Raw genomic sequence first — 288358 nt, 5'->3', positions numbered from 1 at the left:
ATCTTTCCCATTTCCCCTGTACATACCTGTGGAGCACCATACATGTAGAGCACAAGAGCCTCCTGTTTGGGTATGACACACCATGCCTTCTGCCAGGGCTTGGACTTCTCCATGTACTGAAGAAAGCTACATATGACACTGTTTCCAGAGACTTCTGCAGATTCAATCTAGGAGACAGTAGAAAGCATAAAAAGGAAACTAAACTTTCCTTCAATAAAGACTAAAAACAGAAAGAACAGGAAAGCAGCGATGTAAAGTTATAAAAAATATATTGCCATTCACATCAGTTCTTGGATAGTATCTGCAAAAAAATCTTCAGGAAATACCCAAGAAAGATTATGAAGGACTGGATTTATGGAGAATATATATATATATATATTAAACATATGCAATCACAACACACATTCCCTTAGCATATGCAATCTGTTCCTTTTTCCATCAGTAATTTTGGATTATAGACTCCTATGTCACTCCAATTTTCATTTTGCCACCACAGCCTGCCTTTCTCTGTATCTGAGCATCTACAACAATGTCTGATTTCCAAAATAACACCATGTTAGGCACTGAAGTGCCACTAACTATCCCATTTGACAATTTATCTACTTAGACAGTCAAAATATTACGACAGTATCAAGTTCAAACACATTTTTAAGAATAATATAAGCATTCAAGCACTAATCCTAGAGAAAAGATTAGATTAATTGCTTAAAATCTGTAGACTGAGTAAAATGCTACTCAAATTAAATACTGAACTTGAGATGATAAGAAGAACACAAAATGATTATGTGTTAAAATTTCCATTGACCTTGACTTTTCAGATGCCAAAAGCTGAGGACAACCTGAAAACTTAAAGGCCCATTTTATACACTGATCAAAACAGTATCTTACTACTCAGACTCTGAAGGAAGAGCAAAATTCTCCCCATTCTCCTTGTTTCCATTCCCAATTCTTTCAGTCTGGGTATATATTTTTAAAAACCAACTGGTAGCAGTGGGGTTTGGTGTGATGAAAGCTTAAGTGCAGGAGAAGAAAACTGAAAATTTATAAGGGAAGGTTATATTTTGTCACAGGAGCTGATGTAACTGAAAGAAGCAAACAAGTTCTAAGGTTTATAATTCCCTTAAAAATGTAAAGTTGCAAAAAACAAAGCACTTTTGCAAAGGTGAGTACAGGAAACGAAAATCTATGAAATTATATGAAATTGATCCACATACTTTTTATTTCTCAAAGCAAAAATCAACTCTGCAATTATGCTACCATTTTTCACCTACTGATGAACCAAAAGGATTGCAGCTATATATATATAATATTTTTGAATGACATACCTCCAAGATGCCCTTCCTCTTCTTTTCTTCACTGTCTGTACAACCAATTATAACATGATAGCAATCCTTACAGACTTTGTTCAATTTATTGCCATCATATTCGAGATGTGCTTTGTAGTCAGAACATTTCCAGCAAACCACCTTAGGAAAAAAATACATATAACATTTAACTATTTATAGAAGTTTATTAAAATATAAATAAAAATTAGGATTAAGCTATTTTGTAGTATATTTTTAATTATACAGAACAAGAAAGATGTCTTTATAATATGTCAGCAATAACTTATTTGAAAATAATGATTTTCCAAATTTGTGCCACTACTTCTTAACTAGAAGTGCTTATTCCTATTTACCTGGTGGAAATTTTGTACTTTGCATAAAATCCCATTCAGCTTTTAATTATATCTGTAGTTTCAAGTTAGGTATAGAATCAGAATATAGCTCAAATCGTGCTGGCAGTCTCTTTATATGCTAATCTGAAAAGGTACATTCACCACCTGATTTTCTGTGTAACCAGAATAAGGTTATGAGATTAAAAAAAAACCTACAATTGAGATGACTTTTTAATGATACAAGTCTGATAAAATCAGAAATGGCTACTTTTTTAACTTGCCAAGAAATATTAGCATGTTTAAATGTATATATATACCTATACATATAAAATTTACAATTTTAAAATCAAATCATAAATACATAGAATAAATAAGTCAATATCCACTGATTTTTCCTGATTTTTCTTTTCAGTATATATGTAAGTGAAATGCAAGAGAGATATCAAGGTTGTTTCATTAGAATTGTTTTTTCACAGAATTTTTCTTTCACATGAAAAAAGATGCCCTGAATAAAAAAATGTGAGTGAAGTTATTTCAAGAAAGATAGATAGATAAATGGACTTGAACCATTAACACGTCTGAACAAAACTTCATTGTGGACCAAGGCTTTGCAGGGCTAATCTAGATCACCACCTCCATCTTATACCTCTAGACAATCCTAGTTAAGTATTCCAAATTAGTCACTTCTGGAAAGCCATCATTGCTAGCCCAAATTCACTCCCATGAAAAAATTTGAAATTAAAGCACAAGGAGATGTGATAGAACTATAAAAGAGGGAAGTAGTTAGGAGTCTAAACAAAAAGGGAAATAAAAAGGGAGGGTGTGCTTTTAACATTAACAGAATTTTAAGACAAAAAGATCTGGGGGAAAAACCCTCTATGACAACTGCAAAACCAATAATTTAGAGCTTCTGAAAAAGTCTCTAGTGTCCTGTAAAGCACAAAAGCAGCGTTACGAATGCAGCAAGCCCTCATACCATATAAAAACATTAGAAAGGAATCAGACAAGACACCCTGTACCACAAATATTAAACCTGAGCTTGTGCTACCATCTGGTGGAGACAGGCAGAGCTGCTGGGTAGCAAGAGAAGAAAGCACAGTGTGTTTGCTGTTCTTTTGTTAACTTCTGAAAACTGACAAGTCATACTGCCATTGCCTGATGCTTGCTTTCAAGCTGGATGTGTTACTGTAGCACCCCACAGGGAAAGCAGCAGCAAAACTCTCTCCCCACCCTCACATTCCCTCCTTCCCTGATGCTTTGCACATGTTCACACTTACTGAACCCAGCTGGGAGCAGCTCCAAGTTAACCTAACGAAAAACTGCAGGGTTTTATGGTCTTTTGGTGGAGCCAACCAGTGCTGCCTGAAATAATGCTGGGTTATGCCATCTTAATATGGTCCTGAAACTCTTTATATTAGTAGAGTTCTCTCAAAATTACAGTATTAACAATATATTGTGTGCAGGGCCTTGGGACATTATACACAAGTGTACATGCTCCTAATGACTAAAGCAGGCAGAGGGTCCTTGGTGGTGTGCAGAGCTGCTTCTTGCAGCTGCAAGTGCAGCAGCAGACTCCACAGCACTGGAACAGGCTGCCCAGGGAAGCTGTGGATGGATGCCCCATCCCTGGAGAGATTCAAGGCCAGGCTGGATGTGACTCTGAGCAGCCTGGTCTGCTGGAATGCATCCCTGCCCACAGCAGTGGGGGTGGGACTTGTCACTGTGATTTTTTATGAAAAATCCCTTCACCAGGATTTCTTCTCCTGACAAGATGAGAAACCTCAGGTTCTCCATGTTTTGCTGCTTTGGAATGTGATTTGGAGAATTGTTTACCCAGCATGTGAATTGTTTTAACTTAATGATCAGTCCCAGTCCGGCTGTGTCAGACTCTGTCATGAGTTTTTATTATTCATTCTTGTCTAGCCTTCTGATGTCTCCTTTCCCTTTCTTTAGTATAGTTTTAGTATATAATTTTCTTTTAATATAATATAATATCATAATATAATAAATCAGCCTTCTGAGAAGGAGTCAATTCTCATCTCTCATCATTCTCTGACTTGGTGTCAATTCTCATCTCTCATCTCATCCTGGGGACCCTCACAACACTGCAACAATTGGTGACCACAGGGACTGGGTGGTGTTTAAAGTCCCTTCCAACCCAAGCCATTCTAAACTTCTATGATGACAAGGAGCTATGAGAAGCCAGGCAGGTGCCTGGAGACCCTTCAGGAATGCTGAGCAGCTGCAGCAGGGGGATGTACACTCACGTGTCCACATGCTCTGCAGTGGTGCCTCCTCCTCGTCAGCGCGTTGAAGGGCTCCTTGCACTTCATGCACATGGTGACCTCATTGTCCCGGATCCACCTCGGCGCCCTCTTCCCAAGCTCAGCATTCTAAAGGAGGGCCAGGAGGAGGAGAAAAGAATTTAAAAAGCCTGGTAAAAAACTGCACAGTACTTGAAATAAGGAAAATAGTTATTCCCATCTGTAGCAGGCCCAGAGCCTGTAAGACTTCCCTGGTGGTCAGAAGCCTAAGACAGGAAACGCCAAGTCATGGTGTCTGGACTAGAAGCCCCTCTCTTCTGCCTTCAGACCCCTTGCTTATCTCTCTGTAAGACTACAGGTAATTTTCCTTTAACCCTTGCTACTGGACAATTTCCAAAACCCCTGTACCCTATATAAAGAGCTGCTTTTGCCCAGCTCAGGCAGAGGAGCTGTTGCTGAGAACCTTCACAGAATATCTCAATAAAGACACCCCTGTGGAACCTCACACAGCCTTCTCCTCTCTCTCCCTGCATCTGCCTGCCTAGGCACCTAGCAAGCTGAAGGGCTGAAATCACAATGAGCTGATAATCACTAAAGAGCTGATATCACTTAAGATTGCTAAGGTTGCCTGTGGCTACGATCTGCTTGGGAGCTTGGACCAAGCAGGTCAGAGCTATCCGGACCCCGTTGTTACTCATCCTCTGGAAAGGAAATTACAAAACATAGCTCAAGATGCTTTTTGAAATCTATAAAACAAATAACAAAGAACCCAGTCAAAAATCATGATGCATCACTGAAAGGGTGCTCTGTTACGTGTTTCAAGAAAGAAAGAGGCTTGTTTACAAGATTTGGCATTTTGAAGAAAAACAATTACCAACAAGATGACTGCTTTGTGATTACTCTGCTTTAAGAATGATAAGCTTGAAAACAAAGTTTCTGCCAAACTTTTTCCACTTATTGAAGAACACAATGGGTATTAAGAAGGTTACAAAGGAATGAGAGCAGCTTACAGAGACTTCAACAGGCATGTCTTCATATTCTTTAGCAATAGCATTTCTGAAAGTTTCATTCCTCTGCTGGAAAGCTTCAATAGTACTCTGAAGTGCCTAAGGAAACAGTGGAGAAATTCCTCAGACATGGTAAAATTTAAAACAGACTCTGCATTCTGACCAGTTATTGATCAGCAGAGAGAAGGCAGAGACAGAAAACATTAATATTACTTTTCTGATTGCTTCAGTGACAAAATGTTTAGAAAATAAAGAATGTAGATGAGTTTACCTTTATCCATTCTTCTTTATCCTGTTCAGAACTAAAAGAAATATTTGACACATTAGTTTGAGGCTAGTTTAGGAAACATTATTCCACTATCAACAACTTCTTGCAAAAGCCACGTAACTCTTCAGTAAATGTCAAGAATTTAAACAATACTAATTTTTAACTGTCCAATTAAAAAAAAAAAAAAAGCAAACAAAAAAAAAAACCCAAACAAACCAAACCAGAAGATAAAAGTTAGAAACATGAGAATTAACACTTCAGTGTATCTGGCTCTCCAAGAGTTGCCTCCTCCTTGGATAATGTGTTGGGAAAAAACCCTGCTGCACCATGTAATACCAGTCATACAAAAATTAATTTTTCTATGGATTGCTCTGAAGGATGCCAAAGAGAACCTTTACAGCATCTCAATTAAAACAGCTCCCCACCTGTTGTTTTGCAGTATTAGCAGAACTTTTAAGCTGGCAGAAACCTAAACTACTGTTAGCCCTTCCCACCTACCATCTGCACATGAGGAAGATGAAACCTGTCCAAGCCAAAATCATTCTTCCTACTTGCTTACAGTAAAAACAAAAAGCTGGGCTGTTAAGCATAATACCTGACCAGCAGCCTTCCAAAGAAATAATCTACCAGCTGTTTAAAGACAGTAATTGAAAATGTACTTCAATAATAGTTTGAAAAATAAATATAATCCTCCTACTAAAGAATATGCCAAGAGTAAATTAAAAATTATTACAGTGTTAAATACAAGTTCATTAATTAAGGACATTAAGGCATAGGGTACACACACTACTCATGCATTGATAAAGATTTTTCTAATATAATTTAACTTATTCCTTCGCAGTTTTGTACAGACTTAATGTATTCTAACAATGATCACAAAGCAAAAGATAAAAATCTGTGCTGCCCTCACCTAAAACAAATTAATGCAATAAACTTTCTCCTATAGGTAATGTAGGAAAGCTAACAAAATAAACTTACTTTGCTGTATCAATTTTCTTCCAATTAGAACATGCTTCAGAAATGATATAGCAAGATGCCACCTTTCACCATTGAAATTGGTGTTATTACTATGGCATATATATTATTATAACTATGTATTATATCTATTATATTATATGTATTATAACTATGGCATAACAATTTACAAAATATTTAGCAAGATATCACACAGTAATTTACAGCAGATATGACTGACAGCCAAAAACCTGTCCCAGAAAACTTGCAGATCTTAGTGGAAAGGGTTTTTTTGTGCCATTTTTCAAAGTATACATTTAATTTGAAATTGAATAAAAGTGTAGGTAACTACCTAAATGCTGTTCTCTTTGCACATTCTCTGCTGTAACTCTCATTAAATATTACACGTTTCCCATAAAGGCAAGTAGCTTGCAAGTTCATTGGCTAGCAAGTTATGGTTTGTCCCCAAATACATAGTGTCAACACAGAACTATACCCACCATGGACGATTTTCCTGCTTATTTAATCCTTGCCTCTCTGCAATGAAACCCTGACTGCTAAGAATAGGATTTTTAAGCAGGAGAGAAGGAGCATCTTTTTGAGTCTAGATAGGGGCAATTTAGCCTAGGCAATGCAAAAAGGTGAGGGGAAGGTAACACTGCAAAAGGAGGATACAAGGACTAATATATTGGAGAGCAGAAAAGGTGCCAGTGAGAAGAGTGCGCCTGGAGGAAAAGGACCCAAGAACTAAGAGGACACCTTGCCTTCCAGGAGGAGGTTGATACTTGGGGCTGGAAGAAAACAAGTAGATGGGAAATGGGGCTGAGGAACAGAGGAAAGCAGATGCTCAACTACTGCTGCAGAAAACTCTGTTCTGTGGAGGTAAACCCACTGGGAGGGAGAGCTCTGTTTGTTGGACCTGCCCTGAGGTGAACAGACTCGTTGGTACCAAGGCAGCTCAGATCCCAGAGGCACCAGTGATTATCACACCCAGCGTCCTAAAACACCTCAGTCAGACAGGCTGCCTTGGCACTGGCCTCAAATTCCCAGCCAGCCCATTCACAGCTATCTTGGGCATTTCTGGAAAGTTAGCCAATGTGCTATGCATCCTAGATGCATCTTCTGCTCAGGGAGATTTTTGGACTCACAATTCATGATTTTTTGCCAGCCTAGGTTATTTCCAGAACACCAATATTAAGATGAAATCCGCTGCCTCGTTCTTCAAATCTATTAATCCACTCTTCTGTGTATGTATATTTGATCTCAAGGAACTGGCTAAAAAGACTGCTTACCTGGCCTGCAACTCCAGTGTCCTCTCTTTTCCAGACACTTGGAAAGTGTGTGGATATTCTTCATTATGGGTTTCTATAATCTTCATGCCATCTATGCCAACTCTGGTTCGAACTGAGTACTTGGATCCTACCAGGCTGAATTTGGGGACGCAGTAGAGCAACATATTGTTAAACTGGGGGGAAAAATAAACACGTGGTTTTGCACTAAGAAAAACACAGATAAAACCACAGTTTGTCCACTGAGAGCTGGACAATATCACAAAGCTAGACTTTGGTGGGTGAGAAAGCAGGTTCTTTCCTGATCAGCTGGCACATGAGAAGACCAAAGCTCTAATGCAAGAAAACTTCTCTTTCTTTAGGAATAGGATTCAAGGACAGCTTCAGTGAATGTAAGAATAATTGCTCTGCATATGCAGCAGTCTTCACAGTATTTATTATCAAACTATACTCAGACCAAATATTCTATGCCAATGTAAAGCTTTTCTAACCGAATGTGTTCTTATGCCCCAATTCTGCAAAACCTACTGTAAATTGTAGAATAAGGACTTTACCCTTCAGTGTATACATTTATATTTAAGCTGTAGCAAAATAATTTTGTTTTGTACAAGTTGTAACTAATGTTATTCGAAGACATTATTTGTCTTTTCTCCAAGACAAAAGAACATTTTCTGAAGTTTTTTTTTCCCCTGAAACCCTCCCTATCATAGCAGGGAAAAAATAGTATGGAGAGCAAGACAAAGATATATTCCTTTATTAAAGTAGAACTTTAAATAACGTTTAAATGTCTAAAGCCGCAGCCTAGAAGCACAGTTATTAAATCAGATATAAAGTGTTTAATTTTCTCACTTTTTCCCCTCTCATTTTTCTCAAAATTAATTATTGAAAAGAAAAATTCACTTCAGTTGAAAACTCACTTCAGCTGAATCCTATTTCATAGAAATCCTGATTAGAATATTGCCTAGTCTGTATCACAGACACAGCACATTTGAGCTTGTCACATCTCATATGAAGGGAATATTATTTAAGTCAGCTGTCTGGCCCCAGCTGAAGGCTTTGTATTCTATGATTTCTCCTTTTGTTTGAAGAACATATAAGGAGGAGCTGTGCCTCAACATCCTGTCACTGCCCTTTATTAACCAGAAGAGGGGCTATGCCAGAGACCCCTGAGCAAAAATATAGCAGCAATTTTCAATGCATGGAAGCAACAAACTCCACCAAACCTTCCAAGGGAGCTGTAAGGGAGCATGGCTGTACTTTTCAAACTCCAGCTGAGAGGATGACCTGCCAGGATAAAAAGCTTCCACAGAACCATGAGACTCACGTACTGGGACCTCAACACCCAATCCATCAGGGAAAAGATCCTAAGCTTTTACATTTCAGTTCAATGAGGATTTCAAAGTTCTCAGCAGCAGCAGCCGCCATACTCACCAGGAAAAGGTAGCGCTCTTGGGCAGACGTGTTGCGAGCAGCCAGTTTAAGGATCTGCCCTTCTTTGATCAGCTCATTTGAAGGGTTCACGATGTCTTCCTCTTCTCCCAGCATCTCATAGATCTCCAGCAACTTCTTTAGATTCTCCTTTATGGTGAAAATACAGTTATAAAAGTTATTAATTGAAAGCACAGGTCCTGATGCAGTTTAAATTAAATGATGGGAGCTGGCATAAATCTGGAGACTGTTAACCTTTGAAAAACATATTTATACCCAGCATGTGTGGTGTGATTGATTAATTTAGTTGATAAAGCCAGAAGTACTTTTAGAAACATCATATCCTTGGTAATTTTTAAAATGCAGCTGTTTATACAGTCTGCATTATTTCTTGCCCAAAACATCTCACATTTCAATTAAGATCCTATCATCCCAGCCCAATCAGGCAGAGAAACAATAACTGCTCTCTACAAACATTGTCCTGCACTCACAGAAACAGATAAAGCATGGTTAAGAGTTCAGTGCAGTATCAGTGATTTGAACCAGGAGAAGAACCAAGTATGACCCATTTTGCACTTGAGAGAATTTGATGCAATGACAGATTCTGTCTATCATTTCCAGGAGCTGTATAAATACATTAAGTAGGAACAATCACTTTGACCCAAGAAACCAATTCTTGCCATTTTAGGGAAGATTTGCAATTCACTCTCCTAGCTTGACCAAATATTGAAATATAATATATTGAAAAGTGATCAGGATAACAAGGATCATTTACCATCTTTCTTATTGCACTATTTGAGTGACTTGCTGCAGTGGATATAATTTCCAGGGATTCTAGACAGAAGAAAAATAAAATAAGTAAAACCAAAAAGCTGTACTTTTACTTATTTATGTACTACACAGGGGGGGAAAGGGGGGGGCACTGCGGTGATTCTACAAAAATGTTTGTTGCTTTTACATAAATTACAAAGTACAATAAATTTCTTCAGTTAGCAATAAAAAGAAAACAAGGTAAAGTGGAAGGCATAAAAAAGTCAGGTACCAAATAGAATCAACAATATGGAAGGAAGAAGAGAATTATTGCAGTTTACGGTAGCACTTCAAGTATTTAGAATCACATTTTTCTGAGACAAGAACAGTCATGGTTCTCTCCCTCCTTTTCTCAAAGTCAGAAAGTCAAACTCTAGTTTTTCATTTGAAACAGCTCATCTTACAAGTGTTTACTGTAATGGTACTAAAAATGAAATATTTAAAATAATTATCTGGCAAGTGAATTTGAACACTCCATGCAAATACCTTGAACTGTTCTCATGTAAATACAGAGAGAAATTTAAAAGTGGGCTGTACTTTTTCCCTGCAGAAGCTTAAAAATACAATGAGCCTAACTTCACTTTTTTTACAAATAGCAAACATTCCAAATGTGCATAAAGCAAACCAAAATGCCAACAAAAATAAATTAAAAAGCCACCACAAGCCCTGATCACCTGCAAAGCAAACAAATCAAAACCTGTGCGCTATTCCAAAACAAAAGTAAAACTTCTGTGCTCCAGGAGAATACTAAAGGCTTTATGGCTTTAAAATTAACTTCAATTCAAATAATTTTTTTTTCAAAGAATGCTATGATTCCACTGAAGAAATTCTATCATTCTTTTCATGGGTAATTCTTCACTTGATCTTTCCTCAAAATATCTTTAATTTACATTATCCTCTTACTAATATCTTATTATAGCTCCTTTAATGGCCTGAAGATATTTACTTTCAGCATCTTTCCAGTCTAGGGAATCCTGAGGCAATTTCCTTAGGTAGTCCTTTAGAAGCATCTCGTAGCGTGGAATGCGTTGGACTGGTTCTAGCATGTGATGTTGCAATGTCAAATTTCCACACACTTTTTCCTTCTAAAAAATTGTAAACATATTTCAATGAAGCAGGCAAAAATGTCATTACAATAGCATAAAATAAAAGTAATGGTTGATGAAACATAAACAATGTATTTTGAGACATGCATGATAGATCTTCTGAAAGAACTATTTTACCAAACCAGATAATCAGAAAATCTTCACAAAAAATAACTAAAAAATTTTCTAAGTATTTGACAGTCTTACAAAAAAAAATCTTTTAAACTCGAGTGTATTTTAAAATAGGATTATAAAACACTCAAGAGAAATACTTCTAAATTAGTAAGAACAGTTCATGACCACATATATAAACAATCACTCTAATGGGCTACAAAGGTATGTTTTACCTATCTGAGGAGGGAATGCTTTCTTTCAGTTTCATTTACAATGTCAACTCCCTCAGCAGTGTCCCTCCCTCATATCTTAAGATGTATATTCATTTCCATAATCTTAGATGCAATTGGATTATAAAAACAAAAATTACATTAAAACCTACATTGTTTTATTCCCTGGTTTACAACCAAAAGACCCCACAGAGCAGTAAAATTTAAGTAGAAATATTCCATTCTATTTCTAAGTGTTTAGACTGCAGGACACACACTGTCAATTCCCAGAGATACCCCCAGGGAGCACCAGAGGGTGTGAAGCAAGCCTTTGGGAAAGACTGGCATCCCTGGGCTCTTCAGCTGCCTGTGCTCAGCGTTATTGTGAGAAAACACAATATTATGGCATGCAGTGCAGGGATCTAGGGATGCACTGCCTTTTCACTTCATCCAAAAAGGGTATTTACTTTGGTGTTTACAAAAAAATGCACTATTTTTATAATCTTCAGATGTTTCAGCCTTTACAATTTGCTTCTCTACTTTGCAGGAGAAAAATCTGGATTTTTGTGGGTAGGTTGTGCACATACACAGGAAGGAGTAGGGAAAAATGCAGTGTGAAGTGGATAAAAACAACTGCCTTAATTCTAAGGCATTTGGTATTTAATTTCCTCCTTAATCCTTTTTTTCATCCACAAACATGTATTTTTATATATTATTGAGGATGTCCACTATTCTCCCCATTACCTGAATGTCCTGGATGATGAATTTGAACTGAGGTGACCGCTCAGTCCACGTTTTCACCAGTTCCATCGCATTGTCAAAATTCTTCACGTACTCGCCGTACATCTTGAGGAAAGGAGCCAACTTCTGCAGAATATCTCCAATCCTAGGGGTGGTGGTCCTGCAAAGTAAGAGGGTGGAATCTCAGAGCAAAATGGAAAGAAAAAAAGTCACTCAAGGTTATAAAAGGTTTCAAGTGTTTAACAGAGAATCCTTCTGTTTGGGATCGCCTCACATGGAGTTCCAACACAAGCATTAAATCTGAATTCATAAGGAAAGAGTGTTTGTATCCCCTTTGATGATGTACAAGCACCACAGGTCATATAGAGGACTAAAATAAGAAAATCTAGAAAGTGTTTGTATCCCCCTTTAATGATGTATAAGCACCACAGGTCATGTAGAGGACTCAAATAAGAAAATCTAGAAAGAGTGTTTGTATTACCCTTTGATGATGTATGAGCAACACAGGTCATGTAGAGGACTAAAATAAGTAAAGCTAGAAATTGAAGACATGAAAGATTTTATTTACAAAACATGGCCTAATTTATTTTATCTGCAGCTCCTTACAATTACATTATCTTCTTTTGACCATAATTTAATCCTTAAAATATCTAATCTGTGGTTTGGTTTGAGGGCTAAACCCTTTCTGTACAGCTTCCACTCTGTGCCTTGTATAAACATAATATTCTATAAACATATACATATTAACATTTGGGTTTTAATTACTAATTATCTAAGGAAACCTATGAAGGAAAGATAATCCCTTGGATTCCAGTCTTTTGTGAGAACTTTCCCACGTTTTTCCCAATTCCTGATGGCGTCTTCAGATAAAACAGAATAGTAAAGTAGCAGATGGAGAGGCTGAGCGAAGCTGCACTCCCAGGGCACACAAAAAATGTGGAGCAGCACACAGGCACCTCCAAGAACTACAATAGGAAGCACATTTCATGTGTCATTTTCAGGGACAGACTCAGAAATCAGATGGATTCCAAAAAGTCTGAAATCAATGTTCTCATAGCAGTCTAAAGTGAAAAATTTTACAGCCCACTTCAACACACTTCTCCGAGAGAAAAGCTGTGCAGAACAGAAAAGTTATATTTCAACAGTGAATATTGCAGGACTGTCAGAAACTGGTCCAGCTCCAGCTGCCTCTGCAGGGCAGAGAGTTCCTGTGTAAGACCTGGCAGATGGCTGGGCAGCTGCTGGGGCTGGCAATGAGGGGACAAGACAGAGTAGGAAGTTGGTCTCTAAGTCATGCAGGGCTCTTATGTTATTCCTAAGTATCTGCTACTGGTCATCCTTGGGTCCAGAAGACTCAGGGTATTGTATCTAACTATCTTGTTTGATAGCCTAGTGAAAGGTCTCCCTGCCTATGGGAGGGGAGTTGGAATTAGATGATCTTTCAGGTCTGTTCCAAGCCAAACCATTTGATGACTCGATGGCATGGGATCACTGTTGTGCTCTGTCAAACACTTTTCATGAGAAATATATTGCAACAATGCTGGTTCTGGTGTTTTCAAGCCATATGTTGTAAGAGATATTCAGCTCCAGCTGTTGCTCAACTCATTCAAAATGCAGCTACCAGACAATTTCACTTTCACTTGGTAAGTTTAGATTCACACTGCCTTTTCTTCCAAAAAAGAATTTGCTTTTGATCTGCTTTACATATTTTTACATATTTTTACTCTAAGTTTTCAATTTAAACCACAACTCAAGAAAAGGTCAGAATTTTTTTATCCAGCTTTTTTTTGCTGGAAGATAAAGAATAATAGAAGCACATAAAGCTACCCATAGAACATACTTCATTTCTTGTGTCTAATGAGAGGAGCTTCTGAGAAGACTGTATCTGGCAGAAGCTATTATTCCAGACAATTTCAGAGACCAGTGATGGGGAGAGAAAATTACCCCAGATTTTACTTTCAGCAATGGTCAGAAAAAAAGCTGTCTTCAACTGCACCCTTTTTTTTAACTCCTCCCAAAAGCACAGTGCTTCAAGGACATTTAAACAGGCTGTCTCAGGTGCAGCCCAAAGGTTGTTTTCACACAATTTGGAAAAGATAATATCCTTGTGATGCAATTTATTAGCTCTGCACCAAGAGTCAAAGCTTATCTGCAAAAGCACTTTTCAACCTTTGAAGCTATATAATTATACATGCAATAGTAGTGAGCAGTTTAGCATTTTGCAGATATGTAAAGCAAGGCAACCCATATTCTGTGCTCCATAAAGTGTCTAGAGCAAAATTTTAAGATTACACTGTGAATCTCATTTCAAATTACACAGCACTGCCATAATGTGGTGTGAGCTGTTTTTTAAACATCTAAACTCCACTTCTCATGAACATGCACTCTATTGTAATCCAGGCATTGGTATTTCCTATCAGATTTTTTCAACTTCTGTTAAAAGAAATGGGTAGTTTTTACTTACTCAAGTCATTCTGCAGGGAACTTTTTATATTTCACAATGCTTACATTTTATCACTTCCTTGCATTATAGACTACACAGAAGTACCATGTGTTTGTGCATGTGAAGTATTCTATTTTAAGCAATCATCATTTAAAGGGGAATGATCTTACAGAGTCAGAAGATGTGCTGTCTAAAGCACCATTGTATGGTCTAAGATTTTCATATATATCACAAAAAAGCTTTTTTCCCCCCTCATTTTTGGTGAGTTTTTTGACAATAAAGGAGCTATATGATATTGTAGCTGGGAATTATGTATGGACAAACACTTGAATTCCTCATAATAAATTCTAGATAACATAGAATATAGGAGCCAAACAGGTGCTGAGGTGAAATGACTGGTTGAAACTGCATTTACCATTTCTTTTTAAATTAGGTTATCCTTTTTCCCAAAGAAGGTAGGGAAGCAGCAATGGTTTCCTTTTTTTTTAAATTACATAGTAGAGACCAAAAATGTATGGCTATGTCTTAATATGTCCAGAATCACACACACACCAAGGCAGGATAAAGATACTACATCTGTATATGAGTATTTCACAGTAAATTTAAACCTGTTCTATCTTTGCTGGCTCCAAATAGAGGGCAAGAAAAGCTGAGGGGGAAATGGCCCTGAAATATATCTGGCATGGATTTTAATTTCAAAAAGAAAACTAAAACACAGAAGAAGAAGATTCTGTCCTATATTATTACAAAAGACAGTAAAAATAGAGGTTACTGTACTTCAGCATTATCATAAACCACATATGTGTTATTTACCTCAACTTTGTACTCTGTACAATAAATTCACCAGGTAGCACATAATTTGAGTCTGAACCCCTAATTTAGCAAGATCATGAGCAATCTCACTGGCTCAGTGAGATTACTCATGATCCATGTCCTTTATTTTGAGCAAATGATGCCAGCCCTCTGCTGAGTCAGATCCTGCGGAAGAGTGGAAGAGCAGATGTTCTCTTACTCACAGTGGTTCCTTGGCCTGGAGAGCTTAATTTGAAGATACTTTCCCTACCTCAACCCTGCAAGAGAGTTTCTGTAGACACAGTTTTAGAAGTGTATTAACCAGTGAATTGTCTCTTACCATTCTTGCATTCTTTTTTCAAGTTCCGGAAGTAAGAATTTACTGTGGAAGGCATTTATTGATGAAATGTTGGAAAAGATTTTATTAATCACTTCAGGTGGAAACGAACCTCTGTTGGCTTCCTCAAGGAGTCTGGAATAGAATACCTGCAATACAGAAAAAGAGCCACAAACCTATCAGCCTATTTTATTTAACCATAACCATAGGAAGACCACCTATCCACCCCTCCTGCTCCAGCTGAGGCAAGACTAATATTTCAATAATGCAGATGGGTAGTGATTAATTCATTCATTGCCTTTCCCTCTCTGGAAGTGAAAAGCTTCTCCTCCCTTTACCCCACTTTTGTTCTTGTAAGCCAGGAGAACACTGCAGGCAGGGCTGACACAAGGAGAGCCAAGATGAAGCAGTGCCATTTGGGAGCAGCTCCAGACATTTCATCCTGTTTAAACAGCTAGATCATCTCAGCTTTCCCAGTCTTCCAGCAGTATTTTCCACTCTTCTGTTCTTTGCAATTAGGATGATGTCTGATCACCGTTAGCCCCAGCACTTTCCTTGAATGCTGTATCCCCTTATCCTTTTGAAATCAAAGTAGTTGGCCGACTATGAGTGGTCCCCATGTATCATTTCAAGCACAGAAGGGACTCAGTTCTGAGTGGACTATAGTCTCTTTTAAAAATAAATATATTTTTTCTCCTTCAGTAGGCTCAACCTGACTAGGTGCAGCTACAAAATGTGCATCTGTTAATATGCACATCACAAAAAACCCATGCTTTTGGAGAGCTGCTGTCCCTCTGCCACCCTCTCCCATCCTTGAACAGTTTGTATATCCCTGGAAAGGGCTTCAAAAGTCTGTGTAAGGACTTGCAAAAGAAGAAAAGAGTCTGAAGACAGCAACTTTGATCACCCCAACTGTGACAGCTGAAGTGTCTTCAAGGGAAAAAAGCCATTTTTCTCCACATACACTCTAAAATATGCCAGTTTGACGCATTGCCAACAGGACAGTTAATTACTTTGAAGACCGTAAAGATTACACAAGTTTTTAACAAAGTTCAGAAATATTACAGTCCCTTCCTAGTCTTCTGCTTTCCTCTCATTAGCAGCAGTTGAGCAGCTGTGTTTGAAACTCATTTTTTAGAATTTTCTCCAGTTAATATTTGAAAAACAGACATAGCAGTATTGCACTTAAAAAGCCATCAAGGAAAATAATGGTACATTACCCATCAGAAAAATCTGTGCAGGAAGTAAACATATTTTTTTATTTTTAAAGTTCTCTAAATCACTTTTTTTTCCCTGCAATATTTTGGCTTTTAAAAGTTACCATACATCCATCACAATGTGGGTCTGCTGTGTAAATCCACTTTCTTGAGGACAATTACTTACATCCCCAAGCAGCCTGAACAATTATTGTATCAGTTGAGACTTTTTACTTTTCATCAACTGTTTGTACAAAACTTCTGCACTAGACATGAGAAATTTAAACTGCAGACTCAGAAAAATATCTTGTAGTAAGGCAATACAAAGCTAGAGGCATCCAAGTAAAGTGTATATGAGTTGTGTGGAAAGCAAACAAGACTTAGGAAGGAAAATTCTCAAGTACAGACTTTTAGGTTTAAGAAATATCAGCTAGATTGTACAAAGCATGAGTCCAACCCTTTCCTTTCAGGAACAGTAATTTCTATTTCTAAATATGTCATGGGAAAACAGAGGATATTCTTTTTGGAATGGGCAATTTCTAGGTTCTTTGGGACTACAGAAAAATTCTGATTGGGTGGTTCAAATTAGAAGGATTTAGTAATTTTCTAATGAGTGGGTGATTGCAATATTCACTCCAATTCACTGGAAGCCAAAACATGCTTATCCATCCTCTTTGTTGGCTACCAGCATGATTGCTCAAAGTGACATCCCCACACACAAAACATAATGCATTAATAGCCACAAAATTCTAATACTTATTAAAAATATAGCACTCTTAAAATAGAAGCAAAGGCAAAACCGTGAGGCAACAGAAAATGACTGACTGGAAAATCAGCAAATTGTGAAAAACATGCCACATCTCAAGTAATTTATACCCACACTTATACATAGCCATTTGAGTGAATTCAAGGCCACACAATAAAAGCAAAGCTGAGAAAAATGTACCCCATCTAGGAGGTCCAGTCGGCTAACGTAGGCCTTTTCTGTTTGCAGAAGTTCATTGGCAATTTTGTGACGTTTCTGCTCATCTGTCTCCTGGAGGAAAAGAAGAGCAAATCTTAGGACACTGAAGAAAACATAATTTAATAATAATAAAAAATTTTAAAAATACTTATGACTACCTTATAGTCCAAAAACTGAAATACAAGTTTAACATTTAGTAATAAACACCAACTTTGAAAAATACATAATTTCCTGCAGTTTAATCAACACATACAAAAGTCAGAGAATGTTAAAAATCAGTCAAATTGCGAAGCAAAATTCAAAGCCTAGAAGATGTAGTATTTTCCAGTTTGTGTAGGGATCTTTGCCAAAGCACCAACTCCCTACTCAACAGATCAGCTCACATCCTGGTAACTGAGTACCACTGACCTTTCAGAGCTGGAGGAGCTGATTTACAGAGTAAGAGGGAACAGATGGGAGCACTCAGTGTTCACCCCCACCCCATTTCAGAAGTTATTTGAACAGTGTGTTCTTTGCACAGCAAAATTATAAAAAAATGTGGTACAAAATGTTTTATGTTCACCAATACATTCATTGCTGAATAATTGTTGACTGCAATTAGAGGACTCCTTCATTAAGTCTTTATGGAAGTAATTTTTGCATTTTAAGGGAAGTTTTCATTTTAAAATCTTTTATTCCACAAAATATATTTCTGGTTCTTCTGCTGAACAGAAACTTAAAACATTCATTGAATTTTCAGTATTAAACTAAATATGTTAGAATATGTAATTGTAAGTTGCTGGGCAAAATTACTCCAGAACAAACAATGAAAGGACAACCTTCTACAATGTCAAAACATTAGGGAAATGCCTCAGGCTTGCAAGTGTCAGGCTCAACAAACTGACACTTCCATTACAAGGTTCTTTCTCCAGATCTAGTGATAGTCTGTTCACATTTAACGACATCAGAGTCTTTCTGAAATAAATGGCAGTATTATCACAGTGCTTATGAGAAACTGGTAATTGCTAGACAAACCATAAAAATTCTTCATAAAAAAAATAAAGAGGAGAGCTTGAGAGAGTGGTTTCTGATTTCAAACTGCACACTACTTCCCACAAGGCTATGCTAAACATTTGCAAGTACCTTTACAAAAATTGTGTAAAGAATATTGAATATTAAAATACAGTCATATTTAAAGCAGTTCAGTGCATTTTCCCCCATTTTGGTATTCAATAAGTATTCCAAATTTCAGCGTATTTCAGTTCTAATCTGCAGTGTTCACAGTTGCACTGCTACACGGCAAACCTCCTCCCTAAAAACAGCCTTTCAATAGTGACTTCAAAGCTGTTCATTAAATCTGTTTAAATCAGCATAGCAACCACAGTAACCTGCAGAACAGTGTTTTAAGTGCTGTCAAGAGACATTGCAGGGAGCTGGAGGATTAGCTATTACAGCTACAGCTTGCTGCTTAGTGCAGCCATTTACAAAAGATCTCACATGTGGACTTGAGGCACAAAACCATGGAGGTTACTGGTTCCTCAGTCATTTTAGGGGTTTTTTCTCACCCCAGAACCCCACTTTCTCCCTGCAGCAGTGCTATAGAAGCAATCCATAGTTTTTAGAAGATTACTTGAACTAATTAAGAGAGGGAAAATCATGCATAACAAACGCAAAAAAAATCCCATAAAACAAAGTGAGCCCAGATTTCCACTCCTCTCAGTATCAACCTTAGACATTATCTTAATTCTTGAACCTGCACCTCCTTTCTACATCAATTGCATGACCTGACAGAGAGATCTTCTGTGTGGGGGAAAGATGCACATCACAGATAAGTTGTATTTTAATCACTGTGGCGTGTTCTATTCCAGCACAAGAACACCCACCTACAGGGTCAGATCAGTGCAAAATAACAGAAAACTCCACTACTGCTTTTCTTTCAGCACGTCCTCAGTGGGGAAGCAGGGGATATTGTTGAGGGGAACTTCAGGGAACAATTATTTCAAGGAACATTTTAAACTTCTGTGACAATCTATAACACATGGCAGCTCAATGTATAAAACTAAGCAGAAATGGCTACTGTGCTATATAGAGAACATTTACATTACACAGGTACATTTAATCCCTGGAGCAAAATATCAGCAGTGTGAGAGACCAAGAGTTGCATCAGCAGGGACTGCAAACCTGAATCTCTACTCCAATGCTTACAGTAAATTTGTCAGCTGGATCTAGTTCTTTAGTACAAGGCTGCTAATCCCTAGAATAATTATATTACTATGTATGCTTAAGAAATTAAAATAAGTGATTTTGAACTCTGAAATTAAGAAGAGGTGTGAAAAATGCTGGTGAAAGTATGAAGCTTCTTATTATCCAAACCAAACAAGAGCCATCTCCTGTCAAGAAAACTGTACCTGCCAACATGACAGTGATGCGTATGATTCACTCGTACTCAGGCATAGCCCTTGCCCCGAGGGATTTGAAGGAATATATTAAACAACATAGGCTGAGAGAAGTAGAGTATGAACAAATAAAATTTAAATTACACTGTGCTTGTTTCTGGCACAGCAACCTAGAAAGCAGGAAGATTCTGGTATCCCTAAAGTAGTGACTGTTCACAAGAAGATTTATGCATCTATATTGGTTGCTGAAGACAGACACCTTTGTTCCCTGTATTATTCCTAAAGACCAAAAACTGTAGTATCAAGAAGCTGGTAGAATCTCTCAAGTCTTTCAACAGCAAAACATTTCTTGGCAGAGAATTAACTTTGCAAAACCAAAAATTTTACCCTAGTTAAACTGAAACATCACCCCACATTTAGAAATCCAGTATCCACACCAGGTTTTTGCATCTGAAACATCAGAGCCCCCAGCATTATCATTAAAAGAAGACATCATATAAGGACTTTATTTAAAGATGTTCAGTGGATTCTTCCCCATCTGTGGCAAGCGGACAGTCTATATCCCTGTTTCCTACCAGTCTCAGAGCAAACACTGACACATTTGTCCTCTTGTCCTCAGTGAGCTGCAGCAGCAGATTCCCCACAAGATGTTATTCAGGAAGTTAATTGATTGAGATGTTCTTGTGCTATTCAGCCTCTGCAGTTTACACAAACCAATTTTTATGCCAGGAGGTGTTTCTGCTGCAAGGCAGGAAAGTTTTAACTTTTAATTGTCTTTTTGCTTGTTATGATTGTGTTTCATTACCTTCAAACTATTCAGTAAATAAGTGAAATAAAGAATACTCTACTCTGGCTGTTTGGGGAAATTGTTTCAGATCACTGCCAAATATAATAAGTTTTGCTTAACTTTTTCCAGAACCTGCAATAATCTGTCTTTAGTCACATCTACAGTGATTGAGGGGAGAGGGAGGGGAATAATTGTAAGAGCAACACTATTTCAAAACAAGCCTTCTTTTCCAAGTCCAAAAAATAATTTCTGCACTGGTTTTGCACTAGTTGCCAATTTAATTCACCCCTTCCAGCTGTGGATTTAGGATTACTTCTACTGTACATGTACACATTTCCAAAGAGAGAGAGCACCACTTTCTGCTCTTTCCTGAATTAAGAAATATGACATGCAAGAGAAGATACTTTGTACCCATATCAAAATACATGTATCTGACTCAAAGTTTGACTATGACTCACATGCATCTGCTCCTTTTGCTTTTATTCAACTGTACTTACATTTTTAATCAAAAGGGCAGGAGAGCGCTGTTATCCTGTGTGGAGCAACTTCACCTGGACTGCATCCCAGTTTTAATATTCTATAATGACTAAGTAGGCATTTAGCAAAATCACAGATTGTCTAATGCTCTTAATTCTTACCAGCGTGTGCTTGAACACAGAAACTGCTTAAAGCTCTACCAGAACTCTCCTGTTGCTCATCATTCTTCTCCTAATCCAGACAGCGTGGCAGCAGCTATTTAGACCACCACAGGGCTGATTTCCGTCTCCAGGTTGCATTAATCTAAACTAAATCAGTGTTTGATTCTGTAAAGGGCGGCAGACACACTTCTTAACCCCACCAGAACTAAAGGGGAAGTCCTTGCTGCACAAGGTATCTCAGGAAGGGTTGCTGTGACCCAGCTCAGTTTTACAGATTCAGTTCTGCGTCAGTGCAAGCTTGAAAGGCATCCTGCATGGGTATGTCCTGGTTTTGTACCCTTCAAGCACCGATGAACAATATATACATCTAGTTACAGTCACATTACACCTCACAAGCTGACTCAGTGTCAATTTAAGACAAATCATATGCGCTGGTCCCAGCAGCTCAAAGACAGGTTTTAATGAGATTGCTGCCATTAGCATTTGCCCAGTTCCTTCCTGAACTTTAAAACACAACTGCTTCCCTTTTCAGCTTTTTTCTTGAAAATGCTCCCAGCACCTTACTGCGTGACTTGGATTCAAGCTTAACATTGTTGCTCACTGGGAATTCAGCACTTTATAGGCACAGAGAGGGGAAACAGGCATTACCTAACAGGAGACAGAAACATTAAGACAGGTGTGGTAGGCCAAAAGTGCCTTGGACTGTACCTAGGCTTATGCTTAGGTGGGGATCATAACATTCATTACTGGAAAAAAAACATTACAGAAAAAAACCAACCCCTAAAAAAAAAAGAATAAAACCACACAATCCATCACTTTCTTATCATTACCCAGGATATTTCATCCACCTGTCCCACTCACAGAATTTACCTCCAGGCATGTGACCCCCAGCAAACCAAACTCAAGGGCTGCAGTGAGCTGCTGCACGTGCACACCTGAGCAGCAGTGAGGAGCTTTTCCAGCATCAGCTTTTTGGCTCTGTGGTGAAGAGGAGAAGCTCCCCTTGCCAAACAGGGGACGGCTGGACCAGAACAGTCAATCACATTTACTGCTTTGGTACAAGGAGGCAAACTCACAAGTAAACTTTCATAAGTGAAAAATATGCACTATTTTTCAGCAATTAATTTCCCAAGACAAATTTCCTTCCACCCACTTACTTCACTTAAGCATTTAAAATCTCCCTCACAAGGGAGCTCAAATTCATCATAAGTTGTCCTTGCTAAAAAGTCATGTATTTAGTATACCCTGAACATTGCATCTATCTGATCACTAGCAGACTGCCACTGCCTTTCCAGCTTTGACTTGACAACTACATCCAAGTTAGGGATTCACACAACTCTTTTGCCTGAAGCTCTGTCATTACAGTTTAGTGCACATGGCATTTTATTTCATGTACACCACTAACATGTGTCCCTTTTAGGCTAGCACAGCTGAAGCATGGTGCTAAACAGGCACACATATTTGAATTACACATTTTTCAAACCTCAGATAACTAATGGGGAAAGAGCCAAGAGGATGAGGAGAAGAGCAAAGGAGGGGAGAGTATGGGAAAAGGCAAGCAAGATTTTTTTCTCATCTTCTTTCAGAGGGAAAATAACCAAAATATTTTCAATTTCTGACCTGCTCTTGGAAGCCTATTTTTGTAAATCAAAACCTAGAGAAAATACAAAAAGTAGTGATAGTGATATATCCGGAATGAAAGCATTTCTTTCTTTACCTTTATTTCTACAGGTTGATCTTGTTTACTGCTTTCCTCAGCCGGCTCCTCCTTGACATCACCATCAATTCCTAGAGTTTCGTTTTCGGGTGGGAGCAGCGCATCACTGCTGGGAGTCCTGTGGCAGCTGTTGAGCATCTGCTCCTCACAGGCAGCCACACTTGGCAGGGACTCTCTGCGAGTGCTCTCTCCTTCCCCGTTTGTCAAGCTGCTGTCCATGGCACCGTCCGGGGCAGGGGTGGACGCGGCCGAGCCGCGCTCTGGCGATCGCCGCTCCTCTTCCTCCTGCGCCGCCACGCCGTTGGCCGTGGGCAGCTGTGCAACCTGAGTTCTGTCAGTGTTACTGGTTCCCTGTGTCTGTAGTGAGTGCTGAGAGGGGAGTTTTGGCTGAGGTGATGGTGTGGACCCATATCTTCCTTGAGATTTAGTGATGTGGAGAACGGAGGGATCTTTCTTGAAATCGCTAGGGTTCAGTGAGCTAAAAAGACCAAGCAAACAAAGCATTGATGAGAGGAGAGTTAAATATGGACTTATAGAAAATCCTGGTATATGAAATAGGAGAGTTACACCACATAATCAATTTCTCCCAAAAAGTCTTCTTCTTCCTGTGTTAATATTAGGAATTCTGAGACCTGAAATGCATTAAAACACTTACAAACAAGCTTCTCTTACCAGAAACCCAGACCTCTGCCCATTTTGAGCCATTGCATCCCTATGTGTCTCGAATCCAATGTGTATGGGAGATTTATATTGGATATTAGGAAAAAATTCTCCACTGAAAGAGTCATCAGGCATTGGAACATGTGGAGGTGTTCACAGGGGTCAGGATGAGGGAAGAGACGAGAATGTTGACTCCACGTTTCAGAAGGCTTTATTTATTATTTTATGATATATATTATATTAAAAATATACTAAAAGAATAGAAGAAAGTACTTCATCAGAAGGCTGGCTAAGAATAGAAAAAGAATGATAACAAAGGCTTGTGACTGACCAAGACAGTCCAGACAGCTGGACTGTGATTGGCCATTAATTAGAAACAACCACATGAAACCAATCACAGATCCACCTGTTGCATTCCACAGCAGCAGACAATCATTGTTTACATTTTGTTCCTGAGGCCTCTCAGCTTCTTGGGAGAAAAAATCCTAAGGAAAGGATTTTTCAGGAAATATCATGGCTACAGGAACAGGGTGTCCAGGGAAGACTTTGAGCCACCATCCGTGGAGATGTTTAAAAGATGCGAAGATGTGGCACTTGAGGACGTGGTTTAGTGGTTTGGCAGTGCTGGGTTAACAGTTGGATTAAGTCATCTTTTGCAACCTAAACTTTTCTATTCTTAGCTCCATGAAAGAGAGCAGGAAACCAAGAAACTGGTAGAAGAAGCAACTTGCCCAAAGTGTCCCAGAAGGTTATTGGCAGAAATGGAGCAAGGCTTGTGGTTTCCCAAGTCCTAGTCCACTGCTTAAACTAATAAATAGCCCATTCCCTAACAGCTCTTTTATTATTAAAAATTAATCAAACAAAATCAATTAAGAACATATAGCATCCCTTTCCTTAGTTCAGAATATTACATGAGGACCGTTACATTTTAATCTCATTTCTTTTCCAGTTTCCCTAGTTAGTAATGTCCTTTTTTCATGCTGCATCTTTTCTAAAAATCTTTTTCCTCCACAATTTGTGTCTGCTTTAAACATATTATCTCTTGTTCCCGACTGTCCTCTAACTATTCCTGGTATGGACTTCCATCTTCTGGAAGGATGAAAACTGCTTACAAACTGTACTTTTACTCCTTATTTATAGGATACTTTACACAAATGTCGCAAACATATTCTGCACTTTTGTGCACACAGATCAAAAATAACTTACACTAGCTTTATCTTCTTCCATCACATAACAAAAAAAAAGTTTAAATCACTTTTTTTTAGTTATGTAAATGTCGTCGGTTGGACACAAGGTTTTCGGGGTGAAGGAAGAGACGAGATGGGCTCCATGATCAGAAGGCTTGATTTATTATGTTATGATATATATATATATATATATATATTATATTATAACTATACTAAAAGAAAAGAAAAGGAGAGTTTCCAGAAGCTGCTAGCTACCTAAGAATAGAAAGTAAAGAATGATAACACACAAGCTGGCCTTGACAGACTCCGCAAGCCAGCTCTGCTGTGACTGGTCACCGAACCAAAACTTCCCCAGGAGACCAATCACAGACCCACCTGTTGCATTCCACAGCAGCAGACAATCTATTGTTTACATCTTGTTTCTGGGGCCTCAGCCTCCCAGAAGGAAAAAATCCTAAAGAAAGGATTTTAGTGAAAAGGATGTCTACGACATGTCACCCTTTTAATTTAATTAAATTAAAAAGAAAAATGTTTGTAACTTTCTCTGCTGGGCTCATGCAGAAGAAAGAACAAACACCTGACAGATTTGTGCTCCTGTGGAATGAACAGGGAATTTCTTCACCTATAAAACATAAAATACTATGATACCACTAAAACAACCTTACAATATAAAAAAATGCAAAAACAATGCAAAACAAAGTCCAAGTCCCAACAGCTGAGTTTCAGGAAAAAGTCCATGGACTGAAGATGTTCTTCTTTGCCATATCTGAAAGTCTCTTTTGGTCCTGAAACAGACTTGCTGCAGAGAATCCATCAATAGTTATCAAACAGTTCCAAACAATTTTTTAAAAAGTTTCTAAAATGTCTTAGACACAGCCCTTTATTGAACAACTTGGGCTGAAGCTAGGTTTTGGCCCTTCAATGCTTTTTGAGCTGCTGCTGCAGGTATTTCAACCCTTTTTTTTTTTTTTTTTTTTTAAAACAGCAAGCAGCAGAGGGGCCTGAGAGAGACCCTGGGGGGCCAGGCCCCTCAGGCAAGCTCTGCATTAACACAGGCCAGCACCCTGCTGCCAGTTTGGCAGAAGGGGTGACCAAAGGCCTCCATTCCCTAAAACCACCGACACATGCCAGCAGTGAGGGAATAGAAGCACCCCCGAGAAATTCCATCTCGCGTTTGGGAACATTTGTTCCCCAAAGCAAACGAGCCATGATGGCTTTCCGTTGTCCCTCCTGCTTCTGCCATGCAGATGCAGAGGGTGTTGTTCTCATTTGCCCCCTCGCATCACCCCCATCCTCTCTGGACTGGGGACCGGAGGCAGAACTTTCGAGATCCACCCCCCAGCTCGCCACTGGAGAGAGCGAGGGGTGGCAGAGATCTGCGCCCCCAAGGGGAAAAAACCGACCAAACACCCCTTTGGGCTGCAGACCAAAGGCAGACCCTTTGGGACCCACCGCCCCTCGCCACTGGGGCGCACGAGGGGCGGCAGAGATGACAATTTCCAAGGAAGGACCCCAAACCCCCCAAAAACGCTAATTTTGAAGGCAGGGATCTTGGCTACACCAGCATTCAGCTGACGAGCAACACCTGCTCCACGGAAAGGGAGGCTGAAGCCCTCTTCCCTTGTCCCAGCTCCTCCCGCAGGGACAGCCCTGGGACAGCCCGAAAAACTCGGGGTGGGAGCCACGCTGGGTGCAGGGGACGGGGCCTCCGAAGGTGCCAGAACCTCTGGGGCGGGCAGCTCTGAAGGCGGTCCCGCGGGCCCATCGCCGCACTCGGCATCATCCTGGACTGGAACCGGGTCGGCGGGAGGCGGCGGGGCTGCTGGGGGGTCTGGTTCAGCCGCAGAAGGTGGTGGGGCCGGCCCGGGAGGGGCCGGAGGGGGCGGCAGGGGCGGTGAGTCGCTCTTCTCAGGTGCAACCTCCGACCTCGGCACTGCGGGCAAAAGCGTAACCGCTGGAGACTCTGGGGCCGGCGGGAGCCCGTCCCCCGGCGGGACGGAAGCAGCCGCGGTCTGCAAAAACGGCGAAGCCGGCCCGGGAGGCAGAGGAGGAGGCGGCGGGGCCGGCCCGGGAGGGGCCGGGGGCGGGGGGGGCGGTGAGTCGCTCTTCTCAGGTGGAACCTCCGACCTCGGCGCTGCGGGCAAAAGCGGGCCGCTGGAGGCTCTGGGGGCGGCGGGAGCTCGTGCCCCACCGGGGACGGAAGCAGCCGCCCGCGTCTCTGTCGTCACCAAGCAACGCCGGGGCCACGGGGGCGGAGCCATGGCCGGTGCCGCGGCCAGCGCTGCCGCCACCGGGGCCGCGCGGGGGCACCTGCCTCGCGGGCGCCCGGCTGGGGCGGAGTGTACGGTACCGGCTGCAGCGGGCCGGTAGCGCTGGCTGCCCCGCGGTGCCGGCTGGGGCGGAGTGTACAGGACCGGCTGTAGCGGGGCCGGCAGCGCTGGCTGCCCCTGCGGCGCCGGCTGGGGCGGAGTGTACGGAACCGGCTGCAGCGGGGCCGGCAGCGCTGGCTGCCCCCTCTGAGAGCGGCGGGGGGAGGGAGAAGGTGGCCCCATCTGCGCATGCGCCGAAGACGGAGGAAAACAACCTGCAGCTCCAGGCGAAACTTCGCCCCCCCCGCTGGGACGGGGGGGCTGGGAAGCAGCCGTTTGTCCCCCTCCGAAGGGTCGTCCCCCGTGAGTCGGGGGGAATGGCGCCTGCCCCCTCGCTTCCGCGATCCAGGGAAAGGCAGCTGCTTTTCGTTTCAAAACCGGGAACAGTGCCATGAAGACGGGATAAAGGCGAGGAACGCGGGAAGTCCGACCCCAAACAGCTTGGCAAACAAACTCCATGCATTCCCATACATACGAATCCAATGCATATAGAACATTAGTAAAAAATCCAAAGAACTTTGCCCATCGAAAAAAGTCATATAAATCTTTTTTCAACAGGAGAATTCCATCCTCCTCACCCCATTTTTGCCAGAGGGAAATAAGCCTCTCCTCTGACGGAGAGAGATGGACCTCTGTTTCAGTGGGAAAATTCGTCCACTTTTCCAGCCACCACCATTGCAGGGCAGCATCTTCAGGAAGGGAAAACCTAATAGTACCTTCTGAGAGAGTCCAGCACTCTCTGGCCAGCTCCTGTTCGAGGCTGAAAGGCTCTCTGGGCATCTTCCTGGAGGCTTCAAAAGGTCCTTTTTGTGGTCAGTCTTGCTGTGAACTCTGTCCAAATCTGGATCTTCGGTTCTTCAGCTCCTGGCTAAATCCACTTCTGTGGTCACCTGTGAGATGACCATCAATGCCAAATATTCGGGGTTTACCCAAATGCAGCAATGCTCCTCTGGAGTCTCACCAAGTGATAAATGTCCTCAGAAACACGAGGGGTCACCAATTGTCGTCAGTTGGACACAAGGTTTTCGGGGTGAAGGAAGAGACGAGATGGGCTCCATGATCAGAAGGCTTGATTTATTATGTTATGATATAATATATATATATATATATTATATTATAACTATACTAAAAGAAAAGAAAAGGAGAGTTTCCAGAAGCTGCTAGCTACCTAAGAATAGAAAGTAAAGAATGATAACACACAAGCTGGCCTTGACAGACTCCGCAAGCCAGCTCTGCTGTGACTGGTCACCGAACCAAAACTTCCCCAGGAGACCAATCACAGACCCACCTGTTGCATTCCACAGCAGCAGACAATCTATTGTTTACATCTTGTTTCTGGGGCCTCAGCCTCCCAGAAGGAAAAAATCCTAAAGAAAGGATTTTAGTGAAAAGGATGTCTACGACATGTAAAGACTATACATAACTAAAAATAACTATATTTTTAATTAAAAATATATAGTTATTAAAAATAACTATATTTTTTTTATTAAATAAACTTAACTCCAGGATAAAATTAATACATGTTTTTCAGTTGCCTGCACAAAGAGGTTTAATTAACTTTCTGACATGCCTACATGCTTGTGGGCTGTACAGACTAATGAAAATAATTATTATAGTTGACAATCACAGTTTGAAGTTCATGAACATGCTACCTAACCATTTCAAGATCCTTAATTAAATTGAAGTTCAGTTTCACAGAAGACATATTTTGTGGGTTGAGCTCATTCAAAAAACAAGGAATTACCTCCACTGCCAAAGCAGGATAATCCAGAACCCAGCATGCTAATCATGAAAGTTTCTCATAAGCAGAGATCATAGACTTGAGTAGAATTTAGTCATTGGACAGGTATTACTGGTGTACCTAATGAATGATGCTGCCAAAAAACAACTCAGTTTCCCATAGTCCACAAAATGTCCCTACTTGTAAAGGTCTATCAACAAGAAAGTTTTATTTCTTTAATAATAGTTTCCTTTGATTGCATAATATGGAAGAAGTTCCTGCACAGCACAGCAGGCAGGTCCAGGAGGAAGAAATGTAAGGCTCAGTGGTGCAGGGCACAACGAACCTTAAGAGTTTTCTTTCAGAAAAGATTTTTTTTTCCTATGGATACTGCACTGTTTAAAAGCTGGGTGATGCTTTGGAGGAAGACTAGAAAACAGAGTGATAGCAGATTAGAGACTGGTGCTAAAAGAATTCACAGGACCTCCAGTGCTGCAGTAATCTTGTTTTCCCATCTCTGAGAACCTGTCATCACCAAGTGCAAGTCTCTGCCTAATGACAGAAGTTTCTTGCAGATGGAGCTCTGAAATTATTTCTATTCCGATGGACAAACCTACTTTTGCAATGCTCAGCTGCTTCCATATAAAGGATTAAATTTCACCCATCTTGAGAGGAAATTCTTTCAATGAAAGCCTTTTTTACTCTGGCTCCACAGCAGGTCATGCATTCATGTACTCTGTTGTACATCATTCATGCACTCCCACAGGGGGCATCCCTTCTGAGATCCAAGGGATTTCGTGTCCCAAGGGAACATGAAAAAAACACATCCAAACCTTGCAATGCACAACTGTCACTGGACAGTTTCTTGAGCTGTTCCTCTGTCATGGGCCTTCTGGAAAGTCACTCTCTGTACAGAGCAGATGTATTTGAAATTTCTGTTTCAGAGCTTATAATGCCTCTTCTTAGAGATGCATCATGTGCATCTAATTAAAGTCACCCAAGAAGCACCATTTTGTGAAAGCAGTGTTGGCTGTTGTTCTTTTTTCCCCAAAGTTTCAAATGTTTCCCATAAAGTACAGAATTGAAACTCAAGAACAATGAGCTTTTCCACCAAAATCACAAAGTACTACAAAGCAAGCCATTTAGGGAATGTATGCCATACCACTACAAATAATTTGTAGAGTTCACCCTCTTCACATGAACAATTGAAGAAGTTAAGACAGTATGAAATTAAAACCAGTATTTCAGGTTTTTCTATTTGCTCATAAAAGTATTTTTTTCTCCTTCAAGAAAAAAAGTATTTAATATTAGCTTCAATATTAAACTTATTTCAAATTGCTGACATTTTTCAGGTTGTTTTTAAAATACAGCAGGTTTATTTTTTTTTCTTTTAAAGGAAAATTAGGAATAATGAAAAAGCCTTATGAAAATGCACACCTTGTTAAGCCAAATATACAACTGGCTCCCACTATTTCAAAACACATGCAGTTTTGCCATCAAGTCCTTTAGCAGGGATAGGACTGAGCTCTACCACAGTACCAATGTTCTTCCTCACCGTGATGCCTCAGGTTTTAGCTTTTATATTTTTCAGATTCTGTACTGTTTTGTTGTGTAGTTCTGAGCTTCATATTAGGGGATGGTAAGCTCTCTTCACAGATAGACTGATAGACAAAATAATTCCTTCTCTAGCTGGGGACCAAGGACAAATGATCCAAAATTCAGGCCCCAGAGAATAAACAATGTGGCCTGAAGAGGCAAACAAGGAGGATGGGACTTTATAAGCTGAAGCTGTAATTGGACAATTAACTCCAATATGCAAATGGCCCAGAACTTATAGAAGCGTGAGACCCTGTGACTTGACTGTCCACTTTGTGACCATTTTGGGTTCATCTTGGGTGTAGCCCTGGCTGGGCTCTTGTGCTGCCCAAGGTAGATCCATTGAGGCCTTCTAATAAATCCCTACTTTATTCTTTAACTCCATCTAGCCTCTCTAATAAATCCCTACTTTTTTCTTTAACTCTGCCTAGCCTCTGTTCTAGGTCAGCCTTCACAAGGCATCAACAGCTTCAAGTTCCAACAATCCCCACACAACAAGCAGAGTTAAAAACCAATTCAAATTCTATCACATACCTGCCTCCCTCAAAACGGTTGATGAGATCTGACACTTTACTGGACTTTTCCTTTGTGACACTAGAAACAGCAGCAGGTGTATCTTCCTCCATTCTTGGTTTCTGATTTATTAAAGCTTTATGCCTAGGGGTTTGGTATGTTGCCTTCTGCAGATGAATTGGCTTTGGAGGCACTGCAAAGAACAACAACAACAAAAATCAATCACTCGTATTTCTTTGAGTTTCTAGAGTACAGAATCATAGAATGGTTTATGTTGGAAGGGATCTTAAAGATCATCTAGTCCAAACCCCCTGCCATGGGCAGGAACACTTTCTGCAAGACCAGGTTACTCTCACAAATGAGATTTTTGCATAAAGAACTCATGGCATCAGTGAAAAAGAGATACTCTTGGCTTTATTTAACCTTAAAGCTGCTTTACAAATACAGGGACTTCATATAGTTCTTCATGCACTGTTTAGTATTAGGGATCTTGTTCTATTTCTTGACTAAAAGCTGAACCATATGCTACTTTAACAAGCTAGAAAATTAGGGAGTTTTCTTGTTTTCTTTCTGTGTGTTTGTTTTCATAGTGTACTGTAGGAAATACATACGAGAAGTTTATGATTACAGATTTTGTAATAAAAAAGAATTAAGCAGAAAGGAAAGAGAAAGGAAATTGCTGCCCCAAAACTCTGGTGCTCTCATTCTTTACCTTATCCCTTGTGACCTCAATAATTATCAGTAGAAAAGGTATTTGCTTTCAGCTTTAAAATTCCCTTATTCACTGAACCTTTGTCTAATTATACTGCTGAAATCCTTCCCCCCTGAAAACACTTTTTTTTATTCTTGCTTTTTCCCCATCCTTACCAGAAGTCCTTCTAATTAGGTTGTTGATGATCAGCCACTGCTCAATACAGCAGTGACTAGAACACAAAAGACAAGGTGACACATGAAGAAACTGAAGTCACAGCACTAAAATCTTTAAGCAACCATGCAGCATTTGTGGGCAACAAAAGCACATCACAGACTGGGCCCAAATGCATTCCACCTTTGAGCAATGAATGTCCAACTCCATCAAAAGGAGAGACTCAATGGAAAAGGACCTTAATTCCTGAGAACACTTGCTCATTCCCACACACATCCCCAAAACATACAAAGTGAAAGGGAGCAGTGAAAGCATTTGACATGAAATTGGAAAAAATTATTGAAAGGCAGGCATAAATTGGCAGGAGTAGGCAATATCCTGCCAGTGGAACCAGTGCCCCAGGGGCTCAGGCACTGCTCCACAGGCGCCACATTCCAGTGGGACACAGGCACTGGCCCTTCTGCAACTATAAAACCTGTCAGTGAGCAAGGGAAGGGAAAGATGACTTGAACTGGCTTTTTTTACCACGCTTGTGGTAGGGACAAAAGCTCCAGTACAGGATACACAATAGGTGGATGTGGAAAAGCCATGTTCCTTGCATTGGTGATGCTAGAATATCTTCCTAACTTACCCTGGAAAACCCATGCACCACAGGAATGATCTTAAATCCCATCAAGTGACATTTGAAAGGGATGTTGAAAAAATTATTTCAAATAAGTAATCATAGATGGTGATAAACTTGAAGAAACTTGCAATTAAGGGCAATTTTTCATTTCTTCCCTTCATTTAATTTATAGGTAATACAGGAGGTAATGTTTGTCTGTGTTTCCAACAAGCTAATTGCAGTTTAATGGGATTCCAGTGATCACTACAGTCTGAAAAGTACCATGAGAGATTCTGTACAGAAATAAATTTGCCATAAAAAGCTTTAGAGTTCAATCACATCAACTGCAAAGGCTGATAGATGAAATAATCAAAGGGAGAAGGAAGGCAATCACTGTAGGTCAGATGCTTTTACTGCGCATATGTGCACCCTCAGTCCTCGGGCTTTATATTTATTAACACATGCAAAAGAAGCAAGGCTGGGAAAGGATGCAGTAATGCTACCCTTTTGAAATAGTTATTTGCAACCCTGAAACAAGTAGATTGTTAAATTGTGCAACTGCTTCAGAGTGTGAAGTGACTGCAGTCCTTCCTGAGAAGCCCCATGCAGCTGCTGGGCTGCAGCTGCAGTGCAGTGGAACAGCTTTCCCCAAATTCCCTCTTCCCAGGGAGCTCGGGCAAGGCCTGGCAGAATGAGGCCAGCGAGCATCCCATAATTGTCCAAGCACTGAATAGCTCCCTGTGCTGACAAAGCCATGGGACAGCTGAGACAAGGAGACACCAGCAGGCTGGGGAAAAGCAGGATGCATCATTGATCACAAGCACTGCCATCCCCTCGGGGGGGAGCTGGACAACAAAGGGGACACGGAGCGGATTTGCTGACCAGCACCACAGCCATTTGTAGGAACATTTCTTGCTCTTGCAATGGACTCTGTATAACCCCCAGTCCTTGGAGTTCTCTTATGCAATGGACTCGTACAGCTCTCCAATTCTTCTGTACATCTCATGAAATGTTAATATCCTCAGAAGGATATAGTAAAACTACTAAACTTGAGGGAATTAATGTCTACTGATAAAGCAGAAGGAATTAGTTGGTAGCTATTTTTATACTGGATCCTCTGGGACAAAAATCAAATTCTAGGACATTTTGTTGAAGTGTCACAAACTTTTGCAGCTGAAAAACCACAGCTAAGCAGCATTTACGCATGGCAAACAATGAGGAACCTCTTGTCAAACTGGACAACCCCCATATACTGAAAATCACTTTAATGTCTTCAGAAGACAACCACAAACCAAGCAGCCAGTTCACTTAGGCAAAATATTTTATTCCTTACTCCCTATCAGCACCTAGCAGACTGCATTTCCCCTACCAGCTGCTGCTGTAGCTACTATATTGTTCAGAAATAGTGCTGTGGAGAAAGAATAGTCACAAGATCAATGGAAAGAAAAGAATCAGTAGTGTAAAAAAATAAAGCAATCCACAACCCTCAAACCTTCCTGTAAGGTCAGCCTTGTTAACAGGGATTATGGAAAGCAAATTCTATTAATTCTCTCCTCAATGTACTTCTGTAGTGTTTTGTTTTAATCAGATTATTTTTCAGTGTGCGCAGAGCAAGGATCTTAGGGGGAAAAAAAGAGAAAAGACTGCCCTATTGTAGTAACCTGCATAATACGGAGCTCTGTTTGAGTGTATAAATACTCTTGCCTCTGTACTGCAGACTTTTGAGCTCATTAGGAGATATGAACTGCTTATTCTGCCCAAAAAAAACCTCTTCCATATACTGAGGTAGCATATACTGTACACTGCTAGCCAAAATCAAGATTTATGCTGCAGTGCCTGGCTGTGCATTCAACTTTGCATATATACCTAAGGAAATGTCAGGTAATGGCTCAAAAGGTACAACCACCTTTGCAGACTCCGAAGCAAAGGTAATTAATTTCTTGTCTTAGAAAGTATAATGTGTTCAATGGTTAAAAATGCTGCTATGCCTTAACTCAATAAAAATGAAGTTAAAAGTTCCTGTGGTAAGCAACTGCAGCTCTCCTGGCTGAGTCATCCATCATCACCAGAAATATCAAATGAGCACTGCTGAATAGATGCCAAAGATTTATACTCTTAAGAACAATATGAAGTAACCAGTAACCTAAACACAGCAGAAAGAGAGAAAAAAATCATCTTCTCTTTGAGATGTGTGTTTCCACGTTTTTGGTTCACGCCACAAGAAGAATCTTTCAGTAGTAAGTCAAGAGAGAAAACCAATAATAATCAGATGTTTTTTGTTCTCTCATTTGTCTTCTTCACAGAGATAATTTGGGGATTTGTTAGTTTTGTTGAAAAAAGAGACTTTGTAGCAGGTTTCTTAAAGGACCACCAAGACTGGAGAAGCCTACCTAGGAACAGCTGCCAGTTTTAGTTCAATTCACCTTTCACTGTACAAGTTTCATTTGCGAGTGAAGTAGAGTCTATATCTCACACCTTTAAGAGCTTTTTTAAGCCCAGACCACTATCAACTTTTAACCATAGACTATATAATAACTGAAAAAGGAATGCAGGGTTCATGCTACACAGCAGATAGGCAGCTAAAATTGACTGCCAAAGTTTAAATGTTGAAACTGTTGCGTCCTAATCATTTCACAGTAGCACAAACCAGGCCAACTTTTGGAGTGGAAATTCACTTCCAACCCAAACAAAAATGCCTCTTCAGCCTCAGCAGGAGATTCATAAGTACTCCTAGGCTCTCATTAGAAAAATTTAAATGAGCAACTGATGCACAGTCTTGAGCTGACAAGGCACTTCACTGCTTTCAAGTGTTGGCATTTCCACATATTTTGCATCCTACAATAAGACTGCCTGGTACAGACAGCAGTTTCAGTGCCCAGTATTTAGCAATTTGACATCATTAAAGAACTGATGCAAGAGGATCAATGAGCAAGGAATAGACGAAACTAGGAGGAAAAAAGTCAATTTTTACATGTCACTCTACATGAACTCTGCTATTGCAAGGTACCCAAATATTTGTAGGTAGGGGCAAATTTCAAATTATTTAACAATTTTCTTCCTCTCTTGTGGATTCATATGTGGTAGCATATTTTGCTATTTCCACTGACTGCCTCCAGTGTGGATTAGTCCACTGTATCAGGGAATGTACTGCATTGAGGCAAAGGCAAAGCAGCACATCTCACAGCTGGTACAGACACACAGACTGTGACTGCTTTGCTCTGCAGTCCTGATTTCTTTGCTCAACTCCCTCATCACCATTTCAGCCAGTTTCAGGCTTTGCTCCAAACTAGTTCCAAAGATTTTCCTGAATCAAACTCTGCTCCAGACAGAAATCTGACACATGAATTGCTGACTTCTTCATGGAAGGAATTACTGGGGAACAAAAATTGATAGAAGAAATTATTGAAGAACAAAAATTCTGCTATTACTGACAGTGTATCAAAGAGGATTTTTACTCCTTGAAATGCCAGGGGGCAAAAATTAAAATGAAAATAAAGAGTTTTATATTGGATTGTGTGCAGAAATTTATTCACTTGACCTAGCTACCCTGAGTGAACTGTTTCCAAATACTTAAACTACTTCTGAGAGACCAAGTACAGACAAAAGTACAGGGTTCACTTGAAGTGCAAGATTTTGAACATTTTTCCTCAATGTTAAAGCTCTATTTCCCTTAATAAAGCAAATATTACTGAAAATGGCTGTACCACAGCTACAACACAACCTCAAAGTCACGTTTGTATCTCTCATTTTAATTATTTTGGTAGGTTAGATGAAGGTCATTTTGCAGTTAGTTCCTCCACAACCAAATACACTGTCATTCACAATTCAGGTCTGTCATCTTGTTTCCTCTCACTATTAAAGGCCACTTAGCATTTGCATGACTAGAATAATCATATGGAAAAATGTTTCTTGCTGCTATAAACCAAAAACATCTTTGCACCTCTGCATGAAATCTCTTTAAAAAAAATAGTGGCCACTTTTAAACCAATAAACCAGAGCAGCCTAGTTTGCTTAGAACATTTGGTCTCCCAGATGCCTCTCTCACTAATTCTGGTTTCTTTTGCTTCAATTCAATAAAAAGCCAAACAAAAGATATAGTATTAAACTTCCATCTGATGCACATGCTTAATATTAATAAATGGAGAGTGAGCCATGAACAAAGGAGACACAAAATACTATTTACAACAGTATTATTGAATTTCATCTACACAGCTGCATTTCTTAAACTACAACACTATTCCTGGCTGTGGCACATTTTGGACTACACAATATTGACACACAAAAGGAAACATGGCTAGAAAAGAGCAACAACAGCTGTGTAACTTGAATGAATGGGGTCTAATAATATAAAACTCCTAATTTATCTAATAGCTAAAATTTTATAATAAGTGTGTTGGCTTTGTTTTTGAAAGGCTTTAAATCTTTTTATTGATAGCACATTTCTATTTATCCATTAATTACTTCTAAAATATTTTTCTTACGAAGAACACATGTTCCCTTTGCTGCAGAGAATTAATTCCAGAGACCTAGGAAATTGTGCAGAAAGGCTCCTCAGATAAGTAATGACTGGCAAAAACATCTTAGTTTAGTTAACAATACTGGCAAATGTTCTGTAAAAACAAATTACACACACAAAAAAAAGGGGCTTTATTTTGCTCTCATTCTCCTGAAGTAAGCAAAATTTACTTGACATCTCTAAAAATTTCTTCCTGCCCTTAACTCTAAGACCAACTCAGGACTGATGCAAAATTCTTCAAGGCGCATTTTCCCATTGAGTGATACAGATATTTTTGGCTCCACTGCATGATGACTCTGTGTGATTCTAGCTCCTGTACTTGATTTAGATGTGCTCTACTACTGGGTTTGTATGACCAGGTTTTGGTAGCTGGGGCAGGGGGACTACAAGAGCAGCTTCTGTGAGAAGATTCCAGAAGCTTCCGCCATGTCCAACAGAGCCAATACCAGCCAGCTCCAGGAGGGACCCACCACTGGCCAAGGCTGAGCCATGAGACAAGGGAGTAACACCTTGTGATAACACATTTGGGAGGGGAAAAAAGTTATTGTACAGAGATGATTGTGCTCAGAGAAGAGAGGAGTGACAATATGTGGGAGGAACAACTTTGCTGACACCAAGGTCAGTGCAGAAGGGAGGGCAGGAGGTGCTCCAGGTGCTGGAGCTGGGATTCCCCCACAGCCCATGGTGAGGCAGCTGTGCCCCTGCAGCCCATGGAGGTCCATGAGGTTGCAGAGGAGACCCATGGTGGAGCATGTGGATGCCTGAGAGGAGGCTGTGAGCCCATGGGAAGCCCACACTGGAGCAGGCTCCAGGCAGGGACTTGCAGACTCAGAAAGACAGAAGCCCACTCTGGAGCAGGTTTTCTGGCTGGGTTTGTGACCCTGTGGGGGATCCATGCTGGAGCAGGCTGTGCCTGAAGGGCTGCACCCTCCACTCATGCTGGAGCAGCTCATGGAGAACTGTAGCACACAGAAGGACACAGGCTGGAAAAGCTCATGGAATGAGCAATGTGTACATTACTGTCAGCTTTGGGTGCACAGACATGAAGTTCCCACCTTTCCACATACTCCTGCAGGAAGGCTCCTCTCAATCTCTTTTAGAACACCCTAAATATCTTCCCACTACCCCTGCCTTGAAGCCAGACTGTCAAACACCTCAGTTTAAAACAGTTTCCAAACCTCCCAGCTCAAACACAGCAACACTTTTGAAAATAAGCCAGAAATTACAGAATCACAAGGCATTTACAGAATGTTTGTATTTCAGCAGCAAGCTTGTGCCCCACAGTTTTCTCTCTTTCACAAGGTGCTGCTGAAATACAATACCTCTCAAGGTGCTCTGCTGCTCTCAGAAGTCTGAGAGAACAACTTCCCTAACAAAAATATTGGAGAGCACTTACCTTGTGGCTTTGGACTTGCAGCTGAGCGTGGGGACTGTTTGAGTGGCACACTTCCATTTATTCCCTGAGCCGCTTCGTAGCGTACATTCTGCTCCACAAGCCTGGCTGTGGCACCCGCTGCACAAGCTCTGGACAGTATCAAGGGCTTCGGACAGATGCTGCTGCCTAGAAAATAAATACACACAAGTATTTATATAGAAAATAACTAAAAGCATAAATACACACAAAAGTAAGAAACAGGATTGAGTGTAGGCTAGAATTACAACAAGAACATTTATTAGAGTGCTAACTCTCTACAGAGAATATTAAAATATTTAAGAGCATCTCATCCTAAAAACACTCTTTGCCTTTCATTGAAATTTGTTCTGTTGTTTAAACCTGGAAGGGTTGGATATGAAGAATATATTTCCACCATGACTAGCCTAAGCTCTTCTATAGGAACATGACAATATCCAACAGACATTTTTCCCATTTGAATTGTTGCTTGTTCAACAGAACTGGACCAGCTTGTTCAAAAGGACCAGCATTTTTGTTCATCTATTCTATTTCTGTATTCAAAATGTGTACAAAATGCTATATATTCAGAACTTATTTAATTACTTGATGGAAGGATCTGAAAATCAGCTAAACTAATTGTGTCTTTTTTGGTAGGAAAGGGACCTATTATAAGTATTAAAAAAAAAAAAAGCCCAGCACAAATCCAGAAAGAAATTCTTTCTTAGCAGAATGGAATTTATTCTCATTCACAGGATAAATATGCTGATATTGATAAGAAATGTGGAAGAAGATATAAAATAAAACATATTCAAACAATGGAAACTGTAAAACTGCAATAAAAGCACTTATTAGAACATGATTGCAGAAGCCAAAACCATGCACTCTAGTTTTGCAGCTTAAAAGCAATTGGATCTCCAAATACAATGAAAACCCTGAAAGAATAGCATGAAGGACTTTGAGATGTCACTTAGGTCAACATTCATTTACCTCTGAATCAAAAAACTCCAGAACATTTTTGTGGGAGAAGCAAGGAAAAGGAGGAAAGCTCATTTATCATTTATTGCAGTGTTGTCATAATTATTTTCATTAAAAAAAAATTAGGGTAGCGTTTCTGCACCTCTGTTTACTGTTGTTGTTTATCACCCTTTCCATTTGCTTGCCTTTGCTGGGTTTTTCTTTGCATGTTTCCATAAAAAGCAAATCCAAAACCCACTCAACCATTTCTTAAGGTGATCTTCCTACATCTTCTAAACAACAACTGGTCTGCAGAGTTTGGACCCTCTGGTCCCATCCAACTTCTTCTCCCACTGCAAATTCCACCCACCCCTAGCTACAGGCAAGCCTGATCTTAGAACAGCAATGGAAAGGGACGCTACAACTACTGTTCTATGCTGCTTAATGACTCTTCAGCATTTTCTGGATTCTGACAATACTTTCAAGGATTTATTCTTTATTTCCTGGAAGCCTATTTTTCCTGCTGGGCACTGAGGTAGCCTTGCACCCAGAGCTGCCCCTACCAACAGAGATTTCTGCAGAGGTCCATGGTCAGATCAACAATCCCTGCTACCAAAGCCCCAGTACTCGGTGATAACGCATGCACAACACCCACAGCAGCAGCACAGCATCTTCCCCTCTTCTACTTCATCCAGGCAGCAAGGGATCTCCCCAGAGCATAAAGGTGGCTGTTCCAGAGCGATGAGGATAATCTAACAAGGCCTCCACTCTACAGAATCAAGATCTCAGATGCCTGCAATCACAGAGGTTCCTTGGTTCTGTTTCCTGTGGTGTCACTCCCATCCACAAAAAGTTGTGTTGTACTACAGCAGAGAGAGCTCTGTCCCACAGAATTCCACGAAGCCCAACAAGGCACTTCAAGTGCCATATCCGTCTCTCCTGGGGGTGGGAGTTCTGAAAGCTCTTAGAAAGACCAAGCTCATGGTACAGGGTGTTGGACCAGCAAGTTTTCCTAGTCTCCATCTAAGAGCCGACAGGCTGGATTTCCCTCTCATACAGAATCCCATAAAAATACTGCTACAAATGAAGCAGTTTGCACTCTAAATGGGCAATTCTAAATTCAGAAACAAATTAAGGAATAACTCCTGTGGGATCAGTCGGTTGCACAAATTGGGTAGGCAATTGCACACAATTTATAAATCTATATTCAGATCAGTTATAAGTTTGCAGTGAGGGTCAAAGTGTGAAGGCTTAGACTTTTCTGAAAACTAATTGGTTTGCAGATTTGTCAGCCAACATGCTGCAAAATCCACAGCTCTGAGTGCAGCTCAGTAAGGGGCATTGCTGTGTCAACTGCTCAGGCCAAGGCTAAAAATCTCCATCAAAATATTACCTTATTTATTATAAGGATTGCCTCAGAAAATGAGGTTCTGCTATGGCCAGAATAGGAACTTGCTTTGCACGCACATCTTTATCAAGGCGTTCACACCTGTTGAAGGTTATCACTCACAATCACATAACGCCCAGCCAAATAGAACTGCTGCTTAGAATAGAGCTGCTCTGTGGTCAGCCACGGTCCCCCCTCCCTGTCACCTTCTGCTCCAGCTTCTGCTTCTGGCTACTCCTTCCCCTGGGCCAGCACCAGCCCTTTTTGCACTGCACTGTGAGATGGGCAGCAGAAATGGGGCAGGTGGAAGCTGGAGTGCGTTTTGGGTGGGTTTGACCTCACAGCAGCCCCAACACTGCTGCTTGCACAAGGGAGCAGCTGGGAATATGGCTGGAAGGGGACAGAACCGCTCTCTCAGCAGCAGCAGCCCTTCCTTAGACCTGCCTGATAAGATCATTTCAGTACAACCCCAGTTCCTCAAGCAGCTGTTCGGACTTTCATTTTACTTGATTTACACATGCACACGCACAGCCTTAATACAAAGTCCAGCAAAACCAGCAACACTGAAAAAAAATCTTTAATGCAAAAATAGTAGGTGGCCTTAAGAACCAATTTTGTTGTCAGCATCACATGGTCACCACTAGATTGGCAAATATCAGTTGCATTCAGTGGGCAAAAGCCATTTTGTAAAGCTTGTCCACTGTAAGACAGAACGGAAACACAAACAACAGAAAAGAGTGCTTCTCTAGAATGGGATTTTTGCAACTGCTTACAGGAAACAAAAGCTACAAGAAGTGTTCTGATTCAAGATGTGCTCTGTCTTCACACCAACAACCCAGCACAAGGGGCTGTGGGGAAAGAGAGCGACTTGAAATTTGTGATTGTTGTACAAGCCATTAAAAAAATCCTCCTTCCACTGTGGGACCCATGTTTGCTCGAGATGGACATGCTGCAGACATTTAACCCATATTTCAAACTAGTGATTTTGTTAATTGTGTCACATCCTTGAGCTATGTAAAGCTGGAATGGTAAAAGGCAACAAATCTAGCCACAGCATATTTCTATACAAAACTGAAAATTCTATGGGCAAAGTACATCCTTTAAGACCTGTGGAAATCTGAACTCGAGCTTCTAGGCAATGATGATGAACAATATATGAACAATGATGAACAACAGCACCTTCCAGGTGATGCAGACAATAAAACTGTGGCAGAAACACAAACTCATGGTGAAAATTCCTGTATCTAGTGTATTGTAATATATTAATATATTAATATAAATATAATATTAACGAATATAGTTATATTTAATGTATTTATAAAACAAATATATATTTATTTTAATTATAGTAATATATTAATATATTAATAAAATCAAGTGTATTGTAATATATTAATACATTTTGTCATAACAAAAATCCAAAACGTGCAATATTCAGCCCAAATAATTGCTCCACAACCAGCAGCATGCATTTCAGTAGGGCTGCTCAGTTCTCAAGGTTTAAGTAAGCAGTAACACAGTTTGCCTTTTCAAAATATAGTTGTTGCCCCTTAAACACAATGTAAAATCCCATTAGATATGCAAAAATGCAGACATGCTGCAAAAACCTGCACCTTTTACTGGGCTGAAGTAGAACCCCATCATGATTAATTCTGACCTGATTAAAGAAACACTTGTGCACTTCTGCTACTCTCATGAATTATAAAAACTGAGAAATTTTACCTGAAGTCAGAAATGCCAGCATGACCAAATACTACCAGCCACTTGCTGTGTTGACTGGTACATGATTAAACCCCCCCTCTTACAATCAGGAATAATTAAATACACTGAAGAGGAGATAAAGGTGGGGAAAGATTTAAGAAGTGTAAGGGAGAAAGAGGTAATAATAGCTAATAGAAAAGAGAAATAAACAGGGCAAATTTGATAAGCACTTAATTACTTTGCTTATCATCTGCAAGGAAATGAGAAGCTAGAATGCTTGCAAACATGCTTGCATCTGCAAGTATGTTTGAAGCTAGGTGATGCATTATGTATTTTTTTCAGGGAATTTTAATTAGAAATAACTTGGATCCATGAACATTTAGACAAACAGCCAGCCAGCTTGAAGTGCCAGTAAGATTAAAAAATGGCCTATTTATATTCAGGAAGATTACACTAATGTCTTAGTATTTGATGGGTCCTCCATCAGCAGTTCCATAAGCCAATCTCAAAACCATTAACTCTTCTGTTGTATTTATTTTCATTCCCACTTACAAGAACACAGTGCTTCTCTGCTGCTACAGCACTGTCTAATTTTTACTGTCACTGTGATGCCACCCTTGTTCATGCATTCTGAATGAAAGAAATGCAGTGGTTCTGGATGTAAACAAAATCTATGGGGGAAGTATTAGTCTCTTACGCCAAGAGGCAAAATTAAAGGATCAAAATTACTTCTCTTAAATTACACAGTTATGCATGCCCCATGGGTTAAGTCCCAAGAGCACCTACCCCAAGTGGCTGTGGCTGTTCTACTGCTGGATCTTTTCATGCAACATCAATGTAAAACCTCACCCAAGCCAACCTTGGACGGAAGTGGGTGTTCAGCAAATGGACCCTGCCAAGGCACTGGCTCAGGCACAGCAACCAAACCAGACATTCTCCTGACCAGCTCAGAGGAGTGCTAAGCGGCACTGACACTACCACAGACTACTCAACCCACCCACCTACTCACCAAACACTACAGGAGCTGGCAAGGGCAGAGCAAGAGTAAGCAGCAGCTCCCTGGTCACGAACAAGAAGGCACAAAGCAGCTTCTCACTTACAGCACCACATGTTGAGGCTGAGCCAGACATCCAGTACACGAGGTCACAGATTCTGCACACAGTTGTGTCCAAACCTGCCCTCAAACCTAAGCCTCAAGTAACCTGCTACTTCCCCTTCACAGATTTATCCTTTCTGTGAGGGGAGCTAACATGCTTATACTGCTGAAGCACAGCCAATGCCAGTAACAACTAAGCTCAAATTATCTGAGAATTAGGAGTGTGAAGGAGGAGAGTAGGAAGTCTGGAAGTCAACATTTCTTTCATGAAAAAAAAATCTCCCTTCCTCCAATTCCTATTAAAAGCTATCATTCCAAGTTAATGACACAGTTATGCTCTGATACACCCTCACCTCTCCCACTGCAGTGGTGATAGAATTGTGAATGTTTTCAGCTTCAGAATAGTGCAGAAACCCCACACTGATATTCTGCTCTGGGCAGATGAGCTATAAAGATTAAACATCAGGCCAGCCTTTACTGTGGTGAGCCACTGCTGAAATATTGTAAATAGCTGACAACCAAACACTACAAAAAGAGAAAAAAATAGCTTTTGCTGAAGTCAGGAGGGCTGTCTCACCAAATAAATTAGTTTTCTTCCTGCAAGAAGGTGCTGGCCAGAAAAATAAATGGCAAATAAAAGGCGGTTTAGAATTATATTTGAAAAATGGAATCTTGGCAAAGCACAGGGGGCAGATCAGGTTCTTTTAAAGGATTAGTTCAGATACCTATGCTGACAAAATGCAAAATGTAGGGTTTTTTTCTTGCAGAGCTATTCCCCAGACACAGGCAAAAATATTCTAAGTTTAACAGAAGAAGGTAGACCATTTTCTGTGAGTAAAAAGATCTAAACCGTATAAAACCATAAAACCATATAAAACTATTATTTCTCACTGCATATAAACATTAATAGAATTCCCAAACCAATATTACCTGCCTCTCATAGCATTTTCTGGATGGAGTAAATAAATCTTCAAGTGAATATGATAGATATAAATTGTAGATTGCAAAAAGTACATAAATACTGCTGCTCTTTTAGTTTAATGACCCCTGTGAATGCACTCATAACATGTGACAGTGAAGTTCAACAGGAAACCTTACTGAATTTCAAAATGTCAGATCAAATACTTGCTATATGATACTTGCCAAGAACCAGAAAATATTTAACTTCTTGGTAAATATGGTACCTTACTTAGTAACAGAGAGCAAAGGTTTCCAGACCGTGGTATGCACAACAGTGTGTGAACCACTGGCAACAAATACACAGAGCAGCAACACAGAAGGAAAAGTGAAAGAAACTTCAGCAAGTTTAACTGTGGACAATACCCAAATTATTTTACAAGAAGAAACTATTTCTGAAATAGTTTCATTTTTAGTAAACTGAGGAGGGTTATGCAGAGCATCAGTGACAGAACCCAATACCAAATGTTCCCATATCTACTTGGTCTAAGATGAGACATTACTGCATTGGTTTGATTTGCAGGTATTTAGGAGACTTGCTCATTCCATGCTGCTTTTCCCATGTTTTGCCAAGCATTACAGTTGTTTTGGTTGGAAGAAATCATGCATCTTTCTGATGGCAACTTTCATTTCTAGACTGAAATAGAACTTTCAGTAATTTCTACCAAAAAGATGGAGTTGCTATGGATGACACCACTTTGAAGTAGAATACATATTTATAGTAACAAATTGAAGATTATAAAGTCCAAGCTTTAAGATGAAGTACCAAAATATTAACTAAATAAGATTTATCAGTAATCCCCTGATCTGTCTCAGCATACAGTGAATCACACAAAGCAAGGAACTGAATGGTGAATTCACAGTCACTACAAATGTCCTGCCAATGCTGGCTACAGGAGGCAGACTCAGTGTGCTTCACTCTGTTGTCCTGTCTGGCTGCAATCTTTGTTCTTTTGGCTCTGATAATCATTTCCTTGCAGGCAAACCTGCGCATCTGCTGGGAGTCTTATTAAAATGAGTCAACAATTAATGGGATTATCTTTCAACATTTGTTTCAATTTCAGATTAGCACAATAATATAACATGCACTGCTGATGCTGTTCCAATAAAACAAAACTGTACAGAACTTCAAATGATTGTAATTTGAAAGTAGAAGCTTATATGACTGAGGTCCTCTGCCAAACAACACCATTTCTTCACTGAGGTTTTTATTACTCACCTACACTTGTATCCACTGTGACGATGGTTTTGCTGATGGTGGAATAGTTCATCAGCTATTTAATGAATAATGGGGGTTTCTCGAGTTTACAGAGAAAACAAATGTTCAAACCACATCTCCAGAAACACATGACTGAAGGGAAAGCTCCGAGTGCAAGGAGTTCTGTTCAGAGGAATAAATTACTCCTCTTCCACATACTTAGTTCCTGTATTACAATATGTTCCCTCAAAGCCTTGTTTTCACTTTAGCCTTTGAACACATATTAACAACCACAAAGTCTAGATAGAAAATATGTAATAGTATTCTTTTACTTGTAGAGACTTTTTATGGTTTGTGTTTCATGAAATAATGTCAAACCCTTTCAGTAGATTTGGACAATATTTTTTCTTTGCTTTTATTACGACTCCAAGACTTACAAGTGAATACAGATCCTGACCCTACAGCCAAGTACCATGAACTTCGCGTAGCTAAGAACCACACGATCCAAAGCCACAATACAAGAAAGACAATGGGTACAATGAGAGGCATCAGCTCCATCACTCCAGGAATAGGCAGGGCAAGTTGACCCTGTAGCCCAAGTCAGCTGCCCTGCTGTTACTGTCTCATTTCTGCACCAGGAAACTTCAGGTAATTCCTCCCTCCTTGCCAGCACTGCCTTTTGCCAATGCCATAACTCATGATGGTAACTTTCAGCTGGAGAGCTGCTTCTCACATGACTGCATTTCACAAAGTTTCAGCAATGTCCTGACTACATCTGTCAAACTCTTTCCCCATCATGGTAATGGGAGCACTGGTGAGTTCTGTATCTGGGGAGTACTTCCTCCCCCCCTATCCCATGCTCTCTTTACAGATTCCTTCATGTTTGATGAGGAAGGGCTTGAGCAAGTTTTGTGTGGCTTTCTGGAGTTCGTACTGCATTTTGATTATGAACCCTACCACAAGAAAATATTGACAGGATACGCCTCCTCCACATTTTCCCAGAATTATTTTTTCATTTTAGTTTTCTCCACATGAGGTGAGCTGCATGAGGTGAGCAATATCCACTCAACTATTATTTTATGCAACAATGAAAATTTTCACTAAGTTTTTGTCACCTGCACAGATGGCAATCACTTACTAAGTGCACCGAGCTCCTATTTACTAAACAAGACACCCCATTTGTAAAAACAGATTTACTGACCACAGAAGAATCACTTGTCTGGGCAAGGGTTGTTACACTGAGCCTGGTGGTTTTTTTACTTTATTTGTCGAGTTTTAGGATGATTTATTTTCTTCTTTCTTTTATTATATATCAGATAAACAGCATGGCACCATGTTGGGCAGCCCAATTTAACTTCGTATTAAGGAAGGCACCTGCAATACTGGGGTCAGCTGAAGGGAAAACGCATCTGACTCTCTCATACAAATCAATGGAATAATTCAAGAGGATTCATTAGCATATACTTACCAGGCAAGTGCAGGGATTACTCAGACAGTGACAGAAAGATCTCCCCTTCTATAATTCATAAGCCATTATAAAATATGTGTGCTTAGAGAAATTTCAGCTAACTACAAATTTCCTAATTTTGCACAGTATTCATTGCTTCTGAACGTCTCTAAAAGTCACTGACACTTCAATCTTGTTGTCTGCCCAGTTATCTGAGAAGTTATTTCATCTCGACTCAGAGCTATTTTGGAAACTATCCATATGCTTTGAGACATGAAATCAGCGATTCCTGTAGATAAAAGGACTAAAAGAAAGCATTTTTAGAAACAGGATGCTAAACAAGCCAAAGCAAAAAGCCCCCACAGACCCAAAGGGGAAAAAATAAAGTATCTAATTACAGAAGATTGTAACTGATGTATTATTGCAGAAGATCTGGGCAGAAGCTGTAAAATACAGGCACATTCAAGTAACTTAAAGAAATAAATACATAATATAGTACATCCAAAATGTAGAACAGCCAAAGATCCAGAAAGAAGACAATTCCTCAATACAAGTCAATAAAATTATCACTGATAGATGGAAACTGTTTCCCTGATCCAGCTGCTGAGGCAGTCTGTGTGTCCTGCCAGCATCTGACAGCCCAGGGCTCATCCAGCGGCCAGCTGTCACGGACACAAGTTGTTCCACCCACTCCCCTCCCTCCTCCTGGCTGCCCGCTCCCATCACTTTGTGTGCACCAGTGCTGGCACCCATCTAGCCTCAGGATGTGGTCTGGGAAAGTTAAGCCATCAGAAATGTAACCCTGCCCAAAAAATAAAGCAGCCAGTTCCATGCTTTCATTCACCTTAGATGCTTGGGCAAAGATGCAAATTTATTGATAGGGAAAGGAATACAAGATTATCTTTCCAGAAGCCAGTAGCCACTAGGTAATACTGATTTTATTGAATCATATCTCAGTGTGGCTGGAGAAAACATTAGGGACAGAAAGGGAAAAAATAATAAAAACAAACATCATCTAAAAACGGATGGCTTGAAATATGGTCTAATTATAGAGCAGGCAGCAGGGTATTAACTGCACAATAGCACTACAACAGGCTACCAGGCACTGCTTCCTGTTACATGAAAGGTTACAAGTGAATGTAGACCCGTGAACTTTATGATAAAGAGGAAGGTGGGCATGCAGAGAAGCCCTGGGGCCCCAGCAGTGCAGCACCACGGCCGCTGCCTTTCTCCCCAAGCCCAGCTCCCCCAGGAGCTCCAGCCTCCCTGCCAAGTCATTAACAGCCAACAGATCCCAAACAAGCAGCTCCCAGGGAATGCTCACTGCACCAAACCAGAAACATAAAGAACCCAAAGCTGGACACTTCACAATAATTCAAATGCTTCCTGCTTTTGACCTGGTTGAGGAAAAAAAAGTGAAGAATAGCCACAAAAAGCCTCGTTTAAGTGCATTTAGAGCCTTCCTGTGTAATCATTCAGGAAGGACCTTCCTTGTCCAGTCTCTTTAAAGCCTACCAGAGTAATGCCAGCTTTTACATCGCCTCCTTTCCGTAAGGAACAAGAAACCAATCACCATTTCACAGTAACCCACTGGCTCATGATCATCCTTATGTAAGGAAGCCAAATACAAGTTGCCTGGAATTCAAATGGGAAAAAAATCCCTTAGCCCTTAATTGCCAGAAATTACCTCTCTTTGTACTGTCCAGAGAATTCACTCCAGGTTAACAGACCTGCACGTGAATGCATTTGCCTCTTGAACATTATACAGATTGTAACAGCTTTACACTTCATGCTCTGAACAGGCTGAGAGATTAAAATTGAAAAGTATTCTATTGTTTAGTTCTCTCTCCTCTCTTTTCTAGACCTCCATTCAAAATCTTAAATGTAATTAAAAAAAAATAAAAACAGCAACTGTATGATGAATTTTGAATGTAATTTCTTAAAACTTATAAAAAGCTGGAAAATTCAAACATCTTCTTTCTATGCAAACTTGAAAATTTATCATACTGTTCCACAAAGCTTAATATTCCTATGAGTATTTATCTTTGAGTACGCAAATGGATAGAAAAATGCCACTTAAAAAAAAAAAGTCGTGTAATGTAAAAAATATATTAAGCCCAACTAGAATTCAAGAAGAGAAATAATTTTGAAATGGCTGAAGTTTTGTCCGAAACACCTCGAGGATGTGCAACCTTTCAAAACGCAAATGTTTGAAGGCCCCAGGACAGACCAAAAAAAGGCTGTTCCCACCCAAACTGCAGCTAGCCCAAAGTGAGACAGTCCCCACCAGGATGAGAATTTTCATCCTTTCCATCCCTCCGCATCCCTGGAATTCCCACTGCTCCCTTCTTACCCACCCGAGGGCTCGCTGGGTTTGTCTCCAGGTCAGGGTAAGCCCGCACAGCTCCCGGGCGAGCGGACGCGGCTTTTATACCAGACTTTTGTGCAGTGGGAACAAGCTGAGCTGGCTCTGGGTGAGCCCAAGAGCTCCAGGAAGGGACCTGGCAGCCTCCTGGCAGCAGCTGCCCACTGGATAACTGAGCTGCTCGCAAAACTGCAGCTCAACAGAATGTTGCTGACTCCTATGTAATATTTAGTGCTCTCCTTAGAGCCTCAGCTCTTGGCATCAGTAGAAAGAGCATTGTAATAGTCACTAAAAAAAAGTGGATGGCTTGTATGATGGGGAATAAAGTTTTCCAAAACAGAGAGCAAATAAACTCTATGAAATTACTTGTAAAAATAACATTTGTTTAAGGTTAAGCATTTAATTTCTTTTCTAATACAAGGTTTGGCAATACTCCAATCCCTCTCCACCTCACATGACGTAAACCAGCTGTTGCCTCCCCTTCTTTTTGTTTCCTTTTTTATAGTGGCGGGTCATGACTGCAGGGGTTTTTTCACAGGCAAGCAAGAGTAATCATAATGCATTAAATATCTTATGGCAATGTAAAGGAAAGATTGTTTTTCCTGACCACCTGTCCTTCTCAAGGTCAAGCATTGCCTGTCAAACTGTAAGAAATACACGGGCACTGAAGTTCCAAACTCTCAACACTGAAGAAATTTATTCCTTTGTTTTATAATAATTATAAATCCAGGGCAGAAGGGGAGAGATAGAGGAGAAATGCATAAATATTTTGAATTTTTAGTAAAGACTCAACAAATACTCCGTGTTTACAAGCATTGGTGTAAACCAACAGACATTTTCTGTTTATACAGCACGTATCACGTTAAAGACTAACATAAGACTCAGTGCTACAGGCACAAAGAAAAGCATAATGGTGGCACTAATGAAAACATTGGAGTCCCTGTTGACTTCTGAGTTATGTTATCAATGACCCTTTGAAAAGGCATTGCTTGAAATCAGTTTTTTCCCTTATAGTGAATGCTACTACTAAAAGAATATAAATCTATAAAGTTCAAGTCTTCAAAACCATCAGCACTCCAGGAAAGGTACATTCTACATATTTGTTGTGGCCTTTAGTGCTTGGAAAAACTGCTTTGCCCAGGTACCTGCAGACACTCAACTGCCCAAACTGCCCATGGTGGTAGCAATGAATGAGCTGCTATGTGAATTTATATTTCCTGCAGGTACTGTCCCTCCTTTTGCTCTCTCACCCAGTCCCAACAGTCAGCACTGGAAGGATTTCTTTGTGTTTCAAACTGGAGGCAGCCAATGCTTCAGCAAGAGACTCACTGCTTCCCTGACACTGTTTGTGGGGATCCAGGGATATCTGCCCACTTGATTTAAAACCCACACAGACTGGAATTATTTGCTGTCACCCGTTCTCTGTGCACTGTCTATATCCACAGGTCTCCTACACCTGATAGTATAATTTACGTCACCTTAAATCTTGTAAAAATTTTTTCGTCCATCACATAGTTAATCCTAAAAAAAGCCCAAATGTCACAGCTTCACCACTCTATTTGACCTTCAGACTGCCACTGTTACATGTAAGAATTCTGTAGGCCTAGGCCTTTGCAGACTGAAAGCAAGCCAAAGGGAAAGAGGAAATAGTGGTTATAACACCACATTATCCTTCCTGAAAGATCCATAAGGGTTCCTGTCACATTTACAGGAAAAGCATGCACATTAGCAAACAGCTCTTAAGAGACAGAACAGAGAAAGAAAGTTTCCTATATCCACATGTAAATTCTTCTCTGGAAACAACAAAATGGTATTTAAAGAGTGGGGGGAAAGGTGTGATTCCCATCCTTTTAGTTGATTATTAAATGCTAGAGGGGAAAGGGCAGTTTCAAACTTGCTCATAAAACAGATAAGGAGCCAATTTTTTAAAACAAATGTTCTTTGTACTCCCCTAAAAAAGCAGATGTCCACAAGTACTGAAATCAGGAGGACTGGGTAGAACTATTTGCATACATCTACTCTGAGCTCCTGTAGAAAATCAAACTCACTCTGCCAGTAACTCCCTTCCCTCTTTTTAGCCTCAGAGGGCTTTCCAGAGAGGGAGACTGGCATGCTAAACCCAAACCTTCCATAGATCAGCTTCACCCATCTCTCTGTGAAAAACCTAATTCAGAATATTTGCTGGTTTATATCAAATGTTAGAGTTGGGTATACCTTTTGACTGAACTTATCCCAAGCTGAATTTTTCTCAGAACTGAAAAATGCACTCAGAAGTAAAGCAGTATTTTTAATGGCATTCTTTAAAACTCATTTACAAGCATACAATGGAAAAAATCCAAACCTTTCACTGGATGGTGCAATAAAAGGTGGTTGTTTTTTTTAAATTCTGGAAGCAAATTCTGTACATTAAGTGTAGCATAAGCATCAGTTAAATGGATTATTGCAACATTATAGGTGAAAAGCTGGCTATAAGTCATGAGTGTACACCTACTTCCTAAAACAAGGATATAAATCTTGTGCAGGATATAAATCTCAGAGGTAATGCTTTCTTATAGATATGTCCTATAGAAACCGTACAGCTGTGAACATAGCTCAGTGAATCTGGCAAATGAACCAGGAACTGAAACCACTTACAAACATCAAAAAACAGACTGGCTTTTAAGAAAGTCCTGAGCTGGTGAAAGCAGCAGCAAAACAAGCCCAAAGCAGTGGGGTTATTGCTGTGGCAGATGTATCAGGCAGTCCGTTCAGGAGACTTCAAGCTCATTTACAGCAAATAGAAGGAAAAATCCACCAAAGCATTCCAGCTGTATTGCATCACAAGGCAGCTGATGTTCACCGGTTTATTTTCCTCAGACTAGAAAGTTTAACTCTTGCTGTCTCTGGACACAAACACACCCCAAGCCTTGAAGAGATTGAAGTTTCCCAGAAGCATCCCAGTCAGCCTTACCTGGTTCAGAAGACATTGTTTGCAAACGTAATCCAGTACCACTGCACAAGGAACTGGTTTTGCAGTGGCAATAACCCTACCAGAGCCTCACATTGATCCCATTCACAAGCCCTACAAGTTGCCAGAAAGGAGTTCTCCCCAGATGCTCGGTTTGTGCTCACAGTTCACATGCTGGGGCTCAGTCACACGATGCTCCTCCTCTCGGAGGGCCAGCCTGTGCTGAGGGGAGAGGCGTAAGCAAACCAGTCTGCTCAGAGAAAAGGGTGAAGTCTGTTCACGAGGAAAGAGGAAAAACAAAGAAATCTGCTTATGTAACGTACAAACTGCTGGAGAAAGGAGGAGGAGGAGGAGGAGAAGGAGGGACTGCAGTAAGTTGTTTTGTCTAATACCTCAGCCACTATGAAAGTTTTGTTACTATTCATTGTGTTGCTGTTTGAAACTAAAGCAGCATCAAGGTTAAAGGACAAGTTAGTACATTTTTCTGTTTGGTGCCTTGTTCTCCCTTTATAATGCATGGTGCTCGTGTCAAATCATCCTCTGCATTTCCTAATCTCTCTTTAAATTTATGCCGAGAATTAAGTATATAGGGCACACAGGATAGCAGAGCACTGACCAAAAGAATTGACATTAAAGAATTGTTATGAAAACATTAGTTTATTTTGCACTGATTGAAATTGATTAGAATACTTTAAAATCTATTTTTAAATGTCATAAACTACATATCATGCTCCAGGGCACAATACAAAGATATTAGAGTGAATTATTAACTGAAGAAATACACAGTTTCAAAAAGCAAAAGGATTAACTGGAAAGGGAAGTTACCCCGAGTAACTTTCTTTTATTGTTGAGAACTCCCACACCATGTGATCCCCAGCTGGCACACATTCATTCCAGCAGGAGAAAAACCGTGGGACTTAAATCCAGCCCTGCCAATTCTGATAATATGAATCAGAATATAGCAGCCAGCTGAGATCATTTCCAACCTCTGCACTGGTCCAAACCACAGCTCCCTGCAGCCCCTTCCGTCTCCAGCCGCTCGCAGTCCCCACGCTCACAGCGCTGCAGGGCTGCTTGGAGGGGTGAGCACCAAGGGTTACAGGGAACACACTTGCAAAACAAACCCTGAGAATGTGTTTGTCACTGAGGGGACAGCCCTCTGGGCAGCTAATTGTTTCCTTTCTATTACAGATGTTGTACGGCAGAGGGATATTGCCAAAACCAGCAAAAAAACAACTCTCCTCCAGTTATTTCAACATTCTGGTGCCTTATTCGTCTTGAGATGAGCAGATGCGAGCTCCACAAGTATGGATTTGAAACCTAAATGGAACACATTTTTAGCACCTTGGCCAAGATCTACCAGTTTTCTTTCTGTTTTGAGTCTTTAAACTGCTGAGCTAGGAAGTTGCATTTCCTCATCCCTGATACTCTTAGCAAGTAAGCCCAGGCTCCTTAAAGACACATACAAATTTTATTCACCTGGGTCATCAATGCACCATTAAAATAAAAAATAGCATTAACTGAGTTTCATAATCAGACCAAGAAGATTTCAGTGCATAAGTTATATTTGTATTTTGAAAGTTCACGTGCAGGAGTTCTCAGCTTGCCCCTGTTGCTTGGGCTTGCACATGAAGTGCCTTTATAACAGAACACCTTATTGCTCCAGGAAAGCCTTTGTTGAGTAGGCAATTTTTCTGCTCAGTTTCCCACATTTGGAATAAACCACTTTCCCCAGGAGTCTGGGTTGTCCATCTGCTAGTGAGTGAGGGCTTTGCCAGCCTTTCTTCAGCCAGGTCTACCCTCTCCAACCCAGGAAAACCACTGATAATGCCTGTCATACAAATACCTGCCAGATTTTAAATTCAGATTGGATCAGCAATATAGGTTTCAATATTGACACAAACAATATAGTAGGTTAGAAAACTACAAGACAAATGGCTACAAAAAATTTAAGAAGCAATTATTTTAGATAAGCAGCTACATAAATTGTTACTGACCACTGCAAGCAAAGAGAAGAGAAGAGGGTCCCACAAGTAAAAGCAGGAGCCAGACAAGGAGAGTCACTGGAGCTCTGCTACCACTCAGAAAGAATTTTACACACATGAAGGAAACTGGGCATCCTATTTCACTTCCAGAAGTAGCAACATTTGAAATGGTATAAAGAAGTCACCACTGCCCATTTTTGAAATACGTATTTAACTCCTCCTTAAAAAAAAAAAAAGTAATATATTAATTGTTCCATATCTATTTGATTAGCTAGCAGATAAGGGGATTTGGAAGAGATTAAACTGTTAGAAGGGAAATATCTCATTAACCTATTACCCTATTTCACAAGTGTTCTATGCCCAACTTTGCTTTCTCTAAAAGCAGAAACATGCAAATTGCACAATGCAAGTGTTAGCTGCAAACTCATCAACAAGAGGTGCAGCTATGTCTTCCCTGTCACCACAACACGCCATGAACTTTAAAGAAAAGTTAATTTAAAAATAAGGTTAGTTTTAATAATTTTCTCTAAAAGGCAGATAAAGAGGCACAGAGAACAGCTAGTTAAGTAAAACAAACATTCTCATTAATGTGTCATACAAGTCATACTACTAAGATAAGAAGTTGCCATCTTTTAGTATAATCAGAATAACTACACAGACTAAACACAGTGTGCCCTTTAGTCCTTGCACAGCAGACTAGTTCTACCAAACTATGTTAGTCCAAATCAAAATTATTGGCGCATCCATGACTGCCTCACTCCAATAATTGAAAGTTTTCACAAACACCTCACAATAAATAGAAGGCACTTACTTTTTTTCCACCTCCAAGCACTTGGAATACAAACAAAGGAATACCAGCTTTTTTCAGTACTTTCCCCATTTTGAAGACAAGGGGACTCAAACTGTGTACATAACTCATTTGAATATTCTTAATGTGATGAAGTTGAGAAGGAAGTCACATGAGTACTGTTAGGAAACCTGGAAAGCTGAACTAAGTATTAAACAGCTACGTGAGCAGTGTGTCACTGTGACCCACAACCCCCAAAACCAAACTGGCTCATGTGACAGTGAATCACAGTCCAGCCCCCAGTGTGGCTGTCTTCTGCCTCTCCCCTCCTTCCTGCAGACTCACTTCAGGCACAAAGTGCTTGGAAAGGTTTGCTGTGGATCATGCATCAGAGCGTGATGCACAGTTTGTGTAAGCCGTGATGGAGAGGGATTTTTGTACCAGCCAAAGGATCAGTAACCCACCTGCGCCCTGACACAGAATTCAAAAGGAGAACTCCTGAATTTCAATATGGAAACACCTCCCAACTTTCTTTTCCCATGTGAGAGCTCTACAGACATCTCAGTGAGTCCAAGAGAGGAAGGCCCCTTTCACAGGGCTCCCATAGAGCAGCTGTGGTTGACTCACACTGATGTCCCCTTTCTCTTCTCCATTACACCCCAGCACTTGAAAATCGCAGGATTTGGAGCCTGGCCAGAAATAAAAGCATGTTTTTTCCTCAACACCAAGGAGTTCCTGAGATGCTGTTAAAAGCCCCACTCATGAGCTGGGCAGTAATTGACAGAGGGGTTGGATTTGTGTCCCAGCTATTCTTAGGGAAATGCGATCAGCTATAGGACACCACGCAGCCGTGTCCCAAACTGACCCTCACTTCTGTCAGACCTTCCACATGCTCTCCTTTTCATGACTCATGGCATAGCCTAAAATCAGTAACAAGTGATTTTGTGCAGAAGCCTGGATGGCTTAAGCAAATATATTTTTAAAAACCCCAAAACACACAACTTATTTAAAACTGTCTTGTTAAAGTGCACCCTTCAAGCTTTGCCCAGTGGCATGTAAAGAAGGAAGAAACAGCCATATCACAACTCAGGGTTTGCAGGCATATAATAAATAAAAGGACAGGGGGAAACTTTATATTAAGGAAGTGAGCTCCAGAGATTAGTGATCACCAGAAAAACGAGGAGGGTAAAGTCCACCAGAAGTGGGCTGGGCAAGGAGGATGTTTAGGAATGAGTATTCAGGACTGCTGCAACAAGGAAAAGAAACAATATCTTTAAAAAGATGGGCAGCTAACCCTGAACAAGGTGAGAAATACTAAGAAACACTGGTTCTGCAGCCCAACAGAAACACATTTGTTGAAAGGACATTTTTTTCCCCTCTGAAATTCAGAAAATCAGGACCATCTATCGCTCTCCTCCCTAGCTCTCCTGGTTCACATGTAAGGAGATCGTGACTTCATTATACTGCAAGAAAAGCAATCTCAAGGTAGAAGTGATGAACAATTACCATGCCATAATTAGAAAGTCAATAACAGTATTTTTCCATCCTTTTTTTCTTTCCTTTAGCTCAGCTGTATTATATGTCCCAAAGGGAAAGCCTGTGGTTGTGCTCAAATAACACACAACAGAAGTTCTTAGAGGAAAAGAACTTTTTGTCCTATGATTGCACAGCATTTGTCACTGTCACATCTTGTTTTCTGCCATTTAGTCCAAGAGTAAGAATAATACAAGCAACTACAAAACACTCCAAACAAATAATGAAATGGTTGCAATTTAATGAAATCAGAGAACTATATCAAATATCATTGAGTACCTTCTATTCTATTAGAGTTTACAAAAGGATCTATGGTAATTTTGTGTTTTACACTAACCATATAAAGCTGGGTTTCTGTAACTTAAAGTACCTTCCATACTTGAAAAAAAAACAAACCAAAAAACCTAAAATCCAGGAATCTGTGCTTTTTTTGTCAATTAATCTTGTTCAGTAAAGATCAGCAATTGTTAAAGGATTTCTAGTATTAGACATGGAAAGTGGTCAAAGGGTATGTCTCCAACAACTGGGTGTGATTTACCAATTCTTCTGTTTAAAAAAATAGTTTAACAGATTTTTTTTTCTAAAATCTCCTTTCTATATATACAAATAATAAATATATATCCTGCAAAATCATGTTGTGATTTAGGGAAGCAGACTCATTTTCCAGTTAATGCAGCTTTTGGTCACACACAGACACACAAAGCACGTGTGCATCCCACAAAAAAAGCCATGACATAATCCAGGAAGACCACCACAGAGAAGTATCATTAGATTCAGCAGTACAGTGAAAGGCTGAACTCCTAACTTTAAAATTACATCTTACATATTAAAAATCCAAACAGATTCACAAAATAAGCAGATCAGATTGCAGGGACTGTGATTTCACTTCCATATAAAAATCAAATCAGGGCAGTGCTAGATACTAAAAATAAAGTACCAATTATTCTTGGTTTGAGTTAATAAAACCTGCATGGAGGGTTCACAAGAAACAGCAGAGTAGAATGCATTGATACTCTTCTGGGCTAGGTAAGACTACACAAAATATGATTGGGGGAAAAAAGTGATTGAAAAATCAGTCAAACATTCTTTATCTGACAAGAAGCAGTAGGAAATGCTTGGGTAATTCACTGCAGAAGGCAACAAACACACAAGCCCCATGGCTTACAGCATCAGTTTATGGATCACCTATGTCATTTGTGCTACTGTATTTTAGCAGATGCTGAAAGCCATATTCATCATGAAGTTATTTAGTCTTTCCCTGAATCCCATTTACATTTTTTAAACAGAATATGTGACAGTGCAGGCATTTTTAACCGATTCCACCTCAGCTCTGACTCCATGCCTTCTGAGGAGGAGAAACTTGAAAGCACAAGACGTTTTCCCTTTCACCTTCCTCCATCCTCTCTGTCACACTACAAAAAGTATCAGATGAGCTTTCTCCAGAACAGGTCAGTTCCTAAAAATCACAGAAGCATAGAATGATTTGGATGGAGACCATTCAGTCCAGCCCTCCTGCATGGGCAAGGACATCTTTCACCAGACCAGGACAAAAAAATGTCACTATCTGTTCACAATTCTTTCCTTCAGCCTCAAATATATCTACAGCTGTAGTCTTCTTACTTTGTCCTGCTAGGGCCAATATAATCTAGTATTTACAGGACAGTCAGCAAATTGGACCCGTCTTTGCAGGGTTTTTTCTGCCCTGCCATTAATACATAGAGCTGATTTTTTTTCCAGTCCATCCAGGCTTGTGTACCTCAACTGTCCAGAGAAAAGTGATCAAAAGGAATTCAACAAACAAATTTGATTCAAAAAGGAGAGGTAAAAATACAGACAGTGGTGACAAATAAGAGGATGTAGAAGTGTATTTCAGCTTTTGGAGCAGTAAAGGTCAAAGATCAGAGAGAGCTGCAACTGTTTTTACATAGTGAAGTTGTGCTGATAGTTAAACATAGCCTTTGAGACCACATCCTCACTAATGAAACTGTAATTTCCTTTAAATTATTGCCATCCACACACCAGACCTCATCAGCCAGACAGTAATGACTTTTCATCATTTATTTCAACACAAGAAAAATCAATAAGCTTTCCCCCCCAGTTCCTTTACTGCTATCTCTGGACTCTAGAAAGCCAGAATCAAAGATGCCAGCTATAAAACAGACACAGCCAGGTTTCATTGCTGCCTTTCTTATGGAAAGAAATTCTAAACCACCACCCGATTTTGTGATAAACGGGATTAAAGCAATGCAAAAAAAATCTTAATCCATTAAAACATGATGAACAGACTAGAGTATCAAAGAGCACTAAGTAGATCACATTGGATTGAGAAGCTTTTCTCTCTCATCATGACTCTGTCCTGGACATTGTTTTGCACTGAAAATGTTTAGTATCAGATTGAGGGAATATCGCACTTCTGCTCATCCAAGCTGAGGACACTCCATGGAAGACACACATACACAAAAAAAAACACCTCAGCTGCCAATTGAAGTTTTGGTCCTGTGTTAAGCAGCAATTAACAAAGCATTCTACAGTTTTCAGAATTTTTCAACAGTGGGAAAATTTGGGAATATTTGGAATATTTTCAGGCAAACCAGAGAAACACCAGGAATAAGACCAGTAAAATCAGTGACAAACTTGGGAAATTCAATTTAGAAAGACTGTATTTTAAAATCAATCAAATCAGCTTTATAAACACATACACACAAACACAAATATTCAGTCTCTTATGATGTAACCAGGCCACAGCTTGCAGAGCAAGTGGGCAAAATTCGTGGGCAAGGCTCTTCATCTACACTGTTCCAGACTAAGATTTTAAAATGAGCATTCCCCCAAAATAACAGGATGCTAGCAGACAACAGAGGGGTGCAGCATTGCTGACCTCACTGAGGGCAAACAGTGCTCACACTGCTAACTGTGAGTATGTCATCGTATTGGATTTTAGCTGTTGTGTTTCAGTTCTCAGGCAAAGCTCTGATTCCATCACTGAGCCTTTGAATTTATTTTGACTTTTAGCAGCTATCTTTGAGAGTGTTTGTAGCAGCTTCCACAGTTGAAACTGACTTACACACAGAAATCTTGACAAGCCAAGGGACTAAAACACTTGCCAGTCACATTCTAGTGGGTGGCCAAGTCATAACAGCAACATAAGGCTCCAAGCAATGGCGTGAACAAGAGCTACTGAAGAGAACAGACATCAAAATTAGTCTTGGAAACTGCTGTGACACATAGAGCTGCCAGAGAACTATTTCAGCTGTAGAGAAAAGTGGCACAGGATCTTTAAAGAAAGGCAACAGGTAATCTTACATAACCTGTGAAGCCTTTCAATGTTTTACAGAGCTGAACAATACTCAGCCACACTGAACAAGTAAAATGAGCATAAATTATTTCTTCTCTGTCTCAATCTCAATGTAACTGCTGCAAGCATGGTATGGGAAGCCAAAAAACTATTTTGAATCACAAAAAGCCACGTCATTCTTTCACTCATCTTCCTGATCATCAGTGACCTCCTTAAGAAATGGAGGAGAATAAAAAAAAAATAAATATTGGCTTGTGTAGAAAATAGGACAGCAGTGTAGGAGAACACAAAGGATGCTGATACTGAGGAGGAGATAAGATGAAGAAAAATTCCAGGTGAGAAGTTCAGGCCCTACCCTGCAGGAATGACTCAGTAAAGAATCAAGATGTTCTTTAAAGTATTATTACAATCTCTTGCATTAATTTTCCCTCTTCTACTCGAACAGCAGCTATGTTCAACACCTCTCCAGGAAATACACCACACCACCCACGGCACTACTTCATGGCTTCAAAACAAATCCCTTGGCTGTAGAAAAGTCTGCAGTTCAGGTCTTCTGCAGCCTCCATCCCCAGGTCATGAGCCTTTGCTGAAAAGGTTTGCATAAATCTTTGTTTCAATCCTAGCTAAAATTTTTTTAAAATATACTTAGAACTATAAAACACACCAACACTTAATTGAACAGGTGAACATGGATTTTTTTTTGGTTTTTGGTAAGTGTTGCTACAAGTAGAAGTGGAACAGACAAGTTACAACACTGTTTAATATCAGGGTTAGCTGCACCCACACCCTTTCCATGAAGGTAAAGTGTATCTGTGGTTGTGAGAAAACCACAGCCGAAAAGTACAATCTGAAGAAGGCACAAGCCAGAAAATGTCTACAGATAGGAAAGAAGAACTACACAAAAACTTGCCATGAAGGTTCCTCCAAAGATCAGCAGCTGGAAAAGCACTTCGACTTGAAAAAGCACTTCTGCTAGCCATCTGTCAGGACTAGAGGGCTATTCTCCCCTCAATTCAAAATCTGGCTGCCCTGGGTTACCATTCATCTGAAGCACTGAAGACTGGCTTGAGCCCAGAAAGCATCATCCTGAGAGCAGAATTCATGTCTCAAAGTGCCTGCTCGAGTTTTCTGCTGACAGGGATCTCATGGCACTGGCAATGAGTTCAATCTTTCTTGCTCAGTTTTTGAAGCACAGTGTAACACTGACTTCTCATCATTTAGCAGAGTTTAAAGTTCTCTTTAAAGTTTGTTTCCCATAGCCATAAGAGTCTGTGATTTGCAGTATGCCAGAAGAAAAGCCTGCTGATCATCTAAACGGCAGGTAAATTACAAGGCTACCTGTGACTGAGGGTGGCAGAGGGGAAATCCTACACAAAAACCCCTCAGTGACCAAATGGCTCCTTCCAGTCCGGAGCTCCACATTCCCAAATGCACTCAAGGACTCACTTTGCTGAGATATTCATCAAAAAGTAAACCATTCCCATGGCTCTTTTAAGTCCAAGTAGTATTTTTATACCTAAAATGAACAGCTAATTATATAGTAAAATCAACTGGATGAACTGGGGAAAAAAAAATCCCCTTCAAGATATTCTGTTGCTGGCAGTCATTTCTTCCCATCCTGTTCTTCTTCCAACTTTGAATAACAATTACTTGGGAGGAATATTTTCTGAAACTATTTGCACAACACCTCTGAGTCTTCAGGTTCTTCAGTTAGACACCTTAATGAGGTGGAAGCACAAGGAAGGACAGAAGTTCTTCTGTACTAAATGCAAGCCCCTCTGGAAAAGACTAAAAAGACCTACCACAATTCACAGAAATAATTCATCTGCCAGTCTCTCCCATTTAGTTACCATGTCACTGCAGAGGTTTAGGATGGTGATCAGCTTTAGAACAAATTCAACCAATTTGATGCTTTCTAAAATCTGGTACAGTGCTTTCCAGCATCGTGGGAAAAAGAAGTGTTAATGCCTGAATTTTGACCCCACCCAGAGAAAGCATAAAAAGGCAGCAGCGATTTTAAGTGACTAAGGCCCAGCAAACACACCAACAGCAGCAGTGCCTGTGTCAGCAGGTTTATCCTCCCACATCCAGAGGCTGGAGAGCTCCTTTATTCCATGGAACTTGCAAAGAGAACAGTTTGTAAACAGGCACCAGGACTTTCCAAAACAGCTGGCCCTTCAGAGGGAGCTGCAGGCTTTAACCTTGAAACAGCCCTGCTGCTGTAAGGAGACAGTCAGGAGCCTGAGCTTTTCTGGTTTTTTGTTTTAAGGTTCACTATACACGAGTAAATGGCAAAAACAAAGCGCATTGAAAATGAAGCAATGTTTAAAACCTCCACCAAGCAGCAGCCCGAAAACAATGTATAAATAAACCCAAGTCATGTCAAGCAGCATTCCACAGTCATGTGTCAAGTCAAAAGCAGAAAGACTTGTCTGTTTGAAGCAAACAATTGTGATCGTTTATGCACAAGCCACTTTCCTATATATTGACTCAGGGTTTTACCATTTAATGACAAGTTTCCTGAAAGCTTAGTGAGCACAGACACTATAAACAAGATTATTATGAGCTCATTATATACTAGGTTGCATTTCTAGACACTATTTAGTTGAGTGCTCACTCAAAATGTCCTTTTATTGTGAGATGATGTACCTAAGTTTAGCTTACCCACTTAAAATTACCCCAACCAAATCACTGCTCAGTATGACCCATCGTCTCTGCTGGCCCCCAAAGCCTGTATTTTAGACTAAATCTCCTTCAAGAGATCATGCAGCAGATTACATTGACAATCATTTATTTGCATTAAGCATAAACATCAGAGCCACTTGTAATAACCTACCTAAGACTAAAAACAAAAAAAAAAAAGCCCTTAAACAAAAACATCATTAGTTTCCACCAGACATTTAACAGTTCCTCTCTTACATGGAAATGGGATGTCTACTATGAAAGGCCAGATGCTCAAATGGATTAAACAGTGTCTAGCCTTTAAATCCTGCATCCACAAATCAACACTGACCTAGTGACCTAAAGTAATATTTAATAATAAAAAAAGTATCCAACAGACACATATAGACCAATCAAGACAGAAATGTAAAAAAAAAAAAAATTGTTTGTCTAAGACTGTTTGGACATTTACGTGGTGCTCATGAGAATATAAGAGCCGAAGAGCACAGAATGTGCAGTCCCCTATTTATCCTTGACACAGGTTTAGCAGAGGCAGTGGGAAAACAGGCTCCTCAGCACAGCCCCAGTTTGCAATCAGGAGAAATCACCTCTGGAAAGGGTACCCAAGCCATTACCTTCCTGCCCTCAGGATTGTTGCTGTCTCTGAAGGCTTGCCAGCGAGACAGTAATTCACAGGCAGTGATAGTGAATCCTGTGGGCAGCAGCTGCCCTCCTGGAAACAGAGCAGGGAAGAGAAACACATCCCACAGCTGCATAACCTTGGGAGGGTTGCCCTTCACTCCAGGCAGGTCCAGGATAACACCTGAAGGGTGAAAGTCTGATCTCTTTCCAAGCACAAAAGCCAATCTGCACCCTTCCTCCTGACAATGCAATTACAGACTTGGCACTTGCACGTGTGAACAAGTCCACTGCAGCCCATTAAGAGCAAGTTTTGCATAAATTATCAACTTCAAAGGCAATGCAATATTTAAATTCTGGGGAAGGAAAGGAATTTTTAAAAAGGGTTTTTTTTTTTTTAATTACAAGTTGATACAGCTTTTATTAAGGGTGCTCACCCAGTTCCACCAACATGAGAGCGTTACATGATGCCTGAAAGGACTTCAGGCACATAAACCTGCCTCCCACATGCACAAGGAAAGCTCGTTCACCACAAACAGTTAAAGTACTCAAAGAAATAAAAACCCTCTCAACCTCCCACACACACTTTTGTTAGGCACCAAGACTTGAAAAGCATCTTGTAGGTTAAAAATTTATCTTAGTCAAATATGTTGCAATCGTGACTTATTAACTCTATCAGTAACTTTCCATCCAGTCTCCAATGCCCTGACATTTTCAGTGCTTAAAAGCAGAGGACAGAGAGGTTGAATTAGCACTGACACAGTTTTAATTAACAGCCTCTAGTAGTGTTCTCTGCTGCACCAAATAAAAATGGCAGTTCTGGCAAGAGGGATGCAGCATAAGACCTTTATTTGAAAAGGGAAAGCCCATATGTGACTAAAACCGTCTGCTGAAACAACATTTTGCATTTTTGGGAGGTGAAATTTTCACATCCCTCATTTTAGTCAGCAATTTGAGTTGCAGTAAAATGTTCACCATGCAGATATTAGGGAAAAAATTAATACTCCTATCTCCTGCAACACAGCAAAAAAAACTATTTTATAGGACAAGAAAACCTTACAAGGATATACCTTTAATTTTATTTTCTCCTTCATCTTAAATCCTGCCATCAAAACAGTGACAATATTTGCAAAGAATCCCAAAAACTCATGTCAAGTCTTTATACAACTAAGCCCTATAAGAGAAACAGCCCAAAATGTTTGGTCAGTTGGTGAGTTAGAAAGAGGGAGAGAGGGTGGGAACGAGGAGTGGAAAACCTGCTCCTGCATTCTGCCTCCCTCACGCTGCTTCCTTGGGCAAACTGCATAAAACACCCTGAACATCCATTGTATCACCAGCTCTGCTCCAACATTTCCCCCTCGTCTCACCCTTCGTGCCAGTGGGAAAACCAAATACGTATCACATCCAAAAAGAAATCACTCAGACAAAAAGCAAGCAGCGTGAAAAGACACGTAAATCAAACAGACCTTGGCAGCAAACAGCATTTCATAAAGATGAGAGGTATGGATTGCTCCATTTGTGTCAGTTCGGCCAGTTATTGTTCTGACTTACTACTTTAACTACCCCAGATTAAACTGCTTGAACTGCAGCAGACAAACGAAGATCCTTAAAACACAATCCCCCCACACCCTCCTAACAATAAGCATTATTTCCGTGGCGCTGCCATCCTCAAATCTTAAAGCTACTACCTCAATTATAAATTACATACACCCAAAATGAATTTAGCACCGACCTTGCAAAAAGCTCGCTCCTCTTGGCTAGAAATCATTAACAGTTTTTGGTAAAAATCCTTTTATGTGCTCCTCCAGCTAGCTAATTCCAGCCTTCCATTAACGCACTCCATTGCAGATAATTGCCGGCAGCACACGCTCCCCTGCTTTTGCTGGTTCCCAACGCAGCGAGGATAATCACATTCCAGCAGGGAGCGAACAGATGGCAGCCTCCATGGTAACCAGTCCTCCCCAGCCAGTGCTGGAGCTGGGAGACTCCCGGGGACCGGGGCAACAAGCGCTCTTTGTGCTCCAGCCCCGCTAAGCCCGAGCGCAGCCGAGCGGGCTCCGCGGCTCACTGGGCATGCCTGGCAGGTGCCCTGCCTCCGCAGGCGGGCGCCGCACCTGAACAAAGCTGCCCACCGGCTTTCACCTTGGCACTGCCCGGCCCCGCTGTGTGCAGAGGGTGAAACACCCGCTGAGGCGGAGGTGAAGCTGAGCGGGAGCTCTGTTTGCTGTTAAAACGGGAAAATGAGCTGGGAGCTAGTTTTCCCTTGACAAAATGATTTTCTGAAGGCGGGCTTATTTCTCCTGAATGGGTTTGATTTCAGCACGATTGGAAACGTTTGCTGCCTGATCTCTATCTCCCGGACTTTGAAATTGCTCCCCTCAAGACACCCATAATCTATTGCTCAACAAGAATTGCACAGACCCTCTGTTTTGGTCCCAGGGCTTCTGTCAGGCTTATCTGCTCTGCATCAGCCGAGATCGATGCTGATTCAGCAGCAGGCAAAACTGCCCTGTCCCTGCTGCACTGCCAGGAGAGGCGTGTCTGGAAAAGCCTTTTTTTCCATATCAAAGGTGTGCCTGAAACCTCTGCTCTCACCGGGCCAGACCCTGCACAGCTCCACACCTACGGTGAAGGTGTGTGCACCAGCTCAGAGAATTCCCACTGGTGATGTCTGCAGGGAAAAGGGAAGTGGCTTTTCACATCCAGCCGATAATGATCTTCTCTGCAAAATAAAAGAGCTTTGAAAGAACATATTGAGGTTTTAAATACTGATGAGTTGCACAGTCTCAAAATATTTAAGGTTTGAAACACTGAATGTACAATAGCCTTGACTCACACAAAGTTTCTCTGCCTCACTCTCAAAACCACTCAGTGCTTATGACTAATGGTGTGTTAAAAAACTGGGTAATTTTACTTAAAGCTGCACCAAATTTGGACCTCAAGTCCCTGCATGCTAACTTAGGTCTAGCAAACTATTCTTTTGAGGAAGGGGAAATGGTTTCCTTTCTCCTTTAATCTTCTAGCTGGTCCTGCAGAAGAGCTTTAATTCCTCTAAAAGACTGAAAAATCCTGAGCTGGACCCCACCATCACAAAAGCACATCTTCTTCTGCACGTGGTTTCAGGCACAGAGCTCTATGATTTTCTCTCTCCTCCCACCCAAATCTTCAGTTTTCCTCATCCTCGCTGCACAAGGATGTTTATTTTGTTTCACAGCAAGCCCAGTGAAGTTTACATTGGTAGGAGACACCACTGTTAAACTGCTGGTGCATTACCATTGGAAGCCCTTCAGATCCCTGCTGACAGCACAAGAGTATCTGAAATCAACACAAAGTCCCCACCACAGAAAACTGAAGAGGACCCAGATTTCAGAAGGAACTCACAGATCTCACAAGGTTATTGTGGATACTGGTGAAAGGTGTGGGACAAAACCCAGGTCTGCCAACTTGCCCTCCAGGGCTAGTAGACCATTCTGACTCATGCTGCTAATTTCAATCCATTTTCTTCCTCTAAATAAGCAGTGTTTACATCATCAAAAAATACTTAAGCTTATATGGACGCCAAACCTTATTATCCATCAGCAACAGCAGTAAAATAAAGTAAGGAAAAAAACCAGTATCCTATTCAACTTCCCAATTATTAATAATAAAAAAATTTCAGCATTAAAGAATCATGAAAGTCATTTCCTTTTTGCCTCTTAAAAATAAAGACAGTGGCTCAGAAATTAGGTTTGATGTACTTAGAGATTTGGGGTTTAAAAATGGAGCAATTATAATTATTAGCAAAATTACTTCAAAGTTATAGGGATTGAAGTTCAGTTTTGGTCTTTTTTCCATCATGAAAGGGACACCTCCTACAAAACAGTTTTCTAGATTTATGTTAATTCCAACTTTGTATTTAAAAATTAAGTTGTTTACTGAAATATTTTAAGCCATCTTGGTATTGGAAAACCTGTTCCATACACCATAAAAACCCGTAGGCCATCTGTTCTTGAACAAGAACTAGCTGTACTCATTATAGGAGGATTGCTAGCAGAATGAAGGGCAACAGCAGTCAGAATCCATTTCAGCTTCTTACTTGGAATTTCTTTAATTATTAGGTCTGATTTTACAAAGACACAATGGAAAAAAAATCAACTACATGGAGCAGCCATCACACAAGGGAAGGGACAATGGGACACACTACAATCTTTGATAGAAGCAATAGGTAGCATATATGGATCAAAGCTAAAAAAGTATCTTCTGTTCATATGAAAAAAGTTTTATTCAAGCTCCTTGAAAGGGACAGAGGAAAACAGCACATCCAAAATGATTCTGTGGAGGGGTGGACAAAGAAAAGAAAATTTAGTCATCTCTCCTTCTTGTTTGGCTCAGAGACAGAAGTTTAGGAATAAACTGGTTTTAGCTGGAAGACATGAATGGGAAATAAAGAACATATTGACATCCGGTGTCCTGAACTAATTCCATTGTAAGGATTGTCTTTCACAACAATGGCACCATGTGCTTCAGCTTTTCCAGTCCCAGCTGCTATCTGACAGACCAAGGTTTTGCCATTTTATTCAGGTTGATGAAGTCTGAAACTAAGCTTTAGAAATGTATGTTTTTCAAATTGGATAGGGGGTGGGGTGTGCCTTTTTGGTAATGACCACTTAAAAATCTATTTGCCCAAAACAAGTTATGTGAGTTTAGAACGAGATACATAGACAGCAGTTAGTCACCATTGTCTGCATATGATTTGAAAGCTTTAACTAAAACCAACCACAGCATCTAAATAAGTGACATGTCAGGCCCCCCACACACATGGTTTCAAGTTTTTGCCCATTTGTTACACCATTTTTTAGAGTTCTACTGAAACAGGCTTGTAATTCCTGACAGTTGCAACATTTACTGCCAGACAAAGTAAAACAATACAACATGGATCTGCTCTGTTATAGTATCACCTTTGCTTCTACAGAGAAATCAACTTCAATATAAATATAGACTCATAGAACTGTTTGTGTTGGAAAAGACCTCCAAGATCATGGAGTTCAGCTGTTAACCCAGCATCACTGTATTCTCCACTAAACCAGTGTCATATACACACATTTTTTTTAACTCTTCCAGGGATGGTGATTCCAAGCACTTCCCTGAGCAGCCTGTTCCAATGCTTGATAACCCTGTCAGTGAAGAATTTTTACCTAAAATCCAATTTAAACCACCCCTGGTGCAAACTGAAGGACAGTCACTTGTTACCTGGGAGAAGAGCCTGACCCCACCTTGCTATAACCTTTCAGGGAGTTTTAAAGAGTGATAAGGTCCCTCCAGAGCCTCCTTTTCTCCAGCCCAAACACCCCCAGCTCCCTCAGCTGCTCCTCACAGGATCTGTGCTCCAGACCCTCCCCCAGCCCCACTGCCCTTCTCTGGACACATTCCAGCACCTCCATGTCTTCCTCATAGTGAGAGGCCCAGAACTGAACACAGAATTTGAGGTACAGCTCCATCAGTGCCAGGCACAGAAGCACAAAATGGTCATGTGTTCATTTAGCTCCAAATCATCCAGTACTGAAGAAGTGCCCCTCAAGGGAAACGGGATGTCTACATTTTTAAGAGCATTAAAAAATACATCTATTCTCATAAGCAAGCACAAAGGCTCTGAAGATGGAAAAGGAGACCTCAGGCTGCACTCCTGTTACTTCCCCAGCCATTTCAAGCTCCTCAGTGCCACAAGAAACAAGACGATGGCATTTATTTTTCTTTCACAGGGTGCCCTGAGATGTGTGCTGGGCTTGGAAAAAAGGGCAGCTGTTTTGCTTTTGTTCTGACAGGCAGTGTTTGATTCACATGATGTCAGTGTTCCAGGTGCTGAACCTTTCCCTTCCAAAGTGCCACGGTGTACAGAAGGGGATTTGCAGCAGAGAGAGGAGCCATCTCCTTCTCTCCTCCTCAGTGACACTGCCTCCATGCCCTGCAGCCATCCTTCCTCCAGTGTTACAACAGCTGTGCCTGTGCATGCCTATTTTTGGCAGCTATCACTAAAGGACAACAAAGGAACAGGGATAGAAGTTTTACTAGGCCATCTTAGTGATCTCTTTGGTCCACAAGCCTGGAAGTTATCCTTCCCTCTTAGGCAGTTCTCCAGAATAACTTTCCAGTTACAGAAATATAAGAAACAAGACTTTTACTGTTATGTCTCCAAAGATAGTTATTTTCAGATCAGGCAGGGCACCAGCCTGATACACTGGAACACATTGTGTAAACTGGAATTGCTTTCATTTCCAAGCAGTTTATGGTACCTTTCCCACTGAGCTGTATCAGTACTGCCTTCAAGTTAGTAATGCCTGTAGCAAAGATATTGTTTCTTCCTAAAGCCAATACTAAAGCACATCTAGAGTTATCCAGGCACATTGATAAATATAACTTTCAAGTATTATGGAAAATAAATTATGTAAAATCTAATTTCAATAAAATCCAGCCATCAAAAGGTTCTAGATTTCAGCCCCTTCCTCTAGTAAAGAAAATGCTCTTGCTAGCTGCTGATAATAAAGACACAGCTAATTAACAGAATTTTACATTGTAAACACTGAATTATTTTTATGTCAACAGCAAAATGCTGTGCACAGAGGAATTGTTAAGAAGAATGTATGATTGCACAGGCTCCCTCAGGAGCACACTGCAGTCAGGCCTTGCACATCCAAGGCATGAAACAGCTCATTTTGGTGCTACCTACCCAGCAGCAAGAGGGCTGGATCTGGCTTTGCAAGTGGTGCATGAATGGAGAAGAGAAATGGAAAGCCAACATCAAGAGGCTTGCCTCACAACAGCAGAATAAGCTGTCACAATAATGTATTCAATTAAAAAAAAAAAAGAAAGAAAAAAAAGAAAGCAAGAGGTATGACAAAAGTAGAGCAGATTTCAGCTAAAAACTCAGTTTGTCTAGGTAGGACAATTCAGGTCACTGTCTGGAAGCACTCAACAATAGGGCACAGCAACCAGCAGACGTGCCTGATTATTTCTGCAATCTCACAGAGTGTTTCCATGGAAAAGCAGCAGCCTCCTAGGTTTGACATTCAGCGTCTGACAGCTGAGCCAGCCAAAGCTCAGACTCACAAGGCTCAAAGAGAGATCACAGACAGCTCTTTGGATGTGGTTCTGAGCAATGCAGGACTAAGTCCAGCTCTGAGGAAGAGCCCAACCCCAGGGGTTCTGCTCTGTACTTTTTATTTACCAGTTAAGTTCCAAATGAAAGCAGAACAGACATCAGAGCAGCACATGGGTGGGAGCTGTGGCCACAGGGCTTTCCTTTCTCCTTAGGCTCCACTAAAGAGTTTCTGGAAAGTCTGTACAGACTGGAAGCCTGCTCTTGGACAGAACTGGAAAAACAAAGAATAGAAATGCTGTAAGAATAGCCTGTACATTCCCTCCTCTATAAATTATCCTACAGTAATGACCAAAACCAGTGGGAGAGTAAGGAAATGTAGAGAAACCAATGCAACCACAATGAAGTAACTCACGACATTATGGGTACTCCGTGAGCTTGTCTCCTCCATGCAGATACAGGAAGCTCTCATACCTCATCAATCCAGCTTGGAAAGAAAAAAGGTTGTTATAACTTCAGAAGTTGAAGTTAGTCTTTGCAGAGGTAATCTGAGGTACAGCAGGATCAGTGGTATTTGAGCAGTACTAAGTATTACATCATGCTTTAGCCCACTGCATGTGGATAACTTATTAGTGGCGAACAATGCAGAAAAAATTCTTGAAATGCATTCAGCAGATCCACTCATATAATACACATTGATTTGATTTAAATTCCTTTCCAAACTCATCAGCCACCACTTTGCCAGAGGTTTCTAAGGTCTAGAGACACCAGTGCCAGATCCAACCCAAACAAGCCCTTTTCTGGGCAATCTGTAACAGCTCTCAGAACAACACCACATTCATTTTACAATACACCTTGCCTTTCTCTACCCAGAAGCTCCTTCCACATGTCAACTGAGCGCAAAGCCACCTAAAAAAACCTCATTTTGGAGGGTATTTGACCAGGCAAACTTGGAGCATGCTCCTTCCATGCCCATAGCTGACAGCTCCACTGACAAGAGGAAGGAAAAGCAGCATCACAAGATTTACTGATAGCTGACAAGACAACACCAACAAAACCTAAAAATTCTAGCCACCTCACATGCTAGCTCACACAAGAGAGTTAGCTTTTTTACAACCCAAATTTACAGAGCCACTAAGGCCAACAGTAGCTCTGTGTTCCACTGGAGCCACTCAAAATACTCCTGGGTTTTATTTTTGTTTCTATTTCAATGGCTCTGAGATTTCTTTGCAGTCTACCTCCTCCCACAAGAATAAGTCACCAATTTAATAGCGGGGGAGGAAGAAAGGAAAAAGATTTTTCCAGAAACTGTTTAGAAAATTTTGATGAATACTGGGGACCTTGGTCACAGTTAGGGCTTCCAGGTGGACTCCTGACAAATATAGAGGCATACAGAAGATTGTCTCTATTTCAGATTCTTTTCCATAGAAGTAATCAGCCCAGTACAGCCTGTTGCTGTACAGTATTGCTGGCAGCAAGCACCTTGTGAAGTCTTGCATTATTATTGCTACTAACATATAATGCAACAAAGAGGGATCTTGCAAGGATTGTATTATTTTGCTACAAGGAAACAGAAAATAATATTAGTGCATGAGTCACTGCAGTACCTTGGAAGGTCTAGAATTTTCATAGTTTGGCTTTAATTACTGGACATAAGGAAAAAAAATTAAATAGCATAACTCAAGACACACACTCAAGAAAGACTCCACATTCTGCGAAATGAGCAAAACTGACACATGCACAAAACAGAACTAATTAGCTGATCTTGTGCACTAAAAAATAATTGGAGACACTTTTGAAGTTTTGATTGTCTTTGCACTGGTGAGAAAAATGAGTCCAGAGAATGCAGTACCAGCAGGGGTGAATAATTAACTGCATATCAAAGTTCCTTAATTAATGCAATATAGTGCAAGCGTGTATATATAGTGTATATATGCACTACCATAAAATATTTTCCATCCAGTCTGCCTGTACTTACATTTTAAACAGCTAGGGTGTATTTTATATTTTGATATCTAGAAATATATCTATAAATACATGTTGATATATTTAAACAGCACTCTAGTAAATGTATTACCTACACTTAGCTTCCAGGAAAATAAAATCTTTGGCAGTGCATGGCAAGACAATGATGTGGGGGACCATAGCGACACTCATCCCTCATCTCCTATCCATAATTTTGAAGATCATCACTATTCTCAGACTGCATGTGACAGAAAAATAGGAAGGAAAGGTTAGGAAAATGTTGGAAACCAAGTTCAAATTTGAAGACAAGTCCATGGTGTGCAATGAGGAAGGTCACAAGCCTTTGTTTCTCATGGTAGTGGTAACTGCCTTGGATCAACACATTCTTGTTCTGCTTCTGCTGCTGCTCACCCAAGCCATGAGAACTCAGTTTAGTGCAACTGCTTTTGGATGTTGACAGATGACTTGGTCCTCAACAGCAGCAAGAAACAAGCTTTCTTTTTGATATCAGCAGAAAAACTACATCTAGACCACAGATTTACTCCTGCACAGAAAAGTTTGCTCACAGGCTACTAGAGAACTTACTGGCCTCCTGCAGATTTCTGATTCTTCAAGAGAGATCTATACCAGCTACAGATCAAGATGAGAAAAACTGTGTGTATCTTGATTTTCAAATATTTCTGAGACTCTCCCAGAGGACATCTATGTAACATCAAAACCAGTAAACTCTTAAAGAAAAAAGAACCACAAAAGCAAAAGACAGCTACTTACAGCTACCCATGCCTTATAAAGGAGTGCCAGTGCCACAAGAAGAAATCCTCACATTCCATTGATTCTGTGCAAGTAAACTTACTTATTTGGGAGGCAATCTTTAAAGTGGGCACAGAATGAGCATTATTAACTCACCCTATGAAAAAGGAAGTTCTGAATTTCATAACTTAGTGACATAGCTCAGGAATTAAGCAACAAGAAGCATTTCAACACATACTAACAGCAGCTTGTGTGAGTGGGCACCTATGTCAAAGGAAATGTGTCTTTAAAATTTCTCTTTAAAAAGAAAAAAAAATCCTTACCTATTGGGAATCGTTTGTCTCAGTGCCACCAATAACAGTTCTTTTCTTTTCTACATTAGGGAAGCTATACTCTAATCTCACCTTTAAGGCCTTTTGGGAATCCTCAGTTCTTAAGAAAATAATGAGCAGCAAAGCAGAATGTCTGTTACTCTGTAGAAGAGCAGGCCTGTATTTTGGTTTAAGAGCTGGAAACACGTGAATAAATTCAGAGAAAGGATTTCTATGAGTTACTTTCACTTTTAGCCTCACTATTCTTTCTACAGTAATAAACTCTCTAATAGTAAGTTATTATTTTCCTGTAGCAGGAAACTTGTAAACAAGACAGGTCTTGTAATTTGCTCCTCCATTTTTGCTTCTCATCCTTGTGGTCTTTATAGCCAACTTCAGCAGGAGGCCTCCAACCCTCGCACCATGTAAAATTCAGCAGAAACAAGCATGCCCTGACTGCAAAAAGCTCCTTACTCCTTTCTGCATTGACTGTTACATTATTGAAATGGCATGAGAGAATTTTCAGGCAAAAGAAAAAGACTTCACCATTTCCACCATTCCTCAATTAAAAACAAAAACCCCAAACAAACAAATAAATAAAAACAACATCAACAAAAAAACTTCTTAAGATACAATCCCATGGCATCAGACATGGATGATGCCAGCAGCTCTCTAGACAGCCAGACACTCCCCTGCCACAGCAGCCACTCCACGCAGCTTCTCTACAAGTCCATTCCTCAATTTGATTTTTTTTGAGCAGGAGGAGCTAAGAGTTCTAACAAAAAGGGGAGTCTGCGTCTAATGTACTGTTGCTTCATGAAGTGTGAGAACTTACACACCAGAAAAATTATATTTAATGATCAGTATGAGTTCTATAAATACACAAACAGAAGACATAACAGGAGACTACATGGTCCAACACCCAGCCCTGAAGCATAATTGGCATGTCTAACCCATCCTGGGAAGATAAATATGAGAAAACTACATCATCAGAAGTATGAACTATACCTCTCTCAGCTCAGTAGAAGAGAAAGAAGAATACAGTACTTTTTAATGGTTCTTCAGTTGAAAGCTGTCTGATGCTACCAGTGTAAATCAACCACTCTCATTTTCTCCTAATTACCAGCAGGGCAAAGATTCTCAGTATTCTCATGAAAAAATGGAGTTTAAGCATCATCATGTCCTAATAATGTTCCCTATCTCACCCAGAAACACTTCTGACTCTTTCATTCAAGCTCTGAATCTATAATCTGAAAGCTCAGTATGAATTACAATGATCTTTTTGGTTATATTACTTCTAGCAACCTCCTGCAACTCTAACAGTAGAAACATAAAATTTTCACACTCTTTCTTCTCAAAATTTCAGGTTATAGAAGGAAGAGATAGCTGAACAGAAATTAATGAAATAAAAATTGTGGTTTTCAAAGTTTGTGGTTTGTAGAGTTACCTTTGACTTCAGCACTATAACCATTAGGGGTGATTGCTGCCATCAACAGGAAAACAGCTGCATCCCACAGTCTGAAAAGGGCATTCACTCACCTGGACTGCAATCACTTGGAATTCAGTAACATTATATCAGATATTACATTGCCATTTATTTATGTTATTTTATTTCAGCTTCCATTAAGCTTTTTATGACAAATAATTAAGGCTATATTGTAAGACTGGGATTTTTTTTAGAGGGGGTGTGTTGACTCTTGAAATAGTCTATTTCAATTGCTTCAGTAAATTGTAATCTAATATTTAATTTTAAGCCAATCCCAGTAACATGGGACACAATACAGCAAAATCTGTAGTCTAACAGGTTTCAGATTCAGCTGTGAATTAGTCCCTCTATTCCATAAGAAGTAGCAACTTCAATAAGTTGTGACATTCATACCTGAAAGTTACAAAATTAAGACAAAGCACCCCAGAAATTATTTTCAGTTCAGTCCTACACGATCCAAAACAACCAATCTCCAAAATGCATCCACTCCCCAACTCAGAAGAAATCCCATTTAAATTTAAGACATGTATTTGTCTCAGCAAAGACATCTGCATATGTGATTTATCAGAAGTGATGCTAAGAGTGGATATAAATACCCAGCTGACCCAACACAGCACAGCAGCAGTGGAGGACTGCCAAGCTGACCTCGAGGGCATTTCTCTGAGCACAGCACACATCCTGTACCTCTGTCACCTCCCTCTAAAGCTGCAGCTGGCTGCTAGAAACACCTATGCTTCCTATTCAGTGTTCAATATTTGATTCTAAAAGGGAAAATTCATCCATTTTGTTTTCACAAAGAGCTTGAAAAATAACAATGATATAGCTGAAAGAGATTCCAGTCACAATTATTTAGACTATGAGGACACTGTGAGCCACAAGAAGTCTTACAGTCTTCCTCAGTGATCTCTCTGGAGAGCTGAGGGATTATGATGCTTGGATTTGGAAGCAGAAAGATCTGAGATGTTCTTTTGGGATATACAGGAAGCCTACGTATTAAGGGCAGTACTTGATGATAAACATTTGATTTTTACTCTCTCCTCTTTGACAGAAAGGATCTCTGCTGGATGCTGGTTTAGGAAGGCAACCAACCTCTTACCCAAAATAAGCAAAATTGTTATTTGTGCTCAGAGGAATGTTTCTGTGTTCACACTGTGGTCTCTCCCGTTTCCAGGAATATAACAGAACAATAGCTATGTTTGATTATATTAAAAAAAAACCCAAACTTTTATTTTTAAATAAACAACCAAAATCAATGAGTACTTTGGGGTTGGACTTTGTTGCTCATACACTACATCACAGTAAAGGGAGAAAGCTTCAGAAATTCTGAAAGCAGTAGCTTAGCAGTATTTTACCCTCATCTACTCAATATCTAGTTTCAGTAGAAAACCTTTTTTTTCCCTAGCCAATAGAAAAAAAAAAGTGCTAACTCCTTGAAACAGGAAAATTAGATAACAAAACTGAAATTCCTCCAGTCCAATCCATAATTTGGCTCAGATTTGCAAGCAAGAAAGCAGAAGAGGAGCTGCTAAAGAGCACTGACATGCACATAAGCACTGAAGATTTTTAGTTTCTGAGAATATTGGGAGGTGGGGTGCTGGTGGTGAGGCTGTTTGGCTGGCTGGTTTGAAGCCTATCAACAAGCCAGGCCCTGCAGAGTTATTATTAATCATGATCAAATCACATCAGGTTGTCAACATCTGATTGCCCTTACACTTGTACATTCTGTACATGTCCTTCTGAATTAAAATGGTAAAATATTAATCAGCAGTGGCAGCACACAAGATATTTTCATGCAGCAAAAGTCAAAGTGGAAATTACTCACAGAGCTAAACAAGAACAAAAGCTCTAAGTTTGCTTTGTGCCAAAATCTTCATGCTATCCATATTATTATTCAGTCAGTGCATTCTGGAATTTTTTTTTTTCTAAAATTTCTTTTAAATAAAAAGTGTTTAGATGAGCAATACCATAAAAGGAAAAAAAAAGGAAGAAAAAAAGGAGTGCACACCTACACACAAAAAAAGATACACACTTTAATTTGGGTCCCTTCCCTTTCCTGCAGATTCTCAGCAGCTGCCCAGCATTTTGCCAAGTCCATGGCCACATGCACCCATGACTCTGACTCACCATTTTACACTGCAAACACTGCTGCTTATTCTTTAGTTGCTTCCTAATCTTTTTATGGTTTAGGGCATCATCATTATGGCTCTGAAATGAGTTGCACACAGAAAGTGTGCTATACACTTACACCTTTAAAAATTAAAATTAACAGATGTGTTTATAAACCACAAAAAACACCCAAACAAACAAAAAAACCCCAACCAAACAACAGTTCAGTTTTGCCTTCTCCAAGAATTTCTTTGACCTCTTTTGTACAGGGCTTAGAACATCTTCATTGACTTGCAACACATCCAAGACATTAATCAGAATATTTTGTTAAGCCTTTCTATCAACTACCATGACTGACATGAGACTGGGGGGAGGGAATGAATGTGGGGGTGGAAATTATGACTTTTTACCTCTTCCAGAACTGAAATTATTTATATGAATGATGACATTCTCATAAGACTTTCAAAGCAGATGCATGAAGCTGGAAATCAATTCAAAATCAAGGAAATAAATACCCAGCTACAACAGGCATTATTTGCTGTCCTACCTTGAGGAATACATTTTTGCAAGATTTGGATCCTAGAGCTCATTATCACCTAATCTGTTGTTTTTTTAATGTAGCTGAACTCTTAGAAGGAAAAATGAAAAATGAGTATTCAAGAATAAATTCTATCTTAAGTCTATAGTTCCTTCAGGACAGAAGGTCACAGTAACTTAAAAAATGAGGAAGATGTCTCAAGATACAATAACACATATTACATGATATATTCAATGAGAATATAATTTAAGTTCTTGCAGCTATGGAGCTGAACTAGAGGAAGCAGGAATCATGACCAAAATATAATTTTTTTGCTATCCAAGACAAAGCAGATTGTGCATGTTTTTCTCCTTTAGGAGTCACAACAACTACTTTATTTCCCTTACAAAGAACAGCAACCAACAAGAAAGGCTATTTCAGCAGAACCATGCTTTGGTCCCTTTATATTTCCAGTTAAACAGCCAGGCATCTAAACTCTTAGAGGAACATTTGCAGACCACAACAGGCAAGCAAGTGTTGTCAGACCCCCTCTGGATCAAGCTGCACTACTTGCTGCCTCAACTCATGCAGTAGTTTAGTTTTGAAGGAATCATAGAAAGGTTTGAGTTGGAAGAAACCTTAAAAACCACTTATTTCCAGCCCCCTGCCATGGCAAGGGCACCTTCCACCACACCAGACTGATCAGAGCCCTGTCCAACCTGGCCTTGAACACTTCCAGGGATGGGGCATCCACAGCTTCTCTGTGCAACCTGTTCCAGTGTCTCTCCACACTCACAGTAAAGAATCTCCTCTCAATATCCACCTAAACTGGAGGCAATACTCCAGATGTAGTCTGACCACTAACAGGCTCACTTTCCACGACCCAACACAGTTGGTGCACAAATTATTGTCTCATAAGCTCCCCATTTCTGCATTGCTCTCTAAGCACCAGATTCTGCTATTGCACAGAGATTTTTCCATCAGGGACTGTAAAACTTTCTTTTTTGTCCACAATTAACTGCATGGAAGTTCAATCCATTCATACACTTCCTCTCAATCCATTTTTCCAGTCTGAAAAAGTCCTCTGAAAAGCATCCCTACCCTACCCATATCAGCTGCTCCCTCTCCATGTAACATCATTCCCAAACTTGTGAAGATGCTCTGCTTTCCCTTGTCCAGGTAGTTCACAGCAGTCAGTATCAATGTCAGGGTTAACCCAAGAAAAAGGAATTCCTTTTCTTTCCCTGTCTGCCTCTTGGCTGGCCTATCAATTGACCAGTGTCTTCTAAAGGACTACCAAAAGTGCTTTGGGAGCCAAACCACCTCCAGAATCACTCTCTGACCATGTTGTCCATACCCAAAGGGCAACATTCCCTAAATGTAAGAACAACAGCATAAGGTGGCTCCTCCTCTAAGCTCAAATACCAGTTTACCTCCAGGCAAATTGCTTTACTTAGAGCATAATTTAAAGTAAAAAAATCTCATCAGTAACTGTTAGTCACTATCTGTCTCCATCTGCTATGTTTCTAGTGTTTTAAGTTCTTCCCTGTCCTGAACTGTTTGTGTACATGACAGAAAGAAAGCATAAACAAAGAAAGAGACAAGAAGAACTTTGCAAAGCTGTTCTGGTGGGTTTCTTTCCCAAGGGTCCTTTGAAGAGCTTTTGAGTTCAGTAACTTCATAGAACAGAAAGAATGTTTACATTTTTGGTGTATGAAGGCATGGCACAACTATTTGTATAAAAATAAATTGATAGAATAAATGTCAGAGTAAGATGTTGGGTTTGGGTTCTTTGGCTTTTATTCAGAGAAGGGCAGGGATTAGGAAAATATAACAGCAATATCAATTTACCATTATTCACAGAGAAAAAGTTTGCAGATAATTTCCATAGATGAAGTGCAGCACCACCTTGGAACTTAGCTAAAGTCATATGCAAACTGGTGACACATATGGTGCCTCAGGGAATTTACAAAATAACAATAAGCACAGCTGCTAAAATATCCCTTCAAACAATGCAGTTCATACCATGGAAAAAAACTAATTTGGACTCTTTTTCACTCATCTAGAATTTTTACTTTTGGCTGAGCATTAAATCTTGCACAGTTTATTTAGGATGGAGAGGAATACTTTACAGGATTACTCTGGGGCAATAGAGAGATTAAGTTTAGATGAGAGGTTAAGTTTAGACAAGAGATCATAGATTATCAAGAAGACACCATAGAAAACATGTGAAGTTAGTTTTAAAAGCCTTTCCATTCAGAAAGGTGGTTTCGCCTTCTATGAGGTAAATGAGCTCCATTAGAAACTATGATACCTTACTCCTTTTCAAAGAAAAAAATTCATTCTCACCACTGTCTCCTTCTCACTTTCAAGAGAAAAACCTATTTAGAGATATCTGCATTTGTCACAGAGATGCTTTGAAAGAAAAGAAAAAATGAAACAAAACCAAAATCAAACATACTGAAAACTATTAATGAAGAAATGTGGGAAATATGGTAATCCAAACAACTATGGGATTACAATGATATCCTGCATGGAGAACTTAAAGCATCAAAAATTCCTATGCTAAGCTACTGAATTTCTTCAAGAAAACTAAGTTCAAAATCTTTGTCTCTACAATTAATTTCTTCTTCAACATATTCCTTCCTCAGTTCTCTGTGCAGACTTCTGTATGCATATCCCCAGCATTAATAATCCCACTGACTATGAGCACAGGAGGAGGAAACAATCATTAATTACTTGAGGCTGTGCAGATATTTATGAGGTAAGAGAAATGAACATGCAGTTCTTGACGGCACCCATGGTGTTTTTAGGCAGTTGCATGTGAGAGGAAAAAATAAAGGGCCTCAGGAATCAAAATAAAAATCAGACTTTGTTTTAATAATGGATAGAGGAAACTGCTTTCCTATTAGAGGACAAATAAATATCACCAACTGCCTGACACAAAAGGGAAGGGGAAAACAACAGGAAAACCTGCCAGCTGGGGAAAACAGTAATCAACTGCCAGGGATCATTTTAGGGAGGCAGCTGCTTGTCTTTGCCAAGTTTCAAGAGTTAGCTGTTCTAAAAGTATATTTGAAAAATGCCACTGGGGAGTTTAGATACTGACCTTGTATGGAAAAATTCCACTGAGAAGACAGCAAATTTCCAGGATCCCAGGAATTTTGTTAAAAGTCATCTCGTGATTTCCCAGGTTCAGCATCAAAAGAGCTATTCCAAAAATGCAACCAATGTTGCTTTTTTCCGCTCACATCCCTACCCACAGGGCTGCCAGTCTCCCATGTGCCTGTCTGGATTTAGTTCTGCACATCCCACTCCAAAGGGAACAACTTCTAGACTGAGAATGTTGCTACTACTATATCATCACTAATCTATTTTTACTGGCTGATGCACGGGGCTTCTGGGAAGACAGCAGATATAACATTTCTCTTGGTATTTTAAGATTATTCATGTACAGGGCTCTCAGCAATACTATTTGTTGATATTTTAGAGAAGCACTCTTAATAAGCTCACAAGTATTTTAGGACTTAAAAGGCCTAAATCTAGTAAATAAAACCTAACCAAACAAAAAAATCCAAGATGAAAGCAGCAAGGTTTTTTCCTCATATAACAGTGTGCTTGAAGCTAAACTGCTTTTTTCAGATTAAGTATTTTTAAGAGAAAAGTCTGTCTGTATATTTTTAAGAGAAAAGTCTGTCTGTATGGCACAGCATTGATATCAAGAGACATGAAGGATGCTCAAACCACCATTGTGATATTTCTGAGAGTTTAACAGAAACCCCCTCAAACAGGTGATGAAGGAAGAAGTGAGGTAAAGGTGCATAAGCCAACAAAAAAGCGATTCATTATATAACATCTGCACTTAGGTTTCAAATAGATCACAGAGGATCAGCTGGAAAAAGCACAGAAAAGACAGGTGCAGGAAGAAACCCAGACCCATAAGCACAGTGTCACGTCCTTTAACACCCCCACAATCAGCTGACATTTCTTTTAACCCCTCGAGACAACCAGCAAACATTTATTCCAGATTACAAACTTTTAGCCAGAAATTCTGCTACCCTTTCTCTTGAGTCAGAAGCAACCAAATGACCTAAAATTCACCATTCTTGAGGGAAGAAGCAGACGCAGTTTTTTTTCCTCTGTAGTAACAAGGGTGGGTAGTACCCAATGTGTGTGGGGAGCTACTTGGCACTGAAAGTGATAATTTGCCAAAAGACTAGATGGCTATCATCAGGTACTGTTATAAAAGCTTAAACACCTATGTAGCAAGCATGACAAAAAGTAGAAGCCACAGGAAACCACAAACATTATACTAAATAAAGAGCAGAATTCTACTGGAAGCTGACAGTTCATTATTTTGTAGTGCTCCCCTCCACCATTATCCCAACAGCAGCAATCCAATCATGGTTATTGTATTTCGCTGCTGTTTCAGAGCAATCAGCATGGATGTTACTTTCAGTGACAGATAAATCTCTAAGGCAGTATAAACTTCCTGATGAAAAAGTAGCCAGCCAACCATTTACTGACCTATTTACAGAACAAATTGGTCCATGAAACAGGAACCTCAACATCCTACTTCAGTCTCAAAAGTCTTATCAAGGGACACAGGAGAGAGAAAAACTAAGGACACCAAAGAAGCTTTCTGTAAGTACAGAGTGGCTTGACGACGTTCAAGCTAAATTTAAATTAAAAAAATTAAATTAACATTCACACTGCAAAAGTCAGTTAAAAAGTGCCTTCTTTACAAAATATGTGTTTCTTAGCCCATCCTTTCCACTGTACTAATACATATAAAACAATTATATTTAAAAGTTCAAGTGTCAAGATGTGTAAAAGTGCAAAGAAAGTTTATCAAGTTTACAATTATCTGTCAGATATTGTATCTTCTGAAGGTGTGAAGATAAATATACATATCTGGAATACATTCAAGAGAAGGACAAAAGTTTTAAAAATAAACCTTACTGCAGAAACTGACACTTGGCTCACCAGTTTCATTTTGACTATTTGACAGACATAAAATTCTAATGAGGAATGCTTACTTTTTCTATTTTTAATTTTTTGTTTAAAAATGGACACAAGTTTCACAAAAAACCCCAAGCTATTCTCTGAGAAATCTGGGTGATCACTGGGAACCTTCACCACATAAGGACTGCATTTCACTAAATTTGATTCTCACTGCAGTTACAGTGCTGTGTATCACAGCCTTTATGTTCCACAGATCTTACAGTTATATATCTTACAGATCCACAGTCACAGTGCAGTCTGACTAAAAAAATAAAATAGAATTACCATGAGCTATTTCTAGCTCATGGTAATTAGGATCCTAAAGACAAAAATTCACAGGAAGATCACATATCAAGGCAGTAGAGAAAAGAGCACAGGGCTAGGACTTCTTGAACTGTGGCAGATATCTCAAATAAAAGGATGTCCAAGAGACCAGGAGAGAACAGAAACTTTTTCAGCCAGAAAATGCCCTGAACAAAGCTATGTATGGCCAGCTCAGATCACTGAGAAACTCAGATGGAAAGAAGAAATAACAGTAAAAAAGAGCTCATAACAGAACCAACTTAGCAAAGAACTTTCCAGAACAGGTGTCTCTGGGAGAATCTGAGAGACATCAGCCAGCTTCCCTCACACCTTGCACATCAGCCTCCCCTGCTGAGGCTCAGCATGCAAACTGAGAGATGGTGAGTCTAAAACCCAGACAAACTTGTCATATAGCCTCACCATGTGTAAATTACAGTTCTCTGACTGTAGGTGGCTTGGTTTGTCTTGGTTGCTTTAGACATACAAGCAGCTTAGGAAGATGGGAAGGTTGATGTTTTTCAAATGTGTGACAGACAACACTTCTGCTACAGACAGTAAGTGCAGAAGTCACCTGTGCTTTTGGACTTACAAAAGCAAAACTGGACTCTCCTACCCCAGCTTGGCTTCTGTGAAATTTACAGAACTGAAATGAGCAATATTAATGTACTTTCTTCTAAGCAAACATTTTCCATTGAAAATGGTATTTCATACACATAACATCAGTTCTTTACGCTGTGTTCCCAGAACTCCTACAATGATACAAATGCCTTGTTTAAAGAATCATTTTCTTTCCTCCTTGCTTCAAACCACACACAGCTCCATCGAAAGAGAAGGACTTCATTGTTCCAGCAAGATAGCAGAGAGGAAATATCTAAATAAGGCTTTTCATCTGTCAAAAAGTACAGGTAGATCAATGTAGCTCATTCTTTAGTCCTATAAGATTTGTGCTTTGAGGTTATGCTTTCCCTAACAAGACCGCATCTACACTTCAAGTACAGTGAGAAAATTTACCAAAAAGAGAACAAGTGGAAAAATAAGTCTGAACAGCAGCATTTAGTTTTGGTGGTGTACTCAAAAGCTTGACTTCCTACCCTTTTTACTCTCCCCAGACGTACCAGAAAGACCCTGCCTTTCCTATGGCTCTGGCCTGGCTGAAATATTAACCCTCTATCTTTGAGCACACAAGTGGTATTTGAAGTGGGCTCCACATTCAGGTCCCACCACACCGAGTTTACTGCAGAAAACGTAAAAGACTGAACACCAGTACATAAACCATCTACAAAGAAAACCATTCCTAATACAGGTCAACAAGCAGTTTCAATATACCACCAGGCAAAACCCACTCAGGTTTATGTGGCCACCTTGCAAACACCATGGCAAAGAAGTTTTAAATGTCCATTGGATTATCTAAAGCAATCTAAAGCCCACCACCAGCACCAGTGGTATGTCACTGACCATCCTGCAACTCCCAAGTTAGAGCACTCCTGACAGAAGTCACTTCCAAAAAGACTTTTCCATTCAACAGTAGTAGGATATCAAGTGTTCATTGTTCCCAATATCAATTGAAAAATAAAATGTTTTCAATAACTGAAGGATTTTTAAAGAAGAAAAGAAGTCAATCCATATAGATCACCGCAGGCTTCCAAGTCATAGATTCTGGAATGGTGAGCATTGTGAGCCCAGGAGTCAGCAGAAGGAAGGAATGTTTTACTTTATGCAAAGCAGCTTTGAGTACTGTGAGATATCAGGACCTTATCCAGCACGTGTGTAGAGTGCTGTAAGAGCTTCTGAAGACAGCCTTGATCACTACCAAATCATGTTAATAACCATAAAAAGCATGATAAATTGAAGAAGCAGAATTTGGGGGGGGTCGTACTTGTTTTTCCTGCGCATGACATCATATCTACACAGAACAAAATTGGTTAAAACAATGTACTAACACCTCATAGGAGAATTCCTGAAAGTTCTACCTTTTATTTACCTTGCTCTAAAAGGAAATAAGTGGTAGCTTTCCCTTTTCATGGGAAAATGAGCAGCTCTCCATCTTTGGTACTCTCTTCCATAATTGTGGAACTAAATACCGTAGCAGAGACCTCAGTGACACATTCTTCATCTTAAGCCAGATTTAGAACAGCCTTGAAAGGAATGCCATGCAAAGACTCATTTTCTAATAGAGCCCCCTTTCTCCATCTTTGATCCTCACAAACTCGCTCTGACAGCTACAATATAGAAGAAGTCACCACCACAAGCTGGCTATCCTGATCATCACCTCCAAGAAGCTGGCACCCCAGGAAAGCAGCACGAAAGCAGTTCATGGGAACAGCACAAATAACAGAGTGAGCAAAATGGAAATTCAAGGGCAGTGACACGCCTGGCTACTGCATAGCCATGTCATACAGTTAATGGAATTACGTGGCAGTAGTCTTTCCCAGAGAAGTAAATCACTGAAACATTTCTGAAGCTTGCCTGCCAAACACCTCATATTTCACTTATTATCCTTTCACAGCAGCAAGTTGTTCACAAACTAAATTTCCCTCATTTGAGCTATGCATAAACCCTTTAGACTGATCTATTTAACAAAAATGAAAGTCACATTTAAAAAATAGGGAAATTGTTCTTAAAAGGCCTCGATTGGAGCTTGTAAATCCCACCAAAACCCCTTGCAATTGCACACACACATTATGTACCCATACACCTTGCAGTCCCAAGCACCTTTCATTTTTCCTGAACTATTTCCAGCACTTTTTGGAAAAGAGGCTATTTATTCTTAAAGAAAGCGTGTCCATTATTCCGGGGCTGAGCAGATTGGCTGCTGCAGCAGGTCAATAAGGCACTGCAGGAAGGGCAGCACTGCTCTACTCCCCCTTCAGAGACAGATCACAAGCACTGCCTTCATTAACAAGTATTGACTACCCTCTCTAATTACTGCATTCTAGACCTTGCATTTTCACTGCAGCACAAACCTCAGCTGTCCACAGAAGCCATTTGCTCAGCTTACATTTAGCTTTTTCTGACAATTTCACATGTTGAAAAAGGGGCAGAAACCATTGTTTTATACATAGGCACTTCTGAATTTCTGGAAATAGTTAAAATATCTAGAAATTCACTTACTGATATTAGTCCACCAAATTAGATACCTGAATCTATTGGTTTACATGTACAAAGTTAAAATAAAAATCCAATATTCAGACTTGTAACTTAGTGAAGCGGTTTTCAGAAGAGCTCAATCTCAATACCTCAGAAAACCAGGATATTTAGCTGTTACATATGCATGTAAAATCCTGGCTGCAGAATAGAAAACTCCAAACTTGCTCTCACAACTCTCTGATTAACCCCACTGAGTAATACCTTTGCTTTTCCTATGCATAATTTAGAAACAGACAATCAATCCCAATTAACTGCAGGCAGGAATTTAATTCTGAATCACATTGTTGGCAGAATAGAATACTGCTTTTCTATTCCCCCCCTCCCCTTTCTTTTTGTCCTTCAGTGTTTCTCAGTAAACAAATCCCTGATTACTTTTTCACTTAAACATTTGCTGCATTAAATATTTGCCTTAAGGTAAGAAGTTCTATGGAAAACTACAACATCCACACCCTACCCTATTTTTCTGAAGGATTCTTGTCTACATACAGGAATTTATTTACTTACCAGTGAAGACATCTATGAGCATTTGGTAAGAAATTGGGGATTCACATTTTCTCCTTAGGTCAAAAGAGGTTCTTTCTACACCAAGCTGACTTCGTGCTATATCCTCAGAGCCACCCCCCAAGGTGGATGCACAACCTATAGGCTCAAGGGCCCACTGCCTCTTTCACTTTCTTTTGTGGTTTTCAAGGCCAAAACGAGAGGGAGAGCTTTCTCCCTCACCAGACTATTGCACTCTTCAGTTATTTTATGAACATGTGAAAATGTTTTTAAAGTGAGAGCTTTATTCTTACATTTTGGCCAGACCCCACACAAGCTCAGAACACCTCCACTTCATGTTTGCTGTTCTCTCTGCATGCATAACCTCCTCCAGAAAGCAGAAACTTCAGTGAGCAGTAAAACTCCACCCAGGCAAATGGAAAGCACAGTACTGTGCCTACCAGAGGAATATATTGTCAGGCTGCACTCATCATTCCCTGCAGAGCAGTACCATTGCCTGCCGAGCATTCCCCATCCTTCCCACAGGAATGAGTGAGCTGACATCAATAGAAATTGAGATTTTTGTCACCCATACCTGATCCTTGCCAGGTTATCTGTAAAACAAGGCATCTACATTGAAAACACTTATGAGATGGTCATAAACACACTTCACACTTCCAGCTGTTTGCTAGAAGGAAGCAGTAATTTTTTTGTTTTGAGATCTGGGACACAAAGAATGCTCAGCTTATAGCAATTGCTTCTCGGTTTTGCAAGTGCAGTAATAAGCTCATATAAAACAGTTTTGGAATAGTCCTGCAGCTGAAACATTCTGTATTCATTTCACACTGGGTCAGTGTTTTGAAGGATGTCTCTTCACAGCACTGCTCTCAAAGCAATCTCAGTATCAGCAGAGCAGGCCAAAAGCAATAATCTGAGAAGTCATTCCTGTTTCTCTAATTTAATAGTCTGTGGTGTAAAAACACCCTAAAATATAGAAACATCACCTGCAATCTTCTCACCCATACTCCTTTCCTTGCTGTTTATGCAGCAATATGAAGCTTTGATAATTATTTCTCCAATAAGATAAAGATATCAATCAAATAAAACATAGTAGCTGCTTCCTCTTTTTGAAGGTAAATGGAGTTCTGATCCTTTAAAGTATCTTTTACAGAGAAGACAATTCTGAAGGTAAAACTATACTTATCACACAGACTAAGATAAATAGGTCAAAACTATTTTATCAAAGGAAATACTTTCAAAACCTTTGAAGGCTGATTATTTGCTCCTGAGATGAAAAATACATATACAAATGAGAACATTACAAATGAAAACATTGTGGGTTTGAATAAATGTTGTAAAGAGCCTCAATCCACTCAAAACTGTATTACTTGCTATACAGGGCTGCTTGAAAATAAAATAAAAATGTACAAAAATTGACTAAATTTGGGACACAGTATAGTACAGGATCCAGCATTTTGGCTTACAATTTGACAAAACAGTCTTAAAAATCATTTGTTCTTATTTAGATGGAAGCACACTTGGCAAGTACATCTGCCTCACATGTCCAAAAAACTACAGCAAATAACTTGTATATCATTTCTTATCATGCTGCTCAGTCACAAGGAGGAGGGACAGGAAAGAAAGTTGCTGAGACAAATTTTGCCAAGCATCAGCAGAGTCACCAAGGGATTCAGAGAGCCATTCAAAAGCTCTTAGAGCAGTTTCTGAAGGTGAAGTGTTAAGTTGCACAGACACAGGGAAAATGAGAAGTGCATTACTCTGGGGTTGGGTTTTTTGCCTGGTTTTTTGCCTTTTTTTTTTTTAAGAGCATCTATTGCCATGAAAGCTGAAAGCAAAACTGACTTTTAGAAAGGTTTCACTACCCAGCATAAGTAACCACAGTGCAGATATGAAAAGCATAGTGCAGGAATTACAGCAAAACCACTAAAAGGTTAAGGATATTTTACCTTTTATCCATTTCCATAAGCAATTTATCCTCAATTCCAGATTTTCATCATTGATCTCCAGCTCACAAGTAGCCATTCTCAAGGAAAGAAATATGCAGGTAAATTGCTCTGTTTTCATACTAGACTTTGAAATAAGGATAGAAAACTATCATGCTGAGCCAATTGTAACTATTTTACAATTAATCACAGATTAATCTGTGAAAGAGAAACCTTTTGAATTAAGTCTGTGGGAAACAAGCCTAGCTATGTTCTACATGGTCATATTTCTTTCACCTGATCATAAAATGACCAGGTCTGATTTTATGTAAATATTCAACAGACAGGTCAGAAATCCCTTCACCTTTCATGTGACATGGCCAATTTACTCAGCACAACCATTTCTATTGAATTGCAGCAGTATCAGGGATGGCATATTTGCAAACAATTCACAGTTAAACTAAACCTTCGGAAAAATAAACCTGACTTACTGGCTGTAGGCCAGTACTCAAGATTTTCAAAGAGTTCAAAAAAGTTCAGTGTGTGAAAATCCATAAAATTATAAAATGGTTTGGGTTGGATATCATCTTAAAGATCATCTCATTCCAACCCCTCCCCATGGGCAGGTACAATTTCCACCAGACCAGGTTCCTCAGAGCCCCAGCCAAACTGGCCTTGAGCACAACTTCTCCAGGCAACCTGTGCCAGTGCCTCACCACTCTGTGAATAAAAATGAGTTCCTGACATCTCATCTAAATCTCTCCCTTTTTTAGTTCAAAACTGCTCCCCTTGTCCTATCCCTATCCGTTGGTGCATTAAGTTCTCTTCCATAAAAGTCAGCTTGCTGTTTTGTTAAAAACCATGCTGGAGTGAGGAGCTCCATCTGAAGATACATATAAATAAGATAGAGGGAACCATATATAACTAATGCTGTTATCAGTTTGCCTTTTTTTTCCCCTTAATATGAAAAGCTCAGAGCCTCTAAGGAGTTTAACATTATACCCCTAAACATTGTTAAGTCAAACAATGTCTGTATTTTGCGCCCATCACTGCCAGTGCAGGAAGGAAAACCAGAGCAGCTTTGCTAAGCCACAACCAGCTGGAAATTCAGCAGTAGCCCCTGGTGCCAGAACCCAGCACTGCCCCAGCCCCAGCTCAGCCCAAGGGATGGCAGCAGGATGGGGAACTCTGCTAACCCAGCCTCTAAATCCTGCCATCCCCATTGCTGCAGTGGTGAGCACGCTGCAGCCTTCCCTCCCTGGCTCCAGCACAGAGGCAATTTGTTATGCTTTTCTTAGGAAAGGCTGGTGGAGAATTCAGTGAGATGCCATGAGGGAAATACGATTTTAAATTCAATTACAAAGAAAAAAAAATTATTGCCTGCCTGTTTTGAGCCTAATAAGTGCAGGATCCCTGTTCAAGTCTGTGTACAAACATGGAGTTAAATATTCATGTGGCAAGACTTGCCTACATGTTGTTTTATTGATATTTGTCAATAAAGAGCAATAAATATGCAGCTGCTCATATCTCAAATTTACATAGGTATCATGTACTAAGACTGAATTTTCACATTTTCAACATAGGGCACAATTCTGTGAGTAAACCAACACAACTAAGATTTTGAAAGACACTAAAGTAGAATAAAGTTATTAAATATAAATTACCTTATTAACTTTATATTAGAATTACCTTAACAGAAGTAAAATAAAATTCTGCATTAGACTTCATAACTCAGATTCTTGTCATAGATATAATATTGTTAAAGTTACCTTCCTTTAATCTCTGAGAAGCTGAAAAATACAGGTGTGCTTTTATCTTATTTTTTTTAATTCAAACACCTGAATTAGAATTAATAGAAAGAATTCAAACCTGCTTTCTTTTTAATATCAAATAAATGAATCAGAGAAGACATGCAGTCATTCCCCACAATCCACTAATCAGGAAACAAACATTATGCATCTTTTCAGAAAGTTATTTTGCCTGTATATTCCTAAATGTATCTGCTAAGTCCTAATTAGGGAACAGAATAGTATTTAAAAATAACAAACAAAAAAACCCCACCCCACAAACCCAAAATCCCACACGGCCAAGTTAATAAGCATTAAAGAGTAAAAGAGTTGATTTTCTACACTCACCAAATAATTAATTACACAATCATAATTTAAACTGCAGATTGTTCAAAGTTATAACATCCACATATAGAAAAAAAAATGACAGGGGGAGAAGCATACATTCCACACAAAATTTGGTTCTGTATTTGCACATAAGTCATTCAAAAGGTTATGGTAAAAATGGAGGTTCTTCTTCATGATCAGAGTTTTGTAATCCCTTGTATACTATACCTGAAAAAAATCCTTATCTGAAAGTTGATCCTGCTTCTATATTAACTTCAAACAACCTGCTCTCCCACACATAGCAAAACAAAACAAAACAAAAAAAAACCAACAAAGAAAAAAGAAATCCAACTGCAGGATTTAAGATCCCCCAGCTCTGTGTATTTCAGTTTCCAGCTCTGCTAGCCTTACTCACATTTAGTGTTGCCTGTCAGCTCACTGACTATAATAAGGAGTCCTTGTCAGTCTCAGGAAGGATAATATATTCTCACTTCTCATATTTAAAAAGCATTTTTCCTTCCTGAAACTGAAGCTAACATTTGACAGCAAGCAGCTACTTTGTTTGACTTCCTGAAGAAGTACTTGGAGAAATTCCTCCATTTCCACCCCAAACTATAGATTCAGGGTGGTGCAGGGGCAAAAAGAACCACCTGAGAATGAATGTATGGGAAGCAGAGAGGAGCAGGAGTGGTTTTTTTTCTTCCATAAGTACTTTTGTATGAACAAACAGAGCTCAGTGGAGCACTGTGGAAAATGATGATTACAAAATATATGCACTCTCGTGGTGTCCACAGAGAACAATTCATCTACTTCAGCTCAGGTTTCTAATCTCCTTCCTTGTAGTAAGAGGAAGGAAAGAGGGAAAGATCTTTATTTTTTTGCCTGTTAAGCCAGCAGTGGTGTGAGCAATAGCACTGCACACCACAGGGCAGCAGACTGAACGGAATTATTTTTCCAGCAGAAAACTCTCTCCAAAAACACACCCTAACTCAGAATTCTGTAATTTTTCCCCTGATTTATCAACTACCTCCACCTCTATGCAAAAGGAAACAGTTGGAAAGGCTGGTGCTGCAAAGGCACACTTGTGACACTTCATGGGTCCCAGCACAGTAACTGGAGTTTTCACTTGCATTGCTCTGGAGTCACCAAGTCAGGGTTTGGATTCTGTAACTTCACCATATTTGAGTATTCCTAATATCACACCTAAGCAAATGAACTGGAAAATAGTTATAAACTGTTGTGCCCCAGAGCTGTTCCCCATTGAGGTACTTCAGCAGCATTACCAACCCACATTTATAGACACTAGTCATTTTCTCTGTGTCCAATCTGAAACCTCTTTGTTATTTGAAAGGACTACATTAATATTTTCTCAGAAAGCCATGCTGAAAATAATGAGTTTTTAGGGAAGAGTCTGAAATACCTTGATCAAAGTAGTTTTAGGAGACTGTGAAGACTTTCTGATGTCTCCTATACCAGTATCCTGGTCCATTGTCATATACTGCATGCTATTTCAGATAAATTCTGGTCACAGATGCCTTGACCCCAGCAGAACACAAGCAATCAGTAAAGGGCTTGGCAGATGCCTTTAATCACTGTTTAATCCTGTGTGGGGAAGAAAGTAATGTGACAGTTTGAGATGCACACAACACCCCTGAAACACTCCTGTTTTCTAAGCCTCACGTAAGCCTTTAAACCATTAAATCACAAGACATGCATGGTGAAAATACTTGATCCCTTTTTCATTTAGAACCTACCACTGTCCTATCTCAACATTTTCTGTAAGCTACAAGAGGCAAAAAACTCAACTAAGATTCATTTTCATCAGGATCCAGTCCCATACAAGACCTAAATGGCACTTGGGACCTAGCAAAGAGGGCACAATATTCACAGTGATAAGGTACATGATATAGACCACATTACAACACCCTGATATTGCATATGTTTTAAAATGGTAGACTTACTTTTCTCCAGCAGCTCAACTGCATTTGGTGACAACAGCCCGAAAAAATGTCATAAAAAACTAGTGAACTTGACAGTTGGCATTGGCCACCTGGGAAAAGCAACAGTGTTAAAAGGTAACAGTTGTTAAAACCAGGAAGTAATAATTCTCCACAGTTATGATGAACAGACACTTGTTTGTTTAAGCTCCACGAAAATCCTTTGAAGAGGTAACTCACTTGGGATTTGAAGTTCCTTTAAATTCCTTATTAACACACACAATGTTAATATTGTTCTCATTTCTACGAACAAAAAGCCTTTCATATATCCAGTGCACAAGCAGCCCTTATACAGAAAATAAATAAAAGGAACAGTTAAAGGGGCAATTCTGCAGGCTGAAGTTGAAGACCCAGGTTAGCCCGCACCAGCACCAGCCACAGCAGTTGGATATTTCTCTCACCCTTGACTGCGTGTCAGGAATGTTGTTCTAAGGACACCCTCTATGCTTGATGCAGGACAGGGAAAGGATGTGCGGGAGTTTGGAAGCATGTGCACAAACCACCTCTTGGGCTGCTGCGTTTGGACCCCTCCACAAGCACAAAAGCCAGGGCAGTACCTCCTGCTGCCTCACCCACCTTGGCAGGCTTAAACAGCCAGCCCCGGCACCTGCCTGCCCTTGACTTGCAGGTCTGGTGAGCCTGTTTGCCCCCTGGATCAGTTATAGATTAATAAATTATGAGGAACACTGTTTCCTGCATTATCATGCATAACTCAAGAGGTAATTACAGAGCAACAGTCAGCTCAGATTACCAGAACATGGTCAGCTCACGCTGCTGCACTCCAACCACTCTGCTTTCTAAAATGGACAATGATTTTTAGTAGTAGATTGGTGCAACTTGCTCTCAAGTTTAAAGTACATCTTAATAAAATTCACATTGTTCTATATTTAGAATTAAAATAAGCCAAAACACAAATGCTGAATAATTTTATGCACTGATAGCAATTCTGATTTTATTGTACATACCACAAAAAAAAACAGGTGTTTTGCAAAGCCTTCCCTAAAACCACATTTTCACACAAAAATTTGCAAGTTTTCATTATAAAGACATAAGAGCCCTCTTTGAAAGTTTCAAGAATTAAGAATTTTCGGGTTTTTGAAAGCCATCCCCAGGTGTCTCATCTCACCTTACTTTCTTGAATGCTCTAGTACCACTAATCCATAGGAGAATAATTGAAGTACAAAAGGATTCTACCCTCGCAGATGAAATGCAACCACTTAATAAGGAGACTTAGTGTCAGATTGAATAAAAAGCAATGTACAGTATGTTTGCATTAAGACAGAGACATTTTGGCAAGAGTCAGCTGAAGAAAAGGCTCATAGCAGTGTAATTGCATAAAACTGAGAAAAAATTCAATTCTATCAAAAACAATTGACTTTTTCCTGTATCAGTGACTTTGCTTTGATTCTTAACTCACCAATTCTGAAGAGAGACCTAGTTAGTCAGTAAGTTTAATTTCCTGACTCAGTTACTGATGTTAATATAAATAATGCATATATACTAGTATTCAGTTAAGGAAATGAAGTATCACAGACAAGACGGTAAATGATGGTAAGTGATGGCAAAGAGGAAGAACATTCTAATAACTCACTACAATAAGTTGTCATCAAGCCCTTGTGATACAAGACAAAATACTTAAAAAGCAACCTGCCTTCAAATATTGTTTGCTTTAAAAATTTTACAATTCGGGGAATTTATGGAGTTTGGAGTTTTTCAAGTATGCTGTTGACACTAAATTAATTTTTGACTTAGAATACCTGTTTCATGGGAGAAGAGAAGCCAGGAGCCTGCTCTCCTGTGAGCTGGCTACAGCATTCAAGAAAGTCATGTGGCATATGACAGGCTTCTGAGCTTAAGCAACCAAATGTCTCAGCCTAGTAGAAAGATGAAGCCTTAAGTAAATTAAAAAAAAAAGTTTCCCTAGCCCAGCTTTCTAGCTGGAGCTTAAAGGCTGGGCAGTCCCCAAAAGAAACAGCAGCTGGTCAGGTCAGGATGCTCAGCCAGAAGCAGAGGCAGTGCCAGGGAGCTCTGCACTCTACCCTAGATCTGGTACCTTGAGAAGCCACAGGAATGGGCAGGTGGATCTGCCCTCAAGTTTTCCAGGCTGAGGCCCCTCGTGCTTCACAGAAACAGGAGACACACCAAAGATGCAGTCAGAAACTTCTCTGCTGACTTCTCCACAAAGTCCCCGGTGGCAATCAGCAGAGCCAAAAGCCCGCCACAGAGACATCAAATGCTCAGCTAATAAAAAGCCAAACCCTTAAAAGGCCCAGAAGAAACTCAGCCACTGAACCAGTGACTTTTAATCATTGCTCACCATTGTCCCTCTCCTAGCCTCATCCAATTGTGGCCACACCAGCCTCTCTGTGGGAGGGAAAGTGCCTGCAGTTACCCATGGGTGGGAAGGCTGTACCTCTAAGCTACATCATCACCTGTGCTGCAAGACATTTGTTCAGAAGTCATTAACAGATCACAGAATTGCCCATGCCACAGTACAGTTCCACCACATTTTTCCTTATTTCCAGGCTATTTAACTTGTTTCACATTAACATCTGACATACTTAGCATTAATACTTACAATGAATGCTATTTCATTGCTCTGTCCTCCCTTCCACTCAGAGTCTTTAGCCTCTAATTTTAACGCATTTTATGCTCCATTTTACTGAGTTTCAGTGCAATCAGAGGTGTCAAATTGCTCTGAAACTCATTAGAAATACATTTCTTTACATATCTAGTTTTGCAGACTACTGTAGCAGTAATTTTCCTTCTCTCCTGTTTTTACTCAATTCTCCTCATATTACCTTACTGCTGTGTATCTGCACCCTGGGACCACATCTGATTTCTACATGGCTTGCCAACATTTCAACAGAACCCCATCCTCCCTTCCCTACATTTACTTCAAAAGTCTTTTCTTCTGCTAAAGGCTTATCTCTGTTAAAATGCTATTTCCAAGGCAGCTGGGTGAAGAAACCATTAAAAATTCCTCTTTCAGTTTCCTCCTTTATGCTCAGGTTATTTACACAACCTGGCGCTCTGGGGACACACTCCCTTAAGCAGTGTTCTCTCTCCCTTTGTCAGGAGGAGTTTGTTGACAATGGCATGAATCTATCGAGCTGTCATCTGCTACACATTTGATTAAAATGTTTTGACCATCAATAGCTGGAGGCAAAGTTTATTCACAGATTTAACACAGATGAAAAGGATCATTCTGATTATCTGAGTGTAAACATTCATCCCAGATCCCCTTCTATTTAGGACAGCTAATATACACAGCATCCCATTCTGGAACAGAGAGCCATTTTCCCTCTCATAGAAAGAGAGTTTCAGCTACAAAATTCACAGTCAGTAATTTGATTAAAATATTGAATTGACAAAAATGTTTTGAAGAAGATCTACCCAATATTAAGAGAACTAAAGGAAAAAGCCCACAAGTGACTCATTTTAAAATTTCCTTGCTTCATATTTTTCCTTTCCCTCTGACAAATCCTTCATCCTGGGAAGACAACTTATCTATCAAATGCATAACACTGTTTTAAGACATAACAGTGCAGAACACAGCAGTTGGAGGGCTTTATCACAGATCTCACTGTACCCAAGACACTGGCAAACACTGCCCAGTTATGAGCAGGATTTTTACTGCAGTGCTGGGAGATGAGATTGTCTCTCACTGGGACTTAAGAAGTCGGGGAAAGTCTGATAGCTGCAGTTTCAAGCAGCACGGGTGTTGACAGAAAGAGGAATAAAATAATAGCCAAGGGCAAACCACTGGGTTTTGGGGTTTTTGGGTTTGTTTTTTTTTTGTTTTTTTTTTGTTATTAACAGCTTCCTTTGTCAATATTTGATTTTACTTTTTACCCAAAAGTAACACATTGCCTGAACAAGCTCTCCTCTTCCAATCTAGAAATCTCCCAACCACATTTATTAATTTATCTACAAAAGCAATCAGCTTTATGATCCTGTACAACAAACTAATTTGTACTGGGTGTGCAAATTATTACTTTCGGTTTCAGCAATGCCTAGAAGCATTTCAGCAATGGTACTTACCAGAACCTTACCTGACTTTGGCCTCTCAGGCTATATTGAAAAGAAGCTTCTAGAGAAAGGAGCGGGCAAGTTTCAGCAAACCCATGTCAATTGCAACTCTCCTTTGAAATCTTTAGTGTATTGTCACTTGAAAGTCAATCAGTGAATACAAATTTTAATTTATTTCAGGAAATCAACACCCAGATCACCAAGAAGTCAATATTACAGGGTAAACAAGAATTATTGGGTAAAGTAGACATTGTCAGACAAGAAACATCAAACCAACCCAAAATACACATAGACATGACTGGATAGTGTATGAACTAAACAGCATACTCTTGTGCGATCCTAAATCTTTGGAGGAGAAGTGGGGGAAGAAATGGCAAAAGCAAAGTTCCATTTCTTGGCCCTTCCCCCACCTTTGCTTCAATAAGAGGCAGAGGCGATTAATTTGGCTTAAAACAGGAAGCTCTCTAATGAGAGGAAAATGCATTTTCATGCAAGTTCTGCATAAAGCAATTATGCTTTAATTTCCCTCATTTTTTAAGAGAAAGGAATGTTTGGAAGCAGTTTCCTCATATTCACCTTCCTCTCCCAACATTTTAAAGTATCAACACTCCTTGATAAAGCTCAGTTTTAGAAAAATGTCAAAAAGCCTATTACCCCCAGGAAGGCTTTTGTAAAGCAGCTGTTTTTCTTTGTCAGTGGTCTCTAATATACCTAGAGATGCAAATCACTGCTAAGATTAGCCCTAATTACTGCACAGGTTTTCCCTGAACACACTGCATAGCAAATTTTCAATCACTGCAGACCAGTCAACAAAATGCACTGGGTTGTACAAAGCCAGGAACAAGAAGAATCAAAATCCAATGTTCATTACTGCATTTTCAAAGGTAAAACAACAACAATGACAAACTGTCAGGCAGGGCACAGTTATCCTTCTAGCATTTAAAAAATAAACAACAAAGACATTTTTCATAGACTAGAGCAGCATGCTATTAGAGTCTCATTTATTTATCTCCTACTGCAAGGTGGAAACCCAAAAGATTACTGAAATTTCTTTGACATAATCCCATCATTTCATACCCATTTACAGGCAGAGCTACAACAGCAGCAGGGAACTATTTTTTTTTTCCTGACAGTGTTAGAAGACACCTTGCTGCAGTGAATGCTGTCCTGAATGCAAATTACCTCAGCTCCCCACGAGGCATTCTGCAAAGTCTGAGACTGCCAGCAGACAGCACAGAGCCAGCAGATGTGCAGTTAGAAGTCAGTGGTCAGAGGAAAACTTTCCAGAAAGGGTGAAAATTTGCACTGCAGTGGGCAAAGCCATGGAAGCAGTGCTGGATCTGAATGCCACAAAAGTTAATCTAGTTTACATGCAGCAAGGCCAGAGGTGACTGTGCTGATGACAGGAGTGAGCTGTTTCTTACTATGAAAGTGAGTGGCTGTGTCCCTGCATCCTGAGTGATGGCTTCACACCTGGATTAAGTCTGCTAGTGGGAGATGGAAGCTCCTAGGACAGCTCCATCCTCTGCAGAATCCAAGGGGTGCCACACTCACACCTTGCAGAGCTCTTGGCTTGTGAAAATGCTGAACAAGCAAGCTGTGAAACACCTGCTTCCTGGTGGGAGGCTCATTTTGAGTTAACATGCACACACACATTTGAAGTAAAGCTTCACTCAAGTCACACAAACGCCGATTTCTAATTCAGCAGGGGAAAAAAAAAAGGCATCAAATCCACAACAGTGGATTTTCCCTTCAAAAAGAGATTGTTAATCATGTTACTGCAAACAACACCCTTTTCTAAACAGTTTCCAGATACCTAGTTTGGCATTTTCCATCAATTTCAAAGTATCTCTGAAGATTCAAGTACTCTTTTGTCTAAACTTTTAAAAGAATGTCAACTTCTAATGAGAGATAAATTTTGCTTTGTCCTGTAGGCAGTTAAACACACCAAACTTTTTCAAACTCACAGGTTAATAAAATATAATTGCCACTTTGCACACAACAATGAAGGTGAATTTGGGCTATAGGAAGTGGAAGAGCAGAAAGATTTTTCTGTTGCATGTCAGACACTTTGACTGCAGTGCACAGCAAAAGGCTGATGCTGTAACAGAAAACTTCAGTAGCTCGTATCAGCATCAGAAATGCAACACCAAGAATGGAAACACTCCTTGATCTTCTGCCTCCCAGCACATAAAAGCTACACATACCCTCCTTCATCAGTCCAATGGCAAAAGCTGTGAGGCAATATTGAGTGTACACAAGTTACAATAGTCTTTATTATGGCACTAATTATCACACAATTTACTAGTTTGAGAAGTGTTCTGATATGCTTGCCATATGTTTCATCCAGAATTGTTTCAAATGCATTTACAGCTCATAAAACAGATCTACTTTCTCGAGTTCCTTTCCAGATACAGACCTGAGGGAATTGCCTGAGAACTGCCCCCCAGGCAGTAATGTCAGTAACTCTCATATTGCACAACGTTTGGCAGAGACAAGGATTGGAGATGGACTACACTAACTCCTTTCCTGTAAGATTTTCAAGCAGGTCAAAGGCATGGTGCTGCATTAGAAAACCCTTTTCAGATCCAGTTAGTATTTTATAAGCCAGAAAAGCATAAACACCTGCCTTTCTTTTTTTTTTTTTTTTAATAGAAGAAAGAACACATCTAGCTTCATGTTGCAACTGTGAATTAATTTTATTGCAGAATCAAGGCAGTCTGGTGAGCTCCTGTCAGCCACAGAGGCAAGTGCAAGTGCACATTCTGACTACAGAGAGGGAAGCTACAAAGCTATCCTGGGTTTATGGGATGCCGAAGCACTTGCTCCAGCAGCTTCTGCAACAGGAAGAAGGGGGCCAAAATTCCCCTCTGAGAATAGAAGTCCTGTTCAGAAGGTTCCTTCACCACATTTTCTGGGAGAAATGGATTATGAATGGGAAAAAAAAGAACTTTATGCATTTACATGGAGAAATCATCACCAAATCTCCCTTTTATTTCCCACATATTTGAAATTCATTTCCTTATCTTAATTTGTGAGGTTTTCATACTTAGAAGTCACAATACAGGAAACTGCTGTGAGTTTGGTTATTGCAGTGCAAGGACATTTGATTAGCAGGATATTGCTCCTATCGAGACCCTCACAACCTTCCTGCAACCCAACAGCTGACGAGAGCAGTCACACTGAGAGGCTACATCCTGCACAAATGTTTAGTAGATAAATCACCTGGTGGAGCTGGTGTGAAAAGAACAATGAACAGATTGCAGATGAGTAAAAATACACCACCCAGGAGTCTAAGGTAACAGAGAGCAACTGCAGAAGACTGAAGAAACTAAATTGCAAACCAGCAGAAAACGCAGAGTCCTGGTTATATGTATACCTCTGTTTGAGGAAATGAAAAATCCATGTCTACATGCTGCAAACACAATTACCGTTTCCTCTTTCCCAATGGAAACTAGCACATAAAACCTTGAGAAAAAAAAAAACCCACCACCAATAAAAAACTGTGGTTTCCTGCACAAAGTCACTACACATTAAAGCTAAAATAAAGGATCCTGTGAACAGCATTGTGGTAGTCTGTTCTTCTCTGTGCATACTCATTGTTTAATTAAGCAGGCCTCTTACCCAGGAAGTCATGGAATTACTGTCCCCAAGCAAAATACCCCATCCTAGTGCTTGACATGTCATAATTCCCAACATTTTAACAACCATATGGCAGAGATTACAAGCTTTATTTGACCCACTTTGCCCTTACACACCCATAAAAACAAGGGGCTGTGACACCACAGGCACCAGGACAGCACATTGCACTTGCAGAGTTCAGACCTGGAAATGCGTGTGTGTGTGTGTGTGTGTTAACTTGCTGATAAAGGACACCTTTCTGAAGCTCAGATTTTACCACAGTACTTCTTCAGGGTGGCCAAGGCAACACAGGTAACCAGCCTGAGTCTGTCTGTCCCTTTCGACATTATGCAGCTGCCTCCTGAAGTGTAACGTGTCAAACAAGTCCAGCACAGGTTCCTGCTGCAGGGGGAAAAGAGGGAGGCACTGGGGAGGGGCAGGTGCAAGACACGGTCTGCCACAGGGGGGGAACATTGCTTTCCTGCCATCCTAACAACTGCCTGCACAAAACTCTTAGATATATGTGTTACAATAGTCTTATATGTAACGCTGTAAATGGATATGAATAAAAAGTACAACTTGAGTACGTTTCGCGCTGAAGGTCTGAGCTCCGAAGGCCCGGGGGGTTTCTCCTGATGAGCCCCGAGCTCAGCCGGCCCCACGCCGGCCACCAGCCCCGCACGGCAGAAGCGGATAAGGGAATCTCCCCGGCTCTGGCAGGTGAGCAGCACCCTCTGTTCGTACAGGAGAAGGAAGGGGGAAGGCAGGGAGCCCAGGGGAGCCCACCCGGGGGCAGAGCGATGCTCCCGCTGCCCGGCGGCGCTGCACTCTCACCTGCGGCCGCGCTCCGGGCCCCGGCCTCGGTGGGCGCTGCTCCTGCGGCTTCGGGAGCGGCGCTGGATTTCCTGCGGATCGCCACCCTCCTGAAGTGCGCTCCCTCCGCTCCGCTCGTCCTCGGGGCGACCGAGAAACGGAGAAAGGCGGATTGGGGCAGGGGCCGGGGGCTCCGCAGGGCCCCCCGCGCTGCCCCGAAGGCAGCGCCTCCCTCAGCGCCCGCCTGCATCGCTCGGGCCTCACCGGCGGCCGCTCCCGCCCCGCCCTGCCCGGAGCGGCACCTGCCCGGCACCGCCTCCCGAGCCCTGCCCTCGCTACCTGCCCCGGGCCAGCTTCCCCGCCTGCATGGCGACTCACGGCGAGCCACAGCCCTGCACAGCGCCGGCCCGGCCCGGGATGCCCGGTGGCTTTGTCCGGGCCGGGTGCCCACGGCGCAAGTTCCCCCCGCGGGCACCGCACCCGCTCTGCTTCCTCCCGGAGCCGCGCCGGGAGACCCCGGCCCCGCTCCCCTTCCCCTTCCCGTTCCTGTTCCTGCGGCCGGCCGCGCTCTCCCCCCGCTCACCTCCTCAATGCCTGCCCTGCCAGGGGAGGCCTAGCTCCTCCAGGGGTGTCAGACACTGTACCTGACATCAAAGGAGCTGCCCCTAACACAGTCCCCTGTGTCCAGCGAGAACATTGGTATCTCAGTGGTGCTGGGACTCAAAGGTATCTCTGAGTCCCGGCACTTAAAAGTGAGTTTTGGTGCCAGGGATGGAGGTGCAATTCTTTCATCAGTAATAATTCCATCCAGGCCAGAGCTCTTGCCTCTTTGCCAAAGTCGCTAAGTTTTCATCAATGGGAAAGGCAATCAGCAGGCTATGCTGCTCTGGGATTACAATCACTTCTGCAGCTGAAGTGACTGAAAGCAGCTGTTTACCTGGTTAACCAAAACATGATGTTCAGAGGAAGAACATCACCTGTGCCACTGTGAGAGCAAGCCTGTCAAGGGCTTTGAAGTCTGTCAGGGAGCTTGATGTGGTGCAGTTTGAGGCAAACCAGTTGAGAAACAGTGCTCCCACTACACAGGGATTTCCTCACCTTTGGAAACCCAAGGTTTTTGGGCTTCCCCAAAGGTGGCCTCCTGTTTTGCAGTATGCTGCTTCATTTGCCATCAGCTGTAGCAAATGTAGGTGAGGATTTCTTCACAAAAGAGGAGTGCAGTCAGCTACACTCCAGGAATGGTATCCCTCTGGCAGCAGTCCAACACAAGCTTTAGTTACCAGGAAACCATGAATTGCTGGGGCTTGAGAGAATATTCTGGGGAAGTTCCCCTCTGTACTTACCCTGCTCTTACATCTCTTTTTGACCACTGTCAGAGATGGGAAGTAGGCAGGCAAGACTTTTCATTTGACACATACAGCCACTCTTAGGCTTTTACATATTCCAAAATGAGACTTTATGCACTGCTCAGGCAAGCTGCTGACTTCACAACTTCCTTGAGTCCCAAGGGACAAGGATATCTTTTGTCAGCACCCACAGAGCCATGTGTACAGCACAGCCACATCTGCAGGGGGACCCATGAGATGGGGCATCAAAGTCCTGTGCTACAGGGTGAGGATCCTGCTGAGTCTTTTCGAGGAGGTTTTCTTGGCATGCAGGACAGTAACACACCACCTGCTGATGTCAGAGGACCAGCTGTGGGAAGCACCAGCAGTGTCTGACCCCTGGGGGACACGGCAGGAGAGAGAGGATGTGGTGATTTTCCCATACCACACATGAAGTAGTGAAGGATCATGAGGCAGAAGCCAAATGAGTGAATCTTCTGCTTTCAGTGTCAGCAGTTGGGGGAGAAGTGGTGCAGCTGGGACATCTGCCACCATGTGCCAATGATCTCACTCTTTTGGTCTCTGTAATCATTCTTTGCCAGAAGAGGCTTGATCTCTTAGAGCCACCCCCTTCAGTTCCTGATAGAAATGAAGCAGCCAGATCACCTCCTGGATCATTTTCGTCTGCTTGCAATTGCAAACATTAGGTTTGACTTATGCAAACATTCAAAAAAAAGCAGTGGCTCAGAGATAAAAGACTGATTTATGTCCTGACTTCAGTCACCTGACTAGGGCTGGGCATATGGACATGCATGTATCACTCATTACTGAACTTTGTACTTACCTCTTTAAACACAGAGCTTTCTTCCTGGAAGGAAAGTAGCTAAGGAAGCAAGGGCAAACACACCCTACAAATCTTATCCAAGTGGTAGGAACTGTGCTAATTTTGCTCAATGTTATCAGTGAGTGGTAGCTTATTACAGTGTCACTCTGGAAAATAAAGGTCACCTCAGAAAAGAGGCTCGTGCCAACTCTGTGGAATCGGCAAATTGGTCACAAAAGCTCCTTTTCTTGAGAAAAACCCCCTGAAGCACACTGACATATTTAAAGCAGTGAGGTGATAGAAGAAATCCAGGCAGACAGCAAATTCACAGTAATTGCAAAGCATTTGTACGCTGCAGTGTGGTGCAGGGCTCCCAGAGCAGCTTACTGTCTCTCTTCTTTTCAGCTAGTTACACACAGACCTGGAGCAGCTGGTTCAAGCTGGCTCTGAGTGGCTGTACACCAGCAGCTGCTCTGTTCTGCCTGCTTTGACAGGGCAAAAAACTTCCGCCCCTCTTGGCACGACCTTCCTCCTTTTCTGTACTCTGAATCCCTCTTGTTCTCCATCTCCGGGCACAGACAGAGTCCTTTGGCAACGTCAGCAAAAGGAAAAACACTTTAAGTGTAAAAGGTCAGTCAGAGATAAGTATTATCTTGGAAATCATCACCCTAAATGGTTAAAAGATTAGTGTAATAACTGGAGAAGAGATCTGAGAACACAAAAATAAACGTACAGGTAGACAGTACTGTGAATGCTGCTTAAAAGATACCAAGGTCAGAACATGGCACTGCTTGGTCAAGAGCCTTGCAGCACCCCTCCCACCCCAGGAAAAGTGCAGGAGGAGTTACACTGGAGTTACTGGTGCCTGGTCACCAGCAAGGCACAGCCAACCCTGCGTGGGCAATAGCTGGGCCATCCAGCTCCAAGGCTTTTGTGGGAGCAACAACAGAAACCCTGCAGAAGCCACAGAGGTGGAGAAGGAGAGCAAGGACAGCTGGCAAGACAGCCTCAAGAAGAAGTTGAAAGAGTGCTTCAGGTGTGTGAAAGTCATGGAAGCATTCAGCTTGTGCTGCTGCAGACCCAAAGCATTCAGGGAAATAGGACTTTATAGGCAATTTTGGTTTGGTTTGTGAGAAAACAAATGCATCACTTTGCATGTGAACCACTGTTCTTCCACTAAACCTCTTTGGATTAATATTTTACTAATGGAAGCAACCTTCAGAAGACTTGATTTTCACTAACTCCTCGAGTGAGACCATTTCTGTTGTTGCCATTGGTCAAGATTCTTTTTTTCTGCTGGAATTTAACTTTACTTCCTCCATAGTTGCACTATAAATCTGTTCCATGATTCAGTTCAAGGCATCTAGCTTTGATTTCTCTGAGTACTATCTTGTGCTGTACCCCACAGGAAAATCTGTATAGTAACATATTTTTAGAGCATTAATCCACAGGACCCTGAGAGAGAAGATGCATGAACTCAGCACCTAACACTTTCTAAACATTAAAAACATCAACTTGTTTATAGTTTATTTAAAATTGATTTAGACAGTAACTTCTCAGAGGTCTGAGAGAACACTGCCTTTCTGTTAGATATGAAACTCCAAATAAAAACTGAATCAGAATATAGGCTATAATATAGAAAATTCATATTAGATACATAGGTAACCAAGCCAAGTCCTGCCTAAGTTACTCTTTAATTCATCAGACAGTTTGAATTTTCTGTGAACTGCAATTAAGCCAACAAACCAGTTCTACCAGCAGGGAAGTTTAATGAAGAACAAGAACTGGTAGAGCAGAAGATTGAGTAGGATACTAATTAGAGAAGAATTTCACTCATCTCAGACCCTCATGCACGTTCCAGATGAAAAGTCTCTTCTAATGGCGGCAGCAGCAGCTACATGTAGTGCACAAAGCCACTGCAGTGTGTGACACTGATACACAGGCTAAGCAAGAGAATTTGAGGCAGATACTCAACCTCCCCCAAATTGTGATGCAGGCAAAGGCAGCACCCAGTACCCAAAGCCACAGCTTCTAATGCCATATAATACAATACAAATCTCTGTTCTGCCTTGCTTGACTGGGTAAGAGGGAACAATATCGTGTTTAATCTCTTTCTCCCTGTTATCATTTTGGGCCCCATTGAAGATAATGATGGGAACTATCCAGCAGCAGGTTTTGTACACTTTCAACTAGTGCAATAAAAAATGCTATTTATAGCCCCCTAGAGCCAAGATTTCTTCCCTTTATCACACTGATAGGTGCTAACATGTAGCTTTGCAAGACCAGCTGTATGATAATTAAAGGAAGAAACATCCCTGCTACATATTGCTTTGTTGGTAATTTTGTCTCACCCCTTTTATGCAGCACAGAAGCATTTGGTATATTGCAAGCAAATTCTTGGAATTGACTGAAAATAGGTTGAGATAAAGGTATCAAACATATCCCTTAGTTTTACTGAAGGATTGCTGCTTAGAGGGAATAATTGCTCCCTCTAATCAGTTTTGTTAGGTAAGTCTTGCAGAGCAGCACTCATTTAACAGAGACTGATTGCTTTTAGAAGTTGGAATATTCCTCATTATCATCGCCATAGATTAATGAACTGTGTCTCACTATCCAATTGATGTCAGTCATTTAGATTCCATTAGCAACAGGGCTTTAGCTTTGGCTTGCATTAACTACAGGCAAAAACAAACTTCCATAAGGTCATGTTAGCAGAAAGGAGAGAGGAAGCAAGCTATGCTCCAGAAAATGTTCTACTTCTCTATTTCATCTTTTATTCTGTAGTGACAATCAACAGCCAGGTTGGAAATAAAAAAAAAAAAAAAAAATTTAAAAGACCTCATCATTTGAGACACTTTAAGTGGGGTTTAGTGGGAAGATGCTCTAGGATTTCCTTGGAGCCTTCACTCCTCCAGGCTGAACAACCCCAACTCCCTCTGTGTGTTTCCATAGGAGAGGTGCTTTGTTTGAAGAGTCATGTACTGCTAAGGTGCTGGATACATTAAATATTAACCACTGTCCCTCTGTGAATGCTTACCTAAACAGTAAAGCAAAATGTTTTGGTTCTCTGCTTAACAAATCAACACAGGTAGAGCATATGGCTGATAAAACATGTTGTGAAAATAAAGGCCTAATTATAACTTCCAGCTCTGGAAGAAAATATACCAGTCTCAATATTGCAATTCTGCCCTAACTTTGGTTTTTTTCCTTGTAAAAACCAAGCTGTCAGGTACTTCAAATTACTTCTAAAAAGGCATATGGTACAGGCACAGGAGTTTCAGCATACTTCTTAATAATTTATGGTGACTGAAAACAGAAAGACATCAAAGCTGTTGCTGCATTTGCAGACTTCTCTTAAGTTTTCCTCCCTTGTTTTCCTCCATTCTGTTCTGCATTCCACAGACTCCTTTGGATGTTTCTGGGATAAAATGTTATTATATGACTGTGAAAAAGATATAAATGTTGCTTGTATTTAACTTCAACTTGCTGTTTTATCCTGAATCTAAAAAAATAACATTCTATTCATACTTATAATTTTTAGAAGTTATTTTTACCCCCAGATATCTAACATTGTCTAATTTTGGAACTTAGTATTTCAAACTATCTTTATAGTGTGTATCTATCCTGGGCATTATGCACTGCAAATGGCTGTACCTTTCCATAATGAAATCTGCCATGTGTTTATATTCCAGCAGAGATAAACTAAGCACATTTGCACAGATGAGGGGTCTGAAACTCCAGAACCTCCAGAGTCTCCATTTGTGCTTTGTCACATATTTATATTCATGGTTTTGAACACTCTTTTAATATGTTTTAGTCATTTAAAAGGAAATTAATGTTCTTTACCAGAATAAGAGCATCTATATTTTACTGAGCTATCATTGTTGGGGAAAGAAAAGTTTTCCCATGTTCAGGCATTATTTTTGTCTTGGGTCTGGTGAGTCAAATTGCCATTTTGGTTTACAAGCCTGGCAGACAGTCAGAAGGAGGGCATAGGTCCACAGAAATTAAAACCAGCAAGAGTATGTTAAACTCCAGCTATTTATAGTGAATCTCTAGCAATACTAAGCACTGCAGAACTAGGAAAAAAAGCTCTGAGCCAAGTCCAGCCCTTGAGCAATGCAGGTTCTGGGGCCGTGTATGTACCACATGGAGTAAATAACTCACCTTCCTGCCCACATCTAAAACCACTTTGGTATTTAGTGTGTGCAGGGTGAGGTATGTGGAGAGGTGAAGGATTGCACGTAATCACTTTGTTGAGTGTTGGTGTTTTCCCATCACACACTCTTAATTTGCCTATCTGCAGGTGAGAGATAACAGCACCCAACTTGCAGAGATGTTTTGGGAAAGAATTAATATGCATAGAGTGCTCTGAAGATAAAAGGAGTTACCCTGCATTTGTCTAAGATAACAAAAACCTTTGAAAGCCATGGTGGCTTCACAGAGGCATTTTCCTTTTGAGTAGTGTAGGAATTCAAGATTGTTGGTATTTTTATTGAGTGCATTTATGTAAATTCTGATGTTATGGTTTGCAAGGCTGAAGTTGAATCACAAACTGGTCACCAGGTATTGGGCTCACATCCTTTACATTCAGAATTTGCTCTTCAAGAAAGCTCTGCACTCAATGTCGTTTTCCATAACATGTTTCCAATCTGAGTAAATAGCTTCAGTTTTAATACTTCAACCAATATGACAGTATTGAATAGGAAAAATCAATTTCCTTGAGAGACATAATCAATGCTTACAAATATTAAAACCCTCCACAGGTAGGAAATCCTATGAATTAACGTAAATGGAAACAACTGTCTCATTATTTATTTCCAAAGTTCCCTGATAACTCAGTTCAAGGATATGAAATTCCTTCTTTCCTCCCCTCATATAGTGCTTTCTCACAAATAAAATTTTCTCAATCATAAATTGCTATTATAATAAATAATTTTTTTTTCTCTAAAACCAGCCAAGAAATCATATTCCTCAAGCTGGATACTTCCACTGTGATACAAGAGAATATATAAATAATAATGAAGGAAATATGTGTTTTCTAATATACCACTCTAGTCAAGAAGGAAAGAAAATCCATCTTGCAAAGGTCAATATTTTTTACTGGTTTCTTAAGCTTCTGCTGAGTTGACAACTATAGCACTGAGCCTTATGTTTGTGCAAAGTTAAGACTTTCTTCTTCCATCCAGGCAATCACTCAAACCTTCTACTGAAAAGAAAGCAGTTGTGCCTGTGCCTTTACCATAAACAAACAGATGAGAACTGGCTTTATTCCAAATAATTTTTCCCAGGATGCACATAATTATGACTATCTATTTTAGCTCCATTTTCCCCCTCCATCTTGTTCTATATAAAAAATCTTCCATGTTTGTCTTTCATGGGCTGCTAGAAGATGTGGCTGTCAGGCCCTCTCCATAATTAATATCTCTGTTCTTATTATTGGTCAAATGAACCCAAGGTTTCAACATTGTTCAAAATTATGCTGTAATTTTTTTCCTGCATACCTCACTTGCCAGTGCCCTGTCAGTGTTTTATAGCGTTAGGAGAGTCAAACCACAGCTCCTGCTGTCTTTAGGTACAACTGAGAGTGCTCTGCATTTCTTTATGCATAACTGCAGGATTTATTAAGGGAGGTAGCTAGAAACCAAGAATTGCTGTGACAGTCCCTGTAAACTATAGCAGGATCTTTGCCATTAAAATCTGGTGTGTATATAGCAGAAAACCAACAGCTCAATGGTCAGAAGTAACCTCCTGCTCCAGAATATGGACTAATGCTTCTTCCCAAGGCAGAAATTACATAGACATTTTCTTTGGAAACAAAAGTTATATTTTTGAGGGTTTTTTTCAGTTTGTTGGGTTTTTCTCCCAGTTTATTTCAGTGACCTTACTCTCAGAGTCCTGCACAGGACCAGCTGAAGGGATGCCACAGAAGAAGGGGAAGGAGCAATATGGGGTAGAAGTTTCTCAAACCATCTTTGAAATCAGAACATTCCCACAAGGGGTAGTCCTCTGTGAAACTGCTTTCAAAACACACTGAAGAAGAGAAGTCTGCTTCAACTCACAGAAACCCTTAACTCAAAATTGAAAAAGAGGAATGCCAGTGTAAAAAATTCTAGCAGTCACACTTCTGCTAAATCACAGCAGAACCTGTTGCCCAAGGCATTTCTGCAATGAGAAAAGGTAATGTGGGAGAGCAACCCCTGCTAGGTGAGAAAAAGGAAGAAAGGAGACAAGTGGGAAGAACCCAGCCAAACACAGCTCTCAGACTCCATTTCTGTCACCATGCACAACTTGTGTTTCTATCCAAAGTACCTCCCCAGGCAGCCAAAAACCAACCCAGCTGTCCAACAGTTCCCATTGAGACAAACAAACACCACAGCAAGCTTGGAGAGGCAATCCTTCCTCCACAATCTTCCTGACCCACTTCTAAAAGCTGGACATTTTCTACCCCTCAGGTACCCTAAGAACAGCAAGGTTCACTGGAGGAGCTGCAGTAGCCACCTTCCTGCCAGGGCTGAGCTCCTGGATCAATGTGGGGGGATTTTCATCTCTTTGCTTTCAGAGCATGGCTCTTTTGCAAGGGAAAAGGATGTTTCTTACTGTAAAAAAGCAGGTATGGTACAGCATTCCCAAGCCAAATTGATGTTGACTTCAGTTCTTTTGCTTCCACATCCCCTGAGGATGGAGATCTCCATCTTGCAGAGCATCCTTGTGCTGAAAGTTTGTGCAAAGGTTGCAGCATTTCAGACATCACTCAAATCTGCTGGAAACACTCTATGGGGAAACTGTATTTTAGTATCTGTCTCAAACTCAGAAAACAGAGGAAGCATCTTGGCTTAATTCTGATTCCCTTTTCCTTTAATGCTGATTTCCCTTCTTAATTTCCTCTTTGATACTTTTGATTGATCTCTGAGAATGAAATGATTGTGAAATTCTAAGCACTGCAAACTGCTGTAAATAGAAGTAGACCAGACAGAATGGTGTTAAATGAACAAAAATGGCCAGTTTATTCACTGGAACAGTTATGCATTACACTGTAATTTTAATTGGAACATAAAGATGTAAGAATCAGTATATCAGCTTCTTTTAATTATTTTCTTCAGCACTAGAGTGTTTTTCCCAACCATTTGACTGCATGATCATATTACACATGTACAAGCACAGACTTTATGAATCCCTCACAAGGTATTAATCTAGGATTGTCTACAAGGACAAGGAAAAGTTAACATGAGAATTACTTCAATTTTAAAAATAAATGATGCATTTTTGGAAACAAGAATTATTTAACTTTTTTTGCTTTTAGCATAAAGTAGCAACAAGAAGAGTTTCCAATATTCAGTCTTTAGCAAATGAACATATATACTTTTATATTCTCCACCACCTAGAAACACTTCATCATTTAACCCCAAGAAGGCAGGACAACATAAAGTCAATTCAACATAGGAGTAGCTGAGTTATTACAGCAGTAAACATACAGTATACAAATTTGTGTTTGTCACAAACTCCACCAATGCTAAAACTCTTTTGAAAGAAACACAGCAATCTGTATGGTTCATTAAATACAGAACATCATGCAAATGGAAACATTCAATAGATTACAAAAATCACAAAACATCAGTTTTCTTTTTTTTAAATTGTTTACAAAGGATCAAGTTAATTAACCCTTTAACAGTCAAACCACAGGGCTGAAAATCAATAGGGAAATAAGTAATAAAATGGACTTAATTTAACCACTGGCATAGCACACATAGCCATATCTGTGAACAGGAGAAATAATAATAAAATAAGCTAGATTACTCTTATTTCTTGTTCATAGCTGATAAAATACCAACTAGCTAGCAAGCCAGTCTACTTGAAACTTTTATCAAATGCTTCTCTTTATTGATTTTCCAAAATATTTTTGAAATCAAGCAACCACGTATTCAGTAAAAACTCAGACTACTAACACTGAGAAAAAACATACACTCTTATCCACTCTTTTACAGCAAATCATGATAATCAATACAAACAGCCTTGTTGAAAGACACTTTTGAAATACAAGGCTCTATCACCCAGAGTCTGCCACACATTAACTCCAGTAATGAAATACTGGATTTTTCCTTTACCTTTTGTCACTTTGTCACTTGGTTGCCATTACATTTCACAAAGGGGATTTTCAAGAACTCCACGGGAAACAGATTAAAAACCAATACGCTGTGCACCTCCAAATGAAAGATACAGACTCTCTGTGATAGTTCTCTTGCCTTCCTAGCAAGAGGAATATGCATATCACACAAGAAATAAGGATTTTCTAGCTTAGTTATGGATATGGAGAAGCTACACGATGTTAACAATGTCATGCACACATTTTCCATTGCATATTTTGATGTATTTGTGCCTGAAGGCAAAAGGCAATTGCTTTTTTATTTCTTTTCCACAGGATGCTTAATTACAGTAAAAAAAAAACCTTAATGGTTAAAAAATGTCTGAATAGTGTCTATCCCTTTCAGACTCACTGCACACACAGCAAAGGAAAACTGAAGAAGAAGCGATGACTGGAATTTTTAAAGAGGTAACTATAGCAATTATCATACTTCAAAGGTAAAACATCAGTCCCTGCCATTCTCAAACGAAGATTTCCGAGGAACAAAAGAAAGAAATTTACTGTAACTTCAGTGGATATGCGTCTTCTGCCAAAGAAAGGAACAGACCTCAGAAAGGCTGATGTAATCTATACCTTCTGATGATGATGGTCAGTCCAGCTGTAAGTGGAGCTGGCAGCACAGCTACTGACTTTGGCAATGCAGGATGAACCAGAAGGTTGGTACCAAAATTAGGGCCTGGACTCTGGGTGTCATTCCCAGTGAGATAAGGACTGGGTCAGATTTTACTGACAGCTTACTTAAGTAATTCCAACATAATTATGGTGAGCAGCCTTCATAGGTGAGGTCATATTTCATAAGTGAAGTTGTATTTCATAACATAATCTCCTTTATGTACACACATTAATATGGTAAATGACTTAAACAACTTCTTCATTGTTTTTAAAATAAAAAACTGAAAATCCACTTGGCATTAAAACTTGCAGCGTTAATTACAGTTTCATTCTACAAACTCTGCTGTATAGCTATGATTTCATTAATTTACTGTGAAAAATGTGGATAGAGAAAGCACAGAGATGCCAACCTGTCAATCAGATCAATCAGAAAGAATATCACTAATGCTCCCATTTACAAGGCAGAAAATTCTATAAAATTAGCATGAAAAACAGTTATGTCCTCTTTCTTTAAAACCTCCATATATGTTCTGACTGATAGAAAATATATTTTTCCATACTATTACATTTTACAATTTATTTTTCATATTTTTTTCCTTTTATATTTTTTTTTTTTTTCCTATTTCTTTCTTTTTCTTCTTTTCCTCACACATTTCCTATAAACTGGATTTCCACAAGCAGATCATTTCACTGAACAAGGAATAATTTTTCACTACATCAGAAAATAAAACCCAAACCAAAATGCTCCTGCTTTGACTTAAATGACCCTATTTTGAGTAGGCTATTTCAAATCCGAAGAAATTTCAAGGCCATCATAGAGAACAGAAGCTGTGTTTCAGACACAAAAGTCAGAGCAGGATTTGAATTGCCTCCTTACTGAGTAGAACACATAGTAGTGTTCCTAAGTATACTCAACCATTACAAATATATGTATCATTTTTTCTTAATCCTTAAAAATCTGAAGAGCTAGAACAACATAAACTAATTTTAAATGGGCAAAATTTTGCAACCCTTAAAAAACCCCAGGCTTTTGTTTCTGGTTTTGTCTGCATGTAAATATTTCCTACAAAATCTCAAAGTTTTATATTATCAATCAATATATAACAAAGAAGAGGTTTGCATCTTAAGTTCAAGGTATGTATTTTATTTCATTTTATTTTATTTTATACTGGTTAACTGACAAAAACTGTCCCAGGGACCTACAGAGCTTTTTAACTTACAATGCAATAACTACAACCATTTGTACATCAAAGTTGATTTGTTTCTAGTTCTTTCACATTTCCAACAATTACATTTTATTACATATAAAAAAATGCAAATTGAAAACTTAGGAATTAAAAATTTAAAACTTAAGAGAATAAAAACATTTATTTCTATAAAACAGGGCCACAACTTCTATACCACTGCATGTTCTTTCATAACTCTTGATCCACATGGACATGCAAATGTTTCTGAACTGTCTTGATACCATTTTTCCCCCCCAATAAATTTGTATCTATATAGAAAGGAAATGTATTTCACTGAACTACTGCTTAACTAAAGTTTAGGAAAATGCCTTTGATTTGGATACGAAAATAGGAAAAACTATTCCAAGTGCAGTCAGTGGTAACTGCATTCAAAGTGCTATGCAAACTCCTTCTCTTATTAACAATATACAGTAGCTGTCTTTGTTGGACACAGATATTCTTACACCAGTCAGACAAGGTCAGGAATCTGGAGATGCTTTTTAAAAGCTGAATTTGCCTCGGACAAAATACTGTGGGGATTTTTAAAAAAAATCAAAATAGCAGCTAAACTCAGTGTCAGACATCATGATGGAGCTGAACAAGGTTTCACTTGACCTTTCTATGACAAGACAACAGGCAGTTTAATTATGATACTGAATAGTGATGTAAAGGTATATGAGAAGAATCACATGAACCTCATGGAAACCAAAGTCAAAACACTGCCAAGTGTTATCTGTTTGATCTGATCAGGACTGGGTATCAGTTTGTTCCTATTTTCTCTATCTCTGAGTGTTTTGTTACTATAGCTCAGCTGCTTTGCCAAGGTTACACGACAGACGTTGTTGATGACATAAAATATTTCTATTTACAGCACCTTTGTTCTTGGTACTATGGTAAGAATGATTTGTTAGGCACACTGAGTGGTCACCCATTCTTTCCTCTGCTGATGTTCTCTGTATTGTAACATTTGGTAAGCACTGTTACTAAAAAAACTGACTTCATTTTCTCAGATTCAGGCAGAATTTGAAAGAATTGTTCCAGCCACACCTGCAGCAACTTTTTTTCCCCAGCTGCCCTGTGCCTTAGTGTGTTTCCCACTTGTTGGTCAAACATGTGCTGCAGAGAAGGAATAAAGACATGTGGAAATATCCAAGCCTCTCTTCTGTAAATAAATTAAGGCCACCTAACAAAACAAGGAGCCTGCTAGTTACCAACAAGTAGGCAGCACTGCAGACTTGTTTCTCCAGCTGATGACCAGATGAGAAACCCACAGATGTTGAACCCTCTGTTTAGCCACTTGCCTTGCTGCCAGGTACTGTGCAAAATAAATTCCTTGATTTTGTTCTGAAACTCACTGCTTTTAAGAAAAAAACCAGGCTTACTCAGCTTTTACAGGAAAGAATCTTTAACTAGGAACACTGTGCACTGTTGCGATAGAGTCTGTGTAGTGTTGATCACCTGAGTATTTGTCATAAACTGACATGAGCTAAGGTTCTGTGTCTGTTGATTTTTGGCAAGGAAAAAATGCACTACAGTAAAGTCCTGCTGACTTTGATCCACACCATCAACCCTACCTGCATGAGTTCTTTCTCCACAGAATACTTCACACGAAATGCACACGACTTCCCCACTCAAACTAGCCTTTCCTGGTAAGGCCTCGAGCTAGGATCCTGAATATGGGAGTGGGAGGAAAGAATGTTCTCAATTAGCACACAGCATTTTACTTATTTTAGATTTTCTTTCTCAGATACCAAACAGAAAGTAATCCCAAAAAACAGCACCAATTCATGATGCGAGAAGTATAATTACAATGCAAGCAATCAACTGAAAACAAATCAGTACATTATCCTTTCATCTCCTTCTTAGGCTTAATAATTATCTTTCAGTGAAGAGCTAGAACAAAACCAGAAGCTAGTGTAATAGGAGTTAAAAAAACAAGTGCATAAACAATATCAGTGCAGCAGCAAAATACACAGTCATTGTTAACATTCCAATTCAACCCATTTCCAACATTTTTGTGCAATAAAAATTGGCCATATGCTGGCCAATGCAACGAGCCTTTTTTTAATATTAACACAGTCATTCTTCACTGAAGCTATTTCTGCTTGGATTTAAAAAATAAAATTAGTTAAATACAACTCTCACAAAAAAAAAGGACTGTTTTTTATAAACACGAAATTCTGGTGCAAATAAAGTAAGAAATAAATATCACACCCTTGAAGACAAAAAGAAATTTGAACTGGTTCCTATGGCTGAACTTAGAGGATGTGAGGGTAGGATTTTTGTAATATAATTTTTTAACATTGGCTTAAGTCTCTCATCATTTCAGAGGTAAAGCCAAGCAGCTGGGAGGAACATTTTTTTGTTGAGATGTTAAATTTCACTACACTTCAGTTGTGATAGCACAGTTTGAGTACAATCAGAGGAACCATAAAAAGTCTTCTTGATAGGTTGGGCTCTGTGCTTTGTGTTCTTCTTCTCAACCTTCCCTCAGTTGCCAGAGCAGGGGATATGAATCCAGACTTGCCAATGCAGCAACAAGGCAGGATTGTCCACCCACTTGCTGGGAACAACCCCAACCTTTGTTGCATGAGCTCCACTCTGCATTTTCTCTTACGTTGCATATGAAGATTAGGGGTAAGGAGGAGGCTTAGAGAGACAGTTGAGAGGGGCACACTGAGAGCTGGAATGTGGCTGCTCTTCTGGAAGAGCATTAGGACTGAAAATTAAAAAGAAAAGAGAAAAAGTGCTTAAAATACAAGGCAAACTTTTTGCAAGCATGTAAATAGTACAGGGCTGGAAATGAACTTTAAAAGGGGGTGAAGCCTCATCTCTAAATCCATATCCTCAGACACACAGTATACACACAGAAAACTCTCAGTGCACAGCAAATCAGTGAGACCTGGATGCGTTTGTGAGGTGGACCAGATACCCCACTTCACAATTCCTGTACACAATTGCTGTTTGCATGCTGGGATGACAAAGACTGTGTGAAGAAAAAAATGCATCTGTGAAATGGGAGAGCAAATTCAAAGGACAAGATGCAGGTGCCATCTTTACATGAGTATTGAAGATTTTCTATATGCAGCTGATTCACTTTTTGAAATGAAGTACAGTGCCAGGCTGGAAATCAGGTTTCATAGCTCTGTGAAAATGTGATGTCTTACTGAATTTGACCTATTTACTAGTTCATTTGTACAAATACAGTGTAGCCTTCTTCATCAGGCCCCTTAACCATTACATATTATGCAAATTACATTTCTGGAGTGTGGGGATTTCTTATGCTTTGTTTTCTTCGGGGTTTTGTGCTGCTCAAACCCATTTCATTCTGCCATACATTTCTGTCATTTGACTGTTTTTCATGTACAATTTGTCTGATAACATCATTCACCTGTTAATTCACCTGTCTAGAGTGCATTTATAGCACTCACTGGCACATAGTGCGGAGAGGTCTGAACCAGCTTACAGGGGCTGGAGTAGCAACAAAGAAAAGGGGCAGCTAACACTACCACACCCCACTTCTTGGTGCAGAGCTGTAGAAAAACAAGATACCAAAACAAAATGCAAAAAAAAATTCATTTAGAAAGAGAAGGAAAAGGAAAAAAAAAGAAGAAAAATATCAAGCCCCCAGTTCTTTAATGTGTCTGGGAAGAGTTTTTCCCCCTAGTGCTTCAAATGTTCTACAGTGTTGAAGTTATTCCAAGCTCAGCACTGTGATGTATGATAAAGCACCATCATTTATGTCTCTGTCTTCAAGAGAATTTGCATTCTCTGTTTTCCTCCTTTAGAAAGCGTGCTTTTACATATTATCTCTGCAGCACAGACTATTGGAGTTCTGGCTGAAGGAATGCAATTAGCCTATTGCTGGAAATGAATCAATTTGAAATGCCAGAGGTGTTTGGAAAAATGCTACTGGAAATGCCTGCAGTACTGAAAATGTCTTTGGTTTCCACACACAGCATTTACTTAAGGAAACAAAGAGATGACATTGTGTTTGACTGAAGAAAGAAAGAAGTGTGCACCACCACCATTAAGGAACTTGATGGCAATGTCCACATTTTCAAATCAGACAATCTGGGAAGCTTTGACCATAAATACACAATTCTACAGGAACTACAGTCCTTGGACCTCTGGGCTTATTTGAAGGTCATAAAATTGCATGTTTTAAGTTAGATCCTATTTCCCAGATCTTGAAGATGAGTTTCCTGATTGCAAAATGGGTGGTGAGAGGGTTATAGAAGCTCAGGATCCCACAAGCTTTGTTTTATGCTCAGCTGTCTAACAGTCCCAAAGTGTGAAGTGTTATGGACTATGACCCCTCAGAAGAAGTAATTCTTTCCATGGCTATATCCATCCTTTCCTTCTGTCATATTCTGCCACATGCAGATGCAGATACAGCATCCACAGAGAGATCTCATTGAGATCTTTACCTGCTCCACACCAATGACTGTGTCAGGAGTGACTGCAGATTGACCCAAAAGCTCTGTATTTACATTCAAACTTATTCACTCATCAAGAGCCAGCTCCTGGCTTCAGCACCTCCTGAGTTTTCAAGAAAGGCTTAGGAGAAGCACTAGCCTTAATTCAGAGACAGAAAACTGAAGTGGAATCTTAACATCCCATTTGGGGAAGACAAACAAGGAGGTGATTACACAACCCTACAAAGACTGGCTTACTCTTCTCCCTCACTGCCTTGATTCTTTTTAAACAGGACTCCTATAATTGCCAGAGAGGAACAGAAACTCAGCACACACATTCCTTGCTCGTTAGCAGAGATGTGTTTGTCTTTTGGGGCTTCCTTCCTAACTTTAAAAATAAGCAAAAAAAGATGCTCATGCTCTGAGGGAGAGGACTGGTGAGGAAATGGCTGTAGTTGCAACAAGTTATGTACAGCATCAGTGGCCTGAAAGAACCTCCCTGAGACACATAAGATTCTCCTCTACACAAATATAAACAACTTTATGGCATGACCTTCAGTACAAAGCCAGCCATGAGTGTAAAAGCTGTACTACACACTATCCCAGGCTATGCTCAGATTAGCAATTCTAAGCCCTATGCTTGGAGTTATATTAATTTTCTTTTCCTGGTAATTCTGCATTGCTTCTTACTTTGAAATACAAGCACACTTTGTGCACAGAAGAAATAGAAAAATTTGTCTCACTATCTCCTTTTCAATCAATAATAAATATTAAGGGCACTAGGTAGAGAAAAAAATGTCAAGGCTATCATGCACCTCTATAGCAGCATATATAACCACATCACCTGCAGCTCCAATAGATTCAAATCTTTTTCTAAAACTCTGCTGTTATACCTTTCTCTCTTCAGAAACACAATTCATCCAGTTCATTAATGCAGATTTGCTGTAGCAGTACATAAACTAAAAATACATTAGAATCAGCAAGTGACACGTGGCATCCAATGTGCTTTTTATGGCAGTAGAGGTGCTGGTGCCAGCAGGTCCTGGAGCTCAGCTATCAGACACACTGGCAGTCACAGACAGCAGAGGATGGCAGGGCAGATTAATAACACAAAGCAAGACAGAGACAAGGAAGAACTTGAGTTTTTGACGATAAACAGAGAATAAGGAACAATATTGTTACATTCACTCAATGGGATATGTGCAGTTTTAAAAACATTTGGTTTTTACAGAATTTTTGTGAACATCTCCTTAAATGCTGATATCATTTGGGGATGTATTCATTCAATTGATAAATAAAGTCTGTGCAATTTTTTTGTGTTAGTATTATTGTCTGGTTTTATGCAGCTCTTTTATTTCCCTGGCACTCAAGATACTAATCACATATTTCTAAAATTAACTGGAAAATGGTGTGCAGAGCCCTTCAGTGTTTTAAGTGCTCTGTTCTGGCTTAGAGATGTCATTCACATGCAACACTGTCTGGCATTTATTGTAACTGTAACAAATCAGCAAAGGAAAATATAAACAGACCAATGATATTTTCAGAATGCAGAAATTTTGCATTTGTTAAGTTGCATATTTTACCCTTTTAAAAATTTCCTACTTTATATAAATAAAAGGATTATTTTATATTACTTTATATTATTAATTTAATTTGAGGTACTGGGGAGTTGTGGTTTGGTTTTTTTTATTAATAGATAATTTGGGCCTAGAGTTTTGGCGTCTGATAATGAAAATGAGGTTTTCATTGCATTCAACAGAAACCTGAAAACAATCCAAACATTGTAATGCTCTTTTTAATATTGGATAATGGCAATATTTCAGTCTTGTCCAATAGTCCATCAGATAGGTAGCTACAGGTGCTGGGAAGGGGGAACAGCATCCAGTAATTGTAAGGGCAGGCTTGGATTTGTTTGCTTGCCCCATATCCTTAGACCTAGAAACTGAGGTGATGCATGGAAGGCAGAGCAAGATTTTTGGGCACTGCTGCATCAGTTTAATTTTAAGGAAAGTTCTCACATATCCTCCAATCAAGTTTCAGTTGAAACATGCAGATTCAAGCAAAAAGACCAATGTAAAGCTAAAGTTAATTGACTAGATCTGCCCTGGAGTCTCATTTGGCTTGCCTTGCTTATCTAGTGAGATTTATCAAAGCCTATGTGCTGGAATCACAATTACCAAAGATGCCAGAGTTATAAAGTCCCAGTTAAAAACCACAGTACAGTTAATGAATGAGGGAAAGCTCTCTGTGAATCTACCTGTGCTATGGTCAGGTTTATTAACTGGTTTGAACACCATTAGACATTGCAGGATGTGGAAATGTCTGTGTGAAGCACAAGCCTTAACCAGCTCTTGTTTAGTTCTGGCTTAAATGCCACTCAGAGGTCACATAACTGCAAGAATTGGGTTGGAGACTTTAAAAAACAAGCACAGCTCTCTCTTAAAATGGGTGACTTCAGAGGACAAGGAATGGTGGGACAAGCTCCTGGCTTCCTTCTCTGCTGCATTTAGAAAATCCAAACCTCAGTAAGTCTAATTGGTCCTTAAATGCCCTCAAATTTTACTCCAGATTCCAATTACTTTATTTAAACAACTCAACAATTTATGTCATCATGCTGACTTGCATTAAATCTATTGTTATGCTTCACTGCTTTACAGAGCTGGGCAGGTGGTGTGGCTGAGGCAAGCAAGGCAGCAGTGTGAATCTATCAAAACCAGTGTTGTTTGACTTCACCAGACAGGTACAAATCTAGTGATAAAAAACAATAGCCATCTGAAAGTCAATTTTTCAGCAAAGTGTGTAAGGTGTGTGCTGTTTGTAGGATGACTGATCTAAACTTTTAAAAATATTATCCATATTTAAATTATCAGAACAAGGTAATGTTCGCAGATTTCTAAGAAGGTATTTTTAAAATTACAGAAGTAATTGTTGGTTTGCATGTAGAGAGGGATGGCATTTGAGTATATTCATCACTAGGAGAGTAGCTCTGGAAGGAACAGAATAGTCTTTAATTAAATTACATATGGTTAAAATAAGACTTGTTGATGTTAACCTTCCATGTTTCCAAAGCACCTATTGCTAATCTCAAATTGCTCTAACATCTAAAATACAGCAGCATCACTTTACTGGCATATTAAGGATTTTAAATCCTTAATATGCCAGTAACTTGCAATTTTGCAGTAACTTGCAATTTTTTTCAGTGAGCTGTAGAACTCCAAACTGTAAATCAGTAAATTATACTTTCCAGTTATAATGAGTTTACACCAACTTCTCAGTAAAATTTTCATATTGCTCTTATATAGTAAAGAAGATAATAGTACTTCCACTTTGTAGGCAATAAAAGAGAGGCACTAACTTGCTCACTGCAGTTCAGGCAAAGGCCTAAAAACAATGTAAATTATTTCAAATGAGAGCAGAAACATAAGTGAATATTAGCACAGAATGTGCCGTGAACAGATAAAATCATTGCAATGTCCTTTTGCTTTGCTCAGGTTTGGGGTTGTGCCTTGATTAGCCCAGCCATCCCAGAAGCATGATGTGGCCTTTGCACCACCTATGAGCAAGGACACCAGGAGCTTACTTTTAAAAACAAGATTAAAAACTGATTGCCTTAGGTCTGAGTTTCTAAGTCAGGGAGAACTTAGAAGTTCTGCTAAAATCTCACAAATGCCTTTAAAATGCCACTTTACAAAAGAGAAGCTTGAACCTACCCTTGAAATTAAAAGTCCCCCATTTCAGTAAATCTAGCAACAAAATAAATTCATTACTACTTTGGCATCACTGAGAAACTGCATCAAAATATCAAATGAGGGCTGCAAGATCCAGCTTGGCATTTCTTCCATATTTTTACAGGGAAGCAAGTGCATGAATGCTGTGACTCATGTTGGTGCTGTCACTGCAGAAATTACCACTGTTCCTCAAGCTGTTAAAGGTTTGCTGTTAGAGAAAAAGTGAAGAGCTTTTGTCTGAGGAGGAGGAAGAGGAGGAGGGGGGTGGCAGGCAGGCATGCAGCTCTGTGCAAAGAGAGGAGAGTTAGTGGAGTTTACCTGACAGTCTGGCAATCTGGCCCCCTGGCTAGTTGTGAGCCGTGTGGCGGTATGGAGGCAGCAGGCTGCTGACAATCTACAAGAAACTGATAAATTAGACATATATACAGAGAGATTACAGAGCAAGGGTTAGTAACAGCACTACACAGGCTAGGCATCTCAGGGAGAGATTTAGTGAGGAATGTGCTCTTGGTGCCTTATCTGACAGAAACACCTTTTTTTCTGATAGCAGTGACATTGGCTGTTGCCTTTTTCTCCTTTTCAGAAGAAGCACTGGAAACATTTTTGCTTGTTTTCCCTTAGCACTGACAAATTTTTGTTTAAGCAGACAGCAGTAACAGGCTGTATTCAGGATCTGGGTTTAAACCTTGTACTTCTCATTCTTCTGCTCATCATCTTGTTTTGCTCACATCTAACATGAAAAGTGTCAATAAAGCTACTCAAAATTTATCCAAAAAACTTATATCCATGTAAAAACAATTATGTCATCTCATTACAACATACAAGAAAGAGCTGTAAGAGAATATTTTCAATTTCTGAACAATGCTTGTGAGATTGGGGTTTTTTGTAGGAAAAAGGGAGAACTTGATACAGTCAACTTCACTGTTTAGTCTCAATTATTTTATCAATTCCCTGTCAAAGAAGTTTCCACATTAATCACTTGCAAAGCTGTATTATGGTTCCTTATTTATTAAACAACAGTAAAGCCAAATAATCCTTCATTGCTATGTTTTCCTGTGACATTCAAAATATGAAGACAGCTTTAGACTGGATAATACTTGTGGGGCTTCATGGAAGTAGTTGAACAAGGCAATCCTGCTTTCTAAATCGGTAGTGTTTACTGAGATTTCCAGATCTCAAGATTTTCTCTTCTTCCCTGCAGCATTCTGGCCTTTCATTCCACTGTCTGTGTGATTCAGACTGTCACACAACAGAGACATCAGGATCTTTTCAAACATTAGAATCTATGGCTGAAATTCTGAGCCTATGAAAAATTACTGGAGATTATTTTTTGTCTCCAGTATGACATGCAGACCTATCATCCTTCCTGCCTGCTTCAACCTGATTCTCAACTTGTTTGATGGAACTGGGTTATTTTCCCCTAAACCATAAAAACAAGACAAGGGAACTCCACATACTTGGAAAGAATTTGATTTTTTTAACTGGTTGCTTCTTAAAGCTCAGTGCCAATATTCATTTCTCTTTACAATGTAGATATGTTTCAAAACCCCCTTCTATTCTTTGCCTCAATCAGTGGAAGAACATGCAAGTAATTTGCTGTCAAGAGTACTGAGATGACATCAAGTGCTGCAGAGCAACACATCTTCATAGCACACTGAGCATCATATCCACTGCTACAACATTTCCCTTCCATACCAGCCCACAGGGCCTCTCCCTAGCTCCTGTGAAGATCTGTGCTGACCTCCAGTGGGTAAGAAGCAAGTGTACCCAAATCACTGGTTCCTTCCTGCTTTCAGCACAGAGAAAAAGGGTTTGGAACCTGTTTTCTAGAAAAATAAGAGCAGAGTTTGTGCTGGCATGAGAAATGGAGTAAGAAAGAATACTCTGCCACTCTCATTTACCAGGATTGTCACTACAGTCCTCACTGCATCTTTTAGCAGAGGAGTGCAAGAGTTAGCAATGTATTTGGGTCATGAATAGAAGGGCCTGTCATTTCAGCACAGAGCTCAACTAAAATAAGAGGTGTCTGAGGAACAGACAGATCAGGCTAACTGCAGACAGAAAATGATGGCAAAAAAAAATTAATAAATGCTTTATTCTAAACAAAATAGTTTGCAGAAGTCCAAAGTAAAGTCATGCCTGACAGGGTATACAAGGTCATCAATGAGGAAAGAAATACAGAATAGAATGCTGTGTGATGAAAAGGTGCAGAAAGGTTTCGCTCATACAGAAGAAATTGTTCTGACAGGCTTTCCCAGAACAACACAAATGCCTGATTTATGATCCTGCTCTAATATCTCAAACATGGTGCAAATATTTTATGATGCATCTTGATCTGCTACACTTGGCAGAATGCTTGAATAGTGAGCCAGGTTCTGGGAGGATTATGCAAGCTGGGTAATAATATTTCAGTGAGCATACTCCCTTGACTTTGTGTGAAACACTATTCTAGCTGGTGTCAGCAAAGCTCTTGCAGTCTGGCTCACGTTCACATCAGGACCAGATCTAGTGATCCACATGTCTTAAGATGACTGAATCGTCCTCCCACATCCTCCAGGAGTGAAGTTTCTGAGGATTATGCTAGCAAAGAGCTAAGCAGAATGCATATGGCTTACACAGACACATTTCAAATTCAAAGGAGCTTCTTATCTACTTATGTCCAAGTAGCTCTGCGAGAGCTAACTTTATTCCTTCTATATTTAATCCTTTTAAGTATTTTGGAGGATTTATAACACCCTTCTCTAATGTCATGACAATCATAAAATGACTTCTTTCTACTAAGGAACTCCTGCCTGTATTAAGGAAATGTTTGTTTCTTTCTGAAAACTCTGCTGAAGGTTAAAAGTCTCCAAAAACTCTTCACTAATTCTAATGTCACATGCCATAAAGACAAGGTTAGAAAGACATGTTCATTTTTACTAAAAAAAATAAAAATAAATTTTAAAATCACATTGAAAGAACCCTGTTACTTGTACATTTTAAATATCACGGCCTGTCAGACAAGCTACAGAGTGAAAGGACAGTGTCATTTATGTAGAAGGTACTTGGGGTACAGACACAGATTACACTTTTTGCTGTGTCTTCTGACACTACCACCAAAAAAAATAAAGTTATTAAATACAGACTATCTTATTTCTCCATCATCTTCACTTGCTGTTAGCAAATAAACCACTTTGGGGCAGGGGATGAGTTGGCTGATCTCAAGTCCTTTTACAATTCCATGAACCTATAACAAAGAAATTAATTTTAGTGCTCATTTCAACCAGAGATGGCAAAGAGCAGCTGTTGTACACAGAAAGTCACATGCCAGTTTTCACTGAATTCAGCAGGACTTGTGCCTGCAGAGTCTTGTGACACTATCCAACAACACCTACCACTGGCTCTACTGGAAATGTGAGCTTTGACTTGTGCTATATGTCAGTCCTGTTTCAATTTTTCAGTTCCTGACATTTTAGCCACTTGGACAATGATGATGTAAAGGGCTCAGAGATTTCCTCTCTCACAGATTAGCCACCGCTGATTTTCCTTTGGAACCTAATCCTAATCAGGCTAATCAGCTCCTGATGTAAAAGCATTTAAAAAAAAAAACAGGCTCAGAGAAACTACATCTGCTCACATGAGCACTGAATGTGCTGCCATAAATTATCTGCTGAGAGCAAATCTCACCAAAAAGAGAGTATTTTCCTGTGCTTCCCTTTGGCTCAGCCACAAAAACAATACACTTCCCTGGTGTCACAAGATGTGCTCTGCCCTCCAGTCTGTGAACTGGGTGACTCTAACCAACACAGGTCTGCCTTATTGGGTTATTTGTGTCTGAGATGGGCTTGCCTTCTGTTGACATCAGCAATGTCCTCAGTGAAAAATCTACATGCAAGCATTTCCAGTCCCACCTGCTCAGGACCCAGCACACTGCAATGAACATTTCAGCACATTTTGACTCTCAGTAAATTCCTAATCTCCAGAGTGCTCTCAAACAGCAAGACTACTCAGAATCTCAAGATAAGCAAAAAAGACTTTTAACTGCACTTTGTTCAGGTAATCAATGAAATTTTTTCCCCTCTTTTATGTGGAAGGGTAAAATTGAGAGCTAAACAGTAAATCATTCAACAGGTACTGTTACATATTTTGCATTTCTGATATGAAAACATTGTCAAAAATATGTTCTTGATAAATGAAAATCTGTCAATAAATGTTTATGACCAAATGTGAGACTGAGGCTTTTTCAGTCTGTTAAAACAAACCCTTCCTAGCATCCCATTGATCACTTCAATCCAACAGAAACTCCTTCTTTCCTAGGTAAAAGTTTTCAGGCTATCTGACTTTGTGTTAGGCTACCCAATGTCAACTGAACTTGCTCCACCAAGTCTGAGGAATTTGATAACATGTTATGAAGCTGTTACTGAAAATCTACTTGCCCAGAGAAGCTGTCTCCACTAATATGGTCATGAATTGTTTTCATCCCTGAAATGTCAATTTAATGGGAAAGAATAAAGGGGTGGAAAGTACTGGGCATGAGTTGAAAGTATTGGGCAAAGAACAGATCAGCAGCCTTCTAGTTGTGCAGATGTAAAAACGTGTCACATCACAGAGCAAGACCTACAAAGACAATAAATCAATCCTCTCTGCTCAAAGGTGAGAAACAAGGAAAATTTCCAAACCAAAAGACAAATGTGAGATGTCAAGAAGAATGGGGCAGAGGGTACTAAGATGCTTGCCCTCCTTGCTGAGATTTGTAGAGATGCTTTCAAGCTGCAATATGACAGGATGAGAAGTCCTCAAACAGTTTATCTACAGGAGTGACAAGGACATAAGTTTATACAATTATTTGACAGCTGTTTTCACTTGTAATTTATCTTCATTTTTTCTAATGAATGCCAAGAAATCTTTGACCTTCCTCAAGGCCAAGAGGAACTTTAAGAGGCAATAGTTATCACAAAGAATAAGAGGGATCTTTAAGAGGCAATAGTTATCACAAACAACAGCTGGTGAGAGGACAGCTGTGACTCACCTTCAGAAAAAGCCACAAACAATGGCACAGGTCAAAGATTAGAAGTCTCTCCCTTCTCCTGCTCCCAGGGTCAGTTTGAGTCTGTAAATAACACAGTTACCTCTGCCCTACACACAGCCCCAGCAGATCAGTCTGTCAGCTGAAAAGTGGACACAGCTCCGTGTTTCTGCAGGCTGCCCTGGAAGGAGAGGGCTCTGGTGGAGCAGCTCCACCTGGAGCCTGGCTGGCCTAACTAACTCCAGCTTGCTCAGACCAGGATTGATTCAGCTCGTCCTGTAAGCCAAAGGAGCAGTGCAGGAGGACTGGCCCTTGGCAGAGCCATTCTACCACTCCACGAGGGCCAGCCCCATCCTGGCACTGCTGCACACTGGCAGCCAAATCAACTTCACCAGGTGCCCCTTAGCTCCTGCACACTTTCCAGCACCCACATTATGTGTGATTTCCCACTGTCTCAATTCTACCTCAGTTCCATTAAACTGAATAATGGATCACTGCTTGGAGAGAGAGAAATGTGTCAACCAAGTGTCTTTTCCAGCTTTCTTCATGGTAAAGATAATCTACTATGAAATTCCTGTGTTGAGAGTCCAAGTACACAGGTAACCCACATCTTAAGCTTGCTGTTCAGGACACTTAATAGCTTAGTTCACTTTTAACTGGAGAAGTTGCAACAACAATTAATTCTTCCACTACTTATTTCTTAGTCTTCTTAAAAACTATTTGAAGAATTAAAGATGTGAGCCTGCTGCTGAACTGCCAGTAACTACCAATACCTATACATTGCCCTAAAATGCAGTGGGCCAGCAGTAGGATGCATGTAAAATCCTCATCTCCTGTCATCTTCCCGTGCCCATCTTCTTTTTCTTGCAAAGCAGGCTCAGGAACGTCCCACTGTTTCTACAATCACAAGCTCCTGACACAGACTCTCCTTCTGCTCCTCCTCTGAGTACTTTAGGACAAGGTCAGGCAGAGTTAACCTAACACAGGGCTTGCTGTTAAATGCTTCTCAAGAGTAAGAGCAGGTAGGGAGTTTAACTGCTATTTTCTTCTGGCATTTAGAGAAATGCTGTCTGTCTTGGTGATTTCCACAGGCAGACTCATGGAGCATCACTAACCACTTCAGGCCCTGCTTGGCACACAGCACAGACAGCCCTGGTTTAGTAGGTCACTGATTCAGGGGCTTTCCAGAACATGTCAGGTTCCTTGGCTATGTCCTGGTGAGTTCTTTCATCTAATGCTACATGGAGTGCTTGTACCCTTAATTTCCTTATTCTGCTTGACTTGACCTGTATTTCCTTTTTAGACCTGAATTATCCAAAATCTAGAGAGCTGTTCCCCCATCAGCTCAGTAGTAATGTGCCTGCTAGCTCAAAGAACAGTGATAAAGCCATATTCTAGTCTTGCCTTTTCCTGCAGCTCATATTAAGAATAGCTTTTAAAGAAGGAATAATACCTCATTGTTAACAAAATTAGTGAAATGCATTTTTCTCCAGTTACAGGCTCAGAACATTAAGAGGTTCCTTGTCAGCTCTGTAGCCTTTTTCACACTTTCTATATCACGACGTGCTTGTGATATTTCTCAAATGGTTTCTCTGAATGCTTTAAATAATTCCTCATTAAATCTACTGAGAAGCTAAATAATGGGTTAGTAAAACAGCAGAAATGGAAATGGCATAAGCTGAAAAATATATCTTCAGTTCCTATCTTTCATACACAGTTCATAAAAAGCACATTTAGAAAGGTCTGATGATTCATGAAACACTTATTAAAAGACACACACATTTTAAACATTTCAAAAGAGGAAAAGAAAGGTCTTAAAATTACATAAATCATCACATTTCAATCTTGTTGTTTACCATGGAAACATAAGGATACATTTCAGGTCACAAAATCGTCCAGAGCAAAAATACTTGCACTATTATACAGATAAAGAAGAGCCTGATCCAAAGTTTGAAGTCAGTGGGAACAGTAACTTTAGTAGGCTTTGGAAGAAACAACATAAGTTACAATTATAAGATTCTTATACCCCTAAAAAATGCAGACAGGGAGATACTTACAATCAAGGACACTAGTGTGGTTTAAAGAATTGCTGTGAGCTTCCTCCAAACACCACAACATCCCAAGGAACTGCTCTATTACAGAGCTAAAATGTCAGCATGTCTAATTTAAAGAGAGACTCACTTCCCTTTTGCCTAATTTATGAGGCAAAAGGCACAATATTGAACATTCCTGTGTATTTGATGGCAAAAATCAACAAGTCATGAAAGAAGATAGAGATGGATGACTTTTGTCACCAGCATTGTAAGGATATTTCAATCTCTGTTTCAGTTAATTGATAGGACTGGATTCCAAAGCCTAAAATTTTCAGAGAAAACAACAAATATCTGGTAAAATGCTTTAAAGATTTGATGTGTCATCTGTGTGCTTGTTTAGCTAGATAAAAAAAACCAAACAAACAGAAGTCTAAGTAAGACTTCACTGGAGAACTTCAACAAATGATGCTAATGTAAACCATTCCATCCAGCAATGATGTCATAGCTTAGATAGAGAGAGAAATGTCAATAACCTTTTAATGAAAATATACAGCAGTAAGGCATGGATTTCACTGCAGTCTTTTTTTATTATTATTATTTAATGTCTTATCAAACAAATTAGGGCTTCTATGAAAAAATATTTTATTTCAGGATTGCTTTCTTTAAAAAGTGAAAAAACATAAATAAAAAATAAACTAAACTTGTAGAACTGCAGCGAATTCATGCCATAATAGCTAAATCATATTGAAGTAGCTAAATTATATTGATCAGCATGAAATGTATGGGCTTGGTCTCATCAGTGGCAACTGGAAAGCTAAATGCAAGAGAGGAAAAGCACAGAGTGAAAAGGTCCTGTTCACAGTGGCACCAAGAGGTAAAAGTACATTTAGCCAGCTGAATTCTTTATCAGTTACAGCCAACCAATGTCCTTGGCAAGGACACTGTTCTTCAAATTCAAAATGGCCTCCACAGGGACAACACACCATGCTTGAAGTGGCATAAATATGCACCGCTCATTAAGCTGAGCTAAATGAGCACATCAGATGCAGGACATGGCCCTGAGAGCAGGAAGATATATACATGGATCTGTATATATGCACTGACACTGCTCATCAAACAATGAACACACACAGACACAAATATGGCATGTTTACAGAACCCACAGAAAATAGGACAATGCAGAACAAAAAAAGAGAACACAGATAATAAGTAAATAATGATTGAATTATCCCTTTTGTGAAGAGTGTCATATTCAGGTTTAAAAAAAACCCTTACACATGAATTTTTAAAAATCTACTAAAAACAAAATCCATTTTTCATTAAGAGCAGAGACAGATTAAACCAATATTACACGAGTCTCACAACAGCCAGTGGTCTGTCTGATTGTACAAGATCAGAGACATCTTGCAGTTACAGGATCATCATCACCACAAATACATTCCCAGTAGATAAAAATACAACATCCTTTCTTATAAGAATCGTCCATGGATCTCTAATGAAGCAAAGGGCAATTTGTACTCAGACTAAATTTGTGCTATCAGAATAAAGCCATGAGTTTTTTAAAAAAATAATGGTTCTGAAGAACTTCCATGCTTTGGATTGCTTGGATGAAGGAAATCAAACTTTCCTGAGAGAACAATTCAGAACAGACCAGCCTGACTAGTTGTTGAAGATTGCATGCAAGATGTTTTCCATTACCATCTGTATGGCTGATTACCTTGTCAAGTGAGCAGTTTGCCTTATCTCTCTCTTTGAATGACCACATTCACACCTTCCTCGGGAGGGGACCTCCGCTGATAACAGACTATTGAATATCGGTGCATGACTGATAAGAACTATTAACATCCCATTGTGAGATGCTCCGCCCAGAGGGAGGAGCCAAGCACTGCTACCCCATATACTCCAAGATTCTGAAATTGCAGTTTCAGTTTATTTCTCCACGAGATTCCCCAGAGGAACAGCAGCTGCCTTTTCCTCCTGGATCTTCAGAGGAAGACTACATCCTTCTCTACAGAACCCCCTTGCTCCAACAGAACCACACCTGATACTTCAGAGGACTGCAGCCACATTTTCAATCGGACTGCCACCAGCACCCTGACCAACAGGGTGTCAGGTTGGGTTCTGACTCTGTCAGTGTTGTTCCAGTGGACTGTATTGTTTATTTTATTCTTTTTATTTCTTCCCTATTAAAGAACTGTTATTTCCTGCTCCCATATCTTTGCCTGAGAGCCCCTTAATTTAAAATTGTAGCAATTCGGAGGGGTGGGGAGGGTTTACATTCTCAATTTCAGGGGAGGCTCCTGCCTTCCTTAGCAGACTCCTGTCTTTCCAAACCAAGACACTAGTTAAATATTATATGGCTGCATCTTATATAATAGTGGTGGCTTGGTTAACCACCTGCCCTGCTTTTCAAGAATAAACTCTTTCACTTAGTATACAGAAAAATCCACATTCATAATAGCTCAGTATAAAATTATCTGACTTAAAATTAGCACAGAAAGGAGTATCTAGATCCTAATCGTGTTGATTTTCCTCTTCATTAATCTATAAAATTCATTCCCAAAAGAGAAATAAGAAATATTTAAAACTCCTCACTGTGTGACCTGAGCAATCACAAAAATCTATGAAGCACACCCCGGCAAAATTCATTTCTGAGCTGAGAGTGTTCCTCAAAGGACTTCCTCCACAACCATTTATAAAAGAAGCTGTGCTTTCTGTGTGCAGATTTCTGACAGTCCAGCGGTTTCAAAATTGAGACATGCATAAAAAAGCAAAGTTGAGATATTGCAGCAATGCCTACAGCAGCAGGGCTTAGAAATCTGTGAGGCACTTTCATTGGTACTTCAGCTCAAAAGCAAAGCTGAAACTGTTTTTGGTAAAATATTCCTAAACAAACAAAAAATGTGCACAGCTAAAGACCTTGAATGTAAACCCTTTTCATCACACAAGGAAAGGACACAAACTTGCTATCAAAAATGTATTTCCCTGACCTTTACACAGGCACACCTCTCCAGACAGCCTCCTCTGTGCAGAGAGGTGTCAGCCTGAAAATCTCTGCTCATTTTCCCAATCCCTGCATCCAAAAGGGGAGGGAAAGGGAGCTTCTACTCACAACACACCCTTTGAAGAGGATTTCCCATGTCTTCACACTACTTAAACAAGATGAAGCAAGAAGGAGGGGCAAAACCCAATCTTGCCCCATATGCCAAGTTCCAGTTTAAGGTTATTTAAAGAAAAATACAGAAGGAACATGACCTTCTGATTACACAAAGAATAATCTTTTATAGAATATTTTGGAAAGTCACATCTAAAACACTGCACTTTAAAAAAGCTCAAAATCTAGAAAGAACAAATATTTTAAAATAGCATGAGAGTGTATACCTCATCCCTTGAGCCAAGAGGGGTTACTCAATACCTCACATGGCCAATCAAAAGCCCTTAATTCCCTATAACACTAAGTACCACCCTACTCAGAAGACCCTCTGCTCCTTGTTGTGTTAAATTGTGTTTGTGCTACATCAAACAGGTCAATGCATTCCTAGGTTTCTTACCTATTCTTCACATTTTAAACCACTCTCAGTGTAAAGGCAAGTAGCAAAGACTACTTAAGCAATTTCCCTTGAGCTCCAGCTTAAAGATTTCATTATAAGACTTCCTAGGACCTCAACATTTGGGTTATTGAGATTTTTCATTTTCTTTTCCTTGTTAGCTTTAAAATTACTTTCCACCTACAGATGTTGTTAGTTCTTGGTGACACTCTAGGAATTGCCTTTGAGATAAGAGTTTTTACAAATGAAGTTAAATTTTGTGGTAAGAATGCAAACCAACAAACAAGAGCTAGTTATTTGCATCATATTGTGATTCATATTTGATTTGCTGTAAGTATAGAGCTACATCAGAAATTAATCTTGGATTATTTTTTCAGTAAGAGTAACTATTATATACTCTCAATTATGTATGGTAGGTGGTGAGCTCAGTGCCTGAGCAGTTGCTATACTATTATGTGGCATTTTTTGTGCTGTCTTTATCTTCCACATCAGTCTCTTCTTGTGGGAATTAAATGCCAGGCTGTAAATCACTCTTGAAAGACAGCTGAAAAGCAAGCGTGCTTTCAGATTTAATGTGCTTTCAGAAATGAGTGACCCTACAAAACCACCTAATTTTGCAGATTTGGTCTTTTTTGGGGTTTTTTAAAGGTTTTTAGAAGAACCATTTTATGAAATGGTTTGTAACAATGAAGAACAATTAAACACTACAAAAATGCACAATTTTGATCATTGCAAACTAGCATAGTTCTGTTGAAATCCATGGGTCTATCCTGGCTTGGATCAACCAAATACCTGACCTCATCTGGGCTTGGAATTTGAGGGAAATGTGTTACATTTAAGGCTACTACTTTCCTTTTTCTATTGTGATAAAATAAAATAGATATGACCATACAGATTTCTCTAAAATGAAGGATCGCTCATTATGATCTCATGATCTATATTCCTACAAAATACGAAATACTTTACTTTTTACAGTGTTTTCCTGTATGGGATTTTAAATACTAAGCATAAACAACAGAGGAAAGAAGCATCCACCACATTTTGTTTGGAGAGTGCTCCAGCAAAGGAGATTCTCAGGTGGTTTGTTGTTGACCCCGAGTGAGAACTGCAGCCATTGGTAACTGTCCTTCTCATAACCTGCTGGGAAACCTCTTACTTCAGGTACATCTTCTACATGAGGATCTTGATTCAAATTTCAGCTAAAATCGCAGAACTTTCTATTCAACTTTTGGAACTGCCATGCTAAAGTATCTGACAGAGAAAAGAGTGCTGTCGAGGCAGACACTACAGGAGACCTTTTTAGGCTTGTTCTTTCCTTGAAGAGGTTGAGAGAACCATACTTCATATTTGGGACTGTGGTATATTAAGAGGCACTTAGTGACTTCATATTTAAGGAGTTTGAACACAACTGCAAAGGAAAGGTCATTTTTCAGTGTTACACACTGCCAAACCTAGCACTAGGCTTTCTACATGCCCTGACTTTTTCACATAGTTAGGAAAACAAATACAAACACATCCAAAGGTGGGCTGGAATTGTGCTGGGCACATACTGGATGTTATCAGAAGAATAAAGACTTGAAAGAGTAAAAATACATGTCAGCAGAACAGAAGCAAAGAAGAAACAAACAACAAAGTTAAATGCATGCCATTACCTAGGAGAAAGGGAACACGATACTTCGGAAAAGCACCGAGTGGTATTTTTAGCCCCTGCGGGCAGTTAAGAGCCATTAGTTCAATTAGAAAGCCCAGATCAAGTCGTGCTGTCTCAGCTTTGTGTCAGAAGTACCTGTATGCTGATCTAAGGCCAAAGGCATTCAAGTGGAAATGAAGCAGGACATGACAATCTCTTGCTTAAGAGGTCTTCAATTCAGCTCCTCTTCCTCTGCCAAAAGCAGCTTTCCCTCTCCAGGTAGCCAGCAGCAAAGCAAAGGCAGCCTCTTGTGCCAAGCACCAAGTCCAGGAGGAGGAGCAAGAGAAACATAGGCACAGCTCGCTACTGCACGGGGCTCAGGGGCAGAGGAACCTGTCCCGTTTGTGCTGCCACCAACTGCAGCTATTTTGGCTCTTGGTCTCCATCTCCAACCAAACACATCGCCAGTTAAAGCCTCCCAGTCCCCACATCTCTGGGAGCTCATGAAAGGACAGGGAAGCTCTCGCACAAATTCTTGTGAAGGAAATAATTCACAAATTTAAAAGAACAAAACCAAAACGTGTTTCTGTTTAATGTAGGTTTGATTAATTCTCACTCTGCTCCTGGGGATTCAGCCTCAAGCCAAGCTACTCTTTGCTCCACAGGGTTTGAGTTTGGATGCTGCTTTTTTGCACCCTCTCTGATGAAGAAACAAGTGTGGGTTGCTACACTTTTTGCTGCCTTGCTTGACTGCAAAAATCATCTGAGAACAGAACCTCTTTGTAAGACAAGGCTTTTAAACATTCTCAATAAAAGCAGCAGAATAACATTCTTCACTGTTCCTTACTTTCAGGAAACAGATAATTAGACAGATGGTGAAAAAATCCTACTTGGTGCATCATTCCTTTCATCTGTTAATAACCGTAAGAAATCTTCCAGAAACTGGTAAAAACAATGATGAATAATTCCCTGCTTAATCCTGAACTAACCTTGTCCTGCCAACACTGGAATCCAAATGCTCAGAAAAATCTCGGGTTTGGACCTGTCAGTCTCACAGGCTGAGACTAAAGCCATGTGATGGTATAAAATTCTGACATGCATTCAGAAAACTGAGATTGTTGCAGATTCCTAAGGACAACTGTAAAATAAATCAGTGACCCTGTCTCAAGACCCTTACACTTTAAATATGTAGAGATGTACCCAAAGTGACAGGTAAGACTCCAGATAAAGAACTTTCTGGACAATTCTACCATTCAGGCTGCTTCATCCTTTGGTCTCTGTTACTGGACAAAAAGACTGTGTCAGCGTTTCTCAATCTGTGGTCCACGCATCTGAGATGTTCCATGAGGTATCAGATGCTTCTTTCCCCTCACTCCCATGTTTTTCTCCTCAGGAGACAGCTCTTTGATTTATTTACTGCAACACACCCTAGGAGAATGTCTTGTTTAGACTCTCTGCCGTTCTACACTTGTCCTCTGAGTGGGTGTTACTTGCATGGCACTACCCAAAGGCAGCTCTGACACTGATGGCTCTAGGTAAGAAATATAACCTACTACAGGATACTGCTCAGCTTCCCAGAATAAACATTTACTCAAGCAGAAACTACTTTTATGGGTTTTAGCTTTCATATTTTCTACTTATGCTTTTTGTGTATAACATATTTCAAAACAAAGAATTAACAAAATTACCACCAGACAAGACTGTGCCCAGTTAAAGGCTAAAGGTCCTGCTCAGGTGCAGAAGATAAGAAATTATTAGCTGTTCCCTCAGGAGAAGAAAGCTATCACACCTTTGAAATGTCATCCCAGTTTGCATTTTCTTTCTGTGCCTCATTTGAAGCAGATGCTACGTTTTGGCAGGAAATTAAGAGCAAAACCTTCCTGCACGGATTCATTTCATGACTCAATTTGTATAAAATAAGCCTTCTGTGAGTTGAACACCACCCTTTGGAAAAACCTGACTGGGTGCTCCAGGGTGACAAGAGGGGTGCTGGGGAGGCTCCTGCACACTGCCAGCCACTCCCTCGCTGGTCCTCACACCTCTGACTCCTCTATCCCATGGGATTTGTGTCTGCCAGGGGAAACTACCAATGCCACCAGCAGGCTACGCTCCACCCAGGCACAGGGGTGCAGCCTCTGTGGATGCCAGTGGGACTGCACCACATGCACCACAGGAGGACTTTCCACACTGCATCTGAAACCAGTTTGGGCCGCTGCCGGCAGAACGTCATCTCCTGCCACCCATGACACAGGAGGAGACATTTTGCTTTTCAAGAAAGTGCCCAAATTAAATTGCATCTGCAGTGCTGGGAGGGTCCCCTGCTCTGCTAACCACTCAGCACCACATGCACCCAAGGAAAAAATGTTTACCTGGTATGGCCACGGTTAACCTTTTTTCCTTGCTGAGACGGTGCCCATGGATGAATTCACTCATGGAAGGGGGGCCCCTCAGAAGATATGATTCTGTGGAGGCGGGATGAGGGGGGGCTCTTAATAATTTCTGGAGGTAGGTCCCTGAAGTCCTGGGATGGCTCTGATCACAAAGGGAAGGTGAGAATAGTCTTGCAGGAGATCCAAGAAAAATACATATGGAAACAAAAGAGTTTTACTTTAATTACCTTTCAAAGCCTCACGAATGACAATATCATCTTAACTTGCTTAACAGATAATAATCAACTATTGTTGACACCCCATGTCATTTCCAGAGCAGGACACCTTGCCTGCGTTGGAAATCTTCCTTCACCTTAGGGAAAGAGGAGATGAGGTTGGCTTGTATCTCAGCATCCTCAAGTCAGCTTGTACAAGGTTCCCTGATTGTTCTCTTGGTTTTGCATTGTGATTAGAGCATACAAGAAAGGGGGATGATAATCTAGGACTTCTCTACAGAGTCCTCTTCATCTTCAAAACCATGGAGATGCCCACACCTAGAGAGTTTTGACAGGGGCAGGCACAAGACATGAGCTCACTGCTTGAACAGCAAAATATTTGCATTAGGTTATGAATGGCAGCCATCCCCTTCAAAAGGTTTCTTGCTCCCGTGTAGAAAAATTGATCTGAGTGAACACATCCATATTCTTTTCACACTGATAAAGAACAAGTGAGCACCAGAGCTTAACAAAGAAATGCAGCTTCTTTCATGTTAAGCACTAAAATGCTCATAGAGCACAATCCTTCTTTTATTTCAGATGCTCATTACGGAAAACCATAGGGAAAACTTAAAGAAAACTTGTTAAAGAAAATACATTCACATTTAATATTAAAGACATACAAGATGCACCGAGACACTGACAGAATATAGTTCAAAACACTGCATTCAGAAGGAGGAAATAACAGTGAGTAGGTGGATCAGAACCACATGTTGCCAGGCTTTGAATTTCATACTCATATCCTCCCCGCCTCCTTCTCCCCAGTCAAAGGACGGAAAGAAAAAAAAAATAAAAATAAAGAAAGGAATCATTATGTTTATAATACAGTGAACGACTTTAATGCAAGTCTGGCTACTGCACTGTACTGTAAAGATTACTGCATGCATACCTTTTCCTCTGAGTGCCACTGCTGACCAGTAAGTTTGGTTGCTGTGGGCCCTGACTATGCAGGAGGAAAGTGTCTATGCTTGGCACGGTGGCTGATGCCTCCTCACTTACTTTAGGGCTGCCGATCTTGCTCTTTCCCAGCTTGCCTTTGCTGCGCCGCGACTGCTCGTGGTCGAACTCTAAATCCTCCAGTCGCTGGGTCAGGGCAAGTTTTTGCTGGATAGCCATGCGCAGCAGAGAGTTCAGGGTCTTCTTCTCATCCTCTGCAGCTGCCAGCTGCCTCTGCATCTCATCCAGCTGTGTGACGTACTCATCACACCTGCAGAAAAACAGGGCAGAGATCTGGGGAAGCAGCCCAAGAACTGACTCTACCAGTGAGCACGTTCCTGGGCTTCTGTTACAGAGCTGGACTCAGAACCCAGCTTTTGCTGCCCCTAATCCTGGCAGCAGGCAGCCTGAATTCCTCTGTCCCCACTCTGAGTCAAGGATCTGAACATCAACACTTCCCATTCAGCAAGGCAACCTGTGCCTATATTAACATAGTCTATGACAATGTAATGTGTTTCTGATGCAGATAAAAAGCAATTGGAGGGGAGATATGGGATTATTTCCAGTTCAGACCACAAATAACAAATTTGGGTGCTGCTTCTACCAGTAAGTAACCATGGATAATAATGCTACCAATGAGAAAATACTATTTTCCACAGGCAGTAATATCCACTTTAAGAGAGTATTACAAAAACAGACTGCAAGTAGTTTGAACACTTGACACATCAGATTTTGTGAAATTAGAAACCTTCCATTATTTACCCTTGTTAATCACTTATTACCATGATTAGCATTAGTTACCATTAATAAAAAGGATACTATTATGAAACCCACATCTGGAAGATATTTCACATTTACTGTTGAATCTCTTGGAGGCGTGTTGATTGCTACTCCTTTTTATCCCCAGCCTTTTTTACCCACATGAAAAATTATCTTTTCATTTGCTTTAGATCTCTGAGAACTAAAACCACCTTTCTTATGATTTTGTTTGATTTAAGACCAAGTTCAATTTATTTCTGCTTTTAGCAAAACTTCCCAAAGTTAACAGGAAAAGCAAAGCATTTCAAAATTGTCTTAAAACACTTTTTGAAGTGAAATAGCTTCAGGTTGATAGCAGTAGACCATCTAATCAGTAAGAACCAAGAGCAATAAAAACAAATGTATCCCAGCAGTGAGACGCTTCACAGACAGCTGTACTGCCTGACCATCAGACATTTGTGGAAACACCCAAGGATTTTTCAGGTTGAATGATGCAGCTTTCACCAGATCTCCTTCCTGGAAGATCTGGGTGAATCTAAGTAGCTTTGCTGTGTAATTGCAATTGTGTAATGGATGAGGATGCAATTTTATCAGTATCACTTACAGAAAGCAAGCACAGAAAACTATTTTAGTCTTCCTTATCAAAATGTGTGATGCAATAAGCCCTTGAATTATTGCAAACTGAGGGATGGAAGTAATTTCTCTGAAATTTTAATCTTCCCCCTGGGAAACAGAACCAAAGTATACTTGAAAATGTGTAGTTAGTTATTCTTCACACACAAATACTTACATATATATTGCACTTCCCTTTTGAACAGTTCAGGCACTGCAAGCAAAATCACTGTGTCAGATACAGCTTCATCTACAGTTTCAGTATTATCTTGCTTCTACAGGACCTTAATAAGCATGATTGCTGCTACCCAAGCCTCGAGGAAAAGAGGTACTTATGAAATGCCAGCTGGCTTAAAGCCAACATGCACACCTATTTCTGCTCCAGGCTGTGAGATGCATGTTGATGCTTAAGTCAGTTTCCTTGACAGAGACATGAAATCAGCATTCTGAATATTATAGTAATTCCTATTTCAAATTAATTTACTTTGATGTCTATTTTATCAGAATTTTAAAGCCTCATTCTTGTAGCCAGATGGGTCTTGTATCTTTGTCCTTTATTCTCTCCTGCTTTCCTCTTTGTCCAAGAGACCTCATTTGTTTCCAAACACGTTTCCTGCTGAAAATTTTTAGAGGTAACACCTGCAGCAACTGCTGTGGCACACTGCCACTAGAGGAATGAATTGCCTTCCATTAATATGCCAATACATCAATTTTGGTTTGGGAAAAAGTTTGATTTTTCTCAGGCATTAGAGGGTGGTTTTGGTATTTGCACATCTGATTTGTAAAACAGCTCAACTAAACAGTTAAGAAACACGTGCCATGAAGGTGGATATTACTAATGCAGTCTTAAATGAACTTGCTATAAACTATATCAAGCTGTCTTGAGAAATGTGCATACACTAGATGCTATTAGCTGTTGTTGAGACAACATCAATCTCATGAATACATTTTCCAGCTGTTCTGACTAATTACATGTCCTCATGTTCCTCCTAGAACTGCCCCAATAAGAGCAAGCCCACTTTTTTTTTTTTTTTGAGAAAGTTTAAAAGAAAGGTTATACCTAAATCATGCAAGTAGAGGCCTCAATTAACTTCAGAAACTGCTGAATTAACAGCCTCAGATCTCCTGGAATTTTGCAGCAGAGAAGGTTATTCTGTGTAGTGGGAGGTAACAACTGCCTGCAGCCACAGCACATCCCTTCACTGAGATATTCCCAGCTATGTGCAAGTGTGGGATAAAAGGAGAAGTGTTTCCAATTAAAAAATAAAAAAGCATTGCACACATCCATATTGCCTTTCGCCCACACATTTGATAAACATTCATCAAGTCTCACAGAACGAAGAGAAAGGTTAAGGATCTCTTAAGAGAAAAAGGTAGAGAGCTCCTAGGAAAGATGACTTCTGGCATGGCAGAGACCATTGCAGGGCTGCAGGATACTCCAGGGCTCTGAATGGGTGTTTCAGGAGGGTTCAAACATTGATAGCAAAAGTTAGATTATGTCCTCCTGAGCCAGAACTCTCCCCAATTTCCCTCTTGCCCCAGGACAGGTTGTAAGCTGCAAGTGACTATTAAACAGCACTGTTTTCTTGCTGTCTGCTGGTGTACTTAGAGCAAAAGTCAAGGTTTCACCTATTTTTCATTTCTCTCATCTCAGAATGCAAGCAGACAGACACATAACTTTTTTATGAACTGATCCAAGAAGCTTATATAGGATTTTAAGGGATTTCTGGTTCCATCTATCCCTCTCGTCTAGGAACATAAACCAAATACCAAATCAGGCTTATGTGTAATTTAAGTAACATACATCATAGCAGAGCTTGAGCTAAAACCCAGCGACACTGACAGTGACAGGTCCCTGCTCTAACTAGATAATCATAATTCTCTTCTGTTCAAAAATGTTTTTTCAGCTCCAGGATCTGTTCAATCTTCCTACTCAGTCTCTTCAGCACACATTTTTCTTTTAAAATTATCATAAGAAAATATTTTGATGGATAAAGAATAAAATCCATGCACGCAGTGTCAGGACTATGGCAATATTTCCTGCTCTCTCCTGTTACACATCTCAATTTAGGCTGGCAAAGCAAGCAGTGTAGGGACTCAGTGAAGTTTGCTTCCTGAACAGCTTAAGGATCCTGTTTAAAAGTAGTTCCTTCTCTCCTTCAGCTCAGGACTTCCTCTCTCACGACAACACCTACTATAGACTGCAAAATAATGTTTTAAATAATTATTTATTGTTCCTCTGGATGAGGGCTGCTCGCTGCTTCACTAACACAGACCACTCTTACTCTGGGTCAGCAACTCAGGGTGAGAGTGAGGGGAAACAACAGGAGGGGCAGGAAAGGCTTCTTTTGGAATTCCTCATTTTCTCTGGGAATACCAGGTGCAGCCCATGACAAAATAAGCAGGTTAGAGGCTGCACATGGCATGGCATCTAACAGAAACTTCAGCTCTGTTTTGCCAACCTCTTGAATCCCACAAAAGTGGTTTTATATGCTGTAGCTTTCTTTTTCTAAGAGAGGCGTTCCAGGAAATATTCTTGACAGATCTGAAGCACATAAAATCCTAGAAAGGGATCACAAGGCTAATGAAAAGGGAAGGAGGAAGCTGCAAAGATCAGAATCTCAGAGATTTTTGGGTCAAATAAGCTGCTCTAGAAGGAAAAAGGACAAAAGTAGAGGGACAAGCAGGACAGAAGGACTTTTGAGACAAAGAACTGAAAAAAGAGCTTAAGGAGTGAAGGATGAACAAATGTCAGGAAAAACACAGAAAAAGAAGGCTCCTGCTTTCTGCACAGGGGAGCTTTGGAGGAAAGTGTCAACTTTGCTGTTCAGACCAGAAACAGAAGTGCTGTGCTCTCCTTATGGCATGTGCTATGACCTTTATCCAGTGTATCTGAGGAAGGAAATACACTGTTCCATACAGCACCAGATGAACATCCACCTGGGGGCCAAAGTAATGTCTTATGGAAAGAGAAAGGATATTGTTCTATCCAACAGTATAAGCAACCATTTTCAGATCTATAATACAATTCTACTATCAGAAGGATGATCTCCCTATGGTACAAATTCAGGAGTAAGTACCATGTGATGCACTATAACCATGGAAACCACTGTTTTATTCAACTAAAGACTAAACAATTGCTTTTTTATGCTGAGGGTTGCTACTGCATCTAATGTTACTGCACAAAAATCTTACAGCCTTGTATTTTCAAACAGATTTCTCCTCTTCAAAAGACTTGTAGAGTATATCAACTCTGTCATTTAAACAAATGCTCTTCCAAATGGACTATTTGGAATGAGTCAATGATTTGACCATTTAGGAAGATTGATTTAATTATAAAGGCCATTAAACTCCATGCTAGGGAAGAAAAATGAATATTTTACAACAGAAAAATCTATAGGAGTATAATGATGTGGAAGACCTTGTAGTGAATCATTTTTTATAACTGTGCTCAGAGAATACTGGGCAAAACTTAGGATGTCAAGGGCAGGGATATGTCCCATAGGCCATACATTGAGTGTTTAATCACTACTACATGGAGTTTACCAACAGCAGTAAATTCTTGGGGTGGGATTTATCACTACTAACATTAGAAATTTTTAAACTAAAAATTTGTAACTCAGCAGGTTACACACACTCCTTTTATAGCTCACAGAAGAGGAACAGAAGTTTCTTTACATCCTAAACACAAGGCATCTAGAAAAGATACCCGGATGAGTGGCATCACTGAAGCCTAATTCTCGTGGAGGGGATGCTGCTGCCTCCTATCAGCTCCAGGATCTGCCTTGAACCCAACTGAAGTCTGCATTCAGGATGCCCAAATTGGGTAAGGAGCATTCAGTACACCAACAATCTAACATTCCCTTTAACTTCTAAAGCTTTGAAAACTACATTTACCTCATATGTTGATGATTTATGGCCCATTCAAGACCCTTGTTTTGCTTTATGCTCACAATGCCACTCCTCTGCTCCAGAGTTACCTGCCTTCCATAAGCTCTTACAGAGTTAGAACATTCCTGTGTCTCCTAGAGTAAAGAGCTTGCACAGAAAGGTCAACACATGCATTTCCAACACACACATACACAACTCTCCTTTGTGGAAGAAAACCTTTAGATGCCAATGAAATCAATCAGGCTACCTTGGTTCACACCACCTGCTGAGCTGGGTCTTCGTTTCCATTATGTCGCTACACGCGCTCCTCTGACGAAGGACCTATGATGAATTTGTACACAGCACCAATGTCATGACATATAAATGCCCCTTTTCTCCTGCCTTCCCACTTCTCCCAGCTGCTGCTACCACTGTCACTAAGCAGAAAAGCACCTCAGAAGGCTGGAAGTGGTGAGATGCCACTGCCAGCAGCACTGAAGAGATGTTGGCAGAAGGCACAAAGATGTCTTATCATTTATGGACTAAAGCACAAACAAGAAATCTGTACTGTGTTTGACCGGAAGAGGGGGGAAAAAAGTATTTGTGTATTTCCAAAATAAGAATTTATTGATGAAAAAGCTGGAGCTTTAAAAAGAATAAGATTTTTAGGTAACCTTTTAAAAAGCAGCTAAGATGAAAAGACACACTCTTAAGCTGTGCCAGGGGAGGTCTAGGTGGTCATTAGGAAGAATTTCTTCACAAAAAGGACTATTAGACATTGGAGTGAACTGCACAGGGAGGTGGTGGCGTCACATCCCTGGGGGCCGTTTTAAGGAAAGCCTGGACTTGTCTCAGTGCCATGGTCTGGATCACAAGGTGGTGTTGGGTCATAGGCTGGACTCAATCTCAGAAGTACTTTCCAACCTAGTTGATTCTGTGATTCCATGTAAAACCAAATGTTCTTCTGAAGAAGATGTGGGAGAAGGAAAGATGAAAGTTGATTAATTACTGTCCTGCTGGCAGGAACTATGTTACAGAAGATAAGTGAAGCTTTTATCCTGTGAAGGAGAAGATAATAAATTGAACATCACAGTGGAAGAAAATAAGAATTTATGCTGGAGTGGGAAATTACAGTGGCCTTACAATTATTAGCACTGGATTATAGCATAGGCTGGTTGATTAAATAGATTTTACTACTGGTAAGTAATAAATCTCACTGTAATGAAAATGTGGGGTTCTGAAGATCATCATTAACCATACGATAGCTTTACATGACAGAATCACTGCGTACTTCTGAACAGGAAAATCAGCCACATAAATCCACTATTTGATTTCCACTTTAAAAAATCCTATAAATGCAAATACTCTGTAGGCATATACTGTCATTTATAACACTTTACTCAAGGTTGTATTGACATTGCTATTCTTCAGCTTTATTTTCCAAGACACACGTCTCAGCAGCACTTGAAAGCCTGCAAGTTTTTGCACAGTGTGCATTCTAGGACTCATTCACCTTCATCCAAGAAAACCCTGAGCATGCAGAAAATAATTTCTCTATCCTCCGAAGCACCCAACATGCACAGCTAAATGTGTTCTCACTTAGCACACAGGTTTCCAGTGCTGAGCCAGATGGTGACACCTTTCCCTTACCTGGTTGCAAACATTGCTCTCAAGGATGAGAAGGTTGCTGCATCTTCCTTCAGAGCCTTTAGTTCATTCCGCAGCTTGGTCATGGTCTCAGTCACCATTGCTTTTTCATTTTCATATTTGTTCTTCAAATTGGCCAGTGCCACTTCAGCTGTCTGAAAACACAAACAAGGATAGGTGCGTATGAGACAGACATCTGAGAACAGCTAAAATCCCATGACTGATTTTGGTTTTGATGTCCTTCATTCACACAGTACAAGAAATTAAACCTGCTCTTCACTGGACTGCACACTTTAACTTCTTTTTAAATTGTACTCCATGAAAGCAGGAAAAGGAGAAAGCAGCTGAAAGGACAAAGCCCATTTCAATGGCAACTGGTAACAACTCAGCACCTCGAGTATCTCTGCAAAACTGTGCAGCTGTATGTGGAGGGCTCAGGCAAGTGAGTAAAGTTACTATAGAGCTGCTACCACCTTGTTTGAGCTGCAATAAACAATCAAGTGTGTCCCCTGGCACTCTGCAAACAGGACACAGAGCACATGAGGCTCAGCCTCTGCAGCCAAGCTGTGAATCACCGTGTTTGGCCTCAAGCCTCCTGCTGGCTGAGGCTTTCCTTGGGCACAGGGATGGTCAGCACCTGGCGGCTTGATTTATGCCTGAAAACTGGCAATGTTCATTGCTGTGCAAACCAGCATTATTTCAGCAGTTTTAACCACTAAAAAAAAAAAGGAATAATAAAAAATTGCAAATTACCATTTTCATTTAATAGGAAAACAAAGCTTTGTATTTGTCCCATTCCTAAATTTTTGCTGCTCCCTTCTTTCTGTTTTCAATTTCATCCATTAAATTTCTTTCATTTACTACTCTGTTTTTAATAGTTACATTTGTCTTATCTCTGCAAGACTTGAACATTCTGCTTTACTTATGAATTTAGTATCATTCTGAAGTTATTCAAAATACATAGTTTTATAGAGACTTATACCTGCTGCTTGAGACATTTAAAAATATTGCCTTTGAATAAAATGAAGAAAAATTTGCTTCCTCTTACATTTATTCAGAGGATGTTATGGTTGTTTTTTGCACTTCATTTAGTGCATAATAAGTTGCAGCAATTCACACAGGCAATCAATTTCCTCTGTTGATCTTATGGGCTCTTTGGCCACTACCAGGGGAGAGAAGGTTAGAAGAACATTAGGTTGAAGCAACTAGCAAGGGAACAGGAAAAAAGATGGTAATGACCAAACAGTTGGAAACCTATTTCAAACCCAGTTTTCCAAAACTCAATACATTTCCCACTAACAATGTCTCTTAACAAAAGGGCACATTAGAACCTCCTATAAATTACAACTTTATTCATTTGCATCTTGTTAAATAACAGCCTTAAAATAATTGATTTTTTTAATTGTATACTCACCAATAATATTTTCTTCCTTTCACACCAATTTACATTAAGAGAACGGATTTTTAAAGGGCAGTAGTAACCACCTATCATTTTAAATAGATGCGTTTTTTCAATCCGGATTTGAAATCATCATCAATACATGTTAAAATTATCAATCACTTAGGGATCTATTTAAATCAATTTCTGCCTTTTTCAACCTTGCTGGTATATGCTTTGGTGCAGTGTAGGATGGTGGACACCAGCCTATGTCTTGGCAGGATAAAGCAGAAATAATCAGCTTTTTGTCTGTTTTCAGCTGTGACCAAAAATGCACACTCATAAATTACAGTAATTTACACATCACTGAAACTGTGCACAATGATCAGACAGAGCATGATTCCCATGTTTAGTTTGGATGACAGGGTAAATTAATGGATGTGCAATACTAGAGGATGAAAACATAGTTTGCTTGGTGAATAAAAGCAACAGAGGAAGGACTGGGTCAAATCTTCAAATATTTTTTTCCTATTAAAGTTACCTATAAAACAACATAGAGAAAACAAAGCATAAGTTTCAAATCCTATGGGAAATACTTCATGTTACTCTCCATGCACCAGCCAAGCTGCTGAGGATCTCCTTTCTGAAAATCTCCCAAGTGAAGAACAAATGGGCACAGATGCTTTGCTAAAGAAGCAAATAAAACTAAAAAAACAGTGGGTTCAGTAGCAGAAGGAAGAAGGGGAGCACAAGCTGAGGAAGCTTCTCTTGGAAATTTGGGGAGCCTGAAGAGACAGGAAACTTGCCTGAATCCTGAGAACACCCTGAAGCCTGAATGTGTAATGGAGAGTGAGACAGGGGACAGAAGAGGAACTCAGCCTCCATCTATCAGAGACACTTAAGAGTGTCTGGTCACCTCAGCTGGACTGTCACACTGTGCTGAGCTAACAGGGACAAAATGAACTGAAGGCACAGGTCCCCGTTACTCCTCCTCCTCCTCCAGTGCCCGGTCTTGTTGAAATTATTTCTATTTGTTCCCCATCTCAGCCAATCCCCAAAATTGTACCCATTGAGCCATATATGCATGGTTATGCCTGGTGCCAATTCCATAGAATAATCTGGATTTAGGTAATCTAGAATAGTGTATACAGAGCATTCTCTGAAAGGAAGGGTGGGACAAATAAAGTCTTAATCTCCAAGTAGTGGATGCCACAAGGAAGCAGATGCCAGGACCTGGCATTTTTTTTAAAGTTGCAGTAAAAGAAAAAAAAATTGTATCAGAAAAATCAGAGATTTTTTTTTCCACATAAAAATGCAATCTCACAACACGCAAGTAGATGGGAGCACGAGAAAAAAGATGAAAACACAGGGAAAAAAAGCATGACTATTCTTCAGTGAAGTAAATAATCCAGTAAGACAGCAGAGGTGCTCATGACACTCTCTTGTCAGACCAGTCATGCTGAGGAGCTGGGCAAGCGAAGTACCCAGGCTCTCAGCCAGACACCTGCAGACATGGGATTGAGACTGATGGCTCACTGTGCATTTACTGAGGAGAAGAAGTCACCTGGAATCGACAGCAATGCCAGGAGGGAGCAGAGCTCCAAGGCCTGGACTCCAGCAGGGTGTGAAATAGCAGGAAGGAAAAGAGAGCTGGGGAACACACAGAGCTCAGCTCCCTCCCCAGCCCCAAAGCCCAGCCCTGGAGATGAATAGGCTGAGGTCAGCACACACCCCAGCCCAGAACCTCAAGCACTGCCAGAACTAACAGGGTCCTTTCCATCCTCCTTTGGGCTTGCCCAAACTCAACCCACAGGTTGCCATCTTCATCCTGAAATCTGTGAACAAATCTCATTTTCTAAGACAGCTTTGTATCCCATTTACTTTTTATCAGCAGCATGAGAAGCAGATAATTTAAAAAATTTGTTAATAAATATTAAATCCTACACTGGTAGGATTTTTATGTCACACAAAAAGCAGAAAACTAGCCTGTATTTTTAGAGCAGAAGTTGTACCTTGACTTTTCATCAAGCCTCTCTTTCACAGCAGAAATTCTACTGTGTTCTGTCCATATAGTATCAGCATTAGTTTATAGATAAAATGTTGTATGTCCGGGGTTATCAAGGTATTTTTTCTGAAGGACTTCCATGGGTATTGCAGTTATGGAAGCTGCAGACACCACAGTTACTACTAATGCAAACATGAAGGTCTTGATGACTCAATTCTGCATCATTGAACTATTTACCTATGAAAACAACTGATCAGCTTTCCATCAGAACTTCACGGGTATTAAATTCCCCTCACAGGCAGCTTTGCTTTCCCATTAGAAATCAAAATCAAACCCATTATTGAACCAGTCCTAAAAGTTACTGCATCATTTATTTGATTTTGCTTTCTCATTTATGCTACTTGTTAATGTTTATTCCACCACTCAGGTGCAGACACAGTAATTCGGGCTATGAACAAATGGATACATAAATCAAGACAAGGTAAGCAAGCAAGCCAGCAAGATCCGTGCGCCTTGCTTTCTTGGGCAATTGATTTAATAATCCATCTTCATCTTCTTAGGTTTGCATCTTCTTACACCAAATCTTGCTCTCTTTTTCCTGCTAGAGCCTTGTGAAAATAAAATAATATTTATAAATATATTTATTTATTTACTTATTAAATAAAAATGCTTATTTGCAAATACGACTGACCAACACTACATACCAATTGTGCTTCCCTAGTTAAGGGTGTTTTTTCACTAAAGTAAAGTCCAAAATACCAGACCCAAGGAAGGGTCCCATAAGGGAAAAACATCCCCAGCCTTTTGCTGCTTAGAAACTTACTCGTTTGAATGGGAAGACCTCAAGAGAATAAATCTTAACTTCTGGATTTTTGAACATGAGTCAAAACATGAAGTTGGGTTCTGGGATTATCACACCACTTGAGGCTGGCACATAATGAATGACTCTTCCCCTCTCCAACATTAAATTTCTCCTTCCCTTTACATTATTATGTCTTTTAGCTTTAAAGTTTGAGGAAGCTGATATCAGGCTTGCATGGACAAGTATTGCAAGTTTCTGTACCCAGTTGTACAGTTACCAATATCTGTGCTGCTATCTAATAAATAAAAGATTAGTTAATAGCAGCTCCTTAGTCTGCAAATCTATCTTTTCCATTTCAGTGAGCATGCCTTAGGATAATGCATTATTCCTGACACCAATAAAAGAGTGAGACTGAGATAGATCTTCTGGTAGCAGCAAAAAATAAATGATAGCTCTATGCTAATGGAAAAAATCTTTAATTTGGAATACAGAACATATACCCACATACATCAATTCTATCTAAATTACATTTTAATTACATGGAAAATCTACATATAATTGCTCAGAGCTATTATTGCTTAGTTAGAAATGGTATTTAATTACTTGAGCTAATATTTAACATGTGTTGTATCAGGGAGGGGGAGGAATACTATAAAAGACTCAATATATGTTGAAATATTGCTGCAATTTAAAAATCCCCAGTACCCTGCACAGTTAGAGATACAATTTCAAGTTTAATTGATTGGTGTAACTTCAGAATAGTTGACTATTGGGAATTTTAACACTGAAATCCCATCACTGTCAGCAGCTAACAGAGTGCCAAGCTGTTAGCCAGGATTCAAGCCCCCATGTGGTGATCACTGCACTGTTTTCAGATGGAGAAAGTGCCAGGCAACCTAGAACAAAACCACTGCCACAAAACCACTGCAGTCTTCTGCATTCAGATTTAATTCTGGGCAAAAGCATATGCATCAAAATAAATAAAACTATTTGCATGTTTAAATTTAGATTTTTTACAGTGTTTTCAAACCTGGAATCTAATGGATGCCAAGGGCTTGGTAGATATACTATGCAAAGAAAATTGACAGTACTCTTGAAAAACACAGCAATAAGATGGATTTCTTTTGGCATTTGGTATCAAGTACTATAATTTTTGGTTTCTTTTCATTGATGAAACATCAAAAATAAAGTGATTGGATGAATTCCTCTTAAGATTTGAAAAAAACTCGAAATAATTCCTTGAAGATTTTTATTTTCCTAAATAGAAGAGCATATCACTGAGAGCTTCTTCAGGGACATTCTATTTTGTTTTCCAACCAACAGTTTGTGATAATACGAGCAACATGCCTGGGCTGGTCCCTGCTTACACCTCTGATGGTCCCTGCCTACACCTCTGATGAGTGAATGGTGGGTGCTGAGAAAAGTAGAACTGAAGTGTTTAAAGAAGAGGCTGGGAGGGGAGGGAACAAAGGTGTGTCCTTGTTCTGAGTGAGTGAGAGGCTAAATAACCAGTGGGTAAAACCTCTCCTCCAAAGTACCCCTGGGAAAGCTTGTAAGTGACCTGTATAAATAACAGACTTTCCTGAGTGCTTTAGGAGCACCTTACCTGCTTGTTGGCTTTCAGCACCGCCCTCAAGGTCGCGATCTGCTCTCGCTTTGTACTCAGGAGCGACTTGAGCTTCAGGATCTCCTCCATTAAGGCCTCCTTGTCCTTGTCGATCATGGGCGCCAGCTCACGGGCCGCGGCCCGCTGGCGCGACAGCTGCAGCGACCGGTCCACAGCCTTCTGCAAGTGCTTGATTTGGTCCCTTATTATGGCATTGAGGTTGTAGATGTTCATAGGCTCCTTGCGGATGTCACTGGTGTCAGAGACGGGGGAGGAAGGAGGGGCTGTGATGACAGGAGAAATGGAAGGTGTTTTTGTGGGGCTTTGCTCCTTGCCGGGCTCTGCGGCCTCTTTGGTCACCTGCTCAGTTGGGGTCCTGGCTTCGACGGGCGATGCCACCCCCCGCCTGGCCAGTCGTGGGGAAAGGAGACCTCGAGGGTCATCGGGCCCCTTCAGGCTCCCGCTGCGGGTGACCCTGCTCTGCCTGTAATAGTCCAACATGACCCTGTTGGGCGTCTCGTTGTTGCACAGGCAGACGTGGTGGTACAGCTGAGCCAGCTCCTCACTAAACGTCACCAGCTCGTCCTGGGCAGTGTTAAGGGTATTGTGGTTTTCGTTTGCTATGCTCGTCATCCTTTGTAACTCCTTCTCCATGTGGACCATTTTTTCCTGGCTCTCTTTGGTCGACTTCTCCAGGCTTGTCACCTGCTCGTCATACGTCTGGATTCTGCTCTCATACTTGGCCTTCTCTTCAGTGTAGTTTTCCACATACTTATTATATTTCTCCTTTAAGGCTTTGATTTCTGCTTTAAGGTCTATCACCTCAGTAACAGCTACTTTGTATTTACATTCCAGGATCTCCAAGCCATTGATGTCCACTTCGTAGTCGTGCGCCTCCTCGCCGGAATCTCGGCCCTTCTCACAGTCAAGCTCAACCTTCAGCTCCTTGTTGCTCTGCAGGCCCCTCATGGCATTGACGTGCTCCGTGAGCCTGTGCACGCGCTCGTGCTGCTCTGTCAGGGCTCCCTTGGTGTGCTCCAGCTGCGTCTGAGACTCCTGGAGGTTCGCCAGGAGAATGGCCTTCTCCCGCTCCACCTGCAACAGAGTCAGAGTGAGAAACCCAGGACCTCATCCCACCCATGCTGAGCACCAAACTCTGCAGTCCCAGTCACCTCTTCCACCCCACCACTGCCTGCAGCTTGAGGGCTTCTGAGAGACTTCAGCCATGTACACCTAAACCACAAAATTAATTTATAGAGCACCTCTCTGTAACTCTCAGAGGTTTAGGAAGTCCCAGCCTTTCTTACAACTTCCAATATCACTAGATCACAATTTTATATGCTGCCCACTGAAGAATTACCAAGTGCCCAAGCACTGTCTCATCAGCTATAGTGATGGTACAGGATTTATTAGGACATATGTTCCCTGAACACAGAAAGTGCATCACTGTCAGCTGTAAGCCATTTCTCCACAGAGCTTGCATTTATATTTCCCTTTAACAGTTCTACCAATCTTTCACAATATTCATTTATATCTTTGAACTGCTGCACACTTCCATTAAGGCAAATGCAGTAAAAAACTAGTTGTGTACATTTCCACAGATTGAATAACCTCCCCTGTGGAAATGTAGCACAGATCACACAGTTAACACTGAGCACATGCAACCCCCAGGACTGCCCATCCCCAGCACTTATCTGTAAGCAAAATCCATCTGTTTAAATTCAAGCCAGAAAAAGTAGGACTTGTAGTGTAACTAACAACCCACTGGTTGGGACCAAGTAAGTTTCTTTCCAAAAATCCACACAGAAAAGTGGACATTGAGCAGCAAAAGACATTATGAAGGACACCTCTAGAAGTTTTAATGCATAGCAATTTTAAAGCAAGTGAACAAGACAAACTCACAAGTTTGATCTGCCCAGGTATTTGCTGTTCATCATAACACCCCTGAAAGACTTCCAAGTTTTAAGTATAATGCTCCAACTTTTTCCTGTGCCTTTGTCCTGTTCTGAGGAGTCAATTGGGAAGTAGAGGAATGCTTGCAGAGGTAAGACCCTTCTTCCTGTCATGACTTCTACAATAAGACCCTGACCCTACCAGGTTTACTGATCCTCTCTCTCCCTGTTGCAGTATCTTAGCACATGCAGTGAAAATGGCACTTTCCTTCTTAAGTGCTGGAATTATTCATTCTGAGAATTTAAAGTTTTTAGTTATGAAGAAACCTTAAAAAAAAAAAAAGAAACAAACACTAACTTTCCTTCCCTATTAGTAACATGTGGAAGAGAATCAAATTAGCCACCACAAATCTTAGTAAAGGAAAAGTCTTTGAGAAACTGAAAAGGTATTAATACCACCTCACAAAATGTTCTGAGCAGTGCTTCAAACTCTTATTTCCTCTTAACCAGGCTTTTGAGTCATGGCTGCTGCTCAAAAGTACTAAGACACTGGAGCACACAGTGATCCCTTGGTTTCACAGACAAGCTCTGAAAACATGGCCTCCGCTAGGATCTGCAATCAGCTGCAGGCAGAAATGTACAAATAAAAATAGAAACCATGATAAAACATCTAAAAAAATCAGCCCACTTTTCTTGTATAGAGGGGACTGATACCTTAAGAATTAAAAAAACAGTGCCAAACCTCATCATTATTTTATGATCCAGGAAGAGTTTCTCTCTTTAAATATGAAGTGTTCCATTTTTGGCACTAAATCATCAGTACAGAAGGGGACAGCCAAGAACTACAAGTATTTTGGTATCCTTCTCCATTTTTCATTCCCCCAGTATGCCTGCCACCCTAATTGTCGCTCAGCCCCCATGTCAGCCCACTCTTGCAGAGAAAACCCAAAATAGGTAAACTTCCCTTTTGCCAAGTGCATCTTCTTAGAAGTGACCACTTTCTACAGATCTCCTGGTCAGGCCTGTCCTGGGGACCCTCAGAGATCAACCTTACCAGCTTTCCTCTTTTTTTCCACCAAGCTGCCTGCCCCAGGTCTGCTTTCCCTAGAAACCTTCGCTGAACTCCAGTTGTTACCACTTGGTAGTGCAGGCTTCAGTGTTAGCTACATTGCCCTCAGCAGATGAAGGTATTTATTCCTTCAGGCTGGTAAAGTGAGCTATGCATATGCACAAAAAAATCTGGGTTTTGGCTAATTAAAGGTTCTTCTCACTTTATAGCGAGAAATTGTAGTGATAATAAAGAACCACATATTACACACCAAGGACAGGTGGATTATTAAAGTGTATGGGTCCACTGTGGGCACATTCACACCAAAGAAGCCAATTCACTGCATATTGCACCCATGTAAATATAAATATTTATTTTTAATAATATTTATTATAATATAGCCCTTCCTTTGAGAAAACACCTGTGTGTTAAAGCAGCACAGTGCTTCAGTGCCTGCTTAAATTAATCAGACAGAATTGATCCTGCAGGACTACTGATCTGAGCATTATACTCTATCAGGAAGAAAAACTGTAGCAGAGCTAATTTGGATCTTGATGATAATTTCTCTTCTGAACATAAATGTGTTCTGGAAACACTCATTTCAAACAGAAAGGATTCTTTCCAAATAAAACATTTTAAACTTTTAAAACCCATATATCAACTTGCACAGCAAGCAAAAGGAAATACACAGATCTCTCAATTTTATTCATTCTGGACCAGCAATAATGGATTAAGCTAATCCCCTTCTGTTTAAAACCATAAATACATGCTCCTACTGCCAAGGGAAAAAACCCCAAAGCTCCAGCTCAGTCCTGAGCACACCTTTTGCATATTAATGACTCTGCTGTTCCCAAATAGGATAATAATATTTCCTGTTCTAGACAATATTATATTCTTATTTCCACCACAGCACACTTCTGGCAATTCCAGGCATTTTTCAACCCAGTTGGTACATTTTTTTTACACTGGAATTGGTAGCTGCAGTGAGGATTTTTATCATCTTAAAATGAAAATAAAAGCAATTCAAAAGTAGCTGTCTCCTATTTTGCAATGCATTCTTCCCTTCAGAGATTTCAGCTTGAGGAGATTTCCTTCCCAATTTGCATCTATAGTTTGCAATTATGGAAAGTAATTTAACCATAGCACGCCCTCACCTTTTTCTTTTCCTTTTTTTTCAACAACATCAGAATTTCAGTGAACAATTCCTGGGGGAGACTGGAACAAATTAACAGGAGAACTCGTCTCAAGAACCCTGAATCTCAGCTATAGCATATTTGCCACAAAAGTACAAGGCAGCTGAAGAAGAGTGTCAGAAACTGAGCTGCAGAGACTTTTTATTTTTCTGCCTTTTTAAAGAGAATTTTATCTAAAGTTTTCCAAATACGATAGTGGCCTCAGAAAAAGGGAAAGCATGACCATGGGAAGAAAATAAGTCCTAGATTTAAAGGATGAGACAAAGAACTTTTTCTCAACTGCACAACAAACAGGAAGGAAGAGTGCAAAGCCCTGAGCTTTTCTAAGAAAATCTCAGAATATGAAATTTTTCAGCAGGACATTTGTTACACAGCAGATATAGATATGGAAAGGAAATAGGTGCAATTAAATCTCTCCAAGGACCAGCAGAGCCCATGAAACAGCAGCATTCAAAAGCTGTAGAAAGAATTCTATTTGTCATGCTGTTTCAGTGAAGTCTTCTTTATGAGACAGAGGAGCAAAAACAATTTGCCAGACACCCTTACAAAATGGCAAACCTGAAGTTTACTTTTATCCTAAAAAGGAACCTGATGTCCTATAGTCATAAAAATAGCTCCCAATAAATGATCAGTTCCTTCAGAAACTCTGTCCTAGTGCAGCCTCTTCACAGAAAACAGGAGGAAATCACACCAAATATTGAGATACAGCTGAATGAACACCATACGGCAAAGACACTGTAGAGGAAAAAAAAATCCAATTTTGCTGATGATTTACCTTTTGTCAGCTTTTAAACCTGATTAAGTCTCACATCTACCACATGGAAAACTTTAGGCAGAACTTTTCACATTTAATTTGTATGATCCAAATTTAATTTGTGTGACGTGAACTGATGTAACTCAACAGAGAAGGAGATCACTTTGTAAAACATCAGCATTTTGCAATGACTCTTTATGGTATCTAAAGGAATCTAACAGGATGTAAATGCCAAACAATGGTGGCCACCATTGGCACAGATGTGCTTGGGCCCAGCACCAAAAAATGCTACAACCAAAAATAGTTATAATTTCTTTTAGAGGGTCCTAAGTTTGTTCCTAGTGACTGTGAGAAGCCAGCTTGTTTGTTTAAGAGATACAGGTTTTTAACTCAGAGAAGATAAAGACAATTACTGTATCCTTCAAGCAGAAGTTTGCTAACTCATCATGCTGAGCACTTAATTTAATAAAAGCAAGAAAAAGCACACTCAAAGCAACCCTTTTTTAAAAATTTCTAAGCAACTTTCACTCAAAATTTATATTGCATATATTTCATTGTAAATTATGGTTTAAAACACTTACAGTGTGTTTTGAAATGTGAACATTTCAAAGCATTTCTTTTGAAATTGTGTTTTTAAAATTTTAACATTGTATTTCTGAATCAAATTAGAAGCTGCATATAATGTATATATTATATACATGTATACATACATACATATATGTGGTATTCACATTCTCTGAACAGAGAGAGAGACATAATTCTCTCTCCCAGGATTTTTCCTGGGGAAGGCAGTGAGAAGCTCAGAGAAGAAGAGAAAACAATTCTTATCTCTACTTGCTGCGCCTATTGTTTGGCACATGTGGAATGTGTTATGGAGATTGTTTACTGAGAGTGATTTGTTAATTGGATTCTGCTGATGTTTGTTTGGATTGATTGGCCAATTAGGTTCAAAGCTGAGTCATGACTGTCTGGAGACAGTCATGGGTTTTTCTTTAGTATCTCTAATATAGTATAGTATTAGTGTAATATAATATAGCTTAATAAAGCAACTGTTCAGCCTTCTGAAATCATTGGAGTCAGAGCACATTATTCCCTACATTGGGGTCACCCTGTATCAATACATATATATATATATATATATAAAAAATGTATATATTATATATATTCATGTATATGTTCTTCCAGGTGCATATATATACAATATACACTCTGTGTTTACTTTAAAACTGGAAAAGTTTAACAGAATTTGTCATGTAAATAATCCTGTATTCGAAGCTTTCACACTCAAATGATGTATGCTTTGTGTCAAAGTTATTGGTGCAAAGCACTAGATATCACTCATGTTCACCATGTCACAGCTCAGATCAAAACATCCCACGGTGAATTTGGCAATGAGATAAATAAAACAATTAACTCTTCAGCAAACAGGACAGACCACATAGGGATTTGTTGTTCTCCAGTAAGCACCGAAAATTGGTTTTGCTCTACTTCACTTCCAAACAACCTTTCACGTTTCAAGCAGTAAAGGGCTGATATTTCCCCTCTTTAGAAGAGGTGCTTTTCAGAAGCCTGAAGCTAGAAGACGCTGGGCGTTTCCTTGACTGTGCCAAAACCTTTCAAGCTGCTGTGGCAGACGAGATGCTCACCAGCTTGGGCAGCAGGACCCTTTCTCTGCGGGGCACCGCACCCCTTCTGAGATGATGGCAACACTGGGGCTGCCAGCTTGCGCTTTCCTCTGGCTCACATCCCAGGCTCCTGCTCTGGCTGGACACGGATGAGCAGGGAACAAGCGATGGATGAACAGGGAACAAGGGCTGGCTGTCCCAGCCCAGGGCACCCCCTGCAGCCCGCGCATCCGCCGGGACTGCCAGCGGGACAAGGGCGCTCTGTGACAGCCCACACGCCACATGCTCGCGGTGCACGGCTGAGGAGGGGAGCCCTCCCCTCCTTTTGTTCTCTCCTGACCGCCTGCCAAACCTTGCTCGAGCTGAATTCAACGGTAAAAACTCCCTCTGACTTGCAAGGGACCATAATCAAATCTGCAGACGCAGGTATTTTAATGAGGTTTTTTTTCCAGATAGCTTATTCATATTGAAGAATATCTTATTTCATTTGCAATTTCAGGGACACTTGCCACTACAAAAGCAGGAAAAAAGGAACCCAACCTTCTGTAATCACAGCATCTACATCCCTTTCTCCCCTTTGCATGAAATATCTGCTCAGGTCACCCTGACTTTTATGCAGGCATGTACTCTAGAGGTAGAGTTTACTACAGGTATTTACCATGTTTACTAGGGATATTTCTGGCAAAACCTAGATATAAAAAACCACCAAAGCAGAAGTCTGGAAAATGGACACATGTGGTCAAGAACATCACCAGGAATGATCACTGCAAAACTGGCATGAGGGTTCATAAGATGTGTCTGAACACTCCAAGAACATTAAATTCAGGCCTTACCTGCATGAGCTGCTGCTTCAGTTTCTGTATCTCTGATATGTTGAGCTCACTGAAGAGGTCAGAGACGGGGTGCAGAGATTCTCCTTTCCTACTCGTGGGAGTTCTGTAGTCACCGTTGAGTTTCACGAGAGGCCCGTGGATGTGTCCGTTCATTTTGTCGTCATTGTTGGGCTCACCCCCGTCCTCTGAAAACTTCAACCCATCTACTGATATATTAATATGGTTATTATACATACTATCATTGAGGTTGATATACTGGGACAGTTCCTTTCTCAGATTGTTCTTTTGCTCTCTTTCATTTTTTAAAGTTTCCAGAGCTTCCTCCAGCTGATGCTCAGCAATCTCCTTCAGCCGGATGGCATCTTCTAGCTGGCTATTAAGCAACACTGTCTCCTCCTCAAATCGTTTTATCTCATGCTTTAAGCCTTCGTATTCAACCTGAATTAGACAAGACAAAGAACATTCATAATACTAAAACTTGAGTTGTGGAAACCTGCCATTTATCAGCCCTGTTGAGATAAGTGTTAGAGAAACTGTGGTTTGGAACACCAGACATTGCCTGCTGCTGCAAAGAACTGACTGAGCAAAAAGTGCAAGTGGAGCTCTCTCTGTTAAATACTCCACTGCTCACTTTTTCAGCACATGAGACTCAAGAAATAGAAAACCTCTTTCTGAATTACTTATGATAAGCAATGAAACCTCATGGGAAGAAGGCTGTTTATTAGCAGATGTCCTGGCAATAGCAGATTTACTGTGAATTGCCATAAGCAATGTTGGTATATCATGGTATTCATAGATCTTAGGTTAATATAGCCAGATATATGATTTACAAATATTCTGAAGATGACCTCATATCTCAATTCCTACTGGATGTAAAGTCACTCAGGCACAGATACTCTCAATTATCTTGGTAGTTTTCCAAAATATGGATGGAAGGTACAAAACCAGTAGAAGAGCCTCAACTCTCTTCTCTGTACTTTACAAGGCTCTCCATTACCCCAGAGGCATTGAATTTTAAAAATTAAATAGGAATCTATTTGTACAGTCAGTTTAAACTCTAAGATGCCCCAAAATTGCTAGAGATTTTTGAACTACCAGAAGAATGCAGCAAACAGCTCATTCAGCCCCCCACAGTCCCCGGACTGAGCGTAGGGCTGTCCCTCTGGAGCACACAGGAACCTGTTGCTCCAACCAAGTGCCTGGAATGTGTCCCAGTGACACCCCCTGGTAGCACTGGAGGGGCTCACTGTTCTGTCCTGCCCCACACCCAATAAAGGTGTGGTGTTTTATCAAGATATTTATGGGCATTGTGAGCTGAGCTAAACAGCAGAAACAGCAGCTTCTTCTCTATCCTTTACAGGCAGCTCCCTTGTTCAATCCTCTCCATTTCACCTCACAAGAAACAAAGCCTGGAAAAAACCAGCCTAGCTCAAAACCAGTTCATCAACAATACCTAGACAGTGCAGAAGATCCCCCACTGCTGTCCTTCCTCATCTTCCTTTTCACTGTTGGAAAACCCCACAGCAATGAAAAGGAAGAGCTTTGTTTGTCAAGGCCCATGCCTACACTTGACCAGCATTCCTGGTAAAAATGATGACATTTCGATTTTTTCTTTTTTATTTAATTCTAATCATGTTAGTCATCTACATCTTATTTTCAAAATGAAAAAAAAAGCCTCATTATCAGGTGAAATAATTTAATAGCTTGGTGAAAGAGGGAAAAAATGCCAAATTTTCATGTTTCCATAAAAAGCCCCAGTTTTTTGCAGTTGATCCTTTCATAATTCAAACACATTACTATCTGCTAGCTTAATGCATTGTATAGAATTTTTTTATACTTGACATATATGGATTTTTAATCAAACTAAAATAAGGTTCTGGCAAAAAAAAAAAAATGCACCATTCCTATTGAAGAAGAATATTTATCAACCTTCAAAAGTCTTTCAAGTCTTCAACTCATAAACCTTTGGAAAGGCAAATTTAAAAACCAAAGCACTAATCTTCAAACCCAGAAACTGGAAACATATCAAACAACAAAGAAAGTCCCAAAGTCATAGTGGGCATTCTTAAATAGAAAAGGAAAATCCATGAGAGTTTCAAATCTACATTTAGCAATTTAATATCTTTCCTTACTGGAGGAACAGATCCATCTGGAAAAACTGTGAAATGCAATCAAGTACCTATATTTATAACTTAAGTACATGAAAAAAAGCCAAACCCAACAAAACAACCAACACCTTTTCAATTTTAAATACACATAAAAGCTAAAGGTCTATATCTCTATGGTTACCTTCTCATAGACTCTAAAAAGCTACAAAAAACCCAAGATGCAGATGATGACATTTTAGCACCAAGATTTATAACATATGGTTTTGTAAATTCAACCAATAAAGTATAAAATGCTCTTAAAATTTTATCTTGTAGATTAAAGTAATTTTAGGAATCACAAGTGCATGAATCTGTGATGCAAAATGACTGACTTTTAAAGCCCTTCAAAATGTGGCAATGCTTTTTCTCTCCACAAACTGTTGGCTTTTAGTTTCAGTTAGAATGAAATATTATGGCAAATATAAACACTTGCAAACAGATTTCATTTTTGGGGGAAGCTAGGACAGTCCATAAAGGGGTCGTTTACTTCCTGAAAATGTGAAAATGTCTCCTATGAGGTTAATGAAAAAAAAATCCATGCCTCAAAGGAGGAATTTGCTGTGGGGGTAAATAACTCTGGCAACAAAGATGATCTGCTATGAATTCCATTTCAGGAGTGTGAAGGACTAGGCATCGTCATAAATAAGGAAATTATGCACCCATTTCTATTACCTGTGTATTCCCTGCAGCACAGCTCTGTTGTTTTAAGTGTTTCAATCACATTTGTGCTGCAGCAGTAAAAAAAGCAGTAAAAGAGAGCTGAAATAGCCCTGCTTATTCCTGCAGGAATAAGGCAGCTTTGTTCCCAGGCTGCCATCAGAAACTGTGACAGGGCTGGCTCTTCCACAGAAGCCCCAAGAGCACCAGGCAACAGGTCAGGACATAACCGGAGCTGCAGAGCAGAGCTGTGACCCTCTGAGGGCAGGTGAGGAGAGGGTGCTATGAAGTGCAATGTTATGATGGTCTAGACAGCATCTAAAGGGCAGGAAGTGTTATACCACCCAACCTGGATATTTACATTTGCATCACCACAAGTTAACTCTTCTGACAGGCGACCAAAGCTGTTTTGCTCACTTTAATGGACAACTGGCTGCTGGGCATTGAGTTCCTGAGGGACAGGAAAAGCATGAAGCAAAAATATATCTCTTTTAATAATGCCTCTGTGATTCCATAGTTCTGCAATGAAGTATTCCAATTTTTCACAATTTTTCAAAACTGAGATAAGAGCCTGCCCATATTTCAAAAATGTGCAGTAACACCATTTTAGAATAAATGATTAGCAAAAACCCAACTGGAAAAAAAACCCCAAACATAAAAGGGAACTTCTATCAAACTGCCCTATGGGATCACATAACGGAAACTGGCGAAAATAGTGACAATTTACAGTACAATGCCTTGAATCTTTCCAGGCTTACTTGATTCTGCTTCAGTGTGGACACCAGTTTCTGTAAAGTGATGTTTTCCTCCTCCAGCTCAGTGTAGTCCTGCAGCAGCCTCGCCTCTCGGAACTTGTACTCTCGAATCTCATCTTTCATGCGTATCCTCTGCAGCTCCACCATCTCGTTATTCTGACAGAGAGAACACAAGGACATTACAATTTACACACAGCCAGGTTAATGCTGAACACTGCCTTCAGAAAAGGCCAAACAGAAATTAATCCTGAAATAGAAATGATTCAACAGTGCACATCAAAACACTATCACCTATTAATGTGAGGCCCAGCAATCATTTCAGGTGGGTGCTGGCAACGCAGAAATGAGAATGTCTGATAGAGAAGCCTGATTAAAACAGTTTCAAGATTAGAGGCTTATTGAAATGGAAACCCTGGAAAGGCTGTAGCATATCTCATTAGTTTCATTGCTCTCCAATAAATAAAATTACCACCTGTTTTCCACTGCAGGATGCATTTTACATTCATACAGAAAAGCAGTGAGCACTGACATCTGTTCTCCAAAGACATCTGCTAGGGAGCAAGGTGCACTCACATTTGCATCTGCAGGCACTAGAGAGGCTCACAGGCAGGCACAGCGTGGAAAGCACTTGCCAAAAGCCTGACAAACACCTGGCTGTGCTGAGCAGGATCACACCCAGCACTCCGGGAACACACAAGGTCACCGTTTTATTTTGCCCATTAGCACATACAGAGCCCAGGCAGCTTATCAGAGAGAACATGAGGGATCAGTTTCACCAAAAATCAATTCCATCAGATTCCAGCTCTGAGTTTGTCATCAAAGGTCAGGTTATTCTGGAAAGACTCTGCTGGCATAACCACGATGGAATGGGCATGACAGGAAGGTGGAGTTAACTCACAGCTGGAAGAGAACAGTGACCAATACAGCTGGCTGGGAGGAACAACCTCCTGCCCTGCTTTGAAAAGGAGCCTGCATTTGTCTGATCAAGAGAAATGGGCATGGTCAATCACATCTCCTTTCCTGCAGGAGGATCCTGAGCATTGCCATAGCAGAGAGACCTTACTGATGGGGCAGAGTCCTCTCACTGCTGGGATGTCAGAAAGAACACACCTAAGAAGCAGTATATGAGAATGAGTTTCTGTAAGACTCCAGTGGGGAGGAGGGGAACCACTGGCTTGAGAGATACCTGAAGAAAGTCAAATGTTTAAGCAGAAATTGCAGTCAGGGAGCTCTAAATCAATCAATCTGCACCACTAGCTCTGTGGTACACAAAGGATAAATCCCCACATTTAAGGATAAACATAACTTCACTTAGCATTTTGGTTAAATAAGTACAAACCCCTGGAAAAGAACTTCACAAAGAATGAAAAAAAAATTTTGATGCAAGACTTGACAAAAGAGTTTTCAAAAATGAAAACTTTTTGTTAGAGAAAACTAAAAACCATCACCCTCCTCCTAGCAGCTGATTAAGAAGTAAAGAAACTACCTGATTTCTGAACAGAAAACACCTGAAAAGATTCCCAGCAGAAGAGTCACAGAGCATTAGCTAAAAGTAAATATTCCTGCATCTATCATTGCCTAATAAACCTCTGAACAAATTGTAAGAGCAACACCACTGATGATTTCAAAAGGTGAAGGCATTTTATACCCCCAGGCTGCCTTTATACCCTTTGTTTCTGCCAGCCCAGGTGTGGCAGCTGTGGGGGTTTGTGCCACTCTGAGGCGGTATGGGGACAACACCAAATGCTCAACTCCACTGTGCCAAGGGTAAATTAAACTGCTTTGCAACTCTCCCAGTGTTTGAGGATGATCAGCCCAGGGCATGAGCTGGCATCCATCCAGCACTGCCAGGAGCCCTGGGAGAGGGAGCATCCTGACAGGATCCCAGAAGAGCTCAGCAGCCATTCCCAGCAGCGCTGCCCGCACCTCACTGGGGTGAGACCACCAGCAGCAGCAGCCAGGACAGATCTGCTCAGGATCCAAACTGCCTCTGCCATCAGCTCTGCTGAGGGAAAGGAGGACCTCCCCAAAAAGCCAGGCTGGATGGAGCCTTGAGCCCCCTGGTCCAGCAGAAGGTGTCCCTGTTCATGGTAGGGGGGTGGAACTACAAAATCTTTAAGGTCCTTTTTAACACAATCCACTTTCTGATTCTGCGATTCTAAAAAGGAAGAATGAAAGAGGTGGCTAGAAATGGAGGACATGAACAAGGAATTTTTACAGAATCCTGATATAGTAGTTCTCTGATAGACTCCAAGGCTTGAAAAAGCCTTGAAAATGAATTTTGTAAGACAGGAGTACTCCTTTGTCCCTCCTGTCATAGCAAACTGCAGCAGAAAACACGAGCTATCACCTTGCTGGTGTGCACCACTATTTCTTTAAAAGAGATACCACACTTCTCCACCATTTATAACTGCTGCTTCCTACATAACCTTGGAGATATAAACAGAACCACCTATTGTTCTCCTCTTCTTACACACAGAGAAATTCCTACCGCAGTGCAGGCCCTATTTGTCCTTACTCATGGCATTTCATCAAGGAAGAAACACAGGAAAAGGGAAGACTTGCCTGTTGGAGCATGCCATGTGCCATGTTCTGCCTCAAACACTGCCTGCTACACTTCCCACGGCCAGGGCCAGGGCCTCTACTGGAAGCAATCCTGCTGCTCTGACACAGGGGCAAACCAAATCAGCACATTACAGAATAGGGCATCACCTTTTCAGAGCAACATAAAATGTGTGTTTTGTCACTGCAAACACCCAGGAGTAATTCTCCATGCTTCAGATCCCTCTTGCTACTTGCAAACATCTGCATCATGCTGGCAAACACCCAGCTGCAAAGCACTCCAGTGCCAGGAACGGCAGTGATTCCACTCCACAGGCCCAAAACCCAGTGTTTCTGAGGTTTGAGACTGAGTAGCCACAGGACACGTGGAGGGCCATTCTGATTTCCTCTATGTAAGACCTCTGTGTATTTTCTGAAGTAAACTAGTCCTAAACCTATTAAAAAAATAAAACTCATTATTCTCTTTTACTTGGTATAAAGGATGTATTCATTTCCATCAAATGCTTTGATTAAATATATTAACTTCTCACAATCCTATTGTCATTTTGAACAATGCAAAATACACATCTATTAAGCAAAGTATCTGCAGTTTCAGAGGAGAGATCTTGCTGTATTGATACAATGGCAAGAAGAAGCAAATTTTTTATTTGGTGGACTTGTATGAAAAAAATATCAGAGGATTTAAAAACACAAGGCAAAAAGATTTTGCCAGCAGGGCTGTTATCTACATGAGCCACTAGAGGACAATGTAAGCCAAGTTATTAGCAAAGTAAGTCGCAATTAAACTTTGCTACTCATCAAGCACTGAACTTGCAGGACAAAGCAATTGAGCCAGATGCTTTTACTAGGGCACTGCCTCAGGACTTTTTACATTCCCAGAGAGAATTCCCCTATGAACTATGCACTGGGTCTGCAAAAACAAAATTAATCCAAGAGGTGGAGCTGATGACACACGAGCAAAGTTTTAATGGCTGAAAATTATTTTCAATCCCAGCCACCCAGCTGAACACGGTGCAACAGCTTTAATGGGCTGGTGCCAAAGAAGAAGGAAAAGGCCTCTCAGTGAAACTATAGAAAACAAGAGAGTCCTTGTCAGCAATGCATCTCATTATACGTGAGCACTAATTGTGGAAGATGTCAGCTCCACAGCACCTCTAATGAACGTACACATCACAGAGCAGACCATGGCAAAGGAAAAACAGGAGGCTCTCAGTTGAGACAAAGTCTGTTCAGGTCACCTATTTACTGGCACTCAGATATATTTTCAGAATTACAATATATGAAGAGTGAAAGACACCTCTAGGTTTTGCAGAGGCAAGGACCATGTCCATATACTACCAGCCATCAATCCTGACAGGTCTCTGAGTATCAGTGGAATATTAAATAACACAAGTTTGTACTTCTTAGCAAATTAAACATAATGTAAGCTCAGAGAATATTAAATAACAAAGTTTGTATTTCTTAGTAAATTAAATGTACTATATATTAATATATTATTCATTTTTGATTCAGCCTAGACTTTCAAAATGCTTTATTTCATATGCTACATACAGAGCATGTTGGATTAATCATGTGTTGATACATTGCAATACAGTGTGTAATACCAAATAATTGCAGGTGAGAAGGTACTTTAAAATGGAGGAATGGAAGTGGCTAATGTTGAACAGCATGAAAAAATACACTATTTTCATGTCAGAATACTCCCAAGTGCTGCCCTTGGAAGCCACTTGTTGTGCTCCTATGGCCTATCAATTCACCTAAAAAAAACCAAACTGGGCAAGGAAGGGACCCCTAAAGCTAAGTACTCTCATCTCCAAGGTGAGAAGGGAATTGTGAGTTCCAATGGCTTCTGGTTTCCTGAACTGTGAAAAAATAGACTGAATTTCCTTGGGAAAGTGGTAGCCTTCTTCTTTCTTTTTTTTTTTAAGCCTTTTTTTCAAAGTGAATGCATTCTCGTTAACTATTTTGTTTCCCCCCAATGCTGAAGTACATAAAGGACTTTTTATTTTATTATTTTTGTATTTTGTCCACTGCTTTTTACCCCCACAAAAAATTGTGGAACTAGTGTTTGGGCTTTTTCCATCCACTCTGTTCAAACAAATGTTTACAGACTCCAGGTCCTTACTGCAGTAAAACATACTATTTTTCACACTGAAAAACAGCCTTATAAACCATCCATTAATTATACAATCTGAACTACCCAGACTAAATCCCTAATTATATGTTGGAATCTGCAAGCCTTAGCAGGATGCTGTACATAACTTTTTAATTTTCATAACTCACAAGAGAGCAAGACAACAATGATATATGGTATAAACCCAAATTGTACCCTTCCAATTTAATGGCATTGTTTTCTAGCTGATGCAGGATAAAACCCCACTCCATCTGATGACAGTTTTATTGCACTAGGAAATTGAATATAAAAGAATAAGAATAGTAAATTGAATATAAGAGAAAGTTTATGCTCAGCCTAATATCCATGATCGTATGTGTTTGTTGACAAGTCTCACTGTAAATTTCTCTGCCATGTTTACTTTATTCTGCAGAGGAAAATAAAATATGTATTTTTTATGAAGAACAGCAATGGTGATAGAAAATTTAATTTAACAGGGGTTGAGAGGAGAATGAAAGTGACAACAGAAGAGCAAAAACATTTTCTTTTTTTGTCATCAAGCATTTTAAGTCCCCTGAGTCCTCTACACTAGCCTTAAAGTTTCCCTCCTTCATATACAGGAACACTCAACTTGAACACAAAGAATGGCATTTTCTATGCTTCCAGGTATATTTAAAAACATAAAGGGATTTTGTGGATGACCTAAAGTGACCTTATCTGACCCTTTTGCAGAATTTGCACCCCAATCCTCTGATTCATACATGCAGACATCCAGCTAAGCAAGGCTGGACCATCTCTTACAGAGCTAATTTTCCTGTTTTAATACATATATACATATCTCTACATCTCAAAAATAAATTGCTTCAAAGATATTTTCATGACTGTCAGAAGTCTGCATCCTCCTTTTTAACCTGAATTTTTCTGGTCTCATCCTTCAAAAAACTTCATTCAGGTGGCTTTGTTAGACTTCATGATATTGTATCTGCTCTAAGCAGCTGTACTGGCATCCTACTTTAAGAACATAAATTCAGCTCCTACTGTCCAAACCCAGAAATCACTAACTTTTGAAATTATGTATGATTCTGACATTTCTTGGCTTTAGATACATCACTCATTGTCTAAAAACCAGGGAACAAAAAATACTATTGTGCACGATATATTTTTGAAGATGTATCTGTGGCATAGCATAAGTACTTACAATTTTTCCTTTCTGGGGATATTCTTACAGAATGACAGCACTATCAAAGGGAAGGATGAAAAAAAGCCATATATTTGTTGGCTATAGCATACAGATTAGAAGCCAGATTATGATAATTTATGTTTCAAGTTCCCTCACCAGCAACAGATCTCAAATAAAGCTTTTACAATACATCTAATAATTTAATCATCTGAAATGCTCAGTGCATTTAATTGGAATAGCTAAATCTAAAGAAGTAGGGTGAATTTGTATCAAGAGCAATTAAATAGCCCATTTATGTACTTATCACAGAGTTTGAAACCCATCACATTTAACATTGTAAATCCTGCCCCATATAAATCCCTACAAAGTAGCTATTTTATTAATTTTTATGTATAATTATATATAAAAAGATAGCAATGCTCTGGTGGTTCAGGTATTAAATTTTCCTGCTGAGTATCATGGCCATATAATATCACAATGACTTCTTTGTAAGATGGTATGAACCACAAATTGTCCATATTATCTGAAAAATAATGGTTTGATTTGACTGCATTTATAGCAATTAATGCATTACTATTAGTGCATTAATTATACATAAATTATCTCTCAATGTATTAATTATACTTATTTATCATTAATATCAGCACTCTGTTACAAACACTGCTACAATATTTTTCATTCCTTCAAAGAATGAGAAACTTTACCAAATTAAATTTTATTAAAACAGTGTGAGAGAAAATTCAGACTCCAGGGTTATAGCACTGTTGAGTTAATATGACTCGTCTACATCTCCGTGGAATGGATGAACACGTTCATGCATGAACATATGATCATTGCAAATGGCAAAATATCAATTAGCTGGAACAAATTTTGCCATGAGGAGGACATCCAGACAGGTCCTCCTGCAATTCCCACCTGATGTACTCAGGATAAACCACATTGCCTGTCAGGGATGGCAAGGGAGAGAGCGTGCCGGGGAAGGAGGATGCACATGAAGACCATAGATATGACAAGATCATGTTCCATCACCATCACATCAAGCACGGCCAAGGCCTCTGCTAAACCACATCCATAAGTGCAACATTCACAGATCTTTTAATTACCTCCAGCATTTGTGACTAAACCACTTCCCTAAGCAGCAGGTTCCAGTGCTTGACAACTCTTCTGGTGAAGAAATTTTTTCCTAATATCTTATCTAAACTGGGGCAACTTGAGGCCATTTTTTCTTCTCCTATCAATCTTTACTTGGGAGATGAGCCTGACCCTCACCTGGCTGCAACCTCCTTTCAGGTAATTCTGGAGAGCAATGAGGTCTCCCCTGAGCCTCGTTTTCTTCAGGTCTGCACTCTCTGAAGCAGGACTGTTGCTCACTCCACATCACCTTACAGCAGGATGAGTAGTAGTATAAAAATACCAAACCTAAATTGCTCCTGACAGATTAGTTAAGAAAAAAAAAAAAAGAAGGGGTGGGTCTGGGGCATTTTGGACTGAATGGATTTTTTTTTCACCAGTTATAACCTTTCCTATTATGTTGTCACTTTCTATATACAATTTAAGAGGCCAACAGCAGTGATTCTACATGACAATGCCTCAAGGCAGGCTTTTTGATGGAGAAGCTGCACAGGCCTTTTCAAGCTCATCAAGAGGCCAAGAGCTGGTTTTACAGCCTAACTGATCACTTAGGAGAAGCATCTGCCAGTTACATGTATCTCTTTGAGAAGCCATCTGTCAGGTCCAAAATGCCAAATCTCCTTCCCGACCCAAAAGGGGCACTGGCTAACCAACAAAAGAAAAGTTGTGCTCACAGGGTGCGGGGCTGTGATCAGTTTAAGCTCATCAGTCCCACAGCTGCTGTTCCCAGGTCCTGACCCTCCCTTGGGCCAGTGCTACCTTCCACATCACCAGCCAGATCAAGGGCAGCAAGGCACTCCAGAAAACAAACAAAGATAGTTTTAATGGTGCTTCTACTCCCTGACTCTGCTGACAGGCTGGATACACAGGCACTGGTGCTAGCAGGAGGTAGGGAATAGGAAAACATGTCATTTCTAATTTGGGTATGCTTGCTGCTCAGCAACAACTGTATGACCTGCTCCAAGTTCCAGAGGTGGAAATCCAACCCTATTGCTGTAGATTATAAAATTAAATATAGCCTTCAGCAGGACTAAGATTTCACTGTATGCACTGAAACGTTGAGGAGCCAGGAGCAGTAAAGTGAATGCCTGAAGGTGGAAAGGAGAAAAGAGAAAAAACACCAAAGCACCCAAATAAGAGGGGTGAGCTCTGCTATATTAGGCTTCATCATGCTTGGCTGGTATGGAAAAATACATCCTTGTTTATTGGTTCCTTACTTTCACATTGCTTTCTTCTGTCTTTCCCTAACTTTTGCTGTCAGGATGGTCTCAGAGCTCCGGTGGTAACCTGTCCCCACATGTGAGAAACAAGGCTCACTCTTTAAAACTTTCAAAAGCTTAATAAGGTATAAAAGGGACAGTGAACAGCATGCTAGGTGCTTGGCAATTGCCCGAGGCATGTCACTTTGTTCTTCTAAGTTCTTCTAAGCCTTCTGATGTTTACATTCTTGTAACAAACTTTCTCACACAGTTTTATGTAAAGAATTATTGTTTTACATTCTTTTCTGGAGGAGAAATTTGATGGACTGTTGGTTTGTCCAGTGTCATTGGAGAGGTGGCACTGTCATCCTCCAATCCACTGTCACTTTTGAAAATCTATAAATGTTGGAGTCAGAAATTAAACTTCCCTTCTTTTTACCTTGGAGGTTCCATCCAGCGTCCACATTATTTTATTTTGTGTCCTATAGCGACATCGGCACATCAGTTAGCTTAAAACAATTTTCATATATGTTTTTCTATTATATTGGTCTAATTCCTATTTATGCAGATTGTACATATTCAAACATTCTTTTGAGTTTATACATTCTGGGAATTCTTTTGCTTTGTTCAACCTTTGACTTGTCTTCTTAAAGGACATGCCATACTGCAGATGAAATTTATATATTTTATTTCTTCATGAGGCCCTGTTCTGTGGTTTGACAGTTCTTGATAACCAGTGGGAAAGTGGTAAATTCCTCCTTGCATTCCTTCTTTCGGAGCTTATTTTCCTGGCTCTTGTCAATGTTTAATGTTATCTCACCACACAGATAAGATACTTCACAAGTACATTAAATCAATATTATCTAACTTATTCTTACCATTGTCAGTTAGTTACACAAATAAAAGCATTAGCTACTTCTGCAAAAGTTAACATTACAATGCACAACACATTGTCTCAATTTTAGTATTTTGCAAAAGCCTAAACTATAATATGTGCTTATCACACTAATATATTGGCCACAAAAGCTGACTAATTATACTATATTAAAGCAGTTAAAAGTGATTACAAACTGGACTATATCAAAATTATTGTGATTAATAATAATTTCCAAAAGCCAATATATAATAGCAAAATCCAACAACTCCAGAGTTATTTATAACACAGGCATGCTGAGCAGTGGCTCCACTGTCCCAGGTTTCAGGCACAGAGCTCTGCTCCTTGCAAGTTTTCCATTCCCCACGGTGACTGCCTCTCCTCCTCAGGACTTGGAGCTATTTTAGTTCCAGCTGGCTGCCAACTCAATCCTGCCTTCCCTCTATTCCTCACACCAGGAATCAAGCTGTGCTGCTGAGGGATGCATGTGCCAGGCCAGGGCTCTCAGCTCAGCCTCCCCAACCCGCCCTGCCTTAAAGTAATACCCAAGCTCTGCTTTTTCCAGTTTACACACCAAGACGATCTTGAGTCTTGTAAACACCAGCTAGACATTGCAACATCCATGTCTGAGAGCAAGTGTGTGGAAACCCAGAGCATGGGGAATATTTCTCTGTCTGCTCTGGGGTGCCCTGACCCCCAGGAGAGCACTGACTTTGACCCTCATTCATGGAGAAAGTTTCCTACACTTCAACATGGACTAGAATCCACAAAAGTGTGAAACAGATTATAGAGAGTAGTGTAGGTGTATCACGTGGTGAGAAATTCAGGTTTTGGGATTGTTAGTATGTTGTGGATGGAAGCAAGATGGAGGGCACAGGGTGCCATCCTGAGCTTCTTCTTCCTTCTTCTTCTTTGGGTGGTATTCTGTAATTGGGCACAAAAACCCACATCGCAGCTCTTTGGGATCAGTTATTGGGTTAAAAGGGAAAATAACCTAGGTGTCAGTTCTTAATTGGATAGTTTAGTCTGAAAAGGCCTTGTAACAAGAGATTGCTGGCCATTTTGTGCCTTCTAATGAAAAGTTGCCAAACTCACAGTAATGAGATGTTTTACTGATAAGAAATAATCAACACTTGAGTCCAAACAGCTCAAGTGCCTTCAATCAGACCCAGAGAAACCCACAACTGGGATCCCCAGACAAGTGCCTCTGCTCTGCCCTGTTGTGGGCAGGCTGTGCTGCAGGACTGGGTGAGAGCACAGGAAGATGAGAGAGGTGACATGCAGAGCCAGGGCTGGCCTGCAGTACCAATACATCTGGTCCCTGGGTCAGTGCAGTTAAATTAGCAGAGGGCTGAGTTCAAATTAATCAGACATGTAACTAGTCCTGATCCTCAGCTTACCAAAGATCATAAAATTAATAAAAACTGGATCTCAAAGGGGCCCCTGGGCAGCATCTAGTAGTCCATTTATCTTTCCCAGGATAAGAGTAACTGCATCTATGCCAGTCCTGATATCTATCTAATCTCTTATTAAAGACTTCCAACAATCCCATCACCTTTCCCAGACACTTGCCTCCTGGCTTTACTTTTGCTTTTGTCACAGATCTATTTTGAATGTTGAATCTGAAACAGAGTCTTTCACAGTGAAAGACAAAAACAATATTTCTTCTCCTTCCCACAGAAGGCAAGAAACAAATGCATCTGTTCCTCTCTGCAGGACACTTCTATTTACCTACTCTATTCTTCTTCAGCCATATCTCTGTCCTCTACAACCAGAAGAGCAGGTAAGAAATGCGGATTCCAGATAGTTCCCACCACAGAGCAAACTCTTTAGATGCCCTTGCATGACATGCAGGGAGATGGGCAGTGATTTACAACAGAAAGTAGAGACTGGAGGGGGGAAAGAATAGGAGACCCTGAATAACAGAGTGTTCCTTCACTGTTCCTCACACTGGAGGAGAAATACATTGAAAGAAAGAGGAAATCTTCAATACTTTCTAGAAAGTGGAGTGGAAAAGTGGCTAAAGGAGATTAAAAAAACCTCTTCACAGGTACAAATCTATTTCAAGGGGTCATCTGCTGGCATATTCTCTATTGTGCTGCAGAGGAGCTGTGAGAGCTTAACATCAAAGAAGCTCTGTAAGCCCATGCTCATAGCAGAGCATCCCTCAACAAAATTATTCCTGCAGATCATCAGCTGCAGAGGTGTTTTAAAAGCTCTGTGAACCAACACCCACCACCCTCCCAATGACAACAGGCTCTTTCAAGTTCCCCTTGAAAAACATCAATACAGTACAAAGGGTTGCTATAAAAACAGGAACAACAAGAAAGTTAAACTTCACTAATTATTCTCCTCCAGATGGGCAAAGACATGGCATCTTTAAACAAACACATCTGAGCCACAAAATTTAAATATAATTACATGGCCAAATCTGTCATTATTAAGGGAGAGTACTTCCTCAAAGTCAGGAGCAATTGCAGTAATTAAAGCCCATGTAACATTACCCATCTGCTGCAAAAAGCAGCACAGCATTCTGCAGCCTAATTGACCTTGTGTGCAGAGCACCCACCCACCCCCACTAATTCTTCTGTGGCATGAGCAGAAACATCAATTCAGAAACAGCAGCTGATTAATATTAAAAAGATGAACATGGCTGGATGACTAATGGCTTTTTTTCCATCAGAGGCTTAGGGTTTTTATTTTAGAGCATGTATTTGAATGACCTAGGTAGCAAATAAAGTCAAAGGTAAGTACCTCATCTGTCTGTAAACCACAACTTTTAGGACCGAATTTTACACATAATTGTTACTCATTACAACACACATGGTGATTCATGAATACAAATGCCCTCATAAAAGATTTGGTAAAGTAAATTGCACTGAAGGTTACTTGAATTTATTTATGGTCAGTAAAAATACCTGTACTCAGGAAGTGTGGCTGTAACAGTGTAACTCTTCACTGTTCAATATAAATTGGTTTGAAACCCAATCTTGGCTTTTATAATCTGCGTTTTTTTTTATTCTAATACAGACCACAAGTTTCACACACTTATTTATACATATGTGTGTGTAAATATATCTTACAGTCAACTGTAATCATTTTCATGCTGACAGTTTTCTATCTTTTCCTTTAAGGGCTGCACAAAGAAGATTCTTGTTGCTCAGCATGCAGGACAAATTCAGATGTAATACATGCCATAAGAACACAGTACAAGGACTGACTATTAATGCTGCAGTTCTCACACAGATTATTGAAGCATGTTGCCTATGGCTGCACAGCCTTAGAATCAAATTATTCCTTTGGGAATTGAATAAACACTGAGTATCACTAACTGCCTGCAATGCATCAAAACGGAAAAAAAAGGCCATAAATTCTGTATTTGCTCAGGGAGTAAAATATCAAGCAAGTTGTAGGATTGTTTAGCAATGGTTATAAAAATTCTGTTTAAATCTATTTTTTTCCACTCTCTTGTGCTCCCTCTTAAAACCACTGCTGTTTTCCTTTCACCTTTTGTTTCTACTGGACTTTCACCCAGCTCAGAATGGGTGTTAGTCTGACAGCAGAAACCTTCTGCTAAAACAGATAACTGATACAATAATAAAATACAGATAAAAGAACTAACTGGGAACACCCACAAAAATACCCTGCAAACAGCCCTTCAGAAATCCCAAGATAAATCCACCTAAAGCACTGATCATTTTCTCTAAACACCCTTTGGCATGAGGAGGACAGTGGCAAATATCAAGTAATCTTGATGATCATTATAGCACACATGAGCAAAGGGACTCAGCAGCTCTAGGGGCTCATCTTCAGCAAGAAAAGGAAGGAGTTTTCTTGTCCTTGCTGAAGCTGTGCTCAAGGACCTTGATAAATGAAGGACTACTTTCTTTCCAGATTTATGGAAATCTAGAAAAACACGTCCATGTGAAAAGTAGAGGGGAAAACATTGAATTTCAAAGATATGTTCACCTAAGCCTCATCTATGCCAATATCAGTGTTTCCAAATTGTGAACTGAGCCTTCTCTCAAAGCTTCCAGCCTGTCGGTGACAGCTGGGTGAAATGGGGGTGCCAGACTGGCCCTGCTGGTGGCCCTGGCAGCTTGGTGGCCTGGGGGATGAGGGCAGTGTGACAGCTTGATCCAACCCTCAGCCATGCCCCCGAGGTGCAAGGGCACCCATGGAGAACAGGAGAGTGCTGGGCTGTAAATCTCCAGGGACTGCTCAGAAACTTCCTCAACAGTGAAGGATTGCACTCCAAAGCCTTAATGGCTCCCTCTGCTTCCTACCCTCCCATTAGACCACTGCTAGTTGAAAGTTTAAGCTCCCTTTGGTTTTTTTCTGACTTATTTTTACTTATTATTTCTTATTTTATTAGAGGATGGCTGCAAATTCATCACTGTTCTTAAATTTTCTCTGAGTTCTTAAAGCTCTCAGCCATGGCCTCAACATGCCATCATTACTAATGAAATTCAGCATCGGTTTCAGCAAATAACTATTTACATGCAATTTTTTTAGCTCTGATTCTGTTGTGTGTCCAATAGCCTGGTATGGCACAACTGAACTCAGTTACACACTGCAAAAACGTGCAGCAGAATAATCAATCTAAAAATGACAGCCAACCTCAGGGAGAAAAAACAACATCACACTTGAACCAGGTCAGAATTCAGACAAGCAACAGGAATAAGATGAAATTCATGAACTCCCCTTTGTTAACTGATCAATATATTCCATGACATACCTACACAGTTGTGGACTATGGTCAGGTTTTTCATCACTGAAATACTATTACCAGTGTCTATAGGGAAAACAATCCAGGCTGCAACAATTCCTTGGGCTCTTAATTATTATACTGAAGGTGAGTTTACCCAGCATATCAATCAGAGAATTGACTTGGCATCTTCTTGACCCTGTGTGCCTCCCTACAAATGTATGTATGGATCATGGGATGCACAGCACACCTGCTCCATGCTCTCTGGGCAGGGTATTGTAGGACATGGCCATATATAAGGGTAGAATGGGAAAAATCCCCCAAACAGAACTTCTAGTGTAATCACAGCTTTTGGTAATGCATTACCCCTTGTTTAATAGTCTCTGCCTTTGATCACATCAGAACTTCCAAAACAGGTATTTTTTCTTCAGCCTGTACAGTACCTCTCGTGAAAGACAGAAACAACAAGGAAAAATTAATCCTGCAGCCACATCTATCTGTTATTTTCCCTCATCCTCCCTCAATTAATGGAGGCTCCTTAAGATCAAGTGGCCAAACTGCCCCAGTATATGAAAATAAAGTGCTACCCATTATAATATTCCAGAGTAGGGTGGCCATCGCTGTGCAGCAGTTTGGTGTCTGCTGTAGGAGTGCTGTAGCTGCAGCAAGCACAGGGAAGAAAGCTGAACTGTTCTAGGAAAAGAAAATCCCCATGACAAATCAGAGACATTGATTATGCACCTTGAGAGGTACCAAGTCAAAATCCCTGCATTTCCATAAAGTAAGGAATTCTTTCGATGCGCAGTTCAAAGCTTCAAGTTTAAGCTAAAAATCCATTTCTGGCCTCGGTTCTCAGAAAGTGGGAACCATCCCTTTCCCTGTGGACCTTTCCAGCTATCATCACTAAATGGGAAGCTTTTGAAAACAGCTCACACAGAGCAACGAAAGGATAAGATACGAGCCTTTGAATCCTAAATTATTTCCCCCCACACTCTTGAGTCCCTCAGAGATCAGCTGAGATTCATGAGCATCTAGACAGAATGCAGATGCACTCTTGTTAATTGGCCCAGCACACTATGGCACCACAACCTCTTCTACCAGGACCGTTTTTGTAAAGAAATGCAGCAGAAAGCCTAACTATTTTCCTCAGTCCATCCCATTAAGGGATTGGAGCTGCTGTTCTGGCTTTCATTTTGTTTTTTCTCATTCTCTCAGGGATGTGTTTGGGTAACCCAGAGAAATTCCAGTAAACCTTTTCTTAAATCTAAACATTGTACTGAAAGCTTCTGCTGCCCTGATTTGTTCTAAACTCAGTAATAAAAACCTACCACCCTGTCTAACATCACCACCAATTCAATTTTTGCTCTGGCTACCATTTCTGGTCCTTTTTCTTCCCACTAAAGACTGTCAAAATGTTTTCTTCTTTTACCCCTCCAACCTTTACTTCTTACCATTTTTTCAACAGAGGCATCAGTGTGCTGAACTTGCATCAAATGCTAATTTCTCCCCAATATCTGACATTTGGGTTAAACAGGGGTTTAATGAAAAACATACAAATAATGTTTAATGGCTAAATTCGAAGTTGTAAGGAAATAAAAAAAAGATTGCTATTCTTGCAGGCTGATCCTTTGCCAAGCCTGATCAATAAAATACATTCATATCTCTATCTTAACAAATGTTTTATGCTGTTTATTCATTTGCTAAAACAGAACAAAATATCATGCCCTAGTAACAAAGACCAATAGCAGCAGTCTCTGTCACTGTTGCCTATCTCATGGGCAGAGAGACAAACCAGTCTCTAATAATCCTGGTGAGCCTCAAATGCCTTGTGGCAATCAAATGCCTTTTTTTTAATTAAAATTTTCTCCCAAGTTCTCCCTTCACTTTAAGCTCATGGGTGAGAATACATATTTTTAACATATACCAGCCAGTGTGTGTTAATCAACCCACATTAAAAGCATACAATGGAAACAGTCAATCATAATATCATATATATGACATATGATAGATATCCTGTTATATATATTATAATAGGGTTGCTTTTTTTTACAAGGCCCTGAATGTTTGCTTCAGGTGAAGGGTAATAAATTAAAACTAGTCAGAACTTGACTAATCACAAACAAATCTTATTTTCCCTTTATTATAGAGCTCCCTTCACACATTTCTCTTTGGTGTAACCAACTGGGGTAAGAGATACCCCATGCCACAAGTCCCAGCATCATCCCCTTTCTTCTACACAGAAATCCTAAGTCTGACCCAAATCCGGGACAATCAGGAGAGGAATTAAAATAGGAAGCTTTCACACACTGTTGTTGCCCTGTTCTTCTGTGCCTTCTGATGTTTACATTTTGGTAAAGGAGTTTCTCACACACTTTTCATGTAAATAATGACTGGTTTGCATTCCTTTCTGGATGGAGGAGGAGGGAATTGATGCACTGTTGGTTTGACCAGTGTGGTTGGAGAGGTGGCAATTTCATCCTCCAATCATGGTCACTTTTGGAATTCTATAAATATCAGAGTTGGGAAATAAACTACCCCTTTTTTGCCTTGGACATCTCAGAGCGCGAGCGTCGTTCATTTCGTGTCATACTGTCACATCTGGATTACAAAAATGTAAACATCAGAGGGCTTAGAACTTAGAAGAACAGGGTGACACACTATCAGTTTGGTGAGCTTTGAACAGGATCCTGTGTTTCTGATGAGTGCAGGACTGGAAGGGAAGGGTAAAGAGGGCAGCAGGTCTCAAAGCCTACACAAGCCCGGGCACAGCAATTTTCCTGCTCTGGCCCAGAGATCAAGCACCAATTCTGTGCCAGGCTTTGCACAAAGCCCAAGGCTTCTCCCAGCCCTGGCCAGTGGCTCAGAGATGGCCCCACTGGTGGCAGTGCCATTTATTTCATCACCACAACATCGGTGCTGAGTGTGAATCACGCTGATAAGGACAGTCAAGGCTCTGGACAAAGCTCAGCACAGCTCTTTGAAAACACTGAAATGCCACAGTACTTGTTTTCGACAGGAACTCTTCTTTGTTTTCCAAGGTGAAAGGGGACTGTTTTGTATAAGGCAGTCTCCATTAGTATGAGCTTTCACAGGAGAACAAAAGCCAATGATGCAACTGGTCCTGCCCAGAATCTCAATTAGAAACTTGGATTTAGCATGGGTACACAGCTTTGGAAGTAAATGGGAAATGGAACAGAAGAGTTTATGTAGAAGGGATTTCTTAAAGTGAAAAAAATCCTTTCTTTAAAGAAAAAACCAGTTGTAATAACCTGTAATTGAATAACAAACCAAAAAATGATGGGAGATTCTTTAAATACTCCATCAGGGAAAGTGCTGAGTGTTGCTAGTGATTTCCATGTTTAAGCACGCAAAATACATGTTAAAGAGAGCTGCTACGTGACAGAGTCTGGGTCCTCTTTTCAATACATAAAGAAGAAACAAACAGATTGATATTAGCTCTGTCAAAAGCTCTTCAGTATTAGGAACACTGGAAAGATTACAATTTTTGAACTTTGGGTAGGGTAAACAGCACACTTCAGTTAGTGTTAGGGGTACAAGAACCCCAGGAATTTCTGAGCTTTAGGATGCATCCAGCATCCTCTTCATCCAAGCTTCCTCCCTCATCTCACATAGATCACCAAGTGTCAAAGAAACCAAAAATGTAAGAGGGCAGCCAGTTACTAAAAATGGAGATCTGACCCTCAGTGCCTCAACATCCCATTACAGGAAAAAAAAAAATCACATCATTATAAAAAATCTGTACAAATTAAACAAATTAAAACACTTTCAAAACAATGCAGATTTTCTATTAGCAGTAAAAACAATGCATGCATTTATATAGAGAGGTGGGAAATTGGCAAAACATGTCCTGGTTAAAAAACAAGAAGTATTATTTCAAACAAGATTTACTTCCACAGTATTTTATCTCTCATATGAATAAGATAAATGTGTGCTATAGGATCAGATTGGTAAAATTATCTCACCAAGTAGGCAGGAACTGAACAGATGGCAGCACCAGGCATCACTAGACCTCACTTATAGAGATGATCTTTATCACTTCCATAAGATTAGAAAATTACTCTCCTATGAAACACAACATTTAGAGGGTGAGGCAGAAATATTTTTTTTGTTTCCCGGGGAATCAAAGATTATGGATTGTTCACCACGATAACGTTAGTGGTTCTAAAAGGAAATCCCATACAGAGACACCTCATTTCTGCTAATTTGTCTGCTGGTAGCGACTTTGAGTTTGGTTTCTTTGTAGGCAGGGTGTTCTTTTGGAGAAGATTATCTTGAACTGCACATACACCCTCATCTTACCCATAAAAAGACAAGTTTAGAGCATACTCAGCGTGCCCAGCCACAACACGTGTGACAGCATTCGCAGGGAGTAAATCTCTTAGTCACAGAAAGCAAACCATGGCTGGTTTGGGCACTTTGTGAATCTATAAAATTGCTTCTCTCTCCAACCAAAGCACTTTTTCCTACTGTGTGTTTCATACAAAGCTTCCTTCTTTCTGCCTGTTTATCCCATCCTGCCATATGTTTCAAAAGAGAAAGGTTTTAATTACAGCGGCTACTGAAGCACTTCTCTGCCTACAAAGCACTGCAGAGCCTTTTCAGAAAAAAAAATAATTGGTTTTATCACTATTATCATTAACAGCTAAAAACTCCATTTGTGAGCTCTAAATGAAGTGTTGCACACAGATGACAAAAAAATTCAGTTCTACAGAATGGATAAGAGAAACACCGAGGGTTTGTGTGGTTGTTTTTTCCTTTGACTTAGCAAGCCATCATGCAAATGGTTAAACAGCAACATGGAGCAATTTTCAGTAGCAATTTTCAAACAATGAGGCAAATGTATGCTAGATATGGTTCAGCTGATGCCAAAGAGGAAGAGGAAAATAAGCACAAACACTCAACGTCTCAAAAACTTATTCCTCACATAAACATTAGAAAAGTAGAAGTCAAATAAGACCACAGAGTGCAGCAGAGTTTCTCAAGTCTGGTCTGGCACCAAGATGCTTCTTGTAGCCAGCTGGCTGAACCTTAAAGGAAAAAAAAGTCTTTGGATTGGAAAGGTTTTCTGTGCTGCAGAACTTTAGGCCAGTGCAAATCTTGCATCGATTTTTTGACAATAACCTTTTTGTGAGGTTTAACATCCTTGAATCAGGGGAAGTGCACAAAGCTGAGGGATGGTGATTTTTCTATAATGGCACAGTGCTGGAGGGTATAACCGCTGCATTCCCAGAATAAGGAGATTCTTAAGGAAGTTGAAGATGCAGTACATGCCCAAGTTTGCCTTCAGGCTATTTTTACACCAAAAATAGTTGAAATGCACTTATCTGACCTGAGGAAGGCATGAAATTATGAAAAGTGTAAGGCTGTAAAACACACTGAAAGTCAATAATGCACAGGTAAAGAAAGGAAGAGAGTCCTCCTGGGTGGGGATGCCCAGAACAAATGTTTGAATCCACAAGAGAAGACATATCTATAGTTCTCCCTTTACTCAGAAACAACAGCAAGTGACATCTGCAAAAGCCATTTCCTGCCTAAAAAAAATACCTGGAATCAGCTTTAAATCCTGTTTGTTTTTTCCATTAGCTCCCCCTAAAACACCAGCTCCAATCCTACTCACCTTACACAGCAGCAATCTTGACAAACAAGCAAAAGCCTAGCATCCCATGAGTCCAGAGACAAGGCCCAGATACAAGCTCTTCATGCTCCTTATCTTCATCAGCAAAGCTGCTCTATTTGTGATTTTGGCTTTCTTTCACATCCATGTCCCCTCATAAGTCAACTGCTGTTCTGCTTGTCCACTCCCAGAAAAGCCACTCTGGAGCCACAGGAAATTCATCCATCTCCTCTGGGAGAAAAATCCTTTTCAAATAAGCCCCAGGTGCTGCCAGCCAAGCAGCCAACAGCACAGGAAACCTCTGCTAGCGCCACATTTCTGGAAATCAGTGCCCTCTGAAAGCCCAGCCAGGCACGAGGGAGCTCAGCACACCCCAGCCACATCGCCATCATCACAGGTAAACCTCCCAGGACTGCTACATCTTAAATCTGGCTGGATTAGGGGGTGAGACATGGTTGGGACTGTGTGACAATGATATGTGATGAACAATTTGCTTTAAAGGCAGTTTGAGGCCTTTTTTGAGAAAAATTAAGTAGGTAAGTAGAGAAAATGTTCACCTTGGGAAAACTATCTCTGCTATTAAAAGAATTTGCTTATTCTTTATCTAGCTGCAGAAGTTCTTGAAAGAGATTACATTTTTATCTTTCAGCAAAACCTCTCTCTCCAAGGTATGTGCAAGTTCTGGGTACTGGTACTGCAGTGGACTTGCTGTTCAGCTGGCCAAATGCATGAACATCACACACATCAGCAGGAGCTGCAGCACAGGAGGAAAGCTGAGGGTGAGACACACTTCATATTACACATGCACTTTGCTGATGGGTCAAATTACTGCTTCAGTGCTTACTGGTGTTTTCTATATGAAAAGAAGTTAACTTCCTATGAAAATACTAAATAATATATTTTTTTTGAAGTTTATCTTCTGGAGACCAAGAAAGTGCTTCCTAAAACCAAAATCAAAATGTCTATTTTATATAAAACCTCTCTCAGACCAAATTAATTTTCCTCACCCTTGGTTGAACAATAATAGGCTATCAAAGATGTGCAATAAAATCTCACATGAGAATTTGAAAATTACAGCAAAAAAAAAGAAATCTCAGTCTAGCTGGAGAATATCCTTGCTGAAAAAAGAGGTTCCATCTTTGTATTCATGAGAGAAAGCAGCAATAAATCATGTTTAGACGTTAACCCCAATCATGCTGAAATAATGGAAGTCTCTAATGGATTACAGACAGAACATGGAAAGAGAAAGCCAGAAGAGGAGAAGGCACATGGCTCCTCACCCCAACAGACCCTGAATTATGTGCTTCAGTGGAGGAAGTGACATGTGTGTATTTTACTTTACTATTGTTTTCACAACCCATTTTACCATCCCATTGAATTACACCTTTATAGGGTCTGAACTGTTTTTCAGCTGCAGCACTAGATTTAAAAACATTACCTTCCAGCCCTCAAATGGGAATGATGCTTGGAGCTGCCTCCACTATTTCAAGGCACACCTAAGAGAAGTGATTCCTTTATAAATCTCAGCATTAAAAAAAAAAAAAAAACTGTTAAAGAAAAATGCTTAAACACATGTTACAAAAACTGACTGTGGTTTTAGGTTTCACTAATAAGACAAGTATTGCAAGATGGTGTAGCTTACATGCTTTGCTGCAGTGTTGGACAGAAAAGAAATAGTCATGGCTAAATTTCCTTAAGCAGGGGCATGTAATAAAAAAGAAACCAGCCTATTTTGGTTTTAATGTCCTGAAATTGCTTACAACCCCTGAGGAAGAGGTCAGTGCAATATGATATGAAAAACAGAATGATAAACCAGACCTTGCATTTGCTTCTTGACAGAAAGAAAGATTACCTCTCCAGTTCACTCTGAGTTATTGCCAAGATTTTTAATGAAATGACAATAGGGATGAAAACAATCTCCAATACATTTGCAACCTTGCAACTGGAAAGCAAGGAGATTTCCAGTTGTAGCAAAACTAAAACCGGTGTTTTTGACTAACTATCCTGTCTTTAAATAGGTGATCATGGCTCTTTCTGCCTCAAGGCACAGAGTTACAGAGGCTGTAGCAGTTGTTCTGACTGTGCCCAGAATCAGTCTTTTTGACATTTCTGAATGCAGCTAAGAACAAAAATATAGACTGTGGTAGGGTAACTCAGCATTTCAATTTGCAACATGCAATTAGTGGGCATGAAAAGGAAATACGATTCCCCAAAGCATATGGTAAAAGAATGATTAATTTACATAAATGCTGCTGAAGCTGAGCTGATGGTGGATTTGCCTTGCCTTTCTGATAGCTGCAGTGAGAGTCTGGGTAATAGCTTGCATTGAATTCCTGAAAATTGGTCCTTAGCACATCCAGGCAATCCACAGCCTGAGCTCAGCACAAGGCAGGTGGTGCAGCTGCCCTGTGTTAGAGCTGCCCACAAAATAAGAGTTCATTACTCTTGATAACATGCTAAAAGGTGGAGGTTTTCTTAAACAGAAACATCCCCAAGGCTGTGCATTTCTCATTTTAAAGAGCCACCTAGTTTTATTTTTCCTTTCTAATACACTAAAACTTTTCACTTTTTGAACTTCAAAACATGTACAGTCATTGCTTCTTTCCCTTGAAAATGTTAATACAATTTCAAGTGGACTAACAATACTGAAATGTTTTTAAATTCTATTAGCAATTTAAGATTAAATTTCACTTATAGCCAATGAAGTGATTTATTTTAAAACAGAGTTATGGCAGTTATGACTGGCATAAAGCTCCATCTCACAATGGATTTGTTTGGAAGAAATTAGGTAAGTTAAGAGGAAGAAAGAGTAAGTCAAATTCTAGAGGGCAAGAAAAGCGGCAATGCAAAACTCATAATTGGCTTTTAAAAAGTATTTATGATGGGTAAAAACAAAAATGCAAACAGAATACATGAAAGCTGTCAAGGGGCTAATTTCAAATCACCACTGACATTTACAGAGCACTGCAAACCAAGTTGCATAAAAAACAGCTGTACATCCTAGCTTCCAAAATTCAAATATTCTGACAATGACTCAAAGATCTTCAATGAAATTAATATCAAGATCATACTAATCATATAAATCTACATCTCTAGTTATGTCTTATCTGCTTAGCAACTTACTGTGCAGTAAAATGGCAATGGGAATTGCTGCCAAAATAAGGTGAGCTCCAGCTCCACAAAGTGCCTATGAACATCTTGCAAAGGGGTCTGCAGATTCAGTGCTTCTTCCTCACTGCATTTCTGTCTTGGATAACAAACCAAGGACATCATTTTCCTCTCACATTTGTGGAGCACACCAACAGAGTGAGCACACCAGCAGAGTGACTTGATATAGACCAAAATATCAAGTTTTCTCTTTAATATATTTCCATTTATTTAACAACCAACTCCCATCCATACCTATTTCTTGAATTTTTTACTCCTTCTTCCCTGCTTTTCTCACGCATCTCTGTGTGCCTTGTTATAGATGGATAACGAGATGATTGGCTCTCGCAATTAAAAGATAACTACTGTGTGACTATTAAGAAAAGCTTTAGTGATGTACAGTTATGTTATTGTAGTTTAGATGCCCTTTGTTCTCCCCACAGTTCCCTTTCCCCCCTGTACTGTTGCCATCAGACAGCCTGGGCTGTCTAGGACAGGTACAAAGAAGCTGCACAGGTGTCCCTGGCATGGGGCAGCTGGGAATGGAAAAGCTTGGTGCTTAGGGGGGCAGCATGGCAACACCTGACCTCCAATCCAGTTACAGAAAGCAGTTTCCACTGATAAATGGCAAAGAAGAGCTGACTGACAGACTTTGGGAAGGGCCAGGGCTGGCTGATGCAACCCCAGGGGTATAAAAGACTGAGCATCCATCTTGAAGATGAACTGGCCATGTGATATCCATGAGGGCAGTTCTGAGTACTGCAGCTTTTTCCTTATGTAGTCCTTTGTTGTATTTTTGTTAAGGTTTAACAAACCTTATTAAATTTTCAAAGTAAGCAGTTGTTTCTCACAGCCTTATTTGGGAAGGGCAGATAGTCATGGCATATGAGAGAAGGTGCTGGTGAAAGAAACACTTTCCTTCCTCCACACTGACCCAGAATTTTGCCCTTGCCACTTTAATCACATCCAGATACTAAGCAAAAACCCAGAATCCTGTATCCTCTCACTGCTGTTGTGTTGCCACTTCCCTTGGGAAAACAAGACACAATGGACCCCAAGAAACAAGTGCAAAACCCCCTGTACCATGAGCCAAACCTCACAGTGCTGCACTAGTGAAGAAGAGCATTGCCTCTGGATGCCCTTGTCGTGACTAGGTGTGCAGGACTGGTGGGAAATGACCCATTTTTAACCCAGCTCACTCTGAGCTGACTCTGTAATGCCACAGCCACTCCTCAGGCAGAGTTCACAGTGAGTGTCAGAGCAGACAGCCCGACCATTTCACTGAAGTGAAAAATCACAGCTCTGCGATGATGATGCCTTCAAGGCACATTTAGCTGAAAAGAGCCAACACTGTGCTTCAGGAGGAGAGGAAAGGCCACACAGGCAGAATGAAAGAGCAGTGAAGGCAAAAATTGCATTCATATCTAGTCCTACCTATTTGATGGGGATTTTTTTAACAATAACGTCATAGAAGCAGACAAGCTCTGATTATGTATGAGCATCTGCACGTACACATCTAAAACATTTGCCAGCAAAAGTGCATTTCTCTCAATCCTGAAGCTTAAGAGTGGATTTGACCATCACAATGAAAGGGTGATAACACTGTCTGACCTCTGCCTGACTTGCTGCCCACCTCCTGGATGCTGACTGGCACTAACTGTTGAGAATAACTAAAAATAACCAGCTTGTGTCATATATTATAATAAGGGCAAAGGGAGAAAAAGAGGCGGCATATTTGAGGCTCTTGCTGTTCACCCTTCTGTCACCTTCCTCTTATAAATTTTCCCCTTGAGAACAGAGTTTGTTGTAGAAAGCACAATTAGTACAGATGATGGGAGCCAAGAACTTATTAATGATTTCATACCAATGACAAACTGGTAATGAGTTTGAGGTTTGGAGGCAGAAGTGGGGAACTGAAGAGAAGAACCTGTCCCACAGAGGACCACATTTAAGGACAGCCTCAGGCTGCAACACAGAACAGACTTCAGTTTTGTAAGATGTACTCTGAATGAATCCAAATGAGAAAATACCAGCATAAAGAGTACAAAAATATAAACCCTAAAGATACTTTCCTCATATTTTTCAGGGTTTCATAGGTTTTGATTCTACGTGGTTTCTTTTTGTTGGTGGAGGATTTTTGCCAAAAGTCACTTTAGTAGTTGCTTACAGTCTAAAGGCGTAACTTAGATATGTTTTGCTCCATCTCACTCTGATTGCACCTCACAAATCATGCACTTCTGGGATCAGGTCACAGGCAATGCTCCATGTCCTGGCAGCCAAAACATATCCCCAGGAAAAGGTAAATCCCATTTCCCAAAATTACCTACTAAAATCCCAGGACAAACTCTAACAAATAAATCAGTATTGATTAAAAGACAAAAAAAAAAAAAAAAGAAAAATGGACTGAAAATAACCATGGGTTTTAAACAAATAAGAGCAGATATTGAAGCTCAAGCACCTTGGCTGGTAATTATTGTTCACATGAGATTAGCACCCATGAGTTTCCCTAAGGTCCAAGTAACTAATCACAGCTCCAGTAGAGATCATTAGATTTTTCAGTTTTGTTTGATGGATCTCATCTCTGAACCAATGACCAGTCAGTGCCATCCTTTCTGTACTGCTTAAAAATGAGCAAAAAGGTTTACAAAGAAGGAAAACAGGCAGTGGTGCATCCATATGCAGGGAACAGGAGAAAATCAATAACAGAAGGTAAAATCGTGCAGGGCTACAGTGCATGTGTGGATTCCCAGAAGTGTGACCACACCACTTCTGTACTGATTGCTGGGAATACATCCAGATTGCTGTTCTGTAATCCCAATGAGATCTCAATGAGTACTGAAGGCACTCAACAATTGCTAGGCACTTTCTAACACTGAATGACTGGGAAGAAGTCTCTTAGGGAAGCTTTAACTATCTTTTTTTTAACTGAAAACTGCTCAGGATATTAATAAAAAATCAAAGGAAACTAATTAGAGCAGGGGCAACAAATTTACCTTCATTTGTTGTTTAATATTATTTATCAGTAACACGTGCCATCACAATTTATGCCCTATTTGCTTATGCACTCAGAAAGTGAGGACTTCCAGCAAAAATTTCTCCTTTTCCTTATGCCTTTACTTTACCTGGAAGGCTGCTTAAGCTTTTGGACTCAAGTTTCAGAAAGCCTGGCACCCAGGGTATTTTTCCTTTCTCACTTAATCCTGGGCTAATGAATGAAATCACAAGGTACAAGTCAACACAGCTCCTGAGCTCTTGCTCCTGAGAGTCCAGATCACATTGCAAGGATTCTGTAAAAACTGGCAAGGCAGCTAATCCCAGCAATGCCAAAAACCATCTTACTCCGCACCACTTGAATAGACAAAAGCCCAAGTTATTTTTAACCAGCAAATTAGTACTGAAAAGAATGAGTCAGCACAAGAAGTTCTCAAGAGGGGTTCCTCATCTAGAAACAAAAGCCAGGCAGAAAAGTTTTGCATTTTAAAAGTGTACAAGGAAAAACAAAATAATGTTTTTACAAGTTCAGAGAGCTTCTAGTCCAATATCCAAGCAGCCACTGGTGTGTGATAGCTGGGAAACAGGGATATCATACGAAGATGCCTTCCCTGGCATCCCCTACCAGCCCCGGCACTGGATCTTCAGGTAGCAGCAGCACTGATGGCCCATCCCTCCATGAAATGTGCCTCACTCTTCTTTAAACCCAGGTAACACCTCTGGCTTCCAGAGCTGTTCTCTCAGCACGTGCTCACTCAATACCCTGCACAAAGGGGGACACAAAGGGCTTGGAAACACCACCAAGGCACAAATAAGGGGTCATTCTTTCAAAGAACTTATGTAAGACACAGCACTGCCAGATCCCGATTTGATTAATTACTGCCCAAAGATTACCAAGGGCAGTTGAAAGTGCACCCTCTTTCATTTGCTATTTGAGGCCCCTTTTCTGAAAGAAGGAGCTAGGAATTTGAGTATTTTTAATAAGGCACTCTGTATTTATGCAACAGTCCCTTGGTTATGCTCCATTATCCCACTTGGCCTTTTTTTGACCTCCCTAGTGTCCATTGTTTGACTCTGCTACTCCCAGCGGAGCTAAATGCCTGAACCTTGCCAAAGAAAACAGTGTCATGAATGTGTCAAATCCCAAATTTGTATCCAAAATCCTTGTTTGGGCTCATTAACTGGAAACACAACCACTCAAAGATGCTTTTTGTGGCTTGCAAGTATATTTGAGGGTAAGAGCAGCAAAACAAGTTGGTTACCCTAAGAAAACAGTGCCACAACAAAATGTATTTATCCTGAACTCTTGACCTTCCTATTCTATTACAGTTGGTGCATATGAGGAGTATGAACTTGGAAACACAACCATCTTATGAGTGATTAAAGCAATTTAGGATCATAAACTGCATTTCAGGAAACAAAAAGGTGAATCTTACCATAGCCACCTTGAGTTTCACCTGAGTGGTTTGCCAGCCAAATTGTGAAGCAAGAACCCAAAGAAAGCATTTGGTGGTAAGTCAGAAGATGGAGCTGAATGGCAGATCTGTAATTAAATCTTTGTCTGTTAATAGACTCAGAAGTAGTCAACAGTGGTCTATACTCAAAGCTCTTTCTCTCACAGAGAGACAGCATCAGTCTATTAGTATACCCATTAATTTCACAGCATGAAGAGAGATTTGGTAGAATTGCAAGTCACAGCTTGCTGTATTTTTTGTCTCCAAGACAAGGAAAAAGATTTTGTTTCTTTTCAGAAGTCCTGTAAGCAGGGAAAGTACATGTGCAGAGCAGAGGAAACCATTTTAACAAGCTTTCAGACTAAGCTCCATCTGAAATTTTTCCTGAAAGCAGATGGAAACAATGTATTTTTAGCAAATTTTTCAGCCTCTTAAGGCAAAAACATCACGTATTAACACTATCAGCAAAGAAGAGAGAAACATTTATGAGGGTGGCCTAGCAGAATCTCCCTATGGCAGGCTTTTCTAAACACAGGAGAGAGAAAATAAAAACGCCTCTGACTGGGTAAAATAACATATTATAAGCCTAATTTAGAGCTGGTTCTAACCAGGTGACAGTAACTTCCAACACAAAGGAATGTAAATATTGTCAACTCTACTGATTATGCTGAAAATGCCCTAAACTGAGATGTGAACACTCTCCTGACAGGAGAACAGTTCTGCCATCTCTCTGTCACACCCAACTCCACTTTGTTTCTCAGACACCTGACACCCACCCCTCAGTCATGTCCATGGGCTGCTGTAGCAGCACTAGAGCTTACTCTGTCTCACTCCTACAGCTTCTTTTCAAAAAGCAGTGCTTGCATCAAGGTCCATTAGGATCAAAACACCATTAACAATGTCCATGTTTAATATTTCATCATAGTTTCTTAATTATTCTCCCCCTAAAAATCATAGAATAATTCAGGTTAGAAAATACCTCTAAAAACATCAAATCCAACCATTAACCCAGCAGAGCCAGTGCACTGTTAAACCACATCCACAAATAACACATCTATGTGTCTTTTAAATGCCACCAGGGTTGGTGACTCCACCACCTCCCTGGGCAGCCTGTTGCAATGCTTGAGCACTCTTGCAGTGAAGAAATTTTTTCTTAGTATTCAATCTAAATCCCCTGGCTGTTTCCTCTTGTCCTACTGTTACTTAAGAGATCAATCCCCCCTTGCTACAGCTTCCTTTCAGGAAGTTGCAAACAGTGATAAAGGCTCTTCTGAGCCTCCTTTTATCCACACTAAATGTCCCCAGCTCCCTCAGCTGCTCCTCGTAGGACTTGTGCTCCAGACCTTTTATCCACTGCCCTTCTCTGGACTTGCTCCAGCACCTCGATGTCCTTCTTGTCATGTCTTTCATGCCACAAAGCTGAACATGGGAATCGTGGTGTGGCCTCAAGTGCTGAGTACCAGGGGACAATCACTGCCCAGCTCCTTCTGGCCACACTGTGGCTGACACAGGCCAGGTGCCATTGGCCTTCTTGACCACTTGGACACAACTGGTTCTTGTTCAGCTGCTGTCAACCAGCACCCCCAGGTCCTTTCCCACCAGGCAGCTTTCTTCCAAGTCTGTGGTGATGCATGGGGTTGCTGTGGCCCAAGTGCAGGACTTTGCCTTGTTAAACTTCATTTTGTTGTCCTCAGCCCACCAATCCAGCCTGTCAAGGTCGCTCTGCAGAGCCTTTCTCCCCTCCAACAGAGCAACATTTCTGCCCAACTTGGTGTCTGCAAACTGGCTGAGGGTGCACTTGATCCCCTTGTCAAGGTCACAATAAAAGGTCCTTGCTGCAAGTGCCACCACAATACTAGCAAGCAGATAAATATTTACAATGCAAGCTTTCTTTAACTGGTATAGATGCCAAAACAAACTTCCACTCTGGAGTAGACTGAGTGGGATAAGGCTGTGGATGCAGACACTGGAAAGCACAGGACAACACCACAAGGGAGCAGATGAGATCGTGTAAGGATCTCACGCACAGTCAGAGTCAACACTGCAGTCACTAAATCACTTCACTGTCTGGGGTAACCACCAGACCAGAGCACAGGCTCCCTGCTCTCTGCATGAAGAAAATCAGACAACTACTAGAAAAACAAGCCAACAATAGTGAAGAGAGTTCACTAGCTCTGTCACTACAACCAAGCAGCTAAGGTGCTTCCTGCAGTATGTACAACATTCCTAGCAGTGATGCCTCTCCCAGACTCAGCTTTTCTGTCTTTTTTCAATGCAGAGTTGGTAAAGTCACCTGTGAAAAATGTGTATTTTATGATTGGCTTTTTGCAAATATTAAAATGCATATTATATGTGTTATGTTATGCTGTATTAATTTTCTTAAGTAGTGTTAAATATAGTTTTAGGTTATAACATAATGTTAAAATAGAAACTATGCTATGTAGGATACTTTTTTTAAAGAAAGGACTCACACCGAGATAGCAGCCACAGGACACCTGAATCTTCCAGAGAAAAAGAATTTATTGCTCCGTTATCAGGAGAAACTAATTTTGTCCTGCCTTGCTCAGCCCTGAAGATGCCATTAGGATTCAGAGGAAGAAGTTGACACTGACCAGACAGAATCCTGTGTTTGATTGGAATTTATGCATCATGTATGAGATTCATGAATATGCAACAAGCTATTGCTTTTAAGGGTTAATCCTCTCTTAAAGTGTGTCCTTTTTCAGGCCTATTTTGCCCACAAAAAGGTACCCGGACTGTCTGTAACTCTTTGTTTCTATTGTCTCATATTGTCCTAATCCAAACTTCCAAGTTATTATTACTCCAATTATATTGCTATTTTTATAACCATTCTATTATCATTAAACTTTTAAAATTTTAAAAAACAAGTGATTGATGTTTTTCACATCACCTCACTTGGTTGCCCAGAGCTCCCTCCCTCCAGGAGCTCAGCAGTCAGGCCACCCTCCATGGGAAAGCCAGGCTGCAGGCCATGCTCTCTCTGAGGGATGGAGACAGCCTTTGCTGAGGGCTGCCACCTCACACAGGAGAGGCTAGGGTTCTGCTCGCTGACCCAATTAATATCTAAGTATTTCTTACCCAACATTAATTGAAATAGGGACTAGAACTTGTTCCCTATTCCCTATTCCCTTTAGGCTACAGTCATTCTCATCAGCTGGCTCAGTCCCACTCTCCCTGGCCCACAAAACACCACCTCCCAACAATGTGGAACAGCTTCATCTGCAGGAACAAAGAGCCTTCCAACCAGCTGCTAGGGCTCTTCCTTCAGAGAAAGAAGTAGATTCACAAATCCTAGCACAGAGAATAAAGTGGAGCCCCAAACCTCACCACAACCATAGAACCAGAGAGTGGAAGGACATCACTGGGTGAGGTGGCCAGCTCTCACCCAGTGAGAAACCTCTCCTTGGAACACCCCAGTAGCTCCTACAGCAGTGCCCAACACGCAGCATTCACATTCTCTGAAAAAATCCCATCGCCCAGGGTTTTTCTCCTGGGAAGCTGAAAGGCAGTGAGAGAGGCCTCAGAGAAAAGGAAAACAATTCTTATCTCATTTGCTTCTCCTGTATTGTGCTCATATGGAATGTGTTTGGAGATTGTTTCATTGGATTCTGGTGTGAGCTGTTTTAAGTCTTTGGCAAATCAGGGCCAAGCTGTATCAGGACTCTGGAAAGAGTCACAAGTTTTCATTATTATCTTTTTAGCATTCAGTAAGTATCCTTTCCGTATTCTTTAGTACAGTATTCTTTAATATAATATAGTAAAGTAATAAATTAGCCTTGTGAGAACATGGAGTCAGATGCATTATTCTCTCCCCTCATTGGTGGACCTGCATTTACTATAGACTACCTACATTATATAGATGCACTATGTACCCAAATGTAAACCCAAAGCAGCAAAACAAGAATCTGAAATTGGTTTGCCCTGGTTACATCATGACAAAGTTTTGACTACAAGTGTTTACATTTAAAGGTTTTAGGTTTTACTCAAAACTGTAAAAGAGAAAAAAAACCCTAATTTTTCAGATTGAAAAAATAAAATTTCTAAATAGGAAACAGCAAATTTTGATTGAAGCCATGTTTAACATAGAAAGTCCAGTTCTTAATATATAACTTTTTAGATGAAAGCCAGCTTGAAGACAATGATTGCAAATTTTTTTCTGTTTTCAAACATTAGCTCCCCTCAAAAAAATCCAAACTACCATGCCCACACGTTTTCTAATTAGCATGAAGTGCAAGATTTTTGTACTGCTGAAGCAAATAATTGTTTAGCTATTGATTTCAAGGGCAGCAGGGCAGGACAGCTTCACCTTAGACATTTTTTTCCCCTTAGACATTTTTTTCCCCTGCTTTCAGCAAATAATACATCAAAAATTTTATTTTTCTCTCTCCCCCACTCTTCACTGCCCTCTTTCCTGTTTTTGCCCTCCAGAAACCCAGGTGTGTGCTATTTCCATGGCCCATTAATACTGCCATCACATAAACCCCCCTGTTCATCTGTTATCTCATGGGCTGCAGGTACCCAGGTGCTGATTTCTTTGTGCAATCCCCACAGCTGCTGCAGTTGCTTTTTAGTAGAGAGCCTATGAGTTTTAACCCTTTTCCTCTTGGCTTTCTCCTTTTCACTAGTTTTAATGGGAAGAGCTGAACCATACCTGCCAGCCCCTTCAGACACCAAGACATTCATGCACCCACCCCAAACAACTCATCAGCCTGGTCTTGTAACAACTACAACTCCTGAACTGTACCATCACTTATCTCCATTTTCTACACTGTCACCTGCTTCAATCTTTGCCTTATTCTCTTTCCCCTCCAGTTGCTACCTGTTTTGAGTCGGGTGCCCAGCTCCAAGGTATTCAGCCTTCCCATGATGGAGCAGTACATACAGACATCACCTCTATATGGAGATTTCCTGTCTGTGGGTATGGAAAACTTTCTCCAACTTCTGAGCTGGGTCATCTGGGCTTTCAAAACCACCTCTGCCAGTTATCAGCTTCTCAAGGTGGTGATTACATCTCTCTACACCAATAAAATACTTACGGTTATCGTGAGAAGAGATTTTCTCTACTGGTACAAATGAGAAAAAGTCACTCCTCTCCCAACTGTAAGTGAACAGTGCTTTTAAATAGGCAAAAAACAGACTCCAGAAAATTAGAAAAGGATCTTTGTGTTTTAAAAAGATGGGTTTCTTAAGAAAATTATTTTTAAAATATTTATAATAAATGAGGGCAATTTATACTGTTAGAGAAGGTTATATGATCTAATAACCATAATGATCTCTACATACAAAGAGGACACCACCATAAACTGTGTGATGCCTAACATACAGATTTTGTAAATCTAGTCTCTGAGTGCAAAATATTATCTCTCTGGTCTCAGCTTTAAAATCTGTATAGTTTTGGTTCAAATTAAAAAGCCTGCATTCCCTATCTGAGGTCTTGGGGGGAGAAAAAGAATCTACCAGCTTTTCAAAATGTGTATTTTATTTAGTTAGGTGATAGTTAATAAGATTCCTATCCAACACTCTAGGGATTTTTATTACATAAAAAAAAAAAACCAAACAAACCTGGTGGTGTTTTACTCCTTTAATCATTTAAACATGAAGTAGAAAGCTAGCTATATTGAGAGATTCCTGGTTCATTAATGCCCATCAGGGTAAAGCATGTCATCAAGTTCCCAGAAAACCTCTTTTCTAAGATAGAGGTATTGAAATCAGTTTGTTTGGTTTTGCAGTCTGAGGTGCATAATTCTCCAGAGCCTGATACATTCCCTTTTATAGCAAGGGAGATCCAGGTCAAGCTGCCCTGCAGACATCAGCTGTGAGTGCAGGGCAGATACTTGCTAAAAGGTATGAATTTTTAAACTCCACGGCTGTGGAATTCCCAGGATTGCTAAAAGACATCAGCATTCATGGGAGTGCATTCTGCTGGTTCAGAAAATGCTCATACACATTCATAGGACTATGGATTTCTGTGCAAATTCAGAGAGCACAATGAATTCATCAGATAACTCCCACGACAGGCTGGAGAGTGGAGAAGCACTGAGTGTATTATTTAGCAGTGTGATACCAATAACAGAGGCCATTTTTTGAAAACCCACCTATCAGTCTTCAGTGTCCTAAGTGGATGAGTGCACGGAGAAACTACCATACATTTGTGTCATCCATGCAAAAACACTATTCCCAGAACCACACAGCAGTTATTCAAACCTTTCTATTAAGACTGAAGGTGAAAGGAATTATTTTTTTGCTTGTTTGTTTAGTTTATAAAGTATCTCATTAAGGCCTAAAAAAACAGCCATAAAGCATGTTTTTCTTGAGGGGAAGAGGTAAAGGGCAGGGAGGGGAAAAGACAGGATACAATCAGGCAACTTCTGTCCAGAATCTACCCATCTATCTTTGCATCACTCGGTACGGAAGCCCACATAAAAATTACATTATTTCTTACATTTTTTTCTCTAATTATATTTCCAGATTTACTGCCTAAAGAGACAAATTGCTTCCTCATTGTAGCAATCCCCCCACACAGCACCTAATTCTGGCTTTACCCCAAAATATACCAGACATTTCATACTTTTTTCCCCTCACCTTTGTAGCTGTCAAGATTTGGAGTAAGTTTAGTCTCCTTTTTTCTGCTTGCAGGAGGCAGAACCAAGCAGACAAATTCATAAACACTTACAGGAGAAGGTCATGTCCTTTCAGCAAGCACTTGGATATCACAGCCACAGGACCAAGGACATCAGGTTGAGCACAAGTGTGATTCATTTGAGCATAAGGTGAAATACCAGCGTAATTCAGTGTGAAAAGATCACAAAGAGACTGAAGTAGGTGCCAATCACCCCCTATCTCTTCTTATTATTCAAGTAATTAATCATAATAGCGTGTGGTGTAATCAACTGACTGCACTAATTCCATTTATGCTTCATACATTGATTGTAGTAACACAAAATGAAAGTTCCACTTAGTCAAGGACTGATACTTGGGGTACAACACCATCTTAGTAATAACAATCAGTTTATCAGCCTTATTTTCATTCAAGTAAATTCCTTTATTGCACTTTAATTAACTACTATGGCTTGATTCTATTTAGCATTAGAGCAGGAAATAATTGCAGCTGGCTTCACATTAGGAGTTACTATTATCACCAAGGAAACGAGGACAATCAATATTCCAGGGAGGACAGGTACTGAAACTGCCTCCTGAACAAACTGCAGATCAATAACCATGATAGAAAATGGAAGGGAGATTTGCATTTGAAGGAGTCCCAGAGGAAAAGAATGGAGTACAAAGACAAATGTGCATTTTTTTCTAACTTGGTTGTTCATTTGTGTCTGAACCCCAAGTCATCAGGACCTGTCAGCTAAACCAAACAGGTAGGGCTGTCAGCAGCTGGTTGTCTGCCACCAAGAAGATTTTAAGATAGGATTTTAGGACAAGTAGATAAAAAATAATTAAAAATAGATTTGATTTTCTTTTGTTAACAACTGCAACAGCAATCACAATCACATATTTTAACTGGAATATGGGAACAGCTGGCATGTGTGTACTTCTTCCTGAAACCTGATCTGTATTATGGGCAAGTGCAGTACAATAAAAATGTTCAATGGAAGTAAAGGCTCAGTTCCAGGGATACTCTGTTCCAGGGCTTTCTGTAGGCTAAAAGGATGCTATTCCATCCAGCTACAAAAAACATGGTAACTGTTAAGAGTAATGAATTAATGCATTAAGTAATCACTTTCCAGATTCACATAGGAAATATCTCCAGCAGCTGAACAGTGGGGAGAATCCTTATGTCTAAGCATTCTCAGGGAATGCAGGCAAGATGTGGGCTCATTTCCAAGTGCTGCCTTCCCCTGCATGTAATTGTTCTGCTGCATTCCACAATTTCCAGATTCCAATGGGAAAAAAGGCAAGTTATTACATATCCCTTAATTCTACACCAAATTATTCAATGTCTTATATGGTCAATTATTACATCTGGCTTCCTTGCTGTTACCCATTTTCTAAACACGAGCATGCACTTTAATTTTGCTTTACAGTAGAAGAAAACCAGCAAAAGCTTCATTTAATTCTAGGCAGTCCAGAATACCTGAGAAATTATGCAAATGCTGAGAAAGAGAAGAGATGCGTGAATATCAGAAGAGTGCAGAAAATGTGTTTATGTAAAATTCAGTACTATAAAATACAATGCAAAATGCTAAGGGTGCTTAGGAATTACAGCTTCGTGAACTGAGTTTTATTACATTTTTAAGGGGGTGGTGGTGTTGTTCAAACCCAACAAAAGTCCTATTTTATAATATAACTAAATTGTAGCTTTCTCAAGCCACGTGGTTTCTGGGAATATCACAGACAGGGAGGTGAGCATTTTCGTTTCCTGTACTATTTTGTCTACTCAGAACCACGTTATCCATGATACCTCAAAGAAATTCAGCCCCATTTACCTCTTTCAAGTCTTGGACAATAGCAGTGAGCCTCTCATTTTCTGCCTGAACGTTGGTGACCACAGCCCTGCTCTGCTTGAGCTCATTCTGCATCTCCAAAATCTTGCCAAGGTAGTAGGCCTCCTTGGATGCAGACTCCTGGAGAAGAGTCTCTTCCCGCGTCTCGCCATCTTCGGCCACTTTGCGGTGAACGGAGAAGGACTGGCCAAAAGCCTGCAAGGGGAAAACAGAGCACAGTAAAAACCTACTGAAGCAACAATTATCAACAGCAGAACAATTAGAACAATTATCAACAGTACAGAGCACCTGCACAGCCAGCAGGAATGGGATAGAACTGCAAATCCCAAACTCTGACCTATTAAACACGGTCCCAGCAGCTGAGGGCCACCATCCCACTTGGCTGGAATGAAGCATCTTGAGGCTGCTCCTGTTTGCAGTCTGGGTTTATGGCCCCCATCCAGGTTAACACCACCAAGATGAAGATGGTGCTCTGCTAACTGGCCATTAATTAGTGCCGGTGTTTAATCCTCCTGCACGAGGTCAACCCATAATTCATCAACTCCTTTCTTCTCTGGTTCCGCAAAATAAACACGTGGTTTGTTTCGGCTTAAAGAGCAGAAATAGCTGACAAATCTCACTGAAATGCTTTCCATTTCCAACAACCCTTTCCTATAGGAGCTCATCTCCTGGTATGGAAAAATGTTCCTATAGCCTGGGAGAAAAATAAATGAGCTGAGAACCAAGCAGTGGCCATCTACACCTCTGGGATGCTAAACACAGAGTGTGTGAGCCCTTTAATTTCATTTATACTCAGATGTTTTTTGCTTCTGTTGGATATTTAACTGTTTGAGAAGTGTTTAAATAGAGAGAAAATTTCAGTGCTTGTCTTCTTGTTACTGGCTTACACTGATCAATTTAATAAGATAGTATTCCTCAGTGACAATTTCTGATGTTATTTTAGACAGCTCTGGAGCAACCTGGAAGAAAGCAAACTACAAGCCATGATAGTAGACATGATGGAGATATCATTTACAAAAAATGGTGGGAAAACCCAGCAATAATATAACATAAAAAATAATGCAATAAAATAATAGATACAAAAAATAAAAATAGCAATAAAATATAAAGTAAAATAAAAGCAAAACATGATTTGAGTGTATTACCTTTTTAAAAAAGACACTTAGTTGAAAATGACATAACCTGATTCTGGAGAAAGACAAAAGAGGGCTTTTAATGTGAAGAATATTTAGCCTAACTCAGGCAAAATTCTCTCATGTATCTTAAATCCAAGTGAACACATCTGAAAGACCACCATTATTTTTTTTCCTCTCCTAATACATGAGAGAAATTTGAGTCATAGTAACATGCTATTTCAGTGAAAAACCATCCCTAAATGCCTCATTTCTACCCAGTTCTGCAAAACCACAGGACACATTTGTACCCACTGTAATCTGTGGCCTCCTTTGCCTTGCCAAATTAAATCCATTGTTTCACTGCTGCTATTTATAGCCGTTCAGAACACGTTCTAGGCTTTACTGGCACTAGAACTGAAACAACCCTTAGAAACTTCAAAGTAAAACTCTCTTCAAAAACTTCTCAGCTTTTAAGTCTACTTCACTTGGCGAATCCTGTGAACTCAGCATTAAAGGATTCTAAAAATATTCAATAATGTATTAACCCAGCTGTCTTCTCAAAAAGCTCTAAGTTACTGAAATAGCAAGCATCAGCAACTTGCCAAATAGGATTTTCCAAATAACAAGAAATTCAATTTAATGAAACTTAAGCACTGATATCTCTGAATCTAAGACAAATGTTTTGGGAACACTGCTAATAAATTATCTTCCTCTACACACTTATGGCTCACTTTTCCTAGTTTGAGACTGAGCAAAAAGCAGCAGTCAAATAAAGCAGTCAATAAAGTCAAATAATACAAATATTCCAATTTGTATTTACAAATTGTAAATACATTTATAAGAAAAATGTAAAGGGGTAAAATCAAAACACAGCAGAAGAGCAGGTAGGACTTGCAGGGGTGGGAGAAGCTCATGAATAAATGTCACCTGGAGCCCTCTCTCTATCAGAGAACTACAGTTCAACACCAGTACACAGTGATGACACCCTTCCAGATGCATGCCAGGTTTTCCCTAATGTACTTTGAAGGTGCACTTTTAGCATGTGTGATGCTTGAGAACAGCTATGAATATAGATTTTGGGGAGGGTGCACAGCATAGTGGAAAATTACTGTGTACTTGTCACATTCACATTCTCTGAAAAATCCCTTCACCCAGGATTTTTCTCCTGGGAAGATGAGAAGCCTCAGAGAAAAATTAAAACATGAATTATCTAATTTGCTTCTCCTCTGTTTTGCTCATGTGTTGGAATGTGTTTGGAGATTGTTTATCCAACAGGTGATTGTTTCATTGGATTCTGGTGTGAGTTGTTTTCACTCATTGGCCAATCAGGGCCAAGCTGTGTTGAGACTCTGGAGAGAGTCACGAGTTTTCATTATTATCTTTTAGCATTCAGTAAGTATCCTTTCTGTATTCTTTAGTATAGTTTAGTGTTCTTTAATATATTATAGTATCATAAAATAATAAATTACCCTTCTGAGAACATGGAGTCAGATTCATCATTTTTTCCTCCATCTGGGGGCAACCCAAATACAATATGTACTCCACGTTTCCTTGTATCTATGACCACAGAAAATATATAAACTTTTTTTTCCTATGAAATCAGTTTGAGCATTACCATATCACAGAACAGATCAGGAGGGACCAGTGGGTCATCTAGTCCAACCTCCCTGCTTAAGCAGGGTCATCCCTAAGCACATGGCACAGGATTGCATCCTGATAATTCTTGAATATCTCCAGTGAGGGAGACTCCATAAACTCTGGGCAATCTGTCCCAGTGATAAGTAACCTGTATAGTAGAATTTCCTCCTCATTTCCTTGATGGCCAAGCCTGTTCCAACCCATCCATATTAGAATATTCCTTTCTTAAACTGCTATCAAGATGTTAAAATCAGGGTAAGGAAAGCAAGCAAGCATAGTTCACTTTTGATATTGATGGTAATTCTGCAGATCAATGCAACAAGGAGATGAAAATGAAATACCTTTTAATTATAAGCAAGCAAAAAGTTTTGCTTCTCTGTTTCATAGCCTGTACAGAGCACCAAAAGGTTTCAACTTTCCAGACATGTCCGCTTAAAGTCTTCCATGAGATTGATCACTTTTAAATTAAATCATATATCATACTTTTCAGCTGGTAGCCAAATATTTGTTCTATTTTGATTTTATATTCTAACAATTTGCTTAATACATTTACTTATCTATAAGACCTTACAACCTTGCTGTGATGTGAAATATTTCAAGTAACTGTGCTCACATGAGAAGGTGATGACCTGGACTGCAAGTTAAAGGAAGTTCACCTGCAATTGGGTCATGTGCTGGATACAAACTGGTTTGCTGAATAGATCTTGTGGTGCTGTATATGTGGGAATATCAGCCTACCATGGAAGCCTGAGTGGAAAAACAGCTTTCCTGTGGCATGAAACTGAGGGAGAGGAAAAACAATGCAAAAGAAAAGCATTTCCCTTTTCCCTGTATTCACCACTGAATAAGATCTTGGTATTTTCATGGAATGGACTCAGGTATTCTAAGCAGGTGCTGTACTATACTGTGCAGATGTATCAGTTAATTACCACAGCTCTTTTCAGCATGGTACTGCTTGCTGGGCGTCCTCATTAAAACCACTTAGAAATCACTATTCGTCCCTTGTTGGCTCTTGGTTTCAGTAATCACAGCATGGGGATTTCCTGACATCTTCCAGATTCAAGTTTGGACCCAGAAGGGGCTGTGTAATCCTTCAGGGCTTGTATTTCCTTGAGAAAGCCTCTCCCAGAGCGGGCACAATAGCTCAAATCAGCCACAAAGACTGAGGCAAGTTTACTGCTTCAACAAAGACTGTCCGAACAGAGAGCAGTCAGATTTTCACCTTATTGTGGTCCCATCACTTCTCTCAAGATTTCTGTTTGAAAGGACTCTCTTGATTGAGTTACAAGATGCTTTTCTTTATAAATTGGTTGTGAAAGTCAAGTAACAAGTCACCATTAAACTATGTACACACATGTATCTCCTGAAACCTCAGAACTGTGTTAACAGTACCATGATTTTTCAAAGGCATCTTAAAATTGGAACTTTGAGAACAAAAAAATAGAGATCACTATTTGAGGTCATGATAAAGGATAGTAAAAGTGAGCGCACACAAGGAAGAAATCAAACTTGATCATGCAGAAAGATGTTAACTTTGGAGGAAAAACATCATTTACTGTTGAACTCTAAGTAACCCCAGAAATTCCAGTGTCAGAAGCAAACAAGTATGACAGAAATAATGCTGTGAACAAAATGGGCACAGATCTACAGAGGAACAATAGAAAACTGACTGCTCCGGACATATCATAGTTATTTGATAAACAGCACTACAAAGCTAATGTGCAGTGACACAAAATTGTGTTTAAAACAAAAATTATAGTTACAACTTCAAGAAAGAAACTAAAGAGAGAAGCTAGATTTCTAATTTAGGTGTAGAAAGCAGCACATACGCAAAAGATTCGTTTAAAACTTAAGTAGGTAATGAAGGCTGCTATTTCTGAATTTCACTTTTATTTTTACAAATAACTTTTCCTGGGGCTGGAATTCTGAAATGCTTCGCAGAAATCATTCTTCTGCTCTGGAATAATTAATAAGCAGTAAAGATGACCTGACTGCTATCAGGACAAGCAGGCAGCCTGCCTTTATGGCTTTGACACTGACTGTAGTTTTCTCTGATGCATAATGCAACAGCACTGAACTTGTTCCAATGATTACCTATTTGAGCTGCTAACTTGCAGCAAAGCAGAATCATGTATCTATTATGTATTAGTTACCTCCACATTCATAGCACAAAAGCAGGGAGAAAACAGCCTGGATTATCCAAGAGGGTAGCATGTTTCCTAGTCAAACATCAGTATGGCACCACAGATAGAAATCTTTGTTTGGGATGACATGGGCTAATTCCAGGAACAGGCCTTATTTTGTTGCACAACTTGAATGCCCATTTATCACTGAATATTCCTTTAGTCATTTGCAATCCTGTGTCCCTATGCTAAGACTTTTTTTTTTTAAAGTTTATTATATATGGGTATTTTTCTAGTTTGTTTTTTTTTCCAAAATTCATTGACAAAAAGGTCAAGATTCTTTGAATTTCATCTGCTAAGCACCAATTAGTGGCAGACAGGTCTGTAAGAAAATCCCTTCTAGGGGAGGCTGAGCAGCACCTGAGCAGGATCTGCTCCTTCCCTCAAACTTGGTACAAAATTGCTTCCTCCATAACTTGTGATGTGGCACTGAATCTAAACCCAACACGTTTCTCAGCAGTGCAACACCAAAAAACACCCTTGCAGAGGTGACTGATGGGTTCTAGTCAGAAACCAGATGATATCTGCTTTCTTAAAACTTTATCGAGTTTTAGACCTCTAAATTTTGTCATAACATAATGACAAAATTACAATTTTGCATAAAGATCTAGAAAAATCTTTATGCAGCTGGCATGACCTTCTTATGCTCATTTAAGATGGTAGAGACAGGCCAATAGTTTCCTTTTGGAAGCCAATACTGAAGTTATGAAAGCCCTCAAATGCAAATACTTGGCACACTGCAATCAAAACACAGGCAGATGCATGCTTAATGATGACAGAAGAAAAAAATTAATAGGCATTGTGTGGATAGTGCATGTGAGACGGACAGCACACGCAGGGAAGCAGATTGAAAACTCAAAACCAGATTGAGAACACAGCCTGAATCAGCATGGGCTTATAAGCAAGAAAACTAGATCATGAACTTCTAGGCTGACAGGCTAGCTGAAAACAGCTGATTGTCTGATTCCTCCTGTGTTCAGCAAAGCAGGATTCTGAACTCTTCTGCAGAGGCAGAAGATTGAGCATCCATCTCATCACTAATTTAGCTTTCAACTCAGAACACAGAACAAGGCTCCTAGACTTAACCTGTTCCCCAGTCAAAAGGAACGAGACAATTATACCCAAGCACCTGGCTAAGCACTGGTAGCTTCAAAATTTCCAGACTCAAGATGATCAATTTTACGATCTATGGAACAAAAGATGAATGGGATTTTTGTGTGTTTGAGTTTTATTTTCTTAATGCAACAACATACCTTTTACTTCATAGGCCCCATCTTGCATTAAAAAGAAAAGTTAAATGTTTTGCAGTCAATATGAAGCAAGCTAACAAACTGGGGGCTTCTTATCTGTTCTCATGCAAGCAGTCTGCCTTTTGAAAATGGTGACACTTAAACTTTAAAGGACATGTTTTTTTCAATTCATGCTTTGCTACAGATAATTGAGGAAGCTCAAGTTCCCATTTAAAAAGTGTAGAACAGAGTATCTGCTGCTGGGTGAAAAGGATGTTAGAATAGATCCATTCATGATCTGAAATAAAAGATACTACAGTTATGACAGGAAGAGGAAATCACCTTAATGACTCTATGAGCATGGTACAGGCAACAGAGAAATCTATAAAGGACACTTGGAGAAGCTACCACCTAAAGGCAAAAAGCATTTAGCTTTATCTCCAAATACCAGCTTATCAATTCAACTCTCTCCAATAAAAATGCAAATGCTGCTGCAATGATAAAGCGACACAAGTCAATATCTGCATAAGAGATTTCACTTGCAAAAGGGACTTGCAAGCCAAGGTGAGAGGTTTTACCCCTGCCAGAAATGCTAAGGAGATCAGCTACACGGAAAACATAACTAATCCTGAGTCTATTTACTGATGTAGAGCAGTAGGACAAATGTCAACAATTCATAGGCTTTTCCCCAAGGACAATTTGGGTAAAAGAGTGAACAACGGGCAGCTGCTTCTGTTTGTTCTCAGTGGATCCCTTCAGTATCTACAGTGCTCTTGAAATTCTTTTATCAGATGCTAATCAACAAAGCCTTCAGAAAACACAGAGAGATTTATATTCAGCTCAGCTACAGACACAGCCATGCTTCTGCAGTCCCAGTACACAGTGTGCTGATTTCCATCAATATGTGAGGCCTCAGGCAACTACCCTGCCTTTTTACAAATAAGGAACAAAACCACTCCTAAATGTGATGGTTAAGAAATACTTATAGAGAAGAAGAAAGCACTACCATGAAAATGAGCATTCAATGCCAATATCCATTGTTCACCTGCAATCCAGCAAAAGGGGGAGTGAATAAGAATTTCCATTTAATTGCCTTTAACTGCACTCTAGGATGGGGATTTCAATTCCCCAGCCCTAAGCATTCCCTCCAGGCACAGAAAACACACAGAAAAAAGAAGGGGGAAGCTTGTAACAAAGAGCACCACTTATCTACAATGCAACAAATTAGTTTCATGCTGGTAATTTTAAAGCAGCTCTGTGCAAAATTGTATGGCCAATAATTAAATTATTTCTATAAACAAAATAATTCATATCTTGTTAACATAAAAACATAAGGAGGCTTACAATTTTGCACAAATTACTATCAGACCAACATCCAGCTATTACAAAATTTCAATTAAAACCAATAGAAGCACTACCAGAACAAGCATGTAAGACTATCAAGAGATTTTAAATTTTTTTGAAACAAAATGTGCCCAAAGGCAGAGATGGAAACCAGCCTTCCACTGAGGCCTTATTACATTTGCACTGAGCACCAAAATCCCATTTTTACAAAACCTTAATTTTTTTCTTTACTAACTGATTTTCTTCTCTTTTTCTAACTATGAAATGGCTGAAATAATTGCAGTTCTCTCTCCTGTGCTTGCTTGAATAAAGCAGCAAAGAATTAATGCCAAAATCCAGCTCTTTAAGAGTTGCCTGCTGGGACATTCTAGTTATTTCATGTTAGCTCCCCATATGTAAACTCACATTCCATAGTCAGACCACATTTATAGAGCATTTCAGGAATGGTCTCAGCAAAGTTATGCTGGTAGTGAATAATAAAAACAACCCAGTCGCTTAGTGAGTCACCTGAAGGGGGGTAGAGAGTCAGACCCTTCTCAGCACTGCACAGGAAAAGGACAAGATACAAGGTCACAATCTGAAACCAAGGAAATATACACAAAACAAAGGAAAATCCACCCTGAGAGTAGCGTGGCAGCAAAATAAGTGCCCAGAGTGGCTGTGTAGCCTCCATCCTTGGAGACTTCCAAACTCAGGGTCTAGGACAAGACCCTGAACCACACTTAACTTTGAACCTCAGGTGATGGACAAGACCACCTTCAGGAACCTCTTGCAAACTAAATTCCACTCTGATTCAGGGAGCAACTCTCTATGCTGGAAGGACTGGTAGACACTACACTTCCCATGGACCATGCAGCTGAAAGAGCCATGACTCATGGTTGGCCATTTCCTTAGGTACCTTCAAAACCAACCTAAAATTGAAGATGACCAAAAGCAAGACCAGTGTGGGTTTACCGTAATAAACAAATCTGATTACTTAAATGGAGCATACAGAGACATGAAGTTTAAATGCCAAGAGCACAAAGGGACCTGGAGTTTTAACCACTTGTGCCAGCAGCACCCTCAACCAGTTTTATTGCAGCAGTCATAAAAATCTGACCCTGAGAGTAAGGCTCCATCTGAGCCAAATTCAGAGTAACAAGGGAAGATGAGTCTTGGGCCTATAGCAGTCAGGGCAGAAAAAGGTCTTCCAAAATAAGAATTTCATTAACAGCTACCCTTACAGAATACATGTTTTCTATATATTCTACTAAAGTAATCACACTCATTAAATTTAAAGCCTTAATTTGCCTGGATACACTTACACTCCTATTCTCTGCAGTTCTTTATGTGAATTGCCAGCAGAGCCGTTCTGATTACTCCATAAGCAATTAATAAGAATTAACTCTCTCCTTGTGATCACACATGACTCAATGTCAGCAGGTGGAAATCAGAGTTATGCCTAGCAAGTACCTTGGACAATGGAACACTGGGAAAGAGCTCCACATTCCAGTTCCTGGAGATGGAGTATAAGCTGGCAGGAGGCACACATTAACTTTCAGAACAATAATTTTTTTAAACCAAACATATGAAAGCAGAAAGATTATTCAGAGATTTCTGCTGCTTCAGGCATTCACAGAAACTCCTAAAAAGTTAAGTTGGAAAAAACTCTAAATAAAAGCATGCCATTCAGAACAAGAGGCCAAAACTACAGACCTCTCACTTATTTTCAAAGGAAGGTTTAATTAGAGTGCTGCCAGCCACAGAATTACCATGGGGAACCTTATGCTTCCATTGGCACTGATCAGTGCAGTGCACACAGCTGTTTCACAGAATCCTCTTGCAGCTGGGTGCTCACTGCAGGTGCTGGATAATTTCATGTCTCCAGAGCAAGTGAGTTTTTAAGGTATACAGTGGTACTAATAATCATGTTACAGCAACAATAGTTTTTCTACTCAACCCCCTCAAAAAAGTGAGACCCAATGAAGGGGATTACCATAAATTGTCCCATTGTAACCCTCAGACAGCTTTAATTCATTTAGCATAGACTAATACGAAAAAACACCAAACACAAAATACCCAATTAAAAAGAAAACCTGTCCATTTATCCAACCAAAGCTGAGACAGTGATGAAAGGAACTTGGTGTACACTGCTGGCCAGAAGATCTATTCAGGAGGAGAGGGGGATGTGTCTGACACAGGAGGCTGCATGAGAAGGTGGAATGCCTGGCACTCCTCCAGGCACTGCTGCATCCACACGTGTCTGTCTCAAGCCAACCCAACGAGAAATTGAAGACAGAGCATGCCCCATGCTGTGCATTTGTAAACCTACATGCCCAGCTGCAGCAGGGCTCCAGACTGATCCCATTTGTCACCCCAACAGAAGCAAAAGGCAGTCATCCAACAAAGATTTAGCTTTACAAGAAAGAAATCTGCAACCCAAGCCATGTGTCCAGCCACAGCTTCCCCAGAGCTTTTGCTCAAGGGCTCAGCTCTCCCTCCACTACTTGCAACTTTTCCTGCATGAACACAGAGAAAGTCATCTGCAGAGAGGATGAGATGTGAAAACCACACACAAAACAATGAGACCAGGAATCAGAGGCAACATCCAGGCTTGCAGGCATGTTTATGGGATGGACCTGTCTTAGGTCAACCAAAATCTTAAGTAGTTGCCAGCCTTGTTCCCTGACAGTGTCAAACATAATACTGCCTGATGATGATGTTAGTGAAATATATTGCCTCTCAGCGAGCAGTTTGCAAAGGATAACAAGTTTAAGAGGATAATATGCTTCTGCTTTGTCAGCAGCTTTGTCTCAGGGTGACTTATTTTGCCAACTGTAAGATAAGTGCAGAAGCCTACGCAAATTGAGCTTCCATGACTTACCTAGTTCTACTGAAAGAGTAACCAGAGATTTCACTGGCTTCAGTGAAGCCCAGATTTTCCCCTTGGGTATTTATTTCTGGATGATATACTGTATTCTGGCTCCTGATTCACTATATTTGCTCACATGGAAGTTGCCAGCAAATTACAAACCATTTAAACAACAAACTTCGGAAAATCAGCAAAACCTGTCATTCTGAGCTCTTTCAGCAACCACTTTATTTTCACAGAGGCTTTCAAACCACTTCAGCATCACCAGGATTCTCCCTCTAGCCTCTTGGTTTTCACAGCAGCAGTTTCCATTAAATAGGAAGTCTTTCCTCCCTTGACACCCATCCACGTGGATGGGTGGCCCACAGAGCAGAGATCAGCGGCACAGCCAGGAGAGCACCTCAGTCAGCAGCCAGCCAGGGAGTGCTTATCTGGCTGCCTAAATCTGTCCCAACCAGATGCAGGAGACATCACTTTCTTTTCCAGAAAGGAAGCTTTCACACATCCCTGAACTTGATACTTAGCAAGTTGTCACAGAATGCATCACAGCACGGGGTGATGGCCATTTGCACAACTGCAACAGCAGAATGCAAATATATCAATGCCTCCTACAAATGGAGGTGGATTGTTTCCTGCTTTTCTGAAGAGATTTAAAGCAAAACAATTAACATCAGCACCAATGAAGTACAAAAAGGTATTTATACACGCCTGTACATGTGCTCACATGCACACCACCAAAGGAAACAACAGAACAGGGGTTCAAAGCAAAGTTAGCAGTTATTTGCTAGGGTATCATAGATGTGATTTCATGTAAAAGAAAAGGATGAACAAGCTGACCCAAAGATAAGGTGTTAAGATAATGAAGAACAGGAGTGGAATCATAAAATATCCAGCTAAAGACAACTCTGAAATTCACTCTTTTGAAGGAATGAAATAAAATATAATGCACAATATTAAACTTGCCATCCACTCCTAATGCACAAAACTAGTTTGTCATAACCAGTCAGTAAGACACATGCTAAGGACCTGATGTCCCCTGTCCCTTATCACACAAATGCTTCTGATGTGACCACCTGTGTGCACACACACATCTTGAGAGTTCAAGAATGCCTAAGAGTGTGAAAGAATGAAATCTGTAAAAAAAGGACTGCGGGTAGGTGGAAGTCAGACATCTGATTCATTTTGCAAAATTAGCAACACCTACACTGTGAAATACAAAGCTGTGTTTCGTGTCAGGTACATACAGGCAACGTGTGTATTTGTGATTGTGATATGTGTGGAAACCGACCACAGTTATAAAGATGAATTCTAATAAATAACTGAGGAAGTAAAGCATGGAAGAAGGCCTTTGAACCTACCTTTGTTCACAATTAACCTTTATAAGTCTTAAGTTGATTTAGGAGCATTTGAATGAAAGCTTTCAGGATGCTGCTTTTTGACAGGAACTTTCTGCTTGTAGGTAAGCCTTAAAGAGCTTTGCAATAATAACCTTTTGAAGTATAATTTTAGAATACTGCTTGTAGTAAGGATCTTTGAATCTATAGCTTTAGAATATACAAAAAGGAAATATGTACCAGAAGTACACTGGCTCACTGGGCAGGTAACACAGTGAGTACTTTGTCAAAAGCACACCTCACAAGTCACAAGTTTTAATTCATTCTCCAATGTTGTAGTGAGTGGTGAAGTTGCAAAACTGCAGTCTGGAGTCAGTGACACACAACTTTTCTTCCTTTTCAGGTGTGTGTGGTCCCTATAGCACATCACACCAGCCTGCCATGGCAGACCAAGCGCCACTGCTGCTCCTGTGCATGCCTCAGATACTGTGTGGCTGCTCCACACAATATCATAACTGGGGCACACAAAACCAATGTGCATATGTACAATATATACTCAATTGTAAGTCCATGTAAATGCATTATCATGTTCTTGAAATATTATATGCACCCCGTACAAGAGCTATCATTCTATTGATAGAAAATAGTGGAGCAAATCATCCAAGAGAATTTTCACAGCAAAGCCCATCTTCCAAACTTGACCACTATCAGTGATTGATGAACATGTGTTATGATCAAGACCCTCTAAGAATTCCAGATGAGCAGAACAGCTGGTGACACTGACTATGGATGGAAGGGACACAGGATGCTCTGTGCCATCCTGGGCTCACCCAGTGCCATAGCAGGCAGAGTCCCAGCATCAGGAGGGATGCAAGATTCCTATCTCTCACTATAATTCCTATCTATCATTGGATAACTTAGATACCCAATGGTTATTTATATTTCTTACCTGGACCCCAAAAGAACCAGGATCACCTCAGTGCAAAATAAGCTGTAAGCAATTTCCCTTTATTGTTAGCCTCTCGTACCCTGAGTTATGAAACACTTCTCTTACTGAAAAAGCATTTCTAATCTACATGTGTAATTTATACTGTATCATATCTGATGACTCTTTAGATTAAAAAATACTATTACAACATGACAGCTGACAGGGATGCAGCTTGCTATAGGGATACTCATTTTCAATTCATTGCTTTACAAAGAGCTTTTTGAGAGTGTCAGACAAATCCACATTGGAAAGATATGGATATCCAAATATCAAATAAGATATTTGAGGGGAACAAAGAGCTCCCTAGTGACTCCCACTTTGAGGCAATTCCTGAGAGATTTGATGGTTTCTTTTCTGTTTGTCTTAAACTTGAACCGCTGAACTGCCACACATCTATGAGTTAATTTATAGGGAACACACATCATTGGAAAAAGAAGCACTAAGTGAAAATACAGTGTCATCAGACAACATATTTCTTTTGCATTCATAGACATGAGTGGATTTTTTGGATTCATAGATACTCCCTTGAGTCAAAATATCATTGCAACCACCTTTACTCTTAGGAATCTTAAGCCAGACTTCTAAAAACAGTGGTAACTTCATACAAAATCTGTGTAGATGACATTTCAGTCAAACTTCAATCAGCATAGCTTAGAAGGAAAAATCAGGGAACAAAGAACAGAATGAACTATTTTTCATAAATTTAAAGTATAAAGTTAGCATACATTTCTGCCCTAATGCAAATTTAAAAGGCTGTCAATATGGAGAAGTCAGACTTACAGTGCTAGATCTCTGAAAAGAAATCAATTAGGACAGAACTCCAAGAAAAAAAAAATCAACTTAAGCAGCAGAGCCATGATGTGTTAAGACAGAAATAGCACAAACACAGTGCTGGGTAATTACCTGCACATACACCAATTGCACCCCAGTGTTGGCGATTCCAGAACACTCCAAGATGGAGACTGATTTATTGCCAGATCAAGAATTGTTTGCACCTGGTGGGTTAATACAACAATCATTTTGCAAAATCATTAGCCTGTGGAACCATACAATCAAAACCATGATAAACATTGACCAAGGAAAGGAGTAAAACTGCACTTCATTGATCTAAGGACCCACAAATTAATGAACTACACCAGTTATGTCAACTTTTCTCCTCATTTGGAAAGCAGCACTGTGTTCATGGGGCTGTCAAAGTACAAATTCAAGGTCACCAGCCACCAGGAACCACTGGAGGGATCCCTGGGAAAAGGAAAACACATGCCAATGGGAGGAAATCTATGCTAATGACTCTGGGGAAATGGTTATCATAGGAATGCTTCTTCTGGAAAACCTATTGTGAAAAACGCCAATCACTTGTTTTAAAATTTTAAAAGTTTAATAGTAATAAAATAGTTATAAAAATAGTAACAAAAATTAGAGCAATAAGAATTTGGACAATCAGAGTTAGGACAATAAAAAGCAAAGAATTACGGATGTCCAGGCGTCTGGCACTCTGCCATAGAAACACACTTTGCTAACAAAGGATTAACCCTTAAAAGCAATAGCCTGTTGCATATTCATATAGCTCATACATGATGCAAACATTCCTTTCAAACTAGGGATTTTTCTATTTATTGTCAACTTCCCCCCCTCATCTTGCAAATCAATCACCTTGGTCCCCACAAAGACTGGCTTTTCCTGGTAAGGAGGCAATTCCTCTCTTGAGATCTTGGTGTCTTGTTGCTGTTATGTCTTTGTGAAGAATTTCTTGGTTATCTTATCCATTCCTTGAGTTAGTTACAAGAAGTATCTTATATCACATAGTTTCTATTTTAATATTATACTATAGCCTAAAAACTATATTTACGACACTACTTAAAAAGATTAATACAACCTAACTTTCCAACATAACACGTACAGTATTCATTTTAGTATTTGCAAAGAGCCAATCATATAATACGCATTTTTCACACCTATGAATATGTATGTAAAAAACAGTACAGGAACAGGAGCCTTTTCTGTCATCAGCATGCATAATATGACAGAGGAAATATCCCCTCATGCATCCAATATTGAATAAAGAATTCCTGCTTCTTAATGCTTCATTGGTGTTAAGGAGTTCTTTTTATCAATTTTTGCTAACTTTATTTTTTTTTATTTAGAAGACTGTCCAAGACTCTAAGACTGCTTTGAAAATAGCAACTCATTGGGGTTTTTTAGGGTTACTCAGTTAATTTTTGCTAACATGCTCCAAGTAAATTCATGCAGGTCTGTTTGGTAGCAGCATGTTCCAGCACTGCCATCTCACAGCCGAGAAACACAGGCACATGATAAAACCATGACCAGAGACATCACAGGAACAGTCACAAAAGGGAGAGAAATCAAGGATCCAGAACCTCCTCACAGCCAGGTCTAGGGTAAAACCCACCACATATTCTAATGACAGAGAGATGATAAAGATAATGGAAAATGGGCCAAAAAAAACCCCAAACCAACGATGTAATACAGCAGAAGATATTTGAACTCCTGCCTTTATAAATTCTTCCAGACAATACCTGGCATGCTGCAATTTATGACTCTCAAACTCATGTCGATACTAAGACTCAAACTGAACACATACTAGGTTTATTAGACTGTGCTCAAAAAAAACCCCATTATGTGAGGGGATTAAAAGAAGAGCAAAACGTTCAAGTGTTTAAAATATCTGACTTCTTGGAAATACAGCAAACAATTGAGACAGCTCTGCTGTCATAGCAGTATATTTATTATGAGGCTAGTCCCAAGGGGGTGAAAAGGTTAAATGTCTGAGCCACTGTGAGAATTACAGGAGGCAGGAAACTATTTCATTAGATCCCAAGATAATCATGTTTCATTGCTGACCCTGGCAATGCAGCACAGAACACAAATATTAGAATGACAGTACACAGCAACCCTCACTGACAAATAGGTGTATTTGGAGAAAAACAGGAATTTGAGCTCTGAACTTCAGTGAAATGTAAGAGAGGAAGGTCTGAGGTTTTGTCAAGTTCAGAGTAAGAAGACAACATATTTTGTGTAGAAATACTATAATGCCATTTGTTGAATGTTCTGTTGGGTTGGGCTTCTCATAACAAAAAACACTGAAAATGACAGAAAAAGTGCCAAGATTTCATCTTGTGATACCAGCATAAAATTTGCTCCTATTCAGGCTGACATTATGTGCTCAACATAGAGCAAGGTTTTATATGCCCCATGCTATGCAGAAGATTAGACCAAACTTTTGTAACAATTATTAAAAACTGAATGATTCTCAGTTGTAACCTATGTTGCTGGAAGCATTTCCTACATAAAAGATGAAGTAACTAGTTATAAACTTTTACTTGCATTGTTTCACTTCAAGGTAGTTGGAAACATTCAAGTCATCTACGTGATTGCGTACTATGAAGTTACCCAGGGGATGGTAACCTGACCAGTAATACCCTGAAAACACAGATTGAAAATCTCCATCCTTCCTCTTGTTGCCTCAGAAAACAGGCAAAATAAATCCTCAGTTGGAAGCACAGGCACAGAAGCTGAAGGATATTCAAAGAGCTAGAATAACACCTGTGCATCACATCTTGCAGGACTTTACAGGATACTTGTTCTACCCACACACCACTGGAACAAATAACCCAGATGCAAAAATTTTGTGACAGAGCACACTATTAAATACAGAGAGCCAGGGATCATGAGCAAAGCAGAAACAAGCAAATTACCACTGAAATGAAATTACATGCCAATCCAGTTAAAACTGCACCAAATTTTGTTAAGCGTTTAAACAGGGAGACATGAGTGATTTGCAATGGAAGGGTAAAATACAGATCAAAATCAAATTGCTCAAGGAACCAGAATAATTGATGACAGGGTTGGGCTCAATTCAGAAATGCAAGCTAATCTAATAACTAAAAATGAGCTAATAAGATGGACTTGATGAGTCCTGCAGTGCTTTAAAGGCTTGGCTATAATATCAAGATTGCCTTAATGCTGTACATCCCTCAGATCTCACATTTTCTTACTGCTCTTCACAAAAAAGTGACTGCTGGGAACTGTAGCTGCATTTGTCCGCAAGAACAAGAGGGAACATAATTAAAATGAAGACAGCTTCAAACTGAGTGTAAGAAGGATGAAGTCACCTCTTAAAGGCGACCATTACCCCTGCAGATATAAGGAGCTCTCTTGGGTGAACTTGCAGATAATTTCTCAAAGATTGAAATATTTTACAGAAAGACTGAGATGAATTTTTGTATGTTCTTTTCAAAAGGATGAAGAAGAGCCTGTTCAAGTGATAATCTATTATAACAGATACAACAGATTCTGCAATTAACTCAAATTGGGCAATAGTAATGCCCAACCCAAAAGAAACACAAAGGTGGGACTGTCCAAGTGGATATATACTTATCACTGATCAAGTCCCACAGTGCCAGTACAGATACCTGACAGAGCTGGAGGGACTGCAGTTTAGTACAAAAGCAGCTCAGGCAGCAGCTCTGCATCACACACCGCTCTGCAGTCTGGTCAGGGCTGCAGCAGGCAGGAGATTGAATCCTAAATACACAGAATAGTCCCAAATCCAATAGAACAAGCCCTAAACCTTCCCACTTCACAGCGTGACTTACAGCTAAATCACTATGACCACATTAGCCAGACATAAGCTTTTACATTCCTTAAAAAAAAAAAAACTACTATGAAATTTTATTGCCTGTATTTGATAGCAAATTGAGAAAATCGATACAACTGTCTCTTCCTTCCTTCATCTCTGAGCAGTCTTGGCCTTTTAAAAACATACCTGTATAAAGCTCATTAACCTTTCTCTTTTTATAATTTTAACACTGAAGAACCTACACTGGTAACTACTGAGTTGATCCCAGTTAACTAACAGTTTAATATCATAAGTATTCTGACACTGTTGCTGTCCTCAAAAGCCTATCTTAGCTGAGATATTAAGATAATTCAACAGCAAAGAATGCTTTCCATGTAGAAATCAGTTGTTCATGAGTTTCACAGAAGAGAGGTAAAAGTTAGACAGAGTTACAAGTTAAGCAAAAAATAAATATAAACTATATTATGAATGCAGGCAAACTTTCTCTGTAACCACACTCATTTTTCATCACCTCTGTGTGCATCAGACCTCTCCAAGACTTGACTAAGTTAATTATTCATTAACTTACAAAAATTCTTCTTCCTCCTCAGATAGCTGAAACTTACAGATACCATTCAGTATGAATAAATGATAAGATATTGACAGGAATGTGGTGTTCACAGGGTCAGGAGGATGGTGGAGATCGACCAGTGCCTAATTTATACACTAAGTAGGTACCACAGCAATCATGGCTTTATACATCACCACATCATTTTGATAATGGCTTTCAATACTGAAGTGAAGGCAATACCCAACATTTTCCAAAGAGCAGCAAGTATCTACTTTGTGCCTCAAAGGCCTTTGAATTTTAAAAGCCAGGCAGTCAGTGCTTTCTAAATATCAAATCCCCTGGAACCTGGTTTCAAACTGGGCATTCATAATTCATTCATTGCTGTTGTTATTTTGGAAGCTTCCTGGAAAGGTTAATGCTAGTTAATATTTCCCCTCAAAAAATGGAGCAGAAATCCTTCTCTATCTAGGACACCTCATTCTTTTAAATGTGAAAAAACACATTAACCTTTCAGTTTGAAGAGTCTGGGATCTGATAAAGGGAAAAAAATCCAAATCCTTTCCCCACACTCATTTTGACAATCTGTGGCTGTGTAAACTTCTCCTTAGTTCTCAAAAGATGTGATACCATTATCATATACCTGGATTTTGTTGTTCAAATTATCAAATAGGATATGGCAGGGTTAATGTTTTCAACCTGGTTGCTTAATTTGCTATGGAACTTCTATTAAGGGCAGTCCCAAACCAAAAGTTTTTAGCCTGTTTTTAACTAGACACATGCTGTAAAGATCATTAACAGCAGTAACAGCAAATTGCAAATGTTTACACACTAAAGGAATAGTTATATGCTCTTTTTAAACGAGACAGCAAAAACCATTTTGCTTAAAAAGAAAATAAGCCACAAACTCTATGTTCCCTCTAATTACAAAAAAATTTACTTTGTAAGTACTTTGTGTGTATGCCATCAGTTGATGCTGCAATTGTGTATTTTTACTGACTTATCAAAATGCTTCAGGAAAGCTCCACAAATCTTTGAGGGTAAATCACATATCAAGAAAGACAGAAATGCTATTGTGAGTCTCTGATGAAACAGCCGTGGTCCCAATAGGCAAAAAAAAAAAGAAAAAAAAACCGAAACAACAGTAAAATTATACAACCAATTTTATTACTGCTGAAATAGCCTCACAATTTGCAGAAAATATCCCTGATTTTCCCCCAAAGTACTGTGCCTGTCATCTGTGACTATTACTCAAACCATAAGGGTTAGTGCATTTCTGTGCACAGAACTCAAATTGGCAAACCCTTACTACAGAGAGCAGTTCCCGAGATAAACTAATTAGATTTTAAGCTGTTAAAACACTGACAGTGAGTGATGGCCGGGGTACTTGCCCTATTATTTCTGCTGAACCTGAAAGAAACCCTTATGTTAATAACAGTACATTACTACAAGTGTTTTGAGATAAGACACTACCTGTAATAAGGAGGTCCCATTAGAGCAATCTCAAAGCGCTTTACAAAGGCCCCTGAAAGATCAGAAGATGACAGTGGGTGTTAAAAGCCAGCACTGGTGACATTCACTCAGCTTATTGTGAAGGACAGGACTGAAATTACAAAGTTTCCCAAAACTAACTAGGAACAGGTAGAATCAGCAGAAATCAGTTTCCATCACTGATCTTTGGACATTATTCTATAAAATAATACAGTCTCTTTTTCATTAAATTTCACTTGCATTAGATTGTTTTATTGTCATTTCAAGTAGTTCACCAAGAAGGCAACACATTGCAGTCAGGAGGAAAGTAGAATGAGGCAAAAATAAATTATATTTCATACTTAAATGTTTTCTCACAAGTCTTTGCCATATCTTCAGTAGTCACAAAATTCAAGCCTAAAAAACTATCATTAGTTTAAATACTAGACAATGCTACAATACTGTATTTATTTACACACACCCCCATGTAAATGTATTTCTAGAAGGCAAAAAAGATGTTAATGCCAAAAGCCTGAACCTATTAACAGGACAGAGCTCCAGGGGTGCCAGCTATAGATGTGCCTCGCTTTCTTCACTAGGATTGCAAATTTTTTTTTTTAAATAGGCTGTTTGGCTGAATATATACATTTTGACTGTTAAGTTTCTATCTCTTCACGGTCAAGTATCAATAGCTTTGGTCCAAATTTTTTCCCAGCACAAAAATTTCCCAGAAATTTTTTCTTGCCATGTGACCATGGCAAGAGAACCCAGATCCCCTGGTCCCTTGGGAAATTATCTGCATCAGTTGTAAGGTAGCAAGAAGGATAACAGACAAATCAGCAGGAAATGTTATGGGAGATGGGAGAGAATAAATGAACCTCAGTACTGCAAGACAGACCTCTTACCTTTCCCACTCTTCTGATATCTGCTCTGAGCAAGACTAATCCTAATTTTGGAGTCCCAAGATACACAGTGCTGTTAGCACCCCAACTGAGCTTTGACTTCAAAAGAAAGGTGCACTGAATTGGCCAGATATTTTCCCCATTTTCTCACTAAGAGCACATCTAACACGATTTTTGTGAGAAGAGCAAACTGCTTTGTCCAGGATGCACAGGCTCTTCCATGGCAATAGCAATTAATCTCCTGACAGGGCAGAGACAGCAGCATATTTGTGCATCCTAACAACCTGATCAATTTTATTGAACAAAGCAGCTGCCCCTTTCAAAACTGCATCTGAAGGAAATATCCTCAACTGCTTCTTTACACCAGATCCCTCTTTAGCATAGGTCGTGATTTTTGAGGCAAAATAAGGAAGGAGACTCAAACATTTAAAGTCACATTTCTTCATCCACAAAAGCATCTCAACACTTCAGAGAGATGGAGAGCTAGGCAGCTTCTTATAAGTACACAAGGTGCTGACACATCTAAAGGAAATTCAGTTTCAAGGCTGGTTAGGTTTCAACTTGGATTTTAGCCTATTGAAAAGCACTGCAGAACCACATTTCTGAAAACACCAGAAGGAAAAAAATAAGGAGAAAAACACTCAGTAATTCTAAGCACATTTCTAACAACTGCAGACCAATTCTCTGCTTTTACTGATGAAATGCCACTCAATTCCTGCATGCCAAGGACTTTGTATGAAGCTGAAACTTAAGTCTGCAATCTCACAGCACTCTAGGTAAAATGAAAAGCTCCTACAAAGATGATCATTCCCCTACATTAAAACTGCACCTGATATCTGGGTCAGATGGAAAACACATGCCCACAGTGTCAGCATGGTGAGCAAGTGAGCCTGTAATCTGTCATTTAAAAAACTAATTAGTTTATTTCAGAACTACTCTCTGTAGTAGGGGTTTGCCAATTTGAGTTCTATGTACAGAAATGCAGCAACCCTTATGGTTTGAGTAACAGTCACAAATGACATGCACAGTACTTGTGAGGAAAATCAGGGATGTTTTCTGCAAATTGTGAGGCTATTTCAGCACCATTAAAATTGGTTGTATAATTTTACTGTTGTGTTGTTTGGGTTTTTTTGCCTATTGGGACCACAGCTGTTTCAACAGAGACAACAGCATTTCTGTCTTTCCTGATACGTGATTTACCCTCAAAGAAAAATGACTAAAAATCAAAACATCTCTGATCAAAAAAAAAAAAAAAGAAAAAGAAAATCAGGTATTTTGGTATTTTGTTCTCCATTTACTGTCCCTTCTTTCCTTGCTAGGAGCCAGTTAGAGACCCATCAATCATATTTTCAAGCTGCTTTGTGATATGTCTACTTTCACACCTAATTACTCGGCTTACTTTATCAGCCAGAAAACATCTCATTTCCTTTTGCAGGTACCCTCTGGGTTTATTCACAATATCTTCTATAATGGCCTGGGTCTGAGTTTATCTTCCCTGACTAAACAAGCTGGTTGGAATCACCTTTCTACCCATTATTCCAAAATGTTTTTCTTATTATTCCATGGAGGTTTCATGCCTGCACAGCTTGGTGCAAATTGACAGCATCAGATTCTGCAAGGTTTAGGAGTATTTTTTGGTTTCCCTGTATACATCAGCAGCATCCAAAAGAAAAAAAACCACAAAAAAAAAAAAAAAAAAAAAAAAAAACCACACAACCCACCAGAAAAAAAACCAACAAAAACACACACACACAAAAAAACCAAAACCAAAAAAATAAACAAAAAAGAAACAAACCCAAAAAAACCAAACAAACCCCAAGCTGAAATGCCATAGTTGCTTTATGGCAACAGTAATGAATACTTTTCAATATTCATAGATAGTGTTATGCATGGATATGTATGCACATGCAGCAATTATAAATAGGGATATTTAGATGAAGTGAGAGCATGCAAGCACATTTAAAGTAGTTGGATCTTGTATTTCATTGAGATGGGGAAGGAGGCAGGGGAAGGGCTGCCTTTAAGAACTCCCCTCCCTGCTTGGATTTTGTCCAAGTTGACAGCCTGTAATATAAAGTAGCCTAATGAAACACTAAAGGTTATTTTCCATGCATATATTAAGCACAGATCACTTTCAACTTCTTTTGGAAAAGAAAAAAAAAAATCATATGGCTTATCTACAGAACAACCATACTTAGATATTATGCACATTTCAAACACATTCTATAGTTGGTGCTGCTCACTTCCATAGTTATTTGCTTTGCTAGTCTAAGGAATACATTTTTCATTAAAAAAAAGCCACAACAAAGAAGTGTTTTCCCTCCCACACACTCCCCTACACAATTTATTCATTCAGCAGTCCTGGAAATTCAGTGGGGAATTGTCAGCCTTCTGTTCAGCTACAGACCAGCTCTAGGGACACGAGTAGGAGGGGGGAAAGAAAAAATGCAGTTGTGAATTGTGGCTGCCATCAACACCAAACCTGACTGAATGACCTTTCTGATAAATTGCAGAAAAGAAGATAAGACAAAGAAAATTATTTTCTTTACTGATAGATGCTAAAGACATAAGATGGCAAAAACAACCTGATACTTCGGTGAATTAGGCAGTTTAATAAAAATGAACCCTGTCTGAGTTAGGAAATCAAACCAATTGTTCTGAATCCAAAATGCTCCAAGTAACTACTATACAGATCTTAGTGCTAAAGGAAGAGAGGGCACAGCCTCACATCTGCCAGCCTGTGATATTTATCAGTCCCTGCTGCTCAGCTGCTGCCTTGGCCATGGGTGGAAAAAGAAGCCCACAGGGAGGGTACTGGCTGCACTGCTTACATTCCATGTTCCTAGGAAGAACCAGTGCGGAGCCTAAAGAAGCTCAGAGAGGTGCCTCCTCAGGTGGGCACAGGAGACCCATGGTCCAAGGAGAGACTGACCCACAGCACTGGCAAGAGCTGCAGCCTCCAAGAACATTCTCCAGGCTTCAAGGGAAGAGTGAGCATCAAGTGCCACCCACAGATAAAAATCTGGCACAACATCAATATGCTCAAAGTACAGTTTCTTAGCTAGAAGAAAAGAGTCTGGGCAAAAAACACTTGCCTTTTTCTGCTTTGGGTTGGGTGTTTCATTTGCTGTTGGTTCTGAGATTTTATATTTTTTTACATTATCCCAGAGATAAAGAGATAAAAGCTACCTTGTGAAAGACACAAAGGCCTCTCTTACAGCTCAGAGACTGAGTGTGAGCTTTGCTTGGTGTACTGCTCCCCCTCCAACTCTCAGATGTTTCCAGGTTCTTGGGTAAAGCAGGTTTCAAGTAAAAGAGAAATCCTACAGTTTTTTGTACCTACAGCCTGCATTTACAGGGTTCAGGGTAAGGAATACATGGATTTTGAGATACCTAACCTTAGAAAAGGAAATGCATCTGCTCACCTGAAGTCATCAATGCTACAGAGCAGCTGAAGGTAATAGCAAGGAAAGAACAAGATAATTTCTAATGACATCTCTAACAAAGATTTTCCAACTCATTCCAGAAAGCCAAGACAGGAGGTGAGAATTAAGCTAGGCAACTGTTGTTCCTACATAAGAAAATATGCCTGCCAAAAAATGGATTTCATAGTCACGTGAACTTTATCCAACATAAGAACCTAGAATATTGCCCATGTTATACCTTCATTGCTTATTCAAGATTATTTTCACCATCCCTCATATATTGCTGTCTTGGAATAGAGATTTACCCATATGGTTCTGAGATCCAAGAGAATCAGTTTAGATTAGTAATTTCCTGCATTTCTCTTCTTCCAGGTACCTGTAAGAACTTTGCTGTGGAGTGAATTTAAGTCAATTGAGAACAAGACTATATTTAGGTTAGTTACTCACTCACCCCTTCAGAGAAGTAATTTCAGAGCTGTGAGGCATCCCCACGTCATGCACTCAGAGCCACTCACAAGCTCTCATTAGGCAGCTGGATTATGTGAAACACTATTACACAAATCTTTAAGAGTTACTGTGATCCACAGATTTTATCTTGCTATGTTTTCCTTTAGGTCATGACACAAAGTTTGACTGAATAATTGCAACAGTCAGGTAACACAACTTAAAGAATGATTAATTCTGTTCCAGAGGCAGGGTCTCCCAGCAGGGAAAGACCACTTTTACCTCACCCCTTCCAAAAAATCTCCAACCACAAACAAACACACCTTCCTATCATGCAACTTTCCATTAAAGATGTTCCTCTGTATTACAGAAACTGCTAACAACCTCCATTCTATAGATACAACTTAGAGATACATTTTTGTGATACAAAAACCTCATTCCTAATGATACAGCAATTACTACACCTACTTACATAAACACATTGATCAAAGTCTTTAGAGGAAGCTGGATTCAGCCCACTGCCTTGGGCCCAGCATTAATCACAGGTGAGATCACATATACTGCTCAGAAATCTTGACTAGGAACTCTACTTATGCTTTGATTTTGCTTAATGAAACAGCTGCTCAACTCCCTAGCAGCTCAAGATGTAAGAATAAGTATATACACATTAATCTTGTAAAATGTAGTCCTTAAGAAGCACATTAGAAAACCTAAACATTCTCTCTCTTCATCTGTCTCCCCTTTTCCTCTGCCCCAAATACAACTAGTGTTTCTGTCAAACATGATTTTTATCTTCACCTGGACCTCGAGAATGACAACTATCCTGAAGTATCTCAGGACTAAAATGGATTTCAGAAATTTCAGCCCTATCAAATTTAAATGTAAGCTCAAAACATCCCAGCTGATGTTTTAATATGCAGATTTACTCTCCTACCTGATAAAACATATAAACTTAATGGCCATATGAAGCGGTAGTGATTTTATTCAGCATGCAAGATGAATGTCTACATCACAAAAGTTCCCTGCACAGACATTATCAGGAGTATCATTGTTCTTTAAGTGTAAGCCAAGCACATCACCCTAAAAGGATTGAAAAAAATAGGAATCAGGTTCACTTCAAGTCACAAAGAACAATAAAAACAGTGCAAAAAAGATTCAGCATTAGTAGAGCAAAAGCAACAGCACTGCAGAATCTGTTTTAGGAGCCAAAATGGCAACGAGATTGATCCAGTTGTTTTTCAAGTGGATTTTCAATAAAGACGCAAAAGAATTCTCAATCCAGGAAAGCACTTAACACGTGATAACCTTAGCATGCAAATAGGCCTTCAGGTTTCCATGGCACTAATAACAAAGATGATGTTTCATTGGATTGGGACAGAGCTCCTTATTTCCTCCTTGCAGTTACTCAAGTAATTATTTCAGGCTGAATGAGGTCTGGGTTATTTCACAGACAGATTCACTATTACTTGATAAAAAGACCAGTCAGATACACCTACCAGTATATTATTCTGGGTGTTTATCACAATCCTAAAACTGAAAATGTCTTAATTATTACCTGGGATAACCAAGCTTTCAGGGAAACTCACATCATCTTTAAACACACCAGTAATGCAGTATCATCTATAAAAAAATCCTTTTTTTTTAGACATTTTAAAAAAGGTGATCTAAGACAATTCTGGGTACTTATATTTAGTCTACCCTAGAAGTATTTTGGAAGAATCAGATAATGGGTAACTACTTTCAAAACAGCCAATCTTCCAGCCATGTTTTAGAGACAGTAATATGCAAAAATGAACAGCTCACAGAAAAAATGGGTTCTTGGTCTGTTTCCCCCAGTGAAGCTTAGGGTTCAGTTAAATACAGAGAAACAAATGCATGTCTGCTTTGTAACAAAACTCCATGCCATTAACAAATTAGGGAACCATCTCAAAAGATTATGGTATCTTTTTTGACTAATTGAGTTTTATTTGCCATCTGCAGCAGTAACAAAAGCATAACTTAGCACTGCTCCAACGAAAGAAAGAGCTGAAGCCATGTAAGCGTAAAAATTCAAAACAAGCTAATTTGTTTTCCTCCAGCAGCAGCAACAAATTTAGGAAACATATAATTCTGAGCAAAACATGCACTCAAGTTCCTACCCACTCTGTCCTACTGTGCCATCACAGCCAAAGCCAATCACCATTTCAGGGTCTCACTCTGCTGACCAGCTACAAATAATTTCCCTCATGTAGTTCTCTCCCAAAAAACCACCCAGGTAGTTTTTATTTCCCTTTAGCATATCTGCTAAATGGAAATAAGTGACACAGACTTTAAAAACTTTATCATGAACTCTGCTTAATTAGTTAAGGAACATTGGACTGTTATTTTAGCTGGTTTTGATTCAGATTTGCGTTTGCCAAGTGTCAGTTGAAAACCCTGAGAAATTGCATCACTGTGCCTGCAGAAAGGAACTCCATGGACCTATACCCCTTAGAGAACTTAACAGCCAAAGAACAAAATTCAATAAAGAATTGTTTCATGGTTGTCATGTAACGAGAGATTAATTAGATGTCACAGAACAAGAGAGATATCTGAAGAGAGTTAGAGTCACAGGTCTATACACCCAGAAAACTTGATTAATACACTGCAGGTACAGCAAGGGAGCCATTTCATAGGCCTGCACACCTTAGAAAACTTAATCAATAGTAATTGTCTAACCAGGACAGTAAATTTAATAAAGCACTGTTCAGCTGGATAAAACGTGGGCTATCCATTAAACAAAGATAGATGAGATATTCTGGTAGAAACACCTCCACCATGGTGCAATAAACTGTGTGGACTTTTGGGAGCATCTGTTAAAAAATCTTGGATGTTACAGTGTGTATAAACACCTGTAAATTGTTGTTTCTTTGAACATGGCAAATAAATTCCTGCTATGTTCCAAATCTTGAATCAAAATTGTTATTAGGAATGTTCATCTGACAGCTTTTTGCTGTTGGATTTAATCTAAACCAACTTCTCTTCAAATTCACAAAAGGTTATTTTAACCTCTGTACTTTGCTCTCAATAGAGGAGGAAGCAGCATAGGAGTTCCTCTATGGCTTCTTCCAGTGAAAACAACAAACAAAGTATTTTCAAGCACTGTGTATAACAGAAACAATTTCAAACATTATCAAGAAAATATCTTAATGTGAATATTATGTGTTTACTGAGGGGATCCAGAATAAACCCCAAGAATAAAGCCACCTCAATATAGCCAATGAATGTTTTATATTTCTGATGTAATCCAAACTTGTTTATGTCAGTGAAACTTCCTGTTTTCTGTGCATAACCTCAAATCACTTCTCCTGTAGAAGAGATACAAAATAAAATACATCAAGTTCCTTATTTTGGTACATTCATCTATTTACTCCTCCTACAGGCCAAACTACAGCAGATTCAAAGTGAGCAATGTGGAAAATGTAATAGCTCTGTGAATCAATAAGGGTGAGCATAAAGGACAGCCGCTGCCTGGAGATCGTGGTCCAAGGATTCTTTCTGCTGCACCTCTCATTTATCTAACACCTACCTGTGATGAGAGCTTTTCCCTGGGCCAATTTATTCTTTTGTAATTTCTCTGGTGTTACAGTCAGCTAAATTACGGAAATGGAGACTACAAGAGAGAATGGCATGAGAAATATATTTGCATTGATTTTGCTAATACAGATCCAGCAGGATCAGAGAAAGCCTCTGGTCAGCTGGCAGGAATGTTTCACTCAACTTGCATACTCTCTTGGCACATGTCTACAATTCCCCTTCTCCCTCCTTGATTAAAAATGCAGCAAAATACATGAGTGAAAGCAAATTGTTTTGCAACTTCCTTCAGGAGAGACACAATATGTTTGACAGTTGCCTAATCTGAAAAGTTTTCTCTTCAGAAAACACTTAATGAATCACCATCCCATAATATTTCCAAGGAGGCATATGCAGAATAATTTGCATCTTTAATTCAGGAGTATAGAGCAAGTAACAGGAGAGTTGCAGCTGCTGCCTATGCACCCATTTCTCTTATTTAGAAGTCACATGTACTCAAAAATCATCTATTGCATTTCAAATACTGTTGTGTACTTCAGCACAAGAATCAGGTTAATCTGATTGCAAACATTTTGTGCCTTTAATAACATCACTAATATTCATTGTATTACTGTTATGGCTCATGGAAGAGAATAAAAGTCTATAACTGCAGTTCTTAACCCATCTTTGAATTCTGACCTAAGGTTACAGCCAGCCAACTCCAGCAAAGGTTGGCCCCCAAGTCTGGCCACAGCCAACAGCTGTAGGATGACATTGTTGAGACATATGAGCAACTAAGATCTTACTTTTGCTAGTAAACAGAAGAGAAGCTTGGGGGTTTTAGGAGGTAGAATTCATTTCAAACTAAAGAACACAAGTTTTTTATTAACTCAAATGTGCTACGCGTTTATAAGGAATTAAAATCTTGTGTATTTCAATGTGATACACATCTGTATTAATAGCCAGTTTAAGAAGCAAAAGAAAATTATATCCAGGTAATCACTGGAGGAAGATGCTAGTAACATAAGATTATATAAAAGCACCACAAAAGAACCCCCCCCAGCGCCTACAGTCTGTTTATGGAGATACCATCCATGAAACACACTCAGTACAACACCTGTTGATTACAAGGAGCACAGATTCTTTTCTATCAGTTATTTCATAAGGACATAATTCAATTACAGCCAGAAAAACACAGCAGCAAAGTGCCCTCTGCCTGTCAGCTTCTTTCTGTGACAAATCTAAGCACTAGGCAAAAATAAGGATGGAAATATAATTCATTCTCGTGAAGAAAAAGGATTTGATTACAGCACCCAGAGCCCTGTACCAGCTGTACACATAAACCTTGATTTAATTGGCAGAAGTGGAAGATTTAGGAAGTCATAATGGTAAGTACAGAGACATGAAACAAGAAACTCCTAGGCAGTGCTTCTGTCTGGAAGAAAAAGGAGATAATACACAGAATAATGAGCTTTTCTGTTACCAAGGTTTTGATGGTGAGATAAGGTTATTGCCTTGTCAGGTATTTAGCAAATTTAAGTGTCCAAACCCACAGAGAGCAAACAGGAGGGAAGCAGTGCAGTAAAGGTTTTACAGCCCAGCTGACGATCCTTGGGTTAGCCTGAGCTAGCACAAAACTGAGCACGTAAGGAAGCCTTGCAGTCTTTGTCCAGGGCACAGATCTGCCACAGCTGGTGGAGTGACTGATCAATATTCCCTCCTATAACTGCGATTCACATCTATAAGGACAGCACTGATGGGCTCATCTCACACACACTGTCTTGCATAAACTCCTGCCTTAAGTGGGTTGCAGCCCAATCTGTCTTGAAGTTGAAAGACACTCCTTGAATACTAAAGTTTGGAGTAATACAGATGAAAAAATAAAACAAGCTATTACTTTCTTGCACAAAAATCCCCCAAGTTACTCTTATTTCAGTTAGTTTATGGGTGAGGAGCTGGGTATTTCATTCTTCCCTCTTCTACATGCTTCAGGGGGTCATGACAATGGAATACAGCTGAAGCTGCTCCCAAAGCCTGCTGTTTTCTCAAACTGATTCTTTCCATCACAATACAGACATGTTTTCAGTCTGTTGAACATGGAGCCCTTCCCATACCATTATCCTCTTATGTCTAAACTCTTAGTTAATATTTCTAAAAAAATGCATAAACTATACTACCTGCAGCTCTGACAGCTCTGCTTTTCTCTCACCCTAAAGACAAAATTTGTATTTCCTTTTTATCCTGAAGATCCTCTCAGAACTGGTATTTCCAGTACCTTGACTGAGACACTCAAAGGCTTCAGTAGAAGTTGCATGATTTTTCCATCTTGCAAACAGAGCTAATAAAAATCACATTTAGTCAGAAGAAGAGCCACAGCACATGGATCATATCGGATGGATAACTCCCAGCATGACTGGAGTTTTCAGTAAACACAGCAAATTACATACTAATAAAGCAGATGATAGATTTGGCACTCAGAGGGCTTTTTTTTTTTAAGTCCCTTCTTGTTCTACTGGAAATCTTTTCCTCTACATCATATAGAAATCAGACTAAGGAAAGATAAAATGCCTTGCCAAGGACTGTTCAATGATATGGGCAGGCTTCCACCTGGCTCTTCACTGATCCCTCAGCTAAAAACATTAATTACTTCCAAACACCATCATGGAAAACCTTCTTGAAGTCCAACCTAAAATCCAGCCATTTTGTTCTTTAGGAAGTATTTTTATTTTCTCCTGCACATCTTCCACATCCCAAGTCCCCACCATCTTCACATTCATAAGGACTGCAACCCTGGAATATCACTAAAGACAAAATGCCAACCCAATTTCTGCTCCTGAGGCTCTGCAGTGATGGCTTATGACAAAGTAATCCAGGCATGGTATGATCTCAGGACCTTAGATATGAGCTGGCAGCCCTGGGTGATGTTAGCTCCGCTGATCCAAGCATCTTCAAACAGAAGGACATAGCCACCCCTTGGGTCCTTCCAGTCCTACACTGCTCACACCTTCCCCTGCCCTTACCCTTCCTGGAGCTGCCAATATCTCTTGCTTGCTCTGTTTGCAGATCTGTCTTTAGCTCCTGTCTGAGTTTGAACCCTGCCCTGCAAGTTCACCAACCCTCAGGACTTCCCTGTGAGGTCACAAGAGCACCTCAAGTGCTTCTGCTGCTTCAGGGATTGCTCCCCATGATACTCTCATTCCTTTGTCCTCAGCCTGACCCTTTTGTCCTCCCTTTTGTAAAACTGTCTGTGACTGAACTCAGGCAAAAATAATTTTGATTTGAAAAGGCAGGAGAGATGAAAATCAGCTCTTTGTACTCACTCATTATCGGATTTTGATGATAATCTGTTTGCTTCTCTTAAAATCAAGAGATTACTTTTTCCTTTTCAGGCCATGGTAATGAAAGTGTTTTCACTTTCTTTTAACCATTTGAAAAACACTACTAAAATTTAAAATAAGGACTCAGCTACAGAACTTGTCTGTTCAATTTAAAAGAATTTTTGACTGGACCCAGATTCTTCAGTTTAAAGAGTATTGAGACATGCAACAGTATCTGTGCACATGTACACACAAACACACAAAAAACCCACAAATTTCAGCCATACAGAATAAGGTGCACTCCAAAACGCCACTGAAACCACTGATTTCACCTAAACCTAGAGCACAACATATATCACCACCACTTGCATATACCCTGATGAAGAGATTGTGGATGCCAGCAGGAACCCCTTGATTTACTCTGGAGGATTTTAACTCAGGCCTCATTGTTGTCCTTGCAAATATCCTCATTTGCTGGCTCTGGCCAGCAGGTGAGCTTGAAATGGAGATATCTGGATATCAGATGACAGATGAAAACATCTATTCAGAATACACCAAAAAAATGGAATGTATTATGCTTAAAGAACATAGGCATGCAAAATGTAAGTTCACCTACAGTTAGTCTCCTGTAACTCCCAGCTTCCCCTGAAAGAGTAATTTCATCTGCTTTAACAATGTCTGAGATCAAAGACTGGCTTGATTGCATCTTTTCAGCATGAGAACATCGTGACACACACAGGAAAGTCAGAAAGTCAGATTTGGATTTTAAGCTCAAAACAACTGTCAAACCACTAAATCCTGAAAGGCAGGCTTTACCTCAGTCCCATCACCTGAAGCTGTCCTCAGGGGCAGAACCAATTACAGTGGTGGGTGGACAAAGTTCAGCCAAGCACTCCCACAGATAGAGAGGAAGGGAGGCAGGAATTTTGTTTCTCTACTTGACCATAACTTACCTGAAGGCATGGGATAGCATTGTTATTGACTGACCAAAAAGATAAATCATTCCACCCTTGACAGAAGGAATGAATTCCCATTAATTTTATTATTTGCCATTACAGTTTTAAATCTAGGACTGTGTCATGGTTTAACCCCAGACAGCAACAAAATCCCAAACTGCAGCTTTCTCGCTGCCCTCCAGTGGGATGAGGGAGAGAATTTGAAGGGTAAAAAGGGAAAAAACCTAACTGAGATTGAGATAAAAGACAGTTTAACAACTAAAGCAATATCCATACACACAAGCAAAGCAGAACAAGGAATTCATTCACCACTTCCCAATGGTGGCAGGTGCTCAGCCATGCTCAGGACAGCAGGGCTCCATCACACCTGACTGGCTTGGTAAGGCAAATGTCATCACTGTGAACATCCTCCCACTCACGCTGCTCCCCCCTAGTTTATACACTGAGGTGAGGCCATATGGTCTGCAATACCCCTGGGGTCAGCTGGGACCAGCTGTCCCAACTGTGTCCATGCCCAACTCCTTGTGCAGCCCAGCCCACTCACCAGTGAGGATGGGCAAGAAGCAAAAAAGGCTTTGACTGTCTGTCAGTGTAGGGGGATAGAAGATAAGAAAATAAAGATCATGTAGAAAGTAACCTTACCACTAAGGAGTTGCAGCTGGGCCAATTATCAGAGATTAGGAACAGGCCTGACTTTAACAGGCCACAGCTGTAAGCAATGAGAAGAAGAGTGCTATAAAAGAGTGAGGTGGCTGGGTGAGAAGGGAACTGGAGTCAGCTGGCTGCTTTGTGAAGAAGAGTCAGTGCTCTGAGGAGCTGCCCATGAGAAACACCGAGAAGGTATGGAACTTTTGTGATAGGAGACAACAGTGTGGAACCCCTGCAATAAGATGACAACATGCCAGCCCTGCTCAGCAGTAACCAAAACATCCCTGAGTTATCATCACTGTTTCAGTCACAAACCCAAACAGCCCCAAACCAGCTACTCTGAAGAAAAAAAACTCTGTCCCAACCCAAACCAGGGCATTCTGTTTCTGCTTAAAAGGGAATTAAGGACATGCATTAAGCTTACTAATAAAACAGTTAATTGCCAAGAATAATGCTAACAAACTTTACTACAGAGGAAAAAAGAGAAAAACTCAGAAGATTAACATTTTAAACCTTATAATTGCAAGAAGAACAAATTCTCATGTTTAACTGAGGATACAAGGTTTGAAGTAGCAGTAGAACATCATCATGAAGTTGAAATAACAGCCAGACTTCCTCCAACCACATGGTAAAGCACAGTGATTATGTCATAGATGGCAGAGAACCAAGAAGCTGTACCTTACCAGCAACACTTGTACAGATCCTTAAACAGGCTAAGTTTCTCATTCTACCTCTCCTATTAATTTTAGTGCTATATCCCCTCATTTTCCACAGGACTCAAAGTACTACTTCAAGAAATGTATCAAACAGATCCTGACATTAAGTTCTTCTCAACTTGCTTCTTGTATATGCTTGCCAAAATCAATTATCAATAAAAGTCAAGAAGGTGCAAACACAAATTTTCTGCTTATGAGATTCATTCTCCACTTGCTTTAGTGGATGCAGAACCAGCCCTTATTTTCCAGGAATCTCTTGCATCATTACAGTGAATAAGTTACAGACACATAGTACTAAAAACAAGCTGATCAATTTTTCTTTAATGATTTGCAGAAATATGTAGAAGCATGCAAACCTTCAAAGTGCATGCTCCCAAGACCTATTAGAATGCTAAACCCAGATTTCTGGCTGTTCTGCATCTGTTTTTCCTCATCTTACAGCATGCCACTTTTTTGCTGTTAGAAGATCAATAACAGAATTATTAGATCAACATTGTATTTCCTACATAATTTCTCTTCTGCACTATTTCAACAGAGGAAGTGCTAGAGAGTCTCTTAAATGGGAGACTACTCAACTACCTATATCTTGCCTCAGTCAACCTGTAGACAGGCCATTAAGACACTGTTATCCCCAAATTCATATCAAAAATCACCCCCCATGGAACTGTTCTTGCAGACTGCAGTGCCCATAGCATACATGATGTCCTCCTTAGTCTTCCCAATAAGAGATTAAGTACCCCAAAGCCTGGAGAGCACTTCACATAAGAGGAGTAACACAATGCAAGGACAGATGTAGGGAAGAAGGTTCTTGCACACAAAGGGCACCAGCCTGCCCTGCAGCCCTAATTAGGCAGGGGGGAAGTTAAATATACCTTTTCCCTTTCCACCTCTTGTTTTCTCATGAAGCAGCTTTCTTTTACAGACCTTAAACAAAACACACACCTTTCCTCTGCCTCAAAATCACCCATTCACATCAGTGAGGCCTAAAAAGATGCAGCTAAAGAGAATCAAAAGAGTGCAATCAGGAGGAGCAGACAATTGGGTTATGTTTTCTTTGACATGGCACTTGCTGCATTTAGGATCATCTTTAGAAACACAGATCAAAGAGCAAGGAAAAAATCGGCAAAGCCCTCAACTTCACCCTCCAAACTCACATAAATTCTGAGCTATCACAATGTTTTTGAAGTCTTATGCAAATTCCCTTTTTTACTGCAGTAAAAGCAAAAACAGTAAAAGGGAGAAAAGCATACTGGTGTCTTCCAGAAAACATTATTTTCAATATTCCAAGTAAAAGTTTATCCAGCTGCTGAACACAGCATTACATCCTCTGCATCAATGAACTCCAATTTAAGTTTTACCCCATGTCTAACCAAGAAAGCAGAGCAAGACCACAGCATCTTAGGTTCTTAGTTAATGCATTCAGGAAGCTGTAATACCCACAATCATCTGAGAACTGAAGAATGGAAACTCCAACTAAAGCTGTCACTGAAGCACAATATATTAGGTGCTACCATGAATGGAGTGTACATCAAGAGACAGTTCCATTTTATATGACATGATAAACTTCCACCCTAGTGAATTAATATGGTGTAAAAGAAGGTGTTATAGAGCTCCTGCACCTGGAACCTTTCCACAGGAAATTCATTTACAAAACCATGTGAATATCATCCATGCCTAAGAAAAGAAGAATGAAAAAATATTCCAGCAAATAAAGTTGCAGGCTTGGCAAAAGCAAAGTATGAAGGTTGCATTTATTAAAAGGAAACAGTTTTTCTTTCTAGTATTTACATTTCATCTGCTTCAATTCTGCATGTCAGAGAGCAATAAAACAGAAACTATTTTCATCTTACCTGCTACCCACAGTTACATGTAGTAAGTGAAATGAAACTTTGTTAACATTAAAAATTGCCCTTAATTGAACACCAGCTTAGAGATGCTGATATAAAACATGTCTTCAAATTTACCATATGGTGGTATACAGGGATGGAGTTGAGTTGCTTCACAGCAGCCCAGATGCTGCTGGGTTTTGTATCTGTGGCTAAAACACTATTGGTAATTCCCCAGTGTTTTGGCAAATGCTGAGCAGTGCTTGTAGAGCATCAAGGCTGCCTTTTCTTCCTCAATTTCCTCTTCAGGGACAGCGGTGGGCAAGAAGCTGGGAGGGAATACAGCTGGGAGACAGGTGACCCCAACCACCCAAAGCAGTAACCACAGAACACCAAACTGGGATTAAACTGGGAACAGTCTGACTCAGGTAGCCATTGCTTCTCAGTCTGATGGTGGGAGGTAGTGAGCGATTTCCTTTGCATCCCAGGTTTATTTTTCTCTTACTAATCAGAATTCAGTAAATCAGCATTCCTTGTCAATTTGTGTTCTGGTTTAGTTCTTGTGGCAGTGTACAAAAGGCCACAGAACTTTGTTGTGCCACAGAATGGAAGAAACTCAAAGGGCAGCCAAACAGGAGCATCTCCCAACAACTCCTAAAACCATGCCCTAGGAAGCTAGGGAACACCTATTTCAGGAAACAAAGCCTGTAATTTAAATTAGAGGAGCCAGCAGCTCATCTGTAGACAGACTAAGCAGGGCTGCTGCAGTTCAGCAGTCACAGCCAAGGCTCTCCTGACACACATCATGCTAAACCCAAGAGAATTTGCCCTCAGACAAGGCTATCAAACAATCGGTTCCATCAAAACAGGAGTCAAACTGAGCTCCCAACTATTCCTACTCCTCATCAAGCTGAAGATTCCTAAGTGAATGAGACTGAAAATTCAGTTTCCTTCCCAGCTCTGCCTCTTGATCTAGACATAAACTGAAATCCAGCAGACCACGATCACTTTGCAGAGGAGTGTGCACAGCCACAGCCTCACTGCTGGGTTCCACCTCCAGCACTGCTCCACCCCTGATGCAGGTGTGAAACTGCCTGGGCAGGCTTTAGGTCTCTGCTTGGCTACTACCACCTATCAGATCCCCAGAGCACGACACAATTCCCATTGATCTAATCTTTAAAGCCAGAAGTAGCAGAGTAACACATACTGCTCTCCAAAACCACAACATCAGGGTTTTTTTCTTTACTGACAGGCAATTTAAAACAAACAAACATCCCTTTTACTACAACAGAAAATGTTAGTAAACAATTGTTACCTCATGTCAACATATTATGTTTTATCCTGATTTTGGGAAGCTAATGCTTTTACCTACAAAAACAAGTAGCTGTAAGCAAGAACAAGTAGCTGCAAGCAAAGAACAGCAGAGTCCAGATCCTCCATGTCTACTCCTCCTCTACCTTCAATTCACCTTGTTTATTCCATTTCTGTCTTGAAGAGATTACTATCTACTTTATACAGCAGCATAATCTTGCACAGAGATTCCAGGACCCAACAAAAAAATAAATGCATTATTAACAATAAAATAATAACGTCTATCACAGTCAGAACAAGTCTTCATCTGAGCAATTTTTTAAACCTCTTCTGCACAGGATTAAAACCTTCTATTTATTTATATTCAGCATATGCATATACATATTTGCATAACTATGCATTTCTCTATATAAATACTTGTATATATACACCCCATAGACATTTGACATATATAACCTACAATTTTATAAACACTGCATATTAGAACTTACAAAATTTACATAGATATACATATGCTTCATATATATTCTAGCAGATATAATGGTGACTGGTCACCTGCTTCCTCCAGACTGTTAAATCCATTTCTCCGTAGAGAAGCAATTCCTTTTTCCAAAGGAAAAACCACTGAGGGTGGTGCCAAAAGCAGAAAGTGACAGACAGCAAAGTCCAAGAGGAGAGAAGACAAACAAGCACACTTGCCAGCAGGAGGGCAGGAGCAGCAGGAGCAGAGGCCCAGGGCACTGGGAATTCTGTGTGGATGCCACCACTGCACCTGGGAGCCCCAGCCCACACACTCCCTGCGGAGGACAGCAGCAGTGACTGGGAAGCCCATAGAGAATGTTCCAAACAGAACAACAGGAAAGAGTCCAATATGGACTGTTCCAGAACGGAAATTCTGCCTTAATAACTTTCCCACCAGCCTTATTACCTCCCTTTTCAACTTGCTGCTTTATAAGCCAAGGATGAGGCACTAAAATGGTGCATTTATGGACTTGGTGGTGCTGCATAAGCTTATAACTCAGCAGACTTTATGACTGCAAGTCATTTGTATTGATTTATTTACTTCATTAGTGAAGGGAAGATGTAATTCTGCATTGATGGAGAATCAAATTGAAGGAGGAATAGCTGATTAGACATTTTAAAATCACATTTCGTAGTCAAGTTTTATAATGGTGCATCCAAAATTAAATACTAAGAATATAAACAATCTAAAGTCAGAAACTTAAATCATTGATCTGAACTGTAGACTAAAGAGTTATGCAGCTGCTTTACAAACTCTCACCTTACCTCCCCTACTTGACCAAGTTTTTCAAGATATGCTAATGTAATTATGAAAACTCCTTAATTGCATGAACAACACAGCAAGTTTTAACTCCTGGGCTTTGAAGGTACTTTGTTGATTGAGACCAACAGTTTCCTATAAACATAGCTGGGAAGTCCCTTCCTACCAGCCACTGTACATAATACACCAAAAACCATTGCGCCTTTGAATCCCAAACCATTTTGGCATTTTCCTTTGATGCATGTTAGAATAATTATCATTAAAGCAATAATTTGGAAAGCATGAAACATCACCTTTAACTGGAAAATTCATCTTCCCAGACTAGGACATGTAAATATTTAATTCTAAGCAGCAGAAGTTAATACAAGAAGTTGGAAAAAGATGAGAGTCTGTGCATAACAATACTCACCACCTTTCTGTTGGGCACCTCAAAGTAGCATAAAGAAGCATTATTTTCTTGATTTACCTATGGGGAAAGTTGGGTGCAAATTGCTCAAGGTCACAGAGAGACAGATGTAACTAAGGAGCAAAGCTGAGACTCTTCAGTCCCACTCCAGTACCCTGCTATTGCACCACACCTCACCATGCAAATAACAGAGACAACAAGAGAGAAATCCCCTGTCCTTGATCTCCCCAGCATCACCCTTGCTCTGCTGGCTCTCTACAGACCTCTTCCCACCTACCTTACCCTTTTCAACTAACTCAGCCATCTGGCAATGTTGTCATCTTATTGCAAAAGTTCCATACCTTCTTAGTGATTTCTCATGGGCAACTCCTCACAGCACTGACTCCATCTTCACAGCACAGCCAACAAACTCCAGCTCTCTCCTCACCCAGCTCACCCACTCCTTTATAGCACTCATCCTCACTGGACACAGCTGTGGCCTGTTAAGGGCAGGCCTGTCCCTAATCTTTGGCAATTAGCACAGCTGCAACTCCTCAGGGGTGAGATTGCCTTCTGCACTATCTTTATTTTCCTACATTCTATCCCCCGACCTGGCAAGTCCTGCCAGGAGCATCCCAGGCAGTACCATGGCCAGGACACCCCATGGCTGCAGCCTCCATGGAGATAACCAGGCAACAGCACTGCTGGGGACAGCACCATGGCAGGAGATCTCCTGAGAGACTGAGCTTCTCAGGAGGGCTGAGTCAGCCCCACCACTACCTCCTGGAGATCCAGGAATGGACACAACAAAACACGATGTCAGCGCTCAGAGAAAATAATCTGTCACACCAACCTAATGCAGCCTGAATCTTTAATGGGGTATTGATTTCGCTAATGTTCCTCCATGCTGCCATCTGGAAGCAAAATACTTCTTTGTTATATACTAAACCACACTCAGGGTCATGCAGGACAACAACCAATATCATTTTGAAGGTTTTGTTCTGCTGCTGGGGTTTTTTGAATTTTGTTGTTGCCTTTTTTTTTTTTTTTTAAGGAGCAAAGATATTTTAAATCCTGCATTAAAAGGCTGTCACTAACACTACTGGCTAAGAAAAAAGCTGGTCATGCCTAATTCCAGTCATTTGGTCTTCCATCATCAAAGGAAAAGACACCTCTACATGGCAGGCATGTCCTAAGAAGGAGGGCAAGGAAGGCTCCTTCCTTGAGAGGAAGCTCCTCCAGAGCTGCAGGAGTTACAGAACAAAGTGCTACAATACTAAATCAACATTTCAGTTCTTGCTTCAAGAGCTCTTGCAGTCAGAATATTTGTTCTTTTTTTCCATCTCTTCTCACTGTGCAAGTTAAATACTAATTTGTCCATCAAATGGCTAGTCTCATATTTTAAGCTTGCCCAATTTAAATATGCTGAACATTCACCATTTTCCACTGATTTGGGGAGAAGTGAGTTCTTTCTGTCACCACACTGCAGACATAGGAAACTCAGAACTAATTGCAGATATCCTGCAAATTCTGATGGCAAAAGGTTTTGCTACTAAACTCCTTCATAAAAACCCAAACCTTTCTCTTCCCAATCCCCTGTAGGACCAGGACAAATTTTAGTACAATTCCTTTCCCTCCCTCAACTCCGCCACCTTCTGCCATCATTATTAAACAGAATTGTTTCTAATAAGAAAAAGAGAGGTTAAACTTTTTTTGGATGCAACCCTATCAGGTGTCTAAAAACTATATTTTGCCTAGATCTTAAAGACAGCAGCATTTGTGGTTATTCATCTTTGCCTTTTATGCTGTAAGTGCAGGTAAATGAGTTCATTATTCACCACTTTTCTGCTAAATCCAACCCATCTCATTATGATGTATTTGGAACTGTTCTCCTCTTCCTCCCCCACATTTGATGCCCCTCTCATTGACCTTCTCAGCAAGCAGCAGAGACCACAGCAGGCTTGGAGCTATAACCATGCACCCATGGTCCACCTGCCTCTTTTTCTGAAATCCAGAGCAGGATCCCACTTAAACTGGGGCAACTATTCCTTTAAGGGCTGAGAAAAATCTTCATCTGGCAGACAGCTGTGATAACTCCTGACAGTGAATAAATTATAAAATGCCTCTCAGAAAAGTGTTATAACTATAGTTAGAACATCCAAGATGACTCAATGCTGAAAAATGATATCCCCATCTGTCAGAGTCAAAAAGCCAGGAAACTTCATTTAGAAATCATACAACTTTCCTTTCCTGCCAAATCTCTTCTAAAATTGTAACCTGTCTTGTTCTACAGCTCAGAACACTATTTTTGGGTGATACTTCACTACAAATTTGCATTACTTTGTTTTCTTTAGGCTTTACCTGGCTGCAAACAGGTAAAAGCCTGGGGGATAAAAGTAATTATTAGTCACGAGTAGAGGGACTTCTGCCAGATGGCCAAAAATGAAGGATGCAGTGGGTTAAACACATTTCACCTCTGAGGGAAGTTAACTATGTTAATGTTCTTCTACTACTACTTCTGTGTACTTAAAAAAACTATGGCATTCATAAGCTGTCCTATTTTCTTCAGAGATGCATACAGAAAAATAATTTTGAATAATAATGATCAGGTACAGTCAAATTTTAACATGTTCTCACAGAGGACATGGATTTTTGGCTAACCATAGGGAAGTTTTGGAGGGCTTTTTGCTTGTTTTTAAAGGTGGCAAATGCTCTTAAGCAAAGAAATCCTTATGGACATCAAAGTCTCACTGCTCCCAGGAGTTCCTGCTGTAAAAGTATTGATATTGATAGGCTACACTTTAGGAAACACTTCAAAAATAGCTACTTTGCAGAATAAACTTTTTTCAAATGTTTCTTCTCTACAGCATCTTCAGTGATAATGTAACTATTTGGATAGCATTTAAACAGCAATCTTAGGTATGACAACCACAGGTCCTCTGATGTTTAGAAAAAGTGATTTTATTGAACCATTTTAACTCTTTTTTTCCTTAGAAGAAAAATTTAAATCTCAAAAACATGCTAATATTCACCAAGTACCATCTCTGCTTCCAGGATCTGTGGTGACCTGAAAACAGTTTAGTGCTTCAATTTGGGATGGGTTTTGTCACAGCTGTGCAGGAGACAACACCAGTGAGTCCTCAGATGCCCTCCACCTCTCCATTTTAGCTAGACCAGTCAGGTTTCCTCATCCTTTCTATCACAACTCAAGTGTTTCAAAGAGTCCATTTCTTTTTCACTGAAGTGAGCACAGAAAAAGAAAAATAATTGGAATATTTTGTACAAAGGATCGTCTGGGTCATGAGAGCAGCACACCTAGATGAAAATAAAGTCACTCATGAAAAAAAACCTTTATTCAAGAAGATTCTGTAAACAAATTCAATCCTATATGAAGCTGAGTCACAGTGTTTCTATAGTAAAGGAAGTTTAAGTCTAACTTAAAAATAAAAAAAATTTTAAAAAAGCATCTACTGCAGTACCAGCCTTCAGTCCTGCTTTTTAATCCCTCAGAGCTTCCATTGCTTCCAGCCTTTCAAGGGATCAGGTAGCTGCTGCCACACAGTACTTAGATTTTTTCCCCCCATTTTATATGCACCCAAATTAATAATAATAATTGTTTTAAATCACAATTTCTAAGGGGAAGCAAAAAAGCAAAACCTGAAAACATTTCTAGCAGTTTCACAAGACAGCCTAAAAGGAGCAAGAGAGCTTGGATAGGCAGAAATGTCAGCAGTGTAATTCAATCAAGATGTACTTTGCAGCACAAGTTAATTTGTTTCAGGGCACCTTGCAGTCGTAAAGGAAACCATGAGTTTATGGAAAGGGGAAAGTCTCCCTCACATTCCAGCTCAACAATGTAAAGAGCTTCACAGACCTTTGCCATGGGTAGAGTTGATAAAAGAAATTGAATTAGCCATGCTAGCTCAATTAAATATACACAGAATTAGGCTAGAAGAATTCGTGGAAAAACCACTACAAAGCTGATTATATGTCAAGCATTAGCTACTAAGAACATTAACATCATTAATTACTATAATGATTATTTTAAATCTGGACAATTAATATTTTCTTCTGTAGGTCTCCATTATTGGCACTACCTTTAGGTAAATGCTATCAGCATTTACACATTACTTTCCAAGTTCTCCTTTTGAAGAGATACATATTATTTTGAATTACTTTCTTTTAAAGGAAAAAATTATGGTGATGAGCTTAGCTCAAAAATAGGATTTTTAACATGTCCATTTTGTACATACATACCCTGTCACAGGCCATTTTCCAGCACCCTAAATTCCCACGTGCCATATGAGCAGGGACAGACTTCTACCACGTGTTTGAGGGATGACAACTTGCTTTTCAATGCTGTACTGGAAAACACTTTGCTATAAAAATCATTATTTCATACGCCACCATTCCTAATGAGCTGCTGGCAATATTTGCATTATTTAATGCAAATTATTTAATGCTAAGCACTATGAGGTTCATCAAATCATGGAACTTTGGGAAGGGAGGGCTGACAGCTGGTCTGTGAGCCACATTAGAAGAAGAGGTAGATAAAAATTCATGTTTACCCCTGAAAGGAAGAAGACAAGGTCCTTCATGGGAACCAAGAGAACAGAGATAAGCAAGGGAATACTTGCAGTTAGGGAAACAAAACTAACACATGCCTTCATGATTTCTGTAAATGCTTGCCCAGTATGTTCATGCAGATTGCTTAGTACCAATCAACACCGTGAGTTTTTTATTGACCAATGATTTAATTGCACACTTTGTCAAGAAACACATTTAGTTAAGGAATGTATAAAAAAGGAGAACAGGCAGCAATAAAAAAGCCTTTGCTACATTGCTCAGTCATTTCTGTCCATGTCAACTATGATCACCACTGAACTTCCATTACCCAGCACCCATCCTCAGATGAGCTTCTCTGCTTCCCAGCCACTTCACTGTCACTGACATATTTTATGAAAAATCCTTTTGCCAGGATCTTTTCACCTGAGAGGCTTCAGCTTCTCCATGTTTTGCTACTTTGGAATGTGATTTGGAGAATTGTTTACCCAGCATGTGAATTGTTTTTGCTTGATGACCAATGACAGCAACCTGTGTCAAGGCTGTGAGCAGTCACAAGATTTTATTATTGATTCCTTTCTTTGCTAGCCTTCTGAGGTCTCCTTTCTCTAGTGTAGTTTTAATATATAATTTTCTTTTAAAATAACATGTATTATAAAATAATAAATCAGCCTTCTGAAATATGGAGTCAAGATTCTCATTTCTTCCCTCATCCTGGGGACCATCAAACACCTCCACACTTCACTCCCCGCGAGATGCACATTTCACACCCTCATCCTCCCTGCAGCTGATATTCTGGGGCACCTAGAGTTACCCCAGGGCAGTGGGGAGCACTGAACTACTTTGTATGAAGTAAAGGGCTTGTCTCTTCCTGTATTTCTTGGTGCCAGCCTTATTCTTCTGTTCTGCTCTGCAAACACTCAAAATAGAAATCATTTAAAGAGTCCAGTTCTTTAAACATTTGCTAGGTCACATTCTCAAAGAAAGGGCATAAAAGATTTCTAAAGAAGTTTTCCTGACGCTTCTGAGCCCTGTGGCAATACAGACACAAAGTGTTTGCAACCCAACAAAAAAAAATTACTTATTGTAAAACTGCTGCAAAACCTCTTGTCATTAATTTGGGATTTTTTAGCCATGTTTTAGAGATATTATTTGCTAATGTTAACTAAGCCAGTAGCTAACAAGTTCACATAGGTTTAAGAAACCCTGCTTGTTATTTCATACCAGTTTTCAAAAATCAAAGCAATTTTGATGGAATAAATACAACTCTTGAGCAAAGATTGTGTGTTTGTACCTTCCACAAGCAGGCCAAGGGGTGCAGCTTATCAGAATAAGCCAAGCTCAACCTGCCTCCATGAAGAGCCTTCCTAGTCCGGCTCCTTCTCTTTCCCCTGCTTCCCACAGCCCCATCCTCAGTGGGATGCATGGAACTGTGCTGACTGCCAGATCAGGGATCCCAAAAAGCCAACCCAATATACAACTCAAAAAAACCCAAAAGAAAGAAGACTTAAATTCCCTTTTCAGCCACCAATGATCCTGTCTACTATTTGCTGAGGTCAAATAAGCTGTCATACATTCACTTGTTTTCTGCCTTCAGTGAGGTATGAAAGGCTGTACAAGCCAGGCAAGAGCCCTCTTTTGCTCTCCAGCAGCCAGCAACAGCAGAGCCCCAGGGAATCTGCTCATGAAGAGGCAAAGCATGCAGCATAGGTCCTCAGAACACATTCTAGCTGCTGAGGCCAGGACTTTGAGCCAGAAATACCCTTTCTGTATTTAAGAGCCTTCAGTAGATGTTCCTGAAACCAATTGTCACTGTGTGAACCAACGCAGAGGGCCATGTGACAGCTACACAGCCCAACTACCCTGTGCAGAAAAGCATTTCTTCCTTGTGCCTTAAAACTTGCAGCCAACCAGCTACACTGGATGCTGCCAGTCTTGTGCTGGAGAGCACAGCAACACTCACTCCCCAGGCATCCCCTGCCCGGCAGTCACAGACCTCCATCACATCTGTCACTGCAGCTCCCGTCCAGCCTGAAAAACTATCCTGTAGTACATCCTGGGACTTTCAGGAGCCATTCTTTGCTTTAATCACCCCTGTTGCTCATGTGCACATCTCCTCCAGTTAGACTGTGTCATTTTAGCGATGACCACTCCTTGATTTCAGCTTTGGGGTGGGTTTTTGCCCACTATTGAGAGGCAGTTTTCATAGGAATGTCTCTTACAATCTTAAGGCATTACTGCTGAAGGCAAACTGGCAGTTTAATCAATACATTGATTTTCCTGCGACCTTCTGCTGCCCGGTTGCTCAACCTCTTAAAGCCTGTCTGCGATTTCTCAGCCAGTCCCATCTGACTGCCCTGCATGCTTAAGTATCAGCAGCAGCTTGTTCACTTCACTGTTCCCTGTCTTTCCCAAGTTACACATCAATACATTGAGCTGCACAGGCTCCAGCAGAGACCTCTGCAGTCCTTTGCTGGTGGCTTGATTTCCACCATGAGATTTGCCCATTTTACTGATACCTACATTCTGTCATTTTTCATCCATTATTAATTCATCTGAAGCTTTACCTTGCTGGTCCATTGCAGTGTTGAGGTTTTTAAATATTTTTTTGATCAAGTGTGGTTGGTGATTTTGTCAACTACCTATGGAAAATCCCAATATATCACCTCAGCTGACAATCATCTTTGTTCACATGTGCACCATGTGCTTCAAAGAGCTCCAATAAATAAATAGGGCAAGACTTGCTGTTGCAAATGCCATACTAACTATTCTGACATCTATTATGTTCACCCAAAGGTGAATTCTATTATTAAAAGTAAATTCAATCTCCCAGGTAAGGACAATGAGCTTTCTGGGATTCCCTGGAAACTGCCTCCCTCTTGCCCTTTACGATCCTTTCAGTCTTCTGAAAATGCAAAATCATATTAAGTGAATCATATTAAAGTGAGCAGTTACATATCACAAGTAATTTTTTCTGTCCTTCAAGGCACACCACACTACAGTGATGACATGTCACAAACTATTTTAGTTATGTTATTCCTCCAGTCACTTCTTCTACAGGCACCAAGACAAATCCTTTGGTACCTGCCTCCCTCATAGGGGAGATTTCAGGGCATTTAAAACTCCCACATTCTCCACTGGCATGGCAAAAGGCATAAAATAATTTGATTTTACTATTGCAACTTACTTCTTTGGATGTGTTTGAAAAAACAACAGATATGCACATCACAGAAAATGGTCTGTTAGATAAGTTCTTTTCCTTGGAGTCTCCTGCTCTATGTCTTTAAACCACCACAAAGATTTCTCCCTACTCTTTCAGTATTTGTTTAGAAAAACCAAAACAACCAACCAAAAAACAAACACTACTAACCAAAGCCACCCCCCACAGCAAATATTCTCCTTTTCTGCTCTCTGAGTTGTCTTCAACTTCTGGTGGGGAGTCTTCTCACTTCTGTTGCCCCTGCAGAGATGCTGAATTTATGCACCCTGCAGCTGCTACCACAGGGCAGCTTTACTGTGACATTTTGAAATTGCTCCACGTGCTCAGGAACCAGATGCTGCATCTCCCCTTTCAAATCCCCTCCCTAGTTCATCTATGCAGCTGCCACTGACAGTGTTTAAAGCCTATTTGCAGCATCCCATCCCAATATGACACAGCTGTTGTGCCCCATCCCTTTACAGTCTCCCCCATTTTCCTCCACAGCACTGATGGTAATAACACAATCCTATTAGCATGTTCTTTTTTTTCTGTGCCTGAACTCACTGGGATTTTTCTGTTACCTATAGCAGGTTGCTGATCTGACTTTATACTTCAAAATACAGCACAGCTTCTCTGCCAGCTCAACCTACTCCAGCTCTCTCTGTACTTTGACACTGCATCATCCCAGCATTTGTCACCCTCCTGCTACACTTAAAATGCATTTTATATCAGTATCCTCTTTTTAGTACTTCAGTTTCTGGGATTAATGCAGAAATACATATGAAATGTATCAAAATAAGTTGACTTTGTCTTCCTCTGTGCATGTTTAAGTAGCACATCATTGGGTTGCCCCCTTCACCTTTTGTTTCCTACCTAGTTCCTGATAAGGGACACCCCAGGAGCTACACAGAGCAGGGCTGAGGGTTTGTTTCCAGAACCTCTGGATTCACTGCACCACAGACACAGGCAAGATGCCTTTACCACTGAGTGCTCCTCTTCCCTTCCCAGGAGCCTGTCCAAACACCTAGTCACGCCCACCACCACCCCCATGCCCCTCACCAGGCAGTCCTTACTTGAGTAACACAAGCTGGCTTTAATATTTTCCCCCTAATTTAAAACCTTCTCCAACTTCAAAAAGCCTGGGAATATATTTTCAGTGCAATGGCACATGTTACAAGGAGAAGAGCTCATGATCACACTCAATTGCCTCACCACCCTCCTGCTGCTACTAGGGCTGCTGCTTTAGAGATAGGACTGGCATCCCTCAGCCCTGACATGCTCCTAAATGAGCTTCTCTGCTTCCTTTCCCCTTCCCTCAGGAACACCAGCACTGCTGACCCAAAAGCAAACTCCCCCCAGAAGCAGCAGTGTCAGTGAGCTCCTCCATTCCCCAGCTTTCCTTCACATCAGCCACCCTTGGCTTAGGAGAGCTTTGGCTCCCACAGCCCTGGGCTGTTCTGAGCAGCAAAGATAAACCACGTTTTGCAAAGTCAGAGCAGGAAACTGAGAAGCACAAACATGAAAGTGATTAAATACCCCTACTTCTGCCTGGCAGCAGATACTCCTAAATCCCCAATGACGCCCTACACTGAACCCTTCGTAAAAATTACAGTGGCATTCCAGCGTCATGAACAACATAAAACCACCCTAAAAGTACACAGCAACATAACCTCTACACATCATTCCGAGCAGCAACGTACAGATAAGGTCAAGGTGCTGTGAGAAAAGCCCCAACTCTTCACTGGCACCAGAATTTGGAGAAATAGGGATGGGAGTGGGCTTGACTTTGCCGCCACTGCACTACTTCCACCACAACACCGGTGCTGCAATGGTGCCATCATGGAAGAAAGACATCACCTGTACGTAAGTCCTTTTGGGGGGCAGGAGGAAAGCCCAGGTATCAAGAGAAGAAAGTGAATGCAAAGGAATCTTAGAAAGTAGTTCTTACTGACATTTACAAATAACTCAATTATTCATGCTACTGAGTGCAGGAGGAGGTGCTGACACAGGTGATTGCTTGGATGAGACATTTTCCAGTCTCCACTGAACCTCTGCTTTTAGATCCATGCAAGAGGCCTCACCTTGGATAGATGGTACATGAAGTGATTACCTATCTACTCTATATCTAAATTGCTTATATTTTTTAACTCCTCCGTGACTCTTGTGTGCTTATCTGATAAAAAGAGCAGATTGCCAGTTGTTAGGGAGCTCTTTAGTTCATCTCTGATCCTCAGTAACATCCCTCCAGGTAGCAGCAGACACATGCATACTGAAGGAGAAGTTTCCTTATTGATTTATCCCAGACCTCTGATCCAATAAGCCATTTATCACTGCCAAAAGGACAGGGACAAATACATTTAACATGATGTGTTAAACACAAAGGCTATAAAAATGATTGAACCTCATTTTCCAAGGGGCTTCTGCTCAACCTAAGAAATGTGGAAGCACAAGCTGCACCTCTATGACAGCCATACCACAGTTGCACCTATCATTTCTCCACACAGGAAGTATGCAGGCACAGAACCAAAAAATTATAAATTTTGCAGGTGGCTGTGATACCCTAGGAAAGCCTAGGAACAGACCTAGTGACATACCTGGAATTTTACAAATTACATGTATTTGTGGCAGAAATGTAAACAAATGGAATTTTAAGACATCTCTTCTTGTCATCTCAAAAAAAAACCAAAACAAAACATTAAAAAACCCACACTCAGAACACAAACTATGCTTTGCTCTCTGCCCAGGCTTTATCGTATACTTGTTAAGCGAATGTTTTATCCAAGAAGCCCATTTTAAAAAGTTCCTATTCAGACCAATCATGGGGTTCCCCAATTAACTGCACGGCTAAGCATAACATTACCCATTTCATCTATGGACATAAAAAATGCAACAAATCTAAAACTTTGAAAACTTCCTACATATAATAGAATATTTAATTTTATTAAATGAATGCAATTTAATACATTCACCTATTCTTATAAAGATATTACATGAATTTCAGCTAACATCATACTCCAGGCCACACAAAGGCAGTCTACAATAAAGACTACAGCACAGCTCCTGATTTTGCCAGAGCACTACAAAATATTGCCAGAAAAAACAAGCACCTTCCTTGCCCTGGAAAGCTTCTTTACTTTTCACCACTTGTTCTTCTACTCTTTAATTAGAGTTATCACATTTCCTTGCTCACCTCACTTCTTACAGCCTTACTAACATAACCATTACTTTGAAAACCAACTGAAAGTTCTAAGCTCTTTTCTGCAGCTTCCAAATCCAATAATGCTGCTGCAGTTAGGATACAGAGTGCACACGTGGTTAATGCTAGAAGCATAAGCATCACTCACTGTGCAATCACTTATTTTTTAAAACTACTTATAAAGTTTAGCTTCAAAGTAGGAATTTCTTTGCCACACTTCCTGAAAATCAGAGGAATTCTATAAAGCTGCCTTCAGCTATTACAATTCTTAAATAAATAATTGAACAGATGCACAAACAGATCACGTCACCTGCTGTGTATCAACACTGCAGCAAGAGCTCTGCAATTCAGATTAACATATTTTAGTCTAATCACCATCACACTCAATTGAAATAATTTATATTAATGTATTTGGTTTGCCATCCTTAATCCTGCAGGATAAAGTTGTATAAAGGTTCAATTACACTCCATAACTCCTCAGATACAAACATTGACTCAGTCTGGGGCTAGGATTGCATCCAGCTGCACCCAGGCTGCTCTATGAGGAGGAGGTGTTGAAAAAGCAAGAGGGTCCTTCTGCACCTCATAACTCATGGGAGGCTCTCCCTGATGAACTTGCAAAGCTTCTACTCTGCCTGCCACACATCCATCCCCCAAAAAAGCATTTGGGGTTCCACACACAGCTGCATTGAATGCAAACTATCAAACATCAGGCAGTTTGAACCAAGCCTTCCATCCCTGACACAAAATTACCCAATTCCATCTTAACTGGAAAAAACCACAACCATTTTCAAGAAAACGGGGAATACAAAGCAAATAAAATTTTGCCATGGAAGGGTTTTTTTGGCTGGTAACACAGAAAGCAGCTCATTTGGGAAAGTCAACGCACAACTAAAAGTACATTAGGTATGTCAAATCACAATACAAAGCTTTAATTATTGTTTCCAAACATTTTTTTGCCCTTCAAATGCTGTAAAGGTCAATTCACAATAACCCAAACATGCACAACTTGGATGGATTAGTCACAGCAGTATGCTTCGGATTTAGCATTAATTAGATCCTCCCCCTTAGTTGCTCATCATGTTCTTTGTCTTTCAGTTTAAAATGACTGTGTATATCAAACTTTCAAATCCCAACTCCCAAATATTGCATATATTCCCATTTAGACAGTAAACTAAATCCCACCCCTAAGGTTCCTGCCTTGCTCTTTTCTGATGGGCAGGTATTCCATGTTCCAGCTTGGAAAAGCAAAGTCACTCATCCAGGAGGAGCCAAGTGCAGATCAACAAGTCAAGAATTGTTTCATCAGTTTATTTTTATAGCCACAACAACAACAACAATTTACTCATTGCAAAGGCATATTATATTAAGAATAATGGAAGAAGGAGCCATAAATGAGTTTTTTAAAGGCTCAGTGCATTTGGAAGACGGAGCTGGGAAAAACCTCAGGAAGTTTTATTGATTGTTACTAGCTGGATCACTGTAACACAAAAGCTCTTGCTATGCTAGATACTCTTTAAAAATACTAAGCTGCAAAGCATCCCATGTTTCATTATGAATTATCAAAAGATATAGGCTGACAGAGAGGATAAAGTACCAATATTACATCCAGGAAGGATCATTAAATCTTCATGTTTAAACCAAACAATGTTTTCTGGCCACTGATGCCCGCAATACTCCTCACTACATGGAACAATACCCAATTTCAGACATGCTGATTTCTTGACCATGAAAGTGCCCAAGGGCAAATCTGCTCTGCAAGAGCTGAGGTTTAACTATGGACAGAACAATTAGAGTGGAAACATCTTCAAGTGGCAGTTCCTGGAGATTTCTAAGAGACTTTTCCAAAAGGCAGGGGTTTCCCTGACAGCCAGCATTCTCAAACATGCATTTTCTAAATTAATTCACTGACTGAGCTGTACCTTCCCCCCTCTCTGTCCTTTCAGCAAGGTTTGCAGGCTAAGAGCACAAAGACAGTAAAAGCACTAAGCAATCAAGAACCCTCTTTAGAGCTAACAAGCATTACCAGAGACCCTCAGAGCCCTTAGAACTGCTGAATTCAGCTGAAGGTGGTTCAGCAGGGTTTACTTTGGCACATCTGAGATTGCTGGGGAGCAGACTGAGCTGAAGAGGGCTACAGCAGCAGCTGTGCAGCTCAGACCACACTCCAGCAGCTCCCCTGCAGCAGCACCAGGCTCATCTCAGGTACCACCCAAAGGAAACCCCAGCTCAGGAGGAGATCACACAATGCAAGTATCTGGAATTTTCCAGAGAACACAGGTGCTGTGCTGCCTGTGGGATTCCAGGTTCTCCAGCTGTTCTCTCCCTTTACAGGTGCTGTCAATATCAGCAGGTAGAGGATTCACCCTGCAGCCCTAGGACAGGACTTGGAGGCAGAGAACCAAATCCCATACAGCCTTTTGCACTAGAGCTTTTAAATTTACACTTACAATTCTTGTGAACAACTCCAAGACGATTTAAAAATATACTGTGGATACGATTGGGCTCAAATTTTCAGCTCAACCTTCAGATACCAAGACCTGGTTTCCTTTTTCCAAAACCCTTATCAGAAAACTCCTGCAGCAATCAGGTGTTACTTCCAAACAGCTTGGATTTTCACCTCCAGATCAGCCTAGAAGTGATGACAATTGTGGGTACAAACCATTATTATCTATCCCCCAGATCAGATACACAACACAGCATCTTAGAGGGTGACTAGAATTCAAACTATCTAGTACAACAGATGAGATATAATTTGTGGAGGGTATAAATTAGACATGAGGATGAGCCACTAATTTCTGATATTGCTTAAAATTCTCCTAAAATATCACAGAGTAAAGAACTCCTTACTGCAATGGCTGATGCTGGAAAGTTATCCAGCACTGTGGAAGAGCCAAAACTACTGAACAACAAGCTACAGAAAACCACAGCTGATTAAGATGCTTCCTCTCTAGCCTGTACTTCCCATTCAACCCTCCCAAAAGCATCGATCCCCAGAAATACTATTTCCCATCAGTTCAAGGTACTCATTCCTCTGACTCCCTGCGCATCTGTCTCATTAGGTCTTGGCACACTTGCCCCTTGGCCTCTTATTTGCTAATGAGCAGCAAGTGCACACATCACCCATCCTGCCACAAGCATTCCTTTCTTTGCATTGAGGTAAAAACCAGAAAGCAAGAAGCTCTGCCTCTTGAGGTTGCTTTGGTGCAGAGAGCCAGGCTAGGAAGCAACATGCAGACTTTGGTCCCAGCCACCCTCCTCCAGACTTGTGGGGGCTCTGTCCCCAGACCCCATTTCTCCCTTCTGGGATCTGGATATCAACAAATTCCAACAGACACTCCCTGGTGTCTCCCTCTGCCTCCATAAGGACAGACAAGTTGGTTACAGCAGCAGCAACTGCTCTGATGCATACTGGGATTTTATTGTCATCCTTTATGACCAAACATTCACTGGCATAACTACTTCTGGCAGAGTTTTAAAGCATTGACAGGTCAAACTTTTAAATAACTGAGCCCCTAAAACATTTACAAGTGCCCAAGTCTGTTGCTGCAAACAAGTACTTGCAGATCTATCCTGGCTGCATCTTCAAGGCTCAAGCTTAAGAAGTTGTGTTTTGCCACTAAAACCAGGGTAAAGGCTCAATTTAAAAGCAACAAATGAAAAAACCTTCACTGTTGCAAGATGGGGAAAATGTAAAAATTCTCTTAAGAAAGGATGTTCTTTGATTGTTGCATACTTTCAAGCCTGATCAACAAGAATGGAGATCTAATCCATGGAACAGCAGCTAACAAGCGAGTGCTAAGCGACTTCCATGTGTGAGAAAACCAGATTACTTGTTGGAAGAGTTGCCTTGTTAAAATTCAGGGCTTGATACGCTTCACTGATGTCAGACCTAGGGGTAGGTTAGCAAACCTTGGGAAGAAGGATGCCCACTGATAGCAGACAGGAAGAGCGCAGAATTTACGGGCCACAACGTCTTCAGGCAGAATTCTCAAGATAAGGAAGAAACTGATGAACCCAAGAAAGCAATTGCGCTGAAATCAGCTTGAACTGGGTAAAAGGTAATTCCAGCAGGGGGAGATTGGGACCACCAACCCAAGAGGAGCGAAAGACTGAGCAAGTGGACTCATCAGCATGAGAAGCAAGTGAATCATTAACTGATAAAAGACAGGAGTTACTGTTCATTGGCTACAAGTTACATAGCTCTCCTAACAATTACTGTTTTTTCCTTGCTAAAATGCAGAAGTAGTAAAACATGCTGATAGTCAATGTGCTTCATTTGTGGAATTCCACCAAGCACCTTGGATTGCACAACTCTGAAATAAATAATCCATGTTTTTCTCCAGCGTGTAATTATTGGCTTGTTCCACATCACAAAAAAATAAGATTTTTGCAGACAGCACCATCACTTAAGACTTTAAACACTTTTGACAGTATCCTTAATTTTAAACAAACATGTTCCCACTTGTCAATCATAAGCCACATCCTAGTATCCATTGCCTAAGAACTACTACTAAGTTCCATAAAGTTTTTTATTCCTTCTTATGTGGATAAAGATACTGGAAATAGTGAAGAGAAAACCAGCTATTCTGATAAACATGCACCAAAATCTCATTATTTCCCAAAATGACAGGTATGAAGTGAATCTTAGACACAGATTTATATAAGGAGTTACGAGCTTCAGAAGTCTGCTGACTCCTCATTGGTATTCCAGCAATGCTGCGTTGTCTGAAGACAGAAATACTAACACTTCAAGATAGCAGCAGAAAATAATGTTGACATTTAAGCGTGGTAAACAGGATTCGGCTGGACAATGTGGTTTGCATACATTCATTACCCTCCTTTAAGCAACTCATTCACCAGATTGAGTCTAAATGGCTTAAACAACTGGATACACAAATACTTTTTGGTAAACAAGGCAGTTATTGCTGAATTCTCCTTCATTCCACAAGCCAGCCTGTAAAAAAGCAAAAGGCACGTGCTTCATGGAACAAGCTGCTGCCATGAGACAGAAGCTGCTTTTTTTCCTTCATGTAACCCTGTGACTGGCTCAGCTGGCATCACAGGACCAGAGTGACTGCTCTGTTCCAGACTTGGATCTAGTTTGCAGTGTTATGGAGCCATCCCTTTGTCTGGCAAAGGCCTGCTGAAAGTGTGGGAAGCAAGGAGACATCACTGAGGACTCCAGTGCCAGCAGGAAGCCACCACCACCACCACTCTGGTTAATTCTAAAGTGCTTGTTTAGGGTAGGGCTCCTTTCCAGAAACATCTCAGCAAGAGAGCTGGAGGTGGCTGGAACAAAACTGGAAGCATTTTCAGGAAATCAGCTGTTTGGATGATGAGCAAAGAGATCCAGGCAGAGCTAGGTAATTATGTAGGAAACACAAAAATAGAAAACTACTGCCAGGGTAGGCTGCCATGGCTGCTTTACCTTTCTCCTTTTCCTCGTGTAGACACACAGAACCACTGGCTCCAGCATCACACAGCCAGCTTGATTAAAGGAGCTGTAAGCAGATTTGTTCTCCCATCTCCCATGAATTCAGGCATTCCTCCTGACTTACCCCTCCAGTATCATATGCATGGCTACAGATAGAAAGGGGGGTGCTTCCACAGAGGAGATGGGAGAGAGCAACAGTCTTGGGGAGGAAATGGAAGAGTGCAGCTATGCTGGAGAAATAAACCATCCATTGAAAGGTGTTCAGTGCAGAATAAGCTACAATAAGAGAGAAGATTTAACAGGCAGGGATTGATTCCACACATTCTTTTCTTCAATCTCTTTAATATCTTGCTGGAAGGAAAAATTTATTTCAAAGAACAGCTGTTACAGATTCTGCCTTTTCCATAAGAAATCTGAAGCACTCAATTCCCATTATGATCCATTAAGCCAGTGTCTGACTGGAGATGTACTCATTAGAGCCCATTTCCTCTGCCTGGATGCATGAAGACTTCCAGCATAGAAATGATACAATATCACACACACAAAAAGAGCATCTTGATCATCTGTCTTGATTAAAGTAAAAAAATAATGAGCTAGTTAAAGCATTTGTCACTCAGTCCTCCTGTCTTCCACTCCACTCCATTCACACCACCCTTCAAAACAGTCACTGCACAGCCTCACAGACCTGAGTCTTTCCTGGTGCTGACCTAAATGATGATGGCATGGTCCTCGTGGGCTAAAAGCTTTGAGTTTGGCCAAAACCTGAAGAAGGAAGGTCTGGAGTTATGCACAAACCTGCTTATTTAGGTGCTGCCACCACCACCATACCTATGTGTGACTCTTTCCTTTCACAGTACCAAAATCTGCATTTGCTCTGCAGACTCTTTTTTTATTAACTTACAATATACAATCTGGCACGCAGCTGCTTTAATACTTTATTTTCATAACAGTTTGTAGTCTGCCTCAAGTACATCCACCACAGATTTCAATAAAAGCCTACCTTCAAGCAGATAAACAGTCCCAACAGAAGAGCTTGCAGCTCTTTGTGGAGGTTTTGGCAATGCTACTGAATTCATTTGGTCAAAGCAGAGTTGCAAGAATAAGCTCACATTAGTTTTGCCTAACAAGTATTTATAACATCAGCCTTGCTGATACAAACCTGGCAAATAATCAAGTTCTGTACTTAACTGCATAGTGGATTGCTTAATAAGCAACGTATGTCTCCATAAAAGAAAATTGAAAGGAAAAATAATTATAAACAAAAACATTGGAACTGCAGAAGAAAAAATATAAACTGTAATCACATGGTGCAGTGTTATCACTCTAATAGACTGAGCAATGCTATTAGTCATTGAAATAACTGTGTTATTTTAAGAGCACTACAGAAAACTGCTTGTTACTACTGGCAAACCATTCCATCCCCTAAAATAAAAACCAAATTGAAATATTCTGAAGTTTTAAACAAGCCAAGGTGAAACTCCCTTTTGCTGCAGCTGAACCAAACAAAACCAGCAAATGTGCTACTTCCATTTGAGATAATCTCAACTGAAGAAGCTAATGCACGTCTTGTTTGTCACAACAAAGGAGTTACATATTTGATATTTACTGTATCAAGGTCTCCTGTTTGCACGGCCAGTGAAGTCCTTTGAAGTTTTGTAGTACATCAAACCTCATCACCAAAACCCACATACGCAAAGAGTACTTTCCACTCAATGTTATTTTTTTTATTAATGTATGTATGCAGCACTCACCAGTAAAAGATATTTTAGAAACAATGGACACATTAAGATCTGCTGGTGCAAAAAGGTGTACCCTGGGTCACCTGCATTTAATCTCCAGGACATCAAGGAGCAACGAAAATGTAGAGAAATAGCAGCACTTGGATTGCCAGCTGATCAACAACACATCACACCAGAAACCAGTAACTAATTAGTTTCCAATTAGATTGTTTACATCCTTACTGAAGCAAAACAACTGCAATATTTTATCTTGTTTTAGCAAATAACCATTTACAGGCTATACAGAGCAGTGTTCTAGTTAACATGCTATGCTTAAATTAATGACAGATTTGAATGCTAGGTTTAAAAAAAAAAACAACCAACCAAAAAACATCCCACAAAAATACCCACAAGACAACATACTTATGTGATTTAAATTACAGTCTGATTGCAAAGCTCATTAGCTACAGAGCTCAAAACATACCAGGTTTTCCACACTGTGTTAACAAATCAGGCAGTTATCTTTAGACTCACAGGCTAAATTGCACCTGCATATAAATTTAATGGCTTGCACTGTCAGAGCTGAGCTATCCCAGTACAGAACTGCCAGTACTCAAAGGGGTAAATAATCAGGGGGTTCATAAACTCAACAGATTTATTCCTGCTTCTACAGCTCAAGCAGGGAAGCAATTGCCCCTGTGCAAACAGTCACTTAGAAAAGATCTTCCCAAAGGGCTCTTGGCACTTTCCAATTAATTTTTCCATCTCAAGCCCCTTACAGGAAAATTCCCCTGGAATCTGAGCCAAATTATTCCTGTCATTCCTTTCCAGCTGTGCAGTCCCTTGACAGAAAGCACAATGGAGTTGTTATGCCTTCATTATATCCATATGGGAATTCCATGAAGGCTGAGCTTGTTGTCCCCTTCTCCAAGTACACTTACACCTTGACTAATGATGGCCATAAGCCTTTTGCCCCAAAAAATTGTCTTCTAAACTTACACAAGATTCTTCCTCTTTTTCTTCCTTCTGCATCAGATTGCACAGCACATTTTTTTATTTGTAAGTTTTCTGAGTATCAAAGTAGATAGTACAAACTTACACACCCCTCTCTGGACAAACTGTTGTGAAACAGGACAGATGCCTCGATGAAATTCCTGTGATAACAAAAGAAAAACTACTTTCTGATGACCTGCAAGGTCAGGTGAGTCTCTGCAGCCCTCAACTTCTTGGGAGAAAATACTATGACTAGGGAAAGTGATGCTGGTGATGGGTAAACAGTAACATTGCAACTAAAGTGTCAGTTTGAAAAAGGTTTTTCAACAGAATCCCAACCCCAACACCTGTGTGCTTGCCTGTAAAAATATATTTATTCTGCTGCTAAATCAAATGTATACTTGAATTTGTTTCCAAATAAAATGTTTTTTTTCTTTAAGTGAGACTCCTCTCAGCTTCCAGTTTATCCACCATTACAAAAACTATTTCAACAAAGTTTAAGTGTTCTCATACAAAAAACCTGAGCCATTAAGAGTTTCACCATTGGTTCATAGTCTGAAGAGCCACCCTGGTGAGGCCCCACGTGGGACACTGCATCCAGCCTAAGAAAGACTTGGACCTGCTGGAGCAAACCCACAGGAGACCACAAAGGTGCTCAGAGGGCTGGAGCAGCTCTGCTATGGAGCCAGGCTGAGAGCTGGGCTTGTTCAGCCTGGAGAAGAGAAGGCTCTGGGGAGATCTTAGAGCAACTTCCTGTTGTGGTGTTGGGTCCCCAGGATGAGGTGAGAGATGAGAATTTGACTCCATGTTCTCAGAAGGCTGATTTATTATTTTATGATATTATATTAAAAGAAAACAAAACAGTAAAACTATAGAGCAAGGATACAGACAGAAGGCTGGAAAAGGCTGAAAAACATAATAAAAACCTGTGACTGACCAGAGTCCCGACACACAGAGTCCCTGGACTGGGATTGGTCATTAAGTCAAAACAATTCACATGCTGGGTAAACAATTCTCCAAATCACATTCCAAAGCAGCAAAACAGAGAGAAGCTGAAGGTTCCCAGGTTCCCAGGAGAAGAAATTCCTGGTGAAGGGATTTTCCACAAAATATCACAGTGACACCTTCCAGTGTCTAAAAGGGCTACAAGAGCTGGAGAGAGAACTTTTTACAACAGCCTGGAGTGACAAGACAAGAGGCTGACTGCTTTCAACTGAAGGGAGGTTTGGATTGGATGTTAGGAAGAAACTCTTTCCTGTGAGGGAGGTGAGGGCCTGGCACAGGTTGACCAGAGAAGCTGGGAATGCCCCATCCCTGGAAGCATATTTTAAGCTGTAAAGGGCTTTAAACAACCTGATCCAGTGGGAGTCAGAACTGGATGATCTTTTAAGTCCCAATCCAAACCATTCTATCATTTCAAGGACATGAATGATCTCCTAGCCCTGTGCCTGTGCAGGGTTTAGATCAGTGAGGTGCTACTCACCTTCTGGTAGAATCCTGACAATCACCTGAGTTACCAAAACATTGATTTGAAGAACCCGAGCCGGCCTGGGGTAAAATTAGAGGAAGCTGGAAAGTTAAATTGCACCAAAGGAGTTCAGTGCAAATACAATGCAAGTTGTGCTCCTGCTCATTTCTTCTCAGAAAAAGAGAAAATGGCTGCTTAAGAAAGTGTGATTCAATTACCATCATTTTTACCTTGGCAGGCTTGATTTGAAACAGATATGGTGCCAATGAAAAATGACTTTTGCATCTTAAGAGCACTGAGACATCTGCTCTTCACAAAGTTGCTCATTAAAGAACTGCCAGAACTTCTTTCAACCCTCAGCCCATCTCTTCTCCTCCTCAGTGAAAGGTGATTCCCACCCTCAAAAAAAATACAAAACAACAAACAAACAAAGAAAATGAAAGAGGATAGCAATGGCACTTTGCTTAGTTTTGAAGCACAGCACTCCAGACCTTTCAGATCACCTGGGAGTGATGAACTCATGACAGCATTGGCTAATTTGACATTTTCCCTCCCAGCTAAATAAATTTAACTGCTCAGAAAACTCAGATTTGTTCTGATTTAAGCTTCAGCATTCCCAAAATGGAATTCTTCTGTCCAAACAACCCCAGATAACGTTCATTATTTTAGATTGACATTCAAAGACCTTATATGAACACACAGATTTAGATACACACCACCACCCCCATCTTAAAGGGGATTTGGTTTAGAAGTACATTAGTACCCAAAAAGCTGTTTCTCTTCTTAGCTTAGTTAATTAACTTAGTGTGATACACTGTCAGGGATATAATGGTGTAGATAAATACACCACTATTTTGGAGGAGGTTACAGGGTTGGTTTGTGGTTTTTTGGTTTTTTTTTTTTTTCCTTAATTCATTTTGTAGCTTTACAAAAGAAACTCTGCAACCTTGGAATTCTCTACAACATACAACCTTTTTACAATACTATTTTTAAAAATTTCTAAAAATCATTACCTGCAGCTATGGAATGAGGAAAGAATGAAGAGAGTAATCAGTATTTTTCATGCTGCTCTTTGAAAGACTTTAGTACAAGATTCATACAATTATATCTCAGATACAAAGCAGCTCTTTTCTTCATAATTCAGTCTTTTGAAAAACAACAAAAATATCTTGGAAATTAGCTATCATTTCAGAAATCTTCATTTTCCCTCAATTTTACAGTATTATCCAGGGAAAATTGCATAACTGCAGGCAGATGATATACAAGAGATGAAACACAGGGTCAAAGATGTTTTTTCATTAAACTTTCACCATTTCCTATTAAAGGCTACAGGCTGCAGAGACTGTTCCTAATTAACAAGGCACAGGTCTGGTGCTATTCAGTATGTTTATGAATAATGTCAGCAGCTGCAAAAGCTCTGAAGAGAAATGAGACATAGCAGAGGATGAGCAAGTCAGCACAAGTCTCTATATGATTCTTTGTCAGGAAAGAGCAAACATAATCCTCAGATGTACAGAAAGGAATTAGGAAGCAAGAATGCAATTTTTCTCCCCTAGTAAGGTATTAGCTGCACAGATGTAGGATTAACCAAGAGTTCCAATAACTCGCTTAAAAAGGACACCAAAAATCAGGAGATGATGCAGAGAGTTACAATTCTGTCTCAACGTTATAAGAAAACTCAGCATTGAGGGTAAGGAGCTCACCCTGTTTTGGAGATGAAAGCCAATAGCTGGGTGACATGACTACAACATCTGGTAAAAAGAAAAAGGACAGAAGAAAATCACCTTGGGCATATATTTAAGTGTCCTTGAGGCTTTTTATTCAAGCAAAGAAAAGCACATAGAAAGGAAATTTTCAGCTACAATTTAAATTTAAAACCAAACACAGTTAGGTACAGAGTTTTTAATCAGCGGGAGTTAACTACTAAAATTAATTGCCAAGGAAATAGTCAAGTCTACCTCTTAATTTCTTCACATGCAGACTGGATGCCTTCTCACAAGATGCCCACAAGAAAAATGCAAACCATAGGGTTCAGCACAAAGCTAAAGCAGAGTTATACTCCACCTCTTACTCCCCAGGCCAGGCTACACAAGCCCTAAACACTTTTTAACCCTTGCACTCAATGAATTTGTTCAGCCAAGAGCAAATGGGAATGGTGCAGCTCTAAGTACTTCAGATGGGATTTATGTTCCCCAACACGAACTCATCTCAAAGTTTGCTGCCCAACCCAAACAAGCCAGGAGCTCCTCATAGCAGGAGCACTTCCAGAAGTTACATCTTGCAGTCCAACTGTCTGTCCCTCCCCTACCTCCATTAGGTAAGGGGGCAGCCCCAAAGGCTACTCACATAACACCTGGGCGGAAGAAGTTGAGCAGAAGATGAACAGAAGCTTTCATGCTAGGATGTAATACTATTAAAGACAAATCCATTAATTGGTTACTCATTTCAATCAAACACAAAAATTCAAATACCCCTTTACATATGTAAAATTAGCTAGTGAAGAAACATTTCTTCTTCTAAAACAATCCCATTAATTTATTTGCCACTTAAATAGTCTCTGAATACAAGCCAAAGAAATATTTTGGAAAATCTAAATAGCTGTGCATGATGCAGTTTTCCAGAGATTTACTCCAGGCACTTGAGAGAGAAAATCCTAGTAATTGGGAAAAGAAGATAAACCACTAAAGAACAGGAAATTAGAGAGACTAAAGTGGCACAGCGGGAAGGATGGACAGATAACACACATGCATCAGCAATTATTTGTGATTTAAAACCATGCAAGAAGCATGTTTTGTATGACCCTTAGAGATTATTTCAAGGGACAGATACAGGGTATTACAAGTTTGAAAAAGAGCATGCTGGAGGTCTCTCTCTTAGGCCAGAGAAAGTTGCACAAAGCAAGATTTGAAACATGAAAATTGCAGTTATCCATTAAGCCCAGTTCTGTTAATAGTCCCCTGGTTTTGAGGGCACATTTCTGCACCCATGCAGGGAAGGCTCTTGAATTCCAGACCCTGAGCTTTGGAACACAGCTACAATTAAGGAGAAAAAAAAAACACCACACAAACCCAGACAATCTCACACCCACAAAAATCCACACATTCCTTAGAGTCCTTGAAAATACATTTGTAGCTTGAAAAGAATGACAAGATGATAAGCTGACACTGAGCACACAAACTCTCATCTTTTGAGAGGCAGTAAAAAATTCAGACAATGCAGTAAACAACACTGAAAGACTGTCACGCCCATGACTGGAAAAATTGCCTGCTAGCTAGTATTTAGAAAAACCTGCTACAATAGAAATTAAACCAGTATAAATTTATATTTAATTCCATACCTCCAGTATTAGTGGCCTCCATAGTGCCCCCTGACATTTAAACCTAAACAATAATTTGGAACAACAATCACATTTTAGGTTTCTATTAGTAGTTTGATCCATCCAGGCAAGTAGTAAGGACAAGACTAGAAATACAAGCTTCCCTATAGACTCTCCTAAAATACATGCCTAATTAATGGAAAATAAAACAAAACCATAACCTGGCAGTATAATTTCTACTAGGAATACCTTGTCTAATCAAGAATTCTTTTAATGAAAAAATGTGTTCATGTGGCTGCAGAAAAATCATTATTTTCAGCACAATTTCCATTTAATCAGAGCCACTAGCACAGAGATTTGCTGCTAGGCAATAACCCTAAATACACATCAGCATTCAACCCTGTTTTATTTCACAGAAATCATAAACTTAACATCCTGTGCTATCCTTAAGGCAAACATTACATATTTAATATACATATGTATGTTGTCACCTTATTGCAGGGGTTCCATACTGTTGTCTCCTTATCACAAAAGTTCCATACCTTCTCGGTGTTTCTTGCGGGCAGCTCCTCAGAGCACTGACTCTTTCTTCCTCACAAAGCAGCCAACTGACTCCAGTTCCCTTCTCAACCAGCCACCCCACTCTTTTATAGCACTCTTCTTCTCATTGCTTACAGCTGTGGCCTGTTAAAGTCAGGCCTGTTCCTAATCTTTGATAATTGGCCCAGCTGCAACTCCTTAGGGGTAAGGTTACTTTCTACACTATCTTTGTTTTCTTATCTTCTATCCCCCTACACATGTAGGCAGAAACAAATGGCACAGAACATAAAAGGCTGAGACCTAAAAACCAGGCTACTTTATGTCTGTAACAAATTTTGCACCCTAAACTATCAATTAAAATCTCTTTGAAGACCATCCATGATGAAGTGAGGGCTGCAACCAGCAACTTCTTCAGGAAAGGGGAGGTGCACAACACAAAACCCTTAACACTGAACTCAAGTCCTTTGACCAACTCATCCAGCACCTTACAGAACACAGAAGCCTCATCCATCAGATTAAGGCAGGAGGGAAAGGAAACACCATCAAAATACTTCATTTCGTACACTCACTCCTGTAGAGCAGGCTACAAATGTTCACATTCATGCACTGCCTGGCACAGAAACATCACTAAATTGTCCACTAACAAGCAGGAAAGTCAATCTCTATTTCAATTCTATCACATATCTGACACTTGGTTAGCTCAGAGGATCAACTCAGACTGCAGCCACAAAAAAAGCAGAGTTTTGTGCTGAAATTACCAAGTCTTCTCTTCCACTGTTGTCTTTCTTTCCCCAGAAAAGAGGATAAAAACTTTGACATTTTAGGATTCTATGCTTAGAATTTTATGGGAGAGCTAACAAGAAAAAAAGGACTTCTCTAAATACCATTCCCAACCACTCACCAACAGATAAGAAAGTCACAGAGTTCACCCCTTCCCACACAGCCTCAGAAAAAAAGGATTCCAGAAGCTCAGTTACCACCCCCAAGTTGCAGCTCCACTGCTGAGCTACTAAAGCTGTAAGACAGAAGAAATCACATTATTTAAGCCCTTACTTACCCAACCAGGGCTGAGAATATCCTGATACCTTTCAGGAGGCACCAGCAGAAGCAGCACATTTTACACAGTCAAGACAGACACACACCAAAAAGAAAGGCTACACAGGACCAGGCAGCTCCCACAGCCAGCATTCCTGACCACACAGGAAACAATGCAAACCAGGTAAATATACACTGATAAAAATGCAGAATCTCCTCCCAAGGTAAGCAGGACTCTGAGCCCTGAGGAGACTCCCCAGATTTCCCAGCACAGAAATCCCCACTGTCCTGGCACTCACCCAGCTGGCAAGCTTTGCCAGGCCAACAATTCTCCTTGGGTGCTCTCCCTTCTTCTCTGTTCTGGCATTCACATTTTCTGAAAAATCCCTTCACCCAGGATTTTTCACCTGGGAAGCTGAGAAGCCTCAGAGAAAAATGAAAACAATTCTTATCTCATTTGCTTCTCCTGTGTTTTGCTCATCTGGAATATGTTTGGAGATTGTTTACTCACAGGTGATTGTTTCATTGGATTCTGCTGTGAGTTATTTTCACTCATTGGCCAATCAGTGCCAAGCTGTGTTGGGACTCTGGAGAGAGTCACCAGTTTTCATTATTATCTTTTTAGCCTTCTGTAAGTATCCTTTCTGTATTCTTTAGTAAAGCTTAGTATAGTATTCTTTAATATATTATAGCATCATAAAATAATAAATTAGCCTTCTGAGAACATGGAGCCAGATTCATCATTCCTTCCTTTGTCTGGGGGGAACACAAATACAATACTCTGGCAGGGAAATAAGTCTCCATAGGATAGGCACAGCCAACCAACACAACCTCCCCAAAAGCCCCAGGAGCCCTGCCCCAGGACAGCAGAAGGCACAACCCCCTTGGTCAGTGTGAACCCACCAGGAGTGCTGCTCCCTGCCCCAGCAGCATCACCCCAGCACCAGGAGGCTGAAGCCAAGCAGAGCAGGCAGCTGGGGAGATGGTCCATCTCATTTCTTCACTGCAAACACGGCAGAGTTGTTTATTTATTTGTTTCTACCTCCCTGAAGCATCAGAAACCTTCAGAATAAGCATAGTAGACCCTAAGCCAAAGCCTAATCACAGCTCCTGTGCTGTCAGCTGGCCCTTATTGAGCTGGCCCAGCCTTCAGGGACACACAGCTGAAGCAGACAGACTGCCTGAAGCTTTCAAATCCAGCTGCTCTCTACTTTGCATGGCACTGAAAACACACAGATCAAAGCACTAGTTACCAACTCTGGTGTAAAAGCTAAGGCAGGGAAATAGTTCCTTGAATATTGCTTAGGATCAGTCTGTAGCTTTTTATTCAGAATTCCCATGACTTCTCTGTTGTAACCACAGGACATCTCTGCCCCTCGAGACGTACCCCTTTTCCCTTCTCCTTTATAGCCTATTTTATTTTGCAGCTGATCCTGTTGCTAAGCCATGCACAAAAAAAATTTTAAAAATCCCCTACAGATCTCTTTTCCACACAATATTACTGAAATTTTTTAGTTAAGGACTGGAGACTTTCCTTTTCACGTGATGTTTCCAGAAATACATTAAAGAACAATCAGCAGTGGGCAATGAGGAAGACCTCCATAGGAAAGGGTGAGTAAGTAAAGGCAGTAATCCCTTATTTTGGCAAAACAATGGCAGGAATAATGTGTGTGACTTCAGGCTTAATTATTCCTGTGCTCTCATGGTGGGACTTGAGGGAGAGTGAGACTACCTGGTCTCTTTGAGTTGCTGTAAATTCATTCCTGTAAACGCCAAATGTGCAGAAAAACTGGGTCAGCCTGGTTTTCTTCAAACACTCCAAAGCAGACTCTTATCCTGAGGTGCTCTCCCTGGAAAAATGCTGTCAAAATTCAACATCTCTTTAGTTTTTTCTGCATGCAGAAGATGGGGGACCCAGCCCTAGCAGCACACAAATGGCTTCACCTCCAGTAAGGCACCAGCAATGCAGCAGAAGCCCTCAGCAGATTTCATGTACCCATGTACAGAAATTCTCCTGTCTCGTGGCATGTTTGGCACTAAAACTGTCACCTCACTCAGTACTGAATCCCTGTGAATTCAAAATGAGCTCCTTCGTGCCTGTGTACAGCTCAAATCAAAGATGTTATCACGCAGGACTTGTGGGAATGTCTGTGTCATTCATAAATTATGAACTAGAATTCTTTAAGCCGTGGTAATTACTACAGGTATGCAGTACTGCACAGAAATGTGATGTTTACAGAGCAATGCTTCACTAAAATGTCAATATTATAAAGCCTGTAACTGATTAAATTATTCTGGACAAGAACTTCAGCAGATATGAAACAAACCAGCTTTTTTTGATGCCGACAGAGGCAGCACAATTTACCAACTGTAAATTACAGCTATTTTTCTGCTGCTTTCTTGCCCTCTGTGGCATCCACTACAGAGCATAATGACCTGCACAACTGATGAAGTTAGAAAATGGTCTTGCAATGCAGTTCACTTTCCTTCACAACTCTCTAAAGGCAGGAGAAATATTTTGGGAATGTGTTACATTATTATGGCTGGAAAAAACCCAAACAAACAAATAAAAACTATTGCAGAAGATACAAATAATAGTTTAATTGAAATTAATACCTACTGCAACCTTTTCCCCATCCCATATTTTTTCAAACTACTTTGTACTGCTATTGCAAAGAAGGTAGAAATCCACCAACTCCAAATGACAAATATATGTGCACAAAATTGATACAGCCAGGGAAATACAGGCTTCCTTTGGAACTGAAAAGCAAAACCACAATTTATTTTAAATTGCTTTAAGCCTAATTTTGAAACTGTTTCATTTCAGTCAGTTACAGATGCAAGCCTAACTTGTAAATTATGGCCAAAGTTATTGTGACCAGAAATACAGCAGCGATTGCTGCAAATTAAGATTTTTCCATTTGTTTGAGATGCCATCTCATTCCAGTCCCTGCTGGCATTTATATACTTCCACAAATCAGCGTGCATAGAGAGAGAGAGGATTGGGGAGTCGCTGTTTATTTACTGTTGCTTGTTGAGTGAAGAAGAACCAACATTGTCCACTTTCTCTCCTGGTAGTGGTGGCTCACAGCCCTCCCAGGACAGCCCAAATTACAGCCACAGCAGACCCAGGCCTGGGTGTCTCAGGGGGAAGGATGGGTATTTCAGGGATCCTGTTGGTCCATGAGTATCTATCTGCCCTCTGAATGCTGCTCCTGGAAGATAAGAGGCCTGCATATATCCAAGTTCCTATTTAGATTACACTTATTGCTGCATAACGAGGAAAACTGACATCCTCCATCAAGATATGGCTAAACAAACCTTTAGCAATGAGTTCATAAAAACAAAACAAATTAATTTACTGTGCTCATCTAACACCAATATCCCAGTTCCAGCTAGGTCAGGAGGTCTTCCACAGGTATTAAAAGTTAATTCTGCTAGGGACAATCCAGTGTGCAGCCTTGTCTGGTGAGATGCTCCTTTTACAGATCTGACCTCTTGTTCTACATTCCTTTACTTCAACCTTTTTGGATGGGATGAGGGAATTCAAACAGAGAAGCAAAGATTCTCGATAGATTCCACATGTAGACAGTGAGCTTTGAAGCCACTTTTAAGAACTCCTTTACTCAGACTCACACACCAGTTGAAGAAGAAAGGACATCTGGAGGTCATCTGCATTTCAGCATGGAAGGTGACCCAAGTTCAGAAACACAAATTTCGGCCTAACTATCCAGGGCAAACAAGGAACAATTCTTACCCTGTTTCCTATGGAGTAACTTGAAACATCTTGATGGCAAATTATGATCAAATTTCACTAAAGGACACAGATTGCAAAAGTGATTAATCTCTCCTACCAGCTCTGTAAAAACAGGCAGCCAACAGTAGCTATCTTGATATTAATTTTTTTTTAAAGCAGCAAGAATATTAATTCTCCTTTTCAAAAAGTAACATGCAAAAATTTCATGAAAACTGAGGGGTTTACATCTCATAAAAACAACAAGAAAACCAAACTACAAACTGCAGTGCCAGGACACCAGGTCATTTTTGACTCAGAAGGCAGAGCACTATGCACTGAGTCACCAGTGCTTCCAGTCTGCTGCCAAGTCCTCCCATCAAAACACCTTATAGTTCTGGGAATGCCATAATGAAGTCACTGTCACAGTTGTGTGATGTGACACTATGAAGAATCGAGTTCTTTGCCAGCATAATTCTGTTGATTTCAGGAGAGGTGCTGCAGCAGATCATAATTCACAGTGCTGTCACGGAGTCCAATACTTTTATTGAAAAAAACAACCTGAAAAAATACTCACTGTAACTGGCTCTGCATACCTAGCAAGAACAGACAGAAATCACATTCTGTATTAGCACCAGTGCTTTTGGCTGCAGGCCACTACATGACCTTTATACAAATAAACTGACCAGAAGAGATTTTGGGCATGAATATGTTCAAACACAAAATTCCAGTGTAATTACTAAGGTTACCAGAGTAGAAATAGAACATTAATTAAAAAAAAAAATTCAGGGAGGAATATCCTCCTCATTAGATACAACCTACCAAGATACTTGCATTCTTGCATCGCTTAGTGGGAGCCCAGTACTCTAAACCCCTGAATCATGATTGACATTGTGAGATTCTCAGTCAGTCATCTTTACAATCATGGCACCAGCTGTCACCTTCCTGAAAATGTCAGCTTTGTGCTCACTGAAGGAAAAAGGTTCTTTTCAGTCATAGTAAAAAATCTGGAGGAATAATGTATCCTTGGATACCTAAGTTTAAATTTCAGAGTCATTGCCACCTTTTTTGGCAGAGGTCTGGCAAAGAATAAAAAAGTTGTGAAAGAAACCTCTGAAGGCCTTGACATCTGGGTATTGTATTTGTGTTCCCCTCAGACAAAGGAAGGAATGATGAATCTGACTCCATGTTCTCAGAAGGCTAATTTATTATTTTATGATACTATAATATATTAAAGAATACTAACCTATACTATAGTAAAGAATACAGAAAGGATACTTACAGAAGGCTAAAAAGATAATAAAAACTCGTGACTCTTTCCAGAGTCCCAACACAGCTTGGCCCCAATTGGCCAAAGAGTCAAAACAACTCACAGCAGAATCCAATGAAACAATCACCTGTGGGTAAACAATCTCCAAACACATTCCACATGAGCAAAACAGAGGAGAAGCAGATTAGATAATGTTTTCCTATTTCTCTGAGGCTTCTCAGCTTCCCAGGAGAACAATCCTGAGCAAGAGGATTTTTCAGAAAATGTGAATGTGGCATCTGGGAAAGAAGATGGACAAGAGGAGCCTTCAGACCTGGATGAGGCATGTGGACAGGAGGATTTGTGTCACACTGTTCCTGGCACTGTGCTCCCACCACTCACAGCCCATCTCCATGGCCAGACGCCACCCTGCTGCCAAGGGGATGAGGAACAGCTGTTGAAGGACTGTGATGTGACAATGTAACCAAATGTTTTATCCATCTCTGGGCCCCAGGTGGCACTTGGGTGAAGGCAGGGCTCAGATCCACCACACCTGCAAACAAGAGCCTACCTCTGGCAGCTGCAGCAGCTGGATCACCCTGGTCCAGCACAGCACAGCTGGTTCTGTGTGTGCCACACATGAACTGGGTGAAGGGCAACCAGGAGATCAGTAGTTTGCTTTGCTTTTTACTTTATTAAAAATCTGGACAGTTGAAACCCACTTTTTGTGAGAAGAGTCTTTAATCAAACAGGGCTCCATTGCATAAGAGCTTGATGTTACAACAAAAGATGCACAAACCAGTGAACCATCCAACAGTTTCGTTTTGTGATTTTCCACCGCTGCCTAAACAAACAGAGCTAAAGGTTTGTGACAGCTGCTTGTGTTTCCACTATCTCTTTCAGGATCTCAAAGTTCAAAACCACATTCTAGAGAAGCAACTGGCAGAAGGAAATTATTTCTAACAGCCCATCCACAGAAGAGGCCCCATTTTATTATTAATTACTCATATTGCCATAGAACCTAATTGTTCCAGCCAAGAATAGAGGCTCACTGTGTTCATTCAGCACAAACAGGAGGGCAAGGGCAGGTCTTGCCCCAAGGACCTCACCCTCTACAAACTCCTGGTCCAAGCTCCACATTAACCACTGCCAGCTCTGCAAGAAGCCTCATCTAGTGCTCAACACACCCCAGGAGATTGTAGCTGGCCTGAATTCCCAAAGAACTGCGAAAGTCTCGCCTCACAGATTTAAATGAAGATTTCCCACATATTCCCATTGTAAAGGTCATGCCACATGCTGGATCTCACTACAGTGAAGCCTGTCACTTATGTTTTCCCCATGCAGCAATAGGAACAAGGGGTACTCTGTGGGGTGAGGCTACCCACAGAGAGCAGGCAAGGAGAGGCAAGATGCATTCCTTGCAGGGAGAGGTGTCTGGAATTTGGTTTCTCCCACCAGCAGCGAACAACTAGGTGTATGGAAAGAGCAAAGAAAAAATTAAGGGTTTCAACCAGCTGCTGGGATTAGTAAATGCTGATGTGAAAATCTCAGTCCCAGCAGAGAAGAGTTGTGGTTCAGGAAGGGATAAGTGGGAAGGAACAGGAAGACTGTAACAAATTGCGGGATGGCAGCCAGGAGCAGCTTCCAAAGGGGGAACGAGCAAAGCAGAAAGGGCAGCTGGGGGTGAGAGATGGGGATGTATTCTGGAACCCTAGGTACTCTACATGTGCTCTGGATCAGCAGAGTATGTGGGAGGGGGACCACAAAGGCAAGGTACAGCCCACAGGGGACAGGATGCTGATGATCTCTAAGGACAAGGGCTTTTGCCACTGAAACACTGCCAAATAATGAACTGAGAAACCAAACTAAGAGGTTTATCTGAGGGTTTTTTTCATCCTCGTTTTTCCTTTAGCTTTGTTTGTGATAAAGTAGCAAAACTACCATAACACCATTCCTAAATGGCCTTACTGGTCATCCTGGCACCAGTGGGAGACACTGCCAGTCAGTGAGCTCAGGGCACTTGACTGCTCTTGCTTTCTGGTTGACTGGCTTTTTTAAATGGAAGGATTTGGAAGATAAATGATTGGACTGAATCTGAGAAAAATCCGTGTTTTCTTTGTGATTGAGTCAAAGATTTCCTTTGAAAATATGGCTGAACAACCTATCCCACCACATCTTCTGGACCTCTATTACTTGTCTGTAAATCCCCCTTATTATTCCTTAATACCAAACCCCTGACGAAGTCCTACTTCCACAGTGAAATCTCTATTCTTCTATTTATACACCTGCAACTCCTTGTGCCAGGCATTGCAGAATCCCCAGGTGTTACTGTCATGCAATAAATAACAATTTATCCCACCCTGCTGGGACTCAGTGTGCCAAACTGCAGCACAGTGAATGAGCAGCACTCCGAATTTTCAGGCTGTTTCTGCTTTCCCAGAGTGCAGCCTGTGCTGCCACAGGGTAACAAAGAACTAGACCTGCTTGCTAACAAAGCCACCTTTGAATAACTACAGCTGGCTTAAGTTGATGGTTTTTTGCACACTACTCTGTGTGCAAGTGACACTCTTCAGACACACACGTGTGGCATTCACTTTTTCTGAAAAAATCCCTTCACCCAGAATTTTTCTCCTGGGAAGCTGAGAAGCCTCAGAGAAAAAGGAAAACAATTCTTATCTCATTTGCTTCTTCTCTGTTTTGCTTATGTGGAATGTGTTTGGAGATTGTTTACCACAGGTGATTGTTTCATTGGATTCTGCTGTGAGTTGTTTTCACTCTTTGGCCAACTGGGGCCAAGCTGTGTCAGGACTCTGGAAAGAGTCACAAATTTTCATTATTAACTTTTTAGCATTCAGTAAGTATCTTTTCTGTATTCTTTACTATAGTACAGTATTCTTTAATATAGTATAGTATTATAAAGTAATAAATTAGCCTTCTGAGAACATGGAGTCGGATGTCTCATTCCCTGCAAATACAATACACACAAACAGTGGTTAATTATTACAGTGGATTTATTTCACCAGAGTGTCCTTCCACTAAAGACCCCAACCAATGTCAGTGCCCCTGGAGGGCTGGATGTGATACTCTGGCAGCAGCCAAGGTCATGCTGACTCACTCCCTCTGGCTTTTCCCTGCATCCATCCAGTGCCAGTGCTCCGCTAAGTGCTTGACTATTCATTACACTGCCACTTGCAAAGCTGCAATTCCTTTCTCCACAGACAGCACAAACCATTGGACTGCAGGCTCCTAAAAGTGCTCCTTATCAGATTTTGGATGCCTTTTCAAGGGGTAGATTACTTTCTGCTACAAAAATAACTGATAGCAGGAGAAGAACCTCTGCTGCTGGGTTTTGGGGCAGAATTCAGGATCCCCTTTCTCAAACCTGCTTCTTCAGACTGGAATATTTGACAAGCACATCCTTGAGTGATGGCAACAAAGCAGCAGCTCTCAGTACCCAGCCCAGTATCAGCTGGGGGTGCCAACCTCAGGCTCTTACCGATTCAGAAAGCAGGGCCCACATTTCAAGAAACATCTTGCAACTGAGAGACTTTTATAGAATGAAAAGTGAGCACAGCATGGTCTCCACCTGCAACTCTGCCTGTTATACCCAGGCAAATGGTTATGTATACCCAAACAAGGCTCATTTTAGGTTTAAGTTATTGTATCTGAAGGTAATGCCCCGATGAAGGCAGGAATTATGCATCTGACTCCATGTTCTCAGAAGGTTTATTTATTACTTTATAATACTATATTATATTAAAGAATACTATGCTATACTATACTAAAGAATACAGAAAGGATACTTACTGAACGCTAAAAAGATAATAATTGAAAACTTGTGGCTCTTTCCAGAGTCTCGACACAGCTTGGCCCCAGCTGGCCAAAGAGTGAAAACAACTCACAGCAGAATCCAATGAAACAATCACCTGTGGGTAAACAATCTCCAAATGCATTCCAAAGAGCAAAACACAGGAGAAGCAAATTAGATAAGAATTGTTTTCCTTTTCTCTGAGGTTTCTCAGCTTCCTAAGAGAAAAATCCTAGGCGAAACCATTTTTTCAGAGAATGTGAATGCCACATTAAGTGTCGTCCCATCAGTCTAATCTGCTACAAAAGCAAATTCAACAATCATAAAAACACAGGCATGACTATGAGTCTCTCTAACATCAGCCCAGGGAACTGTGAGTAAAGTACTTTTCAAACACAAGTGCTAAAACTATAATCAAGGTATCACTCCATTTTCTGCTCTTGAATAAATATCTTCCCACAAGCAATTATACAGAAAATACTTTAAATTACAAATCATGATGCAGTATTTAATAACTACAGCAAAAATGCTTAAAGCCAGAAGCCTATGTGTGTATCACAACAATCACTCAGGTATGTGATCTGTAATTTCAAAGTATGTGGGCAAAAATAAGTCTAGAAATACAGGTTTCAGTGCAAAGCTGCTCAGCCTGCTTCATAAAGCAAACCCAATGTTTTCCAATACAAATTAAATACAGACTTTGGGGACAAATTTCCAAATCTGATCTAAACTTGATAATTCAGCTACTTTAATGTGGATTTTATTTTGTGAATACAAAGCATCTAAGAATCTACAGCATCACTGTAACATTAAATTCAGCACATTTGTAAAAAATGTTATCCCTCAACTGTGTTGTTCCAGATTTGCTACTATTTTTACACAGCTGAGCTTACAGCATCTTAAGTGAAAGTTTTGTTATTACCAGATGGCAACCATCAGCCCTTATCTGGCAGAGAAATGAAAAGCTTACCTAATGCCCAAGAAATGGAATTACCTAATGCCCAAAGTAATGTACTCCTAACAATGCCACAAGACTCCATCTCCCTTATTGATATACACAGACAATTATATTCCATCTAAATTCTGTTCCTCTTTTCTAATGTTATATATCATGCAGTTTATTTCACAGAGTCCTTGGTACCATATCCTTACAATTTACTTTAAAATTTGTCACCAAGGACCCAGATTTATGACTGTGATTTTATGGATTAGTAATTGATCTAGTGCACATTTTTAGCTTACTGCAGATGGAAGATCCATGTCAGCTGAAAACTCTTTCCTTCAGATTTCTGCTGTGTTCTGTGTTTGGCTGTGGGGGTTTTTCACCTTGTTCTTACACATTTGGTGCTGGTCAAGTGCATGCACAGAGCAGCCACAGAAGCCCAGCAGAGTTATGACAACTCATTAAACTGCAAGAACAAGATCACATGCTTGAGACACAATAATTACAATTATGCCAGTTCTTCCCACTTTGGTGGGAAGAAATCTGAATTTTCAGTTTGCAACACATGTTATCCCTTGCATCTTGATGACAGTGCTGTTTGCCAGCAGGTGGTAGGCAGAGATTCAACAATAAATCATTGCTCCCTTTTATCTTTGACTTACCCATGGAGGCAGGACTTCAGCACTGGTCTTCAAGTCGTACCTGCTATAAATGACCTTTAGGCACAGCCCTGAATAGAGGGTATATTGTTAGAGAGACCATTCTTCACATGGGATGCTTAAATCCAACCTTTCCTCACTGTTGTAGGTGGGAATTACAAGCAGTTATCAAAGAAAGAAAGGACAATGCAAATGTTCCCTTTGACTAAACTCAGGTGAGCTCTGCATGTTTGCCATTGCTGTGCAGTCATCTGCAATTATCCAGAACCAAGCAAACTTTTAATGCTTTGTAAAAACTCTTTGAGGTTCAGGGTATGAGCATAACTCTTCCTACTCACCAAAAAAAAAAGCCCTACAAACCTGTCTTTATTAATAGTATTTATTATAGGAACTACAAGTTACTGAGAGCCCATATTTAATAAAAAGAATCACAAATTCAAGTTGGACAATGCAGTTGTTAAGTATCTTGGCTTACCCATCAAATTGAGAACCAGAGGCAATGACTACACAGGCACTTTAATCCAACTGTGAACTCTCCATCTGCCTCCAAACCAAATGCTCCAGCTCTCTTAACACCCAAATACCAAAAGGCTGAGAGTTCTACCTTTCTGGGCAGTGCAGTTTGGCATCCTGCACCTTGCCTTGTGGGTGTGAGCAGATAATACTCCAGTCCTGAGAAGACAAAATCCAAATCATGCTGTGCTCATGTTTGGCCAACAGCCAAGCTTTTATAAATTAATTGTTTCACCAAGCCACCTGTTCCCTTTGCCTGACCCAAATTCCTATCTTTATCCTTAAAAGTCTGCTTTTGTCTTCCTATCTAAGCTTTACAATTACTGGGAGTGGGTTTCTCCCTCTAAGTATCCAAAACAGAAGTTAAAACTGCAGCTATTAGCAGCTTCCAGCTTCCTCTATGGGAATCAGTCATTAGCCAGTGATGACAAACAGCAGAACTGTGCAGCTCATTCTCAGTACACTGACACTTAAATACATCCAGAGTGACTAAGGCATCCAAGGAAAGCCTCTTTGGTGCCGACAGACTACAAGATTTGTACTTCCCAGAGTACAAATCAAATGCAGAGCACTGCCCCTGCCATCTGTGTGTCACCTGTGAGCTCTGAGAGATCACAGAATTAAAAACAAACAAACAGAATTTAAAACAAACAAACACAGACCGAAAAAAACCCAAACCACCAGGGAGTAAAGTTCATATAATTTAGCTGAAACATCCCCAGAAGTGATTGAAGTGAAAGGCGACCAGCTCTGCTAACTAAGGATGCCTTTGATGGTTCTCGGCTCAGCACAGTGTTGCCTCTATCAGCTGGAGAACTACTGGCTGTGTAGAGGGGGTGAAGACAGTGCAGGGGTAACTTAGGTGTGATTCAGGGGAACAAGGCTGTGGAGAAGGTATGGCAGCACCGTGTGGATAATGGACCCCATTCCAGTGCTGATCAAAAGGTCTGAGTGGGTTATCTAACCTCACTGGGCATCAGCTGTCTTGTCTGGGCTTAAACAAATAATTACAGAAGCCATACAATATATATATATATATTTTTAAGGGGGGGTTGGGAAAGGTGTCTTCTTCCTCTGAATCCACACAGCCAATCTGATTTTAAAACTGCCCTAAAAGTGATCTTTCCAAGGATGATTCTAATGGTGAGGTGTTGCTATGATATTTTCTGAAAAATCCTCTTTGCCCAGGATCTTCTCCTGGGAAGGTAAGAGGCCTCAGAAAAGAATGTAAACAATGATTATCTGATTGCTTGGAATGTGGTCTGGAAATCGTTTACCAACAGGTGCATCTTTGATTGGTTCCATGTGAATTGTTTTTAAATAATGACCAATCACAGCCAGCTGTGTTGAACTCTAAGGAGTCACTCACGAGCTTTCATTATTCTTGTTACGCCTGATGTATCCTTTCTCTTTCTTTACTATAGTTTTAGTATAGCATTTCTTTTAATATAATATAATATCAGAATAAATCAGCCTTCTGGAAACACAGTCAAATTCTCATCTCTCATCTCATCCTGGAGACCTCACAACACCACAGTGAGGCTGCTACAAAGCAGAGTGGACAAATCCTTGGTTGTTTCATTTCCAGTCCATGCTAAAACAACATTTCAAAGTATTTCTAGGAACCCCCCATGTCCTTACAATATCTGAGCATAGTATGGAAGGTCTAATCTGCCAAAAATGGCTAGATTTCTTACATTCACACAATGACAAAAAGGCACTTTAATAAATTCCGTTCCACATCTCAGAGAGCAGCAAATGAACACCAAATAAGATATAGGGCAAAGACTGAAAAAAAAAAAGTGAAAGTACATAAACCATCATGAGCAGGAGATAAGCACTGTAAAAGAATGAGAATCAGGCTGCAGACAGAGAGAGAGGAACCCCAAGAGAGATGAAGAAAATGGGACTGGACACATTTCAGTCTTAGTGAAAGCCTTTTGGTGTCTCATAGGTCTGTCCCAAAATCATAGATTTAGGACAGTGGCCTGCTCCTTCTTTTAACTACCAAGTTAATTAAACTTTGATAGTGAAAGAAATTCAGAAGCATAAATATTATAATCTCAAAATTATTTTTAATACTGCTCTCTGCAGAGAAGTAGAGACACCAACAAAATACTAATCTGCAACCTAGCTTAATTTCTACCTGCCCACTTCAGCTTTAGGCACCTGCCCTTGTTCAGGCACATTTTTCACCTTCTGACAAGTCCCAGCTACTTCCATCTGTAGCTGGTCTGTACAAACAGTCTGCATTCACAGTACAGTACAAAAAATTGTTGGTTTCTCCTCATAATTATCTGCTGTGAGAGATGCAAGTGATAAAGGGACAAAGGGCACATTCATGTCTCTACATGCTATATCAATTTCTCTAAATTAGGCAAATACTCTCTCTCCTCCTACATAAAATGAGTGGTTTTGATTGCTCAAGGAAATGAGGAAAGAAGAAGTCTATGAAAGTCACAGAAGGAATGTAAGACAATTCAGCAGAAATGAATACATGCTTTTCAGTCTCTGTCATTATAATTTAAAATCATCACTCCAAAAAAAAAAAGTACAGTACAGAATTGTGCTGAATTAAACATTACCCCCTCAGGTATCAGACAAAGAGGGAAGGGAAATCTATAACAGAGGCAAAAGGGAGGCAGGAGTAAGTGGTGATTTGGATTTTACTCTCATTGTCCATATGGAGAAAACACTGATGCAAAAACATAAGAGAGGATGGGGTACTGGTAGAAAACCAAACTCAATCTCAAGAAGAAAGCTCTTCTTCTAGAAGCCCTCAATACAGAAAAAGACATGATCTTACATGTATTTTCCTCCAACATCCAACTGCATAAGGTATATAAAAGTTGCCCAGGTGCAAATTCACTCTATCTGACTTTGAGAATGCTCCTCATTTTACCATGATGAATGCTCACAAATTACTGTTTTATGCCAAATCTCATTTTCTCCGCCATTGTTTTGCCCCTCTTGCACTTTCAATAAAGCCAGGTGTTCACCCTGGATGCTGTTGTGCACACAGACTGCGCACACACGCCCTGAAAAAGAAAATCCACTAGGCAACATAAAAGGGAAGGAAAAGGTATTTCACCTAAAGGAAGGTCAATAGATGGTAGCAAATTATTTCTTTTCTAATCCGCTACAAAAAGGCCTAATTCCAAACAGATGGGGACCTTCCGATTAAAATCTCTCCTGTGACCCGCAATTTTACATTCATAGTCCTTACACAGGAAGTAGTTAATAATGATAATGTGTGGCTCACCCATTAACACCTCAGTCAGTCATATTAGATTTGGTACTAATCCGATATTTCCTAGAAAATCTATGGAAAATTTACTTTTCCGTGACATAAAATCCAGTTGTAACTTCCATTTATCTCTGAGGAGTTCAACCCAGATGACTGATTCAATCAGAATTGCTCAGATTAGAAAGAGATTTATTTGATGAAAGAATAAAATGAAAAAAATAATTTAACTCTTGTGAGAAAACAAACTGAAGATTTAGATTTATTTTGTGAATATGTGAGCCCCCAGTGCTGAAAGCTGACCATGCCTGCTAAAGGGCTGGCTATCATAGGAGGACTAATATTGCATGCTCATCTGTACTGGCTGCTAAGGATAAAACACAATTAACTGAGAGCAACTGGGAATACAGGTTCCTGGAAAAAAACCCCAAAACTTCATCTACATTTGTCTTTGCGTGCTGCCAAAGCTCCAACAATAGTTCTAATTTCCCCTAACATGATTCCAGCTGCTTATGTTTTCTGTAGGCTAATGCACAGGATTCATTTCCTCTTGGAGGAAGCAATCCTGATGTAATTTGATGAGCGTCTCTCTCAACATCACTATCCCTCTCTTCCCTCTGCATTCACTCCTCTCCTCATGCTGACTTTTAGGCAAAGGTAAAACAGTTTTTGGGAGGTATTGGGAATCAGATGATGAAACCAATCTGGGCTACAGACAGCAAGAACCCCTCCTCAGTTATTTTTAACTGAGGCTAGTTTCCTACCCTGCTGTGACAGCATGAACAGTTGCACAGCTGAGCACCAGAACAGGGGCAGGAATGGCAGAAGGAGATGTAGGATTGTCTTGCTGAGAGATGAGCACATCCAACTCCGCCCTTAGTAACCCCAGGTCACTGCAGACTTAATAACAAGCAAGAGAAAATGAAATTCAGGCACAAAGTGAGGCTGTGGGCCTGCTGACAGTCACTGTTTCCAGGCAGGACATGGCTGTGCATAGGGTAACTGACAGCAAAACGCCACTCGAATTTAACTGCACAGTGGGCACCCTTAAGAGACTTTGAACTCCTCAAGGCCCCTTGCTGTCTGCCCCCTTTCTCCCCTAGTGCAACCTCCTCTCACAGCAGGACCAGCTCTGCACTCCCATCAGGTTCCTGAGGGCTGCATCCAGCTGGGGCTTGAAAAGTTCCATGGAAAGAGACTGCATGAACTCTGTGGGCAACACCCACGGGAGTACTCGTGCTCGCAGGGAAACAGATCTACCTTAAATTCAGTCTGAACCTCCATAGTTTCAATTTGTGTCAGTTATTTCTTGTCTTCCCGCCCTCCACAGAATCACAGAATGGCTGCAGTTGGAAGGGACAGGTGGAGGTCAGCTACTCCAACCTCCCTTCCTCCAGGGAAGGAGATCCCACAACCATTCTGGGCAACCTCTTCCAGTGCTCAGTCACCCGCATGGTGAAGAAGTTCTCCCTCATGTTAAGGTGGCACTTGCTGTGCAACAATTTCTGTCCATTGCCTCTTGTCCTATTGCTCAGGACTGCCAGGAAGAAGCTGGTCCATCCTCTTGACAACCTCCCTTTAGATACTACTGACATTGATAAGGTCCCCTCTCCTTTGTCTCTTCTCCAGGCTGAACAGCTCCAGCTCACTCAGCCTATCCTTATAAGAGAGATGCTCCAGTCCCACCATCATGTTTGCCACCCTCTGCTGGATCTGCTCCAGGAGCTCCCTGTCTGTCTTGTCCTGAGGATCCCAGACCTGGACACTGCACTCCAGATGTGCCTCACCAGGGTTGAGTAGAGGGGCAGGATCCCCTCTCTCCACCTGCTGGCAATGCTCTTCCCAATGCACCCCAGGACACCCGTGGCCTTCTTTGCCACAAGGACACTTTTCTGGCTCATGGACAGCTTGTTGTCCAGTAGGACCCCCAGGCCCTTCTCTAGAGAGCTGCTTCCCAGCAGGTCAGCACCCAGCCAGGTGCATGGGGTTATCCCTCCCTACGTACATGATCCTTCACTTGCCTTTTCTGAATTTCAGGAGGTTTTTCTGTGCCTGTCTTTCCCATCTCTGTTGAGGTCCTTCTGAAGGGCTCACAGCCTTCTGGGGTATCAGCCACTCCTCCCAGCTTTGTGTCAGCAGTGAACCTGCTGAGGAGACATCTGCCCCTCCATCTGAGTCACTGATGAGTTAAAACAATACTGGACCCAGTACCAATCCTTGGGGGACACCACTAGTGACAGGCCTCCAACTAGAGGTACAGGACATTTCCACAAAATGCCCGGCTCTGACATCTCAATACACTTTGTATCCACGGCTGATGCTGGGTCCCTCCCAGCCCTCTCTCTTCCAGGCTGAAGAAGCTCAGCCCCCTCAGCCTCTCCTCACAGCTCCTGACCATCTTGGCGGTCCTTTGCTGAATGCAGTCCAGTTTTTCCATGTTTTTCTTGTATTAAAGGCACCCAAACTAGATGCTGTTTTCTAGATGGGGTTTAACAGCTGCCAGTTTGGAAGTGATAACCACTTCTCTCAATTTACCAGCTCTACTTCTGCTACTAAAGGTCCAGGATGCTGACAGAATTCCCAGTGTCAGGACACACCACTGTCCAGCATTCAGCTTACTGTCCTCGAGGATTCCCAAATCCTTTGCCACAGACCTGACCCCCAGCCAGTCAGTCAGTCAGTCAGTCTGTCCCCAGCCTGTAATAACTGAATGTGCTCATCTCTGAGCTGGGTGCTGGGCAGCACAGCCTTTCTGAGTGACACAACGCGAGCAGGCACCAAGGACAAAGTGGTGAGATCAGGATGAGGTGCCGAAAATGTTTCGCTTCATCCAACACAAGCCCACAGACGCTGCCACTGGGAGGAGGTGTAAAGATATACTGAGATGGCAGCAGTTCACAGCTCCCAAGCTCCATATTTGGAACACATTCAGCTTTGGGGAGAATTTAGAACATCTCAGTGCAATTTATGAGCTGCTTCACACTTTCCTAAGCATCCTGTGATGTAGATGGGTGTGTATAAGAATCCACATTTAAGAGGGCTGTATTTGGGATACTTTTTGGGAGGAGTCTCCCTCTCCTCCAGCATTTTTGGATCCAGAGAAGTCCCACCAAATGTACACTTCAAAGATGGAAGAGGCAGAGATGATTCAAGCAGCAGGAGGGCGAGAGGTTTTGGAAAACAGTGGGGGAGCTGGAGAGGCAGGGTCACTTCAGAAGAGGAGATGGAGATTGAGTCACCTGTGCTGAAATAGTGCAAGGAAGAGCAGAACAGAAAAGAAGATGCCAGAGAGACCTTCAGCTCTACTCCTCAAAAAACTCTTTCAGACACAGACCAAGAATTACTTCTGGAAGTCCTATTAGTAAACTGAGTAAGCACTTCATGATCATACAACATTTCTGTGAGGTAAAAAAAAACAAACACCTGCCAAGGACAGGGCTACTCACCACTAGTCTGGTTTCCAAGCATTTACCATGGAGAATTTGCTTTTAAATAAAGCAAGCACCAAACTGCCTGGAAATCAGATATCCAGCGCCCTGTGCAACCCAGAAGAGTTTGTCTCCATAGAATGAAATACACAAAAGCCAAGAAGCCAAGTGAGATGTTGCCCAAATTAGTCAGTCAAGGAGAGGAACAGCTGCCATGTTCATGATTTGATTCCCAAAGAGAAATCTCTGCTAGGATTTCCCAGGCCTAACTCTTGCAGAGTTGGACACCAAAGCCTTCCATCCCCATTTAATCATGAGCAGATGCGACTGATACTTCTCTGCTTTAAAATCTTTATGGACTACCAAAACTCCAGCGGCTGATCAGAGAATCATGGAATGGCTGAGGTTGGAAGGGACCCCCATGCAAAAGCAGGGACAGCTACAGTAAACAGGAAAGAAGATCAATACAAAGCCATTTTACAGTTCCATTAAAAGAAATAGAACGAACAACACACATTATTCTTACAGCAAATGCAATGTGAACATGTAAGACCAGATATAATAAAACCACTGGAAGATGCTTTACATAAAATATGATGGTAATTAAACTCCCAGCTCAGCAAGACAATGAAAACAAGCTACCTTCAATCCCATGGCTAATAGCAAGTCCTAGTCTCTGAATTTTTATGGACTGTAGAATAAAAGGCACATCAGCTAAAGTAACATTGGTAACGGGGGCCCTAAAATGACAGTGTGTCACCAAAGATCCAAAATTCTACTAGACTGTAATGTAACTGACTACAGAAACATCATTTTCAGACTGAGGAAAAAAACAACCCAAACCCTATGAAAATTAATAAAGCTTTAAATAATAATAGTGGTTTTGCAACATAAATTTATCTCATGGCCCAAAACATCAAAATCTTGGGCTAAAGCAGAGACCTCTGAGCACAGCAGAAGAAACATCAGAGGTCACCAAAACAACTCATACTGCAGGGTGGATAGCATATATCCTGTATACAAGTATTAATATTTAATGTAATATATTGTAATTTGCTTTTACTTCAACATCCTATAATGGCCTTAGTTTCCCATTTCATTCTCCAATGATGGAAATTATTGTATAGCAGAGGTACTGCCATTTATATGGAAAAGGACTGCTGAAGTCCACTGGAGTTTTGGATTGCCAAGGAGGATGGGAGAAGACTTCAGATCCCAGTCTGCCAAACCATGGCTGAGTAAAGTTAAAGATAGGCAGCTCTTCAACTGAGTAATAAATACAATGAGATCCTAACAGCAGAACGCAAGCAATCAATAATAAAACTGGTAAAAAATTAAGACTTGTCTCAAAAAGTCAACCCCAGTAACTGAATCTGTTCAGAGAAGGCCTGCAGAAGGAGAGGTAGTTGTCCTAACACGATCCTGGCCACCCTCTTGCACCAACTACTCCTTGGGAATGGACAAACTGCTTATTCTAGCACAAATCTGAGGCCTAGCTTCCATGCCCCAATATGGCTTCAAAGAGAATGCAAATGAAGTGAAGTAAGAGCACAGCACAGATTCCTGTCTGTCTGTCAGCCAGTCTTGGCATTCAATGTCCTACCACTGGGCAGCACGTTCTTGCAAGGGCCTGCTGGAGGAAGGACACAAAAACCCTCCTCCACACATGTTGGATGGCGCTTCACTAAACTAAAAATGTGTCTTTAGACTTCTCTGCCCCCTTAAGAGCTTTCAGACAGAACCCTACAGCCCCACATCTACACTCCACAGGACAATTTGCCTGAACTACCTGAATTCTGCCTCACTGGTGTTGTTGGAGGCACCATTTGCTTATGTCTCACTATTACAGGTCTGACTTGTGCTGAGGGAACTGTAATAATGGAGGTGCTAGCACAGAAGTAGAAAACAGGAAGGGCTAAGAGAAAACTCTCCTTTGCAGAGTGCATGTGCAGTAAGAATCAGTGTGGTTTCTGTTATGAAGGTTAAAAGCAAGAAGACAATTGTTTGCACCCTAGGTGGGGGATGGAAATGCCCTACCTGCTGCTAAGGAGAGCTCTGGAATTGAGAGCCCTGGGTCTGGATTGGAAACTGGAGAAGCTCCACTCTTGCTTGGCATCAGGCAAGCTACAGGATTTCTCCTGTCCCTCCCCCTGTGAATACCCCTCAGTATCCATGCTGTGGCTGGCACAGCATGAAGGCATGGCCCCACAGGAGATATTCTGGGCTGCAGAGCATGCACTGACTTCAAGGAGAGGTAAGCAGGAAGAGAGTCTGTGCCCATCCTTGATTTCAATTAATTGCATTGACTGATCCCTCTAGTTTCATAATTTCAACTCGATTCCTTGCACTATCTCTCCTATCCATGGCCATGTGCCATCCTGGCTTCTCATCAGTCTTCTTTTGTACATGATCATAGTGGGATAACAGCTACCTGCAGCTTTGCTCATCTCCTTCTTCGTCTTCTGCTTCTTCTTTTTTTTCCCTAGAAACTGCATTGCACTTTCCCCTTTTAATTCAGTTCCTCTGTTACTGTCAAGTCATTTCAAACAGCACTGCCTTCATGCCAGTACCAAGCTATGTATCTCTATCCCTCACTCTGATTACTGGTTTCAAAAGTCCTGAGCCTACTCCACAGGCTCAGGGGAGGCAGGGAGGCAGAGATCAAGTTTAAGGAGACCAATAGGTTTTTCTGAAAAACAGCTTTATTCTTCGTATTGAAAATAAAATGTTCTCAACTCTTCTGGACACTGAACCAAGTCTGTAGCATAACTCATTTACCTGCAAGTAAAATGAAACCCTTATTTTATTAAAAACACTTCTAAAAGGGCATCAGTTAGTAGTCTTAAGAATATAAACAGAAATAATCTGTTTTTTAAGTATATTTCCTCCATATGAATTACATTCATGGTTTCTAATAGAAATGTCATTAATTCTAACAGAATTTCTGCACATTCTATATAGCAGGGTTTTTTCTGTACAACAAAAAGATACATTCTAAATTTGGGAGAAGATCTGTTCGATGCTTTACCTTCTGTTTACAAAACCTAGTCGGTTACATTCTGAGACGGTATAAAAACAGCAGGAGGTGCAGAGCTGTGAGTGCTGCATACGTGTGCACACACAGCCCTCCCGTAGCTCCCACGTACGTGCACTGTTATCACCCTCAAGTTACTCCCCTTAAGGATGAATATAAGGGACGGTGATGATTTTTTTGGAGTCGGAGTCATGTTTAGCAGAGCTGAAAGGCAAGGTGCAACACCCACCTACTTCATACTTGGAGTGTTACAAAAACACATTCGAAAGATAACCCCAAATCACTCCTCCAGTCAAATATTTCACCCTTTCAGCATGACGCAGAAGTTTAATTTCCACTGATGGGTGACCTCGAGAGTGCTGTATATCCGCTCCCCCTCCCAATGGCAGCGGTTCCCCTCACTGGCAGACTAAAGCGGGTCTATAAATAACTTCAAAAGGAATTGTCTCTCTCCTCACGCACTGCAGACAGCTGTTTACAGACATCCCGACTCCTTATGCACTGCGTTGGCCCTGCTCTCATCCCACTCTTTCCTTTGGTCTGCCCAAAAAACCCTTGGGCGATGCGGTGCAGGTAGGACCGGGGACCCTCCCCTGCCGCAAACGCCTGTTCCCACAACTTGAGGGAAGCTGCCGGGGCCGGAGCGCGGCTGCGGGGAAATTTCTCAGGGCAAGGGGGTTGAGATCTCGTGTAATCCGTCCTTAAGCTCCACGGTCCCGGATGATCCTCAGCCCCGGGAATCCCCTCCTCCCCACCCCGGAGCGGAGCCCGCAGCCGCTCCGGGCCCGCGCAGCGCCCACCTGCAGGGCCGGGCAGGGACACGCGTGGGGCGCCCCGCACCTGCCCGCAGCCCCCGAGACAAAAGCCCGGGCTGCCTCACCTCCTTCAGCTGCTCCAGCTCCTGCTTGAGGCCGTCATACTCCGCCTCCAGCTCATCGTACTGCTGCTTGAGGGTGAGCTTCTCCTCCAGCACCACCAGCCCATACTCCGCCGCCTGGATCTTCTCGTGGGTCGTCTCGGAGAGCTCCCGGGTTAGCCGCTCGATCTCGCTCTTGTAGTGGTCTGCGCCCTGCAGCACCTCCTCCGCAGCCATAGCCCCGCCGGCACTGCCGCGCCGCCGAGCAGGCAGCCAGGGGGCGGGCGCGGCCGAGGGGCGGCACCGGCCCGGCCCGGCCCGGGGATGGGGGTCGGGGCCGCCTGCGGCAGCCGCCGCCGCCGAGCGCGGTCCGCCCCGCCGCAGCCGCGGCCCCCTCCTCCCCGCCGGCCGCCCGGGACGCGCCGAGGCCGCGCTCGCCTTCCCCGGCCCTGCGGCGGCCCCGGCGGCGGGGACGCCTGGGCTGGCGAGCGGGCGGGCGAGCCCCGCTGCCCAGGGAGGCGGCGGCGCGCTGGAGGCCGGGGCGGCGAGCGGGGCGGCCGGGAGCGCGCCTTCGTGAGGCGGCTCCCGCGGAGATGCTGCTGCTGCTGCTGCTGCTGGCGCCCGCCTCCTCCCTTCCACACGGTCCCTCCCCTGCGCTCTTTAAGATGACAGCGTCCTCGGCTCTGGCATCGCCGCCGGGCGGGCGGGGAGGCGGCGCGGCAGCGGCGGCGGAGCTGCCCGGGCGGTGCGGAGCGGCCGGGATGTGGGCGCTGCGCCTGCGGGGCTTCTCCCGGCCGGGCCCCCTCCCTGCCGCTCCCTTCCCGCCCCTCCGCCGCCCTGTCAGCGCCTCTCGGTTCTGCCCGCCGTGATGCTGCGGCGGTGCGGGTGTAAGTAGACAGGGAGATGCAGCCCAGCGAACTGCGGGAGCGGGGGGGCGGCAGGAGTATTCCCCTGCTATTTCGGGAAACTGGGAAAGCAGAGTTAGCTCTGCCCCATTCCCTGCCCCCGGTGAATGAGTGCGTTTGGTTCTGGTCAAGGCAACCTGAATGCGAAACAGCAGCGGGGTCGGGGCATTGGGCTAGGGCGGCTCTTCCATCACCGTTAGCACAAGGTCTCAATGCCACTGATTAGACAGCAGGACAAAACTGATTCAGCTCAGATGCGGTCACACCATTGTTTCTCTGTCAAATTAACCGGGGGACCTGATGCATAGATTATGTCAGTTTTATGCCGGCTTTATGCTGACTGCAGAAAGACAGATGCTACTTGTCCAGCATAAAATTGGAGTGGTGCAGACAGACAGGAACTGATCTCTTACAAAGCCTGCCAGTAAAAAGTTAACACACCAGATTAGGCGCATGTAACATATTTGAACTGGAAGAGTGAGTTCATCCTGGATCAATGTCATAACATTTTTTTTATACTCAGAGTCTTAGACTCCAATTTACTGTTTCTTCAAACTATGGCCTGCAAATAGACTTGAATTGATATTGGTTAATTTTTGCTCTAAGTACTAGCAGGACCTGTTTTTCATGTTTTACAGACTTATTTTACTTTTACTACTCCTTTAAAGGTTGACAACTGAGTTGGAAATTCCAAACTGAGGTGTTTGTTTTAAATAGAAGTTACCCATAAGAAGATGGATGTCACTGGCCACCACTACAGCACTGTATTGGAAATCAAAGACAGAGATTTCCTTTCTTGCTGACCTGGTAATGTTGTTTTCAACAAACCACATTCCCTTTCTACCATGGCTTCCCCATGACTAAGAAATAGGTAGAAATTATTAGACTGCTCAGCAAAGTTCTTTGAGATCTGCAAATGGAAGCACTAACACTAGTTATACAATATACGCATACAGTATATGGCATATATCAATTTTAAAAATATGTGTGCATGCATACATAACTAATACATTGTAATCCAGCCTGCACAAACACTTCTCATTGCCTAGAGAACATTTGTGGAAGAAGCAAGCAAAGTAATGGATGTTCTGTCAATTTTTAGCTTGAAAACCGCTTCCAAAGTGCACATTCTTAATAAATTCTGCTGTAGAAGCAAGTGTGACTGTTAATAGGAAAGAAACAAGTGTGAATATTAATATATGAGAAGAGTGAGTGGCTCTCATTGATGAGTGAATATCAAAAGAGAGGAGAACCCCAGTATCCCAGCTGTAATTCCCATGATACAGCTAACCTCAACACCCATTTCTTTAAAGACAATTGAGGGATTACACAAATCAGAAGGGGAAAAAAAAGCCCAAATTTCAAAGGAGAAGCAAAATGTAGTCCCAAGAGCTTTTACAAGTTCTAGTCTAGTTGCCTTTCTCAACTTTGCACCTGTGATGGCCATTGTGCATGGAAATGTTTATTGAGCACGAGAATGGATCAGAAAACAAACATCTTTGAGACCAGTGCTAAAAATTAGTGGTTGGGTGAAGGATAGTGTGGAAACTGGCTGAAGCAACAGGATGCCTACAGCTAATCAAGCCTTGGTGTAACTCCACTTAGCATCATTTGGTTGACAATCTCGCTCACAAGCCAAGGGCAGCCTCACCTCTTCTGAATATCTGCACCCCAGAGGGCAAATCTGGTGTTTTGCAGTGTGTCAGTTTTTCTGCAACACCCCAAAAGAAAGTGCAGTGTGAAAGGCAGGTATGGTGCCCTGTGTAGCAGTATGTGGCATTCACATTCTCTGAAAAAATCCCTTTGCCCAGGACTTTTCTCCTGGGAAGCTGAGGAGCCTCAGAGAAAAGCAAAACAATTCCTATCTCATTTGCTTCTCCTCTGCTTTGCACATGTGGAATGTGTTTGGAGGTTGTTTACCCACAGGTGATTGTTTCATTGGATTCTGCTGTGAGTTGTTTTCACTCTTTGGCCAACTGGGGCCAAGCTGTGTTGGGACTCTGGAGAGAGTCATGAGTTTTCATTATTATCTTTTTAGCCTTCTGTAAGTATCTTTTCTGCATACTTTAGTATAGTATAGTATTTTTAAGTATAATATAGTATCATAAAGTAATAAATTAGCCTTCTGAGAACATGGAGTCAGATGCATCATTCCTGCCTTTATCGGGGCATTCCCAGCAAGGACAATAGCAGTGCACAGTGACTGTGAAGTCCTCAAGCTACTCTGAATTGAAAACACCAAGATGCCCATGATTTTCTGTGACTAGTGCCCATTTATCCCTCTTCTTGCCTCCTAAATGTAAACAATATCAAACCTGGATTCTTTGGTGATATTTGTCTTTGTTTTAAAATTCTACTCCTTTAAAAGTCTTCTCTGAAAAGTCCCCAGTTGTCAGGGGACTTTTGTTGTCAGTTTCTCTGCACCGACTGGGCTGGGCAGCACACACATGGATAACTTCAGATATTCATATTTAATTGAGTGAATCCCACCTTTCACTTCCCTATCTTTTCTTAGGCCTAAGAACCAGCACCTACATTCTGTTGTCACAGTCCTTCATCTGTATTTATAATGGACTACTAAGGTCACTGATGGACCTGAAAAATATTCAAGCTCCTTTCCCTGTTACCAGGAGCTCTGGTTTTGCCTCATTCCTGACTCTGTGGAGATGAGAAAAGATGGATGATCTTACAATATAAATAGCATCTAAGTTTTAGCCAAAGTCTTCATTAAAGAAGGAGGCACTGCAGCATGACCCAAAGGTGATCATTCCCTAGGGATTATCCCATAACAGAGGCAGTGGGACCTCCTCTGATGGAGATCTCTGGCTTTCTGGGGTGCCTGTGATAAACTATGGATTCAAGTTACTGTACAATGGTGCCAGCAAAGCTCTGGTCTCAGTCACAGTTCTGGTACCTTTAGGAGCTCACTCATCAGTGCAGATAGTCCTAAAACAATGATATTGGCATTTTAAATAATTCCACTGCCCTGGTGTGATCACCTCACATTGGTTTAAGTCATGCTGCAATGCTCTTAGGTTTTCTGCCTCCCCAGGTTCAAAAAGCATACCCTGGTCTTCTTAAAGGTTGGCATATCGCCCTGCATTGTTATCTCTCCTTTGTTTTGCCCTGTGCACCCCCTTCACATGAATATTTCAAACAAGTCTCAAGTAATTTCATCTACATGTCATTCCACGTACCTTAATAAAACAAGCCTCCTTCTGACTGCATCCATTTCATGGGCATGAAACTGAATTCCTTTGAATTCCTAACATGTGATACCACTGGATTCCTAAACCAAGGATAATAGGTTCCAGTACTGATTACACATTTTTTAACCGATCAGGTATTCAAGGACAGGGAAAATTATACAATTCAAATCTTACTCATGAGATTATTAAATTTCAGATCATTTAAGAAGCATTCATAGAATGACCTCTATGAAATGAGTGATTGGTTCTGTGCCTTAGTGCAGCTGTAAAAGCAGCCTGCACTCTATGGCAGAAGGCTGAATGTGCACCTGCAGCATGCACAGACATCCCTGTGAGTCCATTTGTATGGAGCATCTCAGAGCACCAGAGCCCAAACCAACTGAGAACTGCTAATTAGCAGTGTTTGGCATGCTCACCAGAGTGGCCAAAGGGGGAAAAAATAACAAGAAAAAGAAAGGTATGAGGACCAATCTGTCATTATTAATGAAAATGACATTGATTTCCTGAATGGGAAAAAAAGGGAAAAGCACTGAGAGAAGTCTCTGTGGGAACTGTGCTGGGCCTGGTTTGGAAATAAACAAGTGGCTGTTACACTGCCAAAGCTTTATTTTTCTCCAGCACTGAATATAAACACCACCTTTGTAATGAATGGTCAGCATAGAGATAAAAGGGAGACGCTGGGAAGAAAATGAAATTTAAAAAGATATTATGAGATCCTAGTCCAATAGAAATGGTAATAGGTTTTAAGAAAATTAGTTTATGGAGAATGTTAAGAGAGACTAAACACAGGAGCTAAGAAACATTAATGCATATAATAAAAAGTAATGATGTTTCTCTGATAAATGAGTGTCAGCATTCAGAAGGGAGGCTTTCAAACAGCTGTGTCCTTATGTGAGTCCTCTGTGAACTGCCTTTAAAGGATCTGCAAAGGTAAATAATTTTAATTTTTGTAAGCCTATTATCAGGTGGAGTTAAATGTGATATACAGGAAACTGTAATTTCACCAGAATAATTTTGGGCTCCAAAAAGCTGGAGGTTGAAAACCACTTGTGTAGAACATATGGAACCTGAAAGGAAAATGGAGTAAAACAGAACACTTCAACAAGGAAAGCAGGGAAAAGGGCTGCACAAAAATGGTTATCAGGATTCTTTCTGTGTAATGAGCAGGGGTTAGAGAATCAAAAATGAATTTTACAAGAAAACTAGAAAAAATTAAGTGTAAGAACATTAGAAAATACAGTCAGCAATAACTAAGCAGCCAGCTGATACTTGCATATAGAAAACTTACAGACTGCAGCAAAGAATGTGAATTATAACTGCCATACTGAATAAATAATTTCAGCCTGAAAGGGTGTTGCTTTCAGTGAGTGTTGCACACGGGTCTTGGTTCAGCTCCACAACTGTAAGCTGAGTCTTTTAATTGACAGCATTGCCCCAGGCTCAAGATCCAGGACACTGCTCTTCCACTCTATGCAGAGACTCAGAACACAAATAAAAAATGGCTGAAAGGAGCACAGAAAGGATTATTATGCCTATTTAAACCACCATGCACTTTCCTGTGACACAAGGAAGACCTGCCCACTAAGAATCCTTTGTCCAAACAACTTGTCAGCAATTTAGCCTAGATAAATCAGTGTCACAGTGTTCCCTATTGAACAGCTGTAAACCTGGGAGGAGAAGGGAGAACAGTTTATCTGAGATATACAGCAGAAATACTCCAAAACCAGCAAGTAGCTGGAGCGCTCCTCGGGGCTGCCTGCTGGCCGCAGCGCCTGGCTCTCCCTGCTTTGTAATGGCCACTCCCTCCCACTTCATCTTCCCTCAGTCCCCATCAGCCCAGCTACAGCCTGGGGGCTCTGACATCCCCCAGAGCAGTGATCGCAGTGATCTGAGTGCTTGGGGGCTGCCAAAGTGCCCCCTGCTCCCCAGCACCCTGGGCACAGCTGTCACACTGTGGCCAAGCTGCCAGCCAGGACCCTCCTGAGGCAGCTACAGCACCTGTGGGGATGACCAAGGGAGTTTTCTGTCTGGAACACCTCGTCCCTCCACGGAGCAGAGGCTTTTTGCTCCAGCAGAGATGCCCAAAGCCTCTCATGGTTGCTTGCACCCCCAGCCAGCTGCTGTCCTCAATGCCAAAAGGCACTGGACAATGCCCTCTTTTCTTGGCAGCTCTATTCTGGCACTTTTCAAACCCTTTGGTTTGTTGTGTTTTTTTTCCAGACTCTCACAAATCAATTTCTCAGTCGTCTTTAGTGTGTTTCTGGGAAGTGAAATGAGGTTATACATTATTCCTCCAGTCTCCTTCTTCCTTTTATTATGTCAAGTCACCGCCAACAGCTATGGAGTGAGTGGATGTGCAGAGCTGCTCAGGTCCTCAGCTTCCTCCTATCACCACAGCATGTGCAAAAGCAGCTGGCAAAACCAGAATAATAGGTAGATCCCACATTTGAAATGTGATCTGACTGTAAAATAAGAACCAGACTGCAGGTGATGATCCCATTTTGACTAGTTTTTCTCCTCAGGAGTCATTAGTGTGGGAGAACAAATATCTGTATAACAATGTGTCTTGTCTTGAAATTGACAGCCTAGAATCTGCAGTGCACCTATTAAATATAGCTTCAAAAGGCACTTAGTTCTGCTAAAGCTAGCATTTGCCTTACATTCCTTATTGTGCATCAATGACTAAAAACATTTACAGACAGTGATTGCTGAGAGAGAAACGGAAATTTTTATGTGGAATCTAATTGTAATGCTGTGTTGATAATGTGAAGAAAATTTGATTTGGATACTATAAAAAGCATATGATTTAGTGATTTTTTTCAAGAGCTCTAAGCTAATATTTCATCACTCAGCTTCTAAAAACACATTACAATGAATGCAGAACGCACAACACAAAGAAAATTACATTACATTTCTATTAAGTGAGTGTGGCATTTGGGAAAGATGCCAGGTTTGTGACACTATCCTATAAACTTGGACTTTGTTAGGTTTTTATCAAAGTGCCTAATACAGAATGGGTGGTGTCTATTCAAAGCAC

General features: G+C 40.5%; 2 protein-coding genes across 10 annotated transcripts in view; both read right to left on the bottom strand.

Annotated features, from left to right (window-relative positions):
- Positions 1-101355, bottom strand: part of FGD4 (FYVE, RhoGEF and PH domain containing 4) — a 104332-nt gene extending 2977 nt beyond the window's left edge. Inside the window, exons 1-16 of one of the 3 annotated variants that reach the window (XM_030960028.1) lie at positions 101133-101355; positions 38502-38666; positions 31142-31313; positions 23076-23553; positions 17541-17630; positions 15402-15547; positions 11830-11986; positions 10624-10762; positions 9643-9701; positions 8871-9017; positions 7443-7615; positions 5200-5230; positions 4932-5027; positions 3925-4050; positions 1326-1466; positions 27-167 (exon numbers count right to left, since the gene is read on the bottom strand). In XM_030960028.1, coding sequence (XP_030815888.1) covers positions 27-167; positions 1326-1466; positions 3925-4050; positions 4932-5027; positions 5200-5230; positions 7443-7615; positions 8871-9017; positions 9643-9701; positions 10624-10762; positions 11830-11986; positions 15402-15547; positions 17541-17630; positions 23076-23553; positions 31142-31233 — 2016 coding nt within the window. In that variant the 5' untranslated portion in view covers positions 31234-31313; positions 38502-38666; positions 101133-101355. The other 2 variants (XM_030960029.1, XM_030960030.1) reach the window with 2 other exon arrangements.
- An 8887-nt stretch (positions 101356-110242) lies between these two features.
- On the bottom strand, positions 110243-281491 carry BICD1 (BICD cargo adaptor 1). Of its 7 annotated transcripts, XM_030960038.1 has the most exons (10): positions 281232-281491; positions 196216-196428; positions 160769-160921; positions 157207-157644; positions 149862-150956; positions 144074-144225; positions 137136-137453; positions 135972-136162; positions 121705-121780; positions 110243-115959 (listed from the first exon to the last, which is right to left on the bottom strand). In XM_030960038.1, exons 1-10 carry the CDS (start codon positions 281442-281444, stop codon positions 115872-115874), a joined length of 2937 nt encoding a protein of 978 aa, XP_030815898.1. In that variant the 5' UTR covers positions 281445-281491; the 3' UTR covers positions 110243-115871. The 7 variants fall into 7 exon arrangements, with proteins under 7 accessions (XP_030815898.1, XP_030815892.1, XP_030815894.1 ...); XM_030960032.1 differs by lacking the exon at positions 135972-136162 and having other exon boundaries at positions 281232-281444; XM_030960034.1 differs by lacking the exon at positions 135972-136162 and having other exon boundaries at positions 137246-137453; positions 281232-281444.
- Between the last annotated feature and the right edge of the window lie 6867 nt (positions 281492-288358).

Source organism: Camarhynchus parvulus, chromosome 1A (genome assembly GCF_901933205.1).
Source record: "Camarhynchus parvulus chromosome 1A, STF_HiC, whole genome shotgun sequence".
In the NCBI taxonomy this organism is placed as follows: Eukaryota; Metazoa; Chordata; class Aves; order Passeriformes; family Thraupidae; genus Camarhynchus; species Camarhynchus parvulus.
This window is presented reverse-complemented; position numbering and strand designations above follow the sequence as displayed.

Bases quoted from the DNA above. Each gene is read 5' to 3' on its own strand.
- BICD1 (XM_030960038.1), bottom strand. From the start codon at position 281,444: ATGGCTGCGGAGGAGGTGCTGCAGGGCGCAGACCACTACAAGAGCGAG. The intron at 157,645-160,768 runs GTAAGCCTGGAA...TGTCTAATTCAG, and splicing joins CCACACTGAAGCAGAATCAA to GTTGAATACGAAGGCTTAAA. The intron at 121,781-135,971 runs GTAAACATTTTT...AGTTTCTTGTAG, and splicing joins GTTAACCGTGGCCATACCAG to ATTGTCAGCAGCCTGCTGCC.